The sequence below is a fragment of the Coregonus lavaretus genome (assembly GCF_964263955.1).
Source record: "Coregonus lavaretus genome assembly, chromosome: 1".
Classification (NCBI taxonomy): Eukaryota; Metazoa; Chordata; class Actinopteri; order Salmoniformes; family Salmonidae; genus Coregonus; species Coregonus lavaretus.
In genome coordinates this window covers 84,116,673-84,405,030 of record NC_139988.1, presented here as the reverse complement: position 1 = coordinate 84,405,030, position 288,358 = coordinate 84,116,673, and the positions used below count along the sequence as shown (strand labels likewise).

At 43.4% G+C, this 288,358-nt stretch overlaps 9 protein-coding genes and 1 pseudogene across 18 annotated transcripts; 5 read left to right on the top strand and 5 right to left on the bottom strand.

Annotated features, from left to right (window-relative positions):
* Window positions 1-25,381: 25,381 nt before the first annotated feature.
* LOC311131801 (phosphatidylcholine:ceramide cholinephosphotransferase 1-like) lies at window positions 25,382-41,319 on the bottom strand. The gene is made up of 6 exons (XM_084164931.1): window positions 41,244-41,319; window positions 28,287-29,135; window positions 28,010-28,127; window positions 26,091-26,244; window positions 25,731-25,897; window positions 25,382-25,589 (listed from the first exon to the last, which is right to left on the bottom strand). Exons 2-6 carry the CDS (start codon window positions 28,895-28,897, stop codon window positions 25,410-25,412), a joined length of 1,230 nt encoding a protein of 409 aa, XP_084021057.1. The 5' UTR covers window positions 28,898-29,135; window positions 41,244-41,319; the 3' UTR covers window positions 25,382-25,409.
* Window positions 41,320-70,743: 29,424 nt separating this feature from the next.
* On the top strand, window positions 70,744-73,614 carry LOC311128994 (multiple inositol polyphosphate phosphatase 1-like; annotated as a pseudogene). Its single transcript, XR_014615203.1, has 5 exons — window positions 70,744-71,141; window positions 71,326-71,518; window positions 71,651-71,748; window positions 71,860-71,990; window positions 73,149-73,614. The product of XR_014615203.1 is annotated as a multiple inositol polyphosphate phosphatase 1-like (transcript).
* A 4,272-nt stretch (window positions 73,615-77,886) lies between these two features.
* On the top strand, window positions 77,887-91,018 carry LOC311131790 (bifunctional 3'-phosphoadenosine 5'-phosphosulfate synthase 2-like). The gene is made up of 12 exons (XM_084164921.1): window positions 77,887-78,121; window positions 81,429-81,543; window positions 81,661-81,896; window positions 82,162-82,300; window positions 82,529-82,647; window positions 82,813-82,926; window positions 83,010-83,121; window positions 83,316-83,521; window positions 83,613-83,748; window positions 83,922-84,190; window positions 89,924-90,153; window positions 90,314-91,018. Exons 1-12 carry the CDS (start codon window positions 78,095-78,097, stop codon window positions 90,453-90,455), a joined length of 1,845 nt encoding a protein of 614 aa, XP_084021047.1. The 5' UTR covers window positions 77,887-78,094; the 3' UTR covers window positions 90,456-91,018.
* Window positions 91,017-102,567, bottom strand: LOC311131811 (outer mitochondrial transmembrane helix translocase-like). Of its 2 annotated transcripts, none has more exons than XM_084164942.1 (10): window positions 102,468-102,567; window positions 101,532-101,724; window positions 101,299-101,397; window positions 98,732-98,852; window positions 98,387-98,587; window positions 98,151-98,257; window positions 97,829-97,918; window positions 92,937-92,987; window positions 92,715-92,851; window positions 91,017-92,436 (listed from the first exon to the last, which is right to left on the bottom strand). In XM_084164942.1, exons 2-10 carry the CDS (start codon window positions 101,703-101,705, stop codon window positions 92,319-92,321), a joined length of 1,098 nt encoding a protein of 365 aa, XP_084021068.1. In that variant the 5' UTR covers window positions 101,706-101,724; window positions 102,468-102,567; the 3' UTR covers window positions 91,017-92,318. The 2 variants fall into 2 exon arrangements, with proteins under 2 accessions (XP_084021068.1, XP_084021069.1); XM_084164943.1 differs by having other exon boundaries at window positions 102,128-102,478.
* A 3,056-nt stretch (window positions 102,568-105,623) lies between these two features.
* Window positions 105,624-118,049, top strand: LOC311100164 (phosphatidylinositol 3,4,5-trisphosphate 3-phosphatase and dual-specificity protein phosphatase PTEN). Of its 7 annotated transcripts, none has more exons than XM_084140951.1 (10): window positions 105,624-106,360; window positions 108,897-108,981; window positions 110,720-110,764; window positions 111,688-111,731; window positions 111,863-112,101; window positions 112,362-112,503; window positions 115,553-115,621; window positions 116,012-116,178; window positions 116,414-116,635; window positions 117,034-118,049. In XM_084140951.1, exons 1-10 carry the CDS (start codon window positions 106,282-106,284, stop codon window positions 117,217-117,219), a joined length of 1,278 nt encoding a protein of 425 aa, XP_083997077.1. In that variant the 5' UTR covers window positions 105,624-106,281; the 3' UTR covers window positions 117,220-118,049. The 7 variants fall into 7 exon arrangements, with proteins under 7 accessions (XP_083997077.1, XP_083997076.1, XP_083997079.1 ...); XM_084140950.1 differs by having other exon boundaries at window positions 116,414-116,644; XM_084140953.1 differs by lacking the exon at window positions 110,720-110,764.
* A 40,668-nt stretch (window positions 118,050-158,717) lies between these two features.
* On the bottom strand, window positions 158,718-226,464 carry rnls (renalase, FAD-dependent amine oxidase). The gene is made up of 7 exons (XM_084164958.1): window positions 226,245-226,464; window positions 222,311-222,416; window positions 220,295-220,440; window positions 218,722-218,880; window positions 178,612-178,785; window positions 171,538-171,713; window positions 158,718-159,388 (listed from the first exon to the last, which is right to left on the bottom strand). Exons 1-7 carry the CDS (start codon window positions 226,357-226,359, stop codon window positions 159,236-159,238), a joined length of 1,029 nt encoding a protein of 342 aa, XP_084021084.1. The 5' UTR covers window positions 226,360-226,464; the 3' UTR covers window positions 158,718-159,235.
* A 414-nt stretch (window positions 226,465-226,878) lies between these two features.
* On the top strand, window positions 226,879-250,252 carry LOC311130049 (lysosomal acid lipase/cholesteryl ester hydrolase-like). The gene is made up of 10 exons (XM_084162681.1): window positions 226,879-226,973; window positions 227,961-228,078; window positions 236,153-236,264; window positions 238,836-239,034; window positions 239,950-240,059; window positions 240,199-240,335; window positions 240,530-240,676; window positions 240,837-240,908; window positions 247,517-247,585; window positions 247,780-250,252. The coding sequence occupies exons 1-10, from the start codon at window positions 226,882-226,884 to the stop codon at window positions 248,017-248,019; spliced, it is 1,296 nt and encodes a 431-aa protein (XP_084018807.1). The 5' UTR covers window positions 226,879-226,881; the 3' UTR covers window positions 248,020-250,252.
* Window positions 250,253-250,643: 391 nt separating this feature from the next.
* Window positions 250,644-257,256, bottom strand: LOC311134236 (ankyrin repeat domain-containing protein 22-like; the record flags this gene model as incomplete). Its single annotated transcript, XM_084167856.1, has 5 exons — window positions 250,644-252,205; window positions 252,305-252,382; window positions 252,531-252,638; window positions 252,993-253,184; window positions 257,221-257,256. 5 exons carry the CDS (start codon window positions 257,254-257,256, stop codon window positions 252,107-252,109), a joined length of 513 nt encoding a protein of 170 aa, XP_084023982.1. The 3' UTR covers window positions 250,644-252,106.
* Window positions 257,257-260,787: 3,531 nt separating this feature from the next.
* LOC311135822 (AMSH-like protease) lies at window positions 260,788-279,384 on the top strand. Of its 2 annotated transcripts, XR_014613814.1 has the most exons (13): window positions 260,788-260,897; window positions 261,044-261,106; window positions 266,419-266,525; window positions 268,389-268,606; window positions 269,134-269,209; window positions 269,704-269,799; window positions 270,144-270,453; window positions 270,697-270,821; window positions 271,280-271,417; window positions 272,288-272,400; window positions 277,721-277,820; window positions 278,022-278,758; window positions 279,050-279,384. XR_014613814.1 is itself a non-coding variant. In XM_084169860.1 (12 exons), exons 3-12 carry the CDS (start codon window positions 266,496-266,498, stop codon window positions 278,076-278,078), a joined length of 1,263 nt encoding a protein of 420 aa, XP_084025986.1. In that variant the 5' UTR covers window positions 260,802-260,897; window positions 261,044-261,106; window positions 266,419-266,495; the 3' UTR covers window positions 278,079-279,384. The 2 variants fall into 2 exon arrangements, 1 of the variants encoding a protein (XP_084025986.1); XM_084169860.1 differs by having other exon boundaries at window positions 260,802-260,897; window positions 278,022-279,384.
* Window positions 279,385-280,679: 1,295 nt separating this feature from the next.
* LOC311127533 (actin, aortic smooth muscle-like) lies at window positions 280,680-286,691 on the bottom strand. The gene is made up of 9 exons (XM_084159353.1): window positions 286,650-286,691; window positions 284,132-284,306; window positions 283,733-283,861; window positions 283,153-283,263; window positions 282,859-282,943; window positions 282,347-282,508; window positions 281,987-282,178; window positions 281,685-281,866; window positions 280,680-281,336 (listed from the first exon to the last, which is right to left on the bottom strand). The coding sequence occupies exons 2-9, from the start codon at window positions 284,258-284,260 to the stop codon at window positions 281,193-281,195; spliced, it is 1,134 nt and encodes a 377-aa protein (XP_084015479.1). The 5' UTR covers window positions 284,261-284,306; window positions 286,650-286,691; the 3' UTR covers window positions 280,680-281,192.
* Window positions 286,692-288,358: the final 1,667 nt, after the last annotated feature.

The window sequence follows — 288,358 nt, the reverse complement described above, 5'->3', positions numbered from 1 at the left end:
GCTACAGGGGACTACAAAACATCACACGAGAGGTAGTTCACACAGGTTGGTGCACGCAGTGCTTTTTTGCTATGCATTCTATGCTATAACGTACACTTTGAATTTGTATAGGAGTCTGCTACAGTATTCCATGTACTCCTATTGTTTTGTGTCTGCCTTACACACCCCTCCGATAGGACAGGAGCTGTTGCCGTAATCACCGGGGAGTCCAGTGTTGGCACAGAAGGGCCTTCTGGTTTCTGGGCTGGCGTCTCCCAGGTTAGAGCAAAGGCTGCCAAATATGGCCCCTGGAACAAGACACAGTGTCACACAAATGGCCCCTGGAATAAGCCTTTTGGACGGATGCCCTGAGGAGATGCAGTTGGGCAGGGTCGAAGGTGGTGATGGGCGGTCAAATGTCCCAATCAGAGGCCACTGGATTTGGCATGTAATTGGAGGGCTCCAGAAGTGCAAACAGAGTAGCCTATAAACAATGGGGACCCATCCCCCGCCTCTGGGAGTCAGGCAGAGTTGGGGGAAGGTAGGCTACTTGTTTCAAGAGTTAGAGAGGGCTATGAGTTAGTTGTCAGGAGAGGGACTGTAAGGGTTTTCTACAGTGTCACACATACAAATTAAGTAAGGCATCCTTAATATATGTAGTATATATTTCGTACAGTATATTTCTTTATTTTTTTCATGTTCCATGAAAAAGTTTCCAACATAATTTCATTCATCAGTATTTGAAATGTTCCCAACTCTAATGCCTTCATACCCCAATTTAGCTTATCGAAGCCAAGTTTTGCATAGGTAAGCGTCTTAATTGTCTTGGTTAACATAAGAAAGAAATCAAAGCTCAGCTCTCAAGTGACTGTGGCAGAGCAAGGTTTAATCAACTGTAACTGTGGCAGAGCAAGATTTAGTCAAATTGCATTAGAGAGAACTGCATTAACATGATTTAATTAAATACGTTTATTAAACATTCAGGGCAACAGAGCAGGAAAAGAAATGCTTAGATTGGCTCTATTGATTGGTCCCACAACCCACCACAACTCTCCTCTCCACAGAAAGACCCTTGAGTCACTCTCCAAACACGCACGTTCAATCTGTAGTTGCAATATAATCGCCCATTTGCCACTCCAGTATATTAAATATGACAATTATGTTTCGATAAGGATTAATGAAGCCTCAACTCTCCGGCCAAGGAGCTAATGTTTCTCTGCTGCTTGCAAAAGTATTTATCCCCCTTGGCATTTTCCTATTTTGTTGCATTACAACCTGTAATTTAAATTGATTTTTATATGGATGTCATGTAATGGACATACACAAAATAGTCCAAATTGGTGAAGTGAAAAAAATAACTTGTTTGAAAAAATTCAAAAAAAAAAAATAACGGAAAAGTGGTGCGTGCATATGTATTCACCCCCTTTGGTATGAAGTAAAGGGGGGGGGGGGAGGTAGAAGGATTACTTTATCCTATCCCAGATATTCCTTAAAGAGGTGGGGTTTCAAATGTCTCCGGAAGGTGGTGAGTGACTCCGCTGTCCTGGCGTCTTGAGGGAGCTTGTTCCACCATTGGGGTGCCAGAGCAGCGAACAGTTTTGACTGGGCTGAGCGGGAACTATGCTTCCGCAGAGATAGGGGAGCCAGCAGGCCAGAGGTGGATGAACGCAGTGCCCTCGTTTGGGTGTAGGGACTGATCAGAGCCTGAAGGTACGGAGGTGCCGTTCCCCTCACAGTACTCTCCGAATGTTGTAGAGCATGAACCTACAGGATCGGGTCACCGCCTTGATGTTAGCGGAGAACGACAGGGTGTTGTCCAGGGTCACGCCAAGGCTCTTCGCACTCTGGGAGGAGGACACAACGGAGTTGTCAACCGTGATGGCGAGATCATGGAACGGGCAGTCCTTCCCCGGGAGGAAGAGCAGCTCCGTCTTGCCGAGGTTTCAACCACTCCACACATTTCTTGTTAACAAACTATAGTTTTGGCAAGAAGGTTGACGACATCCGATCCTCGTTTGTTAAGTCAAATGACACTGCTGGTCCTGTTCACACTGCCCTACCCTATGCTTTAACTTATTTCTCCCCTCTCTCTCCAGATGAAATCTTGCAACTTGTGATGGCCGGCCGCCCAACAACCTGCCCGCTTGACCCTATCCCCTCCTCTCTTCTCCAGACCATTTCCGAAGACCTTCTCCCTTACCTCACCTCGCTCATCAACTCATCCTTGTCCGCTGGCTATGTCCCTTCCATCTTCAAGAAAGCGAGAGTTGCACCCCTCCTCAAAAAACCTAAACTCGATCCCTCCGATGTCAACAACTATAGACCAGTATCCCTTCTTTCTTTTCTCTCCAAAACTCTTGAGCGTGCCGTCTATAGCCAACTCTCCTGCTATCTCTCTCAGAATTACCTTCTTGATCCAAACCAGTCAGGTTTCAAGACTGGTCATTCAACTGAGACTGCTCTTCTCTGTGTCACGGAGGCTTTCCGTACTGCTAAAGCTAACTCTCTCTCCTCTGCTCTCATCCTTCTAGACCTACAGTGGGGAAAAAAAGTATTTAGTCAGCCACCAATTGTGCAAGTTCTCCCACATAAAAAGATGAGAGAGGCCTGTAATTTTCATCATAGGTACACGTCAACTATGACAGACAAAATGAGAATTTTTTTTCCAGAAAATCACATTGTAGGATTTTTTATGAATTTATTTGCAAATTATGGTGGAAAATAAGTATTTGGTCAATAACAAAACTTTCTCAATACTTTGTTGTATACCCTTTGTTGGCAATGACACAGGTCAAACGTTTTCTGTAAGTCTTCACAAGGTTTTCACACACTGTTGCTGGTATTTTGGCCCATTCCTCCATACAGATCTCCTCTAGAGCAGTGATGTTTTGGGGCTGTCGCTGGGCAACACAGACTTTCAACTCCCTCCAAAGATTTTCTACGGGGTTGAGATCTGGAGACTGGCTAGGCCACTCCAGGACCTTGAAATGCTTCTTACGAAGCCACTCCTTCGTTGCCCGGGCGGTGTGTTTGGGATCATTGTCATGCTGAAAGACCCAGCCATGTTTCACCTTCAATGCCCTTGCTGATGGAAGGAGGTTTTAACTCAAAATCTCACGATACATGGCCCCATTCATTCTTTCCTTTACACGGATCGGTCGTCCTGGTCCCTTTGCAGAAAAACAGCCCCAAAGCATGATGTTTCCACCCCCATGCTTCACAGTAGGTATGGTGTTCTTTGGATGCAACTCAGCATTCTTTGTCCTCCAAACACGACGAGTTGAGCTTTTACCAAAAAGTTATATTTTGGTTTCATCTGACATTCTCCCAATCGTCTTCTGGATCATCCAAATGCACTCTAGCAAACTTCAGACGGGCCTGGACATGTACTGGCTTAAGCAGGGGGACACGTCTGGCTCTGCAGGATTTGAGTCTCTGGCGGCGTAGTGTGTTACTGATGGTAGGCTTTGTTACTTAGGTCCCAGCTCTCTGCAGGTCATTCACTAGGTCCCCCCGTGTGGTTCTGGGATTTTTGCTCACTGTTCTTGTGATCATTTTGACCCCACGGGGTGAGATCTTGCGTGGAGCCCCAGATCGAGGGAGATTATCAGTGGTCTTGTATGTCTTCCATTTCCTAATAATTGCTCCCACAGTTGATTTCTTCAAACCAAGCTGCATACCTATTGCAGATTCAGTCTTCCCAGCCTGGTGCAGGTCTACAATGTTGTTTCTGGTGTCCTTTGACAGCTCTTTGGTCTTGGCCATAGTGGAGTTTGGAGTGTGACTGTTTGAGATCGTGGACAGGTGTCTTTTATACTGATAACAAGTTCAAACAGGTGCCATTAATACAGGTAACGAGTGGAGGACAGAGGAGCCTCTTAAAGAAGAAGTTACAGGTCTGTGAGAGCCAGAAATCTTGCTTGTTTGTAGGTGACCAAATACTTATTTTCCACCATAATTTGCAAATACATTCATAAAAAATCCTACAATGTGATTTTTTTTTTCTCAATTTGTCTGTCATAGTTGACGTGTACCTATGATGAAAATTACAGGCCTCTCTCATCTTTTTAAGTGGGAGAACTTGCACAATTGGTGGCTGACTAAATACTTTTTTTCCCCACTGTATCTGCTGTCTTTGATACTGTGAACCATCAGATCCTCCTCTCCACCCTCTCCGAGTTGGCCATCTCCGGCGCGGCTCACTCTTGGATTGTGTCCTACCTGACAGGTCGCTCCTACCAGATGGCGTGGCGAGAATCTGTCTCCGCACCACGTGCTCTCACCACTGGCTCAGTCCTATGCCCTCTCCTATTCTCTCTATACACCAAGTCACTTGGCTCTGTCATATCCTCACATGGTCTCTCCTATCGTTGCTACTTAGACGACACACAATTAATCTTCTCCTTTCCCCCTTCTGATAACCAGGTGGCAAATCGCATCTCTGCATGTCTGGCAGACATATCAGTGTGGATGTTGGATCACCACCTCAAGCTGTACCTCGGCAAGACGGAGCTGCTCTTCCTCCCGGGGAAGGACTGCCCGCTCCATGATCTCGCCATCACGGTTGACAACTCCGTTGTGTCCTCCTCCCAGAGTGCAAAGAACCTTGGCGTGACCCTGGACAGCACCCTGTCATTCTCCGCTAACATCAAAGCGGTGACCCGATCCTGTAGGTTCATGCTCTACAACATTCGCAGAGTACGACCATACCTTACACAGGAAGCAGCACAGGTCCTAATCCAGGCACTTGTCATCTCACGTCTGGATTACTGCAACTCGCTGTTGGCTGGGCTCCCTGCCTGTGCCATTAAACCCCTACAACTCATCCAGAATGCTGCAGCCCGTCTGGTGTTCAACCTTCCCAAGTTCTCCTTCATCACCCCGCTCCTCCGTACACTCCACTGGCTTCCAGTTGAAGCTCGCATCTGCTACAAGACCATGGTGCTTGCCTACGGAGCTGTGAGGGGAACGGCATCTCCTTACCTTCAGGCTCTGATCAGTCCCTACACCCAAACGAGGGCATTGCGTTCTTCCACCTCTGGCCTGCTGGTCCCCCTACCTCTGCGGAAGCACAGTTCCCGCTCAGCCCAGTCAAAACTGTTCGTTGCTCTGGCACCCCAATGGTGGATAAAGCTCCCTCACGACGCCAGGACAGCGGAGTCACTGACCACCTTCCAGAGACACTTGAAACCCTACCTCTTTAAGGAATACCTGGGATAGTATAAATGTTATCCTTCTAGCCACTGCCGCTCCTCATATCATCATTCCATTTGTTTTGTCTTGTTTATTACACACACTTGGTTCATATCCCCTCATCAGTACCTGTATAAGTGTTCCCGCTGCCCCCTTGTCTTTGTGTGTGATTGTTTATTGTGGAGGATAGCAAAGCTCGGTTGAGCTCCGTGTATTTTGTATCGCCGGGATATTTCCCTGTGTGCCTTGTATTTTCCAGTGCCCCTGTTTTGCGCACTGAGTGTTTGACGCATTTCTGCGTAACTCTGTATTTGTGGAATAAAGCCTGTTATTCTGTGATTTATCCTCCTGCGCCTGACTCCTTCGACATCACCTCATCACAATGGTTGTGGCAGCATCATGCTGTGGGGATGTTTTTCATTGGCAGGGACTGGGAAACTGGTCAGAATTAAAGGAATGATAGATGGCGCTAAATACAGGGAAATTCTTGAGGGAAACCTGTTTCAGTCTTCCAGAGATTTGAGACTGGGACGGAGGTTCACCTTCCAGCAGGACAATGACCCTAAGCATACTGCTAAAGAGTGGTTTAAGGGGAAACATTTAAATGTCTTGGAATGGCCTAGTCAAAGCCCAGACCTCAATCGAATTGAGAATATGTGGTATGACTTAAAGATTGCTGTACACCAGCGGAACCCATCCAACTTGAAGGAGCTGGAGCAGTTTTGCCTTGAAGAATGGGCAAAGATCCCAGTGGCTAGATGTGCCAAGCTTATAGAAACATAACCCAAGAGACTTGCAGCTGTAATTGCTGCAAAAGGTGGCTCTACAAAGTATTGACTTTGGGGGGGTGAATAGTTATGCACACTCAAGTTTTCTGTATTTTTTTGTCTTATTTCTTGTTTGTTTCACAATAAAACATATTTTGCATCTTCAAAGTGGTAGGCATGTTGTGTAAATCAAATGATACAACCCCCCAATGAAGAACCAATGGGTCAGAGGGCCTCGAAGCAAGACGACATCTCATTGCCCTTCTCATAAGTCATCATAGACAGATTTGGACACCAACAGGCCACTGGTTGGGTTTGTATGATGCACAATGGAGGTCAAAACATGCTTATATTTACCTGAGCATGCCCATACCATCTCCATCCAGGTATGTGAACTTCAGAAGTGTGACCTGCTTGCCTGTGTTGGATTTATACCTGGAAAAGGTTGAATGATAGGGATAGTCTTCAATACAAACCAATTATTGAAACATTAATTAACATGAACAAGCCTGGTCTACAGTACAAACTACAGTATATCCTCTATTTATCCTTTGTGAGCTACTGCATAAAATAAATTGTACCAACACACTTGTTCCTCTCCACTGCAGGGTTGTTGAGGTAGGAGTGAGGCCTTCTGTTTAGGTGGCTCTCCTCAAGCTCTTCTTTGCTCATGTAGGTTTTCCCAGGTTTTATATTCCTGTGTGTGTTACAGTATATGAATGCTCTAAGAGGAGTCATAACGTTGCATTGTCAAACCTCAAACTCCTCCACATTTTCAAGTCACTAGTTCATCAATTTTTTTGTATTAGAGACCATGTATAGCAAAGTATTGTTAGTTCATTGATTATTGATTGCCATTACCATTAGTATCTATTTATCCTGCTACTAGTCACTATTACTCCTGTTTACATGTACAGTTGAAGTCGGAAGATTACATACACTTAGGAAGGAGTCATTAAAAGTCGTTTTTCAACCACTCCACAAATGTCTTGTTAAGAAACTATATTTTTGGCAAGTCGGTTAGGACATCTACTTTGTGCATGACACAAGTAATTTTTCCAACAATTGTTTACAGACAGATTATTTCACTTACAATTCAATGTATCACAATTCCAGTGGGTCAGAAGTTTACATACACTAAGTTGACTGTGCCTTTAAACAGCTTGGAAAATTCCAGAAAATGATGTCATGGCTTTAGAAGCTTCTGATAGGCTGATTGACATCATTTGAGTCAATTGGAGGTGTACCTGTGGATGTATTTCAAGGCCTACCTTCAAACTCAGTGCCTCTTTGATTGACATCATGGGAAAATCAAAAGAAATCAACCTCAGAAAAAATGTTTTGTAGACCTCCACAAGTCTGGTTCATCCTTGGGAGCAATTTCCAAATGCCTGAAGGTACCACGTTCATCTGTACAAACAATAGTACGCAAGTATAAACACCATGGGACCACGCAGCCGTCATACCGCTCAGGAAGGAGACGCGCTCTTCTTCTAGAGATGAATGTACTTTGGTGTGAAAAGTGCAAATCAATCCCAGAACAACAACCTTGTGAAGATGCTGGAGGAAACAGGTACAAAATAATCTATATCCACAGTAAAACGAGTCCTATATCGACATAACCTGAAAGGAAGAAGCCACTCCTCCAAAACCGCCATAAAAAAGCCAGACTACGGTTTGCAACTGCACATGGGGACAAAGATCATACTTTTTGGAGAAATGTCCTCTGGTCTGATGAAACAAAAATAGAACTGTTTGGCCATAATGACCATTGTTATGTTTGGAGTAAAAAGGGGAAAGCTTGCAAGCCGAAGAACACCATCCCAACAGTGAAGCATGGGGGTGGCAGCATCATGCTGTAGGGGGTACGTTGCTGCAGGAGGGACTGGTGCGCTTCACAAAATAGATGGCATCATGAGGAAGGAAAATTATGTGGATATATTGAAGCAACATCTCAAGACATCAGTCAGGAAGTTAAAGCTTGGTCGCAAATGGGTCTTCCAAATGGACAATGACCCCAAGCATACTTCCAAAGTTGTGGCAAAATGGCTTAAGGACAACAAAGTCAAGGTATTGGAGTGGCCATCACAAAGCCCTGACCTCAATCCTATAGAACATTTGTGAGCAGAACTGAAAAAGCGTGTGCGAGCAAGGAGGCCTACAAACCTGACTCAGTTACACCAGCTCTGTTAGGAGGAATGGGCCAAAATTCAGCAAACTTATTGTGGGAAGCTTGTGGAAGGCTACCCGAAACATTTGACCCAAGTTAAACAATTTAAAGGCAATGCTACCAAATACAGTGGGGAGAACAAGTATTTGATACACTGCCAATTTTTGCAGGTTTTCCTACTTACAAAGCATGTAGAGGTCTGTAATTTTTATCATAGGTACACTTCAACTGTGAGAGACGGAATCTAAAACAAAAATCCAGAAAATCACATTGTATGATTTTTAAGTAATTAATTTGCATTTTATTGCATGACATAAGTATTTGATCACCTACCAACCAGTAAGAATTCCGGCTCTCACAGACCTGTTAGTTTTTCTTTAAGAAGCCATCCTGTTCTCCACTCATTACCTGTATTAACTGCACCTGTTTGAACTCGTTACCTGTATAAAAGACACCTGTCCACACACTCAATCAAACAGACTCCAACCTCTCCACAATGGCCAAGACCAGAGAGCTGTGTAAAGACATCAGGGATACAATTGTAGACCTGCACAAGGCTGGGATGGGCTACAGGACAATTGGCAAGCAGCTTGGTGAGAAGGCAACAACTGTTGGCGCAATTATTAGAAAATGGAAGAAGTTCAAGATGACGGTCAATCACCCTCGGTCTGGGGCTCCATGCAAGATCTCACCTCGTGGGGCATCAATGATCATGAGGAAGGTGAGGGATCAGCCCAGAACTACACGGCAGGACCTAGCCAATGACCTGAAGAGAGCTGGGACCACAGTCTCAAAGAAAACCATTAGTAACACACTACGCCGTCATGGATTAAAATCCTGCAGCGCACGCAAGGTCCCCCTGCTCAAGCCAGCGCATGTCCAGGCCCGTCTGAAGTTTGCCAATGACCATCTGGATGATCCAGAGGAGGAATGGGAGAAGGTCATGTGGTCTGATGAGACAGAAATAGAGCTTTTTGGTCTAAACTCAACTCACCGTGTTTGGATGAAGAAGAAGGATGAGTACAACCCCAAGAACACCATACCAACCGTGAAGCATGGAGGTGGAAACATCATTCTTTGGGGATGCTTTTCTGCAAAGGGGACAGGACGACTGCACCGTATTGAGGGGAGGATGGATGGGGCCATGTATCGCGAGATCTTGGCCAACAACCTCCTTCCCTCAGTAAGAGCATTGAAGATGGGTCGTGGCTGGGTCTTCCAGCATGACAACGAACCGAAACACACAGCCAGGGCAGCTAAAGAGTGGCTCCGTAAGAAGCATCTCAAGGTCCTGGAGTGGCCTAGCCAGTCTCCAGACCTGAACCCAATAGAAAATCTTTGGAGGGAGCTGAAAGTCCGTATTGCCCAGCGATAGCCCCGAAACCTGAAGTATCTGGAGAAGGTCTGTATGGAGGAGTGGGCCAAAATCCCTGCTGCAGTGTGTGCAAACCTGGTCAAGACCTACAGGAAACGTATGATCTCTGGAATTGCAAACAAAGGTTTCTGTACCAAATATTAAGTTCTGCTTTTCTGATGTATCAAATACATATGTCATGCAATAAAATGCAAATGAATTACTTAAAAATCATACATTGTGATTTTCTGGATTTTTGTTTTAGATTCAGTTTCTCACAGTTGAAGTGTACCTATGATAAAAATTACAGACCTCTACATGCTTTGTAAGTAGGAAAACCTGCAAAATCGGCAGTGTATCAAATACTTGTTCTCCCCACTGTACTAATTGAGTGTATGTAAACTTCTGATCCACTGGGAATGTGATGAAAGAAATAAAAGCTGAAATAAGTCATTCTCGCTACTATTATTCTGACATTTCACATTCTTAAAATAAAGTGGTGATCCTAACTGACCTAAGACAGGGAACTGAGTTTAAATGTATTTGGCTAAGGTGTATGTAAACGTACGACTTCAACTGTATATATTAGTATCTACTTATCCTGCTACTGGGGCAACTCAATATTAGGAAGGTGTTCCTAATGTTTTGTACACTCAGTGTATATTGCTGCTATTATTATTACTATTACTATTATTAATATTAATATTATTATTATTATTATTATTATTATTATTATTATTATTATTATTATTATTATTATTATGGATCCTGCTACCAGTCACTTTCTCCTAATCCCAGCCTACATGTACATATCTAATTAAAATACTCCAATATCCCTGCACTTTGTACATTTGGTATAGGCACTGACCCTGTATATAGCTGCCTATTTTATGTCTTATTTCTCATGTTTTCTTTTTTAAATATATATACACTGCTCAAAAACATTAAAGGGAACACTTAAACAACACAATGTAACTCCAAGTCAATCACACTTCTGTGAAATCAAACTGTCCACTTAGGAAGCAACACTGATTGACAATAAATTTCACATGCTGTTGTGCAAATGGAATAGACAACAGGTGGAAATTATAGGCAATTAGCAGGTGGTGACCACAGACCACTTCTCAGTTCCTATGCTTCCTGGCTGATGTTTTGGTCACTTTTGAATGCTGGCGGTGCTTTCACTCTAGTGGTAGCATGATACGGAGTCTACAACCCAAGTGGCTCAGGTAGTGCAGCTCATCCAGGATTGCACATCACTGCGAGCTGTGGCAAGAAGGTTTGCTGTGTCTGTCAGCGTAGTGTCCAGAGCATGGAGGCGCTACCAGGAGACAGGGCAGTACATCAGGAGACGTGGAAGAGGCCGTAGGAGGGCAACAACCCAGCAGCAGGACTGCTACCTCCACCTTTGAGCAAGGAGGAGCAGGAGGAGCACTGCCACAAATGTGCATGTGTCTGCTCAAACGGTCAGAAACAGACTCCATGAGGGTGGTATGAGGGCCCGACGTCCACAGGTGGGGGTTGTGCTTACAGCCCAACACCGTGCAAGACGTTTGGCATTTGCCAGAGAACACCAAGATTGGCAAATTCGCCACTGGCGCCCTGTGCTCTTCACAGATGAAAGCAGGTTCACACTGAGCACATGTGACAGACGTGACAGAGTCTGGAGACGCTGTGGAGAACGTTCTGCTGCCTGCAACATCCTCCAGCATGACCGGTTTGGCGGTGGGTCAGTCATGGTGTGGGGTGGCATTTCTTTGGGGGGCCGCACAGCCCTCCATGTGCTCGCCAGAGGTAGCCTGACTGCCATTAGGTACCGAGATGAGTTCCTCAGACCCCTTGTGAGACCATATGCTGGTGCGGTTGGCCCTGGGTTCCTCTTAATGCAAGACAATGCTAGACCTCATGTGGCTGGAATGTGTCAGCAGTTCCTGCAAGAGGAAGGCATTGATGCTATGGACTGGCCCGCCCGTTCCCCAGACCTGAATCCAATTGAGCACATCTGGGACATCATCAGTATTTAATAAGATTATTTCATTCATTCAGATCTAGGATGTGTGTCAGACTGGGGTGATGTGTATGCGGCAGTGAAGTCAGGCGCAGGACACAGAGGATCAGGAATGACTACTTTACTTCCAGTAATATGCACAAAAACAAAAGTCTCCAACACTAGAGGAGTAACACGCGGAGTGCGTAAAATAACGAGCCAGCAATGCCAAACATACGACAGGACAAAAGGACAATAACACACAAAGGCAAACATAAAACAAGGGAACTTATATGTTACATAATCAATACAAAATAAGAAACAGGTGTACAAACTAGACAACACAAGACACACACCGAAACATCGATCGGCAGTAGCTAGTACTCCGGGGACGACGAACGCCGAAGCCTGCCCGAGCAAGGAGGATGAGCAGCCTCGGCGGCATCCGTGACAGTATCCCCCCCTTGACGCACGGCTCCAGCCGTGCGCCGACCCCGGCCTAGGGGACGGCCAGGAGGACGCGGAGCAGGGTGAGTGGGATGACTCCGGTGGAACTCCGTCAGGAGGGAGGGATCTAAGATGTCCCTCCTAGGCACCCAGCACCGTTCCTCCGGACCGTACCCCTCCCACTCCACGAGATACTGCAGACCCCCCATCCGACGTCTCGAATCCACGATGGACCGGACTGAGTACGCCGGAGCCCCCTCGATGTCCAGTGGGGGCGGAGGAGTCTCCCGTATCTCATTGTCCTGGAGTGGACCAGTTACCACCGGCCTGAGGAGAGACACATGGAACGAGGGGTTAATGCGATAATCATTAGGCAGTTGTAATCTGTAACATACCTCGTTCAATCTCCTCAGGACTTTAAATGGCCCCACAAACCGCCGACCCAGCTTCCGGCAGGGCAGGCGAAGGGGCAGGTTTCGAGTCGAGAGCCAGACTCGATCTCCAGGTCCATACACTGGACCCTCACTGCGGTGGCGATCGGCGCTCGCCTTCTGCCTACGGATAGCCCGCTGCAGATGGACATGCGCAGCGTTCCATGTCTCCTCCGAGCGCCGAAACCATTCATCCACCGCAGGAGCCTCGATCTGGCTCTGATGCCATGGTGCCAGAACCGGCTGATACCCCAACACACACTGGAAAGGGGTCAGATTCGTAGATGAGTGGCGAAGGGAGTTCTGAGCAACCTCTGCCCAGGGGATATACCCCGACCACTCCTCCTGCCGGTCCTGGCAATAAGACCTCAGAAACCTACCCACATCCTGGTTCACTCTCTCCACCTGCCCATTACTCTCAGGGTGGAAACCCTAGGTAAGGCTAACCGAGACCCCCAAGCGTTCCATGAACGCCCTCCAGACTCTAGAGGTGAACTGGGGACCCCGATCAGACACTATATCCTCAGGTACCCCGTAGTGCCGGAAGACGTGGGTAAACAAGGCCTCAGCAGTCTGTAGGGCAGTAGGGAGACCCAGCATTGGGATGAGACGACAGGCCTTAGAGAACCGATCCACAACGACCAGAATAGTGGTATTCCCCTGGGAGGGGGGAAGGTCCGTAACAAAGTCTACCGATAGGTGAGACCACGGCCGTTGTGGAACGGGTAGGGGTTGTAACTTCCCCCTGGGCAAGTGTCTAGGCGCCTTACACTGAGCGCACAACCAGCAGGAAGAGACATAAACCCTCACGTCCTTAGCCAATGTTGGCCACCAGTACTTCTCACTAAGGCAGTGCACTGTCCGGCCAATACCAGGATGTCCAGAGGAGGGTGACGTATGAGCCCAATAAATTAGTCGATCATGAATCTCGAGCGGCACGTACTTCCGCCCCGCTGGACACTCTGGAGGAGTAGGGTCGGTACGTAACGCCCGCTCGATCTCCGCATCGACCTCCCACACCACCGGTGCCACCAGACAAGACTCCGGCAGTATGGGAGTGGGCTCAATGGACCTCTCCTCTGTGTCATATCGCCGGGACAGGGCGTCTGCCTTAACGTTCTGTGACCCTGGTATGTAGGTGAGCTTAAAAACAAACCGGGCCAGAAACATGGCCCACCTAGCCTGACGAGGGTTCAGTCTCCTAGCTGCCCGGATGTACTCCAGGTTACGATGGTCAGTCAGAATGAGAAAAGGGTGTTGAGCCCCCTCAAGCCAATGCCTCCACACCTTTAGGGCTTGAACCACGGCTAGCAGCTCCCTGTCCCCCACGTCATAATTACGTTCCGCCGGGCTGAGCTTCTTAGAGTAAAAAGCGCAGGGCCGGAGTTTAGGAGGCGTGCCTGAGCGTTGAGACAGTACAGCCCCAATACCAGCCTCTGACGCGTCCAACTCCACTTGGAACGCTAAAGCGGGGTGCGGATGTGCCAGCACCGGAACCGAGGTGAACAGGTCCTTCAGTTGCCTAAACGCACTGTCCGCCTCAGCCGACCACTGCAAACGCACCGGACCCCCCTTTAGCAGGGAGGTGATGGGAGCTGCTACCTGTCCAAAACACCGGATAAACCTCCGGTAGTAATTGGCAAAACCCAAAAACCGCTGCACCTCCTTAACCGTGGTGGGAGTCTGCCAATTACGCACGGCTGAAACGCGGTCAACATCCATCTCCACCCCTGACGCGGACAACCGATGGCCCAGGAAGGAGATGGACTTCTGGAAAAACAGGCATTTCTCTGCCTTCACATACAAGTCATGCTCCAACAGCCTACCCAACACTCGACGCACCAGGGCCACATGCTCGGCTCGTGTAGAAGAGTATACTAGAATGTCGTCAATATACACCACTACACCCTGCCCATGCAAATCCCGGAAGATCTCGTCCACAAATGATTGGAAGACTGAAGGAGCATTCATTAACCCGTATGGCATGACGAGATACTCATAGTGACCCGAGGTGGTACTAAATGCTGTTTTCCATTCATCTCCCTCCCTAATGCGCACCAGGTTGTAGGCGCTCATGAGATCCAATTTTGTGAAGAAGCGCGCTCTGTGTAATGACTCCGTCATACTCGCAATCAGAGGGAGAGGATAACTGTATTTAACAGTGATCTGATTGAGACTACGGTAATCAATACACGGGCGCAAACCTCCATCCTTCTTCTTCACAAAAAAGAAACTCGAGGACTCAGGATAAGTGGAGGGCCGTATGTATCCCTGTCTCAGAGACTCGGCGATGTATGTCTCCATCGCCGCCGTCTCCTCTTGAGACAGAGGATACACATGACTACGCGGAAGTGCAGCACCTGCCTGGAGGTCTATCGCACAATCCCCCTGTCTATGAGGTGGCAATCGCGTCGCCCTCTTCTTACTGAACACGAGTGCCAAATCATCATACTCAGGAGGAATGTGCAGTGCGGGCATTTGGTTCGGACTTTCCACCGTGGTCGCCCCTACGGAAACACCTATACACCGCCCGACACACTGATCAGACCACTCCCTGAGAGCCCTCTGTTGCCACAAAATGGTGGGGTCATGAGAGATTAACCAAGGAAGCCCCAGCACCACGGGAAACGCAGGAGAGTCGATCAGATACAACTGTATGATCTCCTCATGACCCCCCTGCGTCTTCATCTTAAGTGGCGCTGTGACCTCCCTAATTAAACCTGATCCCAACGGACGGCTATCTAGGGCATGAATAGGAAAAGGCACATCTACTGGTAGGAGGGGAATCCCTAAATTAACACAGAAATTACGATCAATAAAATTCCCAGCTGCGCCTGAATCGACTAGCGACTTATGCTGGGAATGAGATGAAACCTGGGGAAATTCAACTTGAATACACAGGTGGACAACAGAGAGCTCTGGGTGAGTTGGGCGCCTACTCACCTGAAATGACTCATCAGTGCGTGACCTGTTGCCTCGATCCCCAGGAGACCCTCCCCACCACCGAGCCGCAGTGTGTCCTCTACGGCCACAGTTGGTGCAGAGGACGGCCTCCCTCCGGGTCTCTCTCCTCCTCTCTCTAGCGCCAGCACCCCCGAGCTCCATAGGGCTTGGCTCAGAGGTACTGGGAGATGGAATGGACGGCCCCAACTCCGGACGTCCGCGGGTAGCCAGCAGGGTATCCAGACGGATCGACATGTCCACCAACTGATCGAAGCTTAGATTGGTGTCCCTGCAGGCCAACTCTCGGCGAACGTCCTCTCGTAGGCTGCACCGATAGTGGTCGATGAGGGCCCTCTCATTCCACCCCGCATTAGCCGCTAGAGTCCGGAAGTCCAGGGCAAACTCTTGTGCGCTCCTCTTTCCCTGTCGGAGGTGGAACAGACGCTCCCCCGCCGCTTTACCCTCTGGGGGATGATCGAAAACCGCCCTGAAGCGGCGGTAGAACTCTGCGTAGCTGATTGTGGCGGCGTCTATTCCCCTCCATTCGGCATTGGCCCACTCCAACGCCTTGCCGGATAGACAGGAGATGAGGGTGGAGACGCTCTCGTATCCCGAGGGCGCCGGGTGTATGGTTGCCAGGTAGAGTTCCACTTGAAGTAGGAAACCCTGACACCCGGCTGCGGTGCCAAGGGAGCGAGAGCCGAATCCCACTGGACTCCGGAGATGGTACGATGGGGCTGACCGATGGTGGTGGTAATGTAGGAGGAGGTGTGGGCAAGCCTCCTCTTTCCCATCGGCTCAGAGTGTCCATCACATCTTGCATGGCGGTGCCAAGTCTACGGATCATGGCGTCCTGGCTGCTGACCCGATCCTCCAGCGACTCGGTCACCACCGCTGGTCCTGCTGACTCCATGGGTGGTGTGTTATTCTGTCAGACTGGGGTGATGTGTATGCGGCAGTGAAGTCAGGCGCAGGACACAGAGGATCAGGAATGACTACTTTACTTCCAGTAATACGCACAAAAACAAAAGTCTCCAACACTAGAGGAGTAACACGCGGAGTGCGTAAAATAACGAGCTAGCAATGCCAAACATACGACAGGACAAAAGGACAATAACACACAAAGGCAAACATAAAACAAGGGAACTTATGTGTTACATAATCAATACAAAATAAGAAACAGGTGTACAAACTAGACAACACAAGACACACACCGAAACATCGATCGGCAGTAGCTAGTACTCCGGGGACGACGAACGCCGAAGCCTGCCCGAGCAAGGAGGAGGAGCAGCCTCGGCGGCATCCGTGACAATGTGTTATTTTAGTGTTCCCTTAATTTTTTTGAGCAGTGCATATATTTATTTGTTATACTATTTTGATATTGATTACTGCACTGTTGGGGAGAGCTTGCAAGTTAAGCGTTTCACTGTACTTGTGCACGTGACCAAAAAACTTGCACTTGAACTAAAGCAACTCAAGCACTGTAATGCATAAAACATGTGATCACTATAGTCAAAATGAGGAAGGAAGATTTATAAATCAGGAGTGACATCGGGACAGGCACCTTGGCAATTCCATTGACGATGGCTTGGATGGACGGTTTGATGTATCCTTTACTAGTGGTTATGAAGAGGGTGTGCTGGAAGTACTCAGCCAGACCAGAGTGTGTGCGGGTGCCACTTAGAATCACGTTGTCCTGTCTGTACAGGTGACCATATTTCACCTCGAGTTCCTTCAGCACCTAAAACACATTACAGAGATATAACACTGACTACTACTTCAAACATTTTTAATTTGTATGTGTTTTATAGAGCGTTTGCATTCTCAATTTTCATAAACCCATCTGGAATAAAGATATGCCACACAAAATTAACTTCCCTGGTTTATTGCATCCTAACTACAAACTGTAAACAACTACAAATTATGACTCCCTATCACAGATCACATCTCATTGTCTCATCATAAATGCTATCACAGATTGTTATCAGGTATTTCTCAACGTGGGTGGGTCCATCTCGACCACAAAAAAAAAACATTGTCACTCCAAGTGAGCCCGACCAACCCCCCTGGCTCATGGACTATAACAATGATTTGTGAGCACACAAGACTCTTTGTGAAATACTGTCACACAGAATAGTAAAAAATATACTTCAGCTTCAGAGTGCTGAGGGACCATTGCCACTCACCAGGGGGACATCTCCAGGGGGTCTGGTACAGTCTGCTCTGCCCACCCAACATTATATCATAGGAAAACGGAATCCTGGCACGTTTTTGCGAAGGGAAAATGTCACATTATCTGACGTTTTTCTCAATACATTGCAGTCAATGGGAAAAGATGTGTCACAGGGTTGACATTTTTGTCGTTTATCTCATGTCTGTCTCTTCTTACTCTACCTCCTCTTTACCCCCCCACTCTCTTCTCTCCCCCTTCTTTCGCCCTCTCCATCCTGCCATCACTCTCCATCTTATTTCTCTCCCTCCTCCCCCCTCCATTCTCTCTCCCTCCTTCTTTCCCTCCCTCCACCTTCTCTCATCTCCCTCCTCTCTCTTCCCCGCCCCTCCTTCAGCCTCTCCCTCACACTCCCCCTTCTCTCTCTCCACCCCCCCCCATTCTTTCCCCTGCCTCCCCCTCTGATCTCTCTCTCTCCTCTCACGCCCTCCTCTCTCCCTCCTCTGTCTGTCTGTTGACTCTCTCTCCCCTCACTCCTCTCTCTCCCCCTCCCTCCCTCCTTCACCCTCTCCCTCTCTCTTTCCCCTCTTCCCCTCCCTCACTCTTCCCTTCTCTCTTCTAGCTCAATCACATCAACCTGTGACACTCATCTTTTCCCATTGACTGCAATGTATTGAGAAAAACACATGTTACTGTGACATTTGCCCTTTCTTCCAAAACGTGCCAGGATTACGTTTTCGTACTGATAATGGGCTGTCTCCTGAGGTCCTGCTGTAGGACTGACCATAGTTACTGGTTCCTCTGTAGTCAAAAAACATTACACATCAGTTGTCAACACTATCAAAAATAAACCAGTTTTTATGAATTTGACTATTGTAAATAAACTGAATGAAGATTTAATTTTTGGCAGTCGTGTGTGAAGGAACGTTACTCGTATTCATAAATGAACCCCATGATAAACCCCCGCTATCTCGCACTACAATAACTACAAAGTTACCAACATGAGCAAAAGGAGACAAACATAGATAAACTCCTTCGTGATCCGTCTTTTAATTTTATTTAATCAATAAAATACTTGTTAAATAAATTTTCCCAGTGGATAGCCATGACTGAGATTAACCACACAGATACTGAGGTCTTGACCCCAAACAGAACCATGAGGGTGACCTCCAGGGTGCACAGAGCACAGCACACAGTCTACCTCCGAGCCATGGCACAACGCTACGCATAACCAACATGGTGTTAATATTGTTCATAAAAGCACTTCCTGGGCATGTGAGAAGTCCTTCATGAATGCAAGTCATTCAACCTAAACCTTGACTGATGCACACCAAATGATACACTGTATTAGCCAACAGAAGAAAGAGCTGGTTCTTGAAAAACGTAAGCGCTTATTTGAAAACAAATATATTTAACCTTTCTTTATTTAAGTAGGGAGTCACCATTGAGACCAGGATATCTTTCACAAGGGAGCCCTGCTCGCTGTAATTAAATGAAATAATGCTACATCATGTTTTTGCATGGATGCAATCAAATGGTAAATGATCAGTATCAGCTGAGTAAATACTTCACCTAGCTCACATTCTGTCAATGACATTCCAAGATAGCAACAGTCAAAAGCAGAATAATTTCTAGTATAGTACAGAATGACATACAGTGCCTTCAGAAAGTATTCACATCCCTTGACTTATTCCACATTTTGTTGTGTTACAGCCTGAATTCAAAAGATATTAAATAAATAAAAATTCTCACCCATCTATAATAATAATAATAATATGCCATTTAGCAGACGCTTTTATCCAAAGCGACTTACAGTCATGTGTGCATACATTTTTACGTATGGGTGGTCCCGGGGATCGAACCCACTACCCTGGCGTTACAAGCGCCATGCTCTACCAATTGAGCTACAGAGGACCATAATGACAGTGAAAACATGTTTAGACATTTTTTCAAATGTATTGCAAATGAAATACAGAAATATCTCATTAACATAAGTATTCACACCCCTGAGTCAATACTTTGTAGAAGCACCTTTGGTGGCGATTACAGCTTTGAATTGTCTTGGGTATGTCTATCAGCTTTGCACATCTGGATTTGGGACTTTCTCCGATTCAGATGTACAGTGGGGAAAAAACATATTTAGTCAGCCACCAAGTGTGCAAGTTCTCCCACTTAAAAAGATGAGAGAGGCCTGTAATTTTCATCATAGGTACACGTCAACTATGACAGACAAATTGAGAAAAGAAAATCCAGAAAATCACATTGTAGGATTTTTAATGAATTTATTTGCAAATTATGGTGGAAAATAAGTATTTGGTCACCTGCAAACAAGCAAGATTTCTGGCTCTCACAGACCTGTAACTTCTTCTTTAAGAGGCTCCTCTGTCCTCCACTCGTTACCTGTATTAATGGCACCTGTTTGAACTTGTTATCAGTATAAAAGACACCTGTCCACAACCTCAAACAGTCACACTCCAAACTGCACTATGGCCAAGACCAAAGAGCTGTCAAAGGACACCAGAAACAAAATTGTAGACCTGCACCAGGCTGGGAAGACTGAATCTGCAATAGGTAAGCAGCTTGGTTTGAAGAAATCAACTGTGGGAGCAATTATTAGGAAATAGAAGACATACAAGACCACTGATAATCTCCCTCGATCTGGGGCTCCACACAAGATCTCACCCCGTGGGGTCAAAATGATCACAAGAACGGTGAGCAAAAATCCCAGAACCACACGGGGGGGACCTAGTGAATGACCTGCAGAGAGCTGGGACCAAAGTAACAAAGCCTACCATCAGTAACACACTACGCCGCCAGGGACTCAAATCCTGCAGTGCCAGACGTGTCCCCCTGCTTAAGCCAGTACATGTCCAGGCCCGTCTGAAGTTTGCTAGAGTGCATTTGGATGATCCAGAAGAGGATTGGGAGAATGTCATATGGTCAGATGAAACCAAAATATAACTTTTTGGTAAAAACTCAACTCGTCGTGTTTGGAGGACAAAGAATGCTGAGTTGCATCCAAAGAACACCATACCTACTGTGAAGCATGGGGGTGGAAACATCATGCTTTGGGGCTGTTTTTCTGAAAAATTTTTCTCATTTTGTCTGTCATAGTTGACGTGTACCTATGATTAAAATTACAGGCCTCTCTCATCTTTTTAAGTGGGAGAACTTGCACAATTGGTGGCTGACTAAATACTTTTTCCCCCCACTGTATTTTCTTAAAGCTCTGTTAAGTTAGATAGGGAGCAGCGGTGAACAGCAATCTTCATGTGTTTCCACAGATTTTCAATGGGATTCAAGTCTGGGCTTTGGCTGGGCCACTCAAGGACTTTCACATTCTTGTTCTGAAGCCATTCCAGTGTTTCTTTGGCTGTATGCTTGGGGTCATTGTCCCATTGGAACGTAAATCTTCGCCCCAGTCTAAGGTCATTTGTATTCTGAAGCAGGTTCTCGTCAAGAATGTGCCTGTATTTGGCTCCATTCATTGTTCCCTCTATCCTTACCAGTCTCACAGTCCCTGAAAAGCATCCCCATAGCATGATGCTGCCGCCACCATGCTTCATATTAGAGATGGAGTTAGACGAGTGATGAGCTGTGCCTGGTTTTCTCCAGACATAGCGATTTGCATTCAGGCCAAAGAGTTACATTTATGTCTCATCAGACCACAGAATATTTTGCCTTATGCTCCGAGTTTTTCACATGCCTTTTTGCAAACTCCAGGCGTGCTGTCATGTGCCTTTTTCTCAGAAGTGGCTTCAATCTGGCCATTCTCCCATAAAGTCCAGATTGGTGAAGTGCTTTAGAGACTGTTGTCCTTCCGGCAGGTTCTCCCATCTTAGCCAAGGAACTCTGTAGTTCTGTCAGAGTGGTCATTGGGTTCTTGGTCACCTCCCTGACCAAGGTCCTTCTTGCCCGGTTGCTCAGTTTGGTCGGACGGCCAGCTCTAGGCAGAGTCTGGGTAGTTCCATATTTTTTTCAATTTCCCAATGATGGAGACCACAATGCTTTTGGAAACTTTCAACACTCTAGAAATTGTTTTATACCCTTCCCCAGATATATGCCTCATCACAATTATATCTTGGAGATCTACAGACAGTTCCTTGGACTTCATGGTATAGTTTCTGCTCTGACATGCACTGTCAACTGTGAGACCTTATATAGACAGGTGTGTTTCTTTCTAAATCATGTCCAAATAATTGAATTGGCCACAGGTGGACTCCAATCAAGTTGTAGAATCATCTCAAGGATGATCAAAGGAAATTGGACGCACCGAAGCTCAATTTGGAGTGTCATCATAGGGGTGTGAATACTTACTGTATGTAAATTTGATATTTTTGTATTTCATTTTCAATACATTTGCAAACATTTCTAAAAACATGTTTTCACTTTGTCATTATGGGGTATTGTGTGTTTATTTAATCCATTTTGAATTCAGGCTGTAACACAACAAAATGAGGAATAGGTCAAGAGGGGGGAATACTTTCTGAAGACACTAACTGCCGAGCATAATGGTTGGTGGACATGGAGTTGAACATGCCATTACCCATACTGATGAAGGATCTTACATTTGATCACCCTGTTGCAGGAGAACTTGCAATGCAGGAAATTTAAAACTTGTAGTGTATGAGGTTTAAAAAGGCTTCTGAAGTTTGACATTTCAGTGGAAATTACAGACTTGATTTTCCCTTACGAAAAATGTATCAACCTCTACAACAGGTAGCTCAGTGGTTAAGAGCGTTGTGCCAGTAACCGAAAGGTCGCTGGTTCTAATCCCCGAGCCGACTAGGTGAAAAATCTGTCAATGTGCCCTTGAGCAAGGCACTTAAGCCTAATTGCTCCTGTAAGTCGCTCTGGATAAGAGCGTCTGCTAAATGACTCAAATGTACAAAAATGTCTAACTATAGTCCACATTTCATGTTACTGCCGGATTATTTTCCTGCTGTAGAAAACTGCCTCAAATGAAGAACATAGGAATCCCATTTCAACCTCGCAAAGCAACATGGTAAAAGCATACTATTTTCACATCTTGTTAACACACTCCTTGAGCGAATGGAACTGTGCCTAATAGACAGACAAGGTTATAGTGTACAGTCCTGGAACAAAGGAGTGTTTTACAGCCTGTATTCAAAACAAACCAGACGTATAATAAAATAAACCTCAGCCTTGTCCAAGGCTGGCTGTTGAGTTACACAACATTTAGATATCCCTTGGAAGTCATTTTACTCCAAAGGTCATAGATATGTATGGTGGATTACAGAGTGAAATTATATTATATGACCAAATTGTGTACAGAAAGATCACTTCTCCAGAACATAAATAAAACAAAAGAATCACAGATTAAGGTGTGCTAAATATTATTTATTTCCTATTGGAATAATTTCTTCCATGGTTACACCACAACCAGCTCTTCTCATTGGGTGGTTAACCTTGACAGTTCTGAGGTATACATATCATTTGAGGAGAGGGGCATTTGGGTCAGTCTTCATCAGTAAGCTGAGACATTGTCATTGCTTTTAACCTCTCTCTCTCCATCACACTGACCTTTGGGTCAAAGGACAGCCCAAACAATGCAGCTATTTGACATAATAGGCAAGGAATGACATGACATAGGGAATCCAATACCTCAAGCAAAAACACAAGCAATAATCGATGTAATAAATAAATCAATAGAAAATATGAAATTATTCAGGATTTTTTTTTTTTGCAAACATGACTGCCTTGCAGAGCATATGAGCGGAGTGGAGCGGGAGCGAGCGTGGAGCGTGAGCGGACGGATTTTGAACAGAGCGCAGAGCGGCATTTTTAAAAGGACGGAGCGTCGCCCTATGTCCCGCTCCAATTTCGCTCGCTCACACCACGAGTCTGAAGCATGCTCAAGCCTGACCCAGAATCCATCTGTTTAATTTAATTTGTGTCGTCCATTAATTTGTATTTTATAGAGCGAGAGGAGCAGCAGCAGCAACAAGAGAAAAGGGTTGAGGAATTCAAAAGTTTATTCACTGCACGCAAAGGCCCACCCATAACAAGGGAGAGAAAAAGAGAGCTGGATGTAGCATTTTTTGAAATGATTTTCATGGACTATGAACCGCTGAGTAAAGGAGAACGCGAAGGGATGCAACACTTCGCCAGCGCAGCTCAACCGGGCTACACTCCCCCAAGAAACTATGATAAATCAGTACTTTACTTTGTCAAATTTACATCTGAGATGCCCCATTCACATGCTTCAGCTGGCGATCAAAAACGCCGTTAACAAGCACGACAACATTAATAGGCTGTTAGTGAAAGTCGGGCACCTGGTGAAAAGTGTACGCAAGAGCACAGAGGAAACCGACCAATTAGGTGTCCGCCCCACAAATGCCTGCGCCATTCGATGGAGCAGCCAGCTGCGGATGATTCAGTCGTTCATCCGGTTGTTCCAAAAAGACCCGTTATGGTAAAACAAACTCAAGTCTAATGTTGCTAACATCACCCTGAATCAAGTACGGCAGCTGACGCACCTTGTCAGTGTGCTGACACCACTAGCAGACCTCACAGACAAAATGCAGAAGGAGCTGGGGAACCTGGGGATGATCCTCCCTGCTGTCACAGAAATCAAATCCCTGCTCACCGATTACACTCACGCTGCACTTCCAATGGGCATCGCTGCTTTTGCAGAAACATTGGCAAACAACGTGTCAATTCGCTATGGAATATACTATACTGATTAACATCTCATTTTAGCGTCAGTGTTAGATCCCCGTTTCAAGACAGAATGGATAATCCGAGATGAGTCTGTATGCAACAAATTCGGGGAGATAAAGTAAGGCTGTGGTTTAAGCTAAAAGTGAAATACATGCAGATTTTGTTCCTTTTTTGGAGTGAGCGGGGGGCGATTTGAGTGGAGCGCGATGCAAACTGCGTTGAGCGCTGAGCGATAATGAGCGGACTGGCCTGATGTGGCTTTGAGCGGGGGGAGCGGAGGGGTGAACAGCTCCGTGAGAGAGGAGCTGAGATTCTCACCGCTCCACTCCGCTCATATGCTCTGCTGCCTTGGAAACACATTGACATGATTCAAAGAATTACATGATTCTTTACATTCAGAATTGTTCAAGTGTGTGTGCTATAATCGGTGATCGGCGTCAGGTTCATTTAAGCACCCTCCTATCTGTTAGCGTGTAAATACTGATGTAGCACTTTAAAAAACAGTCATTCAAGTCAACATAAATACATTAATGAGGACACTGTTACAGTTACTGTACAACCACAAAAACAAAGGCACTGAGGAATATTGTTACTAAATTGTTATCTCCTTTTTGCTCACTTTTGTCTCCCAACTGTAAAAATGTAAAGCATTAATTTGAATAATAAACCCGTTATATGCTTAGAAAATGGTTTACACCTTGGCCGAGCTTAGTTTAAACGGCTACAAAAATGTAAGTCACTACAAAAAACGCCTCCTGCTTCACGACAGGTCAGTTCTCAATGCTACAGCACGTCTTTGAACCAAAACTTGGTAAAACATTTGAGCATGATAAAACCAAACATTTGGACCAGCCCAATCGCTGTGACAAACATGTTAATTAATTCAATTTCAGTCACAGAGTATCTGTATCGGTTACAGAGGGAGATATTAGCATTTAACTATAGATTTACATTTCCTGTTGCTAGCTGAAATAGATCTGGACCTGCCAATAAAATGCTTGCAATCCACCCACTGGAAACCATTGCTTTCAGAGTAGCCTCGAGAGGATAGACTGATTGTTTTCCAATGTGAAATGTTTTGGCTGAAACGATGGTTGGTCACAGCGCTAGCCAGTTGGACTGGAGTGTATGTTACAGGAGCAAGCTAAAGGGAGATGGAACAGCATCAGAGTTCGATAGATAGGGCATCTTCTTTTGATTAGACATGGCACTTTAAAGAGAGTCGTTAAGAGTCCCACCATCATGTCCTTGGGGGGGGGGGGGGGGGGGGGTCACCTCCCGCTGTCACGGGCACTCTGTGTCGATCCGGCTGTACTTCACTTGACTCCATTGGGCCGGTGGCCATGACAGCGGCATCTGGTAGTTCCGAGGGACGATGCCTGTGACATTCTGTTCCAGGTACTGGAAAATTCGGTACCACCACACCCTTGAGAAAAGGTTGCTCTGCGATGATTCCTTCAGCACCTGTGAAAACAAATTAAAATGTTCATGAATAACACCATTCCATAATTTTTTATACACGTTCAACATACAAGTAATACTACTCTATTACAGGGTAATTACATTGGTTATTCCACTGGTAAGTGTGACCAAATATAGACTTACTTGCTGGTTGGCCATGGTGTGGTACCACCAGAATAGGCGTGTGGTGATGAAGTAAGCCACCACCACGTCTATAGAGTAGTGGTCATGAGCCAAGAGAATGCAGAAGAGGCCTACAGCACAGAGCAGCCAGCAGATCAAATGGTACCACCAGAACCGCTTTGGAGAGTCTGCGAGAAACACAGAAAATACCTTTAAGTCAATGTGACCAATCAGATGTATGTTTTCTCAACAGTCATACATCAGCTTTAACAGCTCGTACAGTTTACCACCAAGTGTCCCCGCTGCTCCAAAATAAACATCACATACTTCACGGGTTTTCACTAAGAAAGGCTACGCATTACAGTTGTGTAGCCTACTTACACTCTTTAATGAAGAGATAGCAGAGCGTCAGCATGACTGTGTGGCCACTGTAAAGGTAGTCTCCACACATGTGGTGCGAGCCAGTGATGGTCAGACCTCCTCCTGCAATCATCTTCATGACTCGGCGCATTTGGGACTCCCAGTCACCAAACAGCTACAACAGAAGAAGAAAAAAACAGCACAAAAGTATGTCAAGTATGCTCCAGAAAGGCATAAGCAAATAGTCAGACTTATTCAACAATAATACAGTAACAACATTTGTGTCTGTGAAATTGGCAAAAGGGGATGTGTTAGCCTACTATTAGGAGCTTGAACGGCACTAGCCCTGTTAAACCGGCACTAACCCTGTTAAACCGGCACTAACCCTGTTAAACCGGCACTAACCCTGTTAAACCTCTTCCGCCAGCTAGAGTCTGATCATACGTGATCAGACTAACTTGGAACAAGGCCTCCAGTCAGAGACGCTAGCCCACAGCCAACCGGTTTCAACAGTTGGAAAGCTATCGCCAATTTTGTTAATTCAGTTAGATTCAACAGGAAATGTGAAGCTGTCCGAAATAGGTGAGCGGGCTCATTTGGACAGATAACGTATGGTTTCCTCTGAGGGGATATCCTGGCCTGTGGTGTGCTGAGGGGATGCAGATCTTGGCCTTATTCACTAGGTCTCTACTGTTTGCCTCCCACTATCGTGAGGGGTGGAACACTCAAAAGGAACTGAAACCCTACACCACTGCTTCACGACTGAACAGACCTGCTAAAAGTAGGGAGCATTGAGGTAAGCGGTTGTCACAGTAGGTGAACGAAGTGGTCATACGCAGTCAAATAAATGTTCAAAGCCATTGAGTCTTAAGACCATTTAAAACGTTGGCTACAGATAAATTATCATCTTAACGTGAGGGCATTTATCAGCTTTTACTATAGCATGGCTAAGGAGAAACTGCTGAAGAAACGGGTCTAAATCAAATTGACAGATGCCGTCTACTATCCTTAAAAATATGACCAACGTTGCCACAAATTAAATCAAAAAACCTCAAAAGAGGCATAAATCGTTGGTTTTCGTTTAACGTAAGAACATCTGCAGTTCTTTTTTTAACTGCCAATGATAACTGCCGTTTCACATCCTGCCTGCAATGGAAAATTGGGACCAAAGGGGGTTAAATAGCTGGAAAATAATTTCACTTTTCTCATCCACATAAAAAATGCTTTCTCAGTGCCTTCCGGCTCAGCACTTTCAACATCGACCCGAGGTTCGCAGACATGTTAAGACATAAGCTACTAACTACACAGTCATGTCACTTAGTATGCTATAGGTAACTGCCAAAATAAAGGAAACAGTTGAGTAAATGAGGGATACAAAGTATATTGAAAGCAGGTGCTTCCACACAGGTCTGGTTCCTGAGTTAATTAAGCAATTAACATCCCATCATGCTTAGGGTCATGTATAAAAATGCTTGGCAGGCCATTATTTTTGCTATTATTTTGGCTACCATGGCTATCATGGATATGACCCCATAGGATGGCAATGCCCCCATCCACTAGGTACGAGTGGTCACTGAATGGGTTGATGAGCATGAAAACGATGTAAACCATATGCCATGGCCGTCTCAGTCACCAGATCTCAACCCAATTGAACACTTATGGGAGATTCTCGAGCGGCGCCTGAAACAGCATTTTCTACCACCATCAACACCAAAAAAAACAAATGATGGAATTTCTCGTGGACGAATGGTGTTGCATCCCTCCAATAGAGTTCCAGACACTAGCAGAATCTATGCCAAGGTGCACTGAAACTTATGGCTCGTGGTGGCCCAACACCCTATTAAGACACTTTAAGTTGGAAGTTACCTGTATGTTTTTGCATAATGAAATGATGCAACAAAAAGGCTATATTTCTGAGCCCAGGGAGAGGTGGCAAGTACCTTAGGAGAGCACTTGAAATGCATCCCTGGCACAGGGAGAGTGGTTATGTACATGGTGATACACCTGTATAGGTAGAGTGTGCCAACGATGAAGAAGAAACGTCGACCAACGATGGACCTGAGGACGAGAAAGTTGTACATACACAATCAAGACTTGCTGGAGTGCTTAACCAGCACACTGCTAAACATACTTTAACATGGAGTGGATCCTTCAATACGTTCCGGAAGTTATGATTCAAGTCGTTATCAATTACTGTAACATATCTTGTTCATTTACCTATATTTTAACAGCGCCAACTGTAGAAGCCACAGGCTGACCAGTATCATACCGTTGATTTCGCATATGGAAAAAGCCCAGTCTACTCGGTCGAAAAAGTCAAAGAATTTGTCTGGCAGGGGCGGAGTAGCCTCTTTGGGAGGCACTCGTTCATGGACCACGGAGATCATGATGGTGGTGGAGACGAAGCAGATCATGGCGTAGATGCAAGCCACGCCAGTCTTCCCCCACTCCTCAGGGAACGGAGAGCGGTTGATCTCAGGCATGGGGATCTGAACCTGCTCCTTGTGGAACCCATTGATCAGACCGTTCCTCTTGGGCTTGTTCCCATTTACCTCATTGTTGACGGTCAAGATGGAGTGTCCGTTGGCGTGCCCGTTTTTATGTGCTTCAATGTGGTGCTCTATCCTGAGAGTCTCCATCTTGTCCAGGAGCTGTCTGCCTCTGTCCGAGGTGACAAGGGCCAGAGGGGCCGTCTGGAAGTCCGCCTTGGAGAGCTGCAGGAGGCCCTGGCCGTCCAGATGGCGGAAGGCCTCAGAGTATTCCTGCATTCCCTCATTGGTCAGCCACTGGAGCACGTCCTCCGTTGACCACTGGGCCACTTTCTTCATGTCAGCCCCTGTGCTGTACGAATGGCAAACGGAGGGAGAAACTAGGTTGGAAGAGTCCAGAGGTGTTAGCGGTTCGGTCTAACAAATCCAGAGTCCTCCTCAGGTCACACTCATCACGTAGTAAGGACATTGGGTGCTGCCAACACCTGGAGTGTCCAGTCAGGCAAATCTAGAAGTTAATCCATCCTACCAAAGTTTGGGATTGAACTTGCAGGTTTGAAGCAGTGACTATTTTGTCCTAAAATGGGAGAAGAAAAAAAATCAAAAACATTAGGATAAGAGTTCCAAACAATTCATAACACGTTTACAAGTATTCAAACATTACTTTGACATAGGCTATGTAGCAAACAATCAAGTCTATTATATAATGTATGTAACCTATGTAATAGTGTGATGACAAAGCAGATACATTCATTGTAGAAATAAAAAATATATAATGGTAAAAGTCTAATATTCATAATGTAGAGTGCACTAAAATCAAATCACCCATTCAACAGATTCATATATACACAAACACATATATATATATATATATACACACACACTGGTGTAAAGTACTTAAGTAAAAATACTTGAAAGTACTACTTAAGTAGTTTTCTGGGGTATCTGTACATTACTATTTATATTTTTGACAACTTTTACTTCACTACATTCCTAAAGAAAATAATGTACTTCTTACTCCATACATTTTTCCTGAAACCCAAATGTACTCATTACATTTGGAATGCTTGGCAGGACAGGAAAATGGTCAAATTCACACACTAATCAAGAGAACATCCCTGGTCATCTCTACTGCCTCTGATCTGGTGTACTCACTAAACACAAATGCCTTGTTTGTAAATTATGTCTAGTGTTGGAGTGTGTCCCTGGCTATCCATAAATAAAAACTAAAAACAATTGTGCCGTCTGGTTTGCTTATTATAAGGAATTTGAAACCTTTACTTTTGATACTTAAGTATATTTAAAACCAAATAATTTTAGACTTTTACTCAAGTAGTATTTTACTGGGTGACTTTCACTTTTACTTGAGTCATTTTCTATTAAGGTATCTTTACTTATACTCAAGTATGACAATTGGTTACTTTTTCCACCTCTGTATACAGTTGAAGTCGGAAGTTTACACTCACCTTGCCAAATACATTTAAACTCAGTTTTTCACAATTACTGACATTTAATCCTAGTAAGAATTCCCTGTTTAGGTCAGTTAGGATCACCACATTATTTTAAGAATGTGAAATGTCAGAATAATAGTAGAGAGAATTATTTATTTCAGCTTTTATTTCTTTCATCACATTCCCAGTGGGTCAGAAGTTTACATACACTCAATTAGTATTTGGTAGCATTGCCTTTAAATTGTTTCACTTGGGTCAAACGTTTCAGGTAGCCTTCCACAAGCTTCCCACAATAAGTTGGGTGAATTTTGGCCCATTCCTCCTGACAGAGCTGGTGTAACTGAGTCAGGTTTGTAGGCCTCCTTGCTCGCACACGCTTTTTCAGTTCTGCCCACACATTTTCTATAGGATTGAGGTCAGGGCTTTGTGATGGCCACTCCAATACCTTGACTTTGTTTTCCTTAAGCCATTTTGCCACAACTTTGGAAGTATGCTTGGGGTCATTGTCCATTTGGAAGACCCATTTGCGACCAAGCTTTAACTTCCTGACTGATGTCTTGACATGTTGCTTCAATATATCCACATAATTTTCCTTCCTCATGATGCCATCTATTTTGTGAAGTGCACCAGTCCCTCCTGCAGCAAAGCACCCCCACAGCATGACGCTGCCACCCCCGTGCTTCACAGTTGGAATGGTGTTCTTCGGCTTGCAAGCATTCCCCTTTTTCCTCCAAACATAACAATGGTCATTATGGCCAAACAGTTCTATTTTTGTTTCATCAGACCAGAGGACATTTCTCCAAAAAGTACGATCTTTGTGCCCATGTGCAGTTGCAAACCATACTCTGGCTTTTTTATGGCGGTTTTGGAGCAGTGGCTTCTTCCTTGCTGAGCGGCCTTTCAGGTTATGTCGATATAGGACTCGTTTTACTGTGGATATAGATACTTTTGTACCTGTTTCCTCCAGCATCTTCACAAGGTCCTTTGCTGTTGTTCTGGGATTGATTTGCACTTTTCGCACCAAAGTAAGTTTATCTCTAGGAGACAGAACGCGTCACCTTCCTGAGCGGTATGACGGCTGTGTGGTCCAATGGCGTTTATACTTGCGTACTATTGTTTGTACAGATGAACGTGGTACCTTAAGGTGTTTGGAAATTGCTCCCAAGGATGAACCAGACTTGTGGAGGTCTACAATTTTTTTTCTGAGGTCTTGCCTGATTTCTTTTGATTTTCATCCATGATGTCAAGCAAAGAGGCACTGGGTTTGAAGGTAGGCCTTGAAATACATCCATAGGTACACCTCCAATTGACTCAAATTATGTCAATTATCCTATCAGAAGCTTCTAAAGCCATGACATCATTTTCTGGAATTTCCAAGCTGTTTAAAGGCACAGTCAACTTAGTGTATGTAAACTTCTGACCCACTGGAATTGTGATACAGTGAATTATAAGTGAAATAATATGTCTGTAAACAATTGTTGGAAAAGTTACTTGTGTCATGCACAAAGTAGATGTCCTAACCGACTTGCCAAAACTATAGTTTGTTAACAAGAAATTTGTGGAGTGGTTGAAAAATTAGTTTTAATGACTCCAACCTACAGTGAGGGAAAAAAGTATTTGATCCCCTGCTGATTTTGTACGTTTGCCCTTGAACAGTGAGAGACAGAATAACAGCAAAAAAATCCAGAAAAACGCATGTAAAATTTTTAATAAATTGATTTGCATTTTAATGAGGGAAATAAGTATTTGACCCCTCTGCAAAACATGACTTAGTACTTGGTGGCAAAACCCTTGTTGGCAATCACAGAGGTCCGACGTTTCTTGTAGTTGGCCACCAGGTTTGCACACATCTCAGGAGGGATTTTGTCCCACTCCTCTTTGCAGATCTTCGCCAAGTCATTAAGATTTCGAGGCTGACGTTTGGCAACTCGAACCTTCAGCTCCCGCCACAGATGTTCTATGGGATTAAGGTCTGGATACTGGCTAGGCCACTCCAGGACCTTAATGTGCTTCTTCTTGAGCCACTCCTTTGTTGCCTTGGCCGTGTGTTTTGGGTCATTGTCATGCTGTAATACCCATCCACGACCCATTTTCAATGCCCTGGCTAAGGGAAGGAGGTTCTCACCCAAGATTTGACGGTACATGGCCCTGTCCATCGTCCCTTTGATGCGGTGAAGTTGTCCTGTCCCCTTAGCAGAAAAACAACCCCAAAGCATAATGTTTCCACCTCCATGTTTGACAGTGGGGATGGTGTTCTTGGGGTCATAGGCAGCATTCCTCCTCCTCCAAACATGCCGAGTTGAGTTGATGCCAAAGAGCTCAATTTTGGTCTCATCTGACCACAACAGGTTCACCCAGTTCTCCTCTGAATCATTCAGATGTTCATTGGCAAACTTCAGACGGGCCTGTTTATGTGATTTCTTGAGCAGGGGGACCTTGCGGGCGCTGCAGGATTTCAGTCCTTCACGGCGTAGTGTGTTACCAATTGTTTTCTTGGTGAATATGGTCCCAGCTGCCTTGAGATCATTGACAAGATCCTCCAGTGTAGTTCTGGGCTGATTCCTCACCGTTCTCAGGCCGAGGGAGATTGACAGTTATTTTGTGTTTCTTCCATTTGCGAATAATCGCACCAACTGTTGCTCCTAATCTCATCTTGTTACATGTATAAAAGACACCTGGGAGCCAGAAATCTTTATGATTGAGAGGGGGTCAAATACCTATTTCCCTCATTAAAATGCAAATTAATTTATAATTTATAGTTTTTCTGGATTTTTTTGTTGTTATTCTGTCTCTCACTGTTCAAATAAACCTACCATTACAATTATAGACTGATCATTTCTTTGTCAGTGGGTAAACATACAAAATCAGCATGGGATCAAATACTTATTTTCCCTCACTGTAAGTGTATGTAAACTTCCAACATCAACTGCATGTACACACACACACACACACACACATACAATATTGCACGCACACAGGACCACACATTTAGACACTAGCAAGCGCTCTCTCGTTCAGGAGGACATTACTTCTATTTTGGAAAACAAAGCCTCAACTATCCGTTCAAAAACAAAGCCTCAACTATCCGTTCAAATACCAGCGAAAAGTGCTTTCAGGTGAGGAATTAGCCCACAGCTACGTAACACTGTTATTTCATAAACACACCGCGTCTACGACTTTGTAACTATTCAACCATTTCTGATATTATTATTGTGTATCAATACAGTATAGTTGAGAAAGCAACTTCCGTGTTGAGAGTCGTATACGTTTAAAATGTGTAGGCTACATTGTCGCACATTTTTTTCACGCTCTGTGGAATAATTGACGACAAATAACCTGTTACCTTGTTGCTGCTGTGTTGCGGAATGAACAAACCCAATCCGACAATACGCTACTCCTCATTAGAAAATGAACCAACCGGCAAGTTGAGGCAAATTTATGTGAAGCGCGGGTTAGGGGAAACATTCCAACAGTTTGCTCACAGGGTGGGGCACTGTTTACAAATTGGTTTCGAGAGAGGGGGATGGTTTTTTACATTAGCAAAAGGCTTAAAACCCCATAATAGTGCCTCTTCTCCAGATAATTACATCAGAAAAGAAGCGTCACTTATTTTTAGTGGAGTGGATGACACCCATATCGTCACCCGTTATCTGTGATACACACAATACTTCTGATAAAACTGACAGCAACAGAAAGTGAGAGCTAAGGTGTCCCCCATAATCAATTAACGCCTCGATAACACCGATTGTGCTATTTGAGCAAAATGGAACGCGGCATCATCTCAACATTCAACTTCTGCTACCATTTCTGTCAAGCCGTCTACACATACAGTTTGACGCATACATTCGATAAGTCCAACATGTGCACCACAAAGAACGCACTGCTTCAACGCTGCAAGTCAAACGCAGCGATCCATTATAAATAAATGTCCTTCTGGCGTACTAAACTGCAATGAAACTGTCAGTGTGATCGAGGCATAACGATGGTCTATGCGTTCTATGGAAAATAGCGCGTCGTGGAACATACCTTCCATGGAGTTGCATTATGTTCGAGAGAAAAGCCCAGAGCTGATTATCCCTTTTATACAATGGATATAATTTTACACATTTGCCCGAAATAAAATGTGTTCATTTGCTGGTAGAAATGTGTTCAACATCCACTGAAGTAGCTAGCAAGTTTACTAAATAGCTACAGTAGTTGCCTTGGTAACAAAACAAACAGACTTGCTAGCATAGAAATAAGAACGATTATAAACTGGGTGGTTCGAGCCCTGAATGCTGATTGGCTGACAGCCGTGGTATATCAGACCTTATACCACTGGTATGAGAAAACATGTATTTTTACTGCTCTAATTATGTTGGTAACCAGTTTATAAAAGCATTAAGGCACCTCGGGGGTTTGTGGTATCTGGCTAAGGGCTGTATCCAGGAACTCCGCGTTGTGTCGTGCTTAAGAACAGCCCTTAGCCGTGGTATATTGGCCATATACACCACACCCATTCGTGCCTTATTGCTTAATTATACAACGGGTGGTTCTAATCCTGAATGCTGATTGGTTAAATCCGCATTCCAGCCAGTGTCTATTCCACAAATTACCACCGGCTAAATCTATTGACTCTGTTCCATCGGACTACGCAATCCACTGTCTAATCAGCCCAGCCAGGCAATTTATGAACTTGATCTCCACTATAAAAAGCATCTAGACATTATCTCACATTTCTTATAGACTAACATTTCGTTTTCAACAGCGGAGATTTGTATAAACCTTGCTGTCTGTCTTTCCTACATTTGCAACATTGTTTTAATATTCAAATTCGATCTCCAGCTGTCCCATAGTAATGAACGTGTCGGGAGTCGGAATGAGACTTCGTCTCGGGCCTAACAACACCCATGCCAATATATCCTGCAAACACCGGCTTCTCTGGCATTATTACTTAAATAGAACGAGCGTTCCCATTCAAGTCAATGATGGCATAATGGGGTGGGCATGGAGCCCATTGCGAGTGTACCCATAGCTAAGAAACCGGAAGAATTGCGGAAGTTCTGGGGGAAGTGTACCAAATATTTTTTATAACTAAATCCTCTATACTTCCTGCTTTTTTTCTGACACACACACAAAACGAGCGCGGCGCCAAATGCTTCTAGCTTGATGTCGAGAAAGAGAGGGTGGTACATTTGTAGCGGTTATTTTTCCTCAGACAAGTAGATGTATGGAGTGAGATTGTTGTTGTTTTTTTCCTGTCAGTTTTCTTGTCTAGTTTATTATTTTTTTTAAAGTGTATACTTCAAGGCTGGTTTGTACTTCGTCTATCGACATGTCTGTAGACAGTTGTCGCAGTGACATCATGAACATTCTATTGTCGTCTGACATCAAACTTGTCGTTGTGAAAAAGTATAAACACAAAAATTACAGGTTAAATTACATCAGCAGCCTAGTGGTCCAAAATAGCATATCTGGTGTATTTCAACAACAATAAACCCATCCGTTTAAAAATAAATTTTATATATGTCAATCTACGAAACCAGGCAACTAAAATAAACGTTCTAAACAATGTTTTGGTTTGTTTCTAACTTGTTAGCTAGATAGCTAATGTTAGCTGGCTAGCCAGTTCAAATAATGACCATATCATAGCTGATAACATAACTTTAGCAAATTTGTATTCATTATTACAGGAAAAGAAACTCACAACAAGATCAGTTAATGGCAAGCTAATTACAGAAAATAGATTGCGGTTATGAGTGTGACGAAATAAAAGCAGGTCATTTACTTGAGCACTGTATCCTTGCTGGCTCAGTCAGGTAACCATGACAACGGACGCAGCGACATGGTCAAAGTTGAACTTTTTTCATCTGTCTGCGACAGGGAAACCGACAGTTGCAGCAACGGTCTACAGAAATTCCACCGGAGTATAAATTAAATGTCGTTTTGACCAGCGGCCCTTGTCGCATTCTAATTGTCTACAGACATGTCGATAGACAAAGTATAAACCAGCCTTAACCCGCATTTTTAATATCGCCACCGTCGGCCGACACAGTAAAATTGACTTTTTTGCCCCTCTCTCGGCTTGAATCAAAATCGGTAAAAGGTAAGATATTTACTAGCTAGCTTGTTAATTAACCTAGCTAGTTAGTAAGCCAGACAACATTGTTACATCAATTGATACATTGACATATTAGCTAGCCAGCATATCAATAACGATAACTGGCGTCTGGCTAATGTTAGCTAAGTTATCGCTAATATAGCTAGCTAGCTAACCTTAACTTAACTAGATGAGAAGTAGAGAACATTAGCTAGCTAGCAAGCAACCTAACCCAAGCTAACTGTCTACGTGGTGAGTGCCAGTTAGCTAGAGCTGTCTAGCTAACGTTACTGATTAAATTACCCTCAATAATGCCTGGGTAATTATTTATTCATAGTAGTATGTAGGGACTGGTCTCTAAATTACATTCCCTGCTATTTAAAATTACTCATAAACCAATCCCTTCATGCATAATGGAAGAAAGACCTCTCTGTGTGTAGTACTGTGACTAATTTGACCTTATTATAAACATGGAAATATCTGTAGGATGCATGCATGGGGCGAGTGAAAGAAACATATTTGCTCTTTCATCAACGTATGACTCTGTAAAAAAGACTGATATTATCAGCCATTAATCTAACTTTGGGTTGGGGAAGTCCTGTGGGTGGGGGGTTGCTAGGGAACTGTTTGTCTTGTTTGGTCTTGTCACTTGTTTCTCTGTCTATGTGCACCTGTTTTGTGTACCTTATTAAAAAATAATAGAAACAGTTGATCACAAAAAAAAAAAAAAAAATCCTGGGTAAAAAAGTTACATTCAACCAGCTAGCTAGCTAACTTGCTTGATATGGAGGACAGTGTTGAAGTAGGCTAATGTTATGTGGTGCAGTGAGTTTGTTCTTGGTAAATTTGTAGGGTGGAAATTAACTCAGAGACATTAGCTCCTAGCTAATCTGTAGATAGGTACATATTCTAATTAACAACAATCGCAGGCAGATTATGTAACGTTATAGGCACCACAGATGTTTGAAAATGAATAATACAGAAAAAAACACTAAATACAAATGCATTCATTATGGCCCGGGGGAGAAGGCTCCACAAGGAGCTAACTAGTGACTCGCTATGACTTGGCCTCTAATTTTAGTATGTATAGTGGGTAGCTATGGAGTGCTTACAGGGTATGCTGTTCCTGAGGGAGTTGATGGTGTAGGACTTGGAATATGGTCTTGCATGTCAAGTATAGGGTCTTACAGGTCAAGGGTAGAGTCTTGCAGGTCATGCTCCAGGCTGCGAATGAGTGTCTCTGAACTCTTACTAGGACTCATACTAGCATAGTCATGGTTCCCCTGTTTACAAAGCAACATGCTCAACAACAACAAAAGAACAGCCTGCAAACTGGGTTTGCATTAGGACTGAATCCACAGTGATGTAGTAGATATCTTGTACTGGATGCTTTCACAGCAAACTGTGTTGGGCTCGTGGAAGCAAGATGAATCCCCTGACATAAAAATTGAACAAATAAATGAATCTGTTCAATTAAATAGATATGCTGAGGATAACAACTCCTCAACAAGTCCTGTTGCTAAAACTTATAAACACCCCTCTGTAGTGCATCTGTTCTTGTATGTAATGTGTAACTCCATACCTCAAATTCTGTATGGAATGCATCTTCCCTAAGTGTCACATATGTTAATGTCTGAAACATTATTATCTTGAAATGCCTGCTGCGTAAGTAGTGACACTGCTATTTCTCATTCTTAGTGGGATCCTTTGGGAACCTAAAACATACACTACATTACCAAAAGTATGTGGATACCTGCTCGTCGAACATCTCATTCCAAAGTCATGGCAATTAATATGGAGTTGGTCCCTCCTTTGCTGCTATAATAGCCTCCACTCTTCTAGGAAGGCTTTCCATTAGATGTTGGAACATTTGCTTCCATTCAGCCACAAGAGCATTAAAGAGGTTGGGCACTGATGTTGGGCGATTAGGCCTGGCTTGCAGTCGGCGTACCAATTCATCCCAAAGCTGTTCGATGGGGTTGAGGTCAGGGCTCTTTGCAGGCCAGTCAAGTTTTTCCACACCGATCAACAAACCATTTCTGTATGGACCTCGCTTTGTGTACGGGGACATTGTCATGCTGAAACAGGAAAGGGCCTTCCCCAAACTGTTGCCACAAAGTTGGAAGCACAGAATCGTCTAGAATGTCATTGTATACTGTAGCGTTAAGATTTCCCATCACTGGAACTAAGGAGCCTAGCCCGAACCATGAAAAACAGCCCCAGACCATTATTCCTCCTCCACCAAACTTTACAATTGGCACTATGCATTCGGGCAGGAAGCGTTCTCCTGGCATCCACCAAACCCAGATTTGGCCGTCGGACTGCCAGATGGTGAAGCGTGATTCATCACTCCAGAGAGCGCGTTTCCACTGAGTCCAATGGTGGCGAGCTTTACACCACCCCAGCCGACGCTTGGCATTGTGCATGGTGATCTTAGGCTTGTGTGCGGCTACTCGGCCATGGAAACCCATTTCATGAAGCTCCCGACGAACAGTTATTGTGCTGACGTTGCTTCCAGAGGCAGTTTGAAACACGGTAGTGAGTGTTGCAACCGAGGACAGACAATTTTCAGCACTCGGCGGTCCCGTTCTGTGAGCTTGTGTGGCCTACCACTTCGCGGCTGAGCCGTTGTTGCTCCTAGACATTTCCACTTCACAATAACAGCACTTACAGTTGACGGGGGCAGCTCTAGCAGGGCAGAAATTTGACGAACTGACTTTCAACTGACGGTGCCACGTTGAAAGTCACTGAGCTCTTCAGGAAGGCCATTCTACTGCCAATGTTTCCCTATGGAGATTGCATGGCTGTGTGCTCGATTTTATACACCTGTCAGCAACGTGTGTGGCTGAAAAAGCAAAATCCTCTAATTTGAAGGGGTGTCCACATACTTTTGTATATATAGTGTATGTTTCATAATAAACATATTTCATTTCATTTTAATGTGACTTCAGTTTTGATTAGGAATGTACGTGTTACTCATAAATACAATCTCATTCTAGTTCTGTGATGTTACAACTAATGAACACTAATTAAAAGTTTTATACCAATGGAAGATAATAGAATTTACATGCACAGGGAATTTCTTCACCATTTATTATTGCTATCCTCATGAAAAAATATATGTATAATAAATCATTGTTATTTGATTAATAGTTATTAGTTAATTCATTGCATGCATCTGGCATTACAGTGCAAATGTATGCTATAATCAATGCCATTCTTTACCAATAGAAGGCATTCTAATACAACAAGTTCAAACTTTATTTACTATGACACAGACTGACTCTAAATGCCTAAATGACAGGCTGTCACTGTCCAAAAGTATCTAGTTGGCTAGGTCGTTGGCTACAGTACAGTTATAGTGCAGAAGACTGACAAACATTTCCGTTAGCAAGTTTAGCTAGTTATCTAACGTTGTCACAGTGAGTAAAGATTTACAGATTGCATGATAATGACTTATTTAACCATGCTGGCAATCTTACCTGCTCAGCTAGCTATGTTTTTAGCAATAAGGCCCGGGGGGGTGTGGTATATGTCCAATATACCACAGCTAAGGGCTGTTCTTATGCACGAAGGAACGCCAGGCAATGTTACCACCACAACAGGAAAACAATTGTTTCAAATGTGAGTAACTCGCAGGGTAAAGCTTAGCCTAAATACACAGCGAGCTAGAAAGGCTGGTGTTTGCAAGACTAGGTAAAGCTTGCTAAGAACATGAAGCAACAACTGCAAGCTGTTGGTCTCAAAGGTAAAAAAATTAATTGAGATCGTCATTATAATGCAGAATATAAATTGTGGGCATATTGTCACCTTGACGTGCGGCCTGTTCAAAATAGTACGTGCCAATTAAAGTGCTCTCAAATCAGTGTGAATGACAAGCCACAGAGAGGAGCCGTGGGAAAGAAACCTGAAAGCCAAAAGGGTCTGACTTGGCTGTGTCCACCACTATTGAGATCAGTAATAACATATAGGCCTACAACAGGGAGAGTAGTTATCTTTCTAAACATTAGGGGTGGCCCAAATATCTGGTCACCCTCATAGGCCAGTACATTGGACCATACAACACAGGAGGATATCAAAGAATGAAGTCATACTCCTTGTTGAATAGTTATGTGAGGCAAGAGTGATTGATTTAGGATATCTAGGCTAATTCTAGCAACTTAGTTATTACATTAATCAGTCTGAGCCACTGTCCCTATTGAAAATCGAAAAGAGTTGACAGTATCAAGCAGTTTCACAACATAAGTCTGAACCATCCCACTGGGCGATTTCAACGTTCTTTCCACGTCATTTCAACCAAAAACATAAATGTGATGACGTTGAATCAACGTGAAAAACTGATTGGATTTGCAAAAAGTCATCAACATAAGGGCATTGTCATTTTTTCACCCAACTTTTAACCCAAATCCAACGGCATGGTGACATTTTCTGTTGATTTCACGTTAGTTGACAACTCAACCAAATGTAACTCAAAACTAGACATTGAACTGACGTCAGCGCCCAGTGGGATATTATGAGCACCAATTGCTTCATAGGGTGACTCAGGAAGCCTACAGGAAGCCTACAGGAAGCCTACAGGAAGCCTGTGCCTAAATGTACAACCCTTAGTACAGAGTTGTTGTAGCCTCTAAAAACGTCAGTTTATTTCCTACTCCGGTCTCTTCAAACCACGTAAGGAAAATAAAAATCAGTGAGCATGTGCAGGAGGCTGGTGGGTGGGGCTATAAGAGGACGGGCTCATTGTAATGGCCGGAGTCAAACATGTGGTTTCCATATGTTTTTGTATTTGATACCGTTCCATTCCAGCCATTACAATGCGTCCTTCATCCTACAGCTCCTCCCACCAGCCTCCTTTGGCACACACAGTATTCTCACATGGATAGACAACTAGTTGATGACAGAATCTCAGTGGGGAACCCATCCTTAGTAATAAAAACTGTGTGTGTGTGTGTGTGAGATAAAACACACACACACACACACACACACACACACACACACACACACACACACACACAAGTAATAAAAACTGTGTGTGTGTGTGTGTGTGTGTGTGTGTGAGATAAAAACACACACACACATTAGTAATAAAAAGTGTGTGTGTGTGTGTGTGTGTGTGTGTGAGAGAGAGATAAAAACACACACACACACAATCTACCTGTGATATGTAGAGTTTGTGCTGCCTGCCGTGGTCTTCCTTTTCCCACTGTCTCTATCAGAGGCGCTGCGACAACAGAAGCTCTGTCTCAAACAGACAGAAAATGTTATTCACTCAACTCCTCAGAATGATCCCCTGGCTGGGCTGGGCAGTGACGCTAAGCAGAGAACTTCAGTGAGTCCCGCCCATCCGCTGTTGACTAATGCTGAACAGTCACTCTGAAACGCCCAGTGGGTGTAAGCATCACCGGCTGGCCAGTTCACAGCTCAGGCAGCATGTCTACTTTCCTAAGATTCGTGAAGGCATTTAGGGAAGCTGTTAAGCTCTGTTAGCGAGTTGCCTGGTTACGCCTTGCATAATCAGTAACCACGCAGAAAGGGATCTTTTAATATTAACTATGCCACAAAGTCATGATGTGCTTTCCCAGGGTTAAGTGTAGAGCAAATCCTTTTGGCTCTGCAGTAATTCTACTGCTTTATTGAGCTCACCGTTTATCTGGATGATAACATCTGTTACCCAGAAGTAAAATTATTGCGAATGTTGTCACGTCCCATTTAACATTTACATGTGAATCTGTCCACGAGAGATTATCTGGACGATAACACAGTGGATATTCCGTGACAATCAATGTGAATGAATCAATTAGGAATGAAGGCTGATATGGAATTCTAAAAGAATAGGGGAAAGGGTGATTTAACCCATTGATACCTTGAACAAAGTCAAACATTTTCTCAAGCCAAAATGAGTTAGTAGTGGTGGTACCTTTAGTTCAACTAGATAAAAGGATTTCTACAGCAGTCAAAATGTATGCCTAGTCAAGTGCTTGGCCACAGGAAAGTCATACCCACTTTCAATACGTCTTCAGATTTCTTATTCCACGTGGAATTGTTTACAAAAAGGGGGTTTCTGTTACGGAACTGAGACGAAGCTAACAAAAGATGTCTTGCATTGATTACAAGTATGCATACTACTCTCACCTGTATTAAATTTCACATGTCTATGTACTCACCTATGCTTAAAATGTACAACAAGCAACTGCTTTGTTAGGATGAAGTAGGCCTACAATCAGAAGTCCCAGAAACAAAGCAATATGACACGTAGGCTTTAGGCGTTCAACCCTCCTCTCACATTCAATGGAAATAGACCTAGCTTACAGTCAAAGCATTCGCCTCCAGCCACCTAACAGGTGACATTTGCTCACTTGGCCCAAATAAATTTGATAGGAAAAAGTCAAACTAGAAAGTCCACAGAGAGAGAACTAGTGTATAAGTCATTTTCGACTCAAACTGTGGTGTCCATTAGAGCAGCGCATTCTATTCCACGGCAGCTTCTGGTGACTCAACTCAATCTAATAGCCATTAGAAAGATCACAGGCAGGAGCGTTAGACCATTTTACCGCTCTCACAATTCAATGGCAATTCAAAAACTCCTCTCAGCTTTTCAACAAGAAACTGGCCATTTCCTTTGCATGACACTCCTCTGGAGAGGAGACAGAAATTGTCTGTAAAATGAAACTTCCATGTTGATACTATTGATTGAGTTCTTTTAACAAACATGATAGCTAGGTAGGGTGTATTCTGTGTGTCTCACATCAATTAATCGTGAATTCTCACTTTCAGCCATGATTTACGGTAGCCTCTGGTACTTGGACAAGATTTAGCCTACATGGAAATATAGGCCTACTTTGAAACTTTTCAGAATTAAGAATCAACTACCCTCATACCAGAATGGTGACACCTTTTAGGTTAGTCCCGAGAGACAACGCGGGCCATTCCTCTAAATTTGTCCGCAGCATCAACTCATTGCTGTGAGACAGCCACACGAGTCGGCTTTACTAAAGCCACGTCAAGGGAGGGGTGGCAGGAAAGGATTAGAACAGGGGACGTGGGGTCTAAGTCTGGTGACCAGCTGGCCTCATTTATCGCTTGATAATAACTTAATTCCCCACTGATCTGACAACTAAACCACGCTGGAGTGAAAAGAACCATAGCGTAGGCCAAAGGGTTGTCGACTGCTTCAGCCCTTTCAGCAGTGGTACCGGGGCACCAAAACACAAGCTTTAAAGAATTTGAATATAAGACATCCCATTAAGTGTATGAAACAGAAGTAGACATTCTAAACCAATAAACACTTCAGAACAGATAAGCTAATACCTAGAAATAATTACTGACAATGTTCTTCTTAGAGAAGATATTGAAGAGGACCATACAAATCCTTAGGTCACTTCAGAAGGTCTACAAAGCTATCTGCTCCATCTCTCTGATAGAGTACAGTACTAACGTCGGGATTGGGAATGAAGTATGCTGAGAGATAAAAAGTGGGGAACTTTGCCAGCTTTTTCGCCCATCTCTGCAGTGACCTTTCCAGTTGAACGGCGGAGGACCATCGCATACTTTTCAGACAGTATGGAAAGCTGCCCATGCACTTCAAACAGGCATTTATGTGGGAGTGAGCAACTGAACGTTTGACTTCGGTCCACACTTGTCTCAGTTATGACCCCGGGGTTTCAGGCCACAAATGAGTCATGACATTATTGCAATCCAAATGGGTGAATACAAACTTCTCTACATTCCTTCAACAAACCGTGGTGCTTAAGGCGCTATTGTGGCACAGACGGAAATTAAACAATGCCTCAACTGAGCCAAGGTCAACTGAGTTCCAGCCACTTTACAAATACATTTGTTTTGTGGGCCAACAGGACAGCTCCTGGTAGGGCGATTCATAGGGTAAACTGCCAACAGATACGGGCTGTGTGTTTTAGGAATTTGCTCAGTCAATTCCCCCATACTATTTGAACTAACCAGTGCTTCTTCAGCAATAAAAGCAGTTCAGTATCAGCTAGCCAAGATCAAAACTCAACGATTGGAGACATTGCGAGAGCCTGAAAAGTGCAGTATCTAAAAGCACAAAAGTGTGACCTCTGATTATCTAAAACCGGCAAGCAAGTTTATCAGCACTCATGTGGTCACAATAAGCAATCTTGACACCATAGCAGTGTGTCCTTTGGCCTATGACGGACCATTAAATGAAATTTGATGAATTCATGAATCTCCATTTCAAACCACTTCCATCTGAAAGACAAACCAGCCTCTGGTGGGTGGGAAAGTTGACGAAGTGAAACACATCGAGCTTGCTTGGTTAAATTATACAGTAGGCTAATAAATGAAAAGATCAGGCCAGTTTCAGCCAATTGAAGGAAGGAATTCAGATTTTGTTACTGATGCCATTGAAAGCCATGCTCAGCTACAACCCTCATCACTGTCCACAGACTTACATTCAAAGCATAGTAGTCTACCTACCAAACAAAGGCATCATCTTTCAGCCAATCTCCTAGTAGCGTATGCATTATCCGATGAGAAAAACAAATCACAGAACAGCCACAAGTAATGATACACTCCTTGACCCAGGAGTGTAGTTTACTCACCACAACACAGGGATCAATTACCATCATTCATTACCTTATTTGTCTCAGAGTGGCACCCTGGTCTTCCATACGAGGTCCGAGGACAGTGAATAATGCAGGAACACAATGGGAACTGACGCCAGAGACCGAGACACAGACACCACCTCTATTTACAGAGCATCTGTACCAAACCAGGGACATCAAGCTCAACCTTCACTGTCATGCAGGTCTTGTGTTTATCCATCTGCCAAGCCTAAAATAACCAATGGTGGTTCTAAGTGTTATTGACACAACATAAATACAATAGGCCTTAGTTCTACTCTAGTTTACAGACACAGCTAAGTATAATTCACCCATTCAAAGTAGGATTAACCATCCAAAGAGAAAGATAACAAATGATGGTTAGGCCTAAGCCTAACAAGCACAGGACAACAGCCTACCTGGTCTAACTATTCTGTTTCCATTTGAACAACCTCCAAGGTAAAACAATGGAGGTTACAGTCCTGGTAATACACCATGTTGCTAAGCATTTTTCTGTGAATAATCTGATCCATTGTAGCACAGCAAAGGTTAATTATTAATCCAAGTGATCGGTTATATGTCAATCTCTGGCATTCTAGTACTACTGAGAAGTTCTGTCTCACCATAACCTTCTAGTGATTATCAATGACAGACTTTGGTTGGGCAACAATTTGAGAATAATGAGCCCTGCTCATTGATCTGGCTCCTAGACATTTTTTGTTTCCTGTTATAATGACTCTCCGGATCATTGTGAGAGTCTAGGGCCGACGCTAATCAGTCAGCTGGTCGATTGTATGGTCGTTAGGCTGTTGGTCAACTGAGACTGTTTTGGTCGAGCAGTAACACACAAATACATACTGTGTGTGTGTGTGTGTGTGTGTGTGTGTGTGTGTGTGTGTGTGTGTGTGTGTGCGCGTATATATATATATATATACACATATACACTGCTCAAAAAAATAAAGGGAACACTTAAACAACACATCCTAGATCTGAATGAATTAAATAATCTTATTAAATACTTTTTTGTTTACATAGTTGAATGTGCTGACAACAAAATCACACAAAAATTATCAATGGAAATCAAATTTATCAACCCATGGAGGTCTGGATTTGGAGTCACCCTCAAAATTAAAGTGGAAAACCACACTACAGGCTGATCCAACTTTGATGTAATGTCCTTAAAACAAGTCAAAATGAGGCTCAGTAGTGTGTGTGGCCTCCACGTGCCTGTATGACCTCCCTACAACGCCTGGGCATGCTCCTGATGAGGTGGCGGATGGTCTCCTGAGGGATCTCCTCCCAGACCTGGACTAAAGCATCCGCCAACTCCTGGACAGTCTGTGGTGCAACGTGGCATTGGTGGATGGAGCGAGACATGATGTCCCAGATGTGCTCAATTGGATTCAGGTCTGGGGAACGGGCGGGCCAGTCCATAGCATCAATGCCTTCCTCTTGCAGGAACTGCTGACACACTCCAGCCAAATGAGGTCTAGTATTGTCTTGCATTAGGAGGAACCCAGGGCCAACCGCACCAGCATATGGTCTCACAAGGGGTCTGAGGATCTCATCTCGGTACCTAATGGCAGTCAGGCTACCTCTGGCGAGCACATGGAGGGCTGTGCGGCCCCCCAAAGAAATGCCACCCCACACCATGACTGACCCAGGCCAAACCGGTCATGCTGGAGGATGTTGCAGGCAGCAGAACGTTCTCCACGGCGTCTCCAGACTCTGTCACGTCTGTCACGTGCTCAGTGTGAACCTGCTTTCATCTGTGAAGAGCACAGGGCGCCAGTGGCGAATTTGCCAATCTTGGTGTTCTCTGGCAAATGCCAAACGTCCTGCACGGTGTTGGGCTGTAAGCACAACCCCCACCTGTGGACGTCGGGCCATCATACCACCCTCATGGAGTCTGTTTCTGACCGTTTGAGCAGACACATGCACATTTGTGGCCTGCTGGAGGTCATTTTGCAGGGCTCTGGCAGTGCTCCTCCTGCTCCTCCTTGCACAAAGACTGAGGTAGCAGTCCTGCTGCTGGGTTGTTGCCCTCCTACGGCCTCTTCCACGTCTCCTGATGTACTGGCCTGTCTCCTGGTAGCGCCTCCATGCTCTGGACACTACGCTGACAGACACAGCAAACCTTCTTGCCACAGCTCGCATTGATGTGCCATCCTGGATGAGCTGCACTACCTGAGCCACTTGTGTGGGTTGTAGACTCCGTCTCGTGCTACCACTAGAGTGAAAGCACCGCCAGCATTCAAAAGTGACCAAAACATCAGCCAGGAAGCATAGGAACTGAGAAGTGGTCTGTGGTCACCACCTGCAAAAACAGTCCTTTATTGGGGGTGTCTTGCTAATTGCCTATAATTTCCACCTGTTGTCTATTCCATTTGCACAACAGCATGTGAAATGTATTGTCAATCAGTGTTGCTTCCTAAGTGGACAGTTTGATTTCACAGAAGTGTGATTGACTTGGAGTTACATTGTGTTGTTTAAGTGTTCCCTTTATTTTTTTGAGCAGTGTATATATATTTAACAAAGAAAACATGAGAAATAAGACATAAGATAGGCAGCTATATACAGGGTCAGTGCCTATACCATATATATAAAGTGCAGGGATATTGAAGTATTTTATTTAGATATGTACATGTAGGCTGGGATTAGGAGAAAGTGACTGGTAGCAGGATCCATAATAATAATAATAATAATAATAATAATAATAGTAATATTAATAATAGTAATAGTAATATTAATAATAATAATAGTAATAATAATAGCAGCAATATACACTTAGTGTACAAAACATTAGGAACACCTTCCTAATATTGAGTTGCCCCAGTAGCAGGATAAGTAGATACTAATATATACAGTTGAAGTCGGAAGTTTACATACACCTTAGCCAAATACATTTAATCTCAGCTTTTCACAATTCCTGACATTTAATCCTAGTACAAATTCCCTGTCTTAGGTCAGTTAGGATCACCACTTTATTTTAACAATGTGAAATGTCAGAATAATAGTAGAGAGAATGATTTATTTCAGCTTTTATTTCGTTCGTCACATTCCCAGTGGGTCAGAAGTTTACATACACTCAATTAGTATTTGGTAGCATTGCCTTTAAATTGTTTAACTTGGGTCAAGTGTTTCAGGTAGCCTTCCACAAGCTTCCCACAATAAGTTGGGTGAATTTTGGCCCATTCCTCCTGACAGAGCTGGTGTAACTGAGTCAGGTTTGTAGGCCTCCTTGCTCGCACACGCTTTTTCAGTTCTGCCCACACATTTTCTATAGGATTGAGGTCAGGGCTTTGTGATGGCCACTCCAATACCTTGACTTTGTTTTCCTTAAGCCATTTTGCCACAACTTTGGAAGTATGCTTGGGGTCATTGTCCATTTGGAAGACCCATTTGCGACCAAGCTTTAACTTCCTGACTGATGTCTTGACATGTTGCTTCAATATATCCACATAATTTTCCATCATGATGCCATCTATTTTGTGAAATGCACCAGTCCCTCCTGCAGCAAAGCACCCCCACAGCATGATGCTGCCACCCCCGTTCTTCACGGCTGGGATGGTGTTCTTCGGCTTGCAAGCAACCACCTTTTTCCTCCAAACATAACGATGGTCATTATGGCGAAACAGTTCTATTTTTGTTTAATCAGACCAGAGGACATTTCTCCAAAAAGTACAATCTTTGTCCCCATGTGCAGTTGCAAACCGCAGTCTGGCTTTTTTTTGGCGGTTTTGGAGCAGTGGCTTCTTCCTTGCTGAATGGCCTTTCAGGTTATATCGATATAGGACTCGTTTTACTGTGGATATAGATACTTTTGTACCTGTTTCCTCCAGCATATTCACAAGGTCCTTTGCTGTTGTTCTGGAATTGATTTGCACTTTTCGCACCAAAGTATGTTCATCTCCTGAGCGGTATGACGGCTGCGTGGTCCCATGGTATTTATACTTGCGTACTATTGTTTGTATAGATAAACGTGGTATCTTCAGGCATTTGGAAATTGCTCCCAAGGATGAACCAGACTTGTGGAAGTCAACTTAGTGTATGTAAACTTCTGACCCACTGGAATTGTGATGCAGTGAATTATAAGTGAAATAATCTGTCTGTAAACAATTGTTGGAAAAATTACTTGTGTCATGCACAAAGTAGATGTCCTAACCGACTTGCAAAAACTATAGTTTGTTAATAAGACATTTGTGGAGTGGTTCAAAAACGAGTTTTAATGAATCTAAGTGTATGTAAACTTCCGACTTATATATGTGTGTGTGTGTGTGTGTGTGTGTGTGTAATATATATATATACACACACACACACACACACACACACACACACACACACACACACACACACACACACACACACACATATATATATATACATACACACAGTGGGGGGAAAAAGTATTTAGTCAGCCACCAATTGTGCAAGTTCTCCCACTTAAAAAGATGAGAGAGGCCTGTAATTTTCATCATAGGTACACATCAACTATGACAGACAAATTGAGAGAAAAAAATCCAGAAAATCACATTGTAGGATTTTTAATGAATTTATTTGCAAATTATGGTGGAAAATAAGTATTTGGTCAGCTACAAACAAACAAGATTTCTGGCTCTCACAGACCTGTAACTTCTTCTTTAAGAGGCTCCTCTGTCCTCCACTCGTTACCTGTATTAATGGCACCTGTTTGAACTTGTTATCAGTATAAAAGACACCTGTCCACAACCTCAAACAGTCACACTCCAAACTCCACTATGGCCAAGACCAAAGAGCTGTCAAAGGACACCAGAAACAAAATTGTAGACCTGCACCAGGCTGGGAAGACTGAATCTGCAATAGGTAAGCAGCTTGGTTTGAAGAAATCAACTGTGGGAGCAATTATTAGGAAATGGAAGACATACAAGACCACTGATAATCTCCCTCGATCTGGGGCTCCACGCAAGATCTCACCCCGTGGGGTCAAAATGATCACAAGAACGGTGAGCAAAAATCCCAGAACCACACGGGGGGACCTAGTGAATGACCTGCAGAGAGCTGGGACCAAAGTAACAAAGCCTACCATCAGTAACACACTACGCCGCCAGGGACTCAAATCCTGCATTGCCAGACGTGTCCCCCTGCTTAAGCCAGTACATGTCCAGGCCCGTCTGAAGTTTGCTAGAGTGCATTTGGATGATCCAGAAGAGGATTGGGAGAATGTCATATGGTCAGATGAAACCAAAATATAACTTTTTGGTAAAAACTCAACTCGTCGTGTTTGGAGGACAAAGAATGCTGAGTTGCATCCAAAGAACACCATACCTACTGTGAAGCATGGGGGTGGAAACCTCATGCTTTGGGGCTATTTTTCTGCAAAGGGACCAGGACGACTGATCCGTGTAAAGGAAAGAATGAATGGGACCATGTATCGTGAGATTTTGAGTGAAAACCTCCTTCCATCAGCAAGGGCATTGAAGATGAAACGTGGCTGGGTCTTTCAGCATGACAATGATCCCAAACACACCGCCCGGGCAACGAAGGAGTGGCTTCGTAAGAAGCATTTCAAGGTCCTGGAGTGGCCTAGCCAGTCTTCAGATCTCAACCCCATAGAAAATCTTTGGAGGGAGTTGAAAGTCCGTGTTGCCCAGCGACAGCCCCAAAACATCACTGCTCTAGAGGAGATCTGCATGGAGGAATGGGCCAAAATACCAGCAACAGTGTGTGAAAACCTTACAGAAAGACTTACAGAAAACGTTTGACCTGTGTCATTGCCAACAAAGGGTATATAACAAAGTATTGAGAAACTTTTGTTATTGACCAAATACTTATTTTCCACCATAATTTGCAAATAAATTCATAAAAAATCCTACAATGTGATTTTCTGGATTTCTTTTTCTCATTTTGTCTGTCATAGTTGACGTGTACCTATGATGAAAATTACAGGGCTCTCTCATCTTTTTAAGTGGGAGAACTTGCACAATTGGTGGCTGACTAAATACTTTTTTCCCCCACTATATATATATATATATATATATATATATATATATATATATATATATATATATATATATATATATATATACACACACATACATACATACATACATACATACAGTGGGGAGAACAAGTATTTGATACACTGCCGATTTTGCAGGTTTTCCTACTTACAAAGCATGTAAAGGTCTGTAATTTTTATCATAGGTACACTTCAACTGTGAGAAACTGAATCTAAAACAAAAATCCAGAAAATCACAATGTATGATTTTTAAGTAATTCATTTGCATTTTATTGCATGACATAAGTATTTGATACATCAGAAAAGCAGAACTTAATATTTGGTACAGAAACCTTTGTTTGCAATTACAGAGATCATACGTTTCCTGTAGGTCTTGACCAGGTTTGCACACACTGCAGCAGGGATTTTGGCCCACTCCTCCATACAGACCTTCTCCAAATCCTTCAGGTTTCGGGGCTTTCGCTGGGCAATACGGACTTTCAGCTCCCTCCAAAGATTTTCTATTGGGTTCAGGTCTGGAGACTGGCTAGGCCACTCCAGGACCTTGAGATGCTTCTTACAGAGCCACTCCTTAGTTGCCCTGGCTGTGTGTTTTGTGTTGTTGTCATGCTGGAAGACCCAGCCACGACCCATCTTCAATGCTCTTACTGAGGGAGGGAGGTTGTTGGCCAAGATCTCGCGATACATGGCCCCATCCATCCTCCCCTCAATACGGTGCAGTCGTCCTGTCCCCTTTGCAGAAAAGCATCCCCAAAGAATGATGTTTCCACCTCCATGCTTCATGGTTGGGATGGTGTTCTTGGGGTTGTACTCATCCTTCTTCTTCCTCCAAACACGGCGAGTGGAGTTTAGACCAAAAAGCTCTATTTTTGTCTCATCAGACCACATGGCCTTCTCCCATTCCTCCTCTGGATCATCCAGATGGTCATTGGCAAACTTCAGACGGGCCTGGACATGCGCTGGCTTGAGCAGGGGGACCTTGCGTGCGCTGCAGGATTTTAATCCATGACGGCGTAGTGTGTTACTAATGATTTTCTTTGAGACTGTGGTCCCAGCTCTCTTCAGGTCATTGACCAGGTCCTGCCGTGTAGTTCTGGGCTGATCCCTCACCTTCCTCATGATCATTGATTCCCCACAAGGTGAGATCTTGCATGGAGCCCCAGACCGAGGGTGATTGACCGTCATCTTGAACTTCTTCCATTTTCTAATAATTGCACCAACAGTTGTTGCCTTCTCACCAAGCTGCTTGCCTATTGTCCTGTAGTCCATCCCAGCCTTGTGCAGGTCTACAATTTTATCCCTGATGTCCTTACACAGCTCTCTGGTCTTGGCCATTGTGGAGAGGTTGGAGTCTGTTTGATTGAGTGTGTGGACAGGTGTCTTTTATACAGGTAACGGGTTCAAACAGGTGCAGTTAATACAGGTAATGAGTTGAGAACAGGAGGGCTTCTTAAAGAAAAACTAACAGGTCTGTGAGAGCCGGAATTCTTACTGGTTGGTAGGTGATCAAATACTTATGTCATGCAATAAAATGCAAATTAATCACTTAAAGATCATACAATGTGATTTTCTGGATTTTTGTCTCTCACAGTTGAAGTGAACCTATGATAAAAATTACAGACCTCTACATGCTTTGTAAGTAGGAAAACCTGCAAAATCGGCAGTGTATCAAATACTTGTTCTCCCCACTGTATATATATATACAGTGACGGAAAAAAGTATTTGATCCCCTGCTGATTTTGTACGTTTGCCCACTGACAAAGAAATGATCAGTCTATAATTTTAATGGTAGGTTTATTTGAACAGTGTGAGACAGAGTAACAACAACAAAATCCAGAAAAACACATGTCAAAAATGTTATAAATTGATTTGCATTTTAATGAGGGAAATAAGTATTTGACCCCTCTGCAAAACATGACTTAGTACTTTGTGGCAAAACCCTTGTTGGCAATCACAGAGGTCAGACGTTTCTTGTAGTTGGCCACCAGGTTTGCACACATCTCAGGAGGGATTTTGTCCCACTCCTCTTTGCAGATCTTCTCCAAGTCATTAAGATTTCGAGGCTGACGTTTGGCAACTCGAACCTTCAGCTCCCTCCACAGATTTTCTATGGGATTAAGGTCTGGATACTGGCTAGGCCACTCCAGGACCTTAATGTGCTTCTTCTTGAGCCACTCCTTTGTTGCCTTAGCCGCGTGTTTTGGGTCATTGTCATGCTGGAATACCCATCCACGACCCATTTTCAATGCCCTGGCTGAGGGAAGGAGGTACTCACCCAAGAATTGATGGTACATGGCCCCGTCCATCGTCCCTTTGATGCAGTGAAGTTGTCCTGTCCCCTTAGCAGAAAAACACCCCCAAAGCATAATGTTTCCACCTCCATGTTTGACGGTGGGGATGGTGTTCTTGGGGTCATAGGCAGCATTCCTCCTCCTCCAAACACAGCGAGTTGAGTTGATGTCAAAGAGCTCCATTTTGGTCTCATCTGACCACAACACTTTCACCCAGTTCTCCTCTGAATCATTCAGATGTTCATTGGCAAACTTCAGACGGGCCTTTATATGTGCTTTCTTGAGCAGGGGGACCTTGCGGGCGCTGCAGGATTTCAGTCCTTCACGGCGTAGTGTGTTACCAATTGTTTTCTTGGTGACTATGGTCCCAGCTGCCTTGAGATCATTGACAAGATCTTCCCGTGTAGTTCTGGGCTGATTCCTCACCGTTCTCATGATCATTGCAACTCCACGAGGTGAGATCTTGCATGGAGCCCCAGGCCGAGGGAGATTGACAGTTATTTTGTGTTTCTTCCATTTGTGAATAACTGCACCAACTGTTGTCAGCTTCTCACCAAGCTGCTTGGCGATGGTCTTGTAGTCCATTCCAGCCTTGTGTAGGTCTACAATCTTGTCCCTGACATCCTTGGTCTTGGCCATGGTGGAGAGTTTGGAATCTGATTGATTGATTGCTTCTGTGGACAGGTGTCTTTTATACAGGTAACACACTGAGATTAGGAGCACTCCCTTTAAGAGTGTGCTCTTAATCTCAGCTTGTTACCTGTATAAAAGACACCTGGGAGCTAGAAATCTTTCTGATTGAGATGGGGTCAAATACTTATTTCCCTCATTAAAATGCAAATCAATTTATAACAATTTTGACATGTGTTTTTCTGGATTTTTTTGTTGTTATTCTGTCTCTCACAGTTCAAATAAACCTACCATTAAAATTATAGACTGATAATTTCTTTGTCAGTGGGCAAACGTACAAAATCAGCAGGGGATCAAACACTTTTTTACCTCACTGTACATATACATATACATATATATATATATATATATATATATATATATATATATATACACACACACATACATACACACTACCATCAGAAGTTTTAGAACACCTACTCATTCAAGAGTTTTTCTTTATTTTTATTATTTTCTACATTGTAGAATAATCGTGAAGACATCAAAACTATGAAATAACACATACAGTGGGGAGAACAAGTATTTGATACACTGCTGATTTTGCAGGTTTTCCTACTTACAAAGCATGTAGAGGTCTGTAATTTTTATCATAGGTACACTTCAACTGTGAGAGACGGAATCTAAAACAAAAATCCAGAAAATCACATTGTATGATTTTTAAGTAATTAATTTGCATTTTATTGCATGACATAAGTATTTGATACATCAGAAAAGCAGAACTTAATATTTGGTACAGAAACCTTTGTTTGCAATTACAGAGATCATACGTTTCCTCTAGGTCTTGACCAGGTTTGCACACACTGCAGCAGGGATTTTGGCCCACTCCTCCATACAGACCTTCTCCAGATCCTTCAGGTTTCGGGGCTGTCGCTGGGCAATACGGACTTTCAGCTCCCTCCAAAGATTTTCTATTGGGTTCAGGTCTGGAGACTGGCTAGGCCACTCCAGGACCTTGAGATGCTTCTTACTGAGCCACTCCTTAGTTGCCCTGGCTGTGTGTTTCGGGTCGTTGTCATGCTGGAAGACCCAGCCACGACCCATCTTCAATGCTCTTATTGAGGGAAGGAGGTTGTTGGCCAAGATCTTGCGATACATGGCCCCATCCATCCTCCCCTCAATACGGTGCAGTCATCCTGTCCCCTTTGCAGAAAAGCATCCCCAAAGAATGATGTTTCCACCTCCATGCTTCACAGTTGGGATGGTGTTCTTGGGGTTGTACTCATCCTTCTTCTTCCTCCAAACACGGCAAGTGGAGTTTAGACCAAAAAGCTCTATTTTTGTCTCATCAGACCACATGACCTTCTCCCATTCCTCCTCTGGATCATCCGTATGGTCATTGGCAAACTTCAGACGGGCCTGGACATGCGCTGGTTTGAGCAGGGGGACCTTGCGTGCGCTACAGGATTTTAATCCATGACGGCGTAGTGTGTTACTTATGGTTTTCTTTGAGACTGTGGTCCCAGCTCTCTTCAGGTCATTGACCAGGTCCTGCCGTGTAGTTCTGGGCTGATCCCTCACCTTCCTCATGATCATTGATGCCCCACGAGGTGAGATCTTGCATGGAGCCCCAGACCGAGGGTGATTGACCGTCATCTTGAACTTCTTCCATTTTCGAATAATTGCGCCAACAGTTGTTGCCTTCTCACCAAGCTGCTTGCCTATTGTCCTGTAGCCCATCCCAGCCTTGTGCAGGTCTACAATTTTATCCCTGATGTCCTTACACAGCTCTCTGGTCTTGGCCATTGTGGAGAGGTTGGAGTCTGTTTGATTGAGTGTGTGGACAGGTGTCTTTTATACAGGTAACGAGTTCAAACAGGTGCAGTTAATACAGGGAATGAGTGGAGAACAGGAGGGCTTCTTAAAGAAAAACTAACAGGTCTGTGAGAGCCGGAATTCTTACTGGTTGGTAGGTGATCAAATACTTATGTCATGCAATAAAATGCAAATTAATTACTTAAAAATCATACAATGTGATTTTCTGGATTTTTGTTTTAGATTCCGTCTCTCATAGTTGAAGTGTACCTATGATAAAAATGACATACCTCTACAGGCTTTGTAATTAGGAAAACCTGCAAAATCGGCAGTGTATCAAATACTTGTTCTCCCCACTGTATGGAATCAGGTAGTAACCAAAAAAGTGTTAAACAAATCCAAATATATTTTATATTTGAGATTCTTCAAATAGCCACCCTTTGCCTTGATGACAGTTTTGCACACTCTTGGCATTCGCTCAACCAGCTTCATGAGGTAGTCACCTGGAATGCATTTCAATTAACAGGTGTGCCTTCTTAAAAGTTAATTTGTGGAATTTATTTCCTTCTTAATGCGTTTGAGTCAATCAGTGTTGTGACAAGGTAGCGGGGGTATACAGAAGATAGCCCTATTTGGTAAAAGACCAAGTCCATATTATGGCAAGAACAGGTCAAATAAGCAAAGAGAAACAACTGTCCATCATTACTTTAAGACATGAAGGTCAGTCAATACGGAAAATGTCAAGATATTTGAACGTTTCTTTAAGTGCAGTTGAAAAAACCATCAAGCGCTATGATGAAACTGGCTCTCATGAGGACCACCACAGGAATGGAAGACCCAGAGTTACCCCTGCTGCAGAGGATACGTTCATTAGAGTTACCAGCCTCAGAAATTGTAGCCCAAATAAATGCTTCAAAGAGTTCAAGTAACAGACACTTCTCAACATCAACTGTTCAGAGGAGATTGTGTGAATCAGGCCGAATTGCTGCAAATAAACCATTACTAAAGGACACCAATAAGAAGAAGAGACATGCTTGGGCCAAGAATGACGAGCAATGGACATTAGACCAGTGGAAATGTGTCCTTTGGTCTGGAGTCCAAATTTGAGATTTTTGGGTTCCAACCGCCTTGTCTTTGTGAGATGTGGTGTGGGTGAACGGATGATCTCCGCATGTGTATTTCCCACCGTAAAGGAGGTGTTATGGTATGGGGGTGCATTGCTGGTGACACTGTCTGTGATTTATTTAGAATTCAAGGCACACTTAACCAGCATGGCTACCACAGCATTCTGTAGCGATCCGCCATTCCATCTGGTTTAGGCTTTGTGGGACTATCATTTGTTTTTCAACAGGACAATGACCCAACACACCTCCAGGCTGTATAAAGGCTATTTTACCAAGAAGTAGAGTGATGGAGTGCTGCATCAGATGACCTGGCCTCCACAATCCCCTGACCTCAACAAAATTGAGATGGTTTGGGATGAGTCGGACCGCAGAGTGAAGGAAAAGCAGGCAACAAATGCACAGCATATGTGGGAACTCCTTCAAGACTGTTGGAAAAGCATTCCAGGTGAAGCTGGTTGAGATAATCCCAAGAGTGTGCAAAGCTGTCATCAAGGCAAAGGGTGGCTATTTGAAGAATCTCAAATATAACATGTATTTTGATTTGTTTAACACTTTTTTGGTTACTACATGATTCCATGTGTGTTATTTCTTAGTTTTGATGTATTCACTATTATTTTATTATGTAGAAAATAGTAAAAATAAAGAAAAGCCCTTGAATTAGTAAGTGTTCTAAAACGTTTGACCGGTAGTGTGTGTATATATACAGTGGGGAAAAAAGGATTTAGTCAGCCACCAATTGTGCAAGTTCTCCCACTTAAAAAGATGACAGAGGCCTGTAATTTTCATCATAGGTACACGTCAACTATGACAGACAAGATGAGGAAAAAAAATCCAGAAAATCACATTGTAGGATTTTTAATGAATTTATTTGCAAATTATGGTGGAAAATAAGTATTTGGTCACCTACAAACAAGCAAGATTTCTGGCTCTCACAGACCTGTAACTTCTTCTTTAAGAGGCTCCTCTGTCCTCCACTCGTTACCTGTATTAATGGCACCTGTTTGAACTTGTTATCAGTATAAAAGACACCTGTCCACAACCTCAAACAGTCACACTCCAAACTCCACTATGGCCAAGACCAAAGAGCTGTCAAAGGACACCAGAAACAAAATTGTAGACCTGCACCAGGCTGGGAAGACTGAATCTGCAATAGGTAAGCAGCTTGGTTTGAAGAAATCAACTGTGGGAACAATTATTAGGAAATGGAAGACATACAAGACCACTGATAATCTCCCTCGATCTGGGGCTCCACGCAAGATCTCACCCCGTGGGGTCAAAACGATCACAAGAATGGTGACCAAAAATCCCAGAACCACACGGGGGGACCTAGTGAATGACCTGCAGAGAGCTGGGACCAAAGTAACAAAGCCTACCATCAGTAACACACTACGCCGCCAGGGACTCAAATCCTGCAGCGCCAGATGTGTCCCCCTGCTTAAGCCAGTACATGTCCAGGCCCGTCTGAAGTTTGCTAGAGTGTATTTGGATGATCCAGAAGAGGATTGGGAGAATGTCATATGGTCAGATGAAACCAAAATATAACTTTTTGGTAAAAACTCAACTCGTCGTGTTTGGAGGACAAAGAATGCTGAGTTGCATCCAAAGAACACCATACCTACTGTGAAGCATGGGGGTGGAAACATCATGCTTTGGGGCTGTTTTTCTGCAAAGGGGCCAGGACGACTGATCCTTGTAAAGGAAAGAATGAATGGGGCCATGTATCGTGAGATTTTGAGTGAAAACCTCCTTCCATCAGCAAGGGCATTGAAGATGAAACGTGGCTGGGTCTTTCAGCATGACAATGATCCCAAACACACCGCCCGGGCAACGAAGGAGTGGCTTCGTAAGAAACATTTCAAGGTCCTGGAGTGGCCTAGCCAGTCTCCAGATCTCAACCCCATAGAAAATCTTTGGAGGGAGTTGAAAGTCCGTGTTGCCCAGCGACAGCCCCAAAACATCACTGCTCTAGTGGAGATCTGCATGGAGGAATGGGCCAAAATACCAGCTACAGTGTGTGAAAACCTTGTGAAGACTTACAGAAAACGTTTGACCTGTGTCATTGCCAACAACGTGTATATAACAAAGTATTGAAAAACTTTTGTTATTGACCAAATACTTATTTTCCACCATAATTTGCAAATAAATTCATAAAAAATCCTACAATGTGATTTTCTGGATTTTTTTTCTCATTTTGTCTGTCATAGTTGACGTGTACCTATGATGAAAATTACAGGCCTCTCTCATCTTTTTAAGTGGGAGAACATGCACAATTGGTGGCTGACTAAATACTTTTTTCCCCACTGTATATATATATAAATAAATTAGCGCCCATCTCAGTGAACTAATCCATTGCGGAGGCCTAGACTAAAAGTCTATTTATGCTTGATCCAAAAATGAGGTCGGAGGCTCCATATGGAGGGTGTGATGCAATTGCGGAGCCTCTAGAGGAATGCAGAGGCCAAATCGAGCTCTGTACCGCATCGCCATGCGCCTCCCAAATGTTTTAACAATGACAACAGCTCTGTATAGCTCCGCATTGACATGAATGGTTGACGGTAGGTGGGGGCGGTACATCCTATATAAACACAAACTCAATTCCTTGACAACAGCTCTGCACTGCTCCACAAAGCACAAGAAGTATGAATGCCCTGACTTCTGCTGAGACCATGTCACCGTAAATGCTGCATGGCCAATGCAGAAGTCGGACTGACCATGCACAATGCACTTCTCTCTCCAGAATGCGCTCTCTCCCAACAATTTGTGCACATTCATTGTTTCATAACTTCATTGTGTGAATTGTTTGCGTTTGATTGTTAGGGTTTATCAATTCCCCATTACATACAGTGCCTTTGGAAAGTATTCAGGCCACTTGACTTTTTCCACATTTTGTTACGTTACAGCCTTATTCTAAAATGGATTAAATAAATACAAATCCTCAGCAATCTACACACAACACCACATAATGACAAAGCAAAAACAGGTTTTTAGAAATGTTTTCAAATGTATTAAAAATAAAAAATTGAAATACCTTATTTACATAAGTATTCAGACCCTTTGCTATGAGACTCGGAATTGAGCTCAGGTGCATCCTGTTTCCATTGATCATCCTTGAGATGTTTCTACAACTTGATTAGAGTCCAGCTGTGGTAAATTCAATTGATTGGACATGATTTGGAAAGGCACACATCTGTCTATATAAGGTTCCACAGTAGACAGTGCATGTCAGAGCAAAAACCAAGCCATGAGGTCAAAGGAATATTCCATAGAGCTCCAACACAGGATTGTGTCGATGCACAGATCTGGGGAAGGGTACCAAAAAATGTATGCAGCATTGAAGGTCCCCAAGAACACAGTAGCCTCCATCATTCTTGCAAGAAGTTTGGAACCACCAAGACTCTTCCTAGAACTGGCTGCCCGGCCAAACGGAGCAATCGGGGGAGAAGGGCCTTGGTCAGGGAGGTGACCAAGAACCCAATGGTCACTCTGACAGAGCTTTAGAGTTCCTCTGTGGAGATGGGAGAACCTTCCAGAAAGACAACCATCTCTGCAGCACTCCACCAATAAGGCCTTTATGGTAGAGTGACCAGACGGAAGCCACTCCTCCCGCTTGGAGTTTGCCAAAGGCACCTAAAGACTCTCAAATCATGAGAAACAAGATTCTCTGGTCTGATGAAATCAAGATTGAACTCTTTGGCCTGAATGCCAAGCGTCACGTCTGGAGGAAACATGGCACCATCCCTACGGTGAAGCATGGTGGTGGCCGCATCATGCTGTGGGGATGTTTTTCAGCGGCAGGGACTGGGAGACTAGTCAGGATCGAGGCAAAAATGAACGGAGCAAAGTCCAGAGAGATCCTTGATTAAAACTTGCTCCAAAGCGCTCAGGGCCTCAGACTGGGGTGAAGGCTTACCTTCCAAAAGGACAACGACCCTAAGCACACAGCCAAGACAACGGAGGAGTGGCTTCGGGACAAGTCTCTGAATGTCCTTGAGTGGCCCAGCCAGAGGCCGGATTTGAACCCGATCGAACATCTCTGGAGACCTGAAAATAGCTGTGCAGCAACGCTCCCCATCCAACCTGACAGAGCTCTCTCCCTTTTGATAACCACTCAGTGTGGAAGGGAAAAATGTCATGCTCTGATCCAGTGGAGACGTCATAAAATAGGCCTACCTGATTATTTCTTATCAGTGCTTGACTTCGACTGAAAAAGGTTCCGGTACTCATTTTGGGTGCTGGTACTGTTTATATTTAGGTGCAGGAGCTCCACAATACTTTTGAGCTAATATTCTATAAGAGGAACAGGAGCTCAAGCAGTAGAACATTTGAGGTGCCGGTACTCAGCGCCGGTGAGCTCCTGCCCAAGTCAAGCACTGCTTCTTATCCCTTGCGCAAATAGCCTACAGCTGTGTCTGTCCCGAGCTCACTGGCGCGGGAAACTCTTGAGGGCCCAGAATATTTTATACAATGTTGCAAGTTCGCTACAGCAAGCTTCAGGCTGACCCAAGTTAATAGTTTATACAATAGTTCAAGTTATTTGCAGACAGGCCATGTGTAGCCAATGTGATTTATAGGATATTTATTTTTATCAGGATATTTTCTACCTGCAGGCTGCAATGTTTTAATTTGTTGGCTTTATGTAGGCTATTTTTACATATAGTTGGCAATGGCAATAGAAGTTACTTTTTAGGTTTGTATCATTTTAATTTAGATTTGGATAGAATTTTGATTAACCATATGACAATGATTTTTAGATATGAAGATGTTATTATAAATGTATACACTCACTAACTGTAAGTCGCTCTGGATAAGAGCGTCTGCTAAAGGACTAAAATGTTTTTTTAAACTTTTAAAAAATGAAACTGTTTCACGAAAATGTGCATATGAAAACCTTAACTGGCACGCAGATCGGTAGAAATTGTGAGATAAATTGGCATTCAACATGAGAAAGGTTGCCGACTCCTTGTGTAGCAAATTACCGGCAACTTCAGAAGAGTAATGGCAGAATCTGCGAAAGCCAGCAGGAGCGGGAGGAAAATAGTTGGGTCAGGTTAAGTTTTTTTTATTCTGGTTATCTAGATCTCTGGCGCCTTCTTGAGGCATTTGTCTTATTTCATCAAACCGTAAGCTTAAAGCAGCAGACAAGCTCAATGCATATAGTTGATTTTATTAAAACACATAGGGTGTGTCTATATATGGAAAAATACACATTTAAACCAAAACGATTGGACGAAAGAACAGATGACTTTCATTTTTTGTATTATTATTTTTTTTTACCAATATTTTTTTTAGTCGGGGACAGCCCTATGTGAGAGCCTTCATATTGGCAACGTGTCATTGTTCTGCCACTCACGGAAGTCAACTCAATTGTAAACCGACCAGAGGGGAAAAAAATCGGAGCACACCTTGACATTTCCACAATTTGCCTATTCTATTACTATTTCCTAAGAACACAACGAAATGCTGCCACCAGGACTCAGGGGTGGTAACATAGTAAATGAAAATCAGGGACACTCAAATTAGTATGATGTGTTACGTTTGGTATGGTATTTATTAATTTGTGGATGTCCATCATTCATTTTGTATGATAGGTTACAAATTACTATTTGTATGATATCTTACGAATTGCAATTCGTACAATATTTTACGAATTTGCAATAGATATGATAGGTTACAAATTCCAATTTGTTGTGGCTAACGTCAGCTAGGTGACTAATGCTATCATTAGCTAGGTGGCTAACGTTAGCTAGGCTAGGAGATAGGGTTAGGGGTTAAGGTTAGGAGTTAGGTTAAAGGGTTAAGGTTAGCTAACATGCAAAGTACCTAAAAAGTAGTAAGCAGTTGCTAATTACCTAAAATGCTAAAGTTGTCTGTAATGTGATTCGAACAAGCAACCTTTGGGTTTCTAGACGTTCACGTTTTGACTTAAGTAACCTTCTTATGTAACCATACCAAATGTAACATATCATCCTAATTTGAGTGTCCCAGATTTTCGTTTACTATGTTACGTCTAGTCTGAGACCAGCCTGGAAATTGACACCCTATTTCGTAATATACGGCATGGTATTATTCCATCCAGATGAAATCCAAGAGCAGGCCAACAGCCTTACTGTCCAAAATAGCACCAGACCTAGTAGAATACATGTTCTCTGTTCTGCGTGTTGATATGGTAATAGCTAATTAGACACACTAGTGTAGATTCAATCACAACAGTCCCCTGCTGGATCCTTAAGTTAATTAAGAGGGTTCAGAAGCAACAGCCCAAGAAGATAGGCAGGAGCTCCAGAAAGAGTCTGCTCAACGCCAACAACATGAAGCCGCAGAATGAACTGCTATACTAGTTAAGCCTATACTATTTCAAACTATGAAGGAGCAAGTCAATCTGCATCCTAGAGCCCAGGGGCACCGGGGCCTGTCCAAGTTTAATTAATCCTAACGGGAGATAGAGAAAATAATCAGGGATGTGAAGACAGAAGACGGCAGGGCTGAAGCTCTAATTTAATTAAAGCTCAACTTAAGAGACAAGTTATTCTTGCAGCTCCTGTCCTGAGTGCTCACTCATATCCTCAGCAACCATGGGGTGGGGTGGAGACTGTCATGCTCGCTGGAAATGTAGGCGTAACTAGCTACATGTTCACCAAGTTTTGATTGAGAATAAATTAAATGCTCACAGAATATAGGCTAATCATTATCTGTTTGGCAACAGTGGTGGGTCTGACTGGCAAAACCAACACTATCTGTCTTACCCTACAGCCTTTTGAAATACAATGTTTACATTATCTAGAGTCTAAGCTATAGGCAGACACTCACTGTTTACAATATCTTCAGTTAGAAGAAAACAAGTAGGCGTAGGCCTATATCCTGGGCATTCATAAACATTCCACCCCACTAAATTTCACTCTGTGTTTTTACAAGATTCACATGACAGGATATGGAATTGACAAATCATAAATGAAATGGTTTTCTGCTGATCTGTCCTTGAACTGTGATGGTATAGGAGGCTACCTTGATTATAGTAATAGTAATGAAATGTGGATCATTTTAAACCTCATGCTTCCCATGTATGTACTCTGCAAGCAGGTAAGCAATGTGTAGAATCATTGAAAGCAGTGTTTCGTGGCATGGCTACTGTTTGGAGTGTTCAGTTGATTACCACGGGCGGCAGGTAGCCTTGTGGTTAAGAGCGTTGAACCAGTAACCGAAAGGTAGCTGGTCGAATCCCCCAGCCGACTAGGTGTAAAATCTGCCGATGTGCCCTTGAGCAAGGTACTTAACCCTAATTGCTCCTGTACGTGTCTGCTAAATGACTAAAAATGTAAATGCTTACCACGTGTAGAAGAAACATGCTCTAAGTAGCCTATCCTCTGTGCCCTGGTTGAGCTATTTGTTTTTTTTAAACGTTGGCACTTCGCACAGCTGTAGACCCACACAAATCATATGATGGATCTATTCCTCCAAGGACAGTTTATTCCTCACAGGCCTTGAGTGTCTCACTTTTTCCACACATAAAAGCCAAAGCTCTCAATGACCATGTTTAAACAAACCGCAACAGAGCATGGAGAAATGGGACCACACAAGTGGCTATGGCATCTTATTCTGGGTGGCTAAAGGATGCAAAAGTTGTCTTTTAAATTAATACCTCCCCCTGTTTTAAAGCCCAAATATGCAACTAAACAAATCCACTTAGGCTACAATTTGGAATAGTTGATTGATTTCCTGCCTGATGAACATTTTTTATCTGTGATATTTGTCTTTTATGTTAGTGAACAAAAACATTTTAAAGACAATGCAAGTAATTTATATCTATACACCAGGGATCATCAACTAGATTCAGCCACAGGACGATTTTTTCTTAAGCAGAATAATTTGTAGACTGCAAATTGACCACAAGAAGCCCAAACAGATATAATATTGGACTAAAACATAACTTCAAACCTTGATAACATTTGTGGTCCTCTGTAGCTCAATTGGTAGAGCATGGCGCTTGTGGCGCTTGTAACGCCAGGGTAGTGGGTTCGATCCCCGGGACCACCCATACGTAAAAATGTATGCACACATGACTGTAAGTCGCTTTGGATAAAAACGTCTGCTAAATGGCATATTAATTGTATACTATCACGTGTCTCTCTATTATACTTGGGAACAGATTCCCCAAATTAAAATAACTGAGCTGATTTCTTAGTGTCTTTACAGTCTTTTATGTCCAACAATAAAAATTCAAAACAAGTTTTTTGGTTGTTAAAAACCTAATAAAACCACCCGCCGGCCAAATTCGGCCCGCCAATTGGGGAACCCTGCTATACACCTTTATCATGTAAAGAATAGATATATCATGTGATATGCATATCATTGCAGGATTCGTTCTTTATAAACAACAACAATAAAGATGTGCATGCTTCCTTCCATCATCCAATATTTCACTGCACCAGTGTCACTTCTCTCTGGAGATGGATCCAGCTGCACCCCTATCGGTTGCCTGGGAAACGAAGGTAAGGAGTGGTTGATGAAAGGTGTCCTCCACTAAATACACCTGGGCGATTACTAATGATCCATGGATAGCCACAGGCTCCTGGCATAATGCTAACGGAAAAATGCCTCTCTCTTCACTAACAGCCACTAGACCAAACAACTGTATGTACAGACACTTTGATTGCAATGACTGAATCTTAATGTAATTGGCAGAATTAGCTAGGTAGTTGGCAAAAAGATCTATATAAATCACTCCCACGGGCGCGCCGAGCGAAAACAGATTAATAGAGGCAAATCACCCACCTTTATGCACGCGCAGCGCCTAATCTCGTTAAACTAGCGATCCAGCAAAAGTTTATGCATGAAAGCAGTTTTGCATTTTATTTCATCCTCACCTTGACCTGAAATGCATCAGGTGTGCAGTCAGAAGCTCCCCGAGACCCGAAACCAGTCAAACAGACCCAGAAATCGTGTGGCGTTCGATAGAAGAGTCCTTGCCTCCGAAAATGTGCCTAAATTCCTACAGCAATTTCACTAATGCACAGCCCAGTTGTCGTTTTTACTGCGCTACTAATGATGAATAGCTACGTAACTGTAAAATCCTGGAAATGTGCAAATCTCGGGGCATGAGAGAAAATCTGTGCCTCATGCTCAGGCACATAAAAAGAGCACTGTGAGAAGCTTTTGATATTGTATGGCAGTCGCCCTCTGGTGGAGAGAAGCGGTATTTTCCTGATCGAAACCATATGGCAGGGAGCAAAAAAACACAACGATTTTTAAAATAATTTTCGTTGTTGGACATAAACGACTGTAAAATCCCCAGGAAATCAGTTCAAAGTTATATTAAGTTAGGAAATCTGTTCCCAAGTATTCCCACGCATAAATAGAGAGGCATATGTGAGCGTATCCCATTGTAATCCAGGTTTGAAATGATTATGTTTTTGACAAATACTATATATGTTAGGGCATCTTGCGGTCAATTTGCAGTGTACAAATTATGTATAAATATGTTCCGGCACCCCGACCATTCGCTCAAGGAAAAATCTGCCCACTGCTGAATTTAATTGGGGACCCTTGCCATAGCGAGTAATTTTGCCGGGGGACCTGATGGTGAATTTCTAAATACACCGTTTGGAACATGACAGTGTTTGATTCTGGAAATGGTCCTCTCAGGTCCTCTACAAGCCAGAATGTTGAATACACTTATATTTGAATTTACTCTGCCGATTGTCTGTAGTGTTGGTCCTTCAGCTGGTCAACATTTGAGAGAAAATATCCACAGGAAAGTATTGTTTACCCGACTTTTAAGAGCGCCAGTACTGAAGTTGAAAGTTCTATCACCTGGCACATGCGCAAAACCATGTAAAAACCTTCAAGACTTCGGTTAGTATGAATGGTTCTTGTGCAAGGGCAAAACACATATTGATTGCCACACATAGGCTGTGTTTAGACAGGCTGCACAATTCTGATATGTTTCCCTCATTCTGGTATTTTGATCTTTTTCGGAGCTGATCTGATTGGTCAAAAGGCCAATTAGTGAAAACCAAAAAGATCAGAATTGGGCTGGCTGTCTAAAAACAGCCTATGTGTAGACCTGCGTTTTGAAGTTGGTTTTAATAATAATTTCCTGTGGATATTTTCTCTCAAATGTCAACTAGCTGAGGGCCCAACCCCACGGGACAATCGGCAGAGTAAGTGTAAATATAATTGTATTCAACATGCGTGACAGACCAGGGATGTTTAGGATTTTTCTATGTAAATGTGCATGACATTGTCAACATAATTAGAAGACTTGGGGTAATCCACTCAATGACATTGAATCCACTAAGGTATAGACCCCTTTCTGTGTTTACTAACATTTCCACACCAGGGCGATGCGCTCAAATTGGTGGCAGAACAAGGGAGAGTTCTTATAGAACACCAGCAAAAAAAAGCCTATATTTACGTGTTGTTTGAGTGCATTTCAAATCAAATCAAATCAAATTTTATTGGTCACATGCGCCGAATACAACAGGTGCAGACATTACAGTGAAATGCTTACTTACAGCCCTTAACCAACAGTGCATTTATTTTAAACAAAAAAGTAAGAATAAAACAACAACAAAAAAGTGTTGAGAAAAAAAGAGCAGAAGTAAAATAAAGTGACAGTAGGGACGCTATATATACAGTAAAATAAAGTGACAGTAGGGAGGCTATATATACAGGGGGGTACCGTTGCATAGTCAATGTGCGGGGGCACCGGCTAGTTGAGGTAGTTGAGGTAATATGTACATGTGGGTAGAGTTAAAGTGACTATGCATAAATACTTAACAGAGTAGCAGCAGCGTAAAAAGGATGGGGTGGGAGGGCAGTGCAAATAGTCCGGGTAGCCATGATTAGCTGTTCAGGAGTCTTATGGCTTGGGGGTAGAAGCTGTTGAGAAGTCTTTTGGACCTAGACTTGGCACTCCGGTACCGCTTGCCGTGCGGTAGCAGAGAGAACAGTCTATGACTAGGGTGGCTGGAGTCTTTGACAATTTTGAGGGCCTTCCTCTGACACCGCCTGGTATAGAGGTCCTGGATGGCAGGGAGCTTTGCCCCAGTGATGTACTGGGCCGTACGCACTACCCTCTGTAGTGCCTTGCGGTCAGAGGCCAAGCAGTTGCCATACCAGGCGGTGATGCAACCAGTCAGGATGCTCTCGATGGTGCAGCTGTAGAATTTTTTGAGGATCTGAGGACCCATGCCAAATCTTTTTAGTCTCCTGAGGGGGAATAGGCTTTGTCGTGCCCTCTTCACGACTGTCTTGGTGTGTTTGGACCATGATAGTTCGTTGGTGATGTGGACACCAAGGAACTTGAAGCTCTCAACCTGTTCCACTACAGCCCCGTCGATGAGAATGGGGGCGTGCTCAGTCCTCTTTTTTTTCCTGTAGTCCACAATCATCTCCTTTGTCTTGGTCACGTTGAGGGAGAGGTTGTTGTCCTGGCACCACACGGCCAGATCTCTGACCTCCTCCCTATAGGCTGTCTCATCGTTGTCGGTGATCAGGCCTACCACTGTTGTGTCGTCGGCAAACTTAATGATGGTGTTGGAGTCGTGCCTGGCCATGCAGTCATGGGTGAACAGAGAGTACAGGAGGGGACTGAGCACGCACCCCTGAGGGGCCCCCGTGTTGAGGATCAGTGTGGCAGATGTGTTGTTACCTACCCTTACCACCTGGGGGCGGCCCGTCAGGAAGTCCAGGATCCAGTTGCAGAGGGAGGTGTTTAGTCCCAGGATCCTTAGCTTAGTGATGAGCTTAGAGGGCACTATGGTGTTGAATGCTGAGCTGTAGTCAATGAATAGCATTCTCACGTAGGTGTTCCTCTTGTCCAGGTGGGAAAGGGCAGTGTGGAGTGCGATAGAGATTGCATCATCTGTGGATCTGTTGGGGCGGTATGCAAATTGGAGTGGGTCTAGGGTTTCTGGGATTATGCTGTTGATGTGAGCCATGACCAGTCTTTCAAAGCACTTCATGGCTACAGACGTCAGTGCTACGGGTCGGTAGTCATTTAGGCAGGTTATCTTAGAGTTCTTGGGCACGGGGACTATGGTGGTCTGCTTGAAACATGTTGGTATTACAGACTCAGTCAGGGACATGTTGAAAATGTCAGTGAAGACACTTGCCAGTTGGTCAGCACATGCTCGGAGTACACGTCCTGGTAATCCGTCTGGCCCTGCGGCCTTGTGAATGTTGACCTGCTTAAAAGTCTTACTCACATCGGCTACGGAGAGCGTGATCACATAGTCGTCCGGAACAGCTGGTGCTCTCATGCATGCTTCAGTGTTGCTTGCCTCGAAGCGAGCATAGAAGTGGTTTAGCTCGTCTGGTAGGCTTGTGTCACTGGGCAGCTCGCGGCTGTGCTTCCCTTTGTAGTCTGTAATAGTTTTCAAGCCCTGCCACATCCGACGAGCGTCAGAGCCAGTGTAGTATGATTCAATCTTAGACCTGTATTGACTCTTTGCCTGTTTGATGGTTCGTCGGAGGTCATAGCGGGATTTCTTATAAGCGTCCGGGTTAGAGACCCGTTCCTTGAAAGCGGCAGCTCTACCCTTTAGCTCAGTGCGGATGTTTCCTGTAATCCATGGCTTCTGGTTGGGGTATGTACGTACGGTCACTGTGGGGACGACATCATCGATGCACTTATTGATGAAGCCAGTGACTGATGTGGTGTACTCCTCAATGCTGTCTGAAGAATCCCGGAACATGATCCAGTCTGTGCTAGCAAAACAGTCCTGTAGCTTAGCATCTGCGTCATTTCCAACTACTTTTGGATTATACTTGTATTTTAAGGCTCGTATGAATGTCTTGCTCAATATAATGTGTGTCATCATCGCAAATCAACTGCATACTTCAACTTCAACCAGTAAAATGGCCCTTTGCCTAGCTTTTGCTACAGCCTATATCAATGAGCATTCTAGCTAACAAAGGCTGCATACAAAATAGTTATTTTGCAATCACAACCAAATATAATCTTAGCGACTGTTAAAGCAAGAATCAAAATATCATTGTAAGCGTATGATAACCACCCAAAAAGTTAGCTTGTTTAGAAGTAATAAAAACATAAATCTAGTCTGTTGAACGGACGCAGATGGCGATGGCTTTCTTACTGCAGCCAAGAGTCGCGCGCATCTGTGCGTAACGTCAGTGTGTCATGTACAGGAAATGGGTCTGTATATGGTTGAATCCCCGTGGTGGCGGTAATACAACGTTAGTTGTGGTATGCCATAAAATCTTAAAGAAGAATTAGGTTGAAACCACTAGGTCTGTGTTTGGAATATTTGTTTGATTTTGATTTCCTACAGCCCTGAACACTTTGTTTAGTTATCTTGATTTCTGTCCAATTTCTAAAAAGATTATAAGGTCATTGATCAAAGGTTTTTGGAAAGATTTTATATAACTAACCAAAGATAGACCACCACCTGTCGTTTCCAATGGGACCAAATGAATCATAGTGGGCAGAACAAGCAAGGAGGTGGGCAGAGCCAAGCATGAGCTAGCGAGATCCTATTGGCGCGTAATAGCATGTATTTGCATATTTACGTTTGGAAACGCATACTCTGAAGTGCGCCTGTGCAATAACTCGATTCGCCCTTGCACTCCTAAACAATGCGATTTTGTTTTAACTTCGGCAAAGGGTAAAGTCTACTAAACTTAGTCCACTATGTTCGTAACAGATTCTAGTTTTGTAAATAACTGTATTGACATTACATGTTTCATAGAATGTCTACCAAAATCCATCTCGCTCCATCTTCTCCCAATGTCGGCCACTGGGTTTTCTCTCGTCACCATATTTGGTGGCGAGTGGAAACGCCAAGCGGATGCTTCAGATTTATACATTTATGCTCATTGTGGGTTTAGTGTGGGTCCCGTTGCACACGAAAACGCAGCGATATATTACGGTTGGCCGGCTGGTGGAGCTCCGTTTTTTTGTGTTCGCAGCGAAACAACAACAACAAAGCAGAAAACAATGCGATAGCTTAGCTAACTTAGTTTAGTAGTTAAATAATAAATTGTTCCTACCTCAACTAATTTGACTAAATTACATCTGCGTTATCTAATCAAAGTTTGTTGTTCACGAAATGTAGTCTTGCTTTGACCCGGTTTCATACTGCTCCGTTGCAAATGCTAACGTTAATTCAAACATACCTGCAATTGCTAATTATTTTGGAACGAAAGGCAGATATGAGGAGATTAACAGCTATCTCATTAATGACATCCTCTCGGTAAACAAATCCTTTTTAAAACCGGGATGTACGGATTGCACGGCTATTCATGTGACCGCCATTATTCGGCATGGTACACGATATCCAACGACCAAAAATATAAAAAGGATGCAACGGCTTTACGACCTTGTTCGAAACGAGGCAATGAACACTGATAAATGTCTGAATGACATCAAAACCAAGTGGGAAATATGGTACACTGACGACATGGATGGCAAGCTTGTGGAGAAGGGGCTAGATGACCATAGGCATCTGGCTGTCAGGTTGGCAACATTGTTTCCGTCTCTGATATCCGAGGAAAACCTCCGAGCCCACCGTATCCGTTTCATCACTAGCTCTAAACACAGATGCGTGGACAGCATTGTATCATTCCAAGAGGGCCTGCTCAACCTTTGGAAAGTGACCGGTGAGTTTGTTTGTACAGCAAAACTAGCTAGTTTTGTCGTTTTGCTATTTCTGAATGATATGCCTGAACCTATCACACTCAGTCTCTCACACTGATTACTTTTGGTACAGCTGAGAGGGGCGAGATCAGAGAAAATAATGTACAATGTTTGGACTTATTGTATTCTATTTTTGTCTTGTTGCAGAAGTTGGACCCAGCCACAAAATCAATGATGAGTTGATGAGATTCTTTGACCATTGCCAGAAATGTGTTGAGGATGTAGAGAACAACCAAACTGCCCTGGAAGAGGTCCACCTCTTCAAGGCCTCAGCAGAGATGAAGAGTGCAGATGAAGATGGCTGACAAGCTGCAAGTTCCATACAATCGGATCACACCAGGTTGCTTGGTTCCAAATCTTTGCCACTTTGTGTAGTGGAGATAGTTCATCGTGTTACGGTTGAAACTTGCAATCCTCTTGTGCCAGTTAAATTCATTCACTAATCCTCCAATTATTATTTTTTTGTCACCAGATCTGGTGGAGGCTACATTCTTCTTGTGCTCATATGAGTTTGCCATTAAATCTTTGAACTCCCCCTGGTGCAACCTGTTTGATGAGACTGACGCCCAAGTATGTCCACAAAATCATGGGAGAGCTATTGCCTCTACCACAAACAATGAAGAACCCGGTTCAGTCATAAAGATTTAATTTTCATTAATGTAATCACCTGTGCCTTTTCAGGTACTGGAGTACAAGAATGACCTGAAACAGTACTGGAAGAGGGGCTATGGTCATGACATCAACCGCAAGTCCAGTTGCACTCTCTTTCATGACCTGTTCAATCGTCTTCATCAGGCTGCTCATGAGATCAGGTGAGTTGGTTGTAAAGTTAAACCACAGTCCACACTCCATTTTATTGTCTACTATGATTATATCACTTAGTGCCTTCAGAAAGTATTCACACCCCTTGACTGTTTCCACATTTTGTTGTTACAAAGTGGGATTAAAATGGATTTCATTTTCTTTTTTTTGTCAACGATCTACACAAAATACTCTGTCAAAGTGGAAGAAAACAATTCTAAACGAGGCAATGATTACATAAGTATTCAACCCCCTGAGTCAATACATGTTAGAATCACCTTTGGCAGCGATTACAGCGATTAGTATTTGTGGATAAGTCTCTAAGAGCTTTGCACACCTGGATTGTACAGACATTTGCACATTATAACTTTTTTAAATTCTTCAAGTTGGTTGTTGATCATTGCTAGACAGCCATTTTCAAGTCTTGCCATAGTTTTTAAAGCCAATTTTAAGTCAAAACTGTAACTTGGCCACACAGGAACATTCAATGTCATCTTGGTAAGCAACTCCAGTGTATATTTGGCCTTGTGTTTTAGGTTATTGTCCTGCTGAAAGTTGAATTTGTCTCCCAGTGTCTGTTGGAAAGCAGACTGAACCAGGTTTTCCTCTAGGATTTTGCCTGTGCTTAGCTCTATTCCATTTTTTTTTATCCTAAAAAAAATTAATCCCTAGTCCTTGCCGATGACAAGAATACCCATAACATGATGCAGCCACCACCATCCTTGGAAATATGAAGAGTGGTACTCTGTGACGTATTGTGTTGGAATACCACCTTTACATTATGGGTTATTGTGTGTAGACCAGTGACACAATCTCAATTTAATCAATTTTAAATTCAGGCTGTAACAACAAAATGTGGAAAAACTAATGAGATGTGAAAACTTTCTGAAGGCACTCATTGTTATCTAGCCAGTCCCCTTACTTGTTATTGAAAAAATATTGGGAGCCAACACTTCCTCTCCCATGGATTGTGTTACACCTGTTTTCAATGGTCTCTACAATGGGAAATCTAATTGAGCTACCTGCTATGTGGCAATGGGGAATATATTGTTTTTCCCTCTGATGCATTTCACAGCACTTCCCTTAGTAGTTGTTTTAACATTGTAATAGCATGTGGCTGGTTATTATCATGATTTTTGAACTGTGGATTGTCCTTTTTTTCCGTTCAGGTTTGGGCATGTATCTGAGGCCGTGACCATCCAGGTGGGCCATGCCGAGACCCTCCTGCCCCTGTTGGCCCTCATGGGCTTCTTCAGAGACGAGACGGCCCTGACTGCTGACAACTTTGACGTGCAACATGGCCGCACCTTCCGTACCAGCCGCATCGTGCCTTACGCAGCCAACCTGCTCTTTGTGCTGTATGACTGCAGCGAAGGACCGGCTGCAGTTCCTCCTCAACGAGACACCTCAGAACTTCCCCGATATAAAGCACCAGGCTCCACTCTACGATACGGTCAGAGAGACCTACAGAGAGCTGCGGCACGGCTGCAATTTTGAGAAAGAGTGCGAGCTGCCCAGACCCAACCATAACTCTGATCTGTGAACTTTGGGCATGTGAATGTAAAGAGCTCTCTACAGGGGTTGGAGGACTCAAACATCTATGTGTCATGCAAGAGAGGGGTTTTAATGGTTTTGGCCAAAGCAGTTACACTTTGTTAATGGTCTAGCTTTTTTGAAGTAATTCAAGTCAGTGGTTTTACAGATATACAGGTTTCACAGATAGCTTTTACAGGTACACTTTTTTTTTATGTGTCACTTTAGCATATGAGTTATGCTGATAGCTTTCTTTTCTAGGGTCAGAATCCAGGGTCTTTATTGAACACTTTTTAGAGGAGGGAGAGATTTATATTTATGTCATTTCACGGTTTTGTATTGATAATTTATAGTAAAGCATATTTTTCAGGTGCCTTTTTGTGTTTGCATACAGAATGCATTTTCCAAAAGCAGAAAGAACCACCTACAGTGAGGGAAAAAATATTTGATCCCCTGCTGATTTTGTACATTTGCCCACTGACAAAGAAATGATCAGTCTATAATTTTAATGGTAGGTTTATTTGAACAGTGAGAGAGAGAATAAAATAAAATAAATCCAGAAAAACGCATGTCAAAAATGTTATAAATTGATTTGCATTTTAATGAGGGAAATAAGTATTTGACCCCCTCTCAATCAGAAAGATTTCTGGCTCCCATGTGTCTTTTATACAGGTAACGAGCTGAGATTAGAGCACACTCTTAAAGGGAGTGGGGCCCCGTGTAGCTCAGTTGGTAGAGCATGGCGCTTGCAACGCCAGGGTTGTGGGTTCAATTCCCACGGGGGGCCAGTGTGAAAATGTATGCACTCACTAACTGTAAGTCGCTCTGGATAATAGCGTCTGCTAAATGACTAAAATGTAAATGTTACCTGTATAAAAGACACTTGTCCACAGAAGCAATCAATCAATCAGATTCCAAACTCTCCACCATGGCCAAGACCAAAGAGCTCTCCAAGGATGTCAGGGACAAGATTGTAGACCTACACAAGGCTGAAATGGGCTACAAGACCATCGCCAAGCAGCTTGGTGAGAAGGTGACAACAGTTGGTGCGATTTATTCGCAAATGGAAGAAACACAAAATAACTGTCAATCTCCCTCGGCCTGGGGCTCCATGCAAGATCTCACCTCGTGGAGTTGCAATGATCATGAGAACGGTGAGGAATCAGCCCAGAACTACACGGGAGGATCTTGTCAATGATCTCAAGGCAGCTGGGACCATAGTCACCAAGAAAACAATTGGTAACACACTACGCCGTGAAGGACTGAAATCCTGCAGTGCCTGCAAGGTCCCCCTGCTCAAGAAAGCACATATACATGCCCGTCTGAAGTTTGCCAATGAACATCTGAATGATTCAGAGGAGAACTGGGTGAAAGTGTTGTGGTCAGATGATACCAAAATGGAGCTCTTTGGCATCAACTCAACTCGCCGTGTTTGGAGGAGGAGGAATGCTGCCTATGACCCCAAGAACACCATCCCCACCGTCAAACATGGAGGTGGAAACATTATGCTTTGGGGGTGTTTTTCTGCTAAGGGGACAGGACAACTTCACCGCATCAAAGGGACGATGGACAGGGCCATGTACCGTCAAATCTTGGGTGAGAACCTCCTTCCCTCAGCCAGGGCATTGAAAATGGGTCGTGGATGGGTATTCCAGCATGACAATGACCCAAAACACACGGCCAAGGCAACAAAGGAGTGGCTCAAGAAGAAGCACATTAAGGTCCTGGAGTGGCCTAGCCAGTCTCCAGACCTTAATCCCATAGAAAATCTGTGGCGGGAGCTGAAGGTTTGAGTTGCCAAACATCTGCCTTGAAACCTTAATGACTTGGAGAAGATCTGCAAAGAGGAGTGGGACAAAATCCCTCCTGAGATGTGTGCAAACCTGGTGGCCAACTACGAGAAATGTCTGACCTCTGTGATTGCCAACAAGGGTTTTGCCACCAAGTACTAAGTCATGTTTTGCAGAGGGGTAAAATACTTATTTCCCTCATTAAAATGCAAATCAATTTATAACATTTTTGACATGCGATTCTGGATTTTTTTGTTGTTATTCTGTCTCTCACTGTTCAAATAAACCTACCATTAAAATTATAGACTGATAATTTATTTGTCAGTGGGCAAACGTACAAAATCAGCAGGGGATCAAATACTTTTTTCCCTCCATGTAATAGAATAGAATGTCTGTCACTGGATACAGTGAGATATTCAAGTATTGGGATAGTGACATTTTTGTTGTTGTTTTTTGCTCTGTTCTCCAGCACTTTGGATTTGAAACGATACAAGGATTATGAGGTTAAAGTGCAGACTGTCAGCTTTAATTTGAGGGTATTTTCATCCATATCAGGTGAAGCGTTTAGAAATTACAGCACTTTTTGTACAAAACTGGTTACTGACCTTTTTTGTTTTTGGGTCTCTACACCATTTTGGATTTGAAATGATGCAATGACTATAATGTTAAAGTACAGACTGTCAGCTTTAATTTGAGGGTATTTTCATCCATATCAGGTGAACCATTTAGAAATTGTTTCTAAACACTTCTACATTCATGTGGATTCTACCATGATTAGGCGTAATCCTGAATGACTCGTGAATAATGATGAGCGAGAAAGTTACAGACGCACAAATACTGTTATTGTAATGGTGAGGTTAGCATGTCTTGTGGGTATGATATTTGTGCTTCTAACTTTCTCACTCATCATTATTCACAATTCATTCAGGACTATCCATAGTCCTGGTAGTATCTACATTAATGTGGAAGTGTTTAGAAACACATTTTATTCTTATTTACAATAAAAGTGACTCAAATGACACAATACATAATTTACCATTCATTTCTATTGGGCACAAAATAATCTGAAACACAACCAAAACAAACAGCAAATGCATTGTCCCAATACTTTTGGTCCCCTAAAATGGGGGCATTAAGTTAAAGAAAACAAAGTGCTGTAATTTCCAAATGGTTCACCTGATATGGATGAAAATACCCTCAAATTAAAACTGACAGTCTGCAATTTAACCTCATATTCATTATATCATTTCAAATCCAAAACGCTGGGGTACAGAGCCTAAACAAAACGTGTCACTAACCAGGTTTTCCTCCAAACTTTTTATGGAAGTAAAGTACATGTCTGATGACCGGCCTGATGGAAACAACATTTTTCGGTAAACTTTCAAAATGTCGACCAAACAAAGTACCCTAGACAAGATGCGATATTTTTGTGCCGGTAAAATTATTTATGCGAGAAATGTCGGTGGAAACACTTTTATGCACAAATATTAATATAATAACCATCATATCGAAGTTAACTTGGGAGTCACGCGATGACGTTGTGTGGTCCTCCCACTATGACTCATCGGGAAAGCATGCAGTTTATTAGGCTACAGATGGAATACATTATGATGGACTTCACAGGGTGGTGAAAGTGCAAGGTGATGAGTTTGATGCTCCTTTCCAATAAATATCGAGGGTCTTATTCTGGTGACATTATAATCTATGCTTGGGTGCCGTTTGACAAATAACAAGTAATCTCTCTTTTGTTCATAATAATACTCTCAACATGTAGGCTATAGTGCGTTCTAGCCAACAGCGTGCCAATACTGGGTACACACGCTCATTTTTTTGTAAGAACCAACAGCAGAGTTGAAATGCAATGGAAACCCATTTAAAGTATTTTTTTTATTCGGTAAATGGCAATTTAACCGCAAAAGGTATTTTATGTGCACTACGTCATCCCGCATAGCCATTTATCTGCAACAAGTCAATATGATAGAAACGCATCTGGAAGGAAACGGCGTTTATTTGTTTGAACGTGCATTTTATATTATTCGCATGAAAATCTGTCGCCAATTGGATGGAAACGTTGCTACTGTCCCAATACTGTATATGCAGTGGGTTGGGTTTCCCTGCTGAAAAGGACCCTTTGCAATGTGTTGTTGTTAAATTTTTTGCTCAATAATATGAGTAATTTGTGTGGGCTGATTTATATTTGTATTCATTTTCAGAAACATTTATTCCAAAATGTGCTTTTTTTTTTATTCAAACATTCTTGGACTGCTTTGTGAACAATGAGCTTTTACATTTTGGGTTACTTTATCTGAGTTACTTTATTTGATTATTTATTATTCTACATTGTCATATGATTTGTTTGTGAAATATTTAAGATTAAAGTAAATGCCGTGAGTTTTTCTTGTTTTCTTTTGACATATTTGATTCTGTATCAAATACAAATTTAGCAACCCATTTCAAAATCAGTAAATGCCATAGAAAATCATAAATCTTCAAATGCCATTCATGGGTTCTCCGATTTCATGGTTTTGCAGTTATTTTGCTCAACCCAGTGTAATGTCGTGGCTCTGACGTTCTATGGAGATCTGTGAGATTGAGGTGGGACGAAAAAGGCAGGGTTATGAATATGCTACGTGTCGGATTAGAAATCTTCATTGGACATCTCCCGTCAGATTTATTTCAGATAAATCACATAATAAACTAGTATTTATTTTTTACAAGAAGCGAATATAGGTTTATCATTACCAACAGAAGTTATTAGGTCGCCAAACTAAAACGTTTCAGAAGAAGCGGCGATGTCTGGGATCAAAAAACAAAGAACGGTATGTCATTATGTTTTACTTTTTATATGTATTTATTTCATTCGGATCTGTGGTCGTTGGGGGGGCAGACAGACAGACACTGTATCAAATTGGAGAACGTTTTTCTATCTAAACATGTAGGCTTCGTATGTCGAGCACCGAAAGAAATACATTGGAGCAGAGTCGGAAGTTAACGTTCTATAGCCAACATTGTTTCTAAACTGAAAGTTCTGTAGGAATGTTCTATGTTAACCACAATTAACTTCCTTCCCCCTTGTCACCAGCTGTGTGGGGAAAAATATAGCATAGAAGAATCATTCTTACCTGCGTTTCAGAGTTTTTAGTTAGTGGCCTACACAAGAAAGTGACCCAGTCGGTTTCTGCCACAAATCAGCGTTCAGTAGACCTGTGGATTGACTGACCATTTCTCGCGAAATCACTGCAATGCAAAACGGATTCTTGGCTAATAAATTCCTTTCGAGTTATAACAACAGGAAGATTATACATCCACATTATATAATATTCCACCGACGTTATATACAGTATTTGCATATTATAGCCTACATATATTGTATAATAACAATGTAGTTTATAGAATGTATTGTAAGTCTTACTATATAATAGTGTATGATGTGCTTCACTATTTCAAATAGCTGAGATGTGTGTTATTAAGGCTTGTGACATATTTAGTGACTATACATTTGGATCTGGCTAATGGCCTCTCTAAACAGTGAGCCAAGTTGTTCCAGTTGGACTAGTTTTAAGTTTATCCATGTCCCTAACAACAAGGGCTCATTGAGGAGTTGTGACTGATGGAGGGAGGCTACAGTAACAGTGAGCCACTATGAGAGTCACTAAGCCCATGTGCCAAATGAATGAAGCTCATATATCACGTGTCTGGGCAGCCTTGGGAGAGGTACAGCATGGCCTTTGAGGGGTTCCAGCCAGTGAGCATTGGGCCTGACTGCCACACTGCAGGACTGTATGAATGAAAAGGCTGGTTTGTTTCCCCCTGGGCCTCCGCAACCCCCACCAACCTGGTCCTCCTACACACCACACAGTATGTGAAGCCACAAAAATGCAATTAGGCAGGCTGGACAAAGACTTATTAGAAGAAGCTGGAGCGACATGAGTATATCTTGTTGTGATGATCTGAAAGACTTAAATTCTATAAAATTAAAGCTTCCCTGGGTTGGGGTTTATATCTTTCTAGTCTCTGTGTGTGACTGGTCAGTAGTCAAATCCCTTTTACACAGGGGTCGTCAATGTCAGTCCTGGAGGGCCAAAACACTTCTGGTTTTCATTCTCTCCTTCTAATCAGGGACTGATTCAGACCTGGGACACCAGGTGAGTGCAATTAACTACCAGGTAGAAACCAAAACCAGAAGTATTTCGGCTCTCCAATACTGGAATTGAACAGCCCTGCGGTTTTACTTCTAACAATGACCTGATGAGCTGTAAACGCTGAGAGGAATGGCTTTCAGACAGATTGTTCTGCTTGGCATTCAAACAAATGGAAAAGTATACAGTGAGGGAAAAAAGTATTTGATCCCCTGCTGGTTTTGTACGTTTGCCCACTGACAAAGACATGATCAGTCTATAATTTTAATGGTAGGTTTATTTGAACAGTGAGAGACAGAATAACAACAAAAAAATCCGGAAAAACGCATGTCAAAAATGTTATAAATTGATTTGCATTTGAATGAGGGAAATAAGTATTTGACCCCTCTGCAAAACATGACTTAGTACTTGGTGGCAAAACCCTTGTTGGCAATCAAAGAGGTCAGACGTTTCTTGTAGTTGGCCACCAGGTTTGCACACATCTCAGGAGGGATTTTGTCCCACTACTCTTTGCAGATCTTCTCCAAGTCATTAAGGTTTCGAGGCTGACGTTTGGCAACTCGAACCTTCAGCTCCCTCCACAGATTTTCTATGGGATTATGGTCTGGAGACTGGCTAGGCCACTCCAGGACCTTAATGTGCTTCTTCTTGAGCCACTCCTTTGTTGCCTTGGCTGTGTGTTTTGGGTCATTGTCATGCTGGAATACCCATCCACAACCCATTTTCAATGCCCTGGCTGAGGGAAGGAGGTTCTCACCCAAGATTTGATGGTATATGGCCCCGTCCATCGTCCCTTTGATGCGGTGAAGTTGTCCTGTCCCCTTAGCAGAAAAACACGCCCAAAGCATAATGTTTCCACCTCCATGTTTGATGGTGGGGATGGTGTTCTTGGGGTCATAGGCAGCATTCCTCCTCCTCCAAACACGGCGAGTTGAGTTGATGCCAAAGAGCTCGATTTTGGTCTCATCTGACCACAACACTTTTACCCAGTTCTCCTCTGAATCATTCAGATGTTCATTGGCAAACTTCAGACGGGCCTGTATATGTGCTTTCTTGAGCAGGGGGACCTTGCGGGCGCTGCAGGATTTCAGTCCTTCACGGCGTAATGTGTTACCAATTGTTTTCTTGGTGACTATGGTCCCAGCTGCCTTGAGATCATTGACAAGATCCTCCCGTGTAGTTCTGGGCTGATTCCTCACCGTTCTCATGATCATTGCAACTCCACGAGGTGAGATCTTGCATGGAGACCCAGGCCGAGGGAGATTGACAGTTATTTTGTGTTTCTTCCATTTGCGAATAATCGCACCAACTGTTGTCACCTTCTCACCAAGCTGCTTGGCGATGGTCTTGTAGCCCATTCCAGCCTTGTGTAGGTCTACAATCTTGTCCCTGACATCCTTGGAGAGCTCTTTGGTCTTGGCCATGGTGGAGAGTTTGGAATCTGATTGATTGATTGCTTCTGTGGACAGGTGTCTTTTATACAGGTAACAAACTGAGATTAGGAGCACTCCCTTTAAGAGTGTGCTCCTAATCTCAGCTCGTTACCTGTATAAAAGACACCTGGGAGCCAGAAATCTTTCTGATTGAGAGGGGGTTAAATACTTATTTCCCTCATTAAAATGCAAATCAATTTATAACATTTTTGACATGCGTCTTTCTGGATTTTTTTGTTGTTATTCTGTCTCTCACTGTTCAAATAAACCTACCATTAAAATTATAGACTGATAATTTCTTTGTCAGTGGGCAAACGTACAAAATCAGCAGGGGATCAAATACTTTTTTCCCTCACTGTACATGTCTTGCAGAGAACTTAAATCACTCTTTATCAAGCTATCACTACATGTTACAGCACAGTTCTGTGTTTCACAGCTGACTAAAATACTGTGTTCAATTGCAAACCCCCTAAGGCAGCATTTCTTTCTACTGTACTAATAGCTCAATTATAAATGTGCAGGTGTGCAATCATGCAGTCTCTCTGTGGTTTCAGGATCTTCAGAGGTCCACTAACGTGGTGTACCAGGCTCACCATGTGAGCCGGTCCAAACGAGGCCAAGTGGTGGGCACCAGAGAGGGCTTCAGAGGCTGCACTGTCTGGCTCACTGGTAAGCAAAGAACACCCTCTCTCTCCATCGCTCCAATACTGGACCACAGAGTTTCACATAAGCCATGTTGGTTAACGGATGTATTGTAAATGTTGACTACGTCACTGTGTGCTAAAGGTTTGTCAGGTGCCGGAAAGACAACCGTTGGCTTTGCCCTGGAGGAGTACTTGGTGTCCCATGGTATTCCCTGCTACTCCCTGGATGGGGATAACATCAGACAGGGGCTGAACAGGAACCTGGGCTTCACCTCTGTGGACAGGGAGGAGAACATCAGGCGCATCGCTGAGGTGGCCAAGCTGTTTGCAGATGCAGGATTGGTCTGCATCACCAGCTTCATTTCCCCATTCACTAAGGTGAGTGAGTGAGTGACAGTTAAACAGACACTGTTGAAATTGTACTTGATATGAGATAATCAATTGGAAAATTGTCAAAGGAGCATTTCTAAGTCATCCATTGTGATGGATCTGAGCTCTGGCCTGTATAGCTGCTATACTGTGTGTCTGACTGCATTCACTTCCGTTGGTATCTGGTTTTGAAAACCTATTTTGGTTATGGAACTAAAATCAAGATACCAAACATGTTGATCTTTGCTACCCAGTCTCTTTCTCCTGTGCATAGGACCGGCAAGAAGCCAGGAAGATCCATGTACAATCTGGGCTGCCGTTCTTCGAGGTGTTCATCGACGCTCCCCTGGAGGTGTGTGAGAGCAGGGATGTCAAAGGCCTCTACAAGAAGGCCCGTGCTGGAGAGATTAAAGGTACTGATCAGACTGACTCTGCCCTCCAGTGTTCCAGTTCTCTGTTACGGTACATTACACACAGCTACATTTAAAAGTATAGATCATATGGCGTCAAAGTCTACTACTTAACATGCTATTAAACAAGCAAAAAGAGTGGGGTTATATAATTCTATATTGACTCAGCACTAAAGTAGTGTAAATGATTGACAAGGTCCTAAACGGGTATCCTGACCCTCTCCCCTTAAGGCTTTACGGGCATTGATTCACCTTTTGAGAAGCCTGAGTCACCTGATCTTGTGCTGAAAACCGGAGAGATCTCAGCGAATGAGTGCATCCAACAGGTGGTCGAGCTGCTGAAGGAACAGGTGAGTCTATCTATGGTCCCTGAGACCTCGCTGGGCCTCACCTGTCTGTGGTGTAGCTAAATCTATATCAGTATTCCTCATTGTATCTCTACCGTGAGGAAAATGTCCTAGTCATTGGAAATGAACTTGTTAATGTACTATCACATTGATCCTTTTGTTTTGTAGAGTATTGTGCCCACTGGTGTGACAGAGGAAGTGACTGAGCTCTTTGTGCCAGAGAACAAGCTGGACTTGGCACTGAGCGACGCCAAGACACTGCCTACGGTCAGCATCACCAAGGTAACAAACCTGACCCTTCATGTTGAGTAGTAACACCTGATGTGACCACACCCTAATGGCTGTTTTTTCTGTATGTCCTGTAGCTGGACCTTCAGTGGGTGCAGGTGCTGGCGGAGGGCTGGGCCAGCCCCCTCAAGGGCTTCATGAGGGAGAGGGAGTTCCTGCAGGTTCTGCACTTCGGCACTCTTCTGGATGGTAATACTAGTATTTTATAACTTCATAGACGACACAGTGTAATGTAGCATATGCTCATATCATGTTCTATTGACATGTTATGCACATGTAACAACACCTACCTCTACCTCATAGAAAGTCAATAGAGCTAACACTGAGCCAACAGAGGTCTATTGACTTTCTGTGAGTGACATAGAATGACATGTGGTTGGCAGGTGGAAACATCAACCTCTCTGTGCTGATAGTCCTGCCCGTTTCCAAAGAGAGTAAAGAGAAGCTGGACGGCTGCGCAGCATTCGCACTTGAGTTCAAAGGTTGCAGAGTGGCAATTCTCCGCAACCCTGAGTTTTATGAACATCGGAAGGAAGAGCGTTGTGCCAGGCAGTGGGGAACCACATGTCCTCAGCATCCTTACATCAAGGTTAGAATTGCGTTTTAGAACTGTCCCTGTTAATATCATGAACTTGCTTGTCAACAGAACATACTTGAATGAAACAAAACAATTCTCACAGATGGTTATGGAGGGTGGTGATTGGCTGGTTGGTGGAGATTTGGAGGTGCTAGAGCAAATCAAATGGAACGATGGTCTGGACCAATACCGCTTCACTCCAAGAGAACTGAAGCAAAAGTTCAAGGAGATGAAAGCAGGTGAATAGCATATTATATTCTGTTTAATTCTCACTTACTTCCTGTCTGCTTTCTCTCTTAGTGCTGCATTGTGTATGCTAATGTCTACTTAAGACAAATGCTGAAAAAACCCAGTGATGATAAAGAAAACTTAGCAGTCACTTAAGGAACCTCCTTTTTTGTGTTCCCCGCAGACGCCATCTTCGCCTTCCAGCTTCGCAACCCGGTCCACAACGGCCACGCCCTCCTGATGCAAGACACAAAGCGGCAGCTGCTGGAGCGAGGCTACAAGAACCCTGTCCTACTGCTCCACCCGCTGGGGGGCTGGACCAAAGACGATGACGTGCCTCTGGACTGGCGCATAAAACAGCATGCTGCCGTACTGGAGGAGGGGGTACTGGATCCAGCCAGCACCATCGTGGCCATATTCCCCTCCCCCATGATGTATGCTGGACCCTCTGAGGTAGAGCGATGGTTTCCCCCGGTCTACATCTTAGATAGATCTCACTTACACTGTTTGTACTAACTGGATACCAGTGGCGGTTTTAGCATGTCAATATTTTTTTTTAGATGCATGCCAGCAAAACCACTGCACAACACAACACTAAACAATACATTGATTGCACTAGAATGGTGACAAACGGTGCCCACAAACTGTTAGGGCCTACATAAAGCTGTCCCAACAGCAGAGATTTCTTTTCAGCACCATGGAGTGAATCCTTACCACCGCTACACCTGGCTATCAGCAGAGCCTCGTCTGGCAGCGAAACAGTTCATTCAGTTTATTCAGCCTGTCTTTTAAAAAAAACAAAGCTGATATGGCTGACTTGCTTAAACAAATGTGGTTTCTACTGACAATTGAGATGTACAAACTATGGCATAAGGGAACGATGAGCGGATAAGAGGTCATCCGTAATTTCGATTAAGACATTAATGAGCGAGCTAAGACAGACGTAGTCAATATAACTATTTGTTCAGCACTTTTGAAATGTACAGCGACAGAATTCAGAACATGGGCCGTTCTTACAGTATTCTCCCTGTACATCAAGTCAGAACCGTAGGATAAATAAAGGGGGCATATAATCAGACAATGAAAGCTCTTACAATATTCGATGATGACATTTCTCTAAAACAGGCTATAGGCTACATGTGCACAACCAAGTCAGAACAGTAGGCTAAGTTATGAGGGGGAAAGGGACCAAATTATTAGGGTGAGGCACATGGGCTACTAACAGCTTACTACACAACATACACTTAGTATTACTTTCTTAGCTACAGTATACATATCTCCCTGGCATATTACATAAATTATGCAGCAGCATACAATACATTTTTGGACTCACCGTTGTGCTGTGCTCACTTGAACAGGAAGGTGGCACGGCGGTCCTTCTTGTGGGCAAATATTGTCATGAAACTGGCATTCTCAATATTTATGGTGCTTTCAAGACAACTGGGAACTCTGAAAAAAACAAGGACGAATCATAACTGTAAGTCGCTCTGGATAAGAGTGTCTGCTAAATGACTAAAATGTAAAATAACGTCAGTGATCTTCAGGTCGAAGCTCTAGAAAAAGGCCAGAGTTCCCGACTTGGAATTCTGAGTTGGATGACCGTTCAAAATGTATTTTCCCAGTCGGAGATTGTTTTTTTCTGAGTTCCCTGTTGTCTTGAACTCACTGAAGTTTGAGATTTCCCAGTTCCGAGTTTCCAGTTGTTTTGAACGTGGCAGAAGTCATGCTGGATTGACAGCATGGTCAATGTATTCAACATTTTCTGGCCCATGGTGTTGCATGTTAATGTTTATCCTTTTAAGCTTGGAAAAGAGTCCCTTAAACCCAGACTTGGACCGCACACCCTCTCCACCAAATAGCAGGCAGGGGAAGCAAAATAGTGATTGCTTTGCAACGCTTGCAGTTAGCCACTGATTCCATCCAAACCACTCATTGTTGAATTTGCAATTTCCAACTTGTTGTGTAATGTTTATGTCTAATGGCCGATGAGCACCGATACGTTTTATTTCTCTTCATATGACAAGGATTGAAAAGGATTTGCCAGGAGATTGTCGACATGATTCATGATGATGACTGGTTGTCTAGCTTGTTAGCTAAGATTTTGAAAGTATGATGTTGACATGATCAGTCCAATCAAAGCTACGGTAGATATAACGTGACTTGACGTCATTTTATCTGTGGCCAATTACCTTGAGCCTTCTTGGATGTGCACTTCTTTATTTTATTTATTTATTTTAAATGTTTACCCCCATTTTCTCCCCAATTTCGTGATTACGATCTCATTGCTGCAACTCCACCCGGCCAAACCCTCCCCTAACCCGGATGACGCTGGGCCAATTGTGCGCCGCCCTATGGGACTCCCGGTCACAGCCGGTTGTGAGACAGCCTGGGATCAAACCCCAGGCTGTAGTGACGCCGCAACACTGCGATGCAGTGCCTTAGACTGCTGCGCCATCGGGAGGCCCCAATTGGATGGGCACTTCTATAGTTATTATATATATATATTTTGTACCTCTTTTTCTCCCAAGTTTTGTGATATCCAATTGGTAGTTACAGTCTTGTCCCATCGCTGCAACTCCCAGGCGGACACGGGAGAGGCGAAGGTCGAGAGCCGTGCGTCCTCCGAAACACAACACAACCGAGCCACACTGCTTCTTGACACAATGCCTGCTTAACCCGGAAGCCAGCTGCACCAATGTGTCAGAGGAAACACCGTACACCTGGCGACCGTGTCAGCGTGCACTGCGCCCGGCCCGTCACAGGAATCGCTAGTGCGCGATGGGACAAGAACATCCCTGCCGGCCAAACCCTCCCCTAACCTGGACGACTCTGGGCCAATTGTGCGCCGCCCCATGGGTCTCCCGGTCGGCTGCGACAGAGCCTGGACTCGAACCAGGATCTCTAGTGCCACTGGATGGGCACTTCTAATCTAAATCTATGGCAGCACCCAAGGGGGCTTGAACTTTCTAGCTCTCCATGTAGATTTTGCGGCGACGTAGTGTCCCCATGAATGACAGAACACTGAGCTAATCACGGCGCAACTAGAGAAGGTTACCAACCACTACGCTCTGTATTTTCCGCTGGCTGCCCCACCACCACAGAAAGCACTGAGCTAGGCTGAAACACCTGCATTTTGGAGCTGCCTTATTCAAGAAAGCAAAACAGAGACCAAATTGTATTTGTCACATGCGCCAAATACAAGAGGTGTAGACCTTACCATGAAATGCTTACTTACAAGCCCTTAACCAACAATGCAGTTTTTTGTTAAATAAATTAAAGTACAAAAATAAAAGCGCAACAATCAAATAACAATAACCAGGCTATATACAGGTGGTACCGGTACTGAATCAATGTGCGGGGGTAAAGGTTAGTCTAGGTAATTGTGGTAATATGACTATGGATAGATAATAAACAGCGAGTAGCAGCAGCGTAAAAAGGGGGGGGGGGTCAATGCAAATAGTCTGGGTAGCCATTTGATTAGCTGTTCAGCAATCTTATGGCTTGGGGATAGAAGTTGTTAAGAAGCCTTTGGGACCTAGACTTGGTGCTCTGGTACCGCTTGCCGTGCGGTAGCAGAGAGAACAGTCTTTGACTAGGGTGGCTGGAGTCTTTGACAATTTTGAGGGCCTTCCTCTGAGTGGTATAGAGGTCCTGGATGGCAGGAAGCTTGGCCCCAGTGATGTGCTGGGCCGAACACACTACCCTCTGTAGCGCCTTGTGGTCAGAGGAGTTGCCATACCAGGTTGTGATGCAGTCAGGATGCTCTCGATGGTGCAGCTGTAGAACCTTCTGAGGATCTGAGGAACCATGCCACATCTTTTCAGTCTCCTGAGGGGGAATAGGCATTGTCATGCCCTCTTCACGACTGTCTTGGTGTGTTTGGACCATGATAGTTTGTTGGTGATGTGGACACCAAGGAACTTGAAGTTCTGAACCTGCTCCACTACAGCCCCGTCGATGAGAATGGGGTGTGCTCAGCCCTCCTTTTCCTGTTGTCCACGATCATCTCCTTTGTCTTGATCACTTTGAGGGAGAGGTTGTTGTCCTGGCACCACACTGCCAGGTCTCTGACCTCCTCCCTATAGGCTGTCTCCTCGTTGTCGGTGATCAGGCCTACCACCGTTGCGTAGTCGGAAAATGTAATTATTGTGTTGGAGTCGTGCTTGAACAGGGAGTACAGGAGGGGACTAAGCACGCACCCCTGAGGGGCCCCTGTGTTGAGGATCAGCGTGGCAGATGTGTTGTTGCCTACGCTTACCACCTGGGGGCGGCCCGTCAGGAAGTCCAGGATCCAGTTGCAGAGGAAGGTGTTTAGTCCCAGGGTCCTTAGCTTAGTGATGAGCTTTGAGGGCACTATGGTGTTGAATGCTGAGCTGTAGTCAATGAATAGCATTCTCACGTAGGTGTTCCTTTTGTCCAGGTGGGAAAGGGCAGTGTGGAGAGCAATAGAGATTGCATCATCTGTGGATCTGTTGGGGCGGTATGGAAATTGGAGTGGGTCTAGGGTTTCTGGGATAATGGTGTTGATGTGAGCCACGACCAGCCTTTCAAAGCACTTCATGGCTACAGACGTGAGTGCTACGGGTCGGTAGTCATTTAGGCAGGTTACCTTGATGTTCTTGGGCACAGGGACTATGGTGGTCTGCTTGAAACATGTAGGTATTACAGACTCGGCCAGAGACAGGTTGAAAATGTCAGTGAAGACACTTGCCAGTTGGTCAGCGCATGCTCGGAGTACATCTGACCCTGCGGCCTTGTGAATGTTGACCTGTTTAAAGGTCTTACTAACATTGGCTACGGCGAGCGTGATCACCCAGTCATCCAGAACAGCTGGTGCTTTCATGCATGCTTCAGTGTTGCTTGCCTCGAAGCGCATAGAAGTCATTTAGCTCGTCTGGTAGGCTCGTGTCACTGGGCAGCTCGCGACTGGGCTTCCCTTTGTAGTCCGTAATAGTTTGCAAGCCCTGCCACATCTGACGAGCATCGGAGCTGGTATAGTAGGATTCAATCTTAGTCCTGTATTGACGCTTTGCTTGTTTGATGGTTCGTCGGAGGGCATAGGATAATTTTTTATAAGCGTCCGGGTTAGAGTCCCGCTCCTTGAAAGCGGCAGCTCTACCCTTTAGCTCAGTGCGGATGTTGCCTGTAATTCATGGCTTCTGTTTGGGGTATGTATGGTCACTGTGGGGACGACGTCATCGATGCACTTATTGATGAAGCCGGTGACTGATGTGGTATACTCCTCAATGCCATCGGATGAGTCCCAGAACATATTCCAGTCTGTGCTAGCAAAACAGTCCTGTAGCTTAGCATCTGCGTCATCTGACCACTTCCGTATTGAGCGAGTCACTGGTATCTCCTGCTTTAGTTTTTGCTTGTAAGCAGGAGGGTGAGGGAGAGCTTTGTACGCGTCTCTGTGTGTGTAGTAAAGGTGGTGTAGAGTTTTTTTCCTCTGGTTGCACATGTAACATGCTGGTAGAAATGAGGTAAAACAAATTTAAGTTTCCCTGCATTAAAGTCTCCGGCCACTAGGAGCACTGCCTCTGGATGAGCATTTTCTTGTTTGCTTATGGCCTTATACAGCTTGTTGAGTGCGTTCTTAGTGCCAGCATCGGTTTGTGGTGGTAAATGGACAGATACGAAAAATATAGATGAAAACTCTTGGTAAATAGTGTGGTCTACAGCTTATCATGAGATACTCTACCTCAGGCGAGCAAAACCTTGAGACCTCCTTAAATTAGATTTCGCGCACCCGCTGTTATTGACACATAGACACAGACCGCCACTCCTTGTCTTACCGGAGGCAGCTGTTCTGTCTTGCCGATGCACGGAAAACCCAGACAACTGTATTATCCAGGTCGGCGTTCAGCCACGACTCAGTGTTTGTATCCGGCTTTATTAATTAAATCATATTATTTTACATTGTTTACAAACTGATATGTGACACGTATTAATGCCAAAATAACATGCAAAACAGGCACAAAAATAACAAAAATAAGAAAAGATATATAATTATTATTAAATTTTTTTGCTCAACAGGTTCTGCCCCACCTGCCCTGAATGATGGGTTGCCACTGCTGGACACTAATCTCTGTATAAAATGTATTTCCAAGCATTGTTTTACTCAGTGGAATCAGGCCATATCAGTAGAGTCACTAGACAAGTGTTTGTATTTCCACCCCTTAGGTACAGTGGCACTGCCGGGCACGGATGATAGCTGGTGCCAACTTCTACATCGTGGGTCGCGACCCTGCGGGCATGCCTCACCCAGAGACCAAGCAGAGCCTGTATGAGCCCACCCATGGGGGCAAGGTCCTCACCATGGCCCCTGGTCTCCCCTCTGTAGAGATCATCCCCTTCAGAGTGGCTGCCTACAACAAGACTAAAAGATCTATGGACTTCTATGATAAGGAGAGGTACATTGACAGCTAATATTTTGGGCCATACGTTTTTCCGGACTATGTGGCCTGACCAGGAAAATCTCTGGGCTCAGGAAAAATGTCCCTACAATGTCAAAAAGTAACAGAGAGAGAGAGTCAAGCTGCTTCACTAACTTTGTCTTACCTTCCTTTCCAGACACCAGGAATTTGAGTTCATCTCTGGGACCAAGATGAGGAGGATGGCGCGCAGCGGAGAGAACCCTCCGGATGGCTTCATGGCCAATAAGGCCTGGAAGGTCCTCACAGAGTACTACAGCTCCCTGCAGAAGGACGAATGAAAACGCACATACACATCCTGGTTCAAACAGACACTCTTAAACCTCTCTATTTTATATTCTCTTTTTAAATCAACTACTGTAGAAATCTAGGCATTAATGGAATACATGCCTGAGAGCTTTTTTTTAACTGTTTTAACTGAATATCATGTAAACTGGAAATTATCTAGTTTGATGAGTGGGTCAAAAGGAATCTGTAAGCAGTGTAAAGTCGTTAAAAAAAATAAGTTGATAGTCAAGAGTTGTGGAGAAATCAATATGAATGTTTTATTAACAGATCACCTTTGTTACCTGTCTATGCATCTTTACTGCATCTGAACTTCCAAGCTAGTAACTTAAAAAGTGTTTTTTTAAGCTGTGAGAAGACATTATGTAATTCCATAGTTGAGTGACATGAGTGGAAGGGGTTTTAACTACCCCTGTGTAATGGAATGAAACTATATTTATCAAGTGATGCCATGGTGCCTAATTTCTAAATGTCCTTATACTGCATCTACCTTTTTATATCAGTATTTTCAGAGTATAGGAAGTTAAAAGCAAATAAATGATTACATGTAAACTAAAAACATATTGGTGTAATTTATTTTAGCAGACACCAGAACTTTAGCAGACAACAATTATCAAAATCATTATTCAATATAAAAAGCAAAGCAAGCATTTTACCTAAACAAAAGTTATATAATAAGAACTACACTTTCCACCAATCCCAACCCCCAAAACAAAATGTCCATAGAAAACTTGAGTCATTCAAGTCAACTATGAATTGGCAATCACACACGTTCAATAGACTGCAATGGCTGTTACATGTGGTAGATACTGGAAGTTTGTCATGTAGAAATAATCAATCACCCAACCATTAAGCATCCTGGTCATCACAAGGGATAAACAGAAACTATAAGAGACATGACAATCACCACAAGCAGTTATTCAATTCTACTGTAAATGAACCCTGGACTGAAGACAATGGCATAAATAGGACAGGAAAGCACAATACAAGTTTCCTGATGTATTTAAGTTTTATAAACAGAAGTACACTTGAATAATACATATCTTACCATAAGCAGCTCATGATATTGAAGTAAACTACTATAGATGTATTTACTATGAAGAAATGGAAGGCCATGTCACAACTTTACTCAAACGTCTTTGCATCATGTTCTCTTCACAACCTCCACAGCGATAATTCACTTTCGATTAAAAGTTGAATTGTTCTTTCATGTTTTTTTCATGCATGAAACTTCTGATCTAAATCATAATTCAGACATTCTGAGAACCACCCATTGTATAACATCTAGCTAATAGTTGAACGATGACCGTGCCAACTATAAGTGTCACATTTTATTACCGATGTTACACTAGTTCGATAACCAGCTTTCCTGAAAAAAAAGAAAAGTCTGAACAGCCTTAAATAAACAGTACCAAAAGAAGCAACATTTGATGTTCAGATAAAATGGATGGAAGGTGAAAGCCCAAGGATAAGTCAATATTTCTGTGTGTCATAGTACATAATCGCCTCCCTATTACCTATCAAACCTGAAAGGATCCAAAGCTGTGCTCATATTTTGCAGTCTCAGAGCCAGCTTCAGTGAGACCTTGGTTAACCAGATACACAAGAAACTAATGCCAACATAAGTATCATGTAACGCCTAACTCCCACATAAAACAGCATTTTGAAAAAAAGCTTTAATGTGAATGCATTGAACTAAATGTTCTTAAAATAACAAATGAAGTAAGATGTTACAAAGTGATATTATGATATGCATTACACTTATGTACATCTCTACAAGGTCTCTCCACTCTTCATAAATAGACAATAATAAGGAAAGAATATCCAGACGCTTAATAGTTCTCCTTCGCACGTAAAACTCAATCCAGAGTAGCATGAATCAGAACACTCTGTCCCTCTGCAGACTTCGACTTCCTCATCTTCTGGCTGGCACTCTGCATGTCGTCCTGATTGATGGACCGGATTTGTTCCAGGATCCTGGAGCCAGAAGACAAAGACAAGGTCAGTATCTTGCTGGTAACTGCAGAAGGAACTCTAATAGTGAGAAATCGCTAATCACTACTAATGCTCATATGAAAACCCAATGTAAGACATTGGTATTGGGAGATCAAGTTAGGGTTCAAGAAGGCTGTGTTTATACGGGCAGCCCAATTCTGATCTTTATCAGAGCTGATCTAATTGGTCAAAAGACCAATTAGTGAAAAAAATATCAGAATTGGGCTGCCTGTGTAAACACAGCCAGAGGGGCGTGGTACCTTTCATCAGCATGGTAGTTATGGACAAAATCCCGCACACATAACAGAGCAGCATCCCGACACATCTCTCTGAGGTCACTTCCTGAGAATCCATCAGTCTCCTTCGCCATGTGAGCAAAGTCAACAGTGGGATCCACCTGGGAAATGCATGGGGAAGTTTAGTGGAAACACATACAGACAAAAAGTGTTACTTAATTACCATGACTACCATGTAAAACTTACATTTTCATTTTTCAATATGAGTTTCAAGATTTCTTCCCTCTGCGTGAGATTCTGAAAGAAAACAATAGTTTTTAGCAGGAATTAAATATATTTCAGTTAAATCTCAGAGTACTGCATAAATAATTACCGTATAACTGTGTTACTAACGGTTATGGGTGAAGACAGTCATGAAAATTCAATAACCGTCATAATATACAGTGCCTTCGGAAAGTATTCAGACCCCTTGACTTTTTCCACATTGTTACTTTACAGCCTTATTCTAAAATTGATTAAATAAAATAAATAAAACTCCGCAATCTATAGTCATGGTCAAAGGTTTTGAGAATGACACAAATATTAATTTTAAAAGTCTGCTGTCTCAGTTTTTATGATGGCAATTTGCATATACTCCAGAATGTCATGAAGAGTGATCAGATGAATTGCAATTAATTGCAAAGTCCCTATTTGCCATGAAAATGAACTTAATCCTCAAAAAACATTTCCACTGCATTTCAGCCCTGCCACAAAAGGACCAGCTGCCATCATGTCAGTGATTCTCTCGTTAACACAGGTGAGAGTGTTGACGAGGACAAGGCTGGAGATCACTCTGTCATGCTGATTGAGTTAGAATAACAGACTGGAAGCTTTAAAAGGAGGGTGGTGCTTGAAATCATTGTTCTTCCTCTGTTAACCATGGTTACCTGCAAGGAAACGTCATCATTGCTTTGCACAAAAAGGGCTTCACAGGCAAGGATATTGCTACTAGTAAGATTGCACCTAAATCAACCATTTATCGGATCATCAAGAACTTCAAGGAGAGAGGTTCAATTGTTGTGAAGAAGGCTTCAGGGCGCCCAAGAAAGTCCAGCAAGCGCCAGGACCGTCTCCTAAAGTTGATTCAGGTGCGGGATCGGGGCACCACCAATGCAGAGCTTGCTCAGGAATGGCAACAGGCAGGTGTGAGTGCATCTGCACGCACAGTGAGGTGAAGACTTTTGGAGGATGGCCTGGTGTCAAGAAGGGCAGCGAGGAAGCCACTTCTCTCCAGGAAAAACATCAGGGACAGACTGATATTCTGCAAAAGGTACAGGGATTGGACTACTGAGGACTGGGGTAAAGTCATTTTCTCTGATGAATCCCCCTTTCGATTGTTTGGGGCATCCGGAAAAAAGCTTGTCCGGAGAAGACAAGGTGAGCGCTACCATCAGTCCTGTGTCATGCCAACAGTAAAGCATCCTGAGACCATTCATGTGTGGGGTTGCTTCTCAGCCAAGGGAGTGGGCTCACTCACAATTTTGCCTAAGAACACAGCCATGAATAAAGAATGGTACCAACATCCTCCGAGAGAAACTTCTCCCAACCATCCAAGAACAGTTTGGTGACGAACAATGCCTTTTCCAGCATGATGGATCACCTAGCCATAAGGCAAAAGTGATAACTAAGTGGCTCGGGGAACAAAACATCAACATTTTGGGTCCATGGCCAGGAAACTCCCCAGACCTTAATCCCATTGAGAACTTGTGGTTAATCCTCAAGAGGCGGGTGGACAAACAAAAACCCACAAATTCTGACAAACTCCAAGCATTGATTATGCAAGAATGGGCTGCCGTCAGTCAGGATGTGGCCCAGAAGTTAATTGACAGCATGCCAGGGCGGATTGCAGAGGTCTTGAAAAAGAAGGGTCAACACTGCAAATATTGACTCTTTGCATAAACTTAATGTAATTGTCAACAAAAGCCTTTGACACACTTATGGAATGCTTGTAATTATACTTCAGTATACCATAGTAACATCTGACAAAAATATCTAAAAAACACTGAAGCAGCTAACTGTGAAGACCAATACTTGTCTCATTCTCAAAACTTTTGACTACGACTGTACACACAATACCCCATATTGACAAAGCAAAAACAGGTTTAGACATTTTTGCAAAAGTATTAAAATAAAAAACAGAAATGCCTTATTTACATAAGCATTCAGACCCTTTGCTATGAGACTCGAAATTGAGCTCAGGTGCATCCTGTTTCCATTGATCATCCTTGAGATGTTTGTACAACTTGATTGGAGTCCACCTGTGGTAAATTCAATTGATTGGACATGATTTGGAAAGGCACACACCTGACTATGTAAGGTCCCACAGTTGACAGTGTATGTCAGAGCAAAACCAAGCCATGATGTCGAAGGAATTGTCTGTAGAGCTCCGAGACAGGATTGTGTCGAGGCAGAGATCTTGGAAGGGTACCAAAATATTTCTGCAGCATTGAAGGTCCCCAAGAACACAGTGGCCTCCATCATTCTTAAATGGAAGAAGTTTGGAATCGGGGGAGAAGGGCTTTGGTCAGGGAGATGACCAAGAACCGATGGTCACTCTGACAGAGCTCCAGAGTTCCTTTTTGGAGATGGGAGAACCTTTCAGAAGGACACCCATTTCTGCAGCACTCCACCAATCAGGCCTTTATGGAAAAGTGGCCAGACGGAAGCCACTCCTCAGTAAAGGCACATGACAGCCCGCTTGGAGTTTGGCCAATGCAGAAGTCGGACTGACCATGCACAATGCACTTCTCTCTCCAGAATGCGCTCTCCCACCAATTTGTGCACATTCATTGTTTCATAACTTCATTGTGTGAATTGTTTGCGTTTGATTGTTAGGGTTTTCAATTCCCCATTACATACAGTGCCTTTGGAAAGTATTCAGAGCCCTTGACTTTTTCCACATTTTGTTACGTTACAGCCTTATTCTAAGATGGATTAAATAAATACAAATCCTCAGCAATCTACACACAACACCACATAATGACAAAGCAAAAACAGGTTTTTTGAAATGTTTTCAAATGTATTAAAAATAAAAAATCGAAATACCTTATTTACATAAGCATTCAGACCCTTTGCTATGAGACTCGAAATTGAGCTCAGGTGCATCCTGTTTCCATTGATCATTCTTGAGATGTTTCTACAACTTGATTAGAGTCCAGCTGTGGTAAATTCAATTGATTGGACATGATTTGGAAAGGCACACACCTGTCTATATAAGGTTCCACAGTAGACAGTGCATGTCAGAGCAAAAACCAAGCCATGAGGTCGAAGGAATATTCCATAGAGCTCCAAGACATGATTGTGTCAATGCACAGATCTGGGGGAAGGGTACCAAAAAAAATTCTGCAGCATTGAAGGTCCCCAAGAACACAGCGGCCTCCATTATTCTTAAATGGAAGAAGTTTGGAACCACCAAGACTCTTCCTAGAGCTGGCCGCCCAGCCAAACTGAGCAATCGGAGAAGGGCCTTGGTCAGGGAGGTGACCAAGAACCCGATGGTCACTCTGACAGAGCTCCTGAGTTCCGCTGTGGAGATGGGAGTACCTTCCTGAAGGACAACCATCTTTGCAGCACTCCACCAATCAGGCCTTTATGGTAGAGTGACCAGACAGAAGCCACTCCTCAGTAAAAAGGCACATGACATCCCTCTTGGAGTTTGCCAAAGGCACCTAAACACTCTCAGACCATGAGAAACAAGATTCTCTGGTCTGATGAAACCAAGGTTGAACTCTTTGGCCTGAATGCCAAGTGTTACGTCTGGAGGAAACCTGGCACCATCCCTACGGTGAAGCATGGTGGTGGCAGTATCATGCTGCGGCAGGGACTGGAAGACTAGTCAGGATCGAGGCAAAGATGAACGCAGCAAAGTACAAAGAAATCCTTGATGAAAACCTGCTCCAGAACGCTCAGGACCTCAGACTGGGGCAAAGGTTCACCTTCCAACAGGACAACGACCCTAAGCACACAGCCAAGACAACGCAGGAGTGGCTTCGGGACAAGTCTCTGAATGTCCTTGAGTAGCCCAGCCAGAGCCTAGACTTTAACCCGATCTAGCATCTCTGGAAACACCTGAAAATAGCTGTGCAGCAACACTCCCCATCCAACCTGACAGAGCTTGAGAGGATCTGCAGAGAATGGGAGAAACTCCCCAAATACAGGTGTGCAAAGCTTGTAGCGTCATACCCAAGTAGACTCAAGGCTGTAATCGCTGCCAAAGCTGCTTCAACAAAGTACTGAGTAAAGATGTCTGAATACTTATGTAAATGTGATCGTTTTTAATTTTTAATACATTTACGAACACTTCTAAAAACCTGTTTTTGCTTTGTCATTGTGGGGTATTGTGTGTAGATTGATGAGGGGAAAAAACAATTTAATCAATTTAAGAATAAGGCTGTAACCTAACAAAGTGTGGAAAAAGTCAAGGGGTCTGAATACTTTCCGAAGGCACTGTATATTTTTTGGGAGGGTGGGGGTGGGGGGACGAACAGCTGACTGAAGGGATGGCTGGCATTCGTACGGTTGAGTCAGTTTCTGCGATAACCTGGACTCTTAACATGATGAAACTGTGTTGCCCCTTGCTAAAACAAGTAAGGTGTTGTAGCAAACGATAAATAGAATGGGCTTGGAACCTCTAACCCTGGCAATCGGACTGGTAAACTCATGGGTACACTCGCAATGGCTGCCTAGTATTGTGATGCAATCATTTCCATGGTAATATAGAATGTTCATTTAAAATGTGGTTAACTGATGTGGCTCATGCAATGGAATGTATTTTTTGTCATGCCAGTTGAGTTGAATAAACAAATCACAGCACATATTGATGGGTACACTTCCTGCTTTGCTCCTATGAGTACACTCACAATGGCCGCCAGTCCACCTATTATGCCATCATTGACTTGAATGGAGACATGCGTTCTATTCATTCTAATTCTATGGTAGCACATTCAGCCAAGACCGGATTTTTCTATTCGAGCGGTTATTACGGAGACAGTGGTAATTTGTCTGGCCAATTAGTCATCCAAAATTCCATGACCGTCACAGCCCTATTCATAGTACTATGTATATACTGATAAACTTGTACAGTTTGTGGATATACTCACAGGCTGATTTACGTGAAATCTTGTGGGCATTCTCCTCAGAATGGCAGAGTCGAGATCCTGTGGACGGTTAGTGGCCCCCATAATGATGACCTACATGAGGAAAAGGTGAGAGGCAGGTGAGAGACTCAACCAGACAGGGGTCACATGATGATCAACGTATTTAATTACCTACACAACGAAGGCTGCAAAGCCGAAACGTCTGTGTACCCTATCCTTGACGCAGTGAAAATAATACAAATACTAAATGAAGTAAGCTTTACGCAATATCTTTTGGAGTGCGGACCCGTCGCACCCTTTTGCTTTTCCTTCATGATGGACCCACCTGGCAGTTATAGTCAGTCTCCAGCCCATCCCACAAGCTCATGAACTGAGCCTTCATCATGGCTGTGGCCTCGTGGTCAGAGCTGGAACGGCTTCTTAGGAAAGAGTCTGGAACATTACAGGATCAACAGGAGACGGGGATGATCACAAACATAACTGGCTTAGCTGAAGTACCCAAACAAGATTTGAAAGTACTGTATACCAACTGCGAAGGACAACAGTAAAATAAGCATTTACCAATCTCATCTATGAAGATGATTGAGGGCTGGAGCTTAATGGCTAGAGAGAAGACGGCAGAAGCCAGTTTCTGGGACTCTCCATACCACTTGTCTGTGAGGGTGGAAGGCTGCAGGTTGATGAAGCGGAAACCAGCATCTTTGGCAGTTGCTTTGGCGATCAGAGTCTTCCCACAGCCAGGTGGTCCGTACAGCAGCACACCTGTTATCATAATGAAAGGGGTAAGAGGAGTGGCTAAAGACTGAAGGGGGTCCTGTTGAACCTTTATATGCATTGTGTCTATCAGTAGGATATGCTTGTGCACCGGTCTCAATAAGCAAATCTTGTATGAAACAAGAGACTCACCTTTTGGTGGCTGAAGCAGTCTGGATCCCTTGAACAAGTTCCTCATCTGGATGGGAAGTATGACAGTGTCTTTCAGCTCAGTGATGACCTCATCTAGGCCAGCAATATCACCCCATGTGATCTGTAGAGAAAGCATCACATCAGTTAGTTATGAGGCATAGACATTATACAGGTGACTGCCAAAATGAAGGAAACACTTTAGTAAATGAGGGATGGAATGTATATTGAAAGCAGGTGCTTCCACACAGTGCATTCGGAAAGTATTTAGACCCCTTGACTTTTTCCACATTTTGTTACGTTACAGCCTTATTCTAAAATTGATTAAATTAATTTGTTCAATCTACACACAATACCCCATAATGACAAAGCGAAAACAGGTTTAGACATCTTAGCGAAAGTATTAAAAATAAAAAACTGAAATATCTTATTTACGTAAGTATTAAAACCCTTTGCTATGAGACTCGAAATTGAGCTCAGGTGCATCCTGTTTCCACTGATCATCCTTGAGATGATTCTACAACTTGATTGGAGTCCACCTGTGGTACATTCAATTGATTGGACATGATTTGGAAACACACACACCTGTCTATATAAGGTCCCACAGTTGACAGTGCATGTCAGAGCAAAAACCAAGCCATGAGGTCGAAGAAATTGACCGTAGAGCTCCGAGACAGGATTGTGTTGAGGCACAGATCTGGGGAAGGGTCCCCAAAAATGTATGCAGCATTGAAGGTCCCCAAGAACACAGTGGCCTCCATCTTTCTTAAATGGAAGAAGTTTGGAACCACCAAGACTCTTCCTAGAGCTGGCTGCCCGGCCAAACTGAGCAATCAGGGGAAAAGGGCCTTGGTCAGGGAGGTGACCAAGAACCCAATGGTCACTCTGACAGAGCTCCAGAGTTCCTCTGTGGAGATGCGAGAACCTTCCAGAAGGACAAGCATCTATGCAGCACTAAAGGACTCTCAGACCATGATAAACAAGATTCTCTGGTCTGATGAAACCAAGATCGAACTCTTTGGCCTGAATGCCAAGTGTCACGTCTGGAGGGAACCTGGCACCATCCCTACAGTGAAGGACGATGGTGGCAGCATCATGTGGGGATGTTTTCCAGTGGCAGGGACTGGGAGACTAGTCAGGATCGAGGGAAAGATGAACGGAGCAAAGTACAGAGAGATCCTTGATGAAAAACCTCAGACTGGGGCGAAGGTTCACCTTCCAACAGGACAACGACCCTAAGCACACAGCCAAGACAATGCAGGAGTGGCTTCGGGACAAGTCTCTGAATGTCCTTGAGTGGCCCAGCCAAAGCCCGGACTTGAACCTAATCTAACATTTCTGGAGACCTGTAAATAGCTGTGCAGCGATGCTCCCCATCCAACCTGACAGCATTTGAGAGGATCTACAGAGAAGAATGGGAGAAACTCCCCAAATACAGGTGTGCCAAGCTTGTAGTGCCATACCTAAGAAGACTCAAGGCTGTAATCAACAAAATGTGGAAGAAGTCCAGGGATCTGAATACTTAATGCACTGTAGGTGTCGTTCCTGAGTTAATTAAGCAAATAACATCCCATCATGCTTAGGGTCATGTATAAAAATTTTGGCTACCATTATTTTGGCTACCATGGCTAGAAGAGATCTCAGTAACTTCGAAAGAGGGGTCTCAAAGTAGCATAGGGGGTTTAATGGGGGTGTGTGTCAGTCACAGAGCTCAAACCAATTGAACACTTATGGGAGATTCTGGAGCGGCGCCTCAGACAGCATTTTCCACCACCATCATCAACAAAACACACAAAAAATGTATTTATTGTGGAAGAATGGTGTCGCATCCCTCCAATTGCATTCCAGACACTTGTAGAATCTATGCCAAGGCGCATTGAAACTGTACTGGCGGCTCGTGGAGGCCCAACGCCCTATTAAGACACTTTATAGTGTTTCCTATATTTTGGCAGTTACCTGTATATTTGTTTCTGTTGAATGTTGTTACGTTCCCCAGCAAGACACCAAAAATTGTCACTCAAACATAAGGGGGAACTAACAGAGTCACAAACAACCAAAACGAAACAGGTGGGGTTATAGGAATGGTTCTGAAAGACACTCGTCGGGGTGTCCACTGAAAGTTGACTAGCAACAACAACTGGGACCTAAAAAAAGACACCCACCATGGGCGGCCACTAAATTTGCCCAAGAAGAGCAAACAAAATTAAAACCCACCCCAAACTTAGACAGGAGGCAAACCAAAAGGTGGAGCAAAACTAACAGGGAAGATCAAATAAAAGCACAATTTCTTAGAAATCAATTAGGGAGCGCCAACAAATCTCTCAAGATAACTGGAGCACTGGGCCAGCCACTCTTAAATATCCCGTGCCAGCACAGGTGAAACGCCTTCTGACTAACGAGATGACAAGCCAGCACAGTTGTAACACATACTGACTAACGAGGTGACGCCAAATCGGTGCGCCCAACGTGCTAACGTCCAACCTCAAAATATAAATGGAAAAACCAAAGCCTGTAACAGATGTCATGAAATGTTGGGTTCAAGAAATTGTGTATTGAAGCAGCTCTGTTACCTGCATGGTCAATGGGTCCACCAGATGTGCTGCGATGCTCATCTCATACTCTGAGAGTTTGACATTCTGCACACCGATCTGCTTCATGAGTTTCTCTGCCTGAAAAAACCCACCTGTCAATAGCCATCTATCTAGCTTTGCACATTCCAATACAGTCCCAACAAACATGATACATATCCACAGAAGATGCTCAGAAGCAAACCGGTCAAACTTGGCTATATTGGAAACTTCACCTGTTTCTGTGCTTCCATTTTCTGTTTCCTTGTGGGATCAATAGCATCAACCATCCACTTTATGGTGAAGTAGGTGACTGCACCAAATATGGTCAGTCGGAAGAGTAAACCAAGGACTTCATTGCGGCCCAAGGGCCGAGCAATACTTTCAGTTGAAATCTCCTTCAACACCATCTTCTTAGATGTCTGGGGGCTGGAAAACAAAATTACATTCTCCAAACTTGATCACAGTTGAAATTGAACAATAAAGCTGAGCTACTATACAAGTGCTGTGCTCTTTATCTAACAAGAACAATGTGTGAATACAACTTAAATTCAGAAAATCCTCATGGAAAATAGGTTTAGACATTAGCTGAGAAATTACATCACTTCTTAAACTGACACTCAATCCTGTTTAGCTAGCTAAGATCACATGATCATGTCCATCCTATAAATCTTGTTAGCAGCTCGCTAACATGATGACATACGGCTGTCATAACACTGGCAAGCTAACAATGCCGGCAAAAATATCTGTACTGTAGTGTCCTGCTTGACACGACAGCAGTTGACAGTTGTTGATTAGTTAGCTAGCTAGGAATATGATATGAGCTACATACCTGATGATGGAATTGGAGTTACTTTAAGTCTATATAAGAAATATATACATACAATACGGACAATAATCGAAACTGTGAAAAGACCACTAGCTAGCTAGTAGTTTCACTTTGCGTGTTACAAAACTGAAACCTTGGCTTGATTTTGTTAGCTTTGACCTTCCAGTTAGCATGCAGCCTCGTGCCTGAATTACTGTCGTTACTTTGTAGAAAAAAAATCCATTAGCCGGACACCTTGTGAAATGTGTTGTATTGATCGATCTATTTGTAATTAAAACGTTAAAAATAATGTACAAAATCAAATTAACCATAATCTGTTTTCTGGACTGGTCGTGACACTCACCTCGCACGTTCTTCTTCTTCTTCTTCTTCGATGAGGTTTAACGGCGGTTGGCATCCAATAAATGTTGCATTACCGCCACCTACTAGACTGGAGTATAACTCCCTTATACTTTGCTTAAAACATATATCTATATAATAATAATAATAATAATAATAATAACCTACCATCTAACACTACACTCACAAAACATTAAAAATAATAAAATACCATACTCCACTATTTAAATCTATTTAGTCCTACTTCATGCCAACAGCCTGAACGGATAGGACACCGCCATCCACTCCTACTGTCACAGACTCAGCTTTATCCTGACCCTCGATGCAAGCCTCGGGCTCCGAGAACTTCACCACACCTACCACCTCCGATACTTCGTCCTCATTCACCTCCATTTCTCCTCCTGTCTTCAACTCACTCTGCTTACACTTTCTACCATTCTTCTTTAACAAACCATCTCTCTTTTCCCCGCCATTTTTAACCGACTCAAGCTCACCCTCTTCCTCCTAGACCTCCTCTGCCTCTCTTTTTCCCCTCCATTCCTCCTCCGTATTCCAAGTATACGTCTCCTTATGGTAATACTGCACTTCTCCTGACATACATCTTGTTCTTGCCTTGTCAAGGGACGCCATTTAATCGGCTCTCACAATCTCCGTACAATCAGCCGAACCCCTCGGGATGTAGCGCTCAACAGCGCATCCCACTTGTAAATCCTCCCGTGCACACGACTGTTCCAGGAGGACCTGAATGAACCCGACTGTTCTTTCAAATTCCACCTCCCGCTTCCTTCTTCTTCTTCTTCTTCTTCTTCTTCTTCAATGAGGTTTAACGGCGGTTGGCATCCACTTTGTTGCATTACCGCCACCTACTAGACTGAAGTACAACTCCCTTTTATTTTCCTTGAAAAATAAAATAAAGCAAAGCAAAGAAATACCCTAACATCTAACACTACACTCACAAATTCAAAAACTATTACTAATAATTAACCCCACCCTTCTCCACTAGGCCCAATGTAGCTCAGTTGGACTAGGGCGGCAGGTAACTTAGTGGTTAAGAGCGTTGTGCCAGTATCCGAAAGGTCGCTGGTTCTAATCCCCGAGCCGACTAGGTGAAAAAATATGTTGATGTGCCCTTGAGCAAGGCACTTAACCATAATTGCTCCTGTAAGTTGCTCTGGATAAGAGCGTCTGCTAAATGACTAAAATGTAAATGTTGGTAGAGCATGGCGCTTGCAACGCCAGGGTTGTGGGTTCGATTTCCACGGGGGCCAGTATGAAAATGTATGCACTAACTGTAAGTCGCTCTGGATAAGAGCGTCTGCTAAATGACAAAAAAAATAAAAAATATACTCACTCCTACCTCATGCCCTCAACCTGAAATGATGGGACATCACCACTTAACTCTTCTGCTGTCAAGTCTCGCACACCCGAATATCTCTTTGCCACCACAACCTCCATTTTCTTCGATTTACGTTCCATCCCTGCAGTACAATTAATAACCATTGCTATAAACGCTAAAAATCCAATCTTACTTTAACATATATCACTTGTTTGCCTATCCCACTGTACTAGTACATATCTCCTACTCTCACCACTCCCCCCCTTGACCCCTCTTCCTCTACTTTCTTCACTGCCTCCGCATGGCCACCCCTACAATTAGCACATACCAATACCTTCCCCACTGCTTCACACTCTTTTGTCTCACACTTTGGAATCTCCCTCCTACATACTGCTGCCACATGCCCATAAGTTTGACACCTGTAACATCGTAATGTACTCGGCACATATGCTCGCACAGGATAATTTATATATCCAAATTTCACTTTGTCAGGCAAAGACTCAACTTCAAAACTCAAAAGAACAGACAATGACTGACAATGACTGACACTCTAGCCACCCTGTTTGCGTCGCACCAAACGACGAGCATCACACACACCGGGAATCATCTCCTTCAGTTGATCCACTTTTACATTTACTGCTACCCCAGTAATCACTCCTTTCAATGGCGCCCTTTTCTTGAGAGCGAAACAATTCACAATTACCTCGCGCTTCCACTCTTGCTCATGTCCCTTTCAGCGTGAGGCTCGGCGCAATTTGCTTGACAGATGCCCCCTACCGTTTTGGAATAGAAACGGTCAAATAATTTCCTCAATGTTTCTGTGGAATAGGACAGTGTTGAACGAAGATTCTTCAAGGTAAAGAACCACACATGTAAAACTATGGATTTAATGAGATGGCTACAACTCATATGGTACAAAATAAGCTACTCCCCTATCATAAAACGTTTTTGTCTTTTTTTACTCAATGTGTAGGTCAGGATACTGTGCTTCGTGTTCCATGCAAATCTGACAGGTGGCGCCATAACACAACTATTCGCGCAAGTCCAGTGACCACAACTAGTACTCGCTCACAAGCTCCTGTCCGGGTAGAGAACTAGGAAAAGTCAAGGTACCAAGACAGACACTACATAATGTGCAATAACTGTATATTTTTGGTTCCTAGTCTATATGCATAGTGAAAAGGCTGCAATACACTGCAGAATGTGCAACAACTTGGAATTTGTCAAGTATCGAAACATTTAAATGGTGATAAGCGCAATGCATAGTGAAAGGTACTGTTTATTTCTTATTTTTGTTTCCTAATCTATACGCAAAGTGAAAAGGCAACAAACAAGGTATTGATTCCTCATCAAATACACCTGCAATTTGATCCAACGGCTTATACAATGCCATGACACAATGGAATTACTTGTTTAAAATGGCTACATCAAATGCATCCAGCACACCGAGTATATAGTTACACAACGCAAAGTCTCTGATTTGATTATATATACGTCAATGTCATGAATCCTAAATGAAATATTGTAAACTTCCCTAATTATAGAAACACGTGACTATGATAGAGAAGCTAGTTCCCTGTTCTGTGCCCATGTCCTTCCGCCACAGATGAAAATAATTTCTTATAAATGCAATTATACAATGAAAGATACATATTTCGTTATATAATGTATTGCTTTGTCAATATATTCTGCACTATTTTACGTGTTGCCCTAGCGGTGTTTCGCCGGATAGATGTCTTTGAAGAACTATTTTACACTGCGGCATAACATTCTGTACAATCGTATCGCTTTTCAATTGGAACGGAAGCCATGATGGAAGTTTGCGAGTGCAGCCGGAGAGAAGCGAGTCAGTAGGGAGAGGGACGTGTCAGGCCAGGGAAGACGTGCAGGCCAGTAATAAAATATAAAAAAAATCACACAGATTTGTTAGCTATGTTTAAGGTGGAGGCTGTCAATTTTTCGGTCATATTTTTTAGTTCCGACGACGTGGATCGTTTTATCGGATGACTCCTTTTTTTTGTTGAAGAATTGACATGCTAGCTAGATGCGCTAGCCATATCTAGCTACGTGTGTGCGGAGATCGAGTGTGTGTCACAGTCAGACACTATTCTGGGCAAGGAACGTCGGGGAGATTTCTCTCCGCTTTTCTGGCATAATCACGGCGCCTTTGGCGAAATCAGATACTTGGTACTCTCTTAAAATACAACGGTTCGAGGGCTGGATAATTAATCACCTATTCATCTGGAGGATTTTGTGTCAAATTGTGGGATCTGGGAAGCCGGGCCTGTGGTGGAACGGAGTGAGGCCCTCCTTTATGACCCAGCAGCAGCAGAAGCTATTCTAGCTAGCACGGCTAGCTTAGCTAGCTGTCAACGTTTGATACCAACGGGATTGCGAGGGAGAAATATTGGCAGCATTTCATACAAAGGCAACAACAATACTTTCTCGTTATATAAAAACATTAAAGACTCCTGTGACAGATATGGCTGCAATCATAAAGGAAATTGTCAGCCGAAACAAAAGGAGATACCAGGAGGATGGGTTTGACTTGGACTTGACTTGTATCCTTTTTGTTGAATGGCCGTAATATTAGCTAGCTTTTATGTCTGACTAGTATGTTCATTTGTCTGCATTACCGTTACCTTCCTAACTAGCTATAATACCTAGATCGCTAACTTAACCTTTCTACAAAAAACGATTAGCTAGCTAACGTGAACTAATATTAGTGAAGTCAGTGAGTATTAATTAAAAAATATATAGTTAGCTAAGCTAGCTAGCTATGTGAAAGCTAGCTAGGCAGCTAATGACAGAACGTCTGGTTGGTTGGCTCGCTTACTCGTCACTGGTTGGTCAACTAGCTGGCTGGCTAGCTAGCTAGGTTAATTAGCCAGCCAGGTTCGATGCTAACCTACTCTTTGCTAAATTGCTACAGTATTTGAGAACGGTGTATGTCCTGTGAAACTTAACGCAGCCTTGATAACTAGCTAGATCAATCCCATAGCTTGTATAACGTTAGCTTCGCTAGCTAGTAGTTTGCACGTCAATCGTCATCATGATAACTGAATGAGAGATTCAACATCATGGATAACGTAGCTGGCTAATGTCGAGGTAGATAACGTTATGTCTAGCAAATTTATCTTGATAATTTGAGGTCTTAATTAATTGTTTGGTTGATGTCAACTGAAAATGTAACTGGTTAGTTGGGTAATATATAGTTAGCTTCCCCTGGATGGGGAACAAAGAGATCAACCTTTTTGCGACGCATTATTAAGGTCCTCTGGCTTACATAATAATGTAACGAGCTATAATGGATTAGATTAACTTTATATTCACAATCAGTCGTTCTCCTTCTAGCCAGACAAAGACCCAAAAGCATTGAATCATTATCAGCGTAAGGGGTAACTATTTATAATAGCACTTGCTAGTTGGTGGAATGTGCCAATTTCATGGCGCTTGAATGAACGTAATCAGTACTGTTAGACGATTGGTTTGGTTCTCTTCAGATGTCTTCACTTTTTTCGTCTAGCTTAATGAGTTCAGCATGTTTGTATTGATTTGATATATATAATATTAGGGATAAAGTGTTTAGTGACAAATGACAGGAAAAGAGAATTCTCTAAAATACTGTTCAGAAGTTGGCTATGTCTGAAATGCGTCACCTAACCTTGGTATGCAATCAAATGGTGAAAGTGTAGGTGCATGTAGAATACATAGATAAAAGCCAATTAAAGGTTATGAGCGTAATTGGATGGAGGAAGTGTGGCTTAGTACTGTTGTACAATATTAGCATGTTCAGTTATCTCTTGTACTTGAATTGGTCAACTTCTCTTTGCTGTGGCTATGACCCTTTGATGGAGGTTGTGTTCTCAGGAAGCTCTGTGCATTTTTAAAATGTTCTAAACAGAGCTGGGTTTGCCAAACTAAGTATTTTTTGAGTTATATGTATGAGTGAGACCATGGGATTATAGCTAAATCACCTTGTTCCATCAAACATATTTAGAGATATCTATTGTGCCAGACTTTGTGTGGTCATTGTGACAGTGTTCGGGAAGGCAGTGTAGCCATGGTTGTTCCTGTTATGTAATGATTCCACTCCAGTTCTAGGGTTTGGCTTTAAAATAGTGATGAGATTTGAAATTGGCAGCAATGCCTCCACACCAGATCTTAACTGTGCTATTACAAATATGAAAAGTATTATCCTAAATGGTGTTGCTGGAAAATGGCAGGCCTATTTTATTTATTTATTTTATTTAACCTTTATTTATTCAGGTTAGTCTCATTGAGATAACATCTCATTTTCAAGGGAGATCTAGTCCAACCAAGAGAGATGCTTATGTTCTGTGACAATTGAATTGATCCCATTCATTCCATTGACTATTTATTTGATAGGAACAGTTACCTCATGTGAAGCTCTGCTCATGCTGACCAGTGCATTTGTCATTGCAGTAGTCTCATGTACTTTTTGAGCATGACGTCATTGTGATTTTATGCCAGTTCAAATGTAAAGTACACTATCAGGATACGTAAGTTTGTGACGAGACGGCCCGTGTTTCAGTAAATGAACAGTAAACATGGAAGAATAATTTAGAGATCATGTTTTGTATGCGTTTCATTTAGTAGTAGCCAATTCTGATGAATTATTTGACCAAATAGGTCATCTTTGTATGCATAAATCAATTTTTTGTGCATGGATATATTTCCCAAGTGAAAAGGCATGCGGAAATTAGAGCACTTGAGGTTTTTTATACCTGTATCGATGTGAGTGATGTAATGCTTTTTCTTTCGAAGAGGTGATGATGGTCTGCTCTGCTCTATATTACCCAGGCTCTGTCCTGTTCTCCATACTGCTCTGCCGTGATTGATCTGTCGTGATAAGCAATGCATGTATGATGTAAGCTATGATATAAGCCATCTATGTTTGGGCAAATCACGGAGCTGTTTGTATTGTACGATGATTGTCTATGTGAATTGAATGACGATTGCTAAACAAACATAATTGTGTGTGGGTTATTGTATTGGCCTGGGTGTGTGTAATTCCTTTCATTAGTCTGACCTTTAAGAAGCCAACCTCCTGGTTTCCTTGACTCCTGCGTTCAGATATTTATCCTAACATCATTGCTATGGGCTTTCCTGCTGAAAGACTTGAGGGTGTCTACAGAAACAACATTGATGACGTAGTACGGTAAGTACTTCTCCTAAATGTTCATGTCGATGTCCCTGTCAAAAATAAAGGGGTTTCTTAGAATGTAAAGGAATGGGGGAAAAAGTAAACTATGAAAACAGCAGGTAGGTAACATGTCTTAACTACCTTAACCAAACCCAATGGGCACAGTCGGCGAGGCTGAACATTTTAGAGGGCCCCATCTTGTTTAAAAAAAAAAAGAAATGTTATCATTTTTAAGCCAATTTCCTGCAAATCTCAGAATTTCTCAATGGCGGCAAGATATATTTTAGCATTTCTAAAGTACATTTCTGTTAATTTTACACATTTAGCCATGGCGCTGAGAGAAAATGTTGCAGTTTTAAAGCTAATTTCCAGGGATTTTACGTATTCTGCCATGGGGCTGAGAGAATTTAGCAGTTTGTAAAGATATTTTCCGGCAATTCTATGCATTTTGCCTTCTTTTGCTCAAACTTAATAACAAAATCAATACTGTTAAATGTATTGTTTTTGGAATTTTTAGTTCCCCTGACTCTTTTGGTGAATGTTAGTTCTCAGAGATTATATTATTTTTTAAAGTTATAGCTCCATTATCTTTTCTACATACTTTATATCTGGTTTAAGTCTTAAGTTTACACTGAAAATGTTTTTCCTTCCCAAATTATTATTATTATTATTATTATTATTATTATAAATGTTTTACAGTTGGGTCTTAGGTGTCCCAAAAACACGCTTAGGAGGCCTGCCCAAGGGTTTATATGGCAGAAAAATCCCTGATCATGTTTCTCACTGATTATCGTTATATGGGCGACAGAGGTCGGACTCTGAATATAATGTTTGAAATGCAGGCTGTCATGCCAGCTTCAGAGGCTTGCCTGATGTGTCAACTGAAACCAAAGGAGTGACCTGCAAGCCACCTGTGAACTTAACCTGACCCTGCTTGTTTTATTGTCCAAACAATTTCCTTCGATTTACGCAGGCCCTAAAAATTGTCAAAGACTCCAGCCACCCATGTCATAGACTGTTCTTTCAGCCACCGCATGGCAAGCGGTACCAGAGTGCCAAGTTTAGGTCCAAAAGGCTTCTAAACAGCTTCTACCCCCAAGCCATAAGACTGCTGAACAATTAATCAAATGGCTACCCAGACTGTTTGCATTGAGGCCCTTTTTTTTTTCTTTACACTGCTGCTACTCGCTGTTTATTATCTATGCATAGTCACTTTACCCCTACCTACATGTACATATTACCTCGACTAACCTGTATCCCTGCACATTGACTCGGTACCGGTATCCCCTGTATATAGCCTCGTTATTTGATTGTTACTTATTCAGTAAATATTTTCTTAACTGCATTGATGGTTAAGGGCTTGTAAGTAAGCATTTCACGGTAAGGTCTACACCTGTTGTATTCGGCGCATGTGACAAATAAACAATTTGATTTGAGGATGTAGACTCAAAGGTGTGGGCTTTTGGAAATGTGAACAGAGAAAACAGCCTTTGTCATTTCCCAGAACCTGTCGTTTTTAGATGTGAGCCAACCTGAGCAACCAACGTACCCTACTGATAGTCGATGTTGTAACACTGTATTATTTAGCTTGTCTGAGAGCCCGTCAGTCTGCCCCCCCTGTCTGCGCCATGCTGTCATTATGCTCAGTTTAAGCTAGTGATTTAGAGGGCCGTTAGTGTTGAAAGGTTTAAGTCGGACCAGAATTAGCTCAAATGTGTTCTGGATGGAAAAGTAATTATCTTCTCTCTCTCAGGTTTCTGGACTCTAAGCACAAAAATCATTACAAGATATATAATCTGTGAGTACCCTGGTGTCTGTCTATTTTGCTTGTGCATATGCAGTATGGTCAGCGGCGGTTGCTGTGCTGCAAAGTTGTCTGATGTAATGCAGAAAATGTCTGTGGAATATAGGCCTGGAGGAGGAAAAGCCCTTCTGTTTTAGAATGTAAACCACAGTAGCCACTTATTTGCCTTTAGTCATCAGGGCCCAGTTGTCTATCCGGTTTTTGCCTATCGTATAGGATTAATGCATAGAAAGCGTGAATAGAACGGGAGTCCCCATTTTAAGTCAATGATTCGTCTGTTCTATTCATTCTATTTCTATGAGTTGAATCCTATTCATTAGGCGAAATACAGATAGATCACTTTTGAAATATAGGGCCCAGTGGTTCTTTGTGGATAGGCCTAAGCATTGTTCTGAAGGGTTAGAACATAACCGTTTGGTATAGTTTTACCCTGGAAAAGGAATTTACAACGTCCTACTTACTCAGTATGAAGTCGTTACCTAGTATAATAATAATATAATAATATGATATGCCATTTAGCAGACGCTTTTATCCAAAGCGACTTACAGTCATGCGTGCATAATTTTTTTTTGTGTATGGGTGGTCCCGGGGATCGAACCCACTACCTTGGCGTTACAAGCGCCGTGCTCTACCAGCTGAGCTACAGAGGACCAGTAGACTCACTGCGAGCTGCAAAGATACTAAAGTACCTCAGGTTTCTCATTGATAACAATCATCTTAACTTAGTGAACATGAGATGTAGAGAGAGTGCAATAAAGACAATATATATATTATTTAAGTTGGCTGAATCTGTGTGGAATTCATGAGGTTGCAGTTGCTGTAATAATCTGTATGCTGATAGATCGATTATACAAATGAAAGAATGCTCCCCTTTGTAGTCTGCTACTATAACAACATTTTTGTTTGTCCCTTTATAGGTGCGCTGAGCGACATTATGACGCAACCAAATTCAATTGCAGAGGTGAGACATTACCTCGCAGTGAAACCATCATCACTTTCATTCAGGCTGTCATTGATTAGTTTAGTCTTTCACTAAAAAACCCATGTGTGACAATATCTAACTGAGCTCGGTCTATCTCCGTCTCTCTCCAGTTGCACAATATCCGTTTGAGGATCACAATCCCCCACAGCTGGAGCTGATCAAACCGTTCTGCGAAGATCTTGACCAGTGGTTAAGTGAGGACGACAATCACGTGGCGGCGATTCACTGTAAAGCTGGAAAGGGACGTACGGGTGTCATGATCTGTGCTTACCTGTTACACCGGGGCAAGTTCCTCAAAGCACAAGAAGCTCTGGACTTCTACGGAGAAGTCAGGACCAGAGATAAGAAGGTACATTTTATTGTTCCAGTCTGGCTGCGTTTACACAGGCAGCCCAATTATTATATTTCTTATCTAAATGGTATTTTTTGACCAATCAGATCAGCTCTGAAAAAGAGCTGATGTGAAAAGATCTGACGTGATTGGTCAAAAGGCTTATCTTCATAACTTGAACATTTTCGAGGCTCCTATAAAGGCTTCAAATCGTAAAAATCCTCTTTACTGACAGAGAAAATCTTCAGTTTCACTAAGTTTTTCTCTGTCCCATTCAGGGAGTGACAATCCCCAGCCAGAGGCGCTATGTCTACTACTATAGTCACCTTCTAAAGAACCAGCTGGATTACAAACCAGTGGCTCTGCTCTTCCACAAGATGGTGTTCGAGACGGTGCCCATGTTCAGTGGCGGAACATGTCGTAAGTGATTTCCTTGTCAATCCTGTTTCTTTCCTGTATCCTCCTGACCTTTGGCTTGTGTGCTACTGGCTTTCACACTTTCACAATGTGAGCTTCAGTTAATTGTCCTGCCTCTGTTCTCTGCTTTGCTCTGCACAGCTTTGCTTCTCGATGTTGCATGTTATTTTGCCGTTTTCTCCATGCAAAGCAGACATTAACCACAGTGGAACGTACCGTTTTGCAATGATGGTTATGCTAGTCCAAATGGTGTGGTTTCACTGCTATTATTTTGCTTGGCTCACTGGTCATTTGACTTGGCTGTATAATCAGAGAATAAGGGGTTTATTCGTGCGTTCAAGACAGCTGGGTACTGGGGGGGGACGACCGACAAGGTCAAATCATGACGTCAATGATCTTCAGGTCAGAAAGTCGGAGCTCTAGAAAGTTTCCGACTTGGAATTTCAAGTTTGGATGACAATTCAAAAAGATTTTTCCCAGTCTGAGCTCTTTTTTTCCCCTCTGAGTTCCCAGTTGTCTTGAACGCACTGAAGTCGTAATTCGGAGATTTCAGAGTTCCCAGTTGTTTTGAAGGCGGCATATACCTTGCTGGATTGCCAGAAGACTTATATGGACCTATGATATAGTGATGAGGGTAAAAAACGATATATTGCAATATTATTTTGGAATTATACTGAAGAAAAATATAAATGCAACATGTAAAGTCTTGGTCCCATGTTTCAGAAATATTCCATACGCACAAAAAGCTTATTTCTCTAAAATGTTGTGCACAAATTAGTTTACATCCCTGTTAGTGAGCATTTCTCCTTTTCCAAGATAATCCATCCACCTGACAGGTGTGGCATATCAAGAAGCAATTGGCATGCTGAATGCAGGAATGTCCACCAGAGCTGTTGCCAGAACTGAATGTTAATTTCTCTACCATAAGCCGCCTCAACGTTGTTTTAGAGAATTTGGCAGTATGTCCAACCGCAGACCACATGTAACCATGCCAGCCCAGGAACTCCACATCCGGCTACTTCACCTGCGGAATCGTCTGAGACCAGCTACCCGTACAGTTGATGAAACTGAGGAGTATTTCTGTCTGTAATAAAGCCCTTTTGTGGGGAAAAACTCATTATCATTGGCTGGGCCTGGCTCCCCAGTGGGTGGGCCTATGCCCTCCCAGGCGCCCCTGCCCAGTCATGTTAAATCCATAGGTTAGGGCCTAATTCATTTATTTCAATTGACTGGTTTCCTTATATGAACTGTAACTCCGTAGAATCTTCTAAATTGTTGCATTTTATATTTTTGTTCAGTGTACGTTATATCGATACATTTGACTAATTATTACTTTTTTGGTAGCTAGCTCTAGTTGGCTGTACCTGCGGCAACAAGTGTTTCCCCTAGAATAGTTTCCAGCAGCGGTGGCACAGTTAGCGTGGTGGGTGGTAGTGGACCTTGGCCAATGGCGCGGTCTCCAACCCAACATTTTAGAGGCCCTCCACTTGGCCGCAGAAACAAAATGTTGCTGTTAAAGCTAATTTCCTGCAATTCTATACATTTTGCCATTGCTTATGTCATGTTATGCTATCTGAGTGAGTCAAATATTTTAACAAAATCAATGGGGGCCCCATGCCATGACATATTTTGAATTTTAGATTCTCCCTGACTGTATAGTTTAATTTTTTTGGTGGTTCTCAAATATTATCTTATTTTAAAATGTATAGCTCCGTTATCTTTTCTAGATACTTTATCTGGATTTTAGTCGTTTAAGTTTATACTGAAAACGTTTTACCATCCGGAAAATTATTTTCTTTTTACAAATCCTATTTTTTGGAGTGGCGGCAATGATTTAGTTTCAGCGGCCTTCCGCTGCTAAATAAATATAGGGGAAACACTGGCCAAAAGTATAGCTTGTTCTTCATCTTCTTTTTAAATAGTGAGCCAACATGTTTTCAGCACTTTTATTACCATGACTCATCAAAACAAATGTTCTAATGCTCTCTCTGCAGCAGAGATTTAGTAAGCAATATGTTTGGAACATCAAATCACAATCAAATCGCAGTATCGAATCGCAATGCATATAGAACCGTGCGAATCGCAATACAACTGGTGTCGGCACCTAGGTGTGGTGATAATATCGTATTGTGAGGTCCCTGGTAGTTCCCAGTCCTACTATGCTATAACAACCCCCGACTCTGTGTGGTTGTCGTCAGTGGCTGCTCTTGTCAGCTGTGTCTGGCGTTTTAACCTCTTCACTTGTTTACCCATATTTCTATCGGTTGACCTATTGCCTGGGGCAAGTGAACTGAGCAGCCTTTTCTGAGGTTGGCCTATTGGGCAGGTTCATTTTTATATATATATATATATTTATTTATTTTAATATATAACCAAAAAACAAGTGAAAACACAGAATTCCAGTACTGGTCTTTCTGATTCCTCCATTATGTGTAGATGAAAGGCAGGCAATATATGGCACTTCTGCTTGTAAATAGCTCATTTACATTTTCGGGCAAATGAAAAATACCCCTGACTTGCTGATTGGCAAGTGCCTTTCAGACTTTAATGTCAATCCCTGTTATTTTAGCCCTATTCTGAACACACACACACACACACACACACACACACACACACCCTATGTGGTAAGTTCACATGGCACAACACGCAAAGTATTGAAGTGGTTTTAATTTCAACGCCCAAGCCCCTGCCCCTCATAAAATGATTCTTAGTAAATGCGAGTAATGCAAAGATTGTTTTCTGGAAAATGTTAGCTGATGCTTTTTAAGGCCTATATGTTAGGAAATGCATTACTATGAATATTATGATTGCTTTAAGCGCTGTTGCTTTAAGCGCTGTTACATAATTATTATACTGGTTAAGGTCCTAATAACTTGATAACGGGACGTTGCTGTCCGCATGTTGAAATGGTGAGTTAGAATCGGTTTATGAATGGTTGTAAGCATGTATATTCTACAGTGTGTTTGTACATAGCCCTGATGATAACCCAGCTGTACCTAAGCCCAGGCAGGGCTGCCGCAGGACTCTGTTAATCTCCTTTTCTCTTTCCAAGGGGACACTTCCGTTAAAAACAAGAGTGAGCAGATTCCACATGGTTTCAGGAAAGGGAATTGGCACTGGGGTAATACTAATCAGCTTTTCATCCAATGTTTACCTGTTGACTACGAGGTTGTTGTCGGTTTTTAAGTTGGTGTTGAACTTGGTATGGTAACTATCACCTCTGCCCTCCCCCCCACCACCACCCACCACCTCAGTGGACTGATCCTAGAGCCGAAGTGCTCCCTTATATGAGCTTGGTTTTGGTCAACTCTTCTCTTCTTAGGGCCCTTATAGCATGTTATTGTAACTGTCTTTTCTATATTTAATATTCCTGGCAGTGGTACTACGTAATTCTATCCATTTTCTTTTCGGTCCTCCATTCCTAATTTACCGAGATGTAAATAATATGTACTTGCTTGTAGTTGCTGTGTCTCCACCAGGAGAGTGACTGGTGTTAACTTGTTGTTCACAGATCCTCAGTTTGTCGTGTACCAGCTTAAGGTAAAGATCCACACGTCCAACCCGGTGAACACGCGGAAGGAGGAGAAGTACGTGTTCTTCGAGTTCCCCCAGCCGCTGCCCGTGTGTGGAGACATCAAGGTGGAGTTCTTCCACAAACAGAATAAAATGATGAAGAAGGTGTGGTTCTTGATTGTACGATTAGATTTTTATATGCATATTAAATGAGGTATTGTAGCCTATTCTGATTCACTGAGGGATGGCAAGATTTAACTGAAAAAACACATCATGAGTTATGATTTTGGATTGGAGTATAGCCTATATTTTGTGTCGTGGTTGAGATAATGTAACTGCTTTTTGGAGTTAAGTCTTCCCTTATATTCACCTCTCCCTCCTCCATGTGTTTTTCCATCAGGACAAGATGTTCCATTTCTGGGTGAACACCTTTTTCGTCCCTGGACCAGAGGAGAACTTTGAGAAGGTTGAGAATGGGACGTTGCCAAAGGAGCAGGCAGGAATCCAAACAGGAGGAACGGGGGACAACGACAAGGATTACCTGATCCTCTCACTGACGAAGAACGACCTGGACAAGGCTAACAAGGATAAAGCAAACAGATACTTCTCCCCCAACTTCAAGGTCAGTCAGGTGAATGAGACTTTCTTTGATTGGGGGGGGGTTGGGAAAAAATACCTTTTTGATAAATGTTTGGCGAAATATTTGACTAATGTTTTGTGCCAAGATGAATGCGCGGTAACACTTTATTTGGATAGTCCATCTATAGAGCCTCTACAGACCATCTACTAAACTTAACCCTTATTCTAAACCTAACTGTAACCTTAGCAAGCAGTTGCTTATCAACAGATTTGTTTGTTGATAGTATGACCATCTTTAGAGCATCTACAGATGGACTATCCAAATAGTGTGACCAAATGCTCTCGCCGCTTCACTCAGATGAAATGTAGTTTCCCCTTGGTATAGATCCATTGCCATGTTTCAGTATGTGGATAATAATGTTGTTTTCTCTGGAACTCCAGGTGAAGCTGTACTTTACCAAGACTGTGGAGGACATCTTCAACTCTGAGGCCAGCACTTCCACCTCGCTAACGCCAGACGTTAGTGACAACGAGGCGGACCATTACCGATACTCTGACACCACAGACTCTGACCCGGAGAACGAACCGTTCGACGACGAGCAACACACGCAAATAACAAAAGTGTGAGATTTTTATGGGAAGTAAAAAAAAATAATATTAAAAAAATACGTACTTTCAGAGGGGAAAAAAGGAACTTGAATATAAACTGCAAAGCAAGTACCTTTTCCCCCACCAACCTACGGCAGCAGGACATTTGCGTCACGGAATATGCCACCAATTTTAGGAACAATAATGCTGACCAAGTTTTCTTTATTCGTTTGAATTTTTTTGCCCCTCCCCAGCTCGTTCATCCGGAAAGTATTGATACCGTTGTTGAGTGGGAAAAGGTTCAGTAGCTGTAATGTAATATACCTTTTTGTGTCAAAGACTAGAGAAGAAGATTTCCGCTATCAGGAGATGTGAGATCCGGTATGGGAAAGGCTTATTGGAAATCTAAATTTCACTGCTCCATCTCCTGTGGAAACCAAGGCCAGTGCTTCTGTCACTTTCTCCCCCTTCATCCATTGCCCTCCACCATGCCCCTACCACCCCCACCTACCACCCCTTCCATCCTGTCTACTGTGAATGCTTCTTGTGCTTTTTGCAGGTGGTCTCACATGAGTTTGTGCAGTGTAAACTGCATGTTAGAATTTCTCCAGTCGACTTATGATTATTATTATTGTGATTATTATAATTATTAAGCTACATGACATCTAACCAATGTCCATTCCTTCTATCGTGTCTGTTCAAGGTATGCAGAAACCCAGTATCACATGTATTGTTGACGTTTTTATGTTTAGAGAAATAGAAGACAAAACGGCAGGGAAGCCAGTGTTGCAATAGCGTGAACACTATAGTTAAATGACAAACGGTGTGCATGTTATTGGAATCCATGTTTAATAAATTGTATACCATGTAAAAAAAAAAAAAATGAAAAGAAAAGATTTCTAAAGTCATTTAAGATCTGATTGTATTTAGCCAGGAGGTCAAAAATTGCATCCTTTATTTTCATGGTATCTGCAGGTATAATTTGTCTTTTGACAAGCCATTTAGAATGCCCTTGTGTTTTTATGATACAGTACATAGCGTGTACCCCCCAATGTTAACGGTAACATGATACAGTTTTGGTGATCATCACGGAGGACAATGGTATCATGTTTTGAATTCATGTTCAGTGTGTCATGTACTTATAGAGGGGTAATCTGTTCCAAATGTGTACCTTATAACATGCTGTACTACATCATGTATCAAAACCTGCATTAGTGCATCTGGGTCGGTTTCCCGCCTCAGTCTCCAGAACGTTTTTTTGACAAACTGCACTTTTTGTGATCTTAGTATGTGCATGGACGCACCAGAAGTGGTGATGCTGACCTATTCTTGACGAGTGTTCAGTAAAGCCAATGGGCTGAGAGGTGACGCTTGGTCAGAGACTGAGGCGACAGAGAGGGATTGAATGTAAAGCTTCGTCTGTGAACCGATCCAGGGGTGTTAATGCAGGTTTTGATCAACCCAGGAGTGGATAATATGTGAACTTAGGAGCTCTTTTTAGGTTTCTTTCTCTTGAGACATCAGATCTTTGGCTCCTTGAACGACTTGTTTTGCAGCCTTATCGTATTTGGTCCAATGAGATCCGGATCACTTGTACATCCAACAAAAGGTGCTGAAACTGCCAAGCTGCATGCTTACGATCCAACAATAACGGAGCCAAGAATCTGTACCTATCAGATGGTGCAAATAGCTTCAGTGGAATACACTACTTCTGTGTGAGAACTTTTAACGTGCACGCCCACGTGCATTCTTCTGCAGTTGCTGTCCCTAATTGGCTAGAGTTATTTCCCTTTTTTCTGTTCTCCTTTTCAAAAACAGGTTTCATTCCGTTTGGAATGAAATTAGCGCAGCTACAGATTTGACAAAGTCTTGTGCTTGCTTAAGAAATATAAAGAGCCCTATATATGCGAATATTTAAATATGTATCATTTATTTTCAGCATGCCAAATTTTTTGTAACACCTGGCCGGTGACCTGCCATGGGCCAGACCCAGGAATCTTCACTGAGGGTAGTGATGTAAGCTGCCTTTTTCCTGTACTCTTTGACATTAAGGCTTCCCTCTTTTCAACAATCCATCGCACATGCCGTTTCATCTCGACTTGTTTTAGAAAGACTACTTTCCCTAGGTGTCTGTTAGTTTCTTTGTTGTTTTCCTTCATCGCAAAGTGTACACTAGCCAACCCAGGAACACTTCATCTAGAATTCTCTTTTTTTTGTTTACATTTTATGACATCACTGAAAACCTGCCAAAAGTAAGCTTGATAATTATTTCTTTTTGTTTGTTTTTTTTCTTTGTGGTTTAAGGCGGGCCTATGGGAGATATTCTTTGCCTTACTTGAAGTTGATAATGCTTACTCTGCTATTGCTTTGAAATCTACCATTCTGCCCAAGCACTGACTTGATAGTTAAAGTACTTATTTAAAGCTACTATTAATAGAGCAATAGACTTTTGCACTGTTACAGGGTTTTGCAGGGTTTCAGTCAGTGGTTCACAGTATTCCCCCCCCCTTGTTCCCCTCAGTAAAACAAAAGCCTTGCGATCAGTGAAGGACAGTGGAATAAAATGGCTAGGTGTACCTTAATCTTGTATTCATGCATCCCCCATAGAAACAAAAATGTGTTACTTTGACTGAAGATGTCCTGACCGTTTTTATTATTTTTTAAAAAGAAAATAAATAAAAATCTGGAGAAAAAAAATGAATTAACTATTTATGACGGTATTCATGTTTTCTGGTAAAGACTGCAGGTAAACTATCGGGCAAAATAAAATAAAAATAATGATCTGGATAATTTGCTTACTATTCTGGATGTTCAGCAGCTTAAATGAATGAATCTATTCAATGGCCTCACTATTAAGGAGCTGATGTTTAAGAGACGTTTCTAAATGTTTCAACTTCATATTCATCTCCAGTTTTTATGTTTAGTAGTAAAAAAAAAAAAGACTAAGTGTTTCTAATGACGACAGCGGTGTGCATCGTGTGATTTTTTACCAATTATGAGTAGGCATTGCCTAGTAATTGTCTAATTGGTTGATGTCGTTGGAAAAGCTTAGAGGAAGATTAGTGTTTCCAATGACGTCAACCAATTAGTAGGCAATGCCTACTTATTATTGATTAAAATCACACGATGCACACCGATGTCATTGGAAACACTTATCTTCCTCTCTTTACTACAAAACATAGAAACACGCCATTTTCACATATGTTGACGTTGGGGTGGTGCTGGAGATATAGAAATGTCCTTATAAGGCCACAGGCTGTCCCCTAGACATCTGTAGCCCCGCTTCTCAAAACATGTTACCACAGTACCTTAATATAAAGTACAAATTCCTACGGGAACCTTTGTGGCATGGGTTAAAACTTGAGTTCACAGGCAGCATAAAAAATTAAGGTTCAGCTTTAAAACAATGTAAAATCATTTTAAAGGTGCCAGTGTGTAGGTTAAGTTTCTTGTCACTAGTTTTTAGCTGATTTGTGCAATATGTTATAATGATGCCTGTGGTTGCCACAAAGTGCCTCTCGTTTACTGTAAAAAAGAAGACATCTTGTTAAATACTGTTCTAGAACATGTCATGCATGCAGATGGAAGGGGTGCAATAAATCAAGAGGCGTTACCTGCAGAAATGGGCGGGGCTACCTCCCTCCCGCCACTCCATTGTTTTGTTTAGGGTTTCATTTCTCCCTGGGATACATTTTGTGCAGAGGTATGTTGGCTATAACTCATTCTATTTTCAGTCTTTAAAAAAAACAACAGCCTTATTCCATTTCAGCCTGTTCGGATACTATTGTGCTGTGCAACAGTTGCTCTGTGTGTAATGCTATGCACTGAGAATACACAACCAACGATGTAAAATAGAAAAACTTGTACATGTTATAATTATGCTCATACAAATTAGATGTCTGTTTGTTATTGTATGTGTAAACTGCCCTTTATCTTAGTGTTATAAACTTCACATAAATCCAATCAAGTCTCGTTCTTGTCATTGTGTGAGACCCGATTTTGTGATCGACCATCATATCTCATGATGACGCTGACCAGTAGGACGAGAATTCTTCGTCTCAAATACATTTGATGTATATTAATGCATTCTGATTTTACGTTGAAATCAATAATGAAGACCGCTAGCTATGGAGTAGAGGGATGAGCTGGGATGACCCTGTGAGTGTGAGCTGGTGTGCAAAGCCTCTGTCATTATGGCGTCAGGTTCTTTCTTTTTTTCCACGCCGGGAAATGTTTACTGCTGTGTGTAAATAGCTTGCTTTTAAGATGCCAGAAGTTTGTGAGAAAATCATGTCGACGGTCTGGCTTAGGGGACCTATGAGTGGGATAATGAAGTGGGTGTATACACTGACTACAAGCCCTGTAAATTTGAATGACCTCTGTATTGGAAACATTAGGCCGTGTTATCCAAAAATAATAGTGCTATCACCATACAATGTAAGTATGATCAGGTGACAACATGATACTTTCAAGGGCAGTGCTGTGCTATTGAGTGAATTCATTACTTGGTGATGTATGCATCAAATGTCCTTCACTGATTATTTAACACAGGAAACTAAGGCGTTCTCTTCACTGTCTGCTAATACTATCCAGTGTTCCTATTGCCAGTGTGAAGGGTTCACCATTTTGTATCTCTTCTGCCGCCTTTGTTCTAGGATGTGGAAGGCAACAATTGGAATGTGTTTTTCCTGCAAAAGACAGCAATTTGGGTGGCCTGGTCTTTTAAAATGATAGGAAAGACATGTCTTATGGAATTGTTCTTTGTGACATTTCAACAGAAATAGGAATTGTGGATACCAAGTATGTGGAGAAGTGTGTGCTGCCTGCTAGCGTGTACGTGTACAGAAACCCCTCAATGATGTTAGAATGACATTGACACAGAGGACAGTTAGTCATAGATTAACGTTCCCCATCCCCTCCTGTATAACCAACTGCTCTGCCTCCATTTGTCGTTACAAAACACAACCACATCCCCCGTGGAAGCTGATATTTTCAGCGGTATGAAAAATACTATCTCTCTAGCCTGTTGATAATCAAATTCCCCATGCGGCGCCCCTCAACTCAACTGCACCATTTCAGCTCATTGGTTCCAGTTTCCTTGTTGCCTTCTCTCCAATGCATTGTTGAACTGATTTCAAGAGTGGTAGCAACCAATGATTGATCTTCATGTGAGTTATGGGTTTGTGGTTATATTCAAAGGGACTCTGTGATTTGACAACAGCTAGCATCAGATATGTCTTTACAATCCACATGGACTGAATGTAAATGAAGTATAAGACTGTGTATTAATGTCTGTTGGTTTGAGTACACACAGAACCTGACAATGTTTCATCCCTGGTGTTTGATGCAGACTGAAAACTCAGAAAGCTGTATAATAGGCCTGGTGAGCTCAACATGTCTTACAGGGACAACCTGAGAGACTGAAAATGGGGTCCCTCACTATCTCTGTGACAAAACAGTCAAAACATCCTTCAGGTTTCCTTTCAATAAAAAAGAAAAATGAGGCAAAAGGACCTCTTCAGCTCGTAAAAAGGATCCAGGCCTGATGTTTTGTCCCCGCAACTCTTCCAAAGTCAGACAGTTTCTGGTGTCTGGGTTTCAGGCGACCGTCCGAGCCACCCTCAGTCACCCTCATGTTTGCCTATGATAACCATTGTCTGAGGAGGATAAAAGGATCCTCATTGGCTGAGGGAATGACAAATGGAAGCCACTGGTACCACAGGAGGTTGGTGGCACCTTAATTAGGGAGGACGGGCTCGTGGTATTGGCTGGAGTGGAATGGTATCAAATACATCACATGGTTTCCTTGTGTTTGATGCCATTCCATTCGCTCCGTTCCAGCCATTATTATGAGCCATCCTCCCCTCAGCAGCCTCCACTGACTGTACACAGGGACAACCGCACGTCCCCATGTCACGGCACATTAGCTTTCAATTAACCCTCCATGGAATCTGGCTGGTAATGTCTCCCTATCTATTTCTATGGTCTTCTACAAAGTTCAAAACAGAGAAGGGTGTCTGTATGGGATTTGTGTGGGGGGGGGTGGGTGTTTTTTTTCCTGCTCTGCAGCCTCAGTCAGATACAGATACATCTGATTAATAAAGTGTGGCCTGGTTGGCTGCCGGTGCAGTCAGGCATGTTTGTTTTGTGAGGCTGTGACTGACTGAGGCTGAGTCACCTAACTAAGCACAGCAGCAGCACCACCACCACCACTAGGGAAACACCCTCAGAGGCCTGTGACATAACTGATATTTTTTGTCATGAATCTTGTCCTGGAGGCAGAAGTGAGCGATTTCCTATATATGGACCAGCTGCAAAGTCAAAATTGGCTATATCGTAACATTTATGAAAATAAAAATTTGCTTTTTGTTCCTAATTTAAGCCCAGCTAACACATTTGGCTCCTTGGAAGTTGTAGGAACATATGTTTTTGGTTTCACATTGTGGGAACAAAGCCATATGTTTCCTGACCGGTAAAACAACGTTTTTTTAAACGTTCTGAGAACAGAAATTATCATTTCGCCTGTTCGGGAACATTTATTTGTAGGTTGCAGGGAGGTTCTAAGAACGTTTTACTCTGGTTCCTTTAAAGTTTTTCTGGGAGAAATTATAGGTTACTTTTGGGTTTTTGAATAACTTCCTTAAAATGTCCACTGAATGTTTCAATAAGACTTCATAACACTGCAAGCTTATTTTGGGTAAACTTTTTTTGAACTCCAAGCTCAGATAGGACACATGGAAATTCATTTCCTTAGACATTAATCATGCAAACACATTTATTTTTTATTGAGACACAGCATCAGTGCAGTTTGAACCTATGATCTTCTGTTGCTTTTTTGGATAAAAGCGTCTGCTAAATGGCATATTATTATTATATTATTATATTATGTTTATCCATGGAATTAGTCCACTGTGCCACCAGGACGGAGTAAACATGCCATGTTTTTTACGCATACAAAGCTGTTCATTTTAGTCTATTCAAACAGACCCCATTTCAAAGGAAACAATCACTCATTAAGATCAGTTGTGGCCAATTAGTGGGCGCGGCCAACACACCTGAACACATTTAACAAGATAGAGGATGGAGAGAGTTTTGTTGATGCTGAGAACAGAATGTATATGTTTTTAAATAACATTATTAGAACGTTCTCTGAACGTTACGAAAGTTTTCTGTTTTTTATGGAAAGTTTTCTTAACATTCTCTGAACAATAAAAACATTACTTTAAATAGAACCATGAGGAAACCTGTAGGAAACATTATGCTGAAGTACTCAAATTCGCACAGAAGAATGTCGTTTCTTAACGTTCTCTGAACTTTGAGAACATTCCCAATGTCAAACCAGATGGACAACGTTCCTAGAACATTACCAAAATGTAAATTAAATGTAACTATGTTTGAACTTTTAGGAAACGTTCTGTTAAAGTAATGAAATACCAAGAAAACACTTTTTTTGTCAAGTTCCTTCAAAGTGCTGAGAATTTTCCAAAGCCAAGCAACTATCCTGCACCATTACCAGAAAGTTGTGGAAAGGTTGTATGCAAAATAACCATAGGACAATCACGCACACACCTAGCTCTAAAAAAACATATGGTTCTCAGAATGTTGTGCGCTAGCTGCCAGGTTAGGGTTAGACATTAGGGTTAGCAGTGTGGTTAAGGTTAGGTTTAAAATCTGATTTTATGACTTTAGTGCTGTTGCTAGCTAGTGACCACTCTGCAGAGCTGCCTCCAGTACATGAGACATCCCAATAAATGCCACACTGCTGCCGGTGCAGTCAGGCATGTTTGTTTTGTGAGGCTGTGACTGAGTGAGGCTAGGCTGAGTTACCTAACCAAACACAGCAGTGGCAGCACCACCACTAGGGAAACTCCCTGAGAGGCCTGTGACATAACTCACTCCCACACGCCTAGCTCGATCCAGCATCCAACCTTCCCCTCCACAGGCTTAGAGAGAGAGCGGGAGAGATACAGTGAAAGTTTTCAGACCCCTTAACTTTTTACACATTCTGTTACGTCACAGCCTTATTCTAAAATTGATTAAATTGTTTTTTTTCCCTCATCAATCTACACACAATACCCCATAATGACAAAGCAAAAACAGGTTTGTAGACATTTTAAAAAATTTATTAAAAATTAAAAACTGAAATATTACATTTACATAAGTATTCAGACCCTTTACTCAGTACTTTGTTGAAGCACTTTTGGCAGCGATTACAGCCTCAAGTCTTCTTGGGTATGACTCTACAAACTTGGCACAGTTGTATTTGGGGAATTTCTCCCATTCTTCTCTGCAGATCCTCTCAAGCTCTGTCAGGTTGGATGGGGAGCTCCGCTGCACAGCTATTTTCAGGTCTCTCCAGAGATGTTTGATCGGGTTCAAGTCTGGGCTCTGGCTGGGTCACTCAAGGACATTCAGAGACTTGTCCCGAAGCCACTCCAGCGTTGTCTTGGCTGTGTGCTTAGGGTCGTAGTCCTGTTGGAAGGTGAACCTTCGCCCCAGTCTGAGGTCCTGAGTGCTCTGGGGCAGGTTTTCATCAAGGATCTCTCTGTACTTTGCTCCGTTCATCTTTCCCTCCATCCTGACTAGTCTCCCAGTCCCTGCCGCTGAATAACATCCACCACGGCATGATGCTGCCACCACCATGCTTCACCGTAGGGATGGTGCCAGGTTTCCTCCAGACGTGACGCTTGGCATTCAGGCCAAAGAGTTCAATCTTGGTTTCATCAGACCAGAGAATCTTGTTTCTCATGGTCTGAGAGTCCTTTAGGTGCCTTTTGGCAAACTCCAAGCAGGCTGTCATGTGCCTTTTACTGAGGAGTGGCTTCCGTCTGGCCACTCTACCATAAAGGCCCGATTGGTGGAGCGCTGCAGAGATGGTTGTCCTTCTGGAAGGTTCTCCCATCTCCACAGAGGAACTCTGGAGCTCTGTCAGAGTGACCATCGGGTTCTTGGTCACCTCCCTGACCAAGGCCCTTCTCCCCCGATTGCTCAGTTTGGCCAGGCGGCCAGCTCTAGGAAGAGTCTTGGTGGTTCCAAACTTCTTCCATTTAAGAATGATGAAGGCCACTGTGTTCTTGGGGACCTTCAATGCTGCAGAAATGTTTTGGTACCCTTCCAATATCTTTTCCTCGACACAATCCTGTCTCGGAGCTCTACGGACAATTCCTTCGACCTCATGGCTTGGTTTTTGCTCTGACATGCACTGTCAACTGTGGGATTTATATATAGACAGACAGGTGTGTGCCTTTCCAAATCATGTCCAATCAATTGAATTTACCACAGGTGGACTCCAATCAAGTTGTAGAAACATCTCAAGGATGATCAATGGAAACAAGATGCACTCTGAGCTCAATTTCGAGTCTCATAGCAAAGGGTCTGAATACTTATGTAAATAAGGTATTTCTGTTTGTATATTTTATAAACGTGCAAACATTTCAAAAACCCGGTTTTCGCTTTGTCATGATGGGGTATTGTTTGTATATTGATGAGGAAATAAGAATAAGGCTGTAACGGAACAACATCTGGAAAAAGGGAAGGGTTCTGAATACTTTCCGAATGCACTGTATACAGAGAGAAACAGAGGGGAGAGTTAAAGGGGGAGAATAGAGGGGGGAGAGAGAGAGAGAACATGTAGAAACCTAGATCCAGAGAGCTTGCTAAAGCCATCTGCTGCATGTGGACTTGACTCTCCCAGCATCTGCTGAGGTCCATTGTAGTACCTGTCAATGAAACGTGTAGCCTACGGTATGTACGGTATGGGCTCCATTTGAGAATGAAGATTCGTTTATTGGCAGGTTTGTCTTCCTTCTTCTTAATGAGTTTGATGCTCCTCCCATGTTATTAGGAGGATATACAGGATATTAGCGAAGAGGCAAACAAACGCAGGGATTTTGACTGGGGAAAAAATTGAATTAAACCTCTTTGTGTGTGCGTGCACGACTGCACGTCTCTGACTGTGTGTGTGTGTGTGTGTTTTGATCGCTCACCCATGTATTTACAGTAAAGCGTTTTACCTGCACCTTGGTATTATTGTCAACACCCCTGGCATGGCTGGCCAGGTTTAGTGGTGTGTGTTATGGCACAGCAGATGAACCTGGCAGAAGGGCGGGTCAGGTGCCCACCAGGTCACACACAGGTAGGTCAATGTTCCCCTATCCCGCTGTTGGAGGAACATTGCCGAGTCAGCATTCCCGGCTGCCAGCATGGCGGAAGTCTGGGAGGGAGCCCGGCGTCTGTGCCGCTCTATGCACACTGCTAACTGCTTGCAGGGGCCTTGGCAACACACACATAGAAACAGACACACAGAAACATCTCCGTGTAGCTCAGTTGGTAGACCATGGTGCTTGCAACGCCAGGGTTGTGGGTTCGATTCCCACGGGGGGCCAGTATGAAACAAAAAAAATGTATGCACTCACTAACTGTAAGTCGCTCTGGATAAGAGCGTCTGCTAAATGACAAAAAAATAAAAAGCAGACATTCACACACACACACACAGCTGTTCTACACAAAACTCTTTCAGTGGTTCTGGTACTACATGTAATGAGACAGGAGACAGTCTATCAGAGGCTGCTGAGGGGAGGACGTCTCATAATAATGGCTGGAACGGAGCTTATGGAATGGCATCAAACACGTGTTTGATGTATTTGGTTCCGCTCCGTCTGGCCATTACCACGAGCCCGACCTCTCCAATTAAGGTGCCACCAACCTCCTGTGGTCTCTATGTACCGGCTCTTCAGTCATCTCACTCTGTAGTATTTACAAAACAACATTTCTATACAGCGTTGAAACGCTTTAGATGAACTGTTTTTGCTGAGTCTGACTGTAGAGCATGAGTCGAGTCCACAATTCAGCTTGAAGTTCCAATGCAGCTGTTTTTGTCTCAATATCAAATTATTTCTGGGTAACAATTGAGGACCTTACTGTGATTGTTTTAAATTAAAATGGTCAAAAAGAAACAAAAATAGCTTCTTAGCAAAGAGCAATTTCTCAAGCAAAAATTTTGCTAGGACTGTCTGGGAGTGGTTTGAGTGGGGAGGGGAAAACGGAAGACTAGTTGTTATTGGCAGAGATGTTTAGAACTCTCTTTCTTATTGGTCTATTAACTCATTTACCGCCATGCCAAAACTCCATCCCACCAAAACAGGAACTCCTTGCTAATATTGAGTTGCATGTTTTGTATACTCAGTGTATATAAAACACAGGAAAATCAAATTGTTGACTGCACTGGGCCTTTAAGATCACTTTGTACGCAACATGCACATCCTAGTGAGATCAATTCTGTCTGGCAGCTTTGTTGAGGAGAAGCCTGCCATGATCGGGTATGGATTGTGGAAGGCGTATGCCCCTGGGCACTATTGACTGTCCTGACTGGCCCAATCGTTGCGCCTCATGAGCGGAGGGGAGCTCGATGCACTAAATTGACAGACGAGGAACGTCAAAGTCAATCGTGATCATGACTCTGCCTCAATTAATCTCATTTACTGCACAATAAGAGCGCAGACAGGCAAACGCCGATGTGACTCACTGCTGAAGTTCACCACGTCTGTTTATCCACAATTCTTCATTAGGCACAATGGCCGTTCGATTATTGCACATTGATTGTTACATTCTATAGCTCTCCCGATCTGCTTTCCACGGGTGTTTGTGCAGTTAGATTTTGTGTTCACTGTAAATCCAGCAACGTTTTCTAAATACACCGTTAGCTAGTTTTGATGTTCTTTTTGTTCTCCGTGTCGCCTTAAGACTCCCTGTTAGATGGTCATATGGTTACAGGATGTGACCTACAACACTGACCTTTTGTGTTGATGCCACATGTTCTATGCATTCTCCCAACAAACGGCTGAAGCCATGTGGTTGCATTCCACTCTCTGTTTCTGGCTGTTGTTGATAATCCTCTAAACCATGGATCATCAACTAGATTCAGCCGTGGGTTGTTTTTTTTCTTGAGTGGATGGTCAGGGGGCCGGAACATAATTACAAATAATTTGTAGACTGCAAATTGGCCGCAAGAAGCCCAAACAGATATAATTTTTGACTAAAACATAATAATTTCAAAACTTGCTTACATATACAATCACACATATCTCTCTATTATGCGTGGGATTACTTTAGAACATATTTCCAAAATTAAAATCACTTGGAGTTATTTTCCTGGTGTTTTTACAGTATTTTATGTCCAAAAATAAAAATAAAATAAATAGATATTTTTTTTTGCTCCGAAAACTCGGGGGGCAAAATAAAATCACCAGCGGGCCTACTTCGGCCCGCAGTCCACCAGTTGGGGAATCCTGCTCTAGGTTCCCAGTAAAGCTATTGACTTGGCAAATCCTTGTAAATGGACCATGAGGTCCATATGGACCTGCTGGCCTCTAGTGGCCCAGGAGCTGTGGAGCTGTGATCTCAGGAGTCCCCATCCAGAACAGGAACATCTGCTGCAGGCCACGGCTCAGTAGGCTAGATTCCTCTGTAGGTCATCTATCAGTGTGATGGGACCCGAAGTCCGGGGAGGCTCTTGAGAGATAGATGTCCTGTCTGGCCAGAGCTCCACCAGGCCCCAGCCTTAGCAGCCCCAGTAACCAGCCCAGGACTTGAACCCCCTGACCTCACCCGGGGAAGAAGCTGAGGAGGGGAATGGGTCTGCCACCAGCCGGCCCCCTTGGCTGTAGCCAATGGAGGGCAGGAAGATCCAGACTTTCCACAGAAGTTTCCCTCTAGGGAGTCCTACAGCAGTCCTTTTAACTTCTCGGCAAGAGACCATTTCTCTTGGGTTTTTTCTATAAAGGCGTGCTATGAATAGAAAACATGAATAGGGAAAAAGGGGGAAATTGTGAGGCAGTGTTTTTCTTGTTTTCCACCACCGTTCTACCGTTCTTTTTTGTTGTACATGTGTATGGCCTTGTTAGCGCAGTGGATCAAAAGCTCTGCGAGAGACGGAACAGAGCGCAACAGACAGGGGGCTTGTATTTCAAGCATAAATGTGTTAGCCTTTGAAGTTTTTAAAGAGGCAATTGTTCTCCGTGCCTTTAAGACATGATCACATTTCAGAACATTTGTTTCAGAGTATAGATAAGTCTATGTGAAATGAGACAAGATCAGATGATAACCCCTAAAATATAAATACTGTATTGCTTTTTTATCACAAAATGATTTAACATCAGTGCTCCCTAAATATTTAAGACCCATGTAGCCTAGACGGTCCCCTCAGAGTCCAGTGAAAAAGCCTTGTGGGCCATTCAGCCAGCCTACATTTGGTGAGTGAGCAGTACAAAACCCTTGGGCCCTTAGCTCTAACCTGGTGAGTGTTTGCGGCACGGCCTGTATCAATTGCCTGCTTTGCACGGTTCTCTACCACTGGTACTGAGAGTGCTGCTCCTCTCACTACGACTCCCTGGCTGGTTCCCACAATCTGTTAAAGTAGTTGAAGTGTGCTTCTCGGCCCAGCGTCCCCCATGACGGCCTGCCTCCCCCTCCTCTTCCTACCCCTCCCCGCCCCCTGCCGCCTCAATGCACAGCTGTCTTGCGTTTGGATTAAGACAAGAATAAAGCAGGAAGTGGAAATTAAACAAGGGTCTGAAAAACCTGGTCCTGTAAGTTATCAAAGGTGTAGGAACCTGTCTTCTGACAGCTTGCAGAAAAGCCTATTTCCACGGGCCCAAAACAGCGTACTTTTTTTCCGAAATACAGAGAAGAGAGAGAGAGCAATCAAGCAGTCCTACTGTAGCCTCAGCCGGTTTACATTCATTTCCATTATTTATTTATCTGTGGGAGTGTACCAGGATGATTGTCTAGCCTGGAAAAGCAACCCTGTCATTTGTTTAAAGCACGGAGAGAACTATACATCATAACGCAGCAGATTAAAGAACAGTTACAGGTTTGCAGCAGCTGCAAATATTACTGGCCCCTGTTGCTATAGACATTACCTTCATCTCAGCACTCTGAAAATGTATCAACAGCACAGGTCTTTAGGTCAAGTCAGGCTCATTGTTCAACCCTGGGACCCAGGTTGACACAAAATGGACACATCTCCTTTATGTCCTGTTTTGTATCTCATCAGGCCCCACTGCTGAGAGATGGTTTTGTTTTATCACTGGCACACTGGAAACTGACTAGGCATCTGCCCCAAAATGGCTGCCCCTCTCTACTGGAGCTCCTGATCCAAACCAGAGGGATTGTGAGAAAGATGAGAGGAGGGGGGGGTTGTACTGTATGTATTGACACTACGTTACTACGCCCTCTCCAAATGTGCATATTACAGCACCCTGTGTGACGTTAAATGTTAATAACCCTTAAGCTACTTCCCGCTCCTGCGTTTTCCTGCATTGTGTCCTGCTTATGTAGTTACTACACTACACGGTTAAGCACTTTGACATTAATCCCATAGGGCCAGAGGAAGATTGAAATGATGTCGAGCTGCCAAATGAGTTATTTGGGATTAGAGGCCTGTGCTCTGTGCCTCTGACATATGTGGGAGTGGGGAGGACATGATGTTCCAATGGAAGATGTGATGGCAGTCATACAACAGATTTTAACTCCCAATATCTCATTGGACATAACATTAAATTACGCCAGTGAGTATTATGAGACAAATGACTGTGATTTATACTGTGTATCCTTCATTGTAGGTGGCAGGTAGCCTAGCGGTTAAGAGCGTTGGGCCAGTAACCGAAAGGTCGCTGGTTCGAATCCCCCGAGCCGACGAGGTGAACAATCTGTCGATGTGCCCTTGAGCAAGGCACTTACCCCTAATTGCTCTGGATAAGAGCGTCTGATAAAATGTAATTGTATGCTGGCCTCTTCCCTGGCTTCCTCTGCTCTGTTTAATCTATTGTTCTTACCCTATTCAGAGTATCAGTTAGAGTTGGAAGGAATTGCTCCCTGTTCGTTTCCTTAGTTGCTGTAAGACAAGCAAGTATATTCTTCTGTCAGGCAGGTCGGTTGTGGGTCAGCAACATTGCTCTGCTTGTTCTTTGTGTATGACTGTGTTACTCAGGCTCCAGAGGAGACAGACACATGGAGGCCATTTGGCAACGCACGGTTGCCACTGACCCTCTTCACGGGGGATAATGCAAGTACACCTGTGGACAGGAAGGCCACATGTGTGTTGCTGTGTTTTGAACGTGGCGGCTAATCGAAAGCATGCAGTTTCAATAGCATGTGGACCAGTGGAGGCTGGTGGAAGGAGCTATAGGAGGCAGGCTCATAATAATGGCTGGAATGGAATAATTGGAACGGAGTCAAACATGTGGTTTCCATATGTATGATGTGTTTGATACCGTTCCATTTATTTCATTCCAGCCATTACAAGGAGCCCTTCCTCCTATAGCTCCTCCCACCAGCCTCATCTGATGTGGACAGACGCAAGAGACCCTACATAGGTGTTCCCGGTTCTTCAGACAGGGGCTGAGGTCACTTAAGAGTCTTCTTCACCAAGATGTCAGTCCAGGCCAGGAAGACGCCCATCTGGGCATTTTAGACTCAGACAATCCGTCTCTTAGCAGGTAATATATCTTGTATCTACTGAAATACTACCTGTGACCTTTGAGCTTTGTGGGTCACCATTGGTGTTAGGGTAGGTAAGGCAGGGTGTCAGTTAGAGAGACATTGATAAAGCATAACCCTCGGGCTGGGTGTCTTTGGCCAGCAGAACTCACTAACACACGATGCCCTCTAAGCCACGGTTGAACTGAGTGAACTCCAAACCCAGTGAACTTCCAACCCAGCACTCCTCAGGGAATACCACCCATCTCCCTCCTCCACAGTTTAGAAAAAGTGTGTGTGTGTGTGTGTGTGTGTGTGTGTGTGTGTGTGTGTGTGTGTGTGTGTGTGTGTGTGTGTGTGTGTGTGTGTGTGTGTGTCTGTGTGTGTGTGGGTGTGGGTGTGGGTGTGTTTGTGTGTGTTGCAATTCTGTGGATAAGTGTGCAACAGAGACCATTCACCAAACAAGACCAACAAGATTCCTACAGAAACCTCACTGAGGTTTTCTTAAGACAACCTCATTGTCTTTCCTTAAGACAACCTCATTGTCTTTCCTTAAGACAACCTCATTGTCTTTCCTTATGAGGGAGAGCCAAACACGAAGGCAATAAAAAATAGCTGTCCATGTTTCATCTTCTTTAGACATTTATGAGTAAACCACCCTAAATGATGAAGTTAAAAAGGGCCATCACATCAAGACTGTCAAGAGGTCATGCATTTTACATATCTACCTATTAAAGAGTACTGAAATATCCTACTCAAGTAGAAGTACTTTTACTTTAATGAAGTAAAAAAATTAATGACTCAATTACAGTAATGAGAGTAGTTGTAATTAGTTACTTTCAATGTCTGCTCAGCACACCCCAATAACAACCTTCTATATTAGACCGCCCTTTACGGAAAAACCACATGAATTTCACGTGAACACATCCAAAAACACGTTTTCATGTGATCACATGTGATCTTATGTAAAGTTAATGTGATCACATGTGATCTTATGTAAAGTTAATGTGATAATGTGAAACTACACATGTGAAAACGTGATCACATGGGAAGTGTTCCAAAAACACATGTTTTCACATCATTTCACATGTGAAATCGTGATTTTTCTATAAGGGTCCGAATGGTGCGTTCAGGCAGACCCCTGGGCTGAGTACACATACACAGCAAATTATCCAGAAATTAACACTGAGAATGTTAAATCAGCACTGAAATGTACACACAAAAAAAGATATTCAATCAATCAATCAATTTTATTTTATATAGCCCTTCTTACATCAGCTAATATCTCGAAGTGCTGTACAGAAACCCAGCCTAAAACCCCAAACAGCTAGTAATGCAGGTGTAGAAGCACGTTGAAACAAACAATTCTAAAAATAGAGCATGCTGGGAAATATGATAATGATGGGTGTGGTTTTGGTTCAAAGTGATGTGTATGAGTTTCAGGCCCCTGTATTAGGGTAAAACTAAGCCCTCAAAAGAAGGCATTATGAAATACATATGGTATTGTTTTAAATAATTTTTTTAATGATAACATATTCCCTTAGGATCTCACTTGGAAGTTGCTGTGTACATACATAGTGCACTCAGGCAGGCCCCTGGCCCTGATTAGACATACATAAATGACATACATAAATAAATGCACAGTCTGCACGCCACAAAACACTTTTGCCAGTTAGCCTGTGAGCCCATACAGAAACCCCTATATTTCAGTCACCACTTATTTACAGAGGTGTTCATTTAGTTAATGTTTGTAAAAATATATATATATATATAATAAAAAATAAAAAATAATAAAAACTTTATTATAATTGATTATAAGGTAACAGACTAAGGCCGTTTTGTTGACGTTAAAATTGTATGTAATAACAGCTAAAGAAGGACTGATGTTGTCTCAGAAGAAGACGGGCCCTTTTAACAGTGAACATATGTCTGTGTGTGAGGCCAGGCCAGAATCATCTCTATCTGCCTAGTGTCTAGGTCAAAGTAAAGACTACCTTCTCCCCGATTCCCCCCTCTTCTCCCCCCTATCCCTTAAGTCCCCATTCCATCAATACTGTCTGCCTGGCTGGCTGACCTCCCCTCAATATTCTGGAGCCATTATCTCATCACAAGGTCACAGCCCTGCTACAGGGTCTGCTATATTTTGACCCCTATTCTCTTTTGACAGACCCATATATGTTACAGCGGGGCCAGCGTTTTCATTCTGCCACAGAATGTCCTTTCACTCTGTCCTGATTGGCTGTCTGACATACCACAACTGAGTGCATGGTATTACATATCTGGGCTGATCACTCACGACCCTGGCCATGACCCCACTCTCTGAGGGTGTCTCGGGGGGAGTTGGGATGCGCAAAAAACACATTTCCATTTCACACATGTACAAGTGTGTATTATATTCATGTGTGAAATGGAAATGTGTTTTTTGAAATAAGACAAATAAGGCACCACCCAATTATTATTATTATTATATAAATATGTACAGTATGTCCTGGGTTATGTTAATTCCAGTAATATGTAAAGAAGATAACAGAAATACTGTATACATTCCAAAAATGTATATTGCGTACATGTGCGATACGAACACATGCAAATGCACACACACTAATGAAAAAAAAAATCACATGGGTGTTGGAGTTCCAGCCCTTAAAGGAAACCTATCTTTTTGTATTTTTTCCATTAGTCCACTGTTGATACAGACCCAGAATGCTTTGCATGTCAGTAGTCACGTTTTCAAGACATTGGACTTTCAAGAAGCAAAGTGTCACTTGCCACATCATCATGAAAAAAAACACCAAAAGGTTGTTTTTGGGTGGATTATTCCGTTAAATCACATTAGAACGTCTGGATGGTAAATGAGAGAGCTGGTTGGGCCTCAGTGAGAACAAAAATAGTTAAAAGGCTTTCATCAGACAAGCCAAACCCAGCTTAAACTGCCTTTAGCACAATAAACCGGATTGACATCAGATAACCCACATTAACAGCGGTGGAGATAGAGCGTTTTAGTCCAACAACAGTGTAATAAGTATCTTTACAACCATCCTATTATTAAATGCCATCTGGTCTTCTGGCATGAGTTGACCATGGTCGCCTGCCATGGCTGAAGGGACCATGTTGTTTCAGACTGGCCCATATTTCCTATGTGTTTCAGTTCCACACTGGTCAGCTGTTACATAAAACAACGACGCACAGCGCTCTGTGCATGTGGGCAGAGGATTCTTCAAACTTGACATTTCTTGACATCCCCCCCCCCGTTATGTTAAAGGATACCACTGATAATGGAGTCACTGGGGGAAAAGGATGTCTTTATATGGTCACAAAGAGGAGTTCAAGTCACCCCTCCATTACTACAGGTCTGAGAACAGACGGCTCTCTCAGGCCGGGGACGAGAGGGGAACAATGTATGCATTTAGCCCTCTGCCCCCTCATGTGTCCCCTCTCTCCTCTCTGCTGTTGAGCGGATAGAGGAGGCTACACACTGCTAGTAGTACTAGTGACGTTGTGGGGACAGGACAGCCACTATCCCCAACCCCCCTCTACAGGAGAATGGGTAAAGAAAGGAGGGTGCTGGGGGTGTGTAGAGTCACGTGACTGGTGTTCCCAATCCAGGAGTCCTGTGGGAAGGACTCCTCCCTGCTGTTCGGGGATAGGGAGGGTCTTAAAGAAGCCTCTTTCCACCGTCAACTTCTCGTACATTGTGATTGTCTAAATGTCAAATATCAAGGTTTCCAATGTGTAAGTCGCTCTGGATAAGAGCGTCTGCTAAATGATGTAAATGTAAATGTAAATGTTTCGGAGTAAGCAAAGAAATGTTGGTGTGTGTGTCCCTGGGTGGCATGCACATGTGTGTATGCGTGAGTGTATCTGTGTGTGTGTATGCGCGCCCATATGTGTGTGTGGGTACACATACGCGTAGGGGGATGGCAGGCTGGCTGCAGCTGGGGGTTAACCCACTTTTCCAGACACCCCATGGCTACCTCCTCTCTCCCTACACCCCCTCCCCTCCCCCCATCCCACTGCACCCCCGCCCTGGCAGTTTAGCATCCCTAATCCATGTCTGCATCACTCCCACTGCACCCCCCGCCCCCCTCCTCCACCCATCCCCCAAAACCAACTCTAGTCTTCAGGTAACTTCCACTCCTCCATCAGGCATTGGGGATATCGGAGAGGAAACTTGGACGAACTGCTGGGGGTGGAGGGGAGGGATAGCGGTTGGTGGCAGTGGGGATGAAGATGTGGAACAGCTAAAGGAGATGCTTTACTCGTTTTCCCATGAGTCTTGGGCAGAACAAGGCCAAGCACAGTTCATCTCCCCATCTCAGCTCTCTCTCCTCAATGGCTGGTGTTTGTCTAAATCCTTAAAGGGCTTCGAACCAGCCCTGACACACAGGACAAGAGCAGGAAGTCAGCCCGGAGGTATCGTGTGCGATCAAAGTTAGCCCTGATAAGCCTCATATTTGTACCAAACCCCAGTTATTTTCAAATGGCTTTCATTCCAGCTAGGTAAATAATGTCTCAGCGTTCCTCCAGTACTTTCAACCCCTCCAACCCTCCTCACACTTTCCCCTGTTACATGGATAGAGGGAAAGGGAAAGTTGAGAATCTAGATTTCTCCACAGCATAATTACTTTGGGTATTAATGCTGATTTCAAAAGAGTGTGTGTTATAATATTAATGCCGTCGGGGGACCTTACATCAAAACCTCAAATACTTCATTCATGATGACAACAAAGTCAGGCACATGGAGTGAGTGAGTGCGCTTCGCTCTTTGATTCTCCCTCCTTCCATGTTACAGTCCAGTTACCACATTGTTATTCCGGACTTGTCTCATTGCAAATGAGATTTCCAGTCTGCTAAAAGCGATGTTCTTCTTGTCCTGGCTTATGAAACCCAACACCTTTCCCTTTTCCATAAGAAGAGTCCTTCTTTATCCCATTATTACGCCCACACTATGAGAGGGAAACCGGACAGGCTTTTCTCATATGAAATATACTGAACAAGAATATAAATGTTGGTCCCATGTTTCATGAGTTGAAATAAAAGATCACAGAAATGTTCCATACGCACAAAAAGCTTATTTCTGTCAATTTTTGTGCACAAATTTGTTTACATCCTTGTTAGTGAGCATTTCTCCTTTACCAAGATAATCCATCCACCTGACAGGTGTGGCATCTCAAGAAGCTGAGGACAATAAAAGGCCACTCTAAAATGTGCAGTTTTGTCACACAACACAATGCCACAGATATCTCAAGTTTTGAGGGAGCATGCAATTGGCATGCTGACTGCAGGAATGTCCACCAGAGCTGTTAGCAGATCATTTAATGTTAATTTCTCTACCATAAGCCGCCTCCAACGTCGTTTTAGAGAATTTAGCCGTAAGTCCAACCGGCCTCGCAACCGCAGACCACATGTAACCACGCCAGCCCAGGACCTCCACATCCGGTTACTCCACCTCCAGGATTGTCTGAGACCAGCCACCCGGAAAGCTGATGAAACTGAGGAGTATTTCTGTCTGTAACAAAGGCCTTTTGTGGGGAAAAACTCATTCTGATTGGCTGGGTCTGGCTCCCCAGTGGGTGGGCCTTGCTCCCAAGTGGGTGGGCCTGTTCCTTCCCAGGCCCACCCATGGCTGCACCCCTGCCCAGTCATGTGAAAGCCATAGATTAGGGCCTAATGAATTGATTGAATCGACTGATTTCCTTCTATGAACTGTAAATCAGTAAAATCATTGCAATTGTTGCATGTTGCGTTTATATTTTTGTTCAGTATATACATTTATATGATCTTGTCTTTTTACATCCACACGTGTCTATTATCCTATATGAAGGCAGTGATTTAGCAATATTTCTGTCTCTTTATATAAGCATACACACAGCCAGCTCTCCTCCAGTTCTGACAGAGATGTTTGGGAGATAAGAATGGAGATTGCATATTCTCCCCGGACCGCTGAGAAGCCACACAGTGGGAGGACAATAACAGTAAACAAGGCGAGGCTGAAAAAATAATATGCTGAAATCTGTTTTAGAAAAACTGGTCGGTCTGACGAAATTCGGTGACCTCTGTGCCTTTCCCACAGCCGTAAAACCCCCAGAGTCTAAAGGCCGGAGAAGGCCACTGTGGTGGGCAGACAGAATGCTCTCTCTCTCTCTCCCTCACTAGCTTATACTTTCACTCTATCTCTGTGTCACTTCCTCAACCTCTTTCCCTCCGTATCTCTGTCTTGCTCTCTCTCCATCAATAGATCGTTCTGTTTTCTTCTTTCCTCCTTTCTTCCTTTAGCTAGTTCCATAAAACTAAAACAGACACTGCACAGCAAGGCTTCGATGGTAATGTACCAAAGTGCCTGATTGGTATAGCGAGTAATAATTAATATTAATAATAATAGTAATGAATTACATTTGTAAAACGCTTTTCATTATACAGAATAATCTCAAAGTGCATAAAATTACAAATTAAAACCAACTAAAAAAGAAACTGACACAAAGAACACAGCTGACACTACAAGGGACAAGGACACCAAGGAGCACAGCTATCAACGGAAAGCCGTCCTAAAGAGAAAGATCTTTAGGCCCATTTAAAAAGAGTCTGTGGTGCTTTCAGGTGGTCGGGGAGGGTATTCCAGAGGCTGTTGGCGGTCGAGCTGAAAGCCAGATCCCCCAAGGAACGTAGCTTAGTCCTGGGGCCATGGAGGAGCAGGCTATTGCTTCACTTGAAGGTGCGGGTGGGTGAGTGTCTCTCACCAGGTGCTGGGAGCACCAGGGTGGGTAATTCATCCAGTTTGCATGCTAGACTGAGCGTTTCAGACGGTTTCAGAGTGTTTCAGACATCATATCGAGCTAGACCGGCTCACACTGTGCTGCAGCTTACCACAAAACACTGGTGATCAGCAAGGGATAGGTCAGTTAGGCCTAGTACACAGCGCAAAAAAGAATCTCTTGTTCTGACATTTGTAGAGAAGAGCAATGGACAGAAAAAGCAGAGGAACGAAGGGAATTAGAAAGAGAGTGTTTATTGTATCAACAGCACTGTATCAAACTGGTTGCATTAGCAAAGCTCTTGAAATGTTATTTTTAGTTTGTGACTCGCCAGCTTGTCTACGCAAACGTTCTACCTTTAAAGTAGTTTTATTCCCTAAGTGCATATATTCTTTATGTCCCAGATATGGACCAGAAATATAGCAATTAAGAAGAAGGCTTTTGCAAGGTCATGAAATGTATATATATATATTTATTTATTTTTTATATAGACGAGAGTTCTTCAGGGATCTTGATTATAACCCGAGCTATTTCACATGCTTCCTTTAGGGGTTAACTTCTTCACAGGTTCGACCTTTCACATTCTCACCTCCGGACAGAGATTGTGGCCGAATAAGATCACATGCCCGATGACACAGAAAGAGTTTCCTGTCTTTGTGGGAAGATGACAAGTGAGTGTGTGTACAGTGAGGGAAAAAAGTATTTGATCCCCTGCTGATTTTGTATGTTTGCCCACTGACAAAGGAATGATCAGTCTATAATTTTAATGGTAGATTTATTTGAACAGTGAGAAAGAGAATAACAACAACAAAAAAACAGAAAAACGCATGTCAAAAATGTTATAAATTGATTTGCATTTTAATGAGGGAAATAAGTATTTGACCCCCTCTCAATCAGAAAGATTTCTGGCTCCCAGGTGTCTTTTATACAGGTAACGAGCTTAGATTAGGAGCACACTCTTAAAGGGAGTGCTCCTAATGTCAGCTTGTTACCTGTATAAAAGACACCTGTCCACAGAAGCAATCAATCAATCAGATTCCAAACTCTCCACCATGGCCAAGACCAAAGAGCTCTCCAAGGATGTCAGGGACAAGATTGTAGACCTACACAAGGCTGGAATGGGCTAAAAGACCATCGCCAAGCAGCTTGGTGAGAAGGTGACAACAGTTGGTGCGATTATTCGCAAATGGAAGAAACACTAAATAACTGTCAATCTCCCTCTGCCTGGGGCTCCATGCAAGATCTCACCTCGTGGAGTTGCAATGATCATGAGAACGGTGAGGAATCAGCCCAGAACTACACGGGAGGATCTTGTCAATGATCTCAAGGCAGCTGGGACCATAGTCACCAAGAAAACAATTGGTAACACACTATGCCGTGAAGGACTGAAATCCTGCAGCGCCCGCAAGGTCCCCCTGCTCAAGAAAGCACATATACAGGCCCATCTGAAGTTTGCCAATGAACATCTGAATGATTCAGAGGAGAACTGGGTGAAAGTGTTGTGGTCAGATGAGACCAAAATCGAGCTCTTTGGCATCAACTCAACTCGCCGTGTTTGGAGGAGGAGGAATGCTGCCTATGACCCCAAGAACACCATCCCCACCTTCAAACATAGAGGTGGAAACATTTAGCTTTGGGGGTGTTTTTCTGCTAAGGGGACAGGACAACTTCACCGCATCAAAGGGATGATGGACGGGGCCATGTACCGTCAAACTTGGGTGAGAACCTCCTTCCCTCAGCCAGGGCTTTGAAAATGGGTCGTGGATGGGTATTCCAGTATGACAATGACCCAAAACACACGGCCAAGGCAACAAAGGAGTGGCTCAAGAAGAAGCACATTAAGGTCCTGGAGTGGCCTAGCCAGTCTCCAGACCTTAATCCCATAGAAAATCTGTGGAGGGAGCTGAAGGTTCGAGTTGCCAAACGTCAGCCTCGAAACCTTAATGACTTGGAGAAGATCTGCAAAGAGGAGTGGGACAAAATCCCTCCTGAGATGTGTGCAAACCTGGTGGCCAACTACAAGAAACTTCTGACCTCTGTGATTGCCAACAAGGGTTTTGCCACCAAGTACTAAGTCATGTTTTGCAGAGGGGTCAAATACTTATTTCCCTCATTAAAATGCAAATCAATTTATAACATTTTTGACATGCGTTTTTCTGGATTTTGTTGTTGTTATTCTGTCTCTCACTGTTCAAATAAACCTACCATTAAAATTATAGACTGATCATGTCTTTGTCAGTGGGCAAACGTACAAAATCAGCAGGGGATCAAATACTTTTTTCCCTCACTGTATGTGCATTTGTGCGTGTCTTACTGTGGGTGTGCAAGAGAGAAAGAGAGGGGAAAACTGTTAAGTCAGTGGACTAAATCATTCTCCATAGCTGTGAGACATGTTTATTCTCATGGACTCACAAACCTGCTTGATGGAGTTGCTGTAGAACCAGTTTGAAACAGTCTGGCACTCAAACCACATTTGAACGATCACATATCCCAATTTTTCATTGGTGTCACAAGCCATGTGATAAAATGGAATGTTGAGAATTGACTATTTCCTGCCATTTCAATAGATATAATTACATATTCAGCTTTATAGAAGGTATAGCTTGCATTGTCTGTGTTGAGATGAACTAGTGAGCTAAATGTTCCCTTACACATTCAGTTTGTGTATCAACATTTCTAATTATTTGCAAAGATTCAGAGTCCTTGACCCATCTTTGTCACTTTTCCACCACAATGGCCAGATTGTAAATTGATGTGCCGATGACAACACGAGCAACCAGCGCTGCCAAAAGTGCATAATAACAAACTCAAGACAACAAGCTGAATTTACAAGTCTGTAAACTTCCACTGATGGTGCTCTTCTCAATAGAATAGTACCAACGTATCTTGGTGGTCCTGGTGGGTTCAGACGGTAGAGCATAGCGCTTCCAAAGCCAAGGGTTGTGTGTTCAAATCCCACTGGGGCCATCCATATGTAAAATGTATTGACGCATGACTGTAAGTGGCTTTCAATAAAAGTGTCTGCTAAATAGAATATATATCTTTCCCTTGGACATAAAATAATATGATCTTACTAGTACAACCAACATAAGTAGTCTTAATGAGTTGAGATTAGATGAAACAGGGATAAATTATGAATTTATTAAATACATTTTTAATGAAGTAGGAATATTAATGCTGCAATAAAAAAGTCACAATAATTCCAAAAACTGTCCCAGTCAGAAGTATGAGTGAGTAGACTGGACTGTGTAGATAGCAGCACTATACACTCTCCCCTCCCCCACTCCCTCTCTAATCAAATATCAATGCAGGGCAGCTTTCACAGATTGTCTTCTCGTTTTCTCTCTCTCCAAAGTCTAAAGCTGTTACAGATGTATAACCCGGGGAAGGCTGTTGTGGGTGTAGGATACGCCGTGCAACTTTAATCTGTGCTGAAAGGCTTAGCATCACAACAGACTATCATGGCCTGCGAGCCCTGTGAGCGGCTGGGCCAGACCAGTGTGTGTGTGTGTGTGTGTGTGTGTGTGTGTGTGTGTGTGTAGAGGGAGCTTTCAGGTCAGAGGCCGCTTTTATCAAGCCCTGATTAATTATCTGACCCACTCTATTGGCACAGCTGAGGGAGATCCAATAACAATGTAGGGATAAGAGCATTTCCTCCACAAGCAGCTAGACTGAGAGGGAATACTGCTACAGTGTACTTTAATACTACAGTATACTATAATACTACAGTACACTATTATATTATACTAGAGTACACTAAAATACTAGAGTACACTGTACTACTAGAGAACACTATACTACTACAGTACACTATAATACTACAGTACATTATAATACTATACACACTACACTATACTACTATACTACAGTACACTTTAACACTACAGTACACTGTAATACTATACTACAGTACACTGTAATACTAGAGTACACTATAATACTAGAGTACACTATAATACTAGAGTACACTATAATACTAGAGTACACTATACTACTATACTACAGTACACTATAATACTATAGTACATTATAATGCTAGAGTACACTATACTACTAGAGTACACTATACTACTATACTACAGTACATGTTAATACTATACCACAGTACACTTTAATACTATACCACAGTACAATTTAATACTATACCACAGTACACTATAATACTACAGTACACTATACTACTATACTACAGTACACTATAATGCTATACTACAGTACACTATAATACTACAGTACACTTTAATACCAAAGTACACTATAATCCTAAAGTACACTATAATACTACACTACAGTACTCTTTAATACTACAGTCCACTATAATACTATACTACAGTCCACTATAATACCACAGTATACTATAATAATACAGTACACTCTAATACTACAGTACACTATAATACCACAGTATACTATAATACTACAGTACACTATAATACCACAGTATACTATAATACTACAGTACACTATAATACTACAGTCCACTATAATACTACAGTATACTATAATACTACAGTACACTATAATTCCACAGTATACTATAATACTACAGTACACTATAATACGACAGTACACTATAATACTAAAGTATACTATGTGTATCTGAGACTGGGCAAAAAGAACACCGGCAGTCACAAAGATATGCCACAAAAATATTTGAATGACAAAAATGTCTACATAAAAGAGTGAAATACAACAGCCTAGACTATGTAACTAATACAGTATAAAACTTTGTAATAATTTAGGACTATTGGTAACAGAGTGTGTGTGTGTGTGTGTGTGTGTGTGTGTGTGTTGTGTTAATGGCTCTCTCTCTTCTGATTGGTTCCTTCAGACTCTGAACTTCGTGGGCAAAGGGCTGATTCCCGTGTCATCTTCCTGGTCACACTTGAGGCAAGCACACTGTCACGGTCCTTCTCTGACCTAATAATATAAATATAAATAATGCACTTAATTTTAAGCACTTTATTCAAGTCACCCAAGAACACAAAAGCAAGAAAAATGACAAGATTAAAAATAGAGCAAAACATAGAATATCTTTCGAGTTTCTTCCAGGAAGTGCTTGAAGGTCACACTGTCTCATTCTCTTCCAGAGGACCCATGATAGCACCATAGGGAAGAGAAAACTGTCAGAGTCCTCAGATCTTCTCTTCCTCTTGTGGGGCTGGCCATCTGGCTGAAAGCCCTGGTATATTAGAACGTATACCATGGGTATGACAAAACATTTATTTTTACTGCTCTAATTACATTGGTAACCAGTTTATAATAGCAATAAGGCACCTCAGGGGTTTGTGATATACAGTGAGGGAAAAAAGTATTTGATCCCCTGCTGATTTTGTACGTTTGCCCACTGACAAAGTCATGATCAGTCATAATTTTAATGGTAGGTGTATTTGAACAGTGAGAGACAAAATAACAACCAAAAAATCAAGAAAAACACATGTCAAAATTTTTATAAATTGATTTGCATTCTAATGAGGGAAATAAGTATTTGACCCCTCTGCAAAACATGACTTAGTACTTGGTGGCAAAACCCAAAAGACGTTTCTTGTAGTTGGCCACCAGGTTTGCACACATTTCAGGAGGGATTTTGTTCCACTCCTCTTTGCAGATCTTCTCCAAGTCATTAAGGTTTCAAGCCTGACGTTTGGCAACTCAAACCTTCAGCTCCCTCCACAGATTTTCTATGGGATTAAGGTCTGGAGACTGGCTAGGCCACTCCAGGACCTTACTGTGCTTCTTCTTGAGCCACTCCTTTGTTGCCTTGGCCGTGTGTTTTGGGTCATTGTCATGCTGGAATACCCATCCACGACCCATTTTCAATGCCCTGGCTGAGGGAAGGAGGTTCTCACCCAAGATTTGATGGTACATGGCATCGTCCATCGTCCCTTTGATGCGGTGAAGTTGTCCTGTCCCCTTAGCAGAAAAACACCCCCAAAGTATAATGTTTCCACCTTCATGTTTGACGGTGGGGATGGTGTTCTTGGGGTCATAGGCAGCATTCCTCCTCCTCCAAACACGGCGAGTTGAGTTGATGCCAAAGAGCTCGATTTTGGTCTCATCTGACCACAACACTTTCACCCAGTTCTCCTCTGAATCATTCAGATGTTCAGTGGCAAACTTCAGACGGGCCTGTATATGTGCTTTCTTGAGCAGGGGGACCTTGCGGGCGCTGCAGGATTTCAGTCCTTCACGGCGTAGTGTGTTACCAATTATTTTCTTGGTGAATATGGTCCCAGCTGCCTTGAGATCATTGACAAGATCTTCCCGTGTAGTTCTGGGCTGATTCCTCACCGTTCTCATGATCATTGCAACTCCATGAGGTGAGATCTTGCATGGAGCCCCAGGCCGTGGGAGATTGACAGGTCTTTTGTGATTCTTCCATTTGCGAATAATCGCACCAACTGTTGTCACCTTCTCACCAAGCTGCTTGGCGATGGTCTTGTAGCCCATTCCAGCCTTGTGTAGGTCTACAATCTTGTCCCTGACATCCTTGGAGAGCTCTTTGATCTTGGCCATGGCGGAGAGTTTGGAATCTGATTGATTGATTGCTTCTGTGGACAGGTGTCTTTTATACAGGTAACAAACTGAGAATAGGAGCACTCCCTTTAAGAGTGTGCTCCTAATCTCAGCTCGTTACCTCTATAAAAGACACCTGGGAGCCAGAAATCTTTCTGATTGAGATGGGGTCAAATACTTATTTCCCTCATTAAAATGCAAATCAATTTATAAAAATTTTGAAATGCGTTTTTCAGGATTTTTTTGGTGTTATTCTGTCTCTCACTGTTCAAATACACCTACCATTATAATTATAGACTGATCATTTCTTTGTCAGTGGTCAAACGTACAAAATCAGCAGGGGATCAAATACTTTTTTCCCCTCACTGTATGGCCAATATACCACAGAAAGGGCTGTGTCCTAGCACTCCGTGTTGCGTCGTGCGTAAGAACAGCCCTTAGCCGTGGTATATTGGCCATATACCACAACCCCTCGGGCGTTATTGCTTAAGTAGCCCACCTCTCTGGACTCTTCTGACTGTTCTTCTGACTCAGCATCAAAGTCGGACACATAGCCATAGTCGCCCAAGTCAGTCAGAGTTAGACTTGTCAGACTGAGATTCGGAGTCGGACACGTAGCCAAAGTTATAGTGACGTGACGATGCAAATTTGTTCAAGGTGTCTCAAAACAATGTGTCTTCTCAGAAGGTGTGGTTATTTTTTAGGAGAAAATTGAATCGGTCTCTGGAATGTTGGGATGTAGAATCCTATTGATGGTTTCCATGGCAAACCAAGCTGATTTCCTTGTGATGAACTAGATACAGTGGTTACGTGGCCAGGGAAAGATGGAATTTCAAATTCAAATAACTATGATATATGTTCCCGTCAGGGGACTTCATAAAGAAGTACAGGCAATAGACAACGTTAAATAAATAAACAAACAACTTTTTAAAAAGCTGTCAGTGTGTGTGTACGTGTGTGTGTGTGTAGGTGTGTGTAGGTGTACGTTTACAGTACATGCTGCCCTTTCTCTTTCTCCTGAGAGCTTGACTGTGCACACTTCCCTCAAAGTGGGTGTGATACTGCCGTAATAACCTTTGGTCGGTTAGGGAGTATTAAATATCCTCTTCATAAAATCCCATTCTTTCTGGTTGGATTACTTTATCCATCATGTATTTGGCATCTCTCCTAAACCAATCAGTCTGCCCCTCCCTCCCCCTGTCCTGGCCCCAGATTTAATTTCCCCCTCTCCTGGCCCCGTATTTAACAGCAATGATTGTATGAGGCCCCTCCTCTCCTCCTGTCTGAAGCTGGACCACTTTCTTATCACTTCCTGAGGGCCCCGGGGCCTCTAATCACAATCCTCACATCACTGACCACTTGCACACAGCAGCTGAGTTTGGGTGTCTGCACACACGTAACCAATTCAACTTAATGATGAGAACTCATCTACGATGTTGCAATCAAAAGCTGCATGTTATGCAAAAAAAAAACACATTCTTCAGTATTATTCATGTGCAGCAAGACACGTTTTAAGAGGAGTGTTGTCTTTCGGCCAATTAAGAGAGTTGCGAAAAGATAGGAGAATGCCTTGAAGTGTTGTGTGACTTGGTGTCGGGCCTGACAGGGAGCAGTGAGCGATTTGTGGCATCAGTTCACTAACCCCGCAGCGGATGGCATGGCAGAGAGCCTGCTAACGTCACACGCGACAGGAGACAGGCTGTCATTCACTCTCTGTCTACTCTCAAAAACAATTCCTGCAAAGCGGGAGGCCCACACTGATCAGACGAGTTGGGCTTGACTCACCTTGGCAGCCCTGCAGATTCCAGGTATTGAGCAGCTTGCTCGGCTGGCTGGGGCACAGCACAGTAATGACAGCCAGCAGTATCTCTACAATCACTGGACTAGCTGAGGAATCGACACACACCATTAGGCACATGTCATTTTCTTGCTGCTGTAGACTGTACACCACCTCTTGGGCTTTACTGTAGTGTTAATACCTCCTGGGCTTTACTGTAGTGTTAATACCTCCTGGGCTTTACTGTAGTGTTAATACCTCCTGGGCTTTACTGTAGTGTTAATACCTCCTGGGCTTTACTGTAGTGTTAATACCTCCTGGGCTTTACTGTAGTGTTAATACCTCCTGGGCTTTAGTGTTAATACCTCCTGGGCTTTACTGTAGTGTTAATACCTCCTGGGCTTTACTGTAGTGTTAATACCTCCTGGGCTTTAGAGTTAATACCTCTGGGCTTTAGTGTTAATACCTCCTGGGCTTTAGAGTTAATACCTCTGGGCTTTAGTGTTAATACCTCTGGGCTTTAGTGTTAATATCTCTGGGCTTGAGTGTTAATCCCGCTTGGCTTTAGTGTTAATACCTCTGGGCTTTAGTGTTAATACCTCTGGGCTTTAGTGTTAATACCTCTGGGCTTTAGTGTTAATACCTCTGGGCTTTAGTGTTAATACCGCTGGGCTTTAGTGTTAATACCTCTGGGCTTTAGTGTTAATACCTCTGGGCTTTAGTGTTAATACCTCTGGGCTTTAGTGTTAATACCTCTGGGCTTTAGTGTTAATACCTCTGGGCTTTAGTGTTAATACCTCTGGGTTTTAGTGTTAATCCCGCTGGGCTTTAGTGTTAATACCTATGGGCTTTAATGTTAATACTGTTAATCCCGCTGGGCTTTAGTGTTAATACCTATGGGCTTTAATGTTAATACCTCTGGGCTTTAGTGTTAATACCTCTGGGCGTTAGTGTTAATACCTCTGGGCTTTAGTGTTAATACCTCTGGGCTTTAGTGTTAATACCTCTGGGCTTTAGTGTTAATACCTCTGGGCTTTAGTCTTAATACCTCTGGGCTTTAGTGTTAATACCACTGGGCTTTAGTGTTAATACCCCTGGGCTTTAGTGTTAATACCACTGGGCTTTAGTGTTAATACCTCTGTGTGATGTCAATGTGCAGTGACATGATGCATTATATTATTGCAGTGATGTAATAGTGATGTAATAGGCACTGCTCACTCTTGCGACACAGGGTTTGATTCCTGGGTGGCACCCCCAGATACCAGTAATGGTGAATGGTTGGGCATGGGGATTGCAACCCCATTCGTAAAATCCTTGTGCAAATCATGAAACAGCAACAAATAGCGGTGATGCTACTGTTGTGGCTGTATAGTGGGGGTGTTGAGGTAGTGAGTTAGTAAAACAAGTCTGTCTGTATGTTCCTGACTGACTGTCTCTCCCTCCCGGATCAATAGTGAGCTCTTAGGCGATCCACTGACTGTGCCTGCCTGCCAGCCACTCGGCTCTGAGACACACACACACACAGACTGAGAGACAGAGAGAAAGAGAGAAAGAGAGAGAGAGAGAGAGAGAGAGAGAGAGAGAGAGAGAGAGAGAGAGAGAGAGAGAGAGAGAGAGAGAGAGAGAGAGAGAGAGAGAGAGAGAGAGAGAGAGAGAGAGTTGCTATGGTGACGTCACCTCCCATGGGGAAGTGCACCGCCTCTCTCCTTATCCAAGCCTGGGCGCTCTGGGAGGTTGAGGAGGAGTCTTAACTGTCTGGCACACACACACACACATGTGCCCCATGCACATAAAATCAAATCAAATCAAATTGTATTTGTCACATGCGCCGAATACAACAGGTGTAGACCTTACAGTGAAATGCTTACTTACAAGCCCTTAACCAACAATGCAGGTTTAAGAAAGAATACTCCCCCCAAAAAATCACACAAAATATTACAATATAAAATAATACGAAATAAAAGTAACAAATAATTAAAGAGCAGCAGTAAAAATAACAATAGCCGAGGCTATATTACAGGGGGTACTGGTACAGAGTCAATGTGCGTGTGCACCGATTAGTTGAGGTAATTAAGGTAATGTGTACATGTAGGTAGAGTTATAAGTGACTATGCATAGATAATAAACAGAGAGTAGCAGCAGCGTAAAGGGGGGGGGGGGGGGGGGGGCAATGCAAATAGTCTGGGTAGCCATTTGATTAGATGTTCAGGAGTCTTATGGCTTGGGGGTAGAAGCTGTTAGGAAAGCCTCTTGGACCCTAGACTTGGCACTCTGGTACCGATTGCCGTGTGGTAGCAGAGAGAACAGTCTATGACTAGAGTGGCTGGAGTTCTTTGACATTTTTAGGGCCTTCCACTGACACCACCTGGTATAGAGGTCCTGGATGGCAGGAAGCTTGGCCCCAGTAATGTACTTGGCCGTACGCACTACCCTCTGTAGTGCCTTGCGGTCAGAGGCCGAGCAGTTGCCATACCAGGCAGTGATGCAACCAGTCAGGATGCTCTCGATGGTGCAGCTGTAGAACCTTTTGAGGATCTGAGGACCATGCCAAATCATTTCAGTTTCCTTAGGGGAATAGGTTTTGTCGTGCCCTCTTCACGACTGTCTTGGTGTGCTTGGACCATGTTAGTTTGTTGGTGATGTGGACACCAAGGAACTTGAAGCTCTAAACCTGCTCCACTACAGCCCCGTCGATGAGAATGGGGGCGTGCTCGGTCCTCTTCTTTTTCCTGTAGTCCACAATCATCTCCTTTGTCTTGATCACATGAGGGAGAGGTTGTGTCCTGGCACCACACCCAGGTCTCTGACCTCCTCCCTTAGGCTGTCTCATCGTGTCTGTGATCAGGCCTACCACTGTTGTGTCATCGGCAAACTTAATACTGGGTGTTGCCCGTGCACGTTCGCACACACAAACGTGTATGAATGTGCACTCACACACACACACACACACACAGGGTCACAGAGCGGACTCACTTTTCCTAAAAACCCAAACCCATTTCCCCTCATGTCCTCCCTGAAGACATCTTTTCCCCTGGGCAGATAGCCCTCCACCAGCAGAGTAATCTTATTAAGAAATGCTCTTGGATCTGAACACAAATATCCCGGCCCAACCCCCCTCCAAACCTCCTCCATCCCCGGTGGGAGCAGAGTAGAGTGATCACTCAGAGACTTTTTATCCCAATCCGGGGGAGTCACATGACAAGCCATGACCTGAATCCTGCCCTTGTCGCCCCAAAGGGAGGGCTGGGGGGTGGAGGTAGAGGGGGGAGGAGGTAGAGGGGGGGTGGAGGTAGAAGGGGGGTGGAGGTAGAGGGGGATGGAGGTAGGGTGGGTGGAGGTAGAGGGGGATGGAGGTAGAGGGGGGATGGAGGTAGAGTGGGGGTGGTAGAGGGGGATGGAGGTAGAGTGGGTAGCTACTATCTCCTCAACCTCTGGTGCCATCTGCCAGTGACTTTGCAAAAATGCAAATCGGCTACCCACAGTGCACAGCAGCTGCACTGAGCCTTGTGTCTCGGGCAGCATGCATTACTGCTTTGTGTAATGGGGGATAAGGATGAGTGGGGGGGGTGGGGGGACTCTTCACACACAGACAGACAGACAGACAGACAGACAGACAGACAGAGAGAGAGAGAGAGAGAGAGAGAGAGAGAGAGAGAGAGAGAGAGAGAGAGAGAGAGAGAGAGAGAGAGAGAGAGAGAGAGAGAGAGAGAGAGAGAGAGAGAGAGAGAGAGAGAGAGAGAGAGAGAGAGAGAGAGAGAGAGAGAGAGAGAGAGAATAAGAGAGATGAGAAAAGGAGTCAGGGGAACATTTTAAATGAGTGCTGGCAGTGAAACAAAGGCTTCGATTGACTTTGTCATTTACCAAGCCAGCGAGCGCTCTGCCAGCCAGCCAGCCAGTCAGCCAGTGAGTGGCACAGTGCGTGCAGCTCTTCTCGCTGCTCCAAACGCGACGCTGCTCTGTTCTGTCCCCCTCTCTCTCGTCCCGTCAAACAATCACCCAGCAGTAACCATCCAACCAGCCACCACAAGCCCCCGGCAGTAGCAGGTTTACTCTAACAGCACCATCCTCCACAACCCAAACACAAATCCCCAGCATTCTTCTCCCCTCCGCCGCCTAACTCTTCATCCATAACCAATTATTTCTTATCGGATGCTAAAAAAAGATCAAAGACCCCCATCTGGGGATGGGTGTGTTAATGAGAGTCAGAGAGGCAGTCAGAGCAGAGTCAGGCAGAGAGGCAGGCAGAGCAGAGGCAGGCAGAGCAGAGGCAGGCAGAGTCAGGCAGAGAGGCAGGCAGAGAGACAGGCAGAGTCAGGCAGAGAGGCAGACAGAGCAGAGGCAGGCAGAGGCAGGCAGAGAGGCAGGCAGAGAGTCAGGCAGAGAGGCAGGCAGAGCAGAGGCAGGCAGAGGCAGGCAGAGAGGCAGGCAGAGAGGCAGGCAGAGAGTCAGGCAGAGAGGCAGACAGAGCAGAGGCAGGCAGAGGCAGGCAGAGAGGCAGGCAGGCAGAGAGGCAGGCAGAGCAGAGAGGCAGGCAGCTGATGCAACGCTGTGGTAAGGCTAGTGCAATTCAGGCAGCCGACTTATTTTTCTTGCAGGATGACTCTGATGAATCATCCCCTTGGAGCTAAAAGCTTCCCTCTCTCTCCCCCCCCTCTCGCCTGCTGCAGTTCTGCTCTGTTCCACCCAGTCTCTGGATGAGCGTTAACATGTCATCTGAGCAGCCTCCATCTCTCTCCTCCTGCCCCTAACACATGAAGCTCGGTGTGGCATGAGGAGTACAGTGACTGATGTACTCTGTCTGTGTGCTTAATCAATGTCCTTGCATTGTGCAACCTGCTGAGTGAAAATGTTACAGGAGATCACACACATGCATAGTATTGTATGCACATTGCACACAAGCATGCACACACACACACACCTTGGGGCCTTACAATTACACACTGGTGCAAGTTGTGGTAGGTTGGCTTCATATCACACTCCCATTAGAATGCAGACTGTCCATACCGCAGTAAAACTGGAGTTCCTGGAAAGGAAACACTTCAATTTTATTCTACCATTCTGTTTATATTATGTTTTTATATAGTCACATATCAGTTAACCCTGAGAGACATGTGCTTGTATCTGACCCTGAATCCCCCCAATTCAGTTAAGTTGAGAACCCGTTATCTGGTTTTAATGTCCATTCTAGAATGCCCTTCCAGAGTATTCAACAATGCTTTGGTACAATTAAGCAATAAGGCCAGAGGGGGTGTCTTATATACCATGGCTAAGGGCTGTTCTTAAGCACGATGCAACACGGAGTGCCTGGATACAGCCCTTAGCTGTGGTATATTGGCAATATACCACAAACTTCCGAGTTGCCTTATTGCTATTATAAACTGGTTACCAACGTAATTAGAACAGTAAACATAAATGTGTCATAGCCGTGGTATACGGTCTGATATACCACGGCTGTCAGCCAATCAGCATTCAGGGCTCGAACCACCCAGTTTATAAGTCATTTAATGTATTGTTCAGTGACAAGTGTTAGATCAACAACAACACCCCTCCAAAAACAGGGCAAACCCTTTGAGGACAATAGCGAACCTGCCAAGCATGAAGAACAATACCCAAACTCCACGAATACAGAACATGGTGCTGCATCAGCGTCCTATAACCTCTCTCTCTCTCTCTCTCTCTCTCACCCCCCTTTTCTGTCTCTCGTTTCTTTGGATGGTTTTGGCTTCTTCAAGCCAATGTGTGGTTTTGGCCTCTTCAAGCCAGTGTATGGTTTTGGCCTCTTCAAGCCAGTGTGTGAAATCTGTTCAGTGGGCTGTTCATAATTCAGCATTCTGGGGTTTCTGTGGCACACTGTGTTGATAGTGGTAGCACGCGAGAGGGCATAGCCTAATCACACACAGGCCTGTTTCCACTGCCAGTGTGGAGGTAGAGCCTGGTGCCATAGTGGGTGTTACTGCATGGAGCCGGAGAGCGATGAGGGCCCCGCTGCTGCACGCTTGCCCATAGCCGTGGGAAGTAGTGAACTAGGCCTTTATTACTCCTGTACGAGGGGAGAAAAATACTCATCAGCACCCCATTCCCAACCGCTTGTTGCCCCCCCCACTAAGCACATACAGTGCATTCTGAAAGTATTCAGACCCCTTCACCTTTTCCACATTTTGTTACTTTACAGCCTCGTTCTAAAATGGATTAAATACTTCTTTTCCACTCATCAATCTACACATACAATACCCCATAATGACAATGTGAAAACAGGTTTTTATAAATATTTGCAAATGTATTAAAAATAGAAAACAGAAATACCTTATTTACATAAGTATTCAGACCCTTTGCTATGAGACTAGAAATTGAGCTTCGGTGCATCCTGTTTCCATTGGTCATCCTTGAGATGTTTCTACAACTTGATTGGCGTCCACCTGTGGTAAATTCTATCGATTGGACATGATTCGGAAAGGCACACACCTGTCTATATAAGGTCCCACAGCTGACAGTGCATGTCAGAGCAAAAACCAAGCCATGAAGTCGAAGGAATTGTCCGTAGAGCTCCGAGACAGAATTGTGTCGAAGCACAGATCTGGGGAAGGGTACCAAAACATTTCTGCAGAATTGAAGGTCCCCAAGAACGCAGTGGCCTCCATCATTCTTAAATGGAAGAAGTTTGGAACCACCAAGACTCTTCCTAGAGCTGGCCGCCCGGCCAATCTGAGCAATCGTGGGAAAAGGGCCTTGGTTAGGGAGGTGACCAAGAACCCGATGGTCACTCTGACAGAGCTCCAGAAGGAACTCTGGAGAAGGACAACCATCTCTGCAGCACTCCACCAATCAGGCCTTTATGGTAGAGTGGCCAGACGGAAGCCACTCCTCAGTAAAAGGCACATGACAGCCCGCTTGGAGTTTGCCAAAAGGCACCTAAAGACTCTCAGACCATGAGAAAAAAGATTCTCTGGTCTGAATGCCAAGCATCACATCTGGAGGAAACCTGGCATCATCCTTAAGGTGAAGCATGGTGGTGGCAGCATCATGCTGTGGGGATGTTTTTCAGCGGCAGGGACTGGGAGACTAGTCAGGATCTAGGGAAAGATGAACGGAGCCAAGTACAGAGAGATCCTTGATGAAAACCTGCTCCAGATGGCTCAGGACCTGACTGGGGCGAAGGTTCACCTTCCAACAGGACAACGACCCTAAGCACACAGCCAAGACAACACAGAAGTGGCTTCGGGACAAGTCTCTGAATGTCCGTGAGTGGCCCAGCCAGAGCCAGGAATTGAACCTGATTGAACATCTCTGGAGAGACCTGAAAATACCTGTGCAGCGACGCTCCCCATCCAACCTGACAGAGCTTGAGAGGATCTGCAGAGAAGAATGGGATAAACTCCCCAAATACAGGTGTGCCAAGCTTGTAGCGTCAAATCCAAGAAGACTTGAGGCTGTAATCGCTGCCAAAGGTGCTTCAACAAAGTACTGAGTAAAGGGTCTGAATACTTATGTAAATGTGATATTTCCATTTTTTCTTTTTACATTTGCATATATATCTAAAAGCCTGTTTTTGCTTTGTCATTATGGGGTATTGGTGTGTAGATTGCAAAAAAAAAAAAAAAAAACGTCAATTTTAGAATAAGGCCTGTAACGTAACAAAATGTGGAAAAAGTCAAGGAGTCTGAATACTTTCCGATGCCACTGTATGTATATGTGTGCATGTGTATAAGTATGTGTTGTGTAGGCACGTGTTTGCATGTATGTGTGTGTGCTATGACGAGTTTCTCTGGCATCAAGTAATTCAGTATGCAAGAGAATAGTTAAACACTTAAGATGGAGAGTTGGTTCAAAGTATGTTAACCCTGATCTTGGTGCTGAGTGGAAAGGACCTACTACTTCTAGCCCGGGGCCCGGCCCAAAACGCTGAAATTATGTTGGATTAGTGGGTGGGTGGGTGGGGGGGGGGCTCTCTCTCCAGACCGGCTGCCAAACATTTTGTCCCAGATTACTGCCCTGCCACTAAGCTGCTGAACTCGGCCAGCGGCGGGCAGCTGCCCCGGGTGGAATTACACTGCCACGGACGGACGGGTGGCAGGGTCACAGGGCTCTTAGTGGGATACTTGACCTCCATGGGCACAGGTCAGATCTGGGGAAAGTCATACCAGGCAGTCATACCCAGAGTCCTACTAATGCCAGGGGGTCACACAATGGTGGGTGAGATATGGTATTACTATATAGTGTGCCTACCTTGCCAAATGCATTTAGAAGTCATTAAGGGATCTTGATTGCTTTCTAATTGCTTTTTGACTACCCACATCCATTTTGTACGACTTTTCTCTAAGCTCTGTGCGGATTGGTTTCCATACCACCTGCCATCTTCCTGTTTATCAGTGTGACAAGCAAGTGGAGTTAAAGACACAAAGTGGGAGATAGTTTGAAAACTTTTTTATTCAATCTGAACCAAAATCAGGTGTTTAGCGAGAAATCCTAAGTAACAACACAATTACTAACATGTACAGTTTTTCATTTTGTCCAAACAAGGCAATGGAACAGAATCATTGTACACCTTATTAAATTAGCAGGTCAAGGGGTGTGTTAAACACGCCTGTTTTGCATCGAACCACACGTGTACATGTGCACACAGTATAGCCTGTCTCCTGTTCATCCACCAGCATATACAACACCAAATGGATTTGGACAGTGAACATTTTTTACATTTGTCTCTATACTCATTTTGGATTTGAGATAGAATGTTTCATATGAGGCAACAATACAACATGTCACATTTTATTTGAGGGTATTTTCATACATATCTGTTTTACCATTTAGAAATGAAAGCACTTCACGTATCTAGTCCCCCCATATGAAGAAGTCATAAGTATATGGACAAATTCACTTACAGTGTATTAAAGTAGTCAAAATTGTATTATTTGGACCAATATTCCTTGCACACATCAAGCTTGTGACTCTACAAACTCATTGGATGCATTTGCAGTTTGTTTAGGTTGTGTTTTGGGTTATGTTTTGCCCAATAGTAACTGATTGGTGAAAGATGACTGGAGTAATTTCCTTTCTAAGTGAGATGTTTCTGAACACTTCTAAATTAATTCTGATAATGCCATGATTAATAAAAATCCTAAATGAATTATGAATAATGATGAGTGAGAAAGTTACAAAGGCTACAACAAAACATGCTAAAATCTCACCATTACCAATAACAGGCGATGTTAGCATTTATTTTTTTGGAGGGGTGATCTTCGTGCATCTAAGTTTCTCACTCATCATTATTCACAATTCATTCATGATTATCCATAATCATGGTAGCATCCACATTTATAATAAAAGTGACACAATACATTATTCACCATTCAGTTCCTATTGGGCATAACATAATCCGAAACACAACCAAAACAAACTGCAAATGCATCCAACATGTTTGTAGTCACAAGCTTGACGTAGTCTTTGCGTGCTAGGAATAAGGGACCAAAAACTAAATGTTTGACTACTTTAATACACATACAGTGGGGAGAACAAGTATTTGATACACTGCCGATTTTGCAGGTTTTCCTACTTACGAAGCATGTAGAGGTCTGTCATTTTTATCATAGGTACACTTCAACTGTGAGAGACTGAATCTAAAACAGAAAATCACATTGTATGATTTTTAAGTAATTAATTTGCATTTTATTGCATGACATAAGTATTTGATCACCTACCAACCAGTAAGAATTCCGGCTCTCACAGACCTGTTAGTTTTTCTTTAAGAAGCCCTCCTGTTCTCCACTCATTACCTGTATTAACTGCACCTGTTTGAACTCGTTACCTGTATAAAAGACACCTGTTCACACACTCAATCAAACAGACTCCAACCTCTCCACAATGGCCAAGACCAGAGAGCTGTGTAAGGACATCAGGGATAAAAATGTAGACCTGCACAAGGCTGGGATGGGCTACAGGACAATAGGCAAGCAGCTTGGTGAGAAGGCAACAACTGTTGGCGCAATTATTAGAAAATGGAAGAAGTTCAAGATGATGGTCAATCACCCTCGGTCTGGGACTCCATGCAAGATCTCACCTCGTGGGGCATCAATGATCATGAGGAAGGTGAGGGATCAGCCCAGAACTACACGGCAGGACCTGGTCAATGACCTGAAGAGAGCTGGGACCAAAGTCTCAAAGAAAACCATTAGTAACACACTACGCCGTCATGGATTAAAATCCTGCAGCGCACGCAAGGTCCCCCTGCTCAAGCCAGCGCATGTCCAGGCCCGTCTGAAGTTTGCCAATGACCATCTGGATGATCCAGAGGAGGAATGGGAGAAGGTCATGTGGTCTGATGAGACAAAAATAGAGTTTTATGGTCTAAACTCCACTCGCCGTGTTTGGAGGAAGAAGAAGGATGAGTACAACCCCAAGAACACCATCCCAACCGTGAAGCATGGAGGTGGAAACATCATTCTTTGGGGATGCTTTTCTGCAAAGGGGACAGGACGACTGCAACGTATTGAGGGGAGGATGGATGGGGCCATGTATCATGAGATCTTGGCCAACAACCTCCTTCCCTCAGTAAGAGCATTGAAGATGGGTCGTGGCTGGGTCTTCCAGCATGACAACGACCCGAAACACACATCCAGGGCAACTAAGGAGTGGCTCCGTAAGAAGCATCTCAAGGTCTTGGAGTGGCCTAGCCAGTCTCCAGACCTGAACCCAATAGAACATCTTTGGAGGGAGCTGAAAGTCCGTATTGCCCAGCGACAGCCCCGAAACCTGAAGGATCTGGAGAAGGTCTGTATGGAGGAGTGGGCCAAAATCCCTGCTGCAGTGTGTGCAAACCTGGTCAAGACCTAGAGGAAACGTATGATCTCTGTAATTGCAAACAAAGGTTTCTGTACCAAATATTAAGTTCTGCTTTTCTGATGTATCAAATACTTATGTCATGCAATAAAATGAAAATGAATTACTTAAAAATCATACAATGTGATTTTCTGGATTTTTGTTTTAGATTCCGTCTCTCACAGTTGAAGTGAACCTATAATAAAAATTACAGACCTCTACATGCTTTGTAAGTAGGAAAACCAACAAAATCGGCAGTGTATCAAATACTTGTTCTCCCCACTGTAAGTGAATTTGTCCGAATACTTATGACTTCTTAAAATGGGGGAGGGGGGGACGACTAGATACATAAAGTGCTTTCATTTCTAAATGGTAAAAACAGATATGTATGAACATTACCACCAACAAAAGGTGACATTTTGTACTGTCGCCTAATATGAAATATTCTGAAATCCAAAAATTCTAGAGTAAAGAGACGTTTTAAATTGTAGCTTCACTGTCCAAATACATATGGTGTTGACTGTAGCATTGCACACCATATCAAGTACCTCAGTGGATGATTTAACTGATGTTTTACAGATTCCATTCATTCACAGAGATGGGGGGGGGGGGGTTAGGTTAATGGATCAATGGCAGTACCACCCCTCTCTGGGCTAACATACTGTACACATAAACCCCCCCCCCCACACTATAATCCCATTCCCCCTACCCCCCGAAGGCGGCATCAGAGAGAGGACTTCAGAACGTCAAACACCTTCAGGGCAGACTCGATACAGCCATCGAAATTGGAATGTGTGAAGCCGTCACCCCCACACACCAACAGAGGCTGGGGCAGCAGCGTCATCTGCCCTGGGCAGTCAGCCACAGAGCTCCTCACCTAATTAGTAGAGAAAGAGAGAGAGGGGGGGGGGGGGTGGAGAGGGAGGGGGGCACTTCTGATTTTTGCGGTATTTCACTGGACTCTTGGGATAAATCTGAATTATTACCAATATTGAAACTTCGTCGATTTTCAGGAAAATATGAATCTCTACACTACTCTACTGAAGTACATGGAAACCATGTGTTTGATGTATTTGATACCATTCCACTAATTCCACTCCAGCCATTACCACGAGCCCGTCCTCCCCAATTAAGGTACCACTAACCTCGTGTGGTGGGATAGTACAGACCAAGACAGAAAAATGCACCGTCTTTGGCTAGACGGGCAGATATGAAATCAGCCTCGCAGCCAACTGTCTTCCTCATGTTTCAATCCTGAACGGCGAGAGTTCAGTGTGCTAATGACTTGGGAGTGTAAACACACAAGTCTGTGTACGTGTCACAGCGAGGGCCATTTCAGAGGCTTCTGCTGGCCTGCACTGAGGTACGCTGCCCCTCACCGCTAAGGGTAAGGAAATAGTATCCATTTCCTGCTGGGGCTTTTAATAGTCTACTGTGTGCTGATATCAACCCCCACCCTCTACCTCCCTCCATCCTCACTCCTCCCGAAAAACTACATATTTTGTTTGCCCATGCATTTCTGAATGGTAATCACCATGTAAATCAATTGATAAGCATTCTTGTTGAAATCTGGCCATGGACAAATTGTTTGGTTTACTCTAGTGGTAAGTTGATACAGCGGCCCTGAGCTCTGCCGTCTCCATATACAGTGTGAGGTTGATTTTCCAGGGCAAAGAGCACAGAGAGTGGAGGAGGAGCAGGGTTTGGGACATTAAGATAAATGCCCCAATATAAACACGTTCTATAGCAAGGAAAGCATGAGATTCTAGCAGCTGAGAATATGGCTGTTTCATAACAGAAGTATCTAAAGAGAAAGCAACCTATAACCTACCTCTAAGCAACAGTTAACTACTATAACTGTTAGGATCAATAATTTCCTTATATATTTTTAAATTTTACACTTGTCATTTAGCAGACGGTCTTATCCATTTTCGTACTGGTCCCCCGTGGGAATCAAACCCACAACCCTGGTGTTGCAAACCCCATTCATGTTCCTCGCTGTCAGAATGGTCTTTGTTAGAATGACTGCTTGTGTATTTGACAGGTAGTTGATGTGTGTATGGTATGAGTGTGGGTGTGTGTTACAGTACAAATGTGCATGTGTTCTATCATGGCCCGTCCAGTTCCAGTGGGCCTTGGCCCATGCTCTGGCACTCCCAGTGATGTGTCCTCCCACACAGATGTTATGTGGCCTCTGGCCCCCAGCCCAGTCCAGCCCCGCTTAGCAGAGTGTGTGTGAGTGTGTTGGAGCGAGAGAGAGAGGAAGAAAGAGAGCGAAAGAGAGAAAGAGTGAGAAAGAGAGTGAGATAGAATGATAGAGAGAGGGAGAGCGAATGAGACCAAGAGAAGTAAACCGCGAGAGAGAATGAAACCGAGAGAGAGAGAGAGAATGAATGAAACCGAGAGAGAGAGAGAGAGACATGTTCTTGTTGGACTTCTGTAAATAAAGCTACAGTGTCTGGTCGAAGAAGCACAGAAATTCAGGGAAACATCCCAGTAAGTAAACAGGACATTGGAGCTACTTGAAAAAGGAACACCATGTCCAACCAGTCGCCATACACTACACTCATGTAGCGTACACAAGCAGAGAAATGTAATACATTGAAGTTGAATAGGGTGTGATCATAATAGATACAGCATGTCACTCAAGTCAATTCTCTCTCTCTCTCATTGGAGTGCATGCTGGGAGTGAGTTGTGAAGCAGGAGTGATTGTGAGAGCGACTGGAATTATTTTCACTCTATTGGGTTTTGGTGTATATATATATATATATACAGTGAGCTCCATAATTCATTGGACAGTGACCATTGTTTTGTTATTTTGGTTCTGTACTCTAGCACTTTGAGTTTGAAAGGATACAATGACAATGAGGGTGAAGTGCAGACTGTCAGCTTTAATTTGAGGGTATTTTCATACATATCGGATGAACCGTTTAGAAAAGACAGCACCTTTTGTACATGGTCCCCCCATTTTAAGGTACTACAAGTATTTGTTAAATTGGCTTCACAGATGTGTGTCGTTAGGCAGGTGTATTCATTTGTGTCGTTAGTGAATGCAGGAGAGCTGTTGATGAATAGTAATGATTCTAGACGTTGCTATTGCCTTTGGAGGTTGTTATTGGGGTGTGACAACATGAGGAAGACAGCAGTGTCGATGCAAATGAAGTTGGCCGTCATAAGGCTCAGAAATGAAAATCAATCATTCAGGAACATTGCAAAAACCCTGGCCATGCCCAAGTCAACAGTTTTGTTCATCATTAACAAGAAAAAAACAACCGGTGAACTCAATTATGTCAAAAGACCCGGTAGACAGAGGAAGACCACTGTAGTGGATGACCGGAGAATACTCTCTATGGTGAAGAAAAAACCCCTGATAACAGCCCAACAGATCAAAAACACTCTCCTGGATGCAGGTGTAGATGTGTCAAAGTCTACCATACGCAGAAGACTACACCAGCAGGACTACAGAGGGTACACTACAAGATGCAAACCACTGATAAGCCTGAAGAACAGAAAGGCAAGATTACAGTTTGCTAAAAAGCACCTAAAAGAACCCCAAGAGTTCTGGAAAAAAATATTGTGGACAGATGAGACAAAGATTAACATGTACCAGAGTGATGGAAAGACAAAAGTGTGGAGAAAAAAAAGAAATGCCCATGATCCAAAGCATACCACCTCATCCATGAAACATGGTGGAGGGGGTGTTATGGCTTGGGCCTGTATGGCTGCCAGTGGAACAGGCTCACTTGTCTTCATCGATGATGTGACTGCAGACAGAAGTAGAACAATGAATTCTGAAGTCTACAGAAATATTTTATCTGCTCAGATAAAACCAAATGCCTCCAAACTCATTGGACGGCACTTAATCACGCAACAAGACAATGACCCTAAACATACTGCTAGAGCAACAAAGGGGTTTTTGATGGCCAAAAAGTGGAAAAACCTTGACTGGCCGAGTCAATCACCAGATCTGAATCCAATTGAACATGCATTTTACATGCTGAAGAGGAGACTTAAGGCAATAAGTCCCCGAAACAAGCAGGAACTGAAGATGGCTGCAGTACAGGCCTGGCAGAGCATCACCAGGGAAGATACCCAGCGTCTGGTGATGGCGATGCATCGCAGACTTCAAGCAGTCATTGCATGCAAAGGATATGCGACCAAATATTAACAATGATTACTTTATTCTACATTATGTTGAACTGTCCAATGATTTTTGATGCCCGAAAATGGGGGGGACCATGTACAAAAGCTTTTATAATTCGTAAACGGTTCATCCGATATGTATGAAAATACCCTCAAATTAAAGCTGACAGTCTGCACTTCACCCTCATTGCCATTGTATCCTTTCAAACTCAAAGTGCTAGAGTACAGAACCAAAATAACAAAAGAATGGTCACTGTCCAGTGAATTATGGAGCTCACTGTATATATTGATTAGTTTAGTTGTTTTAAGGTTATCTTGTCTAACTATCACTAAGCACGTATAGGGGTGGTGGGATCGTTGAGGTTGTTTTTCGTGAGGGCACAACCAGCGGGTGGGGCTGGTTGCAATGGTCACTCGCGGAAGTTTGGAGTTTGAAAAACTTAGTCGGCGGCATGGAGTAAAGATTCCTGCTGCGGCCGGGTGTTCAGTGGAAGAATGTAGCTTGGCAGTGGGTGCTATCATTGGGTATGATAGCATCAAATCAGCCTCAAGGATGAATAGCGCTGTAGTGATATTCTTAGATTCCATTGAAAAGGTGAATACAATAGTTGAGAGTGGTGTTGTGTTGCGGGAGACACAGACGCCGGTATTTCCACTTATGAATCCGGCGAAGAAAGTTATACTTTCTAACGTGCCACCATTTGTTAGAGATGAAGTGTTGGAGCGAGAGTTATCTCGTCATGGTCAAATTGTATCTACAATAAAGAAGGTTCTTTTTGGATGCAAATCTCCTTTGCTGAAACATGTCGTGTCTCATAGGAGACAAGTGCATATGATTTAAAAAAAGGACATTGATGAACTGAATTTAGCATTCCGTTTTAAGATTGATGGATTTGATTATGTCTTCTACGCTTCTACTGAATCAAAGAACTGCTTTGGCTGTGGAAGAGAGGGGCATTTGGTACGTAATTGTCCCGAGAACTGTCTGGTAGCAGCTCTAGTGCTGGTGCAGCTAACGGACCACCGCGAAGGGATGAACATGCTAAGGGTGCAGGGGAAGGGAGAAGGTGGGCAGATGTGGTTGGAAAAGTAGGAAACGAAGGCAGTGTGGATAAGGGGGCAATTGTGGTAGATCAGAACAAAGAAGGAGGGGAAACAGTCGGTGAGATTGCGACTGCCGTCGCTGAGGTGGTGCTGGAAAATGAAATTTGAGGTCGAGGAGATTGAAATAATGGAAAAGGAAGCAGCTGTTTTCAAAGTACCGAGGAGTAAGAGGAAGAATGTAAGGGGTGGTGAAGGGTCTAATTCCAAGAGGAAGGTAGATATTGATAAATCAGTTGAAGATAAACAGGTTGTAGAGATGGTGGAGTTTTCTTCTGGGGAGGATAGCAAGAGTGAGTCATCTGATGCGTCACAACAAAATAGTGAGATAAATGGGGTGGAAGGGAGGTATGGGATTGAGAAGGTACGTCAATTTCTGAAGTTGACAAAAGGGAATAAATATATGCAGGATTATAATGTAACATATTTTTTTTCCTGAAAGTGAATTGTTTATTGAATCAGCAAAGTTTCTGATGCCAAAAATAACAGGGGGAGGTTTGACAGGCCCTGAAATTGCTAGACTCAAGAAAGTGGTCACGAGAGTGATAAGTGATGGAAATTCAAAAGAAAATGAAAGCGTACAGTCGCAGCCTTAACTCTGTAAAGAGATGTGGTTTCTGTGTCTTCCTCTGTATTTTTTTTTTTCATCCATGAGCAGTTTTAAGATTTATTCTTTAAACGTAAATGGGGCGAGAGACGTAAAAAAAAAGAGCCATAGTGTATGAGTTAATTAGGGGAAAGGGAAGTGACATAAATGTTCTGCAAGAAACGCATAGTAATTTGGAAAATGAAGTTATGTGGCAACAGGAGTGGGGGGGGACAGTGGTGTGTAGTCATAAAAACTCAAAAAGTGTGGGTGTGGCCATCTTGTTCTCAAAAGGGTTCTTGCCTTTATCATATGAGGTTGAAGAGGTAGTTGAGGGGAGGTTATTAAAAGTTAGAGCAAGGTATGAAAACATCACTATGTGTCTGATAAATGTATTTGCCCCAGTGGTGGCAGTTGAGAGGGTATGTTTTTTAGAGACATTATCAAATACCATTGAGAAATGTAATAATGAGGATTATTTATTTATTGCTGGGGATTTTAACTGCACAGTCAGTGATTTAGATAGAAATCACAAAGAACCTCATATAGCCTCAAGGACTTTTTAAAAACGCCTCATTGTAACACATTAACTGTGTGATATCTGGCGGAGTCCACATGGAGGCACGAGACAGTACACCTGGACACATGTGAGAGAGAACATCATCTCTATGGCCAGGTTAGATAGGTTTCATTGTTTTGAGCATCAATCTCAGGTCTGTAAATCAAGTGTGATAACCCCAGTGGGATTTTCAGATCATTGTTTAATAACAGAGGTGGTGTTCATTAACGATGTAAAACCCAAAAGCGCATACTGGCATTTTAATATAACTTTATTGAGTGATGCTCACTTCAGGAAATGTTTTAGTTTTTTCTGGGAGAGGTGGAGGTCTCAAAAGGCCAGTTTTGTATCCCTTCAACAGTGGTGGGATATAGGGAAAATCCAGATTCAACAATTCTGTAATCAATACACGAGGAATGTGGCGCAGTGGTCTAAGGCACTGCATCGCAGTGCTAACTGTGCCACTAGAGATCCTGGTTCGAATCCAGGCTCTGTCGCCGCCGGCCGCGACCGGGAGACTCATGGGCGGCGCACAATTGGCCCAGCGTCGTCCAGGGTAGGGGAGGGAATGGCCGGCAGTGATGTAGCTCAGTTGATAGAGCATGGCGTTTGCAACGCCAGGGTTGTGTGTTCGATTCCCACGGGGGGCCAGTATAAAAAAAATATGTATTCACTAACTGTAAGTCGCTCTGGATAAGAGCGTCTGCTAAATGACTAAAATGTAAAATGTAAATGAATGTCACTAAGGACATCACCAGATCAATGAAAGCCCTAGAGACTGAAATAGTGGAACTCATGACGTTGGTTGAGACCACAGGAGATCGAGGCCATAGGCCCTCAAGAGGAAAAAAGCTGCATTGGCAGACCTGCTGGGTATCAGAGCACAGGGGGCATTGGTGAGAAGTAAGTTTCAGGGAATCTCTGAAATGGATGCCTCATCCACATTTTTCTTTGGTTTAGAGAAAAAGAATGGACAAAGAAGAATTATTCGTTGTCTCAAATCAGCTGTTGGACAGGAGCTCACTAGCCCTAGTGAAATTAGAAAGAGGGCAGTAGAGTTCAATGCTGAGCTCTACAAGTGTGAGTACAAAGAGGATAAAACAGTGACACAGCAGTTCCTTGATGGGCTCCCACAGGTGGCTGCAGAAGCTCAGGTTGAGCTAGAGCAACCATTGTCTTTGCAGTAGCTATACACTGCATTAAAAGGCATGGAAAATGGAAGGGCACCAGGCGTTGATGGGCTTCCCGTTGACTTTTTAAAGTATTTCTGGGCTATGTTGGGAAAGGATTGGCTAGCAGTAGTTAATGATAGTATAACCGGAGGGTTACTACCAATAAGCTGCAGAAGGGCTGTCCTCACCCTACTGCCCAAAAAGTGTGACCCTAGGGAGGTGAAGAACTGGAGGCCGGTGGCTTTATTGTGCACTGATTATAAGATCCTGTCAAAGGCTTTGTCCAACAGGCTGAGGGAGGTGATGGGGCAAATCATACGGACCAGTCCTACTGTGTTCCTGGCAGGCAGATAGGGGATAACATTTCTCTGATTCAGGATTTTTTGGACGTCTCTAGGGCTATTGGGTTGGATGCTGGTCTAATTTCAATTGATCAGGAAAAGGTATTTGACCGAGTTGAACATCAATACTTATGGCACACTTTTGAGGCGTTTGGTTTCAGCTCTGGTTTTATTGCCATGATAAAGGTGATATATGGTGACATTGAAAGTGTATTGAAAGTTAACGGTGGCTTGAGTGCTCCTTTTAAAGTATGTAGAGGTATTAGGCAGGGATGTTCTTTGTCGGGAATGTTACAGTTGAAGTCGGAAGTTTACATACTACAGACAGATTATTTCACTTATAATTCAATGTATCACAATTCCAGTGGGTCAGAAGTTTACACACACTAAGTTGACTGTGTCTTTAAACAGCTTGGAAAATTCCAGAAAATGATGTCATGGCTGTAGAAGCGTCTGATAGGCTAATTGACATCATTTGAGTCAATTGGAGGTGTACCTGTGGATGTATTTCAAGGCCTACCTTCAAACTCAGTGCCTCTTTGCTTGACATCATGGGAAAATCAAAAGAAATCAGGAAAGACCTCAGAAAAAGAATTGTAGACCTCCACAAGTCTGGTTCATCCTTGGGAGCTATTTCCAAACGCCTGAAGGTACCACGTTCATCTGTACAAACAATAGTAGGCAAGTATAAACACCATGGGACCACGCAGCCGTCATACTGCTCAGGAAGGAGACGCGTTCTGTCTCCTAGAGATGAACATACTTTGGTGCGAAAAGTGCAAATCAATCCCAGAACAACAGCAAAGGACCTTGTGAAGATGCTGGAGGAATCAGGTACAAAAGTATCTATATCCACAGTAAAACGAGTCCTATATCGACATAACCTGAAAGGCCGCTCAGCAAGGAAGAAGCCACTGCTCCAAAACCGCCATAAAAAAGCCAGACTACGGTTTGCAACTGCACATGGGGACAAAGATCGTGCTTTTTGGCGAAATGTCCTCTGTTCTGATTAAACAAAATAGAACAGTTTGGCCATTATGACCATCGTTCTGTTTGGAGTAAAAAGGGGGCCGAAGAACACCATCCCAACCATGAAGCACGGGGGTGGCGGCATCATGCTGTGGGGGTGCTTTGCTGCAGGAGGGTCTGGTGCACTTCACAAAATCGATGGCATCATGAGGAAGGAAAATTATGTGGATATATTGATGCAACATCTCAAGACATCAGTCAGGAAGTTAAAGCTTGGTCGCAAATGGGTCTTCCAAATGGGCAATGACCCCAAGCATACTTCCAAAGTTGTGGCAAAATGGCTTAAGGACAACAAAGTAAAGGTATTGGAGTGGCCATCACAAAGCCCTGACCTCAATCCTATAGAAAATGTGTGGGCAGAACTGAAAAAGCGTGTGCAGGCAAGGAGGCCTACAAACCTGACTCAGTTACACCAGCTCTGTCAGGAGGAATGGGTCAAAATTCACCCAACTTATTGTGGGAAGCTTGTGGAAGGCTACACGAAACGTTTGACCCAAGTTAAACAATTTAAAGGCAATGCTACCAAATACTAATTGAGTGTATGTAAACTTCTGACACTGGGAATGTGATGAAATAAATAAAAGCAATAAATCATTCTCTCTACTATTATTCTGACATTTCACATTCTTAAAATAAAGTGGTGATCCTAACTGACCTAAGACAGGGAATTTTTACTAGGATTAAATGTCAGGAATTGTGAAAAACTGAGTTTAAATGTGTTTGGCTATGGTGTATGTAAACTTCCGACTTCAACTGTATATGCCATTGCTATAGAGCCACTACTAAATAGCATTAGAAGTCGCATTGAAGGGTGTACCTTTCAGAGGATATTCCTCCTATTCGTCTCTCAGCGTATGCTGATGATGTAGCTGTTTTAGTGAAAAATCAAGCGGAGGTGGATAGTTTGAGTCTAATGGTGGATTGTTTTAGGGGAATATCCTCTGCAATGGTAAATTGGGAAAAAAGTTGTGCTTTACAGATTGGAGAATGGTCTGGAGGGATCATGGCTTCGCCAGGGGGGCTGGAATGGTGTAAGGGAGGTTTTAAGTATCTTGGAGTGTACCTAGGAAAACAATTGGATTGGGGTGGTTGAAATGGTGGAAGGGAGGATATTATAGTTAACAATGTGATTGCCTCTGCACTGTGGCATCAGTTGTCAGTTTTAGAGCCACCATCTGGCCTTCTGGCTAAGATACAGGCGATTATTGTAGATTTATTTTGGGATAAATATCATTGGGTTCCACAAAGTGTTTTGTATTTGTCAAAAGAGGAGGGGGACAAGGTCTTGTACATCTTGCTAGTAGGGCTGCTGCTTTCCGGTTTCAGTTTATTCAAAGGTTGCTTTATGGACCGGAAAATGTGGTTTGGAGAGGGGTGGCAGGTCTTGTATTACAGCAGGTTGGGGGATTAGGTTTAAAGAAGGCTTTATTTTTGGTTAATAGTAGCCAGATTTCTAGGGAGGGAGTACCTCCGTTTTACAGAGGCCTTCTTAGGGTCTGGAGCATAACTTCAGCGGAGTCAGTGCATTGGCTGTTGGAGGAACCTCTGGTGTATGGGGCAAGACTGGATTGTACAACTGCAGCTGTTCCACATTTCTCCAAGATTCTGGTGAAGGGCAAAATCATCACCTTAAAACAGTTAATGGCCATGGCTGGGCCCGCCTTAATGGATGGAAGACGGGTGGCTGAACATTTGGGGGTGAGTTCGGAAAGGATTGTCGGACAACTGCTGGGAAGCTGCAGGAAGGCTCTGTCAGCAGAAGAGTGGGGTACGCTGAATAGTCACAAGAAGAAGGTACAAGATGAAAATGTCTAATTTCCAAGACTAGGGATTACACCCAATATCCCAGAGTCAGAAAGAAAGGCGTTTGGATGAGGTGAATGGGAAAGACTTATATAGGGGGTGTGTCAAGGTGTTGAATAAAGATACATTGAAAAATAGAAAAGGCACTCCATGGAGGGTAAAATTGGGCAAGGTAAAGCCAGAATGGAGAGCACTGTACAAGCCACCATTACAAAAGGGTACTGGGGATATGCATTGGAGGGTTTTGCATGGCATCATTGCAGTTAATGCTTTTGTATCTGTTATTAACTCAGATGTTGGAGATGGATGTCCTTTTTGTAATATAAGAGAAACAAATTTTCACTGTTTTATGGAGTGTAAGAGGATAAAACCTCTCTTGGAAATGCTGGAGTCTTTGTTTAAAGCTGTAGGGGATATTTTCAATAACACTGTTTTTATTTTGGGGTTTCAATATAGTATGCAACAGAAAAGAAAATGTCAACTGTTAAATTTTATTTTGGGACAAGCTAAGATGTCAATTTTTCTGAGTAGGAAACATAACATAGAAACGGGATATGGGCAGGATGTAAGATGTGTTTTTAAAGGATTAGTGAAAGCGAGAATAAAAGTGGATTTTGAGTTCTTCTCGGCTGTAAAAGATCTCCCATTGTTTGAGTAGAAGTGGGTGTCACGCCCTGGCTCTGGGGACTCTTTAATGTTGAGCCAGGGTGTTAGTTTCTATGTTTAGTTTTCTAGGTTTCTGTTCTAGATCGTTGTTTTCTATGTTGGCCAGGGTGGTTCCCAATCAGAGGCAGCTGATTCTCGTTGTCTCTGATTGGGAACCATACTTAGGCAGCCTGTTTGGCACAGTTAATTGTGGGATCTTGATCTGTATAGGTTTGTGGTGTTTAACCTTTAGACTTCACGTATCGTTTTGTTGTTATTGTTAAAGTACTCATTAAAAGATGTACGCCTATCACGCTGCGCCTTGGTCCGATTCTTACAACGATCGTGACAGTGGGCCTACGAAGGAGCGGTTTGTTTTGTGGAGGAGGGGAAACTATTTTTTGTTGATGAAATGAGTTGAATGTATATGTTTTTGTTTTTATTTAGGAATGACATTTGTTGTTTCATTTCTGAAAAGGCAGTGTGCCAATATTTGTGTTAACACTTGAGTAAAAAATAAAGGTTTTATAAAAACTCAAACTCTCTCTCGGCTTTATTGGCATTGGAAATGTATGTTAACATTGCCAAAGCAAGTGAAGTAGATAGTAAACAAAAGTGAAATAAACAATACATATTAACAGTAAACATTACACTCAGAAGTTCCAAAAGAATAAAGACATTTCAAATGTCATATTATGTATATATATACAGTGTTGTAACAATGTGCAAATAGTTAAAGTACAAATGGGAAAATAAATAAACATAAATATGGGTTGTATTTACAATGGTGTTTGTTCTTCAGTGGTTGCCCTTTTCTTGTGGCAACAGGTCACAAATCTTGCTGCTGTGATGGCACACTGTGGTTTTTCACCCAGTAGATAAGGGAGTTTATCAAAATTGGGTTTGTTTTCGGATTCTTTGTGGATCTCTGTAATCTCAGGGAAATATGTGTCTCTAATATGGTCATACATTTGGCAGGAGGTTAGGAAGTGCAGCTCAGTTTCCACCTCATTTTGTAGGCAGTGTGCACATAGCCTGTCTTCTCTTGAGAGCCAGGTCTGCCTACGGCGGCCTTTCTCAATAGCAAGGCTATGCTCACTGAGTCTGTACATAGTCAAAGCTTTCCTTAAGTTTGGGTCAGTCACAGTGGTCAGTTATTCGGCCACTGTGTCCTCTCTGTTTAGAGCCAAATAGCATTCTAGTTTGCTCTGTTTTGTTGTTAATTATTTCCAATGTGTCAAGTAATTCTCTTTTTGTTTTCTCATGATTTGGTTAGGTCTAATTGTGTTGTTGTTGTTGTCCTGGGGCTCTGTGGGGTCTGTTTGTGAACAGAGCTCCAGGACCAGCTTACTTAGGGGACTCTTCTCCAAGTTCATCTCTTTGTAGGTGATGGCTTTGTTATGGAAGGTTAGGGAATCGCTTCCTTTTAAGTGGTTATAGAATTTAACGGCTCTTTTCTGGATTTTGATCATTAGCGGGTATCGGCCTAATTATGCTCTGCATGCATTATTTTGTGTTTTTCGTTGTACACAGAGGATATTTTTGCAGAATTCTACATGCAGTCTCAATTTGGTGTTTGTCCCATTTTGTTCTTTTCTATCAATGAAGAAATGCTGTAAAACTCCTGTCCGAGTAACCCCGCTCACCTGTGAGTATCTCCACTTCTGGCACTTGATGCTGTCGGGCTGTGGCAGGCCAGGCAGCAGCTTGTTCAGCTCCTCCAGGATGAGAGGCTCCACCTGCTCCTTGGCCTCCTCCAGGTGTTTGATACCAAAGGGAACACTGGTGTGGACCACCATGGAGGTACCGCACTCAGGGGATTCTGCACAGAAAAGAACACAGCATAGTTCAGAACCATACCACCATGGATGGACTTAACTCAGCAGACTTTGAACAGCACCACACAGGGATATGGCATAGCTAAGAACACAGTTCAGTTAAGTTCACAATGCAGGAAAGCAGAAGTACAATTCTGGCTTGTCAAAAAACAACAACTATTCAATTACTTTTTAAAGACATTTATGTTTTGGCCATACTGACCTTCATCAGAATCGACTTCTAAGGAAGAGAACTCTGAATCTCACAGCTGAACAGTCAAAAATATTAAATAAACCCCGACTGAGCGTCATCAGAATGAGTTGCATGCCAATACCAAACAGGGATCAAAACTGTGCGCGCCGCCGACAACATACGTCGTGGCTTTTATTTTTTCGGATTTTACCCCCTTTTTCTCCCAATTTCAATTACGATCTTGTCTCATCGCTGCAACTCCACAACAGGCTCGAGAGAGGCGAAGGTCGAGTCATGCGTCCTCCGAAACATGACCCGCCAAACCACGCTCCTTAACACCTGCCCGCTTAACCCGGAAGCCAGCTGCACCAATGTGTCGGAGGAAACACCGTTCAACTGACGACCGAAGTCAGCCTGCAGGCGCCCGCCCAGCCACAAGGAGTCGCTAGAGCGTGATGAGCCAAGTAAAGCACCCCCGGCCAAACCCTCCGCTAACCCGGATTACGCTGGGCCAATTGTGCGCCGCCCTATGGGACTCCCAGTCACAGCCGGTTGTGACACAGCCTGGGATCAAACTCGGATCTGTAGTGACGCCTCAAGCACCGCGATGCAGTGCCTTAGACCGCTGCACCACTCGGGAGGCCCACGTCATTTACATTTTTACATTTTAGTCATTTAGCAAACGCTCTTATCCAGAGCGACTTCCAATTAGTGAGTGCATACATTTTTCATACTGGCCACCTGTGGGAATCGAACACACAACCCTTGCGTTGCAAGCGCCATGCTCTACCAACTGAGCTACAGGAGGGCCAATACCCTAATGCCCCTGTTTCTGCATAAATGTAAGATGACCAGCTTGATTTGTTAGGCAAATGTCTCACTCAGTCAGAGGTTGTTGTGTGTTGTATGTACAGATTCTGCGAAAAGGTAACGCCAACGTAAAGTGTCTTGAAGCTGTTCTGGCCACCACGAGCCAGAATAGCTTCAATGTGCCTTTGCATATATTCTACAAGTGTCTGGAACTCTATTGGAGGGATGCGACACCATTCTTCCATGAGAAATTCCATAATTTGGTGTTTTGTTGATGGTGGTGGAAAAAGCAATCTCAGGCGCCACTCCAGAATCTCCCATAAGTGTTCAATTGGGTTGAGATCTGGTGACTGAGACGGCCATGGCGTATGGTTTACATCGTTTTCATGCTCATCAAACCATTCAGTGACCACTCGTACCTAGTGGATGGGGGCATTGCCATCCTATGGGGGCATAGCCATGATAGCCATAGTAGTTAAAATAATCGCCAAAATAATGGCCTGCCCAGCATTTTTATACATAACCCTAAGAATCATGGGATGTTAATTGCTTAATTAACTCAGGAACCACACCTGTGTGGAAGCACCTGCTTTCAATATACTTTGTATCCATCATTTACTCAAGTGTTTCCTTTATTTTGGCAGTAACCTGTATGTTGTGTTTTTGGTAACTGTACACACAACATAAAGGCTTGTTGTCTGCTGTGGATCCGGCTGTGTGGTGGTGACATCATGCAGGGAATGGACACAGTAAGGTCCTGTTTCTAATGACTGACAGACAACAGGCACAGACAGACAGACAGGGCTCTGACCCATAAAGGATGCTTTGCGTTGATTTATCGCGGCTGCACGTCGTGATGTCATCTCTCTGATAAAAATTGTCTTAAAACCATATTTAAACTGATTGTGGAGAATAATAATTTAACGCAGTTAATAAACACGTCCCGCGATTGACCTGCCGGGAGGGGGAAACAGTGTTACTTGAAGGTCAATCATTTCCTCCTGCTTGGTTCGTTTTCTTAAAATCGGCAGACGAGACTACGTCGCGTGAGTGAGCGCACACACATCAAACACAGCCAGTTGTTTTGTTTGGAGCCAAGCTGGAGATGCTAAACTCCCTTGTGGGGGAACTAGGGATGCTCACTGTGGGGTCACAAAGACTCCATTTTGGGGACAGTGACAGGGTGAGACTACAGCACACATTGACTGGGGTCTGTCTAACGTTTGTCCAGTGGGCCATTCTGGGTTGGCTCATGGTTAAGAGAGACACTCTAACCAGTGTTTGACATCACTGTGCCCCGGCAAGGGGCCAGCCAGAGAGAGGAAATGAGAGCGGGAGAGAAAGAGGAAGAAAGAAGACAGAAAGAGGTGGGAAACTCGAACAGCTTATCCTGTGCGGGGGATATTTGTTGTCATGGTGACTGAACCCACAGATGACTGTGTTTCACCCTAATCACTTGAGATGTGTCATTCCTGGAAGTGAGCTTTTGCATCTGCCGTTCTCCTCCAATAAAACATTCAGTTCAGATGGAGAGGGCAGAAATGGAGAAGGTTACCATGTTATCACAGGGCTCTCCAACCATGTTCCTGGAAAGCTACCCTCCTGTTGGTTTTCAAGCCAACCCCAGTTGTAACTATCAAATCAAATAAAATTTTATTGGTCACAAACATATTTAGCAGATGTTATTGCGGGTGTAGCGAAATGCTTAGCTCCAACAGTGCAGTAATATCAATCAATACACATATCGAAAAAGTAAAATAAAATAAATATTAGGACGAGCAAAGTCAGAGTCCGGAGTGTAATGTGATGGGATTTATAGACAATATGGACAGAATCTGGATAGAATATGTAGTATATCTGAAGAATAGTATATGTACAGCAATAGTTATATAGAATAGGCCTTGACTAGAATATAGTATATACATATGAAGTGGGTAAAACAGTACTGTAAACATTATTAAAGTGACCAGTGTTCCATGACTATGTACACAGGGCAGCAGTCTCTAAGGTGCATGGTAGAGTAACCGGGTGGTAGCCGGCTAGTGACAGTGACTAAGTTCAGGGCAGGGTACTGGGCGGAGGCCAGCTAGTGGATGGCCTTGAGATAGAAGCTGTTTTTCAGTCTCTCGGTCCCAGCTTTTATGCACCTGTACTGACCTTGCCTTCTAGATAGTAACGGGGTGAACAGGGCGTGGCTCAGGTCCTTGATGATCTTCTTGGCCTTCCTGTGACACCGGGTGCTGTAGACGTCCTGGAGGGCAGGCAGTGTGCCCCCGGTGATGCGTTGGGCAGACCGCACCACCGTCTGGAGAGCCCTTAGGTTGCGGATGGTGCAGTTGCCGTACCAGGCGGTGATACAGCCCGACAAGATGCTCTCAATGGTGCATCTGTAAAAGTTTGTGAGGGTCTTAGGGGCCAAGCCAAATTTCTTCAGCCTCCTGAGGTTGAAGAGGCGCTATTGCGCCTTCTTCACCACACTGTCTTGTTGGTGGACCATTTCAGATTGTCAGTGATGTGTACGCCGAGGAACCTGAAGCTTTTACCTTCTCCACTGCAGCCTCTACTGTCTCCTGAAGTCCACGATCAGCTCCTTCGTTTTGTTGACGTTGAGGGAGAGGTTATTGTCCTGGCACCACTCCGCCAGGACTCTCACCTCCTCGCTGTAGGCTGTCTGATTCAGCTTATCAACCAGCTAATTATTAGATTAGAGTTGGAGCAAAAACCTACAGGATGGTATCTCTCTAGGAACAGGGTTGGCGAGCCCTGTTATGATACGTAGGATGCAGGATATGACACCGAGGAGATGGACAGAGCACTCTCTTGAAATTCATAGCTCTGACTGTGCTAGGCTGTGGTATAAAATATATTACCTTTTTTTTTAAAGGCATATGGCACCACTAAAAGGTGTTCGAGTAGCTGGTATTTAGAGCTCACAGAATCAGTTGTTATTGGTTGTTTTATACGTAGGTAGGTAGGTAGGTGAGAGGCTGGCACAAACTCTGCATCCAAGGGAGAAGCAAGAGACTACACAAGTCACAACGTTCACCAGGTAGAAAAACAACACAGGCTCCACTCAGAGCAAGTTGGCACCAAGTTATGTAGTGTGCAATTTGCATGAGTTGTTAACTTACTTACAATGCATTCAGAAAGTATTCAGACCCCTTTACCTTTTCCACATTTTGTTACATTACAGCCTTATTCTAAAAAGGAATAAATAAATAAAAATCCTCATCAATCTACACACAAAACCCCATAATGACAAAGCGAAAACAGGTTTTTAGAAAATGTAGCAAATGCATAAAAATAAAAATAAACCAGAAATAATTTATTTACATAAGTATTCAGACCCTTCGCTATGAGACTCGAAATTTAGCTCAGGTGCATTCTGTTTCCATTGATCATCCTTGAGATGTTTCTACAACTTGATTGGAGTCCACCTGTGGTAAATTAAATTGATTGGACATGATTCGGAAAGGCACACACCTGTCTATATAAGGTCCCACAGTTGACAGTGCATGTCAGAGCAAAACCAAGCCATGAGGTCGAAGGAATTGTCCGTAGAGCTCCGAGACAGGATTGTGTCGAGGCACAGATCTGGGGAAGGGTACCAAAACATTTATGCAGCATTGAAGGTCCCGAAGAACACAGTGGCCTCCATCATTCTTAAATGGAAGAAGTTTGGAACCACCAAGACTCTTCCTAGAGCTGGCCGCCCGGCCAAACTGAGCAATCTGGGGAGAAGGGCCTTGGTCAGGGAGTTGACCAAGAACCCGATGGTCACTGACAGAGCTCTAGAGTTCCTCTGTGGAGATGGGAGAATCTTCCAGAAGGACAACCATCTCTGCAGTACTCCACCAGAAGGAAGCCACTCTCAGAAAAAAGGCACGACAGCCCGCTTGGAGTTAGCCAAAAGGCACCTAAAGACTCTCAGACCATGAGAAACAAGATTCTATGGTCTGATGAAACCATACCCTAACCCTAATCTTAACCCTAACTCCAAAACCTAACCTTAACCCTAAAACTAACCCTAACTCCTAACCTTAACCCTTTAACCCTAATTCTAACCTTTTTCCTTGTGGGGACAAACAAAATGTCCCCAGTTGGTCAAATCTTTGTTTGTCTACTATTGTTGTGGGGACTTCTGGTTTTCAAGTATAGTTAAACACGTCCACACACACACACACACACACCACACACACACTTCTCTCTCTGAAACACACACACCCACAAACCCCTCCAGGTCTGATATAAGATGATGTTGTTCCTTCTTATAGCAGCCGAGAGGCAGTGGTTTTGTAGCAGAGATAAGAGCTGCTAATAAAGGCTGGTGGGTGTGGGTGTGAGCAGAAGCTTGACCTCAGGGTGCTGTGCTCTCCTGCTCATTGTCTGATGCTTCTCCCTCCTGTGTTCAATCAGTAATGAAAACTGACTACCAATGGACTGACTGGGCCAGCACTCAGGGAGCCAATCAAATACTGAGGACTATGGAGGCTCTCCACAGCACCATCAAAAAGGTTGAGTTTGAATGAAAACATCACAACTTGTATATTGGGATTTTGAATGCACACCAAATGCAACTTTATAAAGTCAAGGAAGAATCCAGTGGACTGGAGGCATAAGCTAGCGCGGAAAGTTATATGCCTGCTGAACAGTGGCACTCAATTAGAGAGCAATTCTGACGCACGCCTTCCAGAGAGGGAGGGAGAGAGTGAGACAGAGATGCAGTAAAGCAAACAGAAAAAGAGAGAGGAGATAGAGAGATTGAAAGAGAGAGACAGGAAAAGAGGGCAGAAATAAAGACAACGGGATTCAGATAGACAGAGAGAAAGAGAATGGTAGCACTGACCTAAATTGCGCTTTTTATCACCAATGGCGATGAAGCAAATTGTTCTTTTTTAATTGATTACATTTTTTTCAAAGAATTATAAACTACTTTGACAACCCTGTTTGTAAGCTTTTAAATTATATCAAACTCAACCGTTTATATTTTCCAGTGAAGAAGACATGGATGTCTCATGGTAGGGTGGGGTATGCAAAATTTGTCAACTTTGAGCACCTCTGTCTCCTAAATGTTTAGGCATTCAAGTCCAAAAAGTCACTTTCTGACCATTTCTACCATGGGCAAATATGTATGGAAAATGTTGTTAAAATCGAAGGGGTGTGGTCAAAAAGTGATTGAAATCAAATGGAACAACCAACAGCTACAAGCAAAATACATTCTCGAAATGAAATAGAAGATTAAAGCGTAGTGGAGGAGGGAGAGGAGGAGGAGGGAGAGGAGGAGGAGGGAGAGGAGGAGGAGGGTGAGGAGGAGGAGGGAGAGGAGGAGGAGGGAGAGGAGGGGTGAGAAGAGGAGGGAGCGGAGGAGGAGGGAGAGGAGGAGCGAGAAGAGGGGGGAGAGGAGGAGGAGGGCGAGAGGGAGGTCGAGGAGGGAGAGAGGAGGGAGCGGAGGAGGAGGGATAGGAGGAGGAGGGAGAGGAGGGGCGAGAAGAGGGGGAGAGGAGGAGGGCGAGGAGGAGCGAGAAGAGGGGGGAGAGGAGGAGGAGGGCGAGAGGGAGAGAGAAGGAGGGAGAGAGGAGGGAGCGGAGGAGGAGGGAGAGGAGGAGGAGGGAGAGGAGGAGCGAGAAGAGGGGGGAGAGGAGGAGGAGGGCGAGAGGGAGCGAGAAGAGGGGGGAGAGGAGGAGGAGGGCGAGAGGGAGAGAGAAGGAGGGAGAGAGAAGGAGGGAGTGGAGGAGGAGGGAGAGGAGGAGGAGGGAGCGGAGGAGGGCAAGATGCAGAAAAGCAAACAGAAAAAGAGATAGAGAGAGATTGAAAGAGGCAGACAGAAAAAGAGAGCGTAAATAAAGAGAAAGGGAGTCAGACAGACACAGACAGAGTGAAAGAAAAATGGTAGCACTGACCTAAATTGCGCTTTTTATCGTCAATGGCGATGAAGCGAATGCAGGGATTGTTGGAAATGTACTTGGCGGCCCAGGGGACGTCGATGTGAGCCTGGGCTTCGTAGAAGAGGCCCAGGGCGTAGCGCGAAGTATAGCTCACCGCCTCAAGCTGCTGCCGCTGACTCTTCTCTAGCACTGCAGCATAGGGAAACAGAGGGACAATGTCAGGGTCTATAAGTCTGTTAACATGCCAGCATCAGGTAGCCTAACCTGAACACACAGAACCTACACTTACAATGGATACCACTGTGAGGTGATGGGACAGTGTACCAAAGTCTAGGTACCAGTCAAGCTAACATTTACCAGTATCAGGCGTCACTCATTCATCCCCACTGAGCCCTCAACCATGGGACATTAAAGGGATCGACGGTGGTTCGTTTGCGTGGCTCTCTATGTACTCCGTTTGCGTAGACGGTGAAATGTGAAATCACTGTGGAGAGCCCTTTAGATGGCATAGATGACATTTTCTTCAAGGATTTGATCCAATCAGGTTTACAGCAGTGACATTAATGCAATCTTGATAAAATGGACATATAATACTCCTACTCTGAATGCTAGGCTCCAGTTATGATATGAATTATATTGAAACTTGACCCATTAAAAGCATGTCTAATGACTTGCTCAGAGTATGATCATTGAGCAAATATTCCGTCTACTGAGGCAAGATAGCTACTGCTTACCAGACCACATGCATATACTCTGTAAGCTTGGGTGCAACTAAACTAACATCCATATTGCAGAGACTTGAGTGGAGGGAGAAATAGGTTCTTTCCTTAGTTTATTTATAAGAGTTAGGATCTTTTTTTTTTTTTAATGCTGTTTCTTCTGGAACATCTGTTGTTTATTGGCCTCTGAAGCGTCAGCTTGGCCGTGCTTGAGTTATTTAGGGCCCCAGAGTATAGAGCATATACAGGTCAGAGGTCAACGCTGTGGATTCTAATACATATTTCTACTGAAAAAAAAAAAATTGTACTTTCATTGAGGCCAACACTGGTCCCTAAGAAAAAGCAGTAAGTAAGCTAACCTGATGGTCGTCGCTGGACGGTGCTAAAAAATACATGAGGCGATTCTTGGAGAGCAGAGCCAATATGTGGGTAGAAAGATGTCTCACTAAAGTTTACTTATGACGGATTGTGCGACATAGACGTTTCTGAATCCGAACGATGACTTACAACGGGTCAGTAGAATATATATATTTTTTTTATAATTGCAAACAAGATTTACCCATAAAGTAAAACAGGGGCGAAGGGCCAAAGAGATCAAAATGTGTGAGGCTTACGAAACCAAAAATCGTCCATGAGCACAAGTCATGTTAACATATTGCACAGTACAAATAACAAGCACCACATCTGTACTCCTAACATCCCAGTGACAAAAGCTATTAAATCAACAGAATGAAAATGATCCGCCCTATAGTTCCAGTGCTGTAGTTTCACTAACGCACAGAACACTTGCAAATGTTCATCTAATTAGCTCCACAACGGGCTGATGATGGGGGAATATGACAGTGCCAGTCACAAGGTCACATGACTTTCCCAGGATATGGGGCCTTTTATCATTATCTGTGTCATCCAGGAATATCTGGCCCAGATTAGGCCCATGTAAATGTGGCCCTTGGTACGGCCGGGCAACCTGCTGCATCACACAAACACCAAGGAGGTTACGTGTACACACACAAAGGGCATAATGCAAAACCACTATCTGATGCATACATAAAGAGTTCTGTTCCACATGGAAATTGAGCAAGCCCATTGTTAGATGCTGTTTAAAAAGATTTCAGACATGGGCAGGGCGGGAATTTATCTCGTCACGTTTTAAAACAGAGTTAAGTCCCGCACCAACTGTGGATTTAGTACTCTACTTACAAATGCATTAAACTTAACTACAGTCAGTCAGACCCTCAGGTAACATTTGGTAATGGAAAATATTTGAATGATCTGAATAGAGACAAATCTTTTGAAAGGCTTGTTCTATTGAGCTGTCAGCATTGGGATCCACCTAAACCTCACTCGTGGAGCTGTTTAAGATATACAGTGGGGGAAAAAAGTATTTAGTCAGCCACCAATTGTGCAAGTTCTCCCACTTAAAAAGATGTGAGAGGCCTGTAATTTTCATCATAGGTACACGTCAACTATGACAGACAAAATGAGAAAAGAAAATCCAGAAAATCACATTGTAGGATTTTTAATGAATTTATTTGCAAATTATGGTGGAAAATAAGTATTTGGTCAATAACAAAAGTTTCTCAATACTTTGTTATATACCCTTTGTTGGCAATGACACAGGTTAAACGTTTTCTGTAAGTCTTCACAAGGTTTTCACACACTGTTGCTGGTATTTTGGCCCATTCCTCCATGCAGATCTCCTCTAGAGCAGTGATGTTTTGGGGCTGTCGCTGGGCAACACGGACTTTCAACTCCCTCCAAAGATTTTCTATGGGGTTGAGATCTGGAGACTGGCTAGGCCACTCCAGGACCTTGAAATGCTTCTTACGAAGCCACTCCTTCGTTGCCCGGGCGGTGTGTTTGGGATCATTGTCATGCTGAAAGACCCAGCCACGTTTCATCTTCAATGCCCTTGCTGATGGAAGGAGGTTTTCACTCAAAATCTCACGATACATGGCCCCATTCATTCTTTCCTTTACACGGATCAGTCGTCCTGGTCCCTTTGCAGAAAAACAGCCCCAAAGCATGATGTTTCCACCCCCATGCTTCACAGTAGGTATGGCGTTCTTTGGATGCAACTCAGCATTCTTTGTCCTCCAAACACGACGAGTTGAGTTTTTACCAAAAAGTTCTATTTTGGTTTCATCTGACCATATGACATTCTCCCAATCCTCTTCTGGATCATCCAAATGCACTCTAGAAAACTTCAGACGGGCCTGGACATGTACTGGCTTAAGCAGGGGGACACGTCTGGCACTGCAGGATTTGAGTCCCTGGCGGCGTAGTGTGTTACTGATGGTAGGCTTTGTTACTTTGGTCCCAGCTCTCTGCAGGTCATTCACTAGGTCCCCCCGTGTGGTTCTGGGATTTTTGCTCACCGTTCTTGTGATCATTTTGACCCCACGGGGTGAGATCTTGCGTGGAGCCCCAGATCGAGGGAGATTATCAGTGGTCTTGTATGTCTTCCATTTCCTAATAATTGCTCCCACAGTTGATTTCTTCAAACCAAGCTGCTTACCTATTGCAGATTCAGTCTTCCCAGCCTGGTGCAGGTCTACACTTTTGTTTCTGGTGTCCTTTGACAGCTCTTTGGTCTTGGCCATAGTGGAGTTTGGAGTGTGACTGTTTGAGGTTGTGGACAGGTGTCTTTTATGCTGATAACAAGTTCAATCAGGTGCCATTAATACAGGTAACAAGTGGAGGACAGAGGAGCCTCTTAAAGAAAAAGTTACACGTCTGTGAGAGCCAGAAATCTTGCTTGTTTGTAGGTGACCAAATACTTATTTTCCACCATAATTTGCAAATAAATTCATAAAAAATCCTACAATGTGATTTTCTGGATTTTTTTTCCTCAATTTGTCTGTCATAGTTGACGTGTACCTATGATGAAAATTACAGGCCTCTCTCATCTTTTTAAGTGGGAGAACTTGCACAATTGGTGGCTGACTAAATACTTTTTTTCCCCCACTGTAGCCCTAGAAGATATGAGGGGAAAGATAACTTAGGCTCAAAATGATCCTGAACAATGCTGCTTGTTCCACTGAGTTGTTAATGGAATCCTCAGACAGTCCTCCAGCCACGTGAAGGCGTGCTCCATTCCATCTCCTTGACCTTTTTCTACTAATTCTGTCACGATGAAGGTTTATCCTACTCTCTCCAGTGCTGTGGACTCCAGTGTTTTGCTGCGGGTGGATGTGAGAGATGCCGTGCGTTTTTTTCCAGATGACTGTCCAATGTGACGATAATCTCAAATCAAATCAAATCACATTTTATTTGTCACATACACATGTTTAGCAGATGTTATTGTGGGTGTAGCGAAATGCTGGGAGAGTTATTGGGTCCAGCACACCAATTCTAGCACAGACTTCCAACAGGTGGTTGTATGAACACATTTTGGTATGAACAAATATGGAACAGGTATGTGTGTCTAAAGATCTATTAGTTAAAGTAATCAAAACACTAGGAACCATTCCTTTCTGTCTATTGCTTTACTGACTATGACACTCAATATTCATTCTGCACAACAAGGAGAAGACTGAGAAATCTGCAAAAGGCTCTTCTACAGAAATGGGGCCTCTTTGGTCCTCCAAGCAGAAGAGAGGGCCTCTCCAACCCCCTTCACCATGAGACAGCACTATAACACGCACACGCTCGCGCACACACACTATCCTCACACTTGTCACCACGGTGGCCTCTGGGGTGGGGGCGCCTGCTCTCTGTCTGTACATACATTATACATTCCCTCAGCACTCTCTCTGCAGAGACCTGGCCAGCTGGCTTTATGTGCTGTGGCAGGCCTGAGAGAGCGGCACCCTCCAACCCTGGCAGTTTTTAACAAATGCTTTACAACTCCTATATAACACATTCAGAGCGTACGGTTCATCACCAAAAGAGTCCGTATGAGCGGGCGGCTTTTCTATATGATCACCTGGATGTGTAGCAGCCAGGGGTCTCTATGAAGGTCTTCCGTGTGTGTGTGGATGTATGTGTGTTTGTATGTGTGTTTGTGTGTGTGTGTGTGTGTGAGAGATGAAGATAAAGAACAAGTATGTGTGTACAGTGGGGAGAACAAGTATTTGATACACTGCCGATTTTGCAGGTTTTCCTACTTACAAAGCATGTAGAGGTCTGAAATCCAGAAAATCACATTGTATGATTTTTAAGTAATTAATTTGCATTTTATTGCATGACATAAATATTTGATCACCTATCAACCAATAAAAATTCCGGCTCTCACAGACCTGTTAGTTTTTCTTTAAGAAGCCCTCCTGTTCTCCACTCATTACCTGTATTAATTGCACCTGTTTGAACTCGTTACCTGTATAAAAGACACCTGTCTACACACTCAATCAAACAGACTCCAACCTCTCCACAATGGCCAAGACCAGAGAGCTGTGTAAGGACATCAGGGATAACATTGTAGACCTGCACAAGGCTGGGATGGGCTACAGGACAATAGGCACGCAGCTTGGTGAGAAGGCAACAACTGTTGGCGCAATTATTAGAAAATGGAAGAAGTTCAAGATGACGGTCAATCACCCTCGGTCTGGGGCTCCATGCAAGATCTCACCTCGTGGGGCATCAATGATCATGAGAAAGGTGAGGGATCAGCCCAGAACTACACGGCAGGACCTGGTCAATGACCTGAAGAGAGCTGAGACCACAGTCTCAAAGAAAACCATTAGTAACACACTACGCCGTCATGGATGAAAATCCTGCAGCGCACGCAAGGTCCCCCTGCTCAAGCCAGCGCATGTCCAGGCCCGTCTGAAGTTTGCCAATGACCATCTGGATGATCCAGAGGATGAATGGGAGAAGGTCATGTGGTCTGTCTCCCGGGTGGCGCAGTGGTCTAAGGCACTGCATCGCAGTGCTAGCTGTGCCACTAGAGATCCTGGTTCGAATCTAGGCTCTGTCATAGCCGGCCGCGACCGGGAGACCCATGGGGCAGCGCACAATTGGCCCAGCATCGTCCAGGGTAGGGGAGGGAATGGCCGGCAGGGATGTAGCTCAGTTGGTAGAGCATGGCATTTGCAACGCTAGGGTTGTGGGTTCGATTCCCGCGGGGGGCCAGTATAAAAAATAATGTATGCACTCACTAACTGTAAGTCGCTCTGGATAAGAGCGTCTGCTAAAATGACTAAAATGTTTTTAAAAATGTCTGATGAGACAAAAATATAGCTTTTTGGTCTAAACATCCCAACCGTGAAGCATGGAGGTGGAAATTATTTGGGGATGCTTTTTTGCAAAGGGGACAGGACGACTGCACCGTATTGAGGGGAGGATGGATGGGGCCATGTATCGCGAGATCTTGGCCAACAACCTCCTTCCCTCAGTAAGAGCATTGAAGATGGGTCGTGGCTGGGTCTTCCAGCATGACAACGACCCGAAACACACAGCCAGGGCAACTAAGGAGTGGCTCCGTAAGAAGCATCTCAAGGTCCTGGAGTGGCCTAGCCAGTCTCCAGACCTGAACCCAATAGAAAATCTTTGGAGGGAGCTGAAAGTCCGTATTGCCCAGCGACAGCCCCGAAACCTGAAGGCTCTGGAGAAGGTCTGTATGGAGGAGGGGGCCAAAATACCTGCTGCAGTGTGTGCAAACCTGGTCAAGACCTACAGGAAACGTATGATCTCTGTAATTGCAAACAAAGGTTTCTGTACCAAATATTAAGTTCTGCTTTTCTGATGTATCAAATACTTATGTCATGCAATAAAATGCAAATTAATTACTTAAAAATCATACAATGTGATTTTCTGGATTTTTGTTTTAGATTCCGTCTCTCACAGTTGAAGTGTACCTATGATAAAAATTACAGACCTCTACATGCTTTGTAAGTAGGAAAACCTGCAAAATCGGCAGTGTATCAAATACTTGTTCTCCCCACTGTATGTGCACACTCCAGCACACGTGTGTGTGTGTGTGTGTGTGTGTGTGTGTGTGTGTGTGTGTGTGTGTGTGTGTGTGTGAGTGTACTTGGAGCTCAGTGCAGATGAGAAGGTTCACATTTTCCAGTGTGGTTGTGGTGCAGTCAGTGTGGTTGGCTGGCTGGCTGGCTGGCTGTCTGTGTCTGTGTGTGTGTCTGTGTGTCTGTGTGTGTGTGTGTGTGTGTGTGTTTGTGTGTGTGTGTGTGTGTGTGCGTGTGCGTGTGTGCGCCACTGGCCGCCCTAGTCTTTAATGTAGGAGTGGGTTTAGGTGCACTGCACACACGCACCACTGAGAAGGAGGCACGTGTTGACTGGAGAACACTCTGAGATACAGATATGACACAGACACCTGGCAGGGCAGAGCTACAGCCTCTTCACTAACCCTAACAGAGGTCCTGGTGCCAGCAATGTGTGGGCAGAGCTCTCAGCAGGAGCAGGGTCTCATCCAACCAGATTTTCTATTGGGCAACAGGCCCAAAACTGTAGATGAGTATTTACTATAACACTGATTTCTGTTCTATTTTCCTAAATGTGCAGATAGTGGATACCCATTGGCCGAAAGCAGCCAGTAAGGTCGCACTCTGTAACTTTAGGAAACTTTCAAACTACTTCATAGAAGTTTATACGCCTGTCAATATCCATATTGAAATGTACAGCACATATAGTACAGAAGCAAAGGCCAAACTAACGTTTCCTTTTAAAATGCCCCTCAGGTATGCTTTACAAGGTCTATACATCAGAATTGTGACTGTCTATGATCTATACCACCTACTTTAAGAAGGATTCATTCCACCAGTCAATTACAATGGACCCTCAGGCTTATTGTCCGATGTGCTAGAATTTAACTGACTATCAGTGCCTTAATTACATGCCATAATTAATTTCTTTATGACTATCCTACAGCAAGAGGAAAAGAGAAGAGCTTTGTATAGTGAAGTGAAAGGTGGATGTGGAAGTTACAGGATCTATTGTCATCACCACAGTAAGGGAGGAAGGAAGGAGGGAGGGAGGAAGGAAGGAAGGAATGAGGGAAGGAGGGAGGGAGGAGGGATGGAGGCATACTGGAAAGTGTGAAAGAAAAAAAGCTTCCACTCTAAAACGTGCTCAATGTTAAGGTCATGGTCCATGGCAAACAAATAGCACAAACAGCTTCCTTATCTGTGTCTGTGTCTCTGTGTGTGTGTGTGTGTGTATGTACAGTGGGGGAAAAAAGTATTTAGTCAGCCAACCAATTGTGCAAGTTCTCCCACTTAAAAGATGAGAGAGGCCTGTAATTTTCATCATAGGTACACGTCAACTATGACAGACAAATTGAGGGAAAAAAATCCAGAAAATCACATTGTAGGATTTTTAATGAATTTATTTGCAAATTAGTATAAAAGACACCTGTTCACAACCTCAAACAGTCACACTCCAAACTCCACTATGGCCAAGACCAAAGAGCTGTCAAAGGACACCAGAAACAAAATTGTAGACCTGCACCAGGCTCGGAAGACTGAATCTGCAATAGGTAAGCAGCTTGGTTTGAAGAAATCAACTGTGGGAGCAATTATTTGGAAATGGAAGACATACAAGACCACTGATAATCTCCCTTGATCTGGGGCTCCACGCAAGATCTCACCCCATGGGGTCAAAATGATCACAAGAACGGTGAGCAAAAATCCCAGAACCACACGGGGGGACCTAGTGAATGACCTGCAGAGAGCTGGGACCAAAGTAACAAAGCCTACCATCAGTAACACACTACGCCGCCAGGGACTCAAATCCTGCAGTGTGAGACGTGTCCCCCTGCTTAAGCCAGTACATGTCCAGGCCCGTCTGAAGTTTGCTAGAGTGCATTTGGATGATCCAGAAGAGTATTGGGAGAATGTCATATGGTCAGATGAAACCAAAATATAACTTTTTGGTAAAAACTCAACTCGTCGTGTTTGGAGGACAAAGAATGCTGAGTTGCATCCAAAGAACACCATACCTACTGTGAAGCATGGGGGTGGAAACATCATGCTTTGGGGCTGTTTTTCTGCAAAGGGACCAGCACGACTGAACCGTGTAAAGGAAAGAATGAATGGGGCCATGTATCGTGAGATTTTGAGTGAAAACTTCCTTCCATCAGCAAGGGCATTGAAGATGAAACGTGGCTGGGTCTTTCAGCATGACAATGATCCCAAACACACCGCCCGGGCAACGAAGGAGTGGCTTCGTAAGAAGCATTTCAAGGTCCTGGAGTGGCCTAGCCAGTCTCCAGATCTCAACCCCATAGAAAAACTTTGGAGGTTGTTGAAAGTCTGTGTTGCCCAGCGACAGCCCCAAAACATCACTGCTCTAGAGGAGATCTGCATGGAGGAATGGGCCAAAATACCAGCAACAGTGTGTGAAAACCTTGTGAAGACTTACAGAAAACGTTTGACCTGTGTCATTGCCAACAAAGGGTATTTAACAAAGTATTGAGAAACTTTTGTTATTGACCAAATACTTATTTTCCACCATCATTTGCAAATAAATTCATAAAAAATCCTACAATGTGATTTTCGGATTTTATTTTCTCATTTTGTCTGTCATAGTTGTCGTGTACCTATGATGAAAATTACAGGCCTCTCTCATCTTTTTAAGTGGGAGAACTTGCACAATTGGTGGCTGACTAAATACTTTTTCCCCCACTGTATGTATGACAACCCACGGCATCCATGGTTGACCACAGAAAGCCTTCAACCCCATTCAAATGAGGTGCTCTGAAGAAATGCAACGGTTGCAATTAGGAAGAAATACATTGCACTTTTGTACATTGATGTATGGTAAAATGGAACATGCAATGAATGCACATCACACCATTTCCCCCGTGAAGGACGTCCTGTGAAGGATACAATGCATCCTTGGGAGAATCTCAATTGCATTTCCTTGATTCCTCACGTCCTCTCTCCTCGCCTCGTCCTCAAATCCCATTGGATGAGAAGGTCAGAGGGGAAGAAGAGAGGACGTGAGTAATCAGGGAAATGCAATTGAGATTATCCCCTTGTGTTCAAATTAAATGGCTGCTCCTCTCCTAGCTCCTCTCCTCTCCCCTCTCCTCTCCTGGGTCCACCTGTCCTCTAGTCAGATAGGAGACATGCTCCCCTCACGTCGCCGTCCCCGGAGGCAACCTCTTCGTCCCTCCATGCCCCAATCTCTTTTCACTTAATTGCATTTTTGTCAAACCTTGTAAAGGATCTGTGCGGGCGGCGGAGCGGCAGCCATGCGGAGTCACATGTCACTTGCAAGGCCCGGTTACACATCATAAACGCCATCTGGCAGTAAAAGAGAATATTATTGTGAAACACGCTCGACGGCTCACATCCAATCAATGGGGTGTAAAAAGGAGAGAAAGACAGAGAGTGGAGGAAGAGAAACGTGCATGCCAGGCAAGGGCGTTTTCATATAAAATCCCAAAGTTCCAAAAAGTTAGAGGTATACATTTCATACCCCCCCAAAAAATGCTAACCTCCCCTGTTATTGGTAATATGATCTTTGTGCATCTGTAAATGTCTCACTCATCATTATTCACGATTCTGATTTATAGGCCCTGCAACCTGGGCCAAGGAACCAGAGAGAACCACAGCCCTGCAGTGCTGTTGCTGGACTCCAAATGAATGTGGAGTGTGAGCAGGGAGTGTGTACAGGTAGGCTCTGTTAATCACTACAGCTCTAGTGAGGAGTCAGGAGTGTAGTTCCCTAAACGTACTACTGCGACACTTATGGTGGATGTTCCCCCCCCCCCCTAACCACAGGTTTAGGATCAGATGACCCTCCTAAATAGTCCTAGCTTTACCAATTAGGGGAATGAAACAACCCAGACATGGCTGGACTAGTGATTTGGGGCAACTTCTCCCTCTCAATATGGGACTGCAGGACTGCAGAGTGAGCTACCTTCATGGTGCTCTCTGAGGATCCAAACTATGTCCATTAGTAAGGAGGAAAACATGACATCCATTGTAGGTGGTGACAGTCACCATGAACATCATATCTGACCAGGTTAGACACCTGCTGCTGGCTAATGGGCTTGCTGTGTCACTACACAGGAGGATAGAGACAGAAGAAGGGACAGAGAAACTGAGTGTCCTTCATTGACATCTATGAGGAACATATATAAGAGAATCTGAGAAGATCCTTGTAAGTCCCTCTCACTATAAACAAGAATGTTCTCTCCACAAACACCAACTCTATAATAAGTGCAAGTCAACTGGCAAGACCAAAAGGAAGGCTAACCCATACAGATGTAGGATCTTACATTTCAGACAGTTAGCTACAGCAGGAAAATAATCCTGCAGCAACAGGAAATGTGAATTATTATGTGGATTATAATTATTGGAGGTTTTTGTAAGAGTTTATAAATGTTTTCGTATGGGAAAATCAAGTCTGAAATGTCAAAGTAGAAACTACAAACTTCAGAAGCCTTTTTAAACCTCAAATACATTAAAAGTTTTAAATGTCCTGCATTGCAAGACAGTTCTGCAACAGGGTGATCAAATTAAGATCCTACATCTGTAGAACAGCACAGTGAGATGAGAACAACTGTAAATACACTGACCACCACCACAGGCCTGTTAACACAGATACCTAGCTGTATTGGCACTCTCTCACCTGCAAGAGCAAAGCATCAGAGTCTGCTTATTTTAAATGGGGGTGGTAGGAGATTATTTTCACGTTAGTATTGTTTTTAAAATGGACATTGTTTTGCGAGCGAACAAAAAGGTTTGAATGGGTCACAACACTACTCCCATCCACTCTCCATTGTTCCCAGCCAGGACCTGGTCTTTAGCCGTTTCCCTAGGGGAGGCCTCGGGCCCGGGACCATGGCAACGCATTGAAAAGTTATTCAGCTCTAGCTGTACCGTTCCCCCAAGTTATGATGTCTCAGGCCTTTAAAGGTTGATTTAATATTTGCCTGAGAGGTTTTGGACGGCGTCCCGTTAGTTAGAAGGGAAGAAAAAGGAGGGAGGTTGTTTTGATAACCTTTCATGCACTTGTACGTGAACTGTGTCCGACAATAAGTACAATATTTATTGGGCAGGGTGAGTCGTTGGCATGCGTACGGAGGGGGGAGGAGAGGGGGCGGTCAGCGGCTTAGCACTCAGAGCTCTGTGTCTGTCAGTGGTCAGAAAGCCCCCACACAGGAGCGACCAGGCTCCATCATTATCCCCGTTTCCTAATGGATCCCATTTGAGCACTAATTTGTTGGGAATAACAAATGGCGTAGACTATATATTTTAGGAAGGGGGCCAAATTACATTTCCAACTGCAGCACGCATCTAGACTCAGATTAGAGGCGTTCTACAGAGAGAATGAGGTAGTGTATTGGCCAGACAGAGGAGACATGTCTGGTCTGGATGAAGTAGCCCACTAGGGGTGTTACCATTGGAATAGTTCAGAATCTCTCATTCATTCATTATTTCTCTCGGACAGTTTAGCTTGCTTTTGTTTATGTGTCTTTTTCATGATTAAAAGATAAATCTCAGACAAAGGTCTCAGAGCCAAGCCAGTAATTGACTCTGCTGCTACTCACCACAACAAAGATCCACCTTCAGCGACCACATTCCTTCCCCGAGTCACAGTCAGACTAGAGACCTGAGCGGCCAACATATCGACCGGTCTGGACATTTATACCTCCTCTCGCTCTCTCTCTCTGTAGTGTGCGTCTTGCTTCAGCAACTCTGTAAATGAAAACTTCAGGCCTCTTTACCTCTGGGGTGACGCATGGAGGACGGTGAGGAAAAGTGGATCCGATTTTCACTGACTCCTCCACAGCTGCAGCGGCAGTCTACTTTTAAAGCACAAGTTTTCAGGGATGTTTATTAATGTATTTGCTGGAGGGGCTTTTTCTCTTGCAGCAAACAAGCAACCCCTTTGAGAAGCCAGGCAAATGAAGCTAGCTTGCTCTGATGTCAGATTATTTTTTTTTTTTACGGGATGAACAGAGCACCACAGGGCATAAGTGGCTGGGTTTATTTCAGAGATAGTGTGTGTTTAATTCTGTCCAATACAGAGACATTTAGAGCAGCAACCTGCAGGCTCCAGGACTGACGTCAAGCCAGAGTGGTTATTTTAAGCAGGGAGGGAGTAAAAATGTGCCAGTTCCACTGTCTTTTTATAGGGGGAGCTTCACTAGTTCTGACCAGCCAAACCTATACATACTGACCAAGCTATTCATATTGTTATTGCATCATGCAAACTGAAATAGAAAGGTAGCTTTATTTCTGACTTTGAACTGGGCTGATGGATAGTTACCAAATACTCTAATAACGGTTGCAGTAGTTCCTTTTGCCTACTAAATATTAGTAATCTATGGAACTCCTCTCTGTAGAAGCCACTGCTGCAGAGTCAGAGTGCTGCAGAACAGAATAAAAAGTAAATAGAACAGGAAATCAATACGCCCCATTTCAAACTACACAACAGTTCCTCTACGAATGAAAGCTGTTGGCACAACTGTGGGTGTAAAAAAAAGTAATCTACTTACTCAAATTCAGCCAGTGAGTGGGGAATTGGAGAATTGCATACCACCCATTTAGTACAGAGCTTTGGCTGACATCTATACAACCCCTAAAATGGATGTATTTGGAGCTTTCTATCGATGACATCATCTGTGCACACTGGCAGGTTTGTGAAGCCACTAACTGCAATATAACCCTTTCACAATGCTCTGCACAGCAGAGACAGAGTCCGGTGAGATATCTGTGGCCATAGCTTCTATTTTGAATAAAAGCGCTGGTAGGTTGATTTATTTGATACCACTCCACTAATTCCACTCCAGTCATTACCACAAACCCGTTCTCCCCAATTAAGGTGGCACCAACCTCCTGTGGTAGAAGTCTGTTGCCATATTTTGTGGGACTTATGGGTGAGCTATGTAAATTAGTGTGCACGCGTTGAGTGGGTGTGAATTGTTTAAACCCCAGGTGATTAGGGATGTGCGTCACCACAAGTTTCCATCTCCTCTATACCTGTAAAACGTCTCATCAGTGAGAAACCACTAAACCATTCAATTCTACTAGTTTCCTTTACCCTTAATAAACAACAAGTCCATTCTATATTTTCACATGCACTTGCAATGCAAAGCAGCAAGAAAGACGAGGACAGAAAAAGCTGTGGGTTGCTAGTGGAAACAGGAAGCAATCTGTGGGTGTGATGTAAAATGATGTACATACATACATACATACATACATAATACTGTCGCCTACACCCTAGCACCATCAAGTCCACAACATATATTCTGACGCATACTGCCTATTGCACATCTCTGACCCCCCCTCTATGGTGTGTATTTGTAAAATGACACAGAGCAGGCAGGAAATAAGCAATGCATCTCTGACAGTAAACAGAGAGAAGGATAACATCATTTCATACACACCAGACTGACGCGCTGCTGTAGCTACCCAGGGCAGACAGACCTACACTCGGCCTTAGGTCTACACAACAGTACAGTCAAACTATAAAGCTGTACCTGTTCAACGGATACAACTGCATAAATAACTAACGGTATGAATGTTTCAACTCTGAATAAATCAAAATGTGCAATATGGCTGTTCACTGATGAATTTGAGAAACATACTGTAAGTTAAGGGAGTTCTGGGGGGAAATCATCAGTGCGAATACTATTCATCTCAAACTATCAAAGCCACAAATCAACCCCGGCTGCCAAAAAGACAAATTGCCACACAGGCGAGGCGAGCCTGCCAAGAAGAGTTTGTAATTTCATAAGAACTTTTGTCAATATTAGCCTGGTGTGGGAGCCAAATAAGAGAATGGGACATGAGGGTTAAAATATTGTGAAGTGAGTGCCTGCCTGGCTCTGGTGCCTCCATAATGCTCCCCCTCTGCTCTACGCTGCAGTCCTGCACTCCTATTTCTATCCTGCTGTAATTATTTGTGGCTATCTGCAGCTCAGGGAAATCAAAGCAGTGGCCTAAAGGCGCTCAGCACGGTGCAACAGGAGTGGCCAGACAGGACAGGACGGATGATGTCATCGGAGAAAGGAGACGAAGCCCTGCTGCCCAGCTAGAGGGACAGATGCTGGAGAGATGAACGGAGGGAGGGAGATCAGTTCAAGGCCCCCCCCCCCACTCACCCCGATGACACAGCCACTGGGTAACAATAGCAACCCGTCTGTTGAGAAAATCTGACGCGGTTGTTTAGGGAGAGTGGAGGTGAAAATGCTGTGAACCTGCAAGAATGTCATAAAGTACAGTCGAGTGGCTTATGATTCACAGCTTGGTGGAGGCTATAGTTTCTCAGCAGAAATAGTTGGGCCTTGGCTTAGAGGAAGCTGGGGAGGACCAAGTGCACTTTGATCTTGTGGATCTGTGGCTAATTGGTTTGACAGACGATAAAACCAGTGCAAAGGGAGTGGCTACACACTGATAAACTTTGATAGAAACGCTCATTGCTTCTACAGAACTTCTACAGATGCACCATTGAGAGCATCCTGTCGGGCTGGATCACCGTCTGGTACGGCAATTGCACCGTCCGCTACGGAAATTGCACCGTCCGCAACAGCAGGGCTCTGCAAAGGGTGGTGCGGTCAGCCAAACGTATCACCGGGGCTCACTGGCTGCCCTCCAGGACATCTAAAGCACCCGGTGTCACAGGAAGGCCAAAAAGATCATCAAGGACTTCAGACACCCGAGCCACGGCCTGTTCACCCCGCTACCATCTACAAGGCGGAGACAGTACAGGCACATCAAAGCTGGGGCTTTTGAGACTGAAAAACAGCTTCTATCTCCAGGCCATCACCGTTAAATAGTCACCACTAGCTGGCCTCCGCCCAGTACCCTGCCCTGAACTTAGTCACTGTTACTAGCCGACTACCACCCAGTACTCAACCCTGCACCTTAGAGGCTGCTGCCCTATGGACAGTCATTCTCATTTTGGGAAAACTGCAGCTTTATCTCTGAAAATAACTACCACTCCTACTTACACTACATGGACAAAAGTATCTGGACACCCCTTCAAATTAGTGGGTTCGGCTATTTCAGCCACTCCCGTTGCTGACAGGTGTATAAAATCGAGCACACCGCCATGCAATCTCCATAGACAAACATTGGCAGTAAAATGGCCCGTACTGAAGAGCTCAGTGACTTTCAATGTGGCACTGTCATAGGATGTCACCTTTCCAACAAGTCAGTTCGTCAAATTTCTGCCCTGCTAGAGCTGCCCAGGTGAAATGTAAGTGCTGTTATTGTGAAGTGGGAGCGTCTAGGAGCAACAACGGCTCAGACGTGAAGTGGTAGGCCACACAAGCTCACAGAACGGGACCGCCGAGTGTTCAACCGCGTAGCGCGTAACATTGCCTGTTCTCGGTTGCAACACTCACTACCGAGTTCCAAACTGCCTCTGGAAGCAACGTCAGCACAATAACTGTTCGTCGGGAGCTTCATTAAATGGGTTTCCATGGCCAAGTAGCCACACCCAAGTCTAAGATCACCATGCGCAATGCCAAGTGTCGGCTGGAGTGGTGTAAAGCTCGCCGCCATTGGACTCTGGAGCAGTGGAAACGCGTTCTCTGGAGTAATGAATCACGCTTCACCATCTGGCAGTCTGACGGACAATTCTGGGTTTGGTGAATCCCAGGGGAACGCTACCTGCCCCAATGCATAGTACCAACTCTAAAGTTTGGTGGAGGAGGAATAATGGTCTGGGGCTGTTTTTCATGGTTTGGGCTAAGCCCCTTAGTTCCAGTGAAAGGAAGTCAACGCTACAGCATACAATGACATTCTAGACAATTCTGTGCTCCCAACTTTGGGGCAACAGTTTGGGGAAGGCCCTTTCCTGTTCCAGCATGACAATGCCCCCGTGCACAAAGCGAGATCCATACAGAAATAGTTTGTCGAGATCGGTGTGGAAGAACTTGACTGGCCTGCACAGAGCCCTGACCTCAACCCCATCGAACACCTTTGGGATGAATGGGAACGCTGACAGCGAGCCAGGCCTAATCGCCCAACATCAGTGCCAGACCTCACTAATGCTCGAGGCTGAATGGAAGCAAGTCCCCGCAGCAAAAAAGGGACCGACTCCATATTAATGCCCATGATTTTAGAATGAGATGTTCAATGAGCAGGTGTCCATATACTTTTAACGCTTCCTTAAATCAGAAAGGATCATGGCAAAAAGTGTTTTAGTTACTCAGCTCCGCGGTCCTGGAATTCTCTCCAGACCAGCTTGAAACTCCAGGATCTTGTTTCCTTGGAGGAGTTTAAAAGTTTGGTTGACTCACATGTTACTGAGGAATGTGATTATCATTAGGACTTGATGTGGTGGTACATATGATATAGTTTTTATATATGACTCTTGTATGTTTCTGTAATTGAAATGTATGGTGCATTCGGAAAGTATTCAGACCCCTTTACTTTTTCCACAGTTACGTAACAGCCTTTTCTAAAATGGATTAAATCAAAACAACTCCTCATAATGACAAAGCAGAAACAGGTTTTTAGGAATTTTTGCAAATGTATTAAAAATAATAAACAGAAATACCTTATTTACATAAGTATTCAGACCCTTCGCTATGAGACTCGAAATTGAGCTTAGGTGCATCCTGTTTCCATTGATCATCCTTGAGATGTTTCTACAATTTGATTGGAGTCCACCTGTAGTAAATTCAATTGATTGGACATGATTTGGAAAGGCACACATCTGTCTGTATAATCTCCCACAGTTGACAGTGCATGTCAAAGCAAGGATTGTGTCGAGGCACAGATCTGGGGAAGGGCACTGTGATGGAAATATTTTACTTGTGCTTTTCTAATAACTAATTTCTGTGTTCTATTCATGTGCTGTACTAATAACCAATTTCTGTGTTCATGCAAGTGACTGTTGAACGAATCCTCACTTATCAGTAACTGCAATTTGTCAGTATGCCCAGACCTTTTTTTGAGAACGAACGATACCTCTGTTTCAAGGTCTCAGCTTAGAGAGAAGAAGTCTTGTGAGGTATTGTTCTGTCACGTTATGAACCAGTATTGGTCGGTCACATGAATGAAACGAAACGCTAATGATTAATTAATTATGCTAAATCATGCAAATATAACTTGTCTGTGTATAGCCGTATATAAGACAACTGCTGGGACTGCCCCAGCAGAGCTCCTGATTGACATGTGTACTATGGTGCATTGAGTTGGTTGGAACCTCTCCAGCGCGCTGACAATAAACAATTCATTTAAGATTGACTTCGAGTGTCCCTGTGTAAGAATTTCCACGACAATTTGGCGTCAACGAACAGGATGATTGACTTTGCCTGCAGAGCTTTCCAGGGGGGGTCTGCAAGGAAAACTGGTGGCGCAATTTATGAAGCGTGAGGGAAATTCCCGTCTGACCAAAAGAGGACGAGGACCCGCCCAGACCAGACCCTTACTGTGAGCTGCCCAGGAGGAGACACATCATCTGCGAACAATTGAGGAACGGCAACTGATTTCAGTAAGTCAATTTAAATGAATTTGTATAAAAATATTTAAAAAATTATAAAACCAATGAAAATAAACAAAGATGTAGAAGGAGGGTACCACTAGCCTACAAAATAATATGAGGTGTTTTTGAATACGGGTTGTTATTTACATGTATGAGAAGCGGCAAGACTATAGAGCCTATAGAGACCATAGTATTTATGACTATATCAACTATTGATACTATGGATGCTGAGGGACTGTAGATGCTGTAGGGGCCATAGATGCTATAACCTTAGGGACTATAGATGCTATTGGGACTATGGATGCTCAGGGACTATTGATGCTCAGGGACTACAGATGCTCAGGGACCATGGATACTGTAGAGACTATGGCGACTGTAGAGACTATTGAGGAACCGTTGAAGATACATACAGTGGGGAAAAAAAGTATTTAGTCAGCCACCAATTGTGCAAGTTCTCCCACTTAAAAATGGAAAATAAGTATTTGGTCACCTACAAACAAGCAAGATTTCTGGCTCTCATAGACCTGTAACTTCTTCTTTAAGAGGCTCCTCTGTCCTCCACTCGTTACCTGTATTAATGGCACCTGTTTGAACTTGTTATCAGTATAAAAGACACCTGTCCACAACCTCAAACAGTCACACTCCAAACTCCACTATGGCCAAGACCAAAGAGCTGTCAAAGGACACCAGAAACAAAATTGTAGACCTGCACCAGGCTGGGAAGACTGAATCTGCAATAGGTAAGCAGCTTGGTTTGAAGAAATCAACTGTGGGAGCAATTATTAGGAAATGGAAGACATACAAGACCCCTGATAATCTCCCTCGATCTGGGGCTCCACGCAAGATCTCACCCCGTGGGGTCAAAATGATCACAAGAACGGTGAGCAAAAATCCCAGAACCACACGGGGGGACCTAGTGAATGACCTGCAGAGAGCTGGGACCAAAGTAACAAAGCCTACCATCAGTAACACACTACGCCGCCAGGGACTCAAATCCTGCAGTGCCAGACGTGTCCCCCTGCTTAAGCCAGTACATGTCCAGGCCCGTCTGAAGTTTGCTAGAGTGCATTTGGATGATCCAGAAGAGGATTGGGAGAATGTCATATGGTCAGATGAAACCAAAATATAACTTTTTGGTAAAAACTCAACTCGTTGTGTTTGGAGGACAAAGAATGCTGAGTTGCATCCAAAGAACACCATACCTACTGTGAAGCATGGGGGAAGAAACATCATGCTTTGGGGCTGTTTTTCTGCAAAGGGACCAGGACGACTGATCCGTGTAAAGGAAAGAATGAATGGGGCCATGTATCGTGAGATTTTGAGTGAAAACCTCCTTCCATCAGCAAGGGCATTGAATATGAAACATGGCTGGGTCTTTCAGCATGACAATGATCCCAAACACACCGCCCGGGCAACAAAGGAGTGGCTTCGTAAGAAGCATTTCAAGGTCCTGGAGTGGCCTAGCCAGTCTCCAGATCTCAACCCCATAGAAAATCTTTGGAGGGAGTTGAAAGTCCGTGTTGCCCAGCGACAGCCCCAAAACATCACTGCTCTAGAGGAGATCTGCATGGAGGAATGGGCCAAAATACCAGCAACAGTGTATGAAAACCTTGTGAAGACTTACAGAAAACTTTTGACCTGTGTCATTGCCAACAAAGGGTATATAACAAAGTATTGAGAAACTTTTGTTATTGACCAAATACTTATTTTCCACCATAATTTGCAAATACATTCATTAAATATCCTACAATGTGATTTTCTGGAATTTTTTCTCTCATTTTGTCTGTCATAGTTGACGTGTACCTATGATGAAAATTACAGGCCTCTCTCATCTTTTTAAGTGGGAGAACTTGCACAATTGGTGGCTGACTAAATACTTTTTTTCCCCACTGTATGACGTGGAAGGAGGCTAGAGCTAGTCTTAGAGAGAAGACTAGAGCGAGGGCAAGTAACGGTACCATGCCCCGCTGACAGCTGTCTGTAGGCATTTATAAGAGAAATGTCTATGTGGTCCGTAGCCACTGGTAGAGAATAGCATAAGATACATATGGTGCATAGCAAGTAAAGACAAGATAATCGTTGACGATGCACATGGAGTAATGAGGGAGATTACTGAGTGTGTTTTGGAATAGTACTAAGTGAATGTGGATATGCAAGTTGAGCGATTGTGAGATATGCCATATTAAGATTGATTGAAATTTGGAAATTATTACTATTAAGATTGACATTTGGCTGATTGAAATTTGGAGAATAAATGGATTGAAATTATTACTATTAAGATTGGAATTTTGATAATAAGATTGATTGAGAAATTTAGCTATAAATTACTGAGTGAATGAGAGCTGTCAGGGGACTAGCTCCGATGTGAAAGAGGATTACTGAGTGCGTGAAAGAATGGACACCCCAGCTAGTTCTGTGAGCTGAGTTTTTAGATCTATAACATTATCTAGGGGTTCTGTCCACCACTGCCCATCGATCTACAGGTAGTAAGCACTGACAGGAGAAGCCATTGAAAGATATGTGTACCTCTCGGGTGAAAACCTAAAGAGGTGAAAACCTAAAGATATATAGCGTTATATAGGGATTCTGTATGAAGATATGAAAGAAGAGAGTACTATTTCCGAATATGCTGTTAAATAGAACACAAGGGAATATTTAAACCCCTGTATGAATAGAACACTGGTGTAGGGGAGGAGTTTGTGATGTAGCACAAATGTATAATGGTTTACTAGAGATAAAGTAACATAATATTTGTATAATGGGTTACTAGGGATCTGATGAAGTAACAATATAAATAATAATAATAATAATAATAATATACAAACCCACACATAGACGTACATAAGTGGTGTAAAAAAGTATTCTGATAAATGTTCAGTGGTCCCTTTATGGATCATTTGAGGTATGATAAGGTTAAAACATTGTACAGGACTTTACTTATCCTTAACCAATAGAACTATAAACGCTTAGACGATTTCCTCCACCCTGGTAATGGATTTTGAAATAAACCCCATACCCTGTTAAATAGAACTAATGAATGTTGAACATGGCTTTCTGTTAAATTAACTTAAAAGGCTACAATTTATTGTACTCCCCGATGGAGTTTTCGTTGATATCCCAAATGATGACGTTCTAAACCAATTCGTGAGTAGGCAAAATGGAGACTGCATCTGTTTCCCTGCTGTCTCAGGTGTCAGACTTATTATGGACGGAGCGTGACATCTACTGGGGACTGAGACAGTGCCAACCCAGTTAATACATATTGATCCCTCCAAAGAATTACATATGAATCTTAAAATAATAGTCATTTCATAAATATTGAAGCAGAAAGTGAATATCCAACAGAGAATGGTAATAAAAATAGAGTAACTATTTGAAGGTATACTAAAATGAAAAAAATGCCTTCCAATATGGAGAAAGTTATCATGTTTGTTTTGTTTTAAACCTTGAAATAGGGGGAAAAGCAGAATGTTTTTTGAGAGTGATCCGTGTGTTTAAGCAGTAGTGATTGAGGTCTTCCTTAATGGAAGGAAGTCCAAGTTGAGGGAAACAGATATGGAGACAAGTGAAAGTAACAAAGTGAATGGTAATAGGCTTTCAGATAGTGGTCCTCTGTAGCTCAGCTGGTAGAGCACGGCGCTTATAACGCCAAGGTAGTGGGTTCGATCCCCGGGACCACCCATACACAAAAAATAAATGTATGCACGCATGACTGTAAGTCGCTTTGGATAAAAGCGTCTGCTAAATGGCATATTATTATTATTTATTATTATAGATAGCAATCCAATAATGCAATATCTTAGTAATTTGAAGAAGTAAGGCAGAGGGATTGAGCATTGCAACTTCAATTAGAGGCCGCTCACTCTTCAAGGCCTGGTCCACTGCTCTCTTGTTTAAGCCATCTGGTGTTTGGGTTAAGAGATAAGCTTCCTGTGGAACAATATATAGCCACCAGTACACTGAACTCAAACAGGCAGTAAGAAAGACAGTGGGAAATTTGGGACAGAGGTGAATAATTGAATAAGACATGTTTTTGAGAATGTATTTCTCAATTATATAGTTTGGGTAGCACCAGGGATTTAAGAGGGGCTCTGGGATTGTTTACTTTAGAAGGTGCCTAATTCAGCTTTAAGGGACACCGTATCATCTGATGTGTCTGAAGTATACAAGTGTCTGAAGTATAATTCTGTATACACATGGGTTTATTAAGACTCCCTGCCCAAGATGCAGTAAACTTGATTGTCTATTTTCTTTCTTCCAGGACTGATGAATGTCCGCTACCAAGTTAAAAAAATAAAATAATCAATGATTCTATATCTCTCCCTTTGAAAGGCTTCCTGAGGCAGGTGCCTTAGGAGAGCAGTCAAAAGTACCCGGATCCAGCTGTTAAGTGACCTCCCAAATTTTTTGGGGTTTTTCAAGGGTTAGAAAGGATGCTTTCTATCATCAGAGTTTTGGTTACACACATGTAAATTCTCTTGATTAGAAGAAATGTACTGAAAAACCCAATGTAAACCTGATACACAAAATGTTTGAAATGTTTGAAATATCTTTAAATTATGTCTGAGGTACAGGAAAACAAACACTCACTTAATAGGGCTAACTGACCTCTGACCTCTGTTCTGACTTCCTGGTGAGGCCTGATCACCTTCACTAGAAAGACTGGAGACATTGAGTGACATTTAAATGGGCTATGTAAACACTAATAATTAGAAGTTTATAATTGATCAATAGTCCTATGTGTGATTCGGACCACGAGAAGGACAGAGAGAGCGCTGCCCCTGGAGGGCCACCTGTCTCTAGTATATTTTACCATTATCTTCTTTTATTTATTTTACCTTTATTTAACTAGGCAAGTCAGTTAAGAACAAATTCTTATTTACAATGACGGCCTACACCGGCCAAACCCGGACGACGCTGGGCCAATTGTGCGCCGCCCTATGGGACTCCCAATCACGGCCGGTTGTGATACAGCCTGGAATCGAACCAGGGGGTCTGTAGTGACGTCTCAAGCACTAAGATGCAGTGCCTTAAACCACTGTGCCACTCGAAAGGTAGCACGCTACGGTCGGATATCATCAAATTGACATCCAGTCGAGTCACACCCGGCGGTATCAGAAGAGTCTATTCTGTCTTACAAACTGGACATCAGTTGCCACTACTAACCTTCAGCAGACTTTAACTGGGTTTTTACGCCCAATCGACATCAAGTGCCTGCACATTACTTAAAGGATAGAAAACCTAAATATCCGTCACAATATTCCAGCACTGAAACCGACCAGGCGTTGGAGGAAGCAGCAGGGAAGAGTCATCCCCTTTCAATCATTTGCTTGCCCAGTTGGCCCTCCAGGACAAAGCCATAGGTACCACTTTTACCAGTGCTTCATCGATATTCCTCATTTTGACATGAGGGGGTCACAGTCACCCCAAGGGTGATTTGAGTGCGACCGCGACAGGTGAGTACGCTCCTTTGAATTTGTATTACCTTGTATTACCTTATGGGATACAATCATTTCCTTATGGAGTTATCAAGAGTTGTAATTCTAATTTGATATGTTATTCTAATTTGTTTATTTTTGATTTAACAGGCAGTGTTAAATATGCAAATAGATTTTCTGCCTGTAAAAGGAAAAAAATAGATGTTGGTAATGGTTGACAGTTACTCCAAATGGATTGAAGTTTTCCCCACCTCGAGTGATATATGTGTATTGCTGTTGTTATTTTCTTTCATTGTCTTTGTTTTTGTCTTGCTTCAATAACAAATCTCACCAGATTTGGTCTGCTGGATGGTCGGGATTTCTCCCTAAGGATTAGCCTTCTAACTCCCTGACCTGTAACTCTGCAGTGAGATCGCCAAGATGGATAGGGGAGTATAAACCAATTTGGAGAAGAGAAAATGTTTTGTTTCAACTGTGTTGTTATTCTCTTTGACATTTGTTTTAGAAATCTGTATTAAGAATCAGGTAGTAGTAATAATTTGTCATACAGTAAATAATTTGTCTGGATTTCCTGAATCAGAAATGCCCTAAACTAAACTGTTGTTCTGGTCTGTCCTCTCTCGAGGTTATGGCGAAGGTGACCACAGATGGAATCTAGATGCATGGAAGATAACTTGGCCGAGAACAGTGAGGACCTCACCCCCTCTAACCAGCTGAAGCAATGGCGAAAATGGCGCTCATTATGGCCCTTGTCCTTCAACACTTCTACCGTCCATGTGGAGTGAGCATGGAGAGAGATCCCATCCAAACTTGCTGTTGTACTGGTAGGAAAATGTACGAGACATAATGGACTGTAAAGGACAGTGGCGGCTGAGGTGAGAGACATTATCAAGGGCCATCCACTTTGAACATGTGCCATTAAAAGGAAGAACTGACGAACATGAAGAAACGCCAGAAGATGAGTGCCGGGAGGGAGAGGGGTGGTCAACCATGCCCGTAATTGATTTAGGCTTATCCACCCCCAAAATATTTTGGGTATCAGGTTGATTGTGGAGGTCTGCACACTGCGAAATTCATAGTACTTTTGACTAAGAATGCATTGAGATACCAATCTGTCATTACCACAAATGGGGGCCTTGATGAGAAAAGTTAATGCTAGAAAAATAAATTCAATGTAAATGTACAATCTGCCAGTATCGGTTTGTGCTAAATTGAGGGTCTTAAATTAAAGTGATAGAATCAATGTGAAGCACTAACGACTGTCATTCTAAATTTGGGTTGGATAATTTATCAATAGTTATAATTATGATTTGGAAAGGCAAGGCTTCTAGAGACGGAGCTACGCCCTAAAATGTGAGAAGAGACACTAGATTGTATCTTGGGCTAACCTTGCCCCAATCTCATTCTTAGCAAGGTTGGTGTGAAACTGTTATAACATGTGTTCCCTCTCTCTTCCTTGTGAAATGTTTTTAACATGCTGTAAGGCGATCTGTGCCTCTCTGGCTGATAAGATTTCAGCGGCTATCATGTTTTCTACTCCTCCAGAGGATGGTGAAACTAATGAGCAGCCAACTCTGGATGAGCTCCCATTTCCCCCTGTAGATACAGACAATTAGTAATAATTGAAGGTTGTTTTTGTTTAACAAGTTGAGGGTAAGGTCTTCTAAACCCTTAACCTGTTTACATTATGTGGAACACTGAGCTGGTGAGCCAGCACCAACCTTTTGAAGGTCTTAGTAGAATTGTTAAGTTGATGTACCAGGGACAGTTAGTGAAAAACATAGGTCAATCCAACCCAATTGTGGTAAAAGATATGGAAACAATGGTTAACATTTAGCGATTTATTCACCTCTGAATCTGCAGATCCCTTGTGTATGTGTGTGTATTTTTGATACTCACCCCCATTAATAGAAGTATAACCTTTATTATGATTATAGTATTACCATACTAATTGGATTGTACAACCCAGAATGAAAGGCTTGAAGTGTCTGTTTTTTTGTGTTGATTTCGCTTACTTTAATATAAATATTTTGATAAAACCTCATTTGAGGGAAGCTAAAATCTAAATGCTTACATTAAAATGTAATGATTATTATCACACAAGTGATAAGAGGATGGAATGTGAATGACATTTTATATTTGTGCTTTTCTAATAACTAATTTCCGTGTTCATGCAAGTGATTGATTGAACGAATCCTCACTTATCAGTATCTGCAATTTGGCAGTATGCCCAGACCTTGTTTTGAGAACGAAAGATACCTCAGTTTCAAGGTCTCAGCTTAGAGAGAAGAATCCTCGTGAGGTATTGTTCTGTCACATGTTATGAACCAGTATTGGTCGGACACGTGAATGAAACAAAACGCTAATGATGAATTAATTATGCTAAATCATGCAAATATAACTTGTCTGTGTATAGCCGTATATTTTTATTTATTTCACCTTTATTTAACCAGGTAAGCCAGTTCAGAACAAGTTCTCATTTACAACTGCGACCTGGCCAAGATAAAGCAAAGCAGTGCGGAAAAAACAACAACAACACAGAGTTACATATGGAATAAACAAAACGTACAGTCAATAACACAATATAAAATCTATATACAGTGTGTGCAAATGTAGTAAGTTATGGAGGTAAGGCAATAAATAGGCCATAGTGCAAAATAATTACAATTTTAATTTAGTATTAACACTGGAGTGATAGATGTGCAGAAGTATAAGACAACTGCTGGGACTGCCCCGGCAGAGCTCCTGATTGACATGTGTACTATGGTGCATTGAGTTGGTTGGAACCTCTCCAGTGCGCTGACTATAAACAATTATTCATTTAACATTGACTTTGAGTGTCCCTGTGTAAGAATTTCCACGATAGTACCAAAACATTTCTGCAGCATTGAAGGTCCCCAAAAACACAGTGGCCTCCATCATTCTTAAATGGAAGAAGTTTGGAACCACCAAGACTCCTCCTAGAGCTGGCCGCCCAGCCAAACTGAGCAATCGGGGGAGAAGGGCCTTGGTCAAGGAGGTGACCAAGAACCCAATGGTCACTCTGACAGAGCTCCAGAGTTCCTCTGTGGAGATGGGAGAACCTTCCAGAATGACAACCATCTCTGCAGCACTCCACCAATCAGGCCTTTATGGTAGAGTGGCCAGACGGAAACAACTCCTCAGTAAAAGGAACATGACAGCCCGCTTGGAGTTTGCCAAAAGGCACCTAAAGGACTCTCAGTCCATGAGAAACAAGATTCTCTGGTCTGATGAAACCAAGATTGAACTCTTTGGCCTGAATGCCAAGCGTCACGTCTGGAGGAAACCTGGCACCATCCCTACGGTGAAGCATGGTGGTGGCAGCATCATGCTGTGGGGATGTTTTTAAGCAGCAGGGACTGGGAGACTAGTCAGGATTGGGAGAAAGATGAACGGAGCAAAGTACAGAGAGATCCTTGATGAAAACCTGCTCCAGAGCCACCTCAGACTGGGGTGGCAACGCAGGATCTACTGCTGTACACACCTTTTCTATTCATATACTGTCCATACTGTCTATACACACCATCATTTACATGTACATTTATATTCCGGACTCTGACATTTCTTAATTTATTTCATTGAATGTTTTGGGATTTGTGTGTATTGTTTTGTATTGTTAAGTATTACAGCACTGTTGGAGCTAGAAACTGCCAGCCAAACCCTCCCCTAACCTGGACGACGCTAGACCAATTGTGCGCCGCCCCATGGGTCTCCCGGTCGCGGCCGGCTGCGACAGAGCCTGGACTCGAACCAGGATCTCTAGCGGCACAGACCACTGCGCCACTCGGGAGGCCCCCGCGACCAATACATTTTGATTAGACTTTCACCTCTATAAAAAGTGTAACACGTAAGCTTTGACTACGAAAGCGATCACACTCACATCCACAGATAACATGGGATATATCCACATTAGTTGAGACAGTAAGACTGCCTTTTACTAAGAAGGCAGTACTAAGAAGGCAATACTGAGAAAGCAGTACTAAGAAGGCAATACTAAGAAGGCAATACTGAGAAGGCAGTACTAAGAAGGCAATAATAAGGCAGTACTAAGGCAATACTAAGAAGGCAATACTGAGAAGGCAGTACTAAGAAGGCAATACTAAGGCAGTACTAAGGCAGTACTAAGAAGGCAATACTAAGGCAGTACTAAGAAGGCAATACTAAGAAGGCAGTACTAAGAAGGCAGTAAATGTCCTATATAGTAAATCAATATACCTCAACCTTAGAAACACTACTCTTTTCAATGGGTAAGCCTGTAGTGTTTTTATAAGCAGAAAGTGAACAAACTTCCGCTTTTGTCCCATTCTTCCTTTACACACAAGAACAGAAAACGGTTCCCCTGATGCTATAACAGTGTGTGCCAAAGTGGAAGTGAGTTTATATGACATTCTAATTTTAAAAAACAGCCTTACTCAGCCCTTCTGCATTGTTACAGGACCGGGTTAACCACCTGTTAGCAATTACGACCTCTGATGTAAAATATACCAATAGTGCTCCACTGCTGGCCTAGATTCAGATGAATTCGAGGAAAGTGTGGGCAAGAGAAGGGTTGTATAATGTTTCATGGATGGTTTCCAATGTGAGTATAGGGTGTGTGTGTGGGCTACGGCTGGCTGTAGGGAACACACCGCACCAACAGGTGTCCCTGTGAATACTGCAGCAGACACACTGGCCCTCAGAAACCATTCAAAAAGTCTTATGTCATTCAGAGAACTCTGCCAGCTCTTGCAAAACCAACATTCCTGCCTCTGCTGTTCATTTTTGGCAGTTGGCTTGGGTTGTCAATGAAAGCAGATATATCGCCAGAGTAAAGGGTAAGAAGAGGAGACATTCTGCAAAAAGCTCCAAACATTATGACGGGGAATTCACTTCCCTGAACAAAAACAAAAAGTCTATAAGGAAATTTGCTGGGGCAGAATGCATTAAGGCTCTGGCACAGACGTCGGCAAGCCACCCCGGATGAAAGGACACCTCTGCCCCTAAAACTAGTGCTCCAGGAACCCTGTCAAACCGCTGACCAAAAATACTCCGCAATATATTATGGGAAACAAATAAGCCAGGAGACCGCAGTGATTTATATCAGGCGTGCCATGGCCCGCCAGCGCTCCCTGAGTTCATTCATCTTTTGCAAACGTTACACGGCCCTATTTCCCTGCAAGGAAAGGAAAAGCGCTGTGAGGGCCAAGACACACCACGCAACGCAGCAGAAAGCTGTGCCTGAGTATTCTGCTGGATACCAATCATAAAACCCAAACACATTTTGGATAAGACAACATTAACTATATGTTCAGTACTTGCCCACTGTACATTTGACAGCATGGATATGTGGTTGTTTGAAACCAAGAGCTTTGATTTATTTTGGTTGCAGTTCTAAATTGTAGCTCTAAAGTAACTAAGACAATAAGAATCGGAATAACATGCACATAAACAGTCCAATCATCTTCAATCTAACAAAACTATGCACATAAACAGTCCAATCATCTTTAATCTAACAAAACAACTATGCACATGTACTCTTGCGTGCACACTAAATCTATATAGCCTGTCAGAAAACAGTTTGAGGAACAGGTGCAGACAAGTCTTCACATACTCCTAACCAGTGGCGGCTCCTGAAAAAATTCTCAGGAGGGGCAATTTTTCTGATGATTTAGGTGACCTACACACATTTTAAAAAAGATATGTCCAGCAACAACATGAAGACAGGGGCAGCATATAAGTCAATACCAGAAGCATTTATTGACTGATCTGGGGAGATGGATTCCAGTTTCTGTGACAGATTATAAATAATCTCTGATGCCTTTGTTATATTAGCTTTTGGTTGAATGTACTGTCGTAGTAAATATATAATGTTATAGCTTGGTCTGACTAAAATCTTGTGCATGACCCATTTTGTGTTGGGCCTTTGTATTCAATACAATGAACAAGAGTCCTATCTTGTCAGCCTTGTCAGCAGGTGGCTAAGGATAACACCCACGCCATAGGTCTCTCAGTTCTTCCAACTCACGAGTTCTTGCCCTGAGGACACACACACACACACCCACACACACACACACACACACATCATCACTGATAAACACACACACACACACACACACATCATCACTGATAACAAACACACACACACACACACACACACTGATAACAAACACACACACACACACACACAAATCCTCTTCTCTTAGGCTGAACATCTGAAGACAGAGAACCCGACTCAGAGCCAATGCAACAGTGACACTAGCCTGGAGGTGACCTCGCCCAACTCATCAGGACCAATCAGAAGATCAGAACTACTAGATTCAACCTACTTCATTTTATTGTATAAAATGTCAGCACACAATGTTTAGGGGCTCTTCTGATAAACTCCCTACGAGTTTGACGAACGGGTCCATGCACGCGATTCCAGATATCTTTACCTCTGAATAAACTGCCTTATATTATACAATTATCCACCTTGTCCAAAAGTCTCTACTTGGTCTCCGTTCTCCAGTAAACTTGTTTTATCAACAATAGTAAGGTTCAATGACACAGAAAGCAGTTCAATGTCGGGGTACAGAGTCGCTCTCTTACCAGGATCGCGGTCCGCTCTGACCAGGGTGAAGCCGGCCGGCTCCACCTCTCTGTCCGGGACTCTGTCATCCAGCCAAGTCTCCCAGCTGTATTGGGATTCCGCTGCCAGCAGCGTTTTCATTATTTAGTCCGTTCGTAGCGGGTATGTACACGATCAACAAGATCAGTCCAAAACCGAAGATCAGTCCAAAGCAGAATGTTTGCAGAATGTTTGTAAACTAAGTCTACAAATTAAAAACATAAAATAACGCCACACTGCAGGTCGCAACATAGACGCTGCTAGCCGCCATTGTCTTAGTTACGTTCAACGTTACGTCACGTATGACGAAAGCGCGTAAGTGCATGCCCACAGACACCCATAGAGAATGTATTGAAAGCTTTGAAATGTGAAAAAAATAGATTTTACATGACAGGCTATGAGAGACTTCTGGGCGATTTTCAACCTGACTGAAATCGCCCAAAAAACGGGCGGGGCCATTTGAAGCACGACTTTAGCCTGATTTGACATTTAGTGGCTGGCAGATCAGACGTGAACACTGATAACTGCTGTTGCCGTGATATAATTGATTAGAAAAAAAATCCCTTCCTTTTCCCGTTTGGCAGTGCGTCGCCCATATCGCCCTATTGAACAAGCCGTCCCTGCTCCTAACCTCAGTTTGTTCAAAACAAGGAATACTGTGAGGGATACAGTACCACTTCTTGCAAACAGAGCCTTGTTATTTAATTAAAGGGTCTGCAGAAGAACAGATAAATCCACATTGACTCTGTTTGGTGAGATCAAAAGACAAAGATGATTAGATTAGGGCGGCCGGTAGCTTAGTGGTTAAGAGCGTTGTGCCAGTAACCGAAAGGTCGCTGGTTCTAATCCCCGAGCCGACTAGGTGAAAAATCTGCCGATGTGCCCTTGAGCAAGGCACTTAACCCTAATTGCTCCTGTAAGTCGCTCTGGATAAGAGCGTCTGCTAAATGACTAAAATGTAAATGTAAATGTAGATAAAATAACCCACTATTCTGTGTATATATATTTTTATATATATTTTTTTGTATTTGCTTTGCAAAACATTCATTTATAGTAGGGACAGATCGAAATTTACTGGGGGGAGGGGTGGTCCAAAACAGGAGAGGGTTGTCAAACTTTTTTTTTGTTGCTTTGGGGAGGGTTGTGTGGTTTTTTATTGGGCACAAGGGAGGATAGTTTTTTCCCTGGTTTCCCTGGCTCTTCTGCTCATATTTTCCCTATAAACAATGGCTAGACTTACTTTTGATATTACCCTAATAAAAGTTTTGAAACTTTGTGAAGGTTTGGTATGGTGTGGCCATTATTAAGCTTTAGCTACTGCAGGCCTATGATAGGAAGGCAGTTGAATTTGAGGTAAGGAAGACTGTTTCAGGCCTACCAGAGTTACTCCTATAATCTAACAATATTGAAAATTCAAAAATTAACAAATTACCCTCCTTCTGTACGTCTATATATGTATAGCAGATGCAGTAGCCATCTGACATAAAGAAATACATGTCGGTGTCGTAGCATGCCACCGGCATGGTTTTGATGTCTTCACTATTATTCTACAATGTACAATCTTTTTACAAATAAAGAAAAACCCTTGAATGGAGAAGGTGTGTCCAAACTTTTGACTGGTAGTGTATACCAGTGAAGAGGCGACTCCGGGATGCTGACCTTCTAGGCAGAGTTGCAAAGAAAAAGCCATATCTCAGACTGGCCAATAAAAAGAAAAGATTAAGATGGGCAAAAGAACACAGACACTGGACTTTGTCTTTGCAACTCTGCCTAGTAGGTCAGCATCCCGGAGTCACCTCTTCTCTGTTGACGTTGAGACTAGTGTTTTGCGGGTACTATTTAATGAAGCTGCCAGTTGAGGACCTGTGAGGCGTCTGTTTCTCAAACTAGACACTAATGTATTTGTCCTCTTGCTCAGTTGTGCACCGGGGCCTCCCACTCCTCTTTCTATTCTGGTTAGAGCCAGTTTAATATCCACTGTATGATATTAACATCATACAGTGGACACCTAAGCCTATAGACCTGATACATTTAGTGCTCAAATCTCTGACAGCTGAACCGTGAGGTGGACAATTATTGTTTTAGGAAAACATTTGTCTATAAAGTTTAGCATATGCTACACATCGAAACACAAGGAATAGTGTTTTTGTAATTTGTTATAGGCTGTTTTTAAGGACATGTAAATGTGGCTCATTTGGCCAACATCCCTCGTTTATTGATAGCACTGGCTGCGCCAGGTTGGATCTGAATGCATATGGACGTCTGTTAAATTTCTCAAATGTCCAGTAATTTAAAATCTTCCCTGTCATGTTGTTCTGCGGCAAATTTTCCTAAAGGAAACTCTGAAATGGCATATTGTTTGATTATAACTGCATATCATGGTTCACCAGCAGCCCCAAACATCTAAAGAATAAGCTACCAGCCAAATGTATTAAAAATAAAAAAACAGAAATACCTTATTTACATAAGTATTCAGACCCTTTGCTTTGAGACTCGAAATTGAGCTCAGGTACATCCTGTTTCCATTGATCATCCTTGAGATGTTTCTACAACTTGATTGGAGTCCACCTGTGGTAAATTCAATTGATTTGACATGATTTGGAAAGGCACACCCCTGTCTATATAAAAGGTCCCACAGTTGACAGTGCATATCAGAGCAAAAACCCAGTCATGAGGTCGAAGGAATTGTGTCGAGGTACATATCTGGGGAAGGGTACCCAAATTCTGCAGCATTGAAGGTCCCCAAGAACACAGTGGCCTTCATCATTAAATGGAAGAAGTTTGGAACCACCAAGACTCTTCCTAGAGTTGGCCGCCGGGTCAAACTGAGCAATCGGGGGAGAAGGGCCTTGGTCAGGGAGGTGACCAAGAACCCAATGGTCACTGACAGAGCTCCAGAGTTCATCTGTGGAGATGGGAGAACCTTCCAGAAGGACAACCATCTCTGCAGCACTCCACCAATCAGGACTTTATGGTAGAGTGGCCAGACGGAAGCCACTCCTCAGTAAAAGGCACATGACAGCCTGCTTGGAGTTTGCCAAAAGGCACCTAAAGGACTCTCAGACCATGACAAACAAGATTCTCTGAGTGAACTCATTGGCCTGAATGTCAAGCATCATGTCTGGAAGAAATCAGGCACCATCCCTACGGTGAAGCATGGTGCTGGCAGCATCATGCTGTGGGGATGTCTTTCAGCAGCAGGTCCTGGGAGACTAGTCAGGATCGAGGGAAAGATGAACGGACAGACAGATCCTTGATGAAAACCTGCTCCAGAACGCTCAGGACCTCAGATTGGTGCGAAGGTTCACCTTCCAATAGGACAACGACCCTAAGCACACAGCCAAGACAATGCAGGAGTGGCTTCGGGACAAGTCCTTGAATGTCCTTGAGGGGCCCAGCCAGAGCCCATACTTGAACCCGATCCAACATCTCTGGAAAGACCTGAAAATAGCTGTGCAGCGACACTCCCCATCCAACCTGACAGCAATTGAGAGGATCTGCAGAGAAGAATGGGAGAAACTCCCCAAATACAGGTGTGCCAAGCTTGTAACGTCATACCCAAGAAGACTCAAGGCTGTAATCGCTGCCAAAGGTGCTTCAACAAAGTACTGAGTAAAGGGTCTAAATACTTATCTAAATGTCATATCAGTTCTTTGTATTTATACATTTGCAAAAATGTCTAAAAACCTGTCATTATGTCATTATAGGGTATTGTGTGTAGATTGATGAAGAAAAAATACAATTTCGTCAATTTTAGAATAAGGCTGTAACATAACAAAATGTGGAAAAAGTCAAGTGGTCTGAATATTTTCCAAATGCACTGTATGCATTTTTTTAAACTGACAAATAAAATTAATCTATACAAACTGTGCAGTGGCCAATTGATGAATGGAAAGATACATCTGTTACATAAACACCAAAACGTTTTAAACAATTCTGAGACTGTCAAGCCAAGCCTTAGATACTGGGTAAGCCTACAAGGTAGGGAGGGATGGATTTTCTGTTTGTCTCAAACCATGATATTGAAGTGCCCTAAGTCAATAGGCTTTGTTTATTGGTTGTGTGGTGCATTGGCACAGAAACCTTTTGGTGGAAAATGTGTTGCATATATTTTATATAATTATAAATATGGCATTTCCCCCCTAGTTGATCATTGTCTGCAGCTGGCTCTGATTGTAGTGTAATGTAACAGGCAGGGAGAGTGAGTGAGCTCGTCCATGGTGGTCGGCAAACCCTTAAAATTTTGGCCCGTAGCCCTGCGTGGCATCGACTGTGCCACAAAAGCATGCTGTGAAAAAGTTGATATCCACGTTTATAAACACAGGGTCACTACAGTTATTGTTATTTGTGGTCGTAAACATTATTTTGAGTTAATTCTGAGGGGGGAGGGTGTTACATTTATTTTACAGTACAAGGGGAGAGTCATGTGAAAATATTTTTCTTTATGACACCTTGAGTTGGACCAGCCCCTCCCCCCCAGTCAATTTCAATCTGTCCCTAACAAGTGTGGCTTGAGCATGATCTACTATAGGCTTTGCGTAAAAGTCACAGAGTTGATTCCGTGGACTATTTCTATTCTCCATTTCTCTTTTCAACATAACAACACATTTCTCTGTCTCATATTTTCTGAATTTTTAGCAACCAGGACCGGGGAGGAAGTGTGAAGCAAGGGTTATTTTGGAGCTTGATTCTGTTTAAATTACTTCCACATTGCATCCTCATGAGGCAGGGACTGGCCCCAGCTCTCACCTGTTACTGCCCCCATCTGTCCAGTTCCTCACACTGCATCACTATCAATGACATCTTCAAATGTTTCAGGACCTTTTTACACAGTATGCTGCATAATGAATTAATCTGACAATAAAGTTAGTCCTACCACCCACATTTAGGAAGTATCTAATCTACTGTATATTATATAATCTGTATCTAATATATAAAGACAAACCAATGTGTGGTGGTCTTGCAGAAATGATAAATCAATATACTGTATATTCATAATAAAAAAGTAAGTAGCCTTGCACAAGCTTTGGCTTGTACGAGCCTGAAGGACATAGAAGTACACCCCCTGGACAGGACGCTAGTCTACGGCAGGGCCTAAGTATATTCATACAGTACCAAACACGTTTTCCTTTCCATTAGAGGTTGAGTGTTGGATCTAGAATGAACCCGTTGTCCTACACATTCTAGGAACGTTTGTTGTTACTTAAAACACACCCCGTGAATACGTACTTACTATCAATCCATGATGAGCTCAACACACTCTATTTGGAGACGGATGGTTCGGTTGGGCCAGATTTAATTTGACCAAAATACTATAATGAGAACAAAATATCCAAGTGCCAGAAGTTCTGTGTATAAATTAAACAACAAAGGAGACGGGCCTCTGAAGAATATTCCCAAATGACTCCAGTCTGTCTCTGTAAAGCAGGACCATTTGTATGGATAGAGTTTCTCCAAAAGGCACAGAGCACATTTCTCAAATGAATCCACAAATCCATTTCTAAGTCAAGGGGGCTTTGAAGCCATTTCTATGGCTTTGCATGGAAGCAGTCGAACTGGGCTGACTTACATGCCTTGGAATTTGTCTATTAAGTGAACTCTAGCAGCTCATCATGCACATCCCCAACTGAGAGAAAGATTAAAACATTTTCTCCAGACAACTCTGTGAATATTCTGTGAATATTATAGGGACAGGTAATTCAGTATGCAATACTTTCAGAGGCTCTGTCTTAATTGAAATAACCTATTCCCCACTGCTCCTGAGATTTCAGTGAATCTTGACATGGACTGATATTTCCTGTATGCACCGGTCACAGTTGTACGGTGTATAGTAACTTAGGTGACACCACTACTTCAGCCAGACTATGGTTCCTTTCAGGTGTACCTCTCAGCTGTCACTCACAGTGCAGCACAGTTCCAGAAGATAACAATGGTTTACCAACTCCTCCTCTAATACCATACTTCGACCATCCTCAACCTTTTGTGTGCGATGCCACACTAGTCATTCAGAATTCAGCATCCCAGACCATCTCTTCACCCTAATAGCAATAGGCACCGATTCCTCCACCCGTTTCACTCGTCTCGTTCCCTTGTTCCGTCCAGTGGCTGATTTGGAATGCAGCCATTTTTTAAAGCAGCGACTTCTGCTCGCACTCTGCATTATTCAGCGTTTCCAAGAAACTCTACGCACCCTGGAGGACTATGCCTTCCTCTCTCATTTCCATATTTGTACTGTAGGACTCTACACTACGCCGCGTTAGGGTTTAGAAATCTTACTCAGAGAATACCAATTTGTTGGTGGATGCAAGCCCCTCGCAGCCAGAGAGTCACCTGGAGACCAATTTAACATGCAACTGGAGGGACCCGGTCAGCGGTTGGCAGCTAAGGACAGGCTCTGTGTCTGTCTGTCTACTGGTGGGGCCGTGACCCCACTCTCCGAGGGTGTCTCAGGGGGAGGTGGGATATGCAAAAATCACATTTCCAATTCACACATGCGAACAATACACACTTTTACATGTGTGAAATAGGACAAATATGAGCACCCAACAAATTATTATTATTTATTATTAATATTATTATAAATCACCCACCCACCGACCAGCCAGTCAGCTGCCCGTCTGTCTATAAGGAGAGGCCAGAGTGATGCCTTCATACATATGCATTGGAGTGAGGAGCACCCAATTTTTCCAAGTCAGAGGAACAATGGGGCACTTATTCATGAAAACAAATTAAGTAGAAGCAGCTTGTTACATACTGGTAACTGCCCAAATAAAGGAAACACCAAAATAAAGTTTCTTAATAGGGTGTTGGGCCAACACGAGCCTCCAGAACAGCTTCAATGCGCAGTGTTTTCCCTAAGCGACAGCCGTCGGCTGAACAGCCGATAACAGACATTGTCAGCCGGCTACTCTACAAGGTGTCGAAAGCGTTCCATTGGGATGCTGGCCCATGTTGACTCCAATGCTTCCCACAGTTGTGTCAAGTTGGCTGGATGTCCTTTGGGTGGTGGCCCATTCTTGATACACATGGGAAACTGTTGAGCGTGAAAAACCCAGCTGCGGTGCAGTTCTTGACACAAACCGGTGCGGCTGAAACCTACTACCATACCCCGTTCAAAAGGCACATAAATCTTTTGTCTTGCCCATTCACCCTCTGAATGGCACACATACCCAATCCATGTCTCAAGGCTTAAAAATATGTATTTAACCGGTCTCCTCCCCTTCATTTACACTGATTGAAGTGGATTTAACAAGTGACATCAATAAGGGATCATAGCTTTAACCTGAATAGTCTATGTCATGGAAAGAGCAGGTGTTCTTAATGTTTTGTATACTGTATATCACATCGGGACAATGGTATTTTATTGGTATTTTATTAGGATCCCCATTAGCTGTTGCAAAACATGAAACATGACATAATACAGAACATTAATAGACAAGAACATGTAGAGGACAGAACTACATCAATTTAAAAAAGGCACATGTAGCCTACATATCAATACATACACACAAACTATCTAGGTCAAATAGGGGAGAGGCGTTGTGCCGTGAGGTGTTGCTTTATCAGTTTTTTTCAACCAGGTTTGCTGTTCATTTGAGCAATATGAGATGGAACGGAGTTCCATGCAATAATGGCTCTATATAATACTGTACGCTTTCTTGAATTTGTTCTGGATTTAGGGACTATGAAAAGACCCCTGGTGGCATGTCTGGTGGGGTAAGTGTGTGTGACAGAGCTGTGTGTAAATTGACTATGCAAAAAATCTTGTTTGTATTTTCCTAGGATTCGAAGCCCATGTCGAGACTTACCAGTGACCGCTAAAGTGAATCGTCAGTGTAGCCTAGTGATGGGTTCATTTGGCTCCCTAATTTGCATACTGGTAGGCTACTACTGCTTTTCTGCGATTATCTGCAGATAGATTATGAAAACATTTGATATAGATGTTTAACAGGAACAATAGGAAATGGAGAGAGCCTCAATCTGGTCCAAAATATGATCAAATAAAAAATATTGAAGGTTATAAAAGCTAATGATAGTATTTTAAAATATATTTATATAGGCCTACTGATTTGATTAAAGTGTCGACAATGGAGCAGTCAACTGCTGCTTTCTGTATAGCAAAGCACATGTTTAACACCTGCTTCATTCTTCAATCATACCTGTAGGTCTATTCGTGGGTACCTGACCTTGTATAAAAGTGGGGGATCTGGCGGGGGATCTGGGGATCCTCCCCCTGCAGTTTTTTGCCTTTTTTTCTTTTTTTAATTCTGCTATTCTATATTGTTTCTCAACAGGTAATCCATGTTTACTTGACAGAACATAACTTTTCTTCTTAGGTTTTTGTCACAATAAACTAAATTGAAAGAGTAGACTATCTAGACAAGTATTTCTGACAAGATTAACAATCTACCGCGTTCCCTCAAAGTCCCACCCACAGTGATTGATTGACAGGTCTGAAACCCTACCAGCTCTGTGACTCAAACATCCTGCCCCCTCCCCTGACAATCCCACCCATAGTGATTTACGGACAGGAAACTGTTAAAGGTATAGTTCACCCAAATTACAGTTTCCTTAACCTTGGTGTCCACAGCCACAGAGCCAATAAAATACATCATTTTACTTAGAAAATAGTCCTGATCATATACAGTGCCTTGCAAAAGTATTCATCCCCCTTGGCGTTTTTCCTATTTTGTTGCATTACAACCTGTAATTTAAATGGATCTTTATTTGGATTTCATGTAATGGACATACACAAAATAGTCCAAATTGGTGAAGTGAAATTTTAAAAATGAATAACGGAAAAGTGGTGCGTGCATATGTATTCACCCCCTTTGCTATGAAGCCCCTAAATAAGATCTGGTGCAACCAATTACCTTCAGAAGTCACATAATTAGTTAAATAAAGTCCACCTGTGTGCAATCTAAGTGTCACATGATCTGTCACATGATCTCAGTATATATACACCTGCTCTGAAAGGCCCCAGTCTGCAACACCACTAAGCAAGGGGCACCACCAAGCAAGCGGCACCATGAAGACCAAGGAGCTCTCCAAACAGGTCAGGGACAAAGTTGTGGAGAAGTACAGATCAGGGTTATAAAAAAAATAACATTCCACGGAGCACCATTAAATCCATTATTAAAAAATTGAAAGAATATGGCACCACAACAAACCTGCCAAGAGAGGGCCGCCCACCAAAACTCACAGACCAGGCAAGGAGGGCATTAATCAGAGAGGCAACAAAGAGACCAAAGATAACCCTGAAGGAGATGCAAAGCTCCACAGCGGAGATTGGAGTATCTGTCCATAGGACAACTTTAAGCTGTACACTGTCACGATCGTCGGATACAGAGGACCAAGGCGCAGCGTGGAAAGTGAACATACTTATATTTAGAGTAATCACACGAACAAAATAACAAATCAATACGTGACGTCCTTAGTGCAAAACACAAACCTACACAGGAACAAGATCCCACAAACACTGTGGAAAAACAGACTGTTTAAATATGGTTCCCAATCAGAGACAACCAGCAACAGCTGACACTCGTTGCCTCTGATTGAGAACCACTCTGGCCAACATAGAAACACAATAACTACACCCTAGAAACACAAAACTAGAACAACACAAAGAACACTCACACCCTGGCTCAACATACAAGCGTCCCCAGAGCCAGGGCGTGACATACACTCCACAGAGCTGGGTTTTACGGAAGAGTGGCCAGAAAAAAGCCATTGCTTAAAGAAAAAAATTAGCAAACACGTTTGGTGTTCGCCAAAAGGCATGTGGGAGACTCCCCAAACATATGGAAGAAGGTACTCTGGTCAGATGAGACTAAAATTTAGCTTTTTGGCCATCAAGGAAAACGCTATGTCTGGCGCAAACCCAACACCTCTCATACATTGGCCCTCAAAGACTGAAGCTGTGTAGCTCTGGTATAAGTATAATGACAAACCATGCATACAGTATGTGTGTGTTTCGGTGATGGTAGGTAGGTAGATCAGTACTCACAGGAGCCCACGTCTCCTTGCAGCTGTAGGATCTGCGGTACTGGCATAGTGAGGACCACAGCGTCAAACTGCTCCGGGGCCCCGCCCTTCCGACACACCTCCCAGCTGGCGCCCTTCTGGTAGATGTGGGTGACGTGGTGGTCAAAGAACACCTCTGCCCCTGCTTGGGTGCGGAGACGCAGAGTTGGCAATGTTGCAGTGAAAGACAGGGACAGATGGAGGAAGATAAGGAAAGCAAGAGAGTCGGTAAGGAAGAAATCCAGAGAGGATGTCAAATATAGAGAAGCCGTTTGATTGTGCACCACTGGGGAAACGATTACAACTTTGTGGTTAATAATACATACATCTTGGATATGGTTACATACACTCTCTGGCGCACATGGTGGTGCCAAGAGAGTTCTAGAACGGCATGCTACCTCACTTCATTCCGTTCCCAAATTACGGATAATGAGGAGAAATAACGCAGGAAGAGATAGTGAATTAGAGCAAAGATGCACAACTCCTCTCCCTGGGGACGCCGAGTTGTACATTCCAGAATAAGACTACAGTATAAAGAAACAATTTGTCTCTTTAAAGATCAAGAACAAGGTTAGGAGCATCATAGAGGTCCAGAAAATAGAACCCTCAACCTTTTAGTTGAGACTGGAGATAAAATATCAGTTGTTGCCTGAGGGTTGTGATTTGATCTGCTAATATTGTTCCATTAGGTTTTGTAGATTATTTCCTATTAGTTGATAACTCTACTGATTAATCAGATGTGGAGAGGTAGTATATCAGGCCTCCATTCACAACGCATTCTAAAAGGCCTGGAGTGGTTAATACTGTAGATAGCCCTCCTTTGTTTGGCCTGCTAACGACTTGCTACCTTCAACCTCGTATGACATTCCATGGCTTTGACCTCATATGACATTCTGCTATTTTTGAATTTCAATCACATTATTTGTTATCACTTTTTTGATCTTGTATGACATTCATCTTGATTAACTGAAATAGACACTTATGTAGGGGTGAAACAGGGTTAATGACCTAATCATTATTGACCAAGTTAAAGGCTATATGTGGATTAACTGATTCATATTTTTTCAGAACTTGTCAACTAAAGCATTAGTTGATCAATCTGTTTGATTAATGGTTTCATCTTTACAGCCTTAGTTTTGAAGTCAAAGCAACATCCTGCACTGTCCCTCCTGGATGTCTAGTTGGGCTAGGCCTTCATTATCTGGACTCAGTATGGTTTAGACAAAATATAAAATCACCCTATGAAATCTGGCCTTATTCTCTCCTCGCTCTCTAGGAACTTGGACAAACAAATGAAAGCTGGATGAACGGAAGGACATGAAACTCAGGACATGAGCCAAAACAAAATAAAAATTATATTATTAATACAAATAATTATATTTATTAATGAAAAAAATATTTGTTTAATTAAGAACAAAAGGAAAACATTTGAAATACTCAACAGAAAACGATGCAAACAAAATAAATGATCCAACAAGGTCCTTGTCAAAGATATTTGAGACTGACATAACGTGTGCTCTTTCAATATAAGATAAAAGGGTAGGAGAAAGGGCTACCTGACTGCTTGAGGAAATGTTTGACGATGGAGGACACTCCTGTTGGACTGACATAGTTTTTTTGGCCTCCCTCCTTCATCACCTCCCCTTCCACAGAGGAAACCAGGGGCTTCAGAACACCATGGGCCAGCAGCTCTTCATAGAAGCTGAAACACAATGGGATGAAGATGATGATGATGATGATGATGATGAGAACAATCTTGGAACACAAAGAATAACTTGCTCAAAGTTAACAGAACAAACAGAAACCAATGGATGGACACATTTGTTGCTCCCCTAACAAGTATCATTGGTAAAATGTTGTAAAATATATATATATATATATATATATATATATATATATATATATATATATATATATATATATATATACACACACACAGTGGGGAGAACAAGTATTTGATACACTGCCGATTTGGCAGCTGTGAGAGACGGAATCTAAAACAAAAATCCAGAAAATCACATTGTATGATTTTTAAGTAATTAATTTGCATTTTATTGCATGACATAAGTATTTGATACATCAGAAAAGCAGAACTTAATATTTGGTACAGAAACCTTTGTTTGCAATTACAGAGATCATACGTTTCCTGTAGGTCTTGACCAGGTTTGCACACACTGCAGCAGGGATTTTGGCCCACTCCTCCATACAGACCTTCTCCAGATCCTTCAGGTTTCGGGGCTGTCGCTGGGCAATACGGACTTTCAGCTCCCTCCAAAGATTTTCTATTGGGTTCAGGTCTGGAGACTGGCTAGGCCACTCCAGGACCTTGAGATGTGTGTTTCGGGTCGTTGTCATGCTGGAAGACTCAGCCACGACCCATCTTCAATGCTCTTACTGAGGGAAGGAGGTTGTTGGCCAAGATCTCGCGATACATGGCCCCCTCCATCCTCCCCTCAATACGGTGCAGTCGTCCTGTCCCCTTTGCAGAAAAGCATCCCCAAAGAATGATGTTTCCATCTCCATTCTTCACGGTTGGGATGGTGTTCTTGGGGTTGTACTTATCCTTCTTCTTCCTCCAAACACGGCGAGTGAAGTTTAGACCAAAAAGCTCTATATTTGTCTCATCAGACCACATGACCTTCTCCCATTCCTCCTCTGGATCATCCAGATGGTCATTGGTAAACTTCAGACGGGCCTGGACATGCGCTGGCTTGAGCAGGGGGGACCTTGCGTGCGCTGCAGGATTTTAATCCATGACGGCGTAGTGTGTTACTAATGGTTTTCTTTGAGACTGTGGTCCCAGCTCTCTTCAGGTCATTGACCAGGTCCTGCCGTGTAGTTCTGGGCTGATCCCTCACCTTCCTCATGATCATTGATGCCCCACGAGGTGAGATCTTGCATGGAGCCCCAGACCGAGGGTGATTGACCGTCATCTTGAACTTCTTCCATTTTCGAATAATTGCACCAACAGTTGTTGCCTTCTCACCAAGCTGCTTGCCTATTGTCCTGTAGCCCATCCCAGCCTTGTGCAGGTCTACAATTTTATCCCTGATGTCCTTACACAGCTCTCTGGTCTTGGCCATTGTGGAGAGGTTGGAGTCTGTTTGATTGAGTGTGTGGACAGGTGTCTTTTATACAGGTAAATAGTTCAAACAGGTGCAGTTAATACAGGTAATGAGTGGAGAACAGGAGGGCTTCTTAAAGAAAAACTAACAGGTCTGTGAGAGCCGGAATTCTTACTGGTTGGTAGGTGATCAAATACTTATGTCATGCAATAAAATGCAAATTAATTACTTTAAAATCATACAATGTGATTTTCTGGATGTTTGTTTTAGATTCCGTCTCTCACAGTTGAAGTGTACCTATGATGAAAATTACAGACCTCTACATGCTTTGTAAGTAGGAAAACCTGCAAAATCGGCAGTGTATCAAATACTTGTTCTCCCCACTGTATATATATGCTAGTAACATATTGCCATAATGGTTATGGTGCTGTAGGTAATAGGTAGACCCTAGAACAACAGATTTGAGAGGTTTGGGACATGATATGCATTGATTGTGTAATACTGTACTTGTGATGCATTTGGGCGTAGTAGGGCGTGGCAGTAATGTACTGTGCACCAAGATCAACTATACAGGAGGCATCAGACGGACTTCTGCTGGTGGACATCCTACCTCCTGCAACACAAAGATGAGAAAAGGCACGAAGAAAACATAAACATGTATAAACATTGAAATGATATTTACCCAAATTACAGATCAACAGCAGCAAACACATAGATCAATCACTTTATTGGTCAATTGTGCACAACGTCCACCCTCCGGTTGCTGGCTAGCCTCTAATCGCTGCGCTACCTGCCGGTTAGGGTTATATAGCCTATACATTAGGGTCAAATATTATTTTGTGACATATCTTTCTAAAAACCAACAGGCTCCGAGACAGCTTCTACCCCCAAGCCATCAGACTGCTAAATAGATAGCCAGATTGCTAAATAGTCAATTAATGGTACCCAAACTATCTGCACTGACCCTATGCACACTCACTAGACCATATATACAAACCATATACACACACTCACAAACACTACATTGACAATCCCACACAAAACCCACACACATTTACTACATACACACCACACACACGCATGCATACCAACAACACAAACACACATCCATACACACACAAACACACACACTTTTACACTCATCATTTGCTGCTGCTACTCTGTTATTTATTTTACTCTTATTATTATCTATCCTGACGCCTAGTCACTTTACCCTGCCTTCACGTACATATCTACCTCAAATACCTCATACCTTTGCACATTGATCTGGTACTGGTACTCCCTGTATATAGCTCCATTCTTGTGTATTTTATTTTATTCCTTGTGTTACTATTTTATATATTTTTTGAACTCTGTATTGTTGGGGGGGGCTCATAAGTATTTTACGGTAAAGTCTACACCAGTTGTATTCGGCACGTGACAAATAACATTTGATTTGATTTTGATTTGAAGTACTGAGATGCCACTGATAGGAGCAGGAGAGATGGACATTTTGAAAAAATCCCACGTGTCACAATTTGACCAGTTGTCTAACGTCAACGCCGTCAGAGTGCTGAAAGATCTGATAGAACGGTTGTTTTTATTCAGGATTTTCAAATGAATGATTTTCCATACTTTACAAATGTTGGTATTGAAATGTTATTTTTAGAGGCAAAAATATATTGTCAACTCCGTCAGTGGCTTGTCAACTCCGTCACTGATGGCTAACCCTTAAACTCGTTTTTTTGTCAATATTCTGAATAAATATTTTTAACACTGTTCTGCAACATATCAGTGGTGGAAAAAGTACCCAATTGTCATTCTTGAGTAAAAGTAAAGATACTTTAATAGAAAATGAATCAAGTAAAAGTGAAAGTCACCCAGTAAAATATTACTTGAGTAAAAGTATTGGTTTTAAATATACTTAAGTATCAAAAGTAAAACTATAAATCATATAAAATTGCTCATATTAAGCAAACCAGAAGGCACAATTTACTTGTTTTTGTTAATTTACGGATAGCCAGGGGCACACTCCAACACTCAGACATAATTTACAAACAAAGCATTTGTGTTTAGTGAGTCCGCCAGATCAGAGGCAGTAGGGATGACCAGGGATATTCTCTTGATAAGTGTGTGAATTGGACCATTTTCCTGCTGCTAAGCATTTAAAAATGAGTACTTTTGGGTGTAAGGAAAAATGTATGGAGTAAAAAGTACATTATTTTCTTTAGGAATGTAGTGAAGTAAGAGTTAAATAGTCAGGTAAAGTACAGATACCCCAAAAAACGACTTAAGTAAAATACTTTACATTATTTTTACTTAAGTACTTTACACCACTACAACATATGCTTAAACAATTGAAGTATTGTGTTGTGCTAGCCCTAAGGGCTAATGTTTGCTTTATAAATGCTGTTTTATGTTCTAAATCTAGAAAAACATGCCAAAATGCTAAGGAAATTAGCCCTGGAGCATTTAATAGTGTTACAAAACAAAAAATAAGTTTGGAAATTTGTATTACATATTTGAATAATCTAATATTAGAATTAAACAATCAAGGCCTTTAAACACTTGGACAATAATAGTAAAAAATGAAATGCCTTTTATGGTGTCTGACGGAGTTTACATCAATCTAAATTAGGAGGTTGTTCCTTTACATGGTGTGACAGCTGATATATATTTAACATTTTGTTAATATGAAGACAAATATTTGTATGATAAAAGTTGATTGTCCCGTCTTTCAAGAATCCCTGAGCTCTAAAATAGCAACATTGTCTCTCAGCCTCATGGAAAAATGTGTTAAATACACTGAACAAAAACATAAACGCAACATGTAAAGTGTTGGTCCCATGTTTCATGAGCTGATATAAAAGAGCCCAGAAATGTTTCATACGCACAAAAAGCTTAGTTCATTTCCATACCATAAGCCAAACATAGTTTTAGAGAAATGGTCAGTATGTCCAACCGGCCTCACAACCACATGTATGGCTTCGTGTGGGGGAGCGGTTTGCTGATGTCAACATTGTGAACAGTGCCCCATGGTCGCGGTGGGGTTATGGTATGGGCAGGCATAAGCTACGGACAACGAAAACAATTACATTTTATCAATGGCAATTTGAATGCATTACATTTACATTACATTTGAGTCATTTAGCAGACGCTCTTATCCAGAGCGACTTACAGTTAATGCATAATTTATTTATTTTTCATACCCCCTGTGGGAATCAAACCCACAACCCTGGCGTTGCAAACGCCATGCTCTATCAACTGAGCTACATCCCTGCCGGCCATTCCCTCCCCTACCCTGGACGACGCTGGGCCAATTGCGCGCCACCCCATTGGTCTCCCGGTCGCGGCCGGCTATGACAGAGCCTGGATTCGAACCAGGATCTCTAGTGGCACAGCTAGCACTGCGATGCAGTGCCTTAGACCACTGCGCCACTCGGAGATATCATGACGAGATCCTGAGGCCCATTGTGTGCCATTAATCTGCCGACATCACCTAATGTTTCAGCATGATAATGCACAGCCCCATGTCGCAAGGATCTGTACACAATTCCTGGATGCTGAAAATGTCCCAGTTTTTCCATGGCCTGCATACTCACCAGACATGTTACCCACTGAGCATTGTTTGGGATGCTCTTGATCGACGTGTACAACAGCGTGTTCCAGTTCCCGCCAATATCCAGCAATTTCGCACAGCCATTGAAGAGGAGTGGGACAACAGGCCACAATCAACAGCCTGATCAACTCTATGCGAAGGAGATGTGTTGTACTGCATGAGGCAAATGGTGGTTATAATTCACGCCCCTACCTTTTTTATGGTATCTGTGACCAACAGATGCACATCTGTATTCCCAGTCATGTGAAATCCATAGATTAGGGCCTAATTTATTTATTTCAGTTGACTGGTTTCCTTATATGAACTGTAACTCAGTAAAATATTTGAAATTGTTGCATTTATATTTTTGTTCAGTATAGTATGCGCGATTAGCTATTAAAACTGGACATTTTTCTCTCTGCCCCATGGCAAAAAATGTATACATAATAACTTGTTTGAATTGACATGAATGTTGTCAACAACACTCATTCAATCTCGTCAGTAAACTATTATCATTTGTTACGTTTTCCAGTCTATCTGTTGATATGTAATTTCCTCGGGCATTACAGGGCCCTATACCTCAAAGTGGGGGACGGGGGGCGCTTAACTGCGCTACGCCACTGAATTTGACCCTCTCATTTTTACTGTTCTCTATGGAATAATAAGCACGCAGCCGACATTGTAATTATATAATTTTGTATGACAACTGCATTTGGCCAATGCACTGTACATTCTGTGCATTGCAACATTATGTGACACTCATTATTGCCTTGTGTAGCAAGTAGGCTACGCTTCTGCTTCGTATACATTTTGATTTATTTAGATACAATGTAAGAACTTTGTCGGCAACTGACACAAACTTACCTGCTCCTCGCGATTTATCCCAGACAACAACAACTTTGTTTGGCATTTCTCTTCGCAGAAGACAAGCGCATAAACTGCCTGTCAAACCTGCACCAACTATAAGAACTCGAGACATTATCGCCTGAACTATAAACAACTTCCGTTGACAAATAACGTTTCACCTCACCAAGCTTCTTTGAGCGTATTTGGTAACGCTACAGATTTCACCTCTATCATATGATTGTAAACATGAATGGCTGTTGGCCGACCAAAATGTTCCATTGGTTGTATGCATAGACAAACAGTTTATTGAACAAAATAAAATAAACTACTTAGTTTTTAACAAAATTGCACTGATAACAGTATTATTACATCAACATGACTGACTAATTAGGCTACTAATCACCCGCTAATCTTTCCCCAATGTCCATTGTGATTGATACAAGCCTTTCAACCAATCCACAACAAAACCAGCAGGGGGTGTAATCGTTACTCCAAACACATGCAAAACGCAACGAAAACGAGCGTCTATATTGGACAGGTTCAGCAAATAGGGCGGGACCTAACTGAATCTGTCCAATAGAAACACTGGTGTTCCTTGCGAAACAGAACGTTTTGTAACTTGAGTAATGATTACACCCCAGGGATGCCTCTGACGATGTATCACGCTGCACCTCTTGTGACTTGTTCGTCTTTCGTCGGCCAACCAAGAATAAAACAGTGTTCTAATTCTACTCAGAAGTTGTCCGGGTAAGTGTTAGATTTTTGGGGTTATAGGCTATTTGATAGCTGATAAAAATGTTTGCATTTTCCATATATCACCGACGTATATAGGCCTGTGTTGCAATAGTTTAGAAGTTGTCAGTGACAGAGTGCAGACCACTGTGTGGAATGAATGTCAACAATAGCCTACTGAATGAAGCTTATGTCTGACTACTCGTCCTAAATTTAATTCCGCTGCTCTATGATCGCTCCATTCATTCATCATGGAGAAGAAACGCTAGTTTGGCCGGAGCGATCCGGCTACTGAAGCCTAGCTTACTTCTATTCAACGCATAGGATAGGTCTAATTAACCTTTTCCTTTTGTAAAGGCGAGAGTTTGTTACTTTAACTTCCTCATGAAAATCCTGGTGTTATATCTACACTATTCCCAAATGTATCTTAAGCTCTTCACAACAACTAATTAAAATGCTTTTTTACTCTATTGACTGCAAAGGCAACCTTATATGCAAGTTTGTTGTTCTCTAACTAATCGTCTGAGACTCAATCAATAGTGCAATGTCAGTCTGGAGCCACTCATTAGCAATATTTGTAGCATTGATCTATTTAGTGCTAATTCTTGCCACAATCCCAAAATCTTTTGATATTACACAAACATATGGCTAACTTTGAACTTGTATCAAATGCGAACACAATATCAGGCCATATCTCATGGTAAAGAGAAGAGAAAGTAGCTGATTAGCATCTGTGAAATCCAAACAGTAGCAAGTAGAGAGCAACATTTGGATTGCAATAATCTCGTTTAACACAGAATTGAAATCTTGCATTATTATTATCTCGACGAGAGATTAGGATTGCAATGATACATTTAATGTATTAAGTGCCCTTTGACCTCTGGTTGATGCTCATATTTATATTTCCAGGTGTGTGCTGCTGCATAGGTCTTGACCTAATGTGGTCAGAAAAAGGCTTTTTCTATTTTTAGAGGTTTATAACACATGTATTATGTTTTTCAGAGTGAAGATGGTGTGGGTTCTACTTTTAGTGGCCTTCCTGACCACCGGGGCGGTCCAGTGTCAGAGATCCTCGCTGCAAGATAGGAAAAGACTGGACCCAGAGGTCAACATGAACATTGTGAGTTGGATAAAATCAATAACAGAAGCTGTGTTCTCGGAAACAAAGTTGTCAAATACTGACAAATTGTATTTATCCAAACAGTTTTTTTTTTTCCAGACAGGCTTCAAACTGTTTTAATGCCATCCATAAATAACTGAATACACTAGTGGACTTCATGGTTCATAGAGCTCATTAACAATTCCTAGAACTAGACAATCTTCTGGGCCACACAAGCAAATATTAGTCATGGTGGTTACCTCACATTCTGCCCTTTGTCCTCCATATATCCCATGAGTCATTTCAAGGAAAGTCATAACATATGATAGTAGGGCTGTTGCGGTGACTGTTTTACCGCCATACCGGCAATCACTAGTCATGACCACAGTCAAATTAGTAACTAGGCTTCTCCAAAACTGCGCCCTGATGCCACTGATGGTCTTCGGTAGCCTACCAAACTTGCTAACTGCCAGTCGCTAATGGCCTGGTACTCAGCGCTCTATTGTCCCTCTAATCACTCTGACATCAATGCAATTGAAAATCAAATCAAACACTTCATGAGAGCCCTGGCATTCAGAGTTTGAACGGAATAGGCTCACCTGTTGCACAGCAAGAGCCAGCTCCTCATAGCTGGTTGATGGATGGAATGAAATAAGTGTTCCTATAAGCCCATGTTGCATTTCTATAGGCTATGATATGCAATTGCTTGAGAAAACAACAGAGTTTTGATGGCCTCTATTAAAAAGAGGAGGGTCCCAGCAGCTATAGGCTAGGCCTACTATATTTATTCCTCAACTTTCCTAATATTAAGCACATTGCTTCGCTTTACAACCGGAGTAGCCTACCTGGTTGGCATGAAAATGAACCGCGAGAAAAGCGTCCTCCTTTCGCTATTCAAGTGCATACGGATGATTATTTTGTTTTGCCCCTGTTCCGACAGGTGCATGATAATGGCCCATTCTAAATCAAAACTAATTTTACACATATAATATGACATGACAAGATTAAATTGAGAATAGTCTGATGGGTGAGAATATTATCCAGTGAATGATGCCCAGTGTGTGCAGTCTAAGGCAAGAATCAGCGCATGCATTTTTTTGCGACTTATTCAAATTATAGTCGCATGAATCATGTAGCCTAGCCCATAGGCCTATATGTTTTGATAAGGTAAAGTGGCCAAATAACTTTACGCATAGACTATAAGCCTAGGACCCCTGGAACAGGGTTGGAGATTCCAAAGCCTACAGAGCCTAGTGAAGTTCTTGTAAGAGGAGATCCGAGCTTTCTCATGCTGCTATAGCCTATTTATTGCTCAATTCTTAAAATTAAGCACATACATTCACTTTACAACCGGTGTAGACTACCTGCACAAAAAAAAACTGCTGGCTTACAGGCGTTTGGTCACTTAGTTGGGTTGTTTTCTTTAAAAACTGCTGGGTTATTGATGCTGGGTTATTGTTGCTGGGTTACTGAGCTATAGACTAGAGGCATAGTTTAGTAGGTGCGTGGCTTTCAGATAGTTATTTTTAGCCACCCAGGAGAGTAAATGCCATTCCTGTTCATCTGTTCTGTTCTGTAGACTGGTTGGTTGTTTAGCTACGAAACCGACGCGTGCACAACTATTGGGCAAAACAGACAGGGTTGGCTTAGATCGTTTACAACATTTAAGCTATATTTAGTCTCCAATGTTTATTGAAACATAAATACATTTGCACAATGAGCACTTGTTGTCTCTCAAATACATTGTTACAGTTGTTGGTTAGCTAGCTAGCGAATTTTTGCCATATTAGCATTGACATGAAATCAGTCAAAACACCTCAAAGCAAGAAATGGTATCAAGAACAAGATGAATTGAGCTGAAACAAGCCACTTACGATTCCCCAAATGGCAGTTTCTTGTCATTCTTGCTAGCAATCTGGCCATCCAGAATCACAACAACACGTCCCATGGAAGCACGCACATTTTTTTGTGACATTGTCAGCTAACCCATCTATAGTTATCACATGTTAAGGTTGAACATTTACATTTTTGTAGCTTCAATGAGGCTTACAGCAGTGTGTAAGTTCCCTAAAAGCCTATTTAAATCCCATTGTTGGGATATAATAAGGGGGTATACCTTATTATAATATCTAATAATTAATCTTAATGTTATAGAAGAACGTGTTAAATGCCCAAAATGTAAGGAACATTTGAATTTGCATTATGTAACCTTAACATGATGAACAGGATGCTCACGGGTCGCCAATAAGATCTAGCTGAAACCCACACCCCTAATAAGCCACGCCTACTGGAAATAACCTAAGGATTTAATTTAAAAAAGAACCAGCTGCTAGGTCAACCAAGCATGAGAGTAAAAATATCCAATTGATGGTTAAATTAACCTATGTTTGGGTAATCCCAACCACCCAACATGTTGGGTTATTCACGCAACTCAAATGCCTGGGTCAAAATAACCCAACGTATTCTGTCCACTATTTAACCAGTGCTGGGATACCAAATAACCTACATTTGGTTGTTTTTAGCCCATCGTTTTTTAGAGTGTGGCATATTAAAAACGTAACCGCTGGAAGCGCTTCCTCCATTCGCTATTTGAGTGCAGGCTACGGATGACATGTTTTTTTTTTGTGGGCCATTCCAAACCCAAAATAATTCCACACATATATTAGTAGGCTCTATGTAAAGACCATATTACATTGAGAATAGTCTAATGGGTGAGAATATTATCAAGTGCTTGACAAATTGTGAATGAGAGACTGATGAAATGTGTGCATGCAGCCTGCGCAAGAAAGAGAGCAGAGCGCACGCCTTTCATGCAAATTGTTTTTTCAAATCATCATTAGTCGCATCAATGATGCGGCATCATGCAGCCTTTGAATGTATTAGAAATCAAAACATTTAGCCTAACGTTTGTATCACAACTAAAGTTGCATAAAAGCCCGGAGATGCCGAACATGTTTACGTTAATTAACGGACAATTACCGTGAGACCGGCAGTTATTTGCATGGGAGTTACCGGCTGACAAAATGCCATGGGAAGTCACTCTGTCGTGTATTGAACTTCAGCATTGATGTATCACTAGATAGGACAATATTACACCCATATGATATACCTAAAACCTTCAGTCTGAGATCTGCCCTAATACAGTGGGGGAAAAAAGTATATTATATATTGAATCTGCAATAGGTAAGCAGCTTGGTTTGAAGAAATCAACTGTGGGAGCAATTATTAGGAAATGGAAGACATACAAGACCACTGATAATCTCCCTCGATCTGGGGCTCCACGCAAGATCTCACCCCGTGGGGTCAAAATGATCACAAGAACGGTGAGCAAAAATCCCAGAACCACACGGGGGGACCTAGTGAATGACCTGCAGAGAGCTGGGACCAAAGTAACAAAGCCTACCATCAGTAACACTACGCCGCCAGGGACTCAAATCCTGCAGTGTCAGACGTGTCCCCCTGCTTAAGCCAGTACATGTCCAGGCCCGTCTGAAGTTTGCTAGAGTGCATTTGGATGATCCAGAAGAGGATTGGGAGAATGTCATATGGTCAGATGAAACCAAAATAGAACTTTTTGGTAAAAACTCAACTCGTCGTGTTTGGAGGACAAAGAATGCTGAGTTGCATCCAAAGAACACCATACCTACTGTGAAGCATGGGGGTGGAAACATCATGCTTTGGGGCTGTTTTTCTGCAAAGGGACCAGGACGACTGAACCGTGTAAAGGAAAGAATGAATGGGGCCATGTATCGTGAGATTTTGAGTGAAAACCTCCTTCCATCAGCAAGGGCATTGAAGATGAAACGTGGCTGGGTCTTTCAGCATGACAATGATCCCAAACACACCGCCCGGGCAACGAAGGAGTGGCTTCGTAAGAAGCATTTCAAGGTCCTGGAGTGGCCTAGCCAGTCTCCAGATCTCAACCCCATAGAAAATCTCTGGAGGGAGTTGAAAGTCCGTGTTGCCCAGCGACAGCCCCAAAACATCACTGCTCTAGAGGAGATCTGCATGGAGGAATGGGCCAAAATACCAGCAACAGTGTGTGAACCTTGTGAAGACTTACAGAAAACGTTTGACCTGTGTCATTGCCAACAAAGGGTATATAACAAAGTATTGAGAAACTTTTGTTATTGACCAAATACTTATTTTCCACCATAATTTGCAAATAAATTCATGAAAAATCCTACATTTTGATGATTTTCTGGATTTTTTCTTCTCATTTTGTCTGTCATAGTTGACGTGTACCTATGATGAAAATTACAGGCCTCTCTCATCTTTTTAAGTGGGAGAACTTGCACAATTGGTGGCTGACTAAATACTTTTTTCCCCCACTGTAAAACCGAAAAAGCTATACAAAAACGTGTCCCTGTAAATTGCAGTAAAATATATTTGCTCCAGTGTCTCTGTGTAATTATAATACTAATAATACAAAGTATTATCATTTAATAATCATAATTATTATTATTTATTATTATTATTAAGGTGTAATAAGCCTTGAATTGATCTTGGTTTGTTTGTAAGCTAAAATAGTTTTGATAGGCGTTCATTAACTTTTCAAGAATGGATTTTAAGGGACAAGTGAGTGTTCAATTAAATGGTTATTCTGTGTGCTTCGTGATATCAGTATAATTTGTGCTCCAGGAGCCCACACAGGCATACAGTAGGTTAAATATTTGACATGGCAATCAATCAAATGCTTTCACCACAATTTGTCAGAAAATATATAATGTGTGTTTATTCATATCTGAGCTATGCCAATGATAAAATAAACGTGTGGATTTGGGCCTGGTGCATGTCAGTGGTTAACCTCATATCTTTGATAAACACAATAACACAATGTCATGATCCTGAATCTAGTATGTGTCTAGTTAGTATACAGTATTTGTCATTGGAAACTACACAGTCTCAGTGATATAAGCCTAATACAATTCCCAGTAGTAATGGTTCTCACATGCAAATGTTTCTTTCTCCCATTGTTGGCCTACAAGCACAGACACTCTCAATTGCTCTTCTCCCCACACGTTTACGACATTTAGCAGACGCTCTTATCCAGAGCGACTTACAAATTGGTGCATTCAACTTATGATGATTTGTTTTTTGGTGGGGGAGGTGGGGGGTAGAATGATTACTTTTATACTATTCCAGGTATTCCTTAAAGAGGTAGGGTTTCAATTGACTCCGGAAGGTGGTCAGTGACTCCGCTGTCCTGGCGTCGTGGGGGAACTTGTTCCACCATTGGGGTGCCAGAGCAGCGAATAGCTTTGACTGGGCTGAGCGGGAACTGTGCTTCCGTAGAGGTAGGGGGGCTAGCAGGCCAGAGGTGGATGAACGTAGTGCCCTCGTTTGGGTGTAGGGTCTGATCAGAGCCTGAAGGTAAGGAGGTGCCGTTCCCCTCACAGCTCTGTAGGCAAGCACCATGGTCTTGTAGTAGATGCGAGCCTCAACTGGAAGCCAGTGGAGTGTGCGGAGGAGCGGGGTGACATGAGAGAACTTGGGAAGGTTGAACACCAGACGGGCTGCAGTGTTCTGGATAAGTTGTAGGGGTTTAATGGCACAGGCAGGGAGCCCAGCAAACAGCGAGTTGCAGTAATCCAGACGGGAGATGACAAGTGCCTGGATTAGGACCTGTGCCGCTTTCTGTGTAATGTAGGGTCGTACTCTGCGAATGTTGTAGAGCATGAACCTGCAGGATCGGGTCACCGCTTTGATGTTAGCGGAGAACGACAGGGTGTTGTCCAGGGTCACGCCAAGGTTCTTTGCACTCTGGGAGGAGGCCACAATGGAGTTGTCAACCGTGATGGCGAGATCATGGAGCAGGCAGTCCTTCCCCGGGAGGAAGAGCAGCTCCGTATTGCCGAGGTTCAGCTTGAGGTGGTGATCCGACATCCACACTGATATGTCTGCCAGACATGCAGAGATGTGATTCGCCAGCTGGTTATCAGAAGGGGGAAAGGAGAAAAGTAATTGTGTGTCGTCTGTGTAGCAATGATAGGAGAGACCATGTGAGGATATGACAGACCCAAGTGACTTGGTGTATAGAGAGAATAGGAGAGGGCCTAGAACTGAGCCCTGGGGGACACCAGTGGTGAGAGCCCATGGTGCGTAGACAGATTCTCGCCAAGCCACCTGGTAGGAGCGACCTGTCAGGTAGGACGCAATCCAAGAGTGAGCAGCGCCAGAGATGCCCAACTCGGATAGGGTGGAGAGGAGATTCTGATGGTTCACAGTATCAAAGGCAGCAGATAGGTCTAGAAGGATAAGATCAGAGGAGAGAGAGTTAGCTTTAGCAGTGCGGAGAGCCTCCGTGACACAGAGAAGAGCAGTCTCAGTTGAATGACCAGTCTTGAAACCTGACTGGTTTGGATCAAGAAGGTCATTCTGCGAGAGATAGCAGGAGAATTGGCTAGAGACTGCACGCTCAAGAGTTTTGGAGAGAAAAGAAAGAAGGGATACTGGTCTGTAGTTGTTGACATCGGAGGGATCGAGTGTAGGTTTTTTGAGGAGGGGTGCAACTCTCGCTCTCTTGAAGACGGAAGGGACATGGCCAGCGGTCAATGATGAGTTGATGAGCGAGGTGAGGTAAGGGAGAAGGTCTCCGGAAATGGTCTGGAGAAGAGAGGAGGGGATAGGGTCAAGTGGGCAGGTTGTTGGGCGGCCGGCCCTCACAAGTCGCAAGATTTCATCTGGAGAGAGGGGAGAAAGAAGTAAAAGCATAAGGTAGGGCAGTGTGAGCAGGACCAGCGGTGTCATTTGACTTAATAAATGAGGATCGGATGTCGTCAACCTTCTTTTCAAAATGGTTGACGAAGTCATCCACAGAGAGGGAGGGGGAGGAGGATTCAGCAGGGAGGAGAAGGTGGCAAAGAGCTTCCTAGGGTTAGAGGCAGAGGCTTGACATTTAGAGTGGTAGAAAGTGGCTTTAGCAGCAGAAACAGAGGAAGAGAATGTAGAGAGGAGGGAGTGGAAAGATGACACGTCCGCAGGGAGTCTAGTTTTCCTCCATTTCCGCTCGGCTGCTCGGAGCCCTGTTCTGTGAGCTCGCAATGAGTCGTCAAGCCACGGAGCAGGAGGGGAGGACCGAGCCGGCCGGGAGGATAGGGGACATAGAGAGTCAAAAGATGCAGAAAGGGAGGAGAGGAGGGTTGAGGAGGCAGAATCAGGAGATTGGAGGGAGAAGGATTTAGCAGAGGGAAGAGATGATAGGATGGAAGAGGAGAGCGTAGCGGGAGAGAGAGAGTGACGGTTGCGACGGCACATTACCATCTGAGTAGGGGCAGAGTGAGTAGTGTTGGAGGAGAGCGAGAGAGAAAAGGATACAAAGTAGTGGTCGGAGACTTGGAGAGGAGTTGCAGTGAGATTAGTAGAAGAACAGCATCTAGTAAAGATGAGGTCAAGCGTATTGCCTGCCTTGTGAGTAGGGGGGGACGGTGAGAGGGTGAGGTCAAAAGAGGAAAGAAGTGGAAAGAAGGAGGCAGAGAGAAATTAGTCAAAGGCAGACGTAGGGAGGTTCAAGTCACCCAGAACTGTGAGGGGTGAGCCACACTGAGGTCATGTGACATTACATTATTTTTCATACTCTCATTTCCCTGTGTAAAACCAGACCCAAATGAGGCAGAGCAGAATACCAATTCTCCCCTCCACCCCTGGGCCTCTGATACCACCTCAGTGTGTGTTGAACCAGCAGCAGGTTTATCCTTAAGTGGCCCACAGTCAGTAGAATGTGTAGACTGGCAGTCTAGAGGGAGGCGAGAATTGGTGATGTGTATTAATTATGCATGGCTAGATTGCATGGCAGGCTTGGCCGGAACCCACAGGCTCACACACTTTCTTTTGAAGGTCCAGATGAGTGTTTATAATATCTGGGAAGGGGCGTGTGGGCGGGAATGCAACAGGGGAAGAATGTACTTTTTAGTGACAAGCTGACTAGTAGAGGCAGCGGAAATAATATTGTCTGCTTGAATTTTACTGTAATTTCACAGTGAATAAAGTATGTAAATAGGGCTGTAAAATAAAATGTTACCATAGATACCCATTCTGTCAGCATTCAGAATATATTTGACTGTTTGTTTGTTTGTGTCTTCTCTGTCCCACACAGAGTGAGATCATCAGGCATTGGGGCTACCCGGCAGAGGAGTACGACGTCGTCACAGAGGACGGCTACATCCTGAGTGTCAACAGGATTCCACACGGTCTAAAGAAAGGTGAAGGTGTGTATTAAAGGGTTCATGGCTTTGGCCATAGCATGGGGTTAATTAATATGGTCAGTGGCCTTAACTCTGCATTCATTTTTTAAAACACACAGTAGTAGTCTGCAATGACATGCACTTTGAAGAGTCAGGGCCTCAAGCCCTGTAATCAGATCCACATATCAAAGACCAACACACACACACACACACACACAAACACCGTGACTAACATCTGAAGTGCTGATATTTCCCACATTGTCAAACATTTGTACTGAGTCAAGATCCAAAATTTAAGTTGTCTTCAGCATTCGCCACTCTGACAAGAGGACTCCATTTCTATATTTTGCGATTGCACCGCCCAGTCTACTCCTGACCTTTTGTTGTCAGAAGGTGGCTTTTCCTGTCATCACAAGCTATAATATCGCATGCATCCAGTGAGGCTGTCTAGCTGCAAATAGTTTACCTCTATGCTTCAATCATTTTGAACCCAGACGATGATTTAATTGAATTTCTGTGGCGTTTTTATTTGTTTGGTATTTCTCATAATCCGTCCCTAGCTTGAGCTGTTTCAAATGTAGCTTGGATCATTTTCAACCATCTAATTTATTAGGCTCTTGTTAAAATGTAATTACGGTGTATTTTCAATATGTGATGGGAAAAGTAATAGTTACAGTAATAAGGAGGAAATTATATGATTTGATTTAGTGCATTAGGAATGCATAATGTTATTAAAAGTTTTATATTTCTTCTAAAGAGGCAGTTGTTGTCTTATAAGTTTAGTCTAAATACTGTGATCCACAGCTTCTGTCAGACAGAGCCACACTCGCTCTCCGGTTCCTACAAATCAGTATTCAGTTTCTCTTTCCTTTGTTGCCCCTATATTTCATTAATGAGCAAAGTGATTGCTAAACCTCACACTAATCTCATTGGGGGAAACCATTTGAGTGCAAAACAAATTCAGAGGCAATAAACTATGCTTTTTTCTGAACACAGTGTCTCATATCATTCTGAACAAGAACACATGTTCTCGAATTTCATGTTCTCTGTTAGTGAATTTCAGTGCCTTGAGTATTAAACACTGGCCTTGGCGCCAGCCTTGTTTTTACTCCATTGGATTACTTTCCAAAACATGAATTAGTAAATGAACTACTTCAGTTGACCCTCTCCAATGATTTAAAATGCAAATTCAGTTTAGTATTAATATTGACATTGGTTTGTCATTAGAAATGCTTCATAAACTAGCCAGGGGTTCCACTTGAAAGATACCCCCCAATACGATGTGATATGCCAAGGTTTAGCTAGTCTGGGGAGTTAAAAATCTCAATAATATATTCTGATATCCTCTAAATAAGTAAGGAGCCATCATGTTGTTTGTATCTCTTGATGCCTCTTGCTCCCTGCTCAGTAGTATGTGGCAGCACATCCAGTCAGAGAGGCAGCGGGGCTCTGTGATAGGCTGGAGATGCATCTCATTTCCTGTTGTCCCACTTCCCCTGCTCACACGGGAGAGCGTCTGGATCGCTCAAAGGAACACAGCAGAGCTGGAATTATTTCAGCCCCCAGATGGGGTTTTGTTCTAAGAATCGTGCTAGTTAGAAGAGCTAATGTTGGAAAACTTTGATCTTCAATCTAGGAGAGATACTGTAGATTTGGTCTTCTTGCACACATCTGCATTGTAGAGAAGTGGTTGAGAAATATCATTCATAATGTATAACATTTGAACAGATAACACTGTGTTTGACTATACATTAGACTATTTTTTTAAACAAAAGCCCTCCTTGTCCCTTTGGCCCCTTTAGCTATTGTAACAGTGAATGATAGTGTTTAATACTAAAATAAAAAATGGATGCTTAATAAACACATACACCCATTTCACTATAACACAAGTCAGGACAAAGCATTGTGTGTGTGTGTGTCTCTCTTGGGATCACCTGGGAGTTATGTCAAATCAAAAAATCTCTCCAGCAGCATGCTGCCTATTCAAATAAAAGGCAGTCTAGGCAACAGGGTAGGCTAGGGGTTCATTCCCTATATCAAAGTTCATTGGTCACGTACACAGATTTGTATGTGTTCTAGCAGGTGCAGCGAAATGCTTATGTTTCTAGCTCCAACAGTACAGTAGAGTGATAGTAGCCAATCCTATCATCTAAAGGTCTGTTTATGCTACCAAAAAGAACAGCTCACATCATGTTTCTGACAGATTTCAGCGATTTTTAAAGCTGAGTGTGCAGAGCCACAAGGAGAAAGGCTCCCCTGCAGCTGGGATGTACCATAGCTTAGACAGACACGCCCTCTGGTGGTTACAGTCAACACAACACTTGAATTATGAATATAATTTTTTTTTGTAACTAAACAGTTAGTTCTATCCACTTTCAGTTGATGTATTTTTGGGCATGTTGGAATGTGAATGGATTCTTCAACTATGTTTGAGAAGAATGTATAAATATTACATAACCACTAGGTTATGCCTGTGATCCTTGCTTGACTTTTCCTATGAATATGATGCTCCTCACTTAGTATCACCTCCATAGCTTGTTACAGTATTCACCCTATAGCATTATGCTCAATGAAGTCAATTTCTCATCCTCCTAGATCCCAAGCCTGCAGTGTTCCTCCAGCACGGTCTCCTGGCAGCGGGGAGTAACTGGGTGACCAACCTGCCCAACACCAGCCTGGCTTACCTGCTAGCCGACGCTGGCTACGACGTCTGGATCGGCAACAGCAGGGGAAACACCTGGTCCAGGAGACACCTCACACTCAGCCCTGACCACAATGAGTTCTGGCAGTTCAGGTAGCTACAAAGATGAATTCCACTTATACTGATCTTTGCTTGCGCTTCAGGCCATGACTATACACCTAGGTCTGGATATACACGAAAATGGATCGCTCCTACAGACAGAGAGTCACGTGGCTGTGGCTTGCTATATAAAGCAGGCAGACAGGCATCGAGGCATTCAGTTACTGTTCGATTGAACGTTAGAATGGGCAAAACGACTGACCTAAGTTACTTTGATGTTTGAAAAAACATCCAGTCAGCAGCAGTCCTGTGGGTGAAAACGGCTCATTAATGAGAGGTCGAAGGAGAGTGGCAAGAATCGTGCAAGCTAACAGGCGGGCCACAAACAGACGAATAACGGCGCAGTACAACAGTGGTGCACAGAACGGCATCTCGGAACGCACAACTCGTCTGTCTTTGTCACGGATGGGCTATTGCAGCTGACGACCACACCGGGTTCCAACAAGCAGAAGCAGCTCCAGTGGGCATGTGATCATCAACACTGGACAATTGAGGAGTGGAAAAACATTGCCTGCTCCAATGAATCCCGGTTCCTGTTGCGTCATGCTGATTGCAGAGTCAGGATTTGGCGTAAGCAGCACGAGTCCATGACCCCATCCTGCCTGGTGTCAACGGTACAGGCTGGTGGTAATGGTGTGGGGAATTTTTCCTGGCACACGTTAGGTCCCTTGGTACCAATTATGGAACGTTTCCATGCTCAAAGAATTCAGGCTGTTTTGGAGGCAAAGGGGGTCCGACCCGGTACTAGATGGGTGTACCTAATATACTGGCCCGATTATTGAAAAATCCCCTGTGCTCACCAACAGAATCACAAAAGGTTCTAGTAGAAACACATTATATTATATGAAATGTCTATTTAAGTAGTCTTATTATGGCATTTACTGAGTTTCTTCTGTTCTTATTCTTCAGTTATGATGAGATGGCAAAGAAGGACCTGCCAGCAGTGGTCAACCACATTCTGAAGACCACAGGCCAGGAGCAGATCTACTATATAGGCCACTCTCAGGGAACCACTATTGGTGAGACGGCTTGATTTGCTTATGTGTCATATTAAATGAAGCCAAATATGTTTCACCTGTCGTTTGACACTGCTGTCTATTCTACACTATAGTTTTAACCATTCAATGTTTTTCTGACTGTATGTCTCTGACCCCGTAGCTTTTGTTGCATTCTCTTCCATGCCTGAGCTGGCAAGCAAAATCAAGATGTTCTTCGGCCTGGCTCCGGTGGCAACTGTGGCTTTCACTGCCAGCCCCATGAGCAAGCTCTCCATCTTCCCCGATTTCCTCATTTGGGTGAGTAGAAAAGGCTATTTTTCTAACATACACTGTATTATGTCACAATTCATTCACACAATACGTCCAATCTGTGGCTTCCTTTTTCTACCCAATTTTGGCAGACGTTTTATTTATCTTGAACAATCGGTCAGAATCTTTGATTATTTCAATACTGACTAATGCTAATCCATTGTTTGGTTTCTGTATGCTAGGATGTGTTTGGGAAGAAGGACTTCATGCCTCAGAGTGCTCTTATCAAGTGGTTCGCCACCAACTTCTGCAGTAATGAACCTCTTAGTGAGCTATGTGGAAACCTCTTCTTCGTCCTCTGTGGCTTCGATGAGCTGAACCTCAACATGGTGCATCTCCACAGCTCTCACATTTTGATTATCGCCTTTTTATTATTGTACAGTATTACTGCTGTAGACTTCCTTAAACCTATTTTCCTCAAGCCAATTCTATAGGTATAAATGAAGATGGTGAAGACATTAATTTCTATATTTATTTGTTTTTGTCCAGACTCGCACACCTGTGTACACCTCCCACTGCCCAGCAGGGACCTCAGTGCAGAACATGATTCACTGGTCTCAGGTAAGAACATACCTGATGGGAGCCTATCAAAAACACCCTATCCAATATGATTCACCTCACTTCTTCAAACCTATACATCCCACCCCAACCCCCATTTGTTAAAACCTTCATGTAGGCCTACAGTACAGGCCTATTTTTTTATTTTTTTTATTTATTTAACCTTTATTTAACCAGGTAAGCCAGTTGAGAACAAGTTCTCATTTACAACTGCGACCTGGCCAAGATAAAGCAAAGCAGTGCGATTAAAAACAACAACACAGAGTTACAACACAGAGCTATATCCAGGAAGGCGGGGGTGCAGGCAGCACAGTCTGAATCGAGAATAAGTTTGCTCTTCTCAAACCACGCAGTTCTAATAGCTGCTAAACTGTACACGCCTCCATTTCCTGAGCCCTAGCCGTGGAAGTAAGACGTCCAGTCAAAGACCAGAGGGATCAGAGCAGACACAGCTTTGGATTAAGTTCACAGCTACAGTCAGATGTACTCCCTGACTGACTGAGTCTCCCGGGCAGACTTTACCCACAACACCCTGCTCTGAGCCCCCTGTATGGGTGCCTTTGATGTGCCTTTCCCTTTTACACATCTCATATCCTCCCTTACCAACCCCTCTATACCCCCAAGCCTCCGCTCAACAACCCCTCTATACCCCCAAGCCTCCGCTCACCAACCCCTCTATACCCCCAAGCCTCCGCTCACCAACCCCTCTATACCCCCAAGCCTCCGCTCACCAACCCCTCTATACCCCCAAGCCTCCGCTCACCAACCCCTCTATACCCCCAAGCCTCCGCTCACCAACCCCTCTATATACCCCCAAGCCTCCACTCACCAACCCCTCTATATACCCCCAAGCCTCCGCTCACCAACCCCTCTATACCCCCAAGCCTCCACTCACCAACCCCTCTATAATCCCAAGCCTCCGCTCACCAACCCCTCTATACCCCCAAGCCTCCACTCACCAACCCCTCTATAATCCCAAGCCTCCGCTCACCAACCCCTCTATACCCCCAAGCCTCCGCTCACCAACCCCTCTATACCCCCAAGCCTCCACTCACCAACCCCTCTATACCCCCAAGCCTCCGCTCACCAACCCCTCTATACCCCCAAGCCTCCGCTCACCAACCCCTCTATACCCCCAAGCCTCCGCTCACCAACCCCTCTATATACCCCCAAGCCTCCACTCACCAACCCCTCTATATACCCCCAAGCCTCCGCTCACCAACCCCTCTATACCCCCAAGCCTCCACTCACCAACCCCTCTATAATCCCAAGCCTCCGCTCACCAACCCCTCTATACCCCCAAGCCTCCACTCACCAACCCCTCTATAATCCCAAGCCTCCGCTCACCAACCCCTCTATACCCCCAAGCCTCCGCTCACCAACCCCTCTATACCCCCAAGCCTCCGCTCACCAACCCCTCTATACCCCCAAGCCTCCACTCACCAACCCCTCTATATACCCCCAAGCCTCCACTCACCAACCCCTCTATATACCCCCAAGCCTCCACTCACCAACCCCTCTATATACCCCCAAGCCTCCACTCACCAACCCCTCTATATACCCCCAAGCCTCCACTCACCAACCCCTCTATATACCCCCAAGCCTCCACTCACCAACCCCTCTATATACCCCCAAGCCTCCACTCACCAACCCCTCTATATACCCCCAAGCCTCCACTCACCAACCCCTCTATATACCCCCAAGCCTCCACTCACTAACCCCTCTATACCCCCAAGCCTCCGCTCCATCCTCACTAGGGTTGCAAAGCTACAGGTAATTTACCAAAGTTACTGGAATCTATGATATCTTTGGTAATTTATACTTGAATTACTTAATTGTTTTTATTCATATAAACAAGCTTCTAGTGGATACATCATATGGTTCAAGAGAAAATAGCCTAATTAAGGAAAAAAGCATCTAATCAACAATGGCATTATTTTTCATTAACTCTGCAACTCTTCCAACTATTGACTTTTTTCCCCAACTGGCACCAGTTTGGCTCCAAAACATTTACAACAAAGAAATACTGACATAGTAAAATAAATATAAGTGTAATTTGAATGGGATTGATTTTATTTTTTTAATTTAAAAGCATCTTCTTTTTATATTTAATATATTTTACATGTGAGAAGGCCAAACAGAGCGCCTGAGATAATTACAGACATATGTGATAATCAGAAGTACCCCAAAATACTTTGAAAGTTACCAAAATTCTGGTTGTTTACTGGTAAATTTCGAAAGTTTCCAGTTACAGTTGAAGTCGGAAGTTTACATGCACTTTAGCCAAATACATTTAAACTCAGTTTTTCACAATTCCTGACATTTAATCCTAGTTAAAATTCCCAGTCTTAGGTCAGTTAGGATCACCACTTTATTTTAAGAATGTGAAATGCCAGAATAATAGTAGAGAGAATTATTTATTTCAGCTTTTATTTATTTCATCACATTCCCAGTGGGTCAGAAGTTTACATACAATCATTTACATTTACATTTTAGTCATTTAGCAGACGCTCTTATCCAGAGCGACTTTACAGTTAGTGAGTGCATACATTTTTTATTTTATTTTATACTGGCCCCCCGTGGGAAACGAACCCACAACCCTGGCGTTGCAAGCACCATGCTATACCAACTGAGCTACACGGGGCCTCAATTAGTATTTGGTAGCATTGCCTTTAAATTGTTTAACTTGGATCAAACGTTAGCCTTCCACAAGCTTCCCACAATAAGTTGGGTGAATTTTGGCCCATTCCTCCTGACAGAGCTGGTTTAACTGAGTCAGGTTTGTAGGCCTCCTTGCTCGCACACGCTTTTTCAGTTCTGCCCACAAATGTTCTATAGAATTGAGGTCAGGGCTTTGTGATGGCCACTCCAAAACCTTGACTTTGTTGTCTTTAAGCCATTTTGCCACAACTTTGGAAGTATGCTTAGGGTCATTGTCCATTTGGAAGACCCATTTGCGACCAAGCTTTAACTTCTTGACTGATGTCTTGAGATGTTGCTTCAATATATCCACATCATTTTCCTTCCTCATGATGTCATCTATTTTGTGAAGTGCACCAGACCCTCCTGCAGCAAAGCACCCCCACAGCATGATGCTGCCACCCCCGTGCTTCACGGTTGGGATGGTGTTCTTTGGCTTGCAAGATCCCCCTTTTTCCTCCAAACATAACGATGGTCATTATTTGTTTCATCAGAGGACATTGCTCCAAAAAGTACGATCTTTGTCCCCATGTGCAGTTGCAAACTGTAGTCTGGCTTTTTTATGGCGGTTTTGGAGCAGTGGCTTCTTTCTTGCTGAGCGGCCTTTCAGGTTATGTCGATATAGGACTCTTTTATTGTGGATATACAGTGGGGGAAAAAAGTATTTAGTCAGCCACCAATTGTGCAAGTTCTCCCACTTAAAAAGATGAGAGAGGCCTGTAATTTTCATCATAGGTACACGTCAACTATGACAGACAAATTGAGATTTTTTTCTTCCAGAAAATCACATTGTAGGATTTTTAATGAATTTATTTGCAAATTATGGTGTAAGTATTTGGTCACCTACAAACAAGCAAGATTTCTGGCTCTCACAGACCTGTAACTTCTACTTTAAGAGGCTCCTCTGTCCTCCACTCGTTACCTGTATTAATGGAACCTGTTTGAACTTGTTATCAGTATTAAAGACACCTGTCCACAACCTCAAACAGTCACACTCCAAACTCCACTATGGCCAAGACCAAAGAGCTGTCAAAGGACACCAGAAACAGAATTGTAGACCTGCACCAGGCTGGGAAGACTGAATCTGCAATAGGTAAGCAGCTTGGTTTGAAGAAATCAACTGTGGGAGCAATTATTAGGAAATGGAAGACATACAAGACCACTGATAATCTCCCTCGATCTGGGGCTCCACGCAAGATCTCACCCCGTGGGGTCAAAATGATCACAAGAACGGTGAGCAAAAATCCCAGAACCACACGGGGGGACCTAGTGAATGACCTGCAGAGAGCTGGGACCAAAGTAACAAAGCCTACCATCAGTAACACACTACACCGCCAGGGACTCAAATCCTGCTGTGCCAGACGTGTCCCCCTGCTTAAGCCAGTACATGTCCAGGCCCGTCTGAAGTTTGCTAGAGTGCATTTGGATGATCCAGAAGAGGATTGGGAGAATGTCATATGGTCAGATGAAACCAAAATAGAACTTTTTGGTAAAAACTCAACTCGTCGTGTTTGGAGGACAAAGAATGCTGAGTTGCATCCAAAGAACACCATACCTACTGTGAAGCATGGGGGTGGAAACATCATGCTTTGGGGCTGTTTTTCTGCAAAGGGACCAGGACGACTGATCCGTGTAAAGGAAAGAATGAATGGGGCCATGTATCGTGAGATTTTGAGTGAAAACCTCCTTCCATCAGCAAGGGCATTGAAGATGAAACGTGGCTGGGTCTTTCAGCATGACAATGATCCCAAACACACCGCCCGGGCAACGAAGGAGTGGCTTCGTAAGAAGCATTTCAAGGTCCTGGAGTGGCCTAGCCAGTCTCCAGATCTCAACCCCATAGAAAATCTTTGGAGGGAGTTGAAAGTCCGTGTTGCCCAGCGACAGCCCCAAAACATCACTGCTCTAGAGGAGATCTGCATGGAGGAATGGGCCAAAATACCAGCAACAGTGTGTGAAAACCTTGTGAAGACTTACAGAAAACGTTTGACCTGTGTCATTGCCAACAAAGGGTATATAACAAAGTATTGAGAAACTTTTGTTATTGACAATACTTATTTTCCACCATAATTTGCAAATAAATTCATTAAAAATCCAACAATGTGATTTTCTGGATTTTTTTTCCTCATTTTGTCTGTCATAGTTGACGTGTACCTATGATGAAAATTACAGGCCTCTCTCATCTTTTTAAGTGGGAGAACTTGCACAATTGGTGGCTGACTAAATACTTTTTTCCCCCCATTGTAGATACATTTTGTACCGGTTTCCTCCAGCATCTTCACAAGGTTCTTTACTGTTGTTCTGGGATTGATTTGCACTTTTCGCACCAAAGTACGTTCATCTCTAGGAGACAGAACGCGTTTCCTTCCTGAGCGGTATGACTGCTGCGTGGTCCCATGGTGTTTATACTTGCATACTATTGTTTGTACAGATGAACGTGGTACCTTCAGGTGTTTGGAAATTGCTCCCAAGGATGAACCAGACTTGTGGAGGTCTACACATTTTTTTTCTGAGGTCTTGGCTGATTTCTTTAGATTTTCCCATGATGTCAAGCAAAGAGGCACTGAGTTTGAAGGTAGGCCTTGAAATACATTCACAGGTACACCTCCAATTGACTCAAATGATGTCAATTAGCCTATCAGAAGCTTCTAAAGCCATTACATAATTTTCTGGAATTTTCCAAGCTGTTTAAAGGCACAGTCAACTTAGTGTATGTAAACTTCTGACCCACTGGAATTATGATACAGTGAATTATAAGTGAAATAATCTGTCTGTAAACAATTGTTGGAAAAATTACTTGTGTCATGCACAAAGTAGATGTCCTAACCGACTTGCCAAAACTATAGTTTGTTAACAAGAAATTTGTGGAGTGGTTGAAAAACGAGTTTTAATGACTCCAACGTAAGTGTATGTAAACTTCCGACTTCAACTGTATGTACCCTCCCTTTGCAACCCTAGTCCTCACCCATTTAGGCTGCATGGCTCGTCTGCTGTGCCTCTTCATTGCCTGCAACACAGGCTTTCATGGAAACCATTACATTATGAAGGGGGATATGTCAGGAGATTTTCGCTTTTATTTTCATGGTTGCAAATTTAATGTCCCAGATACTTTTTGAGGCAGGGGAGTTATTTATGTCAAACCGACACTGATTTCACAAGCAACTGAGGAGAAACTGACACTCAGGACATAAAAAGATGTCAAAGAAGTTGATAAATTATTCTTCAATGTTTCTTCTGTGTCATAAATTATTACTTCACCTTCTTTATGACAGTTTCACACCCAAGTCAACTATCATCCACATTCCACTGTGTGAAAAGGAGCACCACAGACATTCCTGCTGCACACTAACTTATTGACTCAAACATGTCCATTTTCTCCCTCAACGTTTCAGTGTTGTAGAAATGAATGAACCTTGAGTAAAGGTCAATCCCAGATTTACCAAAGACAACTTTAACCTTACTGAAGGTTACCTATTGCTGGACATGGTGCACATACTAGTCTCCCGTGGGCAGATTCTGCTTGTAGACCGAAGGATCTGCCGGGATTGAATGGGATTGAATGGGATGCGTGAGATAACGAGCAGCATTAGTAAAAAAAAATAAAAAATGTGTCACTGGTTATTTGGACGTATCAGGAAGGCGGTGCTTAAACTGCTTCGCCTAGAGTTCTTCGCGTGTGCCTACACGGATCGGAAGAGGGGGAGGGGGGCGTTTGGCAGAGTATCCTTTTGCGAGGGTGGAGATTTCATCAATTTCTAACATGTATGAACACAGAAGTTGATCACGCAGCTGACCGAATTACGTGATATTTTACTTCTGGGTTAACAGAGATTCTACCTTTACATACAGTACCACCATGTGTTCAGCTACCTAGAGTCCTCAAGTATTTCTGATGTGTTTTCTTTTTACAGGCAGTGCATGGTGGAAAGCTGATGGCTTATGACTACGGGAGAGCAGGGAACATGGCTCACTATAACCAGGTAAGGCCAGCTCAGAGCTCATTAGTCTGCCAAAATACACCCACACCACTTCACACTGAAGTTGTTTTCCAAGGCTGTCAGAAGCTCCTACCTCTTTCTGAAAGTAACTTCTCTTTACTGATCCGTATCCACTGCGCCCTTATGGTCAATCGATGCCTTTAACTGACATCTAGTCCATTCTTGTCCCCCTCCAGTCGACCCCCCCGCTGTACAACATCCAGGACATGAAGGTGCCTACAGCCCTGTGGTCCGGAGGTCACGACACCTTGGCTGACCCTAAGGACATTGCCGTGCTGCTCACTCAGGTCCCCAACCTGGTGTACCACCGCCACATTGAGCACTGGGAACACCTGGACTTCATTTGGGGTCTGGATGCCCCCCAGGAGATGTACAGTGAGATAATCAAACTGATGGGCCAGCAGGACTTGGTGTGAACAGTGGATAGACAGGGAGAAATATGGCTAGTTTTAGCCTCAGCTCTCAGCACACTAGCTGAAGAGATTAATACTGTATCTGAAACATATTGGGAGACATATCGCAGTGCCTGGGTGCGAGTGTGTGTACAAATGTTTGTGCACTTTGTGTTTGTGACTATAAGCATGTGTAGGAGTGAGTTCGCATGTGTGTTTGAGTAAGCCATGCACTCAAGGAGTACTAATCATTTACCTCTAAATTGGGATAGTGAGGAAAACAAGCTGTGAGTTTAAGATTCAGTGTTGTGAGGAATCATCTATTTTGTGTTTTTATTGCCACCGTCCTCTTCCAGAACTCTCAAATGGATTTTAGATGTGTATTTTAAGAATGCCCCAGGGGCCTCATGTAACAATCTTGCGTACGCACGAAAACACGGCGTACGCCAGCTTTCACGTTCACGGTCAGATGTACTAACAGTGAAATTAACGTAAGAATGTGCGTTCTTCCACGTAAACTTCAGGCCTGGCGTACGTACATTTTTGTGATGTTTGTCCGTTGGCGACTCATAGAGGCAATAAAGTGAAGTGGCAAACATTACACTACGAACTGTTCTATCGCACCTGCCAGATATTGCTTATAATTTGTAATTGATAAATGATTTGCCATATTATTGTCACACGAGTCTTATTAGAATATTCTATTAATTATGCAATTAAGTAAGAACATATATAAAGGATGTGAAAATTGATACAACCCGTCTAGCAATGGCAGCTTTGGCTTTATTAGAAGACATTTTCAATGGACAAATCCGGAGAGAACGAGTTTTTAGGGACCACGGTGATTTTCTGGCCCACGACGATGACTGGCTCATCAGCCGTTTCAGATTTCCAAGGGCTATACTCTTGGAGCTCTGCGCTGAGTTGGGTCCGAATTTGGAAAGAGAGACAGTGAGGAGCCACGCATTACCCGTTCCTTTACAGGTGCTTACTACACTTGGTTTCCTAGCAACCGGTTCTTTCCAAAGAGAACTGGCAGACCGCTCAGGAATAAGCCAGTCGTGTTTGAGCCGTGCAATGCCACCTGTATGGGACGGCATCATCCGCTTGTCTACCAGGTATATAACGTTCCCATACGATGCAGGTGACCAGCCAAACATCAAAGCGCAATTTGCAGCGATAGCCGGTTTTCCTAATGTAATCGGAGCGATCGACTGCACACATATTGCTATAAAGGCGCCATCTGAAGACGAATTTGCATATGTGAATCGGAAACATTTCCATTCAATAAATGTGCAGATTATATGTGATGCACAAATGCACCTAACAAATATTGTGGCAAGGTGGCCTGGGTCAACCCATGATTCATATATCCTTACAAACAGCATGGTTGGGATGAGACTCCAAGCTGGCAGGGTGCGCGATGGGTGGCTACTTGGTAAGTTATGCATTTAAATGTATGGTTCTATCTAAAAGTAAAATGTTTGTGTCTGTAATTATTATTACTGCCCATCAGGAGACAGTGGTTATCCACTAAAGACGTGGCTGTTAACCCCCCTCACCAACCCACAAACTGACCGAGAGCGCAGATACAATGATGCCCATTCCCGCACTCGGTCAGTTGTGGAGCGGGCGATTGGGCAGCTGAAATGTCGGTGGCGCTGCCTTGACAGGACCGGGGGGATGCTGTTATACCGCCCTGACAAGGTTTGCCGCATCATACTGGCCTGTGGAGTGCTGCACAATGTCGCGCACAGGCATGGCATACCCCTTGGTGAGGTGGGGGCCCTGCCAGATGACCCTGACCCAGGACCAGTATATGTGCAGCACAATCAACAAGCCATTCAGGCCCGTCAACGTGTAATTGCGACAATATAAATGGTACTCAGACACAAAGTTCATTTTTTGACCAATTATTTTAATGAATGGCTTATTTCTGTGAGTGCGTCAGTGACATTTTTAAGGTGACTGTTCATTTCTTCAATGGCCCTAACAATTTGTTGTTGTGACTCCAGAACAGCATGCGTCAAGACACGGCCAGATGGACGGGCTTCAGCACTGGGGGGAACATTAGAGACACGGGAGACGCTGGACTGAATGGGCTCTGGCTGCTCAGGTGGTGCGGACTCTGAGTGCGTGCCAGTGGACGTTCCTGCGGTTCCTAAGTCCAATTAAACACAGGCACATCTTAACAGTAATTTGAGTCTGTTCCTTATTAATGGGTACACGCATTTGCAATAAAAGCAGTGGATACGTGAAATCTCTGGTGTACCTTTTGCTATATTGCATGCATTTTAAAATTAAACGGTGGCTGGCTATGTATATCAAAGTTAAGGAAATAAATCTGAGTCACCTTGCTGGCAGTCCTGTAGTATATCCGAGTCTCCTACATCAGCGGATACGATTCCAGAGATTAACGTGTCTCCTACAATAGAGGCAACTCTCTGATCAAAGGGTGCAAGTTCATCGGTCCCTGTACCACCGCCTGTTCTGCCCACACTTTGTCGGTGCGCAGCAGTTCTCCGCTTAACTTCCACCTTTATGTCTGACCATTTCTTCTTCAGTTCATTTACGGTGCGACTCTCAGATCCCACCGCGTTGACGGCATCAGACAAACTCGCCCACTCTTTTTTCTTTCTTTTGTTATTAATTCCAGAGGACAGATTTCCAAATAAAATATTTTTTCTTGTTTCTACCTCTGATAGTAGCACCTCTAATTCGTTTTCAGTGAAATTTCGTTTCTTGCTTGCTTTAGCCATGTTCTTGCAGGTTTCTTTTGCCAAATTGGACTAATTACCATATTTAAATTGATTGAATTGAGGGAGGAGACAGGGTGTGGTGTGGTGCTCGTGCATGTGCACTCAATTTCGCGTTGATTGGGATGTACAAAGAGAATGTATGTGGAATGCTGCGTACGCAGAGATTCATACATCAGATTTTTTGGGTGCGTACGCACATTTATGGCTTTGTCCGTACGCAATGTTTTAGTATGAATTCAACGCAAGTCTTTGTACATGAGGCCCCAGGTCTGTGAAAACATACTAGTAACAAACATTACAGGTTATAATCGAATATGAGATGCAGGTTTTGAATGTAGCTCAGTCATTGGTACGTTATCATGATAAAGGTCCAGGGTCCAGTTCAACATACAGTACCTCTCTCTCTATAGAACTTGCACTTTTCAAACTGTCATCACCAGGACTTTATTGCAGTGTTGTGTTGGTTAATGTTCCTGTGCCTTTTTAATCAAACACAGTCAATTTGGGTTTACCTGTCATACTGATACTTGTCATTTTGTTACTTCCTCAATGTATTTTTATTGGATCTTTAGGTAAGGAAGGGTGCCGACCAAAGAATGACTGACGTGTTTGTTCATTCATTTTCTACTACTGTTGTGTTATAAAACTAATATATGCTGCGTTGTAACTAGTGGATCCAACTACTCAAATCCATTAAATCTGTTGTACAATTCAATTTATTGACATTTATTGAAAAGAGTATCTACTCATAGAATGCTTTAATCTGTAACAATGTTGTAATTCACTTACTCCTATGAACAATATCAACACCAGGAACTCATTCGTTTCTAATTTACATTCATTTTGCAAAATATTTTGAGACGCATACTCGTAAGAAAAAGAATAGTATACATTAAATGAATAATGTCATCATAATTCAAAGAAGTTCAACCATGAGACTAAAAACAATTTCTTGGCCGCTTATATTGGTATGAACTTTAACAAATGGTTGATAGACAGCTGAGGCCAAAGTGTCCAGTACTTACCATAAACCGTATACATATGAACAGAGATCCTTCCTTAGTCAGACAAAAGACACCTGGCGAGAAGGCGATGTTGCCATGGTGAAAAATTCCCCACTGTCTGCAACCCCGTCAGCATTGTAACAATCTCCTTGAACTGCAGTCTCCTTGCTATATCCAGTGGGGTCTCATCATCATAAAGGACAGGAGAATACATCATATTACCACCAAAGCTTAGTGAAATAGTAACATAAAATGTCCTCTTATGCTTTATCAGAGGCGTCAAGCAGGTTAGAGAAGTGATGAATAAGCTTACCATAATGCACTTTGCAAAAGTGACCTCATACATACTTAGTTTTTTATAGAAACGTCTGCCTTTTTCTCCAGTAACAGTGGAACGAGTCTGTAACTCTTCCTCTGACAGACGTAGTGAAGGCCAGTGTTTCCCTGCTGAAATGCACAGTGAACACACAGGTCAAATAAGTCACAGAGAATGATCAGTCGCTCATTGTTCTAATACTCAACTATATACTTCATCTCAGTACTCACATAGTCCACAGCGCCAACCTCCACTTTAGTGCTCAAAACCAGATTCATTAGTTTCACACTCTTCCTTTGCTTGTCTACCTGTTGAGAGGAGGAAGGTTTATACCACAGATCCTATTGCTCTTACAGTGTAGTTTGTGTGGCTGGTCTGGGAGCCTTGACTGATGAGGAGAGACTTAAGAATTTGCGCCACTATATTCTAATGTCAGCGTTTCAAACTATATCCTACCAGAATGAGGTATCCAATCAACAGAATTGGCATGAGGATAGTGATCATCAGGTAATCCAGGAAGGAGAAGGTCCTCTTTGCAGGAGAGTGCAAACATGTCCTCTGTTTCTACAGGCAGACAGGGAGAGAGAGCATGGATCAGTGCCACACGTTTCACAAGACGCCCAGTTTTGGCATTCTCCTCATTGGTAACACGAACATTTCTGTATTGTTTATTCAATTGCATCACCTAGGTGAGGAACATCCTCATTTCCATTGTAGGTAACTACAATTACAGTGAAGTAAAGGACACGCTTGGTCTGATAGTATCCTTTTTTACCAAGTATTTACATATAAATGACATGGTGACATAATAACTAATAACTACTGTTTGTGTATTTGGTAGTCATAGAAACAAGCATCAATACAGTTACAAAGTTACACAACTACTGTCCAAATGTCTCAGAACTGCATTTCCACTACCTTGTTCCTTATAGCTACATCTGCCTCCAGGTCCAAAAGGTACTTGACCATTCTGATGTTTCCACATCTGCAGGCAGCTATGACTGGTGTATCGCCAGATTCCCCATCTTGAACCTTTAAAGTCTTGGCATCCTCTTTTAGAATGTGGTACACCTTGCGAAGGTCGTTATCGTAGGCAGCTTGGCAAATGGGCTGCGGAGATAAGCAAATGGTAGAATAGAAAGTAACTTCATAAACCAGTTCATGCATTTGTAGTTGTAAAAGCAAGTAGAGCAGAAAATGGCTACTGTTTATTTGACTGATGTAGCTGGCAAGGTAACTGCTGTTTGACTTAACAGAAAAAGAAAAAAAAATTCCCAGTGCTGAGCTAGTAGTGTAACTGACATGTAACGTTAGCTAATGTTTCATCCCCTCTCGACTGAAGTTCTGTCTGAAGTGAATGAACTAGCTAGCTAGCTAGTAGCTAGCTACCACAGCCAGTTCAGCTCTAGCCTCTAGCGATCTGTCAGGTAGCAGTATCTAACAGCTGTTGTGTGTATGTAAAATGTTTTTTAGCTTTTGTTTTGTCCCGTTTCAACAGAAGTAAATTAACTTGGCTTGTTTCCGCCAGTTGATGTACCATTAGAGCTAACTAAAAGTTGGCTAACGTTAGATATTTTTTATCCTCACAGTCAGTATAGCAATGTAACGTTATTGTTCTGTCAGTTTCCCTAGCTTTCACACTGACACAGTGTAAACAGCTCTACAGGCTTCACTGTCATGGTGCACACTCAGTACACAACACTATGCTCATCACGTCTTAGCAGGATCAGATGGTGACAGGTGTCCCAGCAGTGTCAGACAGCCAGGGAAGACCAGTCTACTGAGCTAAGGTGAATTTTGCAGTATATTATAACAATCAGTGAATGGATACAAAGTTCCATCTTGAGTTGATGGGCAGACTACAGTCTGGGATCTGGGAAGAATTGTCATTTCAATTATTGAACCATTGCTTCTATTATTGGATAATAAAATGTATAAATGTACACCAAGGTAATTATTTGTCATGCCTCATCTGAGCAGGATCAGTCTGTGACGGCACTGAGGTGAACGATTGCAGATGCAACACTTTATTCTCTCGGTGCAGCAAACACTGGACAAGCCAGAAGCTTCAAAGATTGAAACTATTTTAAGGCAGTCTGACAAACCTCAAGTTGATTTACAAACTGTATCAAGGGTTGATAGAGGCTTTTCCCGATGACACTAAACATGTCAAACAAAAATATAAGGAAGACCTGGGAGACTGATGATGATTGATGAATGGATACAGATATGTTTGAATGCCCAGTCATGTTCATATAATCTCAGACTTAAATTACTGAAGTTTAAGACCATCCATAGAATGTACTATATGCCAGTGAAACTGAATATTATGCATTCAGAAATGTAATTCCTCTGCTGGAGGTGTAAAACACAAAAGGGGACATATTTCAATATGTTATGCTCTTGTGAAGGCTGACTGAATTCTGGCAAATAGTATGTTATTTTATCTCAGAATGTCTACAGACTCTCCCTTCTCCCTGTTTTTCTTTGCTTAGAAATGTTGATACTGGAGACATCAGAAGAAACTGTGTAACCTAGTGTTTATGGCGGCTAGGAAATGTATTGCCATTCATTGGAAGGTTGGTTATCCTCCCACAATGTCACAATGGATGGCAGTAATGTCAAGTTATGTATCAATAGATTATATTTATTACAAGATTATGGGTATACTGTGCAACTTTCATACGGTTTGGATGCCTTATATGGAATACTGTATGACAAAAAGAGTCTGTATTGAAAACATGCCCTTGTCAGGGGAGATACCTATTAAGACAATCCCTAGCTGCTGGGCTGCTCAGTCCTGGCCCTGGGGGTCTGCCGTACTGTTGGTTTTCACTCTGGCCTTGGCCTAACGCACCTGAAACCAATAACTAATGTTTCACTAAGATCCTAAAGCTGAGTCGGGTGTGTTGGGTTGGGGCGCTGCAGGGCGGTGGACCCCTAGGGGCAGGACGGAGCTCCACAGTACTATTAGGCCTATGATATGAAATACAGTGCCCTCCGTAATTATTGGGATAGTGAAGCATTTTTTCTTATTTTGGCGCTATACTCAAACTTTGGATTTTAAATCAAACAATGACTATGAAGTTAAAGTGCAGATGGTCAGCTTTCATTTGAGTGTAATTTCATCCATATCGGGTGAACCGTTTAGAAACACTTTGTACATAGTCACCCATTTTAGGGCTGCAAAGGTATTGGGACAAATTCCCTTATGTGTATTAAAGTAGTAAAAAGTTAAGTATTTGGTCCCATATTCATAGCACGCAATGACTACATCAAGCTTGTGACTCTACAAATTTGTTGGAAGCATTTGCTGTTTGTTTTGGTTGCGTTTCAGATTATTTTGTGCCCAATAGAAATGAATGGTAAATAATGTATTGTGTAATTTTGGACACAACGTCTCTAAGTTAATGTGGATGCTACCATGATTACGGATAATCCTGAATGAATCGTGAATAATTATGAGTGAGAAAGTTAGACGCACAAATATTATACCCCCAAGACATGCTAACCTCTCACCATTACACTAATAAGATAGCTTAGCATTTTTTTTTGTGGGGGGGGGGGGGGGGGGTATGATATCATTTACATTTTAGTCATTTAGCAGACGCTCTTATCCAGAGCGACTTACAGTTTCAGTGAGTGCATACATTTTTCATACTGGCCCCCCGTGGGAATCGAACCCACAACCCTGGCGTTGCAAGCGCCATGCTCTACCAACTGAGCTACAGGAGGCCCTATATTTGTGCATCTATAATTTTGTCACTAGTCATTATTCACGATTCATTCAGGATTATCCATAATCTTGGTAGCATCCACATTCATGTAGAAGTGTTTAGAACTATATGATATTCTTATTTACAATTTACATTTGAGTCATTTAGCAATAAAAGTGAACCCAAAAGGGTCATATTAGATTGTGTAGAAATGCAGGAAATTAGCTTTAGAAGATACGTTTGCCTACACAAACCGTATTAGGCTACAGTTAATCTATTGCGATGCTAATTTTAACAAGAAAATGCAACAATTGTGGGTAAGCACTTTGTGTTAAAGTAAGGCATCCCTTACAAAAAATATATTGCAGTTTTGAAACTGCAGTAAAAGTGCAGTAGGCACTGCAATCTACTGTGGTATTTTTTGCAGAATAACTGTGTACTACTGTTGTTGAACTGCAGTTATACTGCACTGTAACTGCAGTAACATTTTCATTTACTGAAGTAAAAAAAACGTATGGGCCTCCGAAGTGGCGCAGTGGTCTAAGGCACTGCATCGCAGTGCTTGAGGTGTCACTACAGACCCGGGTTCGATCCCAGGTCAAAACTGGCCATGACCAGGAGTCCCAAAGGGCTGTGCACAATTGGCCCAGCGTCGCCCTGGTTAGGGGACGGTTTGGCCGGGGGGCTTTACTTGGCTCATGGCGCTCTAGTGACTCCTTGTGGTGGGCCGGGTGACTGCAGGCTGACCTCGGTGGTCAATTTCCTCTGACACATTGCTGCGGCTGGCTTCCGTGTTAAGGAGCGCTGTTTGGCAGGTCATGTTTCGAGGACGCATGACTTGACCTTCGCCGAAGCCCGTTGGGGAGTTGCAGCGATGAGACAAAATTGTAATTGGATATGATGAAAAGGGGGGGTACATCTTTTAAAACTTATTTTGGAAGCAGTATTTGCAGCATACTGCAGTTATACTGCACCCTGACTGCAATCTTTTTTCGTAAGGGATGGCGCAACAACACAACATGTTCACTAGAATAGAGCCCAGCATTTTTATACATGATCCTAAGCATGATGGGATGTTAACTGCCTAATTAACTCAGGAACCACTCCTGTGTGGAAGCACCTGTTTTCAATATACATTTTACATTTTAGTCATTTAGCAGACGCTCTTATCCAGAGCGACTTACAGGAGCAATTAGGGTTAAGTGCCTTGCTCAAGGGCACATCGACAGTTCACCTAGTCGGCTCGGGGATTAGAACCAGCGACCTTTCGGTTACTGGCACAAAGCTCTTACCCACTAAGCTACCTGCCGCCCCCAAATATACTTTGTATCCCTCATTTACTCAACTGTTTCCATTATTTTGGCAGTTAGGACCTTCATTTGTAGCAATGTGTGGTGATTTCCATCTATCCACGTTGCAGAGATCAGTACAGCAGGGTCGCAGGCAAACGCGTGGCGAGCTGACATTTGCCCCCATGCTTTTGATTCGGTTGAATAAAAAACATTGACACAAAAGCGATGAAAAGGAGGGACAAAGTAATGTTGTTTAGACTGCTTTGCCTCATGATTTGTCAACTTGTGCACAATTAATCTGTGCTATAGTCTGATCAACTATAGCCTACTGATAACAACCACAGCTGCAGGTAGCCTGGAGAAACCCTATGAGCTCTGATCCCCTCTGGCCAGGGGAAACGAAGCGGTAACGTCATATATTTATAGCCTAAGCTACGTACTTTATTTATAGCCTAAAATAGGCCTATTTATTTGTGTTAAGAGACAATGTGAATGTGATAAATTTGGTTTATGTTCAAAACTTCGGGTGACTAGGCTGCCTAGACCTTATCAATCCAAAATGATTGACTGGAATTAATCAATCAACACAATAGTGATGACATACTGTATGAGTAACTTTTTAATTACAGCTGCAAAGGCCTAAATGGATGATATACATACATCTATATACATTATATATATCTAGCTAGTTTTTCTATGCATCGGCAGAGTCCGGTAAGCTCAAGGCGGGTGGTGTGTGTCTCTTAACAACAGCTTGTGTGTTAACAACAGCTGGTGCGCAATCTCTAAGGAAGTCTCGAGGTTCTGTTCGCCTGAGTTAGAATACCTCATGATAAGCTGTAGACAATACTATTTACTAAAAGTTTGTCTATATTTTTTATGGCTGTCTATTTACCACCACAAATGATGCTGGCACTAAGGCCGCACTCAACAAACTGTATAGGGCCATAAGCCAACAAGTAAATGCTCATCCAGAAGCGCCGCTCCTTGTGGCCAGTGATTTGAATGCAGGAAAACTTAAATCCGTCTTACCCGATTTCTACCAGCATGTCACCTGTGCAACTAGAGGCGTAAAAACTCTAGCTCACCTTTACTCCACACACAGAAACACATACAAACTCTCCCTCGCCCTCCATTTGGCATATCTGACCATAACTCTATCCTCCTGATTCCTGCTTACAAGCAAAAACTCAAACAGGCAGTACCAGTGACACGCTCAATACGGAAGTGGTCCGATGAAGCGGATGCTAAGCTACAGGACTGTTTTTCTAGCATAGAATGGAATACGATCCAGGATTCAGCCGATGGCATTGAGGAGTTTACCACATCAGTCATCAGTTTCCTTAATAAGTGCATTGACGACGTAATCCCCACAGTGACCGTACGTACATATCCCAACCAGAAACCATGGATTACAGGCAACATCCGCGCTGAGCTGAACGCTAGAGCTGCCGCTTTCAAGGAGTGGGAAACTAATCTGGACGCTTATTATAAATCTCGCTACGCCTCAGACGAACCATCAAACACGCAAAGCATCAATACAGGACTAAAATTGACTCCTACTACACTGACTCTGATATATCTTAGCCGATGTGAGTAAGACCTTTAAACAGGTTAACATTCACAAGGCCGCAGGGCCAGACGGATTACCAGGACGCGTACTCAGAGCATGCGCTGACCAGCTGGCAAGTGTCTACACTGACATGTTCAACCTCTCCCTGACCCAGTCTGTAATACCTACATGTTTCAAGCAGACCACCATAGTCCCTGTGCTCATGAACGCCAAAGTAACCTGTCTAAATGACTATCGCCCCATAGCACTCTGTAGCCATGAAATGCTTTGAAAGGCTGGTCATGGCTCACATCAACACCATCATCCCAGACCCACTTCAATTCGCATACTGCCTCAACAGATCCACAGATGACGTAATCTCTATTGCGCTCCACACTGCCCTTTCCCACCTGGACAAGAGGAACACCTATGTGAGAACGCTGTTCATTGACTACAGTTCAGAGTTCAACACCATGCTCACGCACTCCAAGCTCATCACTAAGCTAAGGACCCTGGGACTGAACACCTCTCTCTGCAACTGGATCCTGGACTTGCTGATGGGCCGCCCCAAGGTGATGAGGGTAGGCAACAACACATCCGCCACGCTGACCCTCAACACAGGGGGCCCCTCAGGGGTGCGTGCTTAGTCCTCTCCTGTACTCTCAGCCGTGAAGAAGGCACAACAACACCTCTTCCCCTCAGGAGGCTGAAAATATTTGGCATGGACCCTCAGATTCTCAAAAAGTTCTACAGCTGCACCATTGAGAGCATCTTGACTGGCTGCATCACTGCTTGGTATGGCAACTGCTTGGCATCGACCGCAAGGTGCTACAGAGGGTAATGGGGACGGCCCAGTACATCACTGGGGCCGAGTTCACAGCCATCCAGGACCTCTATACCAGATGGTGTCAGAGGATGGCCCTAAACATTGTCAAAGACTCCAGCCACCCAACTCATAGACTGTTCTCTCTGCTACTGCACGGCAAGTGGTACCGATGGACCAAGTCTGAACCCAACAGGACCCTAAACAGCTTCTACCCCAAGCCATAAGACTGCTAAATAGTTAATTAAATAGTTAACCAAATTGCTATCTACATTGACCCTTTTTGAACAAACTTTTTTGACTCATCACATACACTGCTGCTACTGTTTATCTATCACTTTATTCCTAGTTATATCTACAATCTAGCTCAATTACCTTGTACCTCTGCACATCGACTCTGTACTGGGACCCCGTGTATACAGCCAAGTTATCGTTACTCATTGTGTATTTGTTATTGCGTGTTTTACTTTATTTCTCCATTTTCTTTCTCTATTCATTGTTGGGAAAGGCCGTAAGTAAGCGTTTCACTGTTAGTCTACACCTGTTGTTTACGAAGCATGTGACAAATAAAATCTACTCTTTAAGTTCTATTGTCCAATTGCAGTTGTTGTCCACTTCTGAACTCTATGGAAGCCCATTGCCCCCCCAAAAAATTATTTAAAATGTTGAAACTATCTAAAAATGTTGAGATGCTAACTCAAAATGTCTAGATAGTAGAAAAGAATATGTTGCTACATTTTCCATTTGTAGCATTATGTGGCAATTTCCATCTATCCATGTTGCAGAGATCAGAGTTTTACCTGGTTAGTGGTTCTCAAACCTCTCATCGGGGTCCCCTAGATGTTTAAAAATTTTGTTTTAGCCCTGAACTAGTTCACCTGATTCACCTTTTCAACGGCTTGATTATTAGTTGACAAGTTGAATCAAGTGTGCTCCTTCTGGAATAGATGAAATACATGACCCCCCCCAACATTTTGACTTACACTCTCAACATTTTGTGATACTATCTCGACATTTTTAGATAGCATCCACATTAAAAGAAATGTGGGTAGCGGAATGGGCTTCCATTGAAATAGCTTCATCTTGTTGGGCAGCCTTTCGATTTTTTTTTACTTCTCATTTCCCCCACGTTTTTAACACGCAATGTTTCAAGCCAAGCGCTGCTGTGGGGTGCGCCATGAATAATCTTCTTATAAATTACAGGATGCAAATGATGCCGCCTGTGTCGCAGCTGTAGAGCATTTTGTCTTTTATTCACTAGCGTGGTGGACTGGATTCTATTCTCCACCCCTTTATGTGTAGGACTCATCACTTCATAGAGACCGCCGCTGCTGCCACGAACGCCACATGCGGATGCTATAATAGGCGGATTGGATAACAATATCTCTCGCTTTATTGGACATTGGTTTTGAAAGACAGCTTTCAGCCATTTTATCGCTGGTAAACTGTCGCTCTTTCTATCCCTTTTCATTTTGAACCATGACTTCATGAAGTAGGTTACTGTACCAAAGCTAAATCTTTGAGGTTTGGATAAGAGAACAGTGATTTTTTTGACGCCAATTTCCTGTTTTTGCACTCAATTCTAGCATGTGCCACATGTGACGACAGGGACGCACGAGAATGGGCATTAGACGCGGGTAAATAAACTGGTAAGCGTTTTCACCTATTTACATGAATGATCAGTTTACTGCACATTAAGCTGTTAAATCAAATAGCTTTTATTATTTTCCTGAATTTACACGCAGTGGTCTGATTAAGTTAGTCTCATTCATAAGCCCCCCCCCCCCCCCTTTAAATCTCCTGATGTTGCAAAACTGGTGAAATGTCGAGGAATGTATTTTAAATCACAAACATGATGTCCAATAGAAGGTCCTATTGCTAGATGGAATCTGAAATTACAAATTCAGTGTAGCCCAAGTGATAATCGACATCATTGTACAGATACAATGTTGCTGATGAGACACGTTCCTAACGTTGACATGTAGGCTGTGATTCTCTCTTTATGTTGACACACATGGCTATCAAAAGAGGACGATGTACTACTGAAATAGCCAGTGACAGGTGCATCAGCTTACCAAAGAATACAGGAAACACACAGTCAAGCCTGTCTGAGAGGGAAGTTACACTGTTTTATTTTTGTTTCAGATGATACTTACATACATTCTATGTCTTTAAATTCACTGTTACTTTTGTTATTAAAATAATTTAAGATACTGTTATAATGGATATTAGATACTGGTATAATGGACCATTTATCCAAATGATAGTACAGTGACTCAATTACAGTAGACTGATGCATTTATTGTGCCAATTCAATTGAAGGAAAGACTCATGATTGCAATGGCCATTAATAGGGCAATGTTAATAGGGAATTTCAATCCAATGTGTTCAGTAGTTGACTTGTCATTTTAGGTATGTTGTAACAACTTCTAGCTTTCTATGCCTTTCCATTCCAAGCAACACTAAATTATGTTGGTTAGTTGTCCTTACTGCACTGTACCATATAAAACAGGACTGAAAGTACTGCAAATAGCACTAATAAAGTAGTACACCTTACTCTGTTAGTTTCCTGATTAGGTTTGTAGTTAGAAACCTAATCAATATCATGCTGTATTCATAGTCTGCTAGTAGGGCTGAATAGCGGGAACACGGTTACCGGGATTTACCACCTAAAACCACTCCCTTTTCCCGGGATAAATAACTGTGAGAAACCAGTAAATTATAATAAATAATTTATATGAACAGCATGGCGTGAAATGGAACTGTTAAATTATATGCAATGTCTAAATCTGGCTTCTCTATGGCCTCTGCATGATGAATCATCAACGCTCAGGGTGGGGACAGACAGCCCATCTCAGATTGGAGCGTATGCATGTAGATCTATCTCATCATGGTAACTTTATTTATTGTGACAGGTAGGCCTACATTTGCTGCAGCATAGTCTAGAATATAAAGACCGAATGCACGTTGAATTTACCCATCTAGTTTTCTGGGGTCACCTTCTTTTTTAATTGTAAAGATGTTTTATTTTGTATTGCAGTTGCAGAGTTTTTAAACAGCCTATCACTCGAGTAGTTGCTTTAAATCAGTATCTTTCGCAGTCTTTCTCTCTCTTCATCAATTCCATTGCAATTGCATCCAAAATAGATAATCCTGTTCTAGATTGAGATATATATATATAGCCCTATATATAGATGTCCTAGCCTACCCTTTTCAGGTAATACATTCAATGCACTATTAGCCTTAAATTTAGCTAATTAATGATGGGAATGCAGTAGCGGTGCGTGGGTAAAATCACTGGGGAAGCCCCCCCAAAAAAGCCATATTACAACATATGTGTTGCGTTGTTTGCTCTATAACCTGTTAATTTGTATGCCTTGCGACCGTGATTTATAGGCCTAAAGGCAGAGACAATAAGACACAGTGGCAGAATAAATTCAACCACACCTTTGTTTGATCACAAAACCTGATAGCAACCTCTGTAGTGAAGTCCACAAAGCATATTGCATGTACAGTAACAGACAGTTACGTGACCTACAGCATGGTCAAGCAAGTTAATGTTTCTGACATTTTCGGACCACTAAAAAACTATTGATTTAGAACCACGGAGAGTTACCGCAAGTCGCAAAGAAAACAGAAGCTGCCTCCACTATTCCAGCACCATTTCAACTTCAACATTTCAACATCATCAAATCACCTCTGCTTAGTCTAATACAGTGACAACTTAAAGATACCAAAAACAATTTAGTCCAATCAATGTAAGCTAAATATGATGTGGCTGTCCATGGTTCTGATTTCTGTGTGCGATTGTGTGTGCGTGTTCGTGCAAGTAGAAAAACATGTTGACTCACCCTACTTGTAGAGAAACGCCAATGCCATCCTCCTCTCTTTCATGTTGACGAAACGGTCTATCTCTCTGTCATACAGTACACGCTTTTATTTTTTGTTGTCCTAGGCTACCTGGCTAAAATGCTTGATCGCTAGCCTAACTTCATGGGCAATGTTAGCTAGTTAACATTAGCCTTCCACGTCTCGCTACATATTGAACTTCCATCCTCTCAGGCCAGGGGCACAACAATGTATGAATTCATGGTTGGATCAGAATCGCCTTTATAATCATTGGCCAGTACAGAGGATTAAGTAAAACCACAAGTCCAAATCCCTATCTCCATCCATGGCTAATTTAGGAAAGGGCCAATTTTAGCTAGCTGGCTAGCTAGCCACTGGAGGACAACAACACAACGAGATGCAACAATTCAAGTTTTTCTGTCAATGATGTGTGCTCTCAATGGGATTTGATAGGAGTGACTCCAAATCCAAGCTGGCTTCCCTTGACACCTTGTTTGGGTGCGCCAGGACCATTCACAGCTCAGCTCACTCAGTTCAGTTCAACGCTGATTGGCAATTTTTTTGTCAAGGGAGGCCAGATGCTCGCTGGCTTCCCTTGCCTTCAATGCTACGGGCGGCAACGATGTCATGCTCATTTGGATCAGACGGCATCAGATGGATGGCCTACACGTAGAGAGACAGAGGGGCACTGTTTCGCTCGCTCGAATGCTTTTTCCTGTGAGATACATTCAGCCTCTTGTGAATTGAAGGAAAATTATGAAACAGAGAGACGAAAGATCATTTATTTAATGTAAAAAAATTAATTTAAAAAAGTGCCGATATTTTGGTGAAGCCTGGCTTCCCTTGGCATCCATGAATACACACCACTGGGGTTATGCATAATAAGCTTCTAAGTTATAGCCTCTGTCTCTTGCGCAATACACACAAATGTGCTCTGCTGGCCTCTCCTTAAAAAAACGCTCCTTCACTCTTGGAGTCCCATGCAAGAAAGACTAGAATAGCTTGCTGGAATTTTTTTTAGCATTTCTTATACCAATAGACTATTCAAAGAGGTACGCAAGGTCTTGTTTGCTGAATGTTAAATAAAGCAGCCAATAGAAATCATGGGTAGTTTGAAAGAAAAGCAAATGCGCGATGGCTGTAGGCTATAGAAGGTATTTATTCAGACCAAAACCATTCAATCTTTGTGAAGTGAAAGCCTTCTGCATCTAATTCTAGTCCTATAATATTCAAGGCTGACATTAGAATGATGAAGATAAGGACAACGAAACTTATTTCATTTAACTGTTGAACGCGAGGAAGGAATGAAGCAACAATAAAGAGCCTACTAGGCTAATAACATTAGGGGAAATATTATGAAAGGTATATATTTGTCAGCCTACTAATTCTACAAATAGGCCCTATTATATTTCAAAATTAAAATCAAATTTGCTAGCCTATATTTGTAACTTTGTAGGCCACATGTGCTGCACCAGAATCGCATGTTCTCTTCTGCTTCATCATGGTTTGAACGATGTGCGTAATTCCAGTCCGTATAATACAATACAGTACAGTAATACAGTTCACATTCAAAAAGATTAGCCTACTGGAGCTAGTTTCATTTATTTACCCAGGAGAGCATATAGCTAGCTACATCTATGGGCGTATATGTTTTGCTGTCGTGCATAATGTGTAGTAGCATATATCATATGCATTGGATAACGGCACAATCATTTGGGCTTGCTTGGGCTCATAACATGTCTTTAATGTAGGGCTCATCAAATGTATTTAATGTATGGCTCATCCGGCTCAAGTAGCATCAGGCTTGAATTTTCGATCAACGCTCTAATCTAATCCAGACATAGGCCTATTTACAGTATATGCTTTATATGCTCTCTGGGGTAAATCAATGAAACTAGCTCCAGTAGGCTAATCTTTTTTGAATGTGAACTGTATTACTGTACTGTATTGTATTATACTGTAATATATGGACTGGAATTATCCATTTTGTAAAATACTGAGAAAAATATTCAACCCTATCTGCTAGTGACGCCTGCCAAGTCTCCTGTAATTCTATTTGGTAAAAATTATATTTGAATCAGTGAATGTTCTGCATGAACATTCATTACTGCTTCTTGCAGAGAAAGTAGGACTCCAAAGCTTGGCAAACACTCCACACATGAATGATGAATGCTGATGACAGGAGAGACAAAGGGACTAAAAGTATACAAGAGAGATTGTGCTCAGACCAGCCAGATTTCTCTGGAGTCTGGACCTCAACTAAACAGTTTAATTTCACTACAGAGGTCAATGTTTCTGTTTGGGGCACACTTTGGATTATAAATGACTTGTTTACCATTTCTTTTCACATTTCTTTGCTGGAGTGAAAATGAATTCTAATTGAATTTTTGTATTATTAAATACACTTATTATCTGCAGAAATATACTAATTTTACAGGAACTGACTTGAAGTCTTTTTTACATTAGTCAGCCTTGGGCAGTGTTAATTACACCTAGATTTCACATGCTCCTATTGTGTACTGCACATGATGGGTTTCCATGGCAGCATCAACCAGAATATCACTGACAAATGGAAAGGGATTGAATGTATTGCAACATCTTGCTTTCAATTCAGTTGCAGTAGTAGTTCAAATAGTAGTTTTGGGGTTGAAGAGTAGAGGGACTCTGGAGGGTTAAAGGCACTGCTGAAATCTGCTCATTGACCAATCTTAGTACGAGATAAAGGATTTCATCTCAGCAGAATATGTCCATGAATCACCCTATTTTGCTCTTTGGTTACAAGCTGTCATAGGAACAGTGTGCCGTTAAAGCATGTTTAGCTATTTTGGAGAACCTGTAAGAATTTGAGCGGCTGCTTTTGGAGACTTGCTATGAAACAACAGAAATCCTTGTTGGCTAAAAATACTACGTACTGTAATGCAAGTCAAGTTCTAAGTCAAGAGCTTGATCAATATATATGACTACTACCAAGGGTAAGCTGTCTCTGGACAACATTATTCATGTCTCAATCTCTCAGTGAGAGGGAACCTTATCGACCCAATGGCCATCATTACACAACAGAGTCATGGCCATTATCCGAGCTAAGATTTCTCTCCTCTCCTCTCGTATCCAGTGGGCTTTCATCTTGGGAGATGACAGGTGGACACATTGGGAAGATTGGAGCCTGTGAGCCTGCAGTCTAAAGACACCATGGAGCAAGGCTTCAGCTTCAGCACACTGGTGAGTCTTGTTAGTCAGGGGTAAAGGCATCCATTTGCTTCCCATCATAAACAATTTGTGCATATTTTCTGACTACATTTTGTGATGTTTTTGTTCGCTTTGGCTGTTCATGGTCACAAAAAATTTTCTTGAGGCAATCTTAAGTCTGGTGATTGGTCAACAGTAGGGATTCTTCAATTAAGTGTTTGTTGTCATTCAATGAGAGATGACCCGCTTTCATGCACATTTTTTCCGTTGTGAAATACTGCACCAAACATCTTAATATAAAATGACTAAAACCTTCTCGGAAAGAACGTCAATCAATTACAGGTTTCTTGAGTTCATCTTAGATTAATTCTGACTATTTTGAGGAAGTGTTTACTGGCTACGGCGTCTCGAGGGACAAACGGTACTATTGCCGCTTTTTTCTCATTTTTCAAGCGAAGCTCTTTTATGGGAGTATGCGATGCACAGACGTTCACTTCACCTAGCCCAGTTCTGCTAGGAGCAAACCGAACATAGTGTGCGCACAACTTGAGAGGTGAAGTGGGGAGAGATGGGCTGTGTGTGGAGTGGGATAGGTGACTGGGGTGAAGTGGGGAGAGGTGGGATAGGTGGGAGGTGAGTAAGGTTGAGGGGCTTGAGTTCACTTGTCTTTAGAAATTGTAGGAATCAAGGTGAGTATAGGAAGGTGGGTGGAAAGCTGGAGGGAATGGTTGTCCTCTGTGTAGAAGGGGGTGATGAGGGTGTGGGTGGGCTGAATTGATTTATTTTGTAGAGTGGGGGGAGTAGGAATGGGTTAGTGGGCTGGGGATCCACGCCAACGGTTTCCCCTGACTCACTCCCATTAGTATTCAGCTGCTCTGTCAGACTCATCTCTCCATTCAGGGCCATCCCTCCATCCTAGGGTGGGAGAAAGGGATGGAGCGGATGTTAGCGGCTGTTAGCCTCTTTACACTTCCTCTGCTCATGAATAGATGGTTAGACAAAGGAGATGCTATCATCGAGCCCTCCAAAGAGAGAAAGCTCCTGCCTGCTTTAACTCTCACTGCCGAAAGGATTGTCTTAATCTGATCCTTCATCGAGACTACAATAATTTCTCCCGTTATCTTTTACCCGTTATGTCCAGCGCGCAATGGCGCTGTCTGCAGTGTTCGTCTCTACCCCATGTAGAGTCCAGTAGAATCTTGAGAAGACGCCCACGTCAATAGTAACCTCAAAGGAACACTGAGGCAGCAGGGCCCTGTGTTTACTGTGCTGTTTTCATTAGTGTGGTGCAGAGCAGGGCTGCTCAGGCTGGTGTGTACTAGCATAGTGCCGGCCGGTCTACCTATGAAAGCTTCCGATCAGCCCCCCCCCCCCCATCCTCCGCCCCTCCCATCCTCCGCCTGCTTTGGCCGCCCTGGCCCAGTGAGGGATGACGGTGCTGATGTTTTCTGGTCACATGACCGCCTGGAGAGGGCTGGGAGGCTGCTGAGGGAGACGGCTCATGCTGATCCTAGCCGTTGGTATTTCAGTTGACGCTACAGCGGTACTGCTGCTAGGGGTGATAGTGTTGCTGTGTCAGGCTGTTGGCCTTAGGGTTTTTCTGCTGATGTAGACACTGGTACTGATGCAGTGTTAGTGATGAATGTGTTGTTTTGAGCTCTGAGGTGTAGAAAGAGGTGTGCAGGTGCTGATAGGGCTATCCTGTCCATGCTTAGTCAAATCCTAACCTTATCCATTGGAAGGGAAAATGCAAAACTACCACTAGGACATCTACTATATTCTTCTATACGCCGGTGCTTGTGGTTACATTGACTCCTAAATTGACCTCTGTGACTGTTCTGCCCGTGGTGGTTACACTTTGAACTCTGACCCTGGCGACCTTTGACCCCCCAACAGAAGAAGCTGGCGGCCGAGCCGGACCACACCGACGTGAGCTTGACGGCGGCGGAGCGCGTGCGGGCCCTCGGCAAGATGGGCTGCAGCGTGGAGATCAACGAGGAGATCACGCCACACCGCTACTTCCGCTCCGGCGTGGAGATGGAGCGCATGGCCGCCGTGTACCTGGAGGAGGGCAGCCTGGAGAACGCCTACGTCCTCTACAACAAGTTCATCACGTGAGGAGAGAGCGTACCCACTGGGCACACACGGGTTGAATCAACGTTGTTTCCACGTCATTTCAATGAAATTGCATTGAACCAACGTGGAATAGACGTTGAATTGACAACTGTGGCAGACTAGACTAGGGCCAGTGATAGAGTAATATTAACATTCCTTTGGGCTATGTCCAATGTACTAATGGCAGGTCAAGTACTTGACTGATGATTCATAGAAATAAAAATGTATTTGTCACATGCGCCGAATACAACCGGTGTAGACTTTACTGTGAAATGCTTACTTATGAGCCCTTTCCCAACGATGCAGAGTATTATATAAAAAATAATAATAACGGTAACACAAAAGGAATGAAATACACAAGGATGAAGCTAAATACAGGCTGTATCAGTACCATATCACTGTGCGGGGGTACGAGGTCATTGTGGAAGATATGTAGATAGTAGGCAGGGGTAAAGTGACTAGGCTACAGGAGGAGGTGGAGTCTTCATAAACTATAATCTGTCTTACCACCTCTCTGTTGTGTCAGTCTGTTTGTAGAGAAACTCCCCAGCCATCCAGACTACCGGGAGTGCAGCGTACCAGAGAAGCAGGTGATAATGAAGGTAAACCCTTGGCATGCTGTGTTGGGGGACCCCCGTGGTGCTCAGCCCTGCAGAGAGCTCATTGAAGTGGAGAGAGGGGTGGAGGGATAGAGAGAGGGGTGGAGGGATAGAGAGAGGGGTGGAGGGAAAGAGAGAGGGGTGGTACGAGGGCCCTGTCTGTCTGCCTGAGTGGTAGGCTACTTAGTGGGTGGATTCAGGTCTGCTTTGATTTAAGTGAGGTATGTTTACAGTAAGAGATAGCAAGGTCAGCTCAGGGACAGCACCAGTCTAGAAAAGGTTGTAGATTACCTTCTGGTGACGGACAATAGAAGAGACACTAAAATCTATTAAGAGCTTTGAAATGGTAGATGAATGGCTTGTCTTAAAGTAGTGATTCAGCCCTCTCGGACTTACCGTTTAAGCTGCAAATTACCACTGCTAACGAAAGGAAGTGTTTCCCTGCCTGCACTCACACAGATGTCCTTGTCCCGTTATCTGTTGGATCTTATTCTCAGAAATTGCAAGATGTCGCATTTCCGCGGAAAGATCAGTTGAAGAAGCTCCTCCATGAGAAGTTCAACAAGGAACATGCAGAGTATCTTATGAGTCAGGTAAGGTTTAACACCCAAACCTTTCATTACATTCAGACAGATTATTTAGGAGGCTGGCTGGAAGCCCTATTTGTGCTAGTGTGCAGCACCTGTTCATATTAGTTGGATACAGTGTGGTATTTGGATCACTTTTCGACGAATGGGAATACTTCCATGCAGCACGTTGTAGTTTATGGTAAGTAGTGATGAGAAGTGTTTCGGAGTAAGATCATGTATATCAACAAATGGGACTAACATTGAAATGGCACAGATCTGTGTGCACATGCGTGTTCATGCGTGCACTCGTGTGTGTGTGTGTGTGTGTGTGTGTGTGTGTGTGTGTGTGTGTGTGTGTGTGCGCGCAGAGCCAGGCGGTGGTGGCTGATGGCTGCAGCCAGCAGCTGCAGAGGACGTCTCTAGTAGAGCAGGAGAAGCAGAGGGTGGAGCAGCTGCGCAGGATGCAGATAGAGTCGGAGCAGTTCCGCTACTTCGAGGACCAACTGCGCAGGCAGGAGCTGGCCAATCGCAGAGACGAGGTGGTCGCTAAAGTGCCTGAACAAACGGACGGGTCCTGTCTGTCCCACTCCTCCAAGAACTATGTTAGTCTCGACCCAAACCGCAATCAACCTCCTCTCTCCGGCAGCAAGCCAGCAGCTACACTGGCTGGCGTACATAGTGAGTGTCCTGTTTCCATTAGAATTTAACATCTAGGTTCTATATTTTAGATTGAATGATTGTTACTCAAACAATCCATTAGTTAGGTAATATGGGGAAGTCAATAATGAGTTACATTAATAGTTACTGTGTATATTTAAGCTGGCTAGTATATTAACTGTTGATGTATTTGTAGTCTGTATATGTGCTGCATGAGTCACGCTGTTTGACATCCTGTTATTGTGTGTGTGCACATCTGTACAGCTCAACGGGTTGAGGGCCTGAGGCGGGTCGTCATTCCTAGAGACCTGACCTACAAGTTCTTGCTGCTAGCCGACAGCAACACAGCCAGGGGTATAGAGACGTGTGGGGTCCTCTGTGGAAAACTGGTAAGACATGCTCTTACATCAAATCTACTGTATGCAAACATTTATCCATTTTATTTGTAGACAAACTGCCAGTTTATTGGGGAAAGTGAAACATCCCAGCTTACTGATTACTGTGTCTAAGCGTACAACAGGAGTCACCATTTGTACTCGTGCCATCTGCAAACAATAGTTCTGTGAAGGAGGAGAGAGGGAGGTTGCCAATGTAAGGTGTTCAAAGTTCAAGACTAGTATTTGAAGTCGATTGTACTTCCTACATTATTTGCTTCAGATTGCTGTGTGTAGGTGGGTGTGCCAAATCCTGCAAAATAGCAATAACAGTACTTCAGTGCCACCAGACTTATGAGCAGTTATTAGCAACTGTTGTGCATTGTAATGAATTAGCTCATACGCTGTTATAAACACACTTCTAATGCCGTATGAAGGTATTCATAGGAAGTGTTACCTTTCGTCTCTTCCAGACTCAAAATGAGTTCCTGCTGACCCATTTGGTGGTTCCCAAGCAGTCAGCCGGCCCAGACTACTGTGATATGGAGAACGTAGAGGAGCTCTTCAGTTTCCAGGACCACCACAATCTGCTGACTCTGGGCTGGATCCATGTGAGTGTACATTACACACACAAACGCCTACACACAAATTAAGGTAATGCGCTGTCCATTCAGCCTGAAAGCAACCATTCAATCAATCACATTTATTTATAGAGGCCTTTTTACAACAGCAGTTGTCACAAAGTGCTTATACAGAAACCGAACCTAAAACACCAGAGCGCAAGCAATACAGATGTAGAGGCACACTGGCTAGGAAAAACTCATTAGAAAGGCAGGAACCTAGGAAGAAACCTAGAGAGGAACCAGGCTTTGAGGGGTGGCCAGTCCTCTTCTGTCTGTGCCGGGTGGAGATTAGCAGAGGCTGATCTTTTATTTGGATAATATCACCATAGAAACCAGGCCCTCTGGTTCAGATGTCACAGTTATTCATAGCCCTGCCAGTCACCTTCGGAGAATGCACTAGATTCTGTACCTCTTTAATGTAAACCTTGGTTTTATGGTTTGCATCCCCTAACATGGGAGTTGTACAGGGGAGGGACACAGTGAAATGTACAAATGTAGGATCTTAATTTGAGGCAGTTTGCTACAGCAGGAAAATAATCCTGCAACAACCGGAAATGTGAATAATTATGTGGATAATAATTAATGAAAATGTTTGCAGGGTTGATACATTTTTCGTTATGGCAAATTAAGTAGAAATTACAAACTTTAGAAGTCTTTTTAAAACTCAAATACACTACAAGTTTGCATTTCCTGCTGTGCAGCAACAAGAGTGATCAAATTAAGATCCTACATCTGTAGTTCCACCGATTTATGGGAAATAAACCTATTCTGTAAATATCAAATATAATTCACCTAACAGAAAATGACATTTTTTCCATTATCTCTTCTGCCTGTTGCTCTCCTCTCCTCTGCCCTTAGACCCACCCCACCCAGACGGCCTTCCTGTCCAGTGTAGACCTGCATACACACGGCTCCTACCAGCTCATGCTGCCTGAAGCCATCGCCATCGTCTGCTCGCCCAAACACAACGAGTGAGTCTCTGTCCCTGTCCGCTAGAATGAGTAGGCCTACTGATGCTAACGCCAAAGAAAACCAATCCACTAAGATATGCAATGTGGGCGGTATTGACTCAATGGCGCCGGAGAAGATGGCTGCCGTTTTACAGCCCTCTAACCAATTGTACTATTATGTGTGTTTTTTCACGTTATTTGTAATTTATTCTGTACATAATGTTTCTGCCATCGTCTCTTACAACCAAAAAGAGCTTCTGAATATCAGAACAGCGATTACTCACCTCGTATTGGACGAAGATTTGTTCTTCAAAGAGTCGGACGCAAAGGATATCCTACAGACACCCGACAAGGCCCAAATCCCCGTCATTCGCAGGAGAAAGAGACGGAGATATCGTGGACGTAGGTCGGGGTGCCTCGTAAGGATCCGACGGCGAGCGAGTAAACTGCCTCTTCCATCAATCTTCAATCATTGGAAAATAAATTAGATGACCTAAGAGTACGGTTATCCTACCAACGGGACATTAAAAACTGTAATATCTTATGTTTCACCGCGTTGTGGCTGAACGACGACATGGACAACATACAGCTAGCGGGCTATACGCTACATCGGCAGGATAGAACGGCTGACTCCGGTAAGACAAGGGGTGGCGGTCTATGTATATTTGTAAACAACAGCTGGTGCACAAAATCAAATACTAAGGAAGTCTCGAGGTTTTGCTCGCCTGAGATAGAGTATCTTATGATAAGCTGTAGACCACACTATTTACCAAGAGAGTTTTCATTTATATGTTTCATAGCTGTCTATTTACCACCACAAACCAATGCTGGCATTAAGATTGCACTCAATGAGCTGTATAAGGCCATAACTAAACAGGAAAACGCTCATCCAGAGACAGCACTCCTAGTGGCCGGGGACTTTAATGCAGGGAAACTCAAATCTGTTCTACCTAATTTCTACCTGCGTGTTAAATGTGCAACCAGAGGAAAAAAAAAACTCTAGACCACCTTTACTCCACACACAGAGACGCATACAAAGCTCTCCCTCGCCCTCCATTTGGCAAATCTGACCATAACTCTATCCTCCTGATTCCTGCTTATAAGCAAAAACTAAAGCAGGAAGCACCAGTGACTCGGTTAATAAAAAAGTGGTCAGATGACGCAGATGCTATGCTACAGGACTGTTTTGCTAGCACAGACTGGAACATGTTCCGGGATTCTTCAGATAGCATTGAGGAGTACACCACGTCACTGGCTTCATCAATAAGTGCATCGATGACGTCGTCCCCACAGTGACCGTACGTACATACCCCAACCAGAAGCCATGGATTACAGGCAACATCCGCACTGAGCTAAAGGGTAGAGCTGTCGCTTTCAAGGAGCGGGACTCTAACCCGGATGCTTATAAGAAATCCCGCTATGCCCTCCGACGAACCATTAAACAGGCAAAGCGTCAATACAGGACTAAGATTGAATCGTACTACACCTGCTCTGACGCTCGTTGGATGTGGCAGGGCTTGAAAACTATTACAGACTACAAAGGGAAGCACAGCTGCGAGCTGCCCAGTGACACAAGCCTACCAGATGAGCTAAACCACTTCTATGCTCGCTTTGAGGCAAGCAACACTGAAGCATGCATGAGAGCACCAGCTGTTCCGGATGACTGTGATCACGCTCTCCGTAGCCGATGTGAGTAAGACTTTTAAGCAGGTCAACATTCACAAGGCCGCAGGGCCAGACGGATTACCAGGACGTGTATTCCGAGCATGTGCTGACCAACTGGCAAGTGTCTTCACCGACATTTTCAACATGTCCCTGACTGAGTCTGTAATACCAACATGTTTCAAGCAGACCACCATAGTCCCCGTGCCCAAGGACACTAAGATAACCTGCCTAAATGATTACCGACCCGTAGCACTGACGTCTGTAGCCATGAAGTGCTTTGAAAGGCTGGTCATGGCTCACATCAACAGCATTATCCCAGAAACCCTAGACCCACTCCAATGTGCATACTGCCCCAACAGATCCAGAGATTATGCAATCTCTATTGCACTCCACACTGCCCTTTCCCACCTGGACAAGAGGAACACCTACGTGAGAATGATATTCATTGACTACAGCTCAGAGTTCAATACCATAGTGCCCTCAAAGCTCATCACTAAGTTAAGGATCCTGGGACTAAACACCTCCCTCTGCAACTGGATCCTGGACTTCCTGACGGGCCGCCCCCAGGTGGTAAGGGTAGGTAACAACACATCTGCCACGCTGATCCTCAACACGGGGGCCCCTCAGGGGTGCGTGCTCAGTCCCCTCCTGTACTCTCTGTTCACCCATGACTGCATGGCCAGGCACGACTCCAATACCATCATTAAGTTTGCCGACGACACAACAGTGGTAGGCCTGATCACCGACAATGATGAGACAGCCTATAGGGAGGAGGTCAGAGACCTGGCCGTGTGGTGCCAGGATAACAACCTCTCCCTCAACGTGACAAAGACAAAGGAGATGATTGTGGACTACAGGAGAAAAAAAAAGAGGACTGAGCACGCCCCCATTCTCATCGACAGGGCTGTAGTGGAACAGATTGAGAGCTTCAAGTTCCTTGGTGTCCACATCACCAACAAACTATCATGGACCAAACACACCAAGACAGTCGTGAAGAGGACACAACAAAGCCGATTTAGCATGGGTCCTCAGATCCTCAAACTTCTACAGCTGCACCATCGAGAGCATCCTGACTGGTTGCATCACCGCCTGGTATGGCAACTGCTCGGCATCTGACCGCAAGGCACTACAGAGGGTAGTGCGTACGGCCCAGTACATCACTGGGGCCAAGCTTCCTGCCATCCAGGACCTCTATAGCAGGCGGTGTCAGAGGAAGGCCCTCAAAATTGTCATAGACTGTTCTCTCTGCTACCACACGGCAAGCGGTACCGGAGCGCCAAGTCTAGGTCCAAAAGGCTTCTCAACAGCTTCTACCCCCAAGCCATAAGACTTCTGAATAGCTAATCATGGCTACCCTGACTATTTGCACTGCACCCCCACCCCATCTTTCTACGCTGCTGCTACTCTGTTAATTATTTATGCATAGTCACTTTAACTCTACCCACATGTACATATTACCTCAACTAGCCGGTGCCCCCGCACATTGACTCTGCACTGGTACCCCTCTGTATATAGCCTCCCTAATGTTATTTTATTTTACTTCTGCTCTTTTTTTTCTCAACACTTTTTTGTTTTATTTTACTTTTTTATTAATAAATAAATGCATAGTTGGTTAAGGGCTGTAAGTAAGCATTTCATGGTAATGTCTACACCTGTTGAATTTGGCGCATGTGGCAAATAAAATTTGATTTGATCAAATCGTTTATTCAGTAGGGAGCAATGTTATAGGGAGTTAGAAATGCGTGATGTAGAACCGACATGATGATTCTCTGTGACATGGAATAATGAGTCGTGTCAGTTCTACAGTCGTGGTCAAAAGTTTTGAGAATGACACAAGTATTGGTCTTCACAAAGTTTGCTGCTTCAGTGTTTTTAGATATTTTTGTCAGATGTTACTATGGTATACTGAAGTATAATTACAAGCATTCCATAAGTGTCAAAGGCTTTTATTGACAATTACATTAAGTCTATGCAAAGAGTCAATATTTGCAGTGTTGACCCTTCTTTTTCAAGACCTCTGCAATCCGCCCTGGCATGCTGTCAATTAATTTCTGGGCCACATCCTGACTGATGGCAGCCCATTCTTGCATAAGTTTGTCAGAATTTGTTGGTTTTTGTTTGTCCACCCGCCTCTTGAGGATTGACCACAAGTTCTCAATGGGATTAAGGTCTGGGGAGTTTCCTGGCCATGGACCCAAAATGTTGATGTTTTGTTCCCTGAGCGACTTAGTTATCACTTTTGTCTTATGGCAAGGTGCTCCATCATGCTGGAAAAGGCATTGTTCGTCACCAAACTGTTCTTGGATGGTTGGGAGAAGTTGCTCTCGGAGGATGTGTTGGTACCATTCTTTATTCATGGTTGTGTTCTTAGGCAAAATTGTGAGTGAGCCCACTCCCTTGGCTGAGAAGTAACCCCACACATGAATGGTCTCAGGATGCTTTACTGTTGGCATGACACAGGACTGATGGTAGCGCTCACCTTGTCTTCTCCGGACAAACTTTTTTCTGGATGCCCCAAACAATTGGAAAGGGGATTCATCAGAGAAAATGACTTTACCCCAGTCCTCAGCAGTCCAATCCATGTACCTTTTGCAGAATATCAGTCTGTCCCTGATGTTTTTCCTGGAGAGAAGTGGCTTCCTCGCTGCCCTTCTTGACACCAGGCCATCCTCCAAAAGTCTTCGCATCACTGTGCGTGCAGATGCACTCACACCTGCCTGCTGAGCAAGCTCAGCACTGGTGGTGCCCCGATCCTGCACCTGAATCAACTTTAGGAGACGGTCCTGGCGCTTGCTGGACTTTCTTGGGCGCCCTGAAGCCTTCTTCACAACAATTGAACCTCTCTCCTTGAAGTTCTTGATGATCCGATAAATGGTTGATTTAGGTGCAATCTTACTAGCAGCAATATCCTTGCCTGTGAAGCCCTTTTTGTGCAAAGCAATGATGACGGCACGTGTTTCCTTGCAGGTAACCATGGTTAACAGAGGAAGAACAATTAGTTCAAGCACCACCCTCCTTTTTAAAGCTGTTATTCTAACTCAATCAGCATGACAGAGTGATCTCCAGCCTTGTCCTCGTCAACACTCTCACCTATGTTAACGAGAGAATCACTGACATGATGTCAGCTGGTCCTTTTGTGGCAGGGCTGAAATGCAGTGGAAATGTTTTTTTGGGGATTAAGTTAATTTTCATGGCAAAGAGGGACTTTGCAATTAATTGCAATTCATCTGATCACTCTTCATGGTCCTCTGTAGCTCAATTGGTAGAGCATGGTGCTTGTAACGCCAGGGTAGTGGGTTCGATCCCCGGGACCACCCATACGTAAAAATGTATGCACACATGACTGTAAGTCGCTTTGGATAAAAGCATCTGCTAAATGGCTTATTATTATTATTATTATTATTATTATTGTTCTGGAGTATATGCAAATTGCCATCATAAAAACTGAGGCAGCAAACTTTTGACCACGACTGTATACTTAACATCTTTATCTGATTCTCTAAATGTTCCATCCCACTGAACGAGCCTCGGGCATAAGCTCAGCTCTCAGATGACTAACCTATGTTGGCTTTACGGTTCCTTAGCTGGAAGACGATCTACTTTTACTAGACGGACTTCCTTTGGCCATGAGAGCATTGTATGAACGAGGCCTGTGTCTGTGATCTGTGTGTTGCAGTACGGGGGTGTTCAGACTCACCAGCTCTGGGATGGGGGAGGTAGCCGGCTGCAGACTGAAGGGCTTTCACCCACACTCCAAGGACCCGCCGCTCTTCAGCGTAAGTCATACACACAGACATCCTCCCTGCAGACAGAGAGGCAGCCTCCCTCTTATTCAGCACAGGCACGAATAGAGCGTGTGTGTGTGTGTGTGTGTGTGTGTGTGTGTGTGTTCACATGTCATTCTATTCTTAGTTGTGCTTCTCCACTTGTGCGGTGAGTTGACCTGAGAAGTTAAACGAGTTCTTTTCTATTTTCAGATCTGTAGGCATGTTGTTATAAAGGACTGGAAAACAACAGTGCTGGACCTCAGGTGACAGAGTGGAGGAAGACAAGACACTCTCCTCCTCCCCATCACAAACTGGATCTCCTATTTATATCTTTGTTTACGATGAAAGCTTTTGTATTTATTTAATTTTTTTTAATGAGGTACTGTCAATTGAAACTGCTTTGCAACACATAGTGATGAATTGTTCTAATGGTGTTGTTTTATCAACCCTTTATCCTAAAGTATGGGTTTTTTGATAGCTTAACTTGTCAGTTTGGCTGAGTGGAGTTTTTGAGCCAGTTCTGCTTGTCAGATTTGATGTGGAATTCTCCAGAGAGAACTACTTTAGCATGCAGGCCTGCTGTAAATGGCCTGAGGTGTTTCAGTTTGAGAACTGGCTAAAGTGTGTGTGCAAGTGCACGTGTATGTGTTATGTGAATGATAGTCTCCCATGAAGGAATCCTTACCATGAATTTTCCTGGTACAGGAGACTACAGAAAATACTTGTAAGACACAATTATACAGCATTTGCACAATTGATTACATATGCAGAGATTTGACGAACAAACAAAACAAATTGATTTCTTAAATATAAAATTGACTGATTTTAATTGTGATGGCTCTGTGGTTTAGGAAGTTGTTTAGTCTTTGTTAAAATGATGAATTTTGGCCAGTTGGATATTAGCCTTGACATCTTTGCATTATTTGTGAGACTTGATTTATCTTGAAGTGTTGACCAAAAAAAGAAAAGAACCATAACTGAATTCTTATTAAAAGTAGCCCATCGAGGTGGCATGTCTTGTGCGGGGAGGAACAAACCAAAGTGCTCAGAGAATTGTAAGCAAAGACGCCTTAAAGGAACAGTAGCCTTTTGCCATCCCAAAGGGCCTTCACTACACAGAGCTCAGGTATCGGCTCACTTTCCACCCCCATGAAGCATTTAAGTAGCCTGGTCCCAGACCTGTTTGTGCTCTCATTATCGTTTGGCTTGACAATGACCATTTGAAACACCACAAACAGATCTGGGACCAGGCAAGCCGTTAAGCACCCCTCCCTGTAGAAAATGGAGCTCTCCTTCTTTCACCTTTTGGCAGAAGCGTGGGGGGGGAAAAAACCTAGTCATGCCCCCTCACAGCAGTCCTGATAATGGCTTTATCTTTCATTTGACTTTACATCAGTAGTACAGTGTGGTGTTGGAACGTTGCTACTGTGTGATTAGCTGTCCCAGTGGCGCTGTAGAAACATGCTCTGTTGTAGTGGCTATGTGTTTAGAAATGGGAAAGACAACCAGTCATTACAGTGACTCTACCACACTTTTCCACTGTCATTTTGGTAATAAAACGCATACTGCTTTATCTCCTATTCCGAGTTGTTGTTTAACTGCGCGGCGTGTGTTTCCAAATGTAGTTGTTCTGCTTTCCCCTCTCCAAATTAACAGAACCATGTTATCAATGGAAAGGAATGAGTGAAAACAGGTTATCAAGACAGGACCAGAGATCCAGTTCCTCTGCATTCCAGGGCAAGAAGTATCCCACTGGGCACAGACGTTAATTCAACGTATATTCCACGTTGGTTCAATGTAATTTCATTGAAATGACTTGAAAACAAAGTTGATTCATCCAGTGTGTGCCCAGTGGGATGTCCGTGTAATTACGTTGTTCGAGATGACACAAGCCAGTCTCCTGAAAGGATGAACCAGGAAATTGGTACCCCATGATGATGATGATAAAAAAAGGCATTTGTGGTAGTTAATTTTCCCAGAATGTGGGGTAGTAGTGGAGCATATAATCTTCTGTCAGAAAATAATTATGGAAAATGTGCAGGCTGATGTTTATTTAAGCAAATAGGCCAGAGGAGGTGTGGTATATTGGCCAATATACCACGGCTAAGGGCTGTTCACGACGCAAGGCGGAGTGCCTGGATACAGCCCTTAGCCGTGGTATATTGGCCATATACCACAAACCTCCGAGGTGCCTTATTTATATTATAAACTGGTTACCAACATAATTAGAGCAGTAAAAATACATGTTTTGTGGTATACGGTCTGATATACCACGGCTGTCAGCCAATCAGCATTCAGGACTCGAACTACCCAGTTTATAATAACATCTATGCTTTGAAAGCCAATTCATATGTTGACAATGACATCGCATGATCGCCACTGAACACTAGACACCATAAATGCCCATCGGAGACAACTATTAATTTGACTCTTCTGGTCTTGTCCCCAGATGGTCTTGTTGCCATGTAGCCTACGTTGCTTGTGGAAGACTCATATTAGTACACAGGTTGACGTTTATTGTCATGAGTCTTGTCCTGGAGGCAGAACTGAACGATGTCCCCTTAGATAGGCCAGCTGCAAAGTCAAAATTGGCTATATTGTAAAAATTCATGAAAACAAAAATGTGCTTTTTGGTCTTCATTTAAGGTTAGGGTTAGGCAATAGGGTTAGCAGTGTGCTTAGGGTTAGGTTTAAAATCAGATTTTATGACTGGCTGTGCCGGCTAGTGACCCCTCTGCAGAGCTGCCTCCAGAACAAGATTCATGACAAAAAACGCTAACTTGCTGAAAATATGGCTAGATGCAACAGAAGTCATAGTAATTATATTATAAACACTTGTAATATAAAATGTATGAGCCAGACAGAGTTCCTTATATGAGAGCTTTATTCCGTCCTTGGGTGTTCATTCATGTTCACATGGATCTTTACAAACAGTCAGATGATTAAAGCTTTCAGCAGTGATCTGAGCCATGCGAGACTTGGCCACATCCAGGGATGACGTACTGAACAAAGTGAACACAAGAGAGAGAACGCGAGCTCTGTGGAACAGATCCAGCTTCTTTTTTCTTCAATATCCACCGCTGGAATCTACATAGATACATTCCTCTAGGAATGTCCCCAAAGGTGTACACCAGATGCACATTCAAGCTTTATTCATTCAAAGAAACACACCCAACCAATAACATAACATAACATTCACGCAGGGGTGGGCAGTGCAAAGACAGAAACACAGGAGGTTAAATGAGGGACACATTCACAGTTTACAGACAATAGAACGAGAGCAGAGTTTGGGGCAGGAGGGAGGGAGTGGGCTGGGCTGGGCTGGGCTGGGCTGGGCTGGGCTGGGCTGGGCTGGGGTGGGTGGGTAGGTCTGGGCCTTGTTTAGAAGCACTTGCGATGCACAATGGAAGGGCCGGCCTCGTCGTACTCCTGTTTGCTGATCCACATCTGCTGGAAGGTGGAGAGGGAGGCCAGGATGGAGCCACCGATCCAGACCGAGTACTTCCTCTCAGGTGGGGCGATAATCTGGTATCAGAAGATATCATTTAATACACTGAATGAGTAAATCACATACGTGTAGTAAATAGATTCAGTACACTAAAGCTTCGTCAGACAATATCAGTGACATTCAGCTTCAGATTGGGCCTCAACAACTTGCGTGAAATCTTGAAACACTTATCAAGACAATGATTTCTATTCATAGAAACCAGGTCAAAACTAGAAAGGATAATTGCGTCAACGTTGAAATGGGCCAATATCATTACTGGCTGTGAATGGCAGTTAGGAGGACTATTATGTTGAACAAATTCAAATCACTGTATAGTATCTCATTATGACATGCACGTTAACTCTATGTTAGTAGCTTCTACACACCTTGATCTTCATGGTACTGGGGGCCAGGGCTGTGATCTCCTTCTGCATTCTGTCTGCGATGCCAGGGTACATGGTGGTACCTCCTGACAGGACGTTGTTGGCGTACAGGTCCTTACGGATGTCAATGTCACACTTCATGATGCTGTTGTAAGTGGTTTCATGGATACCGGCAGACTCCATACCTGGGGAGAAATCAGAGGAAATCACACTGAGTCACAAGAGACAGTCGGGAGAATAGATATTTGTTTCAAACTGTTGAGAGAAAGGCAAATGCAGAGAGTGGAAAAAGAGCGAGGGATTACCGATGAAGGAGGGCTGGAAGAGGGTCTCGGGGCAGCGGAACCTCTCGTTACCGATGGTGATGACCTGACCGTCGGGCAGCTCATAGCTCTTCTCCAGAGAGGAGGAGGTGGCAGCGGTGGCCATCTCATTCTCAAAGTCCAGGGCGACGTAGCACAACTTCTCCTTGATGTCACGAACTATTTCTCTCTCAGCTAGAGATAGGAGAATAGGGGGAAGGTTAGAACAAGAACTTAGATTGATTTGTAGTTTGGCAGAAAAACACTTCTTTATCTGCATAGGCCTCTGCTTAAAAGTCATGCACTGTACAGTACGAGAGAATAGCGTCCCAGAGTTCATAGCATCCCAGAGTTTCTACTGACCAGTGGTGACGAATGAGTAGCCCCGCTCGGTCAGGATCTTCATGAGGTAGTCAGTGAGATCACGGCCAGCCAGGTCCAGACGCATGATGGCGTGGGGCAGGGCATAACCCTCATAGATGGGGACGTTGTGGGTGACACCATCACCAGAGTCAAGGACAATACCTGTGGAGGTTTAGGAGGACACAGGTTTAGGAGGACACAGGTTTAGGAGGACACAGGTTTAAGAGGACACAGGTTTGGGAGGACACAGGTTTAAGAGGACACAGGTTTAAGAGGACACAGGTTTGGGAGGACAAAAGGTTTAGGAGGACACAGGTTTAGGAGGACACAGGTTTGGGAGGACAAAAGGTTTAGGAGGACACAGGTTTAGGAGGACACAGGATTGGGAGGACACAGGTTTAGGAGGACACAGGTTTGGGAGGACAGTTTTGGGAGGATACAAGGTTAGGGCTCAGTGGGACTGAATGGTCAGTGTAAAATGAGGCTGGTTTTGACTGGTGTCCTATACTGACCTGTTGTGCGGCCAGAGGCATAAAGTGACAGCACGGCCTGGATAGCTACATACATGGCTGGAACGTTGAAGGTCTCAAACATAATCTAGAACAGGAGCATTTGTTTAGGTTACAGTGTTATTTCTCACACTAACATGTTGACAGTGAGCATATCATTCTAATTGCACCAATCATACACTCAGCATCATGTAACAAATTCCTACTGTTTATATCAAGTGTATTACACAGTCTTAAAAGGCTGGGTTGAAGATATACATTGGAACAAGTCCCAGCTGTAGTGTATGTAATCATCACCTGGGTCATCTTCTCCCTGTTGGCTTTGGGATTGAGGGGGGCCTCTGTCAGCAGGGTGGGGTGTTCCTCAGGGGCTACGCGGAGCTCGTTGTAGAAGGAGTGATGCCAGATCTGCCAATCATCGGCAATAATTAGCATAACATCTCTGAACATGCCTGGGGCCTCTTTAGCTAACTCCACGTTCTGTTATCATGTAATAGTTCTGAGAATAGATCCTGGATCTAAATGCCTCTGGATGGATCCCAAAGTGCCACCTGGGGAGTTGTGTTGGCTGAGAGGCTACTTTTTTGGTGCCATGATGGATAATCACAAAGTACATAAAATTCCATGTTAGAGTGTGTCACTGTTTTCCAATTGTATTGTTTTAAAATCGTCTGAATCATGAGTCTGTGTCATTGTTGTCTCAGGTGTGGTAGGGTGTGGTAGGGTGTGGTAGGGTGGGCTAGGGTGTGGTAGGGTAGGGTGGGGTGGGGGAGGGTGTGGTAAGGTGGGGTAGGGTGTGGTAGGGTGGGTGGGCTAGGGTGGGGTAGGGTGTGGTAGGGTGGGTGGGCTAGGGTGGGGTAGGGTGTGGTAGGCTTACTTTTTCCATGTCATCCCAGTTTGTGATGATGCCGTGTTCGATGGGGTACTTCAGGGTCAGAATACCTCTTTTGCTCTGCGCCTCGTCACCCACATAACTGTCTTTCTGTCCCATACCTACCATCACACCCTGGGGAGAGGAACCGGCTGGTCAGAAGCACACTCACCACACTGTACTGTAAAGTGGATGCCATTGCTAGCACTGAAATTCAACAAATAGGCCTTGCTGTGTTGAGCCTTAAACCATATTAGGAAAAATAAAATAAAACAATAATGCTTTAAAGTTAAGAATATACCAAGGACCATGAAAGACTATGCACAAAAAGTGGATGCATTCTCATCACCCAATCAGAAGTCGGTTACATCCAGCCTGTCTATTAATGGACGAATGGCGGCTCACCTGATGTCTGGGACGGCCCACGATGGAGGGGAATACTGCTCTGGGGGCGTCGTCCCCGGCGAAGCCTGCCTTGCACAGACCGGACCCATTGTCACACACAAGGGCAGTGCTCTCTTCGTCGTCACACATTGTCAATTCTTTGCTTTACCTTCCTTACTCCGACTGGAGACAATCACTGCAGGGGCACCAGAGAGAAGAGTGTGTTAACATCTACAGAGTGGTAGGTTGGTGTGTGTGTGTGTGTGTGTGTGTGTGTGTGTGTGTGTGTGTGTGTGTGTGTGTGTGTGTGTGTGTGTGTGTGTGTGTGTGTGTGTGTGTAGGTCTATCCCTCTAAAGTAGTGTGTGCCCCCCCCTTCTGAGGTGAATTCATAAAAACCGTTAACCATAAAAAATGAAAATTTGGTGTGCCAATTATTTACGTTATTTCATTCAGGAATACATGGCTCAGGTAAATCCACTGGAGTACCAAAAATGTGAAAAAAGGATGCGGCTATTCCTATTGAAAGTGAAAAGTCCATTTAGAAAGTTGACCTGTGCTTAGAGTATAATATAAATACATTTTACCAAAAGCCTATAAAGCACACTGTTATACAATGTTATAATACTGTAAAAATGTAACATTAATAGCAAAGCAATCCTGCTTAAGACCACAAGTCCCCATAGGAGGTACGCTACAACACTCTTCAGTTAAGGTTAGAGTTGAACTCCAGTCTCTAATGAATGAATGCAGCACCCTGGGAAAACTTCCTAATTAGGAAATGATGCGGAGTCATGTCTGTCTTTGGACTGGACTGTGCAAACCTCTCTCCCTCACTCCCTCTCTCTCTGGCCCTGCCTGTCTACAATCGTTTACAAAAAAAGAGGAGGAGAGAGAGAGAGAGAGAGAGAGAGAGAGAGAGAGAGAGAGCAGCAGATTCCAGCAGAACCATATTTAGTCATAAACCTTCAGAATAAACTATTTCCTAAGCTTTCCAGCAGAGGGTACCATGAGCAGCTATGATGGAGTTCACTGCTGAAAGTTGGCCAGTGCTGAACTCTCAAACAACATAACAGAGGCCCCTGTATACAGCCAGCCATCATCCCCTTTACTCATTTCAAAACTGTGGACAGTGTTTTCAAAAACGTCCAAACTTTCCAAACTGACTGAGTTCCCAAGAGACTTTACAACCTATCAACATGACTTTCCCCAAGAGACTTTACAAAACTTTGAGACTACTATGTTTTTAAAGCATTATGTTTTGCATTATGGCACTGATGGCGCCAGATGTCTAATATCATAATCAACCAGCTGAAAAATCTATACATAATAGGTAATAGGTAGCTTAGCATATACCAGAATTTCAACAAGACAGTTCTAGCATTTTCTACGGACATTTTACCACACTGTTTCAAGCAAGCTACAGCAACACTAACTTCTTCAACCACAAGTTCTTAATGGACCACAACACCATGAGGCTTAGGATCTCGTCCAAGAGCTGTGACACTTAATACCCACAACAAACCACAGTGACTTAGCTGTGAGACGTCTAAACACCTGTCTTTCATGAACATGCACCTGTGAGATTAGCCAAAGCTCGTCAAGGCTAATGTAGCCTGGTTTAAATTGAGAAGCAGTCTGCGCTGTAAGGTGCTGACCCCTGCAGTTGACTCAGACTAGCAGATTAGTAGCTAACAATTTAGCAGATGTTGACTTGAGGCAGTCGGGCAGACAGGAAGGCAGGAGAGGAGGAGAGAAGAGGAGAGGAGAGAAGTGGAGAGCAAAGGAGAGGAGAGAAGAGAAGAGCAGATGAGAGGAGAGGAGAGGAGAGGAGAGGAGAGGAGAGGAGAGGAGAGGAGAGGAGAGGAGAGGAGAGGAGAGGAGAGGAGAGGAGAGGAGAGGAGAGGAGAGGAGAGGAGAGGAGAGGAGAGGAGAACAGAGGAGAGGAGAACAGAGGAGAGGAGAGGAGAGGAGAGGAGAGGAGAGGAGAACAGAGGAGAACAGAGGAGAGGAGAGGAGAGGAGAGGAGAGGAGAGGAGAGGAGAGGAGAGGAGAGGAGAGGAGAGGAGAGGAGAGGAGAGGAGAGGAGAGGAGAGGAGAGGAGAGGAGAGGAGAGGAGAGGAGAGGAGAGGAGAGGAGAGAAGACGGTACACTTAGGAAAAAAGGTACTATCTAGAACCTGAAAGGGTTCCTCAGCTGTCCCCATAGGATAACCATTTGAAGAACCCTTTTTGGTTCCAGGTATAACCCTTTTTGGTTCCAGGTATAACCCTTTTGGTTCAAAGTAGAACTCTTTTGAATTCCATGTAGAACCCTTTACACAGAGGGTTCTACATAGAACCCAAAATAATTATATCTGGAACCAAAAAGGGTTCTCCTTTTGGAACCTTTTTTCTAAGCATGTAGGAGAGGAGCAGGGAGGAGATAGGAGGACAGGAGAGGGGGTGAGAGGAGTAGGGAGAAGAGAGGAGGACAGGAGAGGGGTGAGAGGAGTAGGGAGGAGAGAGGAGGACAGGAGAGGTGAGGTGGTGGTCCACTTACCCTGACAGTGCTTGGCCGGGGTTTGCCGCTCAGGGATGGTGTGCCCCCTCACCGGCCTGGGGAGACTTTATGTAGCTCCCAGCCCCCATCCTGCACTTACCCCTCCCACATCCCAAACATGGAGCCGGGGCCGCACTCTCCCTGTCTGCCTCACTCAGCCAGAGCCTTATAGGGATGGCCGGGGAAAAACAGTCCAATCCGAGTGCTTCTGCAGAAGGCCCCAGTCCCATCATTCAGGGCATTCCAGGGGCCTTTTTTTTGTGAAAGGCAGGAGATCTCACCATGCTGGAACATAAACACACAGCACAGAGCTTGCAGGACTGCCCCCTGTGACACGCAGGCCCTCACACGCACAGACAGTGGCATTCCCGTGTAGCAAGAGTGACACGGGTTAGGTCAGAAATACAGCATCTAGGTGCTGCTTGAATTGGCATCAGTTAGATGTTGAAACATTCAAGCAGTGTGAGGGTATATTATTACTTGTCAGTTGATGTTGAGGTAGAGGTCTGTTGAATTATCCAACTATGGAATATCCTAACCTTTCAAAATGCCAGATTGTCATTCTACACTATTTTTCTCAGTGTGTCCCTGAAATGACCTTGCAACCCAACTTGTAACAGTCTGTGACAACCTCCACGGAACGAAAATGCTACCGTTTGTGAGCGGCGGCTCAGTCGGTGGGCCTTGAGACCACAGCAAGGAAAAGTGAAGTTGACGCTTTACAGTACTAAAGAAAGGTGCCGAAAGAACCTGTCACCAACTGCCCATTGTCACAGCGCTGAGACCCACAGTGAGTGGCCTGCTGAGTCGCTGGCTTTTAGTGTGACAAAGCCCACATCACCCTCCTCTAACAGCCAGGGGGTCAGACTGATCAGTGCTCCCCTGGCCAAAAAGCATCTTCCAGCAGCGTTTATATGAAAGAAGCACTTTTTGACGTCACGTTCATTGTCTCCAGCACCAAATCACTGTTAGCCTACATATGTGAAAACATAAATGTTTCATTCTACAGTCAAAAGCTAAAGTGGCCCTTTAAGTTTAAACTAGGTGTAGTTATTATTGAACTATAAGAGGTGCAGTTAGTCTGCGTTGGCGCTGGTGGGACCACATACTGTAAACATATGAGCTCATCTTCAGGCGGATTGGCCGGGTGTTGCCTCATGTCCCAGGCTCTCTGCACTCTCTCTCTGTCTGATGAGGTATGCTACGCTACGACAACGCACTGACAATGGCCAGCACAAAGCCATATCAGGATGAGAGAGAGTAGGGGAGAGAGGGAGGTGGAGAGAATAGGGGAGAGCGGGAGATGGAGAGAAGGGGGGAGAGGGGAGGTGGAGAGAAGGGGGGAGAGAGGGGGGTGGAGAGAAGGGGGGAGAGCGGGAGATGGAGAGAAGGGGGAGAGAGGGATGTGGAGAGAAGGGGGAGAGAGGGGGGTGGAGAGAAGGGGGAGAGAGGGAGATGGAGAGAAGGGGGGAGAGAGGGAGGTGGAGAGAAGGGGGGAGAGAGGGAGGTGGAGAGAAGGGGGGAGAGAGAGATGTGGAGAGAAGGGGGGAGAGAGGGAGGTGGAGAGAAGGGGGAGAGAGGGGGGTGGAGAGAAGGGGGAGAGAGGGAGATGGAGAGATGGAGAGAAGGGGGGAGAGAGGGAGGTGGAGAGAAGAGGGGAGAGAGGGATGTGGAGAGAGAGGGGGGAGAGAGAGATGTGGAGAGAAGGG

Bases quoted from the DNA above. Each gene is read 5' to 3' on its own strand.
- LOC311131801 (XM_084164931.1), bottom strand. From the start codon at position 28,897: ATGAAGAAAGTGGCCCAGTGGTCAACGGAGGACGTGCTCCAGTGGCTG. The intron at 25,898-26,090 runs GTAAGTAGGCTA...TGTTTCTCGCAG, and splicing joins CTATCTCTTCATTAAAGAGT to ACTCTCCAAAGCGGTTCTGG. The intron at 25,590-25,730 runs GTAAGTCTATAT...TTGTTTTCACAG, and splicing joins ACACCATGGCCAACCAGCAA to GTGCTGAAGGAATCATCGCA.
- LOC311131790 (XM_084164921.1), top strand. From the start codon at position 78,095: ATGTCTGGGATCAAAAAACAAAGAACG. The intron at 81,897-82,161 runs GTGAGTGAGTGA...TCCTGTGCATAG, and splicing joins TCATTTCCCCATTCACTAAG to GACCGGCAAGAAGCCAGGAA. The intron at 83,522-83,612 runs GTTAGAATTGCG...CAATTCTCACAG, and splicing joins CTCAGCATCCTTACATCAAG to ATGGTTATGGAGGGTGGTGA.
- LOC311131811 (XM_084164942.1), bottom strand. From the start codon at position 101,705: ATGGTGTTGAAGGAGATTTCAACTGAAAGTATTGCTCGGCCCTTGGGC. The intron at 98,853-101,298 runs GTAACAGAGCTG...CTTTCTCTACAG, and splicing joins TGGACCCATTGACCATGCAG to ATCACATGGGGTGATATTGC. The intron at 92,988-97,828 runs GTGAGTATATCC...GTTTTCTTTCAG, and splicing joins GATTTCACGTAAATCAGCCT to AATCTCACGCAGAGGGAAGA.
- LOC311100164 (XM_084140950.1), top strand. From the start codon at position 106,282: ATGGCTGCAATCATAAAGGAAATTGTCAGCCGAAACAAAAGGAGATAC. The intron at 112,102-112,361 runs GTACATTTTATT...TGTCCCATTCAG, and splicing joins TCAGGACCAGAGATAAGAAG to GGAGTGACAATCCCCAGCCA. The intron at 112,504-115,552 runs GTAAGTGATTTC...TCTCTTTCCAAG, and splicing joins GTTCAGTGGCGGAACATGTC to GGGACACTTCCGTTAAAAAC.
- rnls (XM_084164958.1), bottom strand. From the start codon at position 226,359: ATGTCTCGAGTTCTTATAGTTGGTGCAGGTTTGACAGGCAGTTTATGC. The intron at 220,441-222,310 runs GTACAGTATTAC...ATTGTGTTTCAG, and splicing joins TACGCCCAAATGCATCACAA to CTTCTATGAAGAGCTGCTGG. The intron at 171,714-178,611 runs GTCAGTGCTACC...TTTTCTGTGCAG, and splicing joins CGATAAAAAGCGCAATTTAG to AATCCCCTGAGTGCGGTACC.
- LOC311130049 (XM_084162681.1), top strand. From the start codon at position 226,882: ATGTATCACGCTGCACCTCTTGTGACTTGTTCGTCTTTCGTCGGCCAA. The intron at 226,974-227,960 runs GTAAGTGTTAGA...TATGTTTTTCAG, and splicing joins TCTACTCAGAAGTTGTCCGG to AGTGAAGATGGTGTGGGTTC. The intron at 228,079-236,152 runs GTGAGTTGGATA...TGTCCCACACAG, and splicing joins CAGAGGTCAACATGAACATT to AGTGAGATCATCAGGCATTG.
- LOC311135822 (XM_084169860.1), top strand. From the start codon at position 266,496: ATGGAGCAAGGCTTCAGCTTCAGCACACTG. The intron at 269,210-269,703 runs GTAAACCCTTGG...TCTTATTCTCAG, and splicing joins AGAAGCAGGTGATAATGAAG to AAATTGCAAGATGTCGCATT. The intron at 270,454-270,696 runs GTGAGTGTCCTG...ACATCTGTACAG, and splicing joins TACACTGGCTGGCGTACATA to CTCAACGGGTTGAGGGCCTG.
- LOC311127533 (XM_084159353.1), bottom strand. From the start codon at position 284,260: ATGTGTGACGACGAAGAGAGCACTGCCCTTGTGTGTGACAATGGGTCC. The intron at 283,264-283,732 runs GTAAGCCTACCA...GATGATTGGCAG, and splicing joins ACTGGGATGACATGGAAAAA to ATCTGGCATCACTCCTTCTA. The intron at 281,867-281,986 runs GTAATCCCTCGC...ATTTCTCCCCAG, and splicing joins CTTCCAGCCCTCCTTCATCG to GTATGGAGTCTGCCGGTATC.